We start from the raw sequence: 247,364 nt of genomic DNA, 5'->3' as shown, positions 1-247,364 counted from the left end.
ATGAAACAAATGTGTTTGTAGTATCCCTTGTGTTGTAAATCCAGCACAACAAAAGGAATACCACAAACACATTTGTTTTCGGGTCAACATGACCCTGATATAACACAAGGGTTAAGTTCTTTGATTGAGACTTAAAACATTTTTTTTAACCCTTAGTTCTTTTGGTGAATACAAAACGTATTCACCACCTCAAGATTATTTGAGTGAATATTGAGATCATCTTTATTTATTTATTTGAAAGCATTTTAATGACATTTCAAATGAAATGTTAACACACATACATTAGCATGGTTCAGGCTTTTCAATGTTCTTTTTTTTCAAGTTATTCAATCCTATTTTGTCAGCTCATTTGGCTTGATAACCCCTCACTATAGTCACAGTATATAATGTGGCCCCTGAGGAAATGTATTTGTCCAAACCTGACTTAAAGGAACAGTGGCTTTGTAATAGCCAGAACGTCTAAAGCGTTATAAGATTGAATGATCCAGTAACACAATATTTACACATAATTTAATAAATAAAAGCTGTTATATATAAACATATATATATATATATGTGACACATCATAATTTATTTATTCTCTTTCATTATTGTTTAAAAATAAATAGTTTAACTGTGTCTTTGTCTGATATAGAGTATTTTTCCTCTTGTTTTTTCTCATAATCTATCGTATGCACAGTTGTTTTTGTAACCCCTGCTGGGGTTTAATAGAATATTTGTGGAGATTAAAAGCGATTAACAGCAACATCTAGATAACCATCTGTGAGGCCTAACACCCGCTTCAGACTCAACAATTTGGGGGGGTCGCCTTTAAAAAAAAAAAGAAGAAAAAAAAAACCCGCAGTAGGGAGGGATAACCATGCATTCATTTTAGGTGTGCCGACGCCCTGAAACCTAGTCCTTGCGTGTGGTCAGTCAACATCAACAGTCAACATCCTTTCAATAACATGCGTAGAATCAACATCTGTCAAAACTTCCTCTTCCTGATTTGCCTTGGAAATGTCATGCAAATAGATGTGAATGCATGCATTGTTTATATTCAAACACATTTTTACACTTATTTTCACGGCGGAATACGGCTCTAAAAAAAAACAGCCACATTTCTGTCATAAAATTCGAAAATCCACCATCATGAGCAGTTACACCACAGGCCTGTGGTTTACAGGGCGTAGCCACCGCTCATTCATGGAAATGTGTTTCACGAGTTTAGTCGTGCACAGCTACTTGTATTTCAAGGTATACTGTGTTTAAATGTTTATTTATTCTCACTGGAACTCACATCGTTGACATGCGTTGATTAGATCAGTGAATCTATGAGTGGATTCTAACTTAATATGTGATTATGTAATATTTTAGATTTGGTTTAAGCATAGGGTCATTGGATCAGCTTGTTTTTATTTAGGAGGCTTTGACAAGTTAGTGGAGGCGATGACACAAGCGCTTATTAGCTCTAAAGCTGTTCTAAAGGAGTCGCGGCTAATCCGAACATCCACACCGTGCATGAGCTGGTGCTGTGTCCACAAACGGATCTGCTGGGTGACGCCAGGCCAGCCCACCAGTTCTTCAGCTATTCTGGGGATTGTAGTGTAAAAAATGGAGCTGGTGAGCTTAAGATTGTTGACAGGGAATGACCCAGTGCCTTTCACCTGAGCAGATGACGTCTTCACTGCCATGTGTTTCGTTTGGAGAACGATCTGAGGCTTTGACTGTATCCCAGCTTTAGCTTCTCCCCGTTCACAGCGGTGTTACGTGACCGTATTATTCTAGTGATAACTTTTTTTTTTCTTTGGCCACGATGGCTTTGCTCCCAGATCGCTGTGCCACGTGGAACTGAACAACAGTCTCTTTTCCCATGATTTCCCCATGTTTGTTGATGAGAACTTTCCTCTTCCCTTACTTAAAATAACTTTTTTTTTATTTTTAGCACTTAGTGGAAAGTGCTTTTTTATCTTATATTATTTTTGATTGAAATACATTTTACGTGAAACAAATAATGTGCAATAAATGACATATTCTTTTCCATGTTATTTCAACATCATGGTACACATTATTACTTATAATAAGGATGTATTTTTCCCCTCTGTCATTTGTCTTGTTGGCCCCTTGCATTAGCCATGGTTTATAATGTGGCCCCTTAGAGAATTGAATAGCATACAACTGCTATACTAGGACTGGGCAAAGTGCAGCCTGGGGGCCATGTTTGTGTTTAAATGCGGCTCTCATTAGGTTACAGTAAAACTATAAACTAGGTCATGTAGAAAAGTTAATAACAGTTTTTTTCTTCAAATTATTTAGTTTAAGGCCTTAATTTTTTTCTTTTTGTCAGAAATTTTTTAAAAAAGAAAAGGGTTAAATGTTTTTTAATATGTTTTTCGATACCTTCATTATTTATTTAAAAATATAATATGGAAGAAACGTCTTATAAATGACAATAACAATCTTTCTGTATAATGTCATGGCATGATTTTATTTCAGGCTACTTTTCTATGCCCACAACTATGTGGACAACAGTCCCAGTGTTTAATGTTGCTTTAAGAAATGTTATTTCCCACCCTTGTGCGTTACAGTATCTTTAGATGTTGTACAAGTGTGACTGAAAATAATATATATTTAACCACATCACCGTTTGAACCCTGGAGAATAAACAGTGTCTTGTTTGTTTTTAGTATTAAAATTCTAACAAGGACACAAGAGAGTTACAGATGATAAAGAACGGAATAGTATTAGTGAAAGTTTTTCATGCATAAACTTCACGGGACAAGCTTCAGAGATGGACACATGTTACATTTGGCTACATTTGCATTCAGCCAGAGAGGATGTGGTTTAGAAAAAGGAAAGCTTGGAAAAACCGATCCTTGAAACATGGCATCCATTCAAAAATGATAAATAAAAGACAAAAACATGGGGACATTAAACGTGGTACTGCGAATAAAGGTGAATAACAATTTGCTCAACAACATTTTCTTTAACTGTAAATGCATTCTCTTTATTTCCTTAATGACCAAAAATAATCATTTTCATGTTGAAAATGGTGATTGTGACTGTGGGGCATTGGATGTATGGCGGGTTAATAATGCCAGCAACACATTGTCTCCATTTTTAAATCAAGTTTTATAGGTAGTTGTTTACTACTACTATCACACTGTTATATTACAATGTTCTTTATTTCCTCATCTTAAATGACCATAGACTGTATAATATACCATGAAATACAACAGATGGACAAGTGACTTCATCAGACTCACCAGATGCCGGATTAACACTGAATAATCTGGGTGCAAATAATAAAGAACAAAAATTAAACAAAAAATAAATAAACACTTCGGTCTGACAAACCCTCACGACAATGTTAAATATATTTATAATAATCTCTTGCTTACCTTTAGATTCTCATACAGGAATGTAATCTACTTTCTAGTAAAGATCAATTTGACTTCACTTTATTTTACTTTGACTTTTTACACAGTTTAAGCTCCTTACATCCTTTTTTTTTTTTTTTAATAGATCAAGCGATAACCTGGTGTTCCTTCATTTGTGTTCACACAAACAGTGAACGACTGTTCTTCAGGTGCTGAGGTGACGTAACCTACTTCCTCCTTGACAACCTTTTCTTTGTTTTTATAAGCTCCACCACGAAATGCAATGGTTGCTACCTTTCTCTGTTTCAGTAATGTGGGTAAAATCATAAAAATAAATCCTATTTGTTTTGTAGTCTGTGCTTTTTTTTATGGTTGTTAATATATTTATCAGTGTTTTATTTATTTTCGTTTTTTTTTATTACATTATTACTATCATGTATTATGTTATTTTCTTTTGTATTGTTATTATTTATTGTTATTATTTTTGTATCATTATTTTTTAACACGTCATTTTTTGTGACTACTTGAATTTCCCCAACAGGACACGAATCAATCATTGAAAATGTGTGATTATATCTAGGATGTGAATCGTAATGGATTTCCGTATCGTAACAAACGATGGTTACAAAATAGTAGTTTATGAAAGAGTGTTCACACTTCCCTCGCACATCTTTTCTTTGCACAAGTCAGATAGGCACTCTCCATCTCATGCAGTCATTTTATTTGCCTTTCATGTTCTAAGGTAAGGTAAGGTAAGGTAGAACTTTATTGATCCCTCAGGAGGTCTCCTTCGGGAAATAGCTTTTTTCCAATAGCCACAGCAAGTACACCAAATTTTTCACAAAAATTCTAATTCTAGTGTTTAGTCCAATGATTTAAAAAAAAGAAGAAGATATTTGGTTATTGATTTATCACATAAAACAATCAGTACAGCTCAACAGTGTAAATGGTATGATACACAGAGAATATAAAAAATATGAAAGAAGAAAATGTCCATCAGAAGAAGGGAAATAACATTTTTGTGGCTGTAAAAATAAAACTGTATATATATATCCACACACACTCAAGCATATACAGTATATTCATAAAAAAAAAATTAAAAGATGTAAAGATACATACTTCTTGATTTTCTGGAACGCCTTTTGTGTTATCAGTTTTATCTTGCCCTTTAAAGTATATACTTTATTGAATATTGTTTTGATTGTTTAAGCGCTTTGTGACCCTGGTCTAGAATAGCGCTATATAAATAAAAATGACTTACTTACTTACTTGTATAATAACAAAATAAAAACACAAACAAAACAAAACCTGGTCCGCACACACAAACCCCACCCCACATCCTTTAGATAATGACATTGTCAATCTAAACAAGCATTTTAAGATAAACCAGAAACAAAATAAATCCAATGATTTATTTGAGCTACTCTTGGATCAACCATTGGGTAACAATCCATTCTTCGTGTGGCATAGATCGTCCGCCATACACCAGTGGGCGTGGGCGTGCTCAGCCACGCCCCCTCTACCGCCGCGGGACTGTAGCGGTTCCTGGGCTTCCACTGAGCGGCGGCGGCAGCAGCAGCGGGACCGGCGGAGGTGGATGTGTGTCCGGGCAGCATAGATGTTCATTCCCTCTGGAACTATCCGAGCGCTGGAGAGGTCAGAGCCGACCCCCGTGGAGGATCGCGTTTGTTCGCTGAACGACAGAGCCCCAGCATGGCGGTGGAAGAGGAAGGTCTCCGGGTTTTCCAGAGCGTCAAAATAAAAATAGGTAAGAAGAAGAAGAAGAAGAAGAGAGAAAAAAATCCGCCCCCCTCACAACCCCCCTTAGTCTGTGCGCCTCAATGGATGCCTCCCTGTATTAACAGGCCAGACACAGACTTGGGGGGCCGGAGGCTGGAGTTTGTCACATTTATTTCTCAAAAAAAACCCCAAAAAACAAAAGGTGGGAGATTATTTGAAAGATGGAGTGATGAGACTGACTCCCTCATCCATCCTCGCTCAAAGAAATGATCGATCCCAGCAGCCTCTCTGCATGTGTGGCTATTGATCTCTATATTTAGACTAACTGCTCTCCAGTGGTTCTGAGGAGGCATGTGGCGAGCACACCATCTGAATGGAGCTACTACAGGAAAGGAAAAAAAAAAAGCTCCAGTGAGAAGATTGTGTTTATGAATTATTGAGGCGTTTCATTCACTTGGTTTTTTTTCCATCTCTGGTTAAAAAGCTGTAGTGGTTGTTAGAGCTTGGGTGGCTTTTTTTGGATTTAGGTCACTTGCCTTTAGACCAAATGTTTCTTTGGAAAAAAATCAAATATTAACAGCATAGTCACCTATTAACTCATTCCCTCATCTATATTTATGTTATTTATCGAACAATTTCTAGATTAAATTGAAACATAATTTGTAATTTGCAATGTTTCCACTACACCGTATTGATATTTAATTACATTTTTTGGTCTTTCAATTTACTTTTTATTGTTTATACTTTATACAGTTAAGTGTGTATAAAATAAAATGTATTTACAAATAGCTTGTAGTAACATCCGGCGCTGGATGGTGGGCAGTCATCCCGTCCTCCGCAAATCCCGGCGATGACTGAGGACGAGAGGATACAGTCTAATCCATCAGATTTTGTTTTGGTTAAAAAAAAAAGCAGTTACGACTTATTCAAGAGCCGTTTTCTGCAATACTGCAATACTGCAACTATATAGATTCTCCTGCAGTATCGCTATATATCATATATTTGTATCATATTGGCGGATTCTTGCTAATATACAACCTTTTTTTTTTCTTTAACTGAGCATTCTAAATGAAACAAAATATGTTTTAATGTAATTGTAAATGTAAGTCTTAACTTTTTGTCCCTGTTTTACAAATAATGTGGACCATAGTACAGAAAGTTATTACCTTACATTATTACAATATAATGACATTTCTATTACATTAAAAACAAAAGCATCTCATGAGAAAAACTGATGAGCTTTGCGTGTAATCATGTGCATGTTCTGGCTATTACAAAGACACTGTTGCTTTAAATGGCATCACAAAGGGCGGACAGTACATCCATGTTTATTTAATCGTTCTACTCTTTAATTCATAATAGGTAGACAGACGGACGGAGAGCTGTTTTCACCCTCTGTAATGTAAAGTTTCATAAAAATAAATCAGTTTAATGGTGTACTAGCTTAGCTAGTTGATAACTTCCATCTAATTTACCAACAAAGCAAACTAATACATGACAATAAAGGATAATATTAAAAGGGATTTATCTATGTTTTCTTCTGAAGGTGTGTCTTAAATATGGATAGACCAGTACGATTAACAAAAAATGCACAATTTGCTTCATTGTTTAATTCAATTCAATTAAATATGGGTATTTTTTTAATCCCAATTTTAAGGTGTTAACAAGTTTAGAAATGGTGAAAAAGCTCCACTGTTACACCAGAATAGATTGTAGCGTATTTCAGTGTGTATTATGGTTGAGTGACAATCTGCCCACGATCTGGCGTGGAATCGCCAAATGTCAACTGGGATTGAGTCTAGCCCCCCGTGACCCTGTTTCGGATATAAGTATTACACGATTAATGCATGCTGTCCTAAAATATGTTGCCCAGCCATAATACCTCCACGTCTGTGTGTGTGTCAACCTCCCGAAAATACATCCAGAACATCCAGTGGCTCGTCCATTTCCTGTGTGTGCTCTCGATTGTTATCCCTCGGTCAAATCTTCTTTAGTTGTCTCTGACATCTGGCTCCGACTCATCCTGGCTCTGCTGTCGGGTTTGTTTTGACTCCAAACATGCGACAGACGGATTGGACAGGAAACGTCTAAATGACAACACCAGCTCTGTGGGGGCTTTCATGGCAATAACAGTGTGTGTAAGAAAAATTAGCGCTTAGTGGGAAAATTAGCAAGACTGTGTTGTTTTCATCCATTTTATTTTTAATCTATTCAACTGAAGGCCTGCGTGCCATATTTGACAGGCCATTCACTTATAAATACCATATATCTCGGACAATAAGGCGCACTTGACTATAAGTGCATATTTTGTACTACTGCATGACTTGACTTATAGCCACGATGCGCCTTTGTAGTATTACTCTAGGAGGCTCGTGACAAGTAATACTATGAAACCTCGTGTTGCAACGGAGCCTCACTGAGTAATACTACTGAGAATTGCAGAGTAATACTATGAAGCCTTGCGGAGAAAATACTACGGAGCATCGCAAAGTACTAATAAAGTCTGACCTGCTCTAGTAGAAGAACTCACATTTCTCCGATCCTTAAATCTCTTCACTGGCTTCCAGTTTCTTTCAGGATCAATTTTAAAATTCTGGTTCTTACTTTCAGATCTATTCATGGTCAGGCTCCTCCTTATATCAGTGATCTGATTCAGCCTTACACCCCAGCTCGGGCTCTGAGGTCTGTGGATCAGAATCTACTGATGGTTCCCGAACACGGTTCAGGACCAGTTGCTTCTAAGCATTGGAACGATCTTCATCTGTGTTATATGATCTACTGACTCCTTCAAGAAACATCTAAAGACATTTTTATTTGTGCAGGCTGGTCCTTGATTTTCTGGAAATCCTGTGTTGTTGTCAGTGTTATCTTGACCTTTTAGGTATATCTTTTATTGAGTATTGTTTTGATTGTTTAAGCGCTTTGTGACCCTGGTCTGGAAAAGCGCTTTATAAATATAAATTACTTACTTACTTACGTACTATAATGAAGCCTTGTGGTGTGGCGGCGCCTGGTGAAGTAATATTATACTGTCCTGCGCTATAATACCAGGGTGCCTTGCGGCGTACTACTACCTGTCCTCGCTGAGTAATACTACAAAGCCTCAGGTCGGGAGAGACTCAAGGAGTAATTCACAAAAGTTGTACTAAAATATTTTGACAGATCTTTGAGCGCCATGTAACTCATAAAATCGGTTCAAAGTCAGTATTTGAAATCAGAAGTCATACATAATGAACACCTGATTACACCGTCGACTTTTATGACAATTCAAGGATTTCAAGTGGCCTAATAGTTACCAAAAAAGCTGATAAAACTAGTGTTTGCCGATCTAAATCACTTTGTGTCGCTTTTTCGGCAAAGGCTGCGTTCACAGTAAGCCTAGAGGTTCCAGTTTATATAGTGAAACACTGCATCTCAAAGCAAAGTAAAGTGGTCACAGAAAACCCAAGCTTTTGAATGGACTGAAAAAACATTTACACAAAGGAAGTGCCCAAGGCATTCATTCCCATGTGCTCTTTTTATGTCACGATGTCTGCGCTGTCAACAACCATTATAGGAGACGATACACTTGCTATTTAAAGTGCTAAATGATATATAACATTGTCTATTTTTATTCCATTTGCCTGCAAACGTTAGAATAGTTGATGACCAGCCCTCTTAAAATCCCCTTTTCGTAGAGCTGTAACGATACACTCATTTTAAGATACGACCGTTTCATGAAGCTCATGATACAATATATTAGAATGCACGATTTTCGAAAAAGATTTTAGGGGACACTGAATAATTGTGGTTGTTCCACTTCCCTTTGGTTGAATTGTTGGAACTGAAATCCAAAATGTGCCCGAACGTCAGGTTTGAAAGCAGCTGGAGACGACTGTAGTATCCTCTCGTCCTCAGTCATCGCCGGGAGCTCTCGGTAGAGAGAAAGTAATGACTGCTGCCTTCTTGACGCTGTTTAATTGCATACGAAAATGAACGAAAACTGTGAATATTTGCATGTGAATTGTTAATAAAAAATCGATACGGTGCTGAAAATTGATATCGACACAATGTTTTTCTTTACCCAAATGTTTTGGTTTAGTTTCGGGTTTAAAACGCAGCCCCATTCTGACACCTATGGTTGATTTAAAGTCAAAAATAAACCAACTAATTCAGAAACAAACAAGTCATTTCAAAACCCCGACGGGTTGTTAATCTTTTTTTTAAATTTATCAATAATATCCTTCAAATCAGATAAGCCGTTCTTCATTTCACAGTTAAATTACAAAGCCGACACTGTTCTAGTTTGTGAATGACAAGCCTAGTTGTGATGACTTAACTTCCCTTTCCCTTCGTCTTATGTAAGTGTTGTGGTTTTTTTAAAATCCTTATTAACATGTTAACACTTGTCATTACCGACCCGGTGTCATTGTCGTCATTACCCAACGCGGCACACTGCAGCAGGTCAGGGAGTTGCTTGTGTTGTTACCTAGCAGCTGTCGCACTCTCGCCGTCTGATCCCTCCCGGCAATGTCTCCGGCAGTCCTTGCATCACGTTGTTTTCATCAAAACTCCTGTCCTTTGGCATGAACCTGCGGTCGGTGGATGACTCACGGTCGAGAATCCGCCACATATTTCCTGTTCCGAGAGGGATAAAGAGAGCGACATTCTGTTGCGGCGTTACTGTCAACATGATGATGATTTCTTCATGTTCCTGGATTGAAAAGCACGGGATTTTTTGTAAACTATACTAAGTCCTGCCACTGTCTGGGGAGCTCAGGAAACAGGAAACTACCCCCCTGTTCACTTCCTGATTTCGGCTGAAATGGACTACAGAAAGATTTGTGTTTTTTCCTGCATGGCAACAAGCTAATAGAGAGCAGATGTAAGGGGGGACACCGGAGTGGTCTTCTCGTACAGGAGCAGCCTGGTCTTCGTCTGTCAGAGCACGGACCGGCAGGGAATTCTGGGAGACACAGCTGGAGTTTGGTCTGATAGTCATGTCGGGGTGAAAACTGTCGCCCACACTGAGCCCTGTTTTCATTCCACAGGAGGTGGATCTTTCATTTATAACCAGGGGTGATGAGTTGTGGAACTGGTGGGATGTCTGCATTACTAACACAATACATTACATCCGGTTGATACAACAGCAAAAATACAATTGTACTTTCCCCCACCTAAATAGTTCATGATTCAACTGATTTATAAATGTTGCTTTTTAGCTGATATTGTACCTTGAAGCTTGAGATGTTTTTCTCTAAGCTGCAGCTGTTTCATTTGAAGTTGTAGTAGATGTTTAGCTAAAGGTAGTAGTTGTTTAGATTTAGCTATAGTTGTTTAGCATGAAGTAGTTTTTTTTTTTTTTTAGCTTGAAGCTATAGCTACTTAGCATGAATATGTAGCTGTTAACATGAAGTAGTAGCTCTTTAGCATGAAATAGCAGTTTTCGTAGCTTGAGGCTATCGTCTTTTAACATACCGTAGATGCTCTTTAGCATGAAATAGCAGTTTTCTTAGCTTGAGGCTACATTCCTTTAACATACGGTAGATGCTCTTAAGCATGAAATAGCAGTTTTCGTTGCTTGAAGCTATAGTCTTTTAACATACTGTAGATGCTCTTGAGCATGCAATAGCAGTTTTCTTCGCTTGAGGCTATCGTCTTTTAACATACCGTAGATGCTCTTTAGCATGACGTAGTAGTTTTTTTTTTAGCTTGAAGCTATAGCCATTTGGCATGAAGGTGTAGCTGTTTAACATGAAGTAGTAGCTCTTTAGCAGGAAATAGCAGTTTTCTTAGCTTGAGGCTATAGTCATTTTATCACACGTCGATGCTATTTAGCATGTCGTAGTACTTATTTTAGCCTGTTATTTAACACGAGGTGTAGCTGTTTAGCATGGAATAGCTTTTTAGCTTGAAGATAAGCCAATTAGCAAGAATTGTAACTGTTTATTTTGAAGTAGTAGTTTTTTTAGCCCAAATATATAGTAATTTAGCATGAATTGTAGCTGTTTAGATTGAAAAAGTATTTTTTTAGCTTCAATATATAGCCTTTAGCATGAAATGTAGCTGTTTAGAAAGTTATTTAGGCTCAGGCTTAGTCATTCAAGATGAAGTTGAAGATGTTTAGCATAAAGTAGTAGTTTCTAAGCTTGAGGCTACTGGTATTATACATGAAGTAGTAGCTGTTTGATATGAAATAGTAGTTATTCGTAGCTAAAATATGCATTAATTTAGCATGAAATGTAGCTGTTTAGCTTGAAGTAGTATTTATTTTTAGCTTGAATGTAGTTGAGTGTAGTCTGAAGTAGTAGTTGTTCAGCTTAAAGCTATAACTATTTAGCATGAATTGTACCTGTTTGAAGTAATAGTTATTTAGCTTGAAACCATATCCATTTTTTATCTAAGTTGTCTTTCTTGTAGTAGTAGTTTGAAAAGCATGTATATTCTGTTGTTAGCGCACTTCCTACCTATCTTAAAAGCTTGTAACGTTGTCATCATACATGGATGTCTTTAATGCCACTACTGGACTATAAATCTATTGAAAGCATTGGCTCGTATTATACTGTGCAGCGATCAGAACAAAAACAGAACAACCATCGATGGACCAGCAGTCGACATCTGAACAGTGTGACGCTCGAGTACAGAAAGTGTTGAGTTCACATAATGGGTGATGGATTTGTTCCTCAAACTGTACAGCTGGACGATTTCCAGCTGGTTTGGCACATCTTATAAAACCTCACTGCGCACTCGGTACAAACAGCAAAGCCATTGTCTTTGTTGTTATCAGATACGAGATGATGATGTTGCAATTAGGAAGTGTGGAGTATAATGTTCCTCCAGCAGACTGTTCAGGCCAGTTAGACATGCTGTCTTCTTGAAATCTTGAATGGGTGAAACATTTAACCAATGTTACATTTATTTTAATAGAAGTGCGTGAATCTACTCATTAGCCACAAATGTAGACTTTATTTTACTCAGTTGTTTACTGCTATGCCAAACCCAAGTGGTTTCGTATTGTTTTGATATCTTTCTATCTTCTCTTGAAATCGGCAACCTCAATACTTTATCCAAGTGTTTAGTTCCAGCTATTGCAATACTGTTTTTATCACAATTTTGTTCTTTAAAGGGCACCTAATGTTAAATAATAATTGTATTTCGTTGTTAAAAAAACAATGTAGGTACATTTTTATTTAAACTTTCTTTGCTAAATGATAGGACATCAAGCTATTATGTATTGCCATTGACTTGTTTTACATTGATTTAACCATTTGTATTTATTTTAGTTTATGTTCAAACATGGGCATCATACTGTAACATTCATCTCAATTCCACAGTATTAGGCAGAGACCAGCACAGGTGTTTGTTTGTTTTGTGGCTTTTGATTATCTTTGTAAACCCAAATAAAATATACTTCTGATGCTGATAAGAGCTGCAAATGGAGTAATGCAATTATTACACGACTTTTATATTAACCAATAATGTTTTTTAAATATGTCCCCAATAAATGTATTAATTAAAAAAAAGTAGGTTAATTTTCAGCCGCAAGCAAACCCAGGGGAGTTTGGGAAAATAAATTTGCGAGGTAATGGCAGACTTCCTCTTTTTTTTAATGTCTGTCCAAAACAAAAGGTACTTTTAAAAATTGAAAAGTGAAAAAATTGGTGTGTCAACCATAAAAAGATACCTACTATATGAAATGTGACTGTAAAACATTTTAGATACTTTACCTAACCAGAACATTACACGCTTTGCAGTTGTTTCCACATATAAATAGATTATTTATAATCTATTTGTTATATTATTATTTATATAGTAATGCAATTTATTATCAGTGAAGAGATCCGCCAACAAGAAATGTAATTTGGTACAGTTATGCAATGCAAATTAATCTTAAACATAAACAAAAAATGATCCACAAATGATGTCCTTTTTTTGGACAGAACACATTTAAACAATTCTGCACTAAAGACCGTTGAGGTTGTTATTATTAGTTGCAACATGATGAAACAATTCAACGGAACAAGAAACTGACAATACTGGTTTTATTTCTTTAAGCGTTTTTTCGGTTTGATGAGCTTTTTCCGTGACTAGACACTAAGACTAGATCCTTATTTCTAAGTGAATGGGGACCTGTTTTATGCTTTAAAAGGGTGCATTCTTAGATGTTAAAGCAGTACACCATCGCCTTGAATGCGTAACGCACTTGCCTGCAGTTGTTTATACTGCTCAGGATCTACAATTTGTCCTCGACGTGCAGCTCTCTGGGAAGAGGTTGCTGTAAACAAGTGTGTTGACTGACGCGGACTGTGTTTGGATCATGTATTGGGGTGGGACTCCGGTGTTCCGCCATCAGAATGTTGATGAGAAAGTGGGTCCAGCAATGCGGGGGCAGAAGGGGGGTAAACAAGTCCGGCCCGACCAGTATTGTGCTTCTTCTGAACGCCCTTCAGATGCTCCTTCTGTCTAAACACAGGCACCATCAGCCTGTTGACAGAAAAGTGGCTCGACTCGTCTGCAGTCAATGAACCAACATGATCTTATTAGGCAAGCGTTTATTTCCTCTGACCAAAGCAAGAGTGTCCACTTGCCACACACACTCACTCCCTTTCCGGCTCTTGCAAAAAGGCAGTGCATCAATCCGCTATAGGAACCAGATCTCATTGTTTCGTGCACCACATCTTTCCTAAACTGTGCACAAGCCCACGTGTGTTTGTAGTTTTGTTGTTTTTGTCCTGCTCATTTTTTCCATTGGGTCTAACCCATGTGTGAACATTAGCTTTTTTTTCTTTTCAGCGTGGGTTGGTTTGATCAGTAACACGACTGGGTAATTAAACAAGTGCTTCATGGTCAGTCTTTAACATGGTTTATTTTGTAATCATTGGTCTGGTTTAACAAAATTCAGGTGACCCCCCCCTTCAAAGTCAACGACTGTTTTAGTTACAGCCCTTGACTCTTACCTTTATATTAGGGATATGGTTCAGTTTCTTTACCCTTTAAGACCTTCCAAAAAAAACAACAACAACCGGTTGTGACTCAATGTATCTTGTATCATCTTGTTCTTTAGACTTAGATTGTATCATCTTGTTCTTTAGACTTAGATTGTATCATCTTGTTCTTTAGACTTAGATTGCATCATCTTGTTCTTTAGACTTAGATTGTATCATCTTGTTCTTTAGACTTAGATTGTATCATCTTGTTCTTTCTCTTTGTTCTTGTTCTTTATTTTTCTCTTTGTTCTTGTTCTTCTTTTTATTTTGATTTATTTATTTTTATGAAAAATTGCTGTATTTTCTGAGGCTATTGGAAAAAACAATTTTCAATAAAGTTTTACCTTACCTTACCTTACCTTAATGTCATTTAATATATATTTTATTTGTAATTTAAAAGAAGGACCTTGAGGTTGTCTCCCTCTCTACTTGCTTCACCTAATCTTCTTCACCCACAAATATAAATGAAGCTAAAATGTTATTTATATAGGGACAAAAAGAAGGACTTATCATACTTTTTAAACACACGTGTAAGCGTTCTCTTGTTAACAAGTGAAAACATTTCTTTTTTTTTTAAAACTCATATATTCACTTAAACTTTGTGGAATTGGCATGGTGGTATCTTGTCAAAATATCAAGAGTTTTACATTTTAAACCTTTTGACACTGGTCGTGGGAAACCCGACAAAAAAACAATCCATTTTTAGCCAACAGGGATTTTCTTTCTCCCATCATGCACAGCTCTAACATGAAGCGAGAGAGAAGGGAACAAACAAAAGCCAGTTGACTTTAGAGGTGGTTTTCCTGGTGCGATCTGCCATATCCAGATTGAGAGATTATATTTAGGCTTATCGCATGGGAATGCTTTGTAATCTCTCGGTCAGATCTGACTGAAGTGGCCGAGATCAGTGTACGAGGCCATGAGGACCGTTACCCGCGCAAGCTAGCAGATGAGCTTTTGAGCTACTCTTGGACTATCAGTTCTATTGTTTTTTTGTTGTTTTTTTCTTTTATAGTTCGAATCAGGATTTTTATTTAATACATGGAAACCTTTTTTTCTGATCCCAGAGATAATTATAGCGTCAATTTGGAAGCAGAAATCCCCCTTTTCCAAAAATGGGGGATTTCATTGATAAATGTATTATTTTCAATAAATTTAATTTATGAAGTTGTCAATATTGAAGCTATGATGGGAAAACATGGATTTTATGTTCTCAGTAACAAGTTAATTTTCCCCTTATCTTGGTAATCTTTAAACTACATCAGTTTATGTGACCCTCGCTAAAATTTCAGAAAAGTATATAAAGAGTGCATTTTGAGAACTTGGTCAAAAAAATTATTTTACAGACCCCTGTAAAAATACTTTCACCGAGCACTCATTTGTGTTTTTTTCTTTTTTCCCCCATTTCTTACTTCTTCTTTTAGGAAAAAGCAGTACATTAATACAACCACCCTCCCTAGTAAAAAAGCACTGTGGTGTCTTTTAACTTTGCAATATTAGTTCTGCTCTTAATTTTAAGCTCGATTACACAACCAATACTATATATAATCATTATATTTTTATTTGATGTGGGATGCATCTGGTCTTCGACAAAAATTTCATGAACAGTGCAGTATATTTTCGTATGTTTCATAGTTTATGAATTAGTGGTGTGTATTGGTAAGAATCTCACAATACAGAAAGTATCACAATACAGGGGCGACGATACGACATATTGCGATATATTGTTATACTGTAGGGACAAGGATATATTTGTAATATTACTTGACTATGGCGTTGCAGAATTACTTTGAAACCAAAATATGTAGTAGAGTAGAGTGTAGATGTCCTGAAGTTGAATTGCGACACAAAAAAAGAACAAAGTTAATAATAGCAATATGTAGTTTGTGCATTCTATTTATAGTTTTGGTTTAAATGGATAATGTTTTGACTTCTACAGTATTTTGGAATTGTATTTATGGTCAGTTTTAACAGTGATTATATGACTATATAGAATTTTGTCTTGGGCAATGTTCAGGAGAGGTATTAAAACTTCCCCCGTGTAGTTAAAGGGATGTGGGCGTCAACTTGGACGGAATGTTTTCTGCAAAAAAGATCACGTTGCGTTTCAGGAGAAAAGAGGATCTGGAATTGCCCAAAAAACAAAGGAAAACCAGCCTGCCTCTCGCCCAGATGGTTATTAATGTTTGACATTGTTGAGTCAATAAGTGAGCAGTTAACGGAGACGGCAATGATAAAGCTTCGCTCCTCATTCTTCCATGTATTGCCGGAGCTCTGACGGGAACCTTTCACCGACACTCGTGCACAAATGACTCGCACTGATGTTTCGGTGGTCGTTCTAGTTCTCGTTCGAGGAACATCAAAGAACACGAGTCCTTGGATCCAGTTGAAATTCCTTTCTCCTCATCTCATTTCCTGTTGCAGCTTTCTCCAAGGCGACTCTCTGGTTGACTTCTCTCTCTCTTTCTCTCTCTCTGTTCCTCTCGTTTTCTTTCACAGCTTTGCTTCTCGCTCGCTCTTAATTGAGTACTCCGCTTGTTTATCCCTCTTACTCACGCCTTCAGGGCATTTATAATATCTACAATCAAATGTGGTCACGTCAGAGGACATTAGAATTTGCCTATGCTGGGAAAAGCTGTGCTAAAGTTGAACGTAAAATCCTTCACTTTCTCAGGTTTGAGGTGGGGAGTCGAGTCGTTTTTTTGAAGTGCCAATCGGCTCTTGTTCATGCTTTAGTGTTCTTGTCATGCTCGGTTTCTTCTCAGATCTGCACGACGCCCACACGTTCTGCATGCATGCTGCACATGCCAAGAGAGCGTTTACTCTCCACAGACTTTTCTCAGAATCCCTCTTTATTTGAAATCTCTGGATGTCTATTCCTTCTCCCCTATAGAAGCACGTCTTAGTTAGTGAGCTAGCAAGTGTTTTTTTTTTAGGATTAATAAGACCCCTAGACAAAATAAATCATTTGAAAAAAAGAACATTTATTAGGGGCGTAAAATTCTCTATTTTTATCATTCATGGTTTATATTTCAATAAAGTGTGTATAAAATAAAATACATATTTTATTTTATTTAGTTCAGGCCATTAAATGGCCACTGTTATTTCCTTTAATGGAAAAAGGAAGTCCTGCAAGATCCCGATGATGACTGAGGATGAGAGGATACAGTTCACTCCAGTAGTTTTTAAAGCTGATGTTTGGACATATTTTGGTATCAAAACAGATGAAAGCAGTTACAACTTCGGCAAGAGTCATGTGGTCTGTAAATTCTGAGTTAAGTACTCGGACAATACTACAAATATAATGTTGTTCCCACAGAATTGCAAAATAACATATTGCAGCCTCTGTATCTTGATATCCGATGTATCACCAGATTCTTGCCAATACACTACGTATTGTCTATAATTTATCAATTTCTCAATCAATTTCTCTCTATATTTATCATCTGTGGTTGCTTTTCTAAATGGGTTCCTCCAAAAATGAGGTAATGTCAGAGCCTGCAAACGCTTTTTAATAAATACAAAAAAATAAAAAATTCAGTTTTATGATTTGATCATTGATCGTTAGTATTTGCAGCTGAAGCTTAAAAACTCTTCTTCGCCTACTGTTGTGTGAGCAGGTTCCATTGCTACTGCAACCTACCATCTTAAAGAAGTTATTGCTCATATATTCCCATTTTTTTTTTAAAAGGTATCAAAATTCTATAGGTAATTTCAAATTAAAATAAAAGTAAAGTGAAGAATCCTTTTCCTCCTCGTTGGATTCAAGACAAAAATATTTATTTATTTATTATTCTCATTGTAAACCTCATACAACAAATGCATATTATTTAAATAGGATTTATCATGGTTTCATTTGTTACAGCAAACAATATTCTCTTATCAATTGACATCGTGTTCTATTAATGTTACAGAAAATGACAATTTATCATTTTTTGCCGTCAGTCAATGTTGTGAATGAAGGGAGGATTGAAAATGAGTTTTGGATTTGACAAGTGTTGTGCAGCGCATGGAGGATCTGTGAGAGGGATCTGTTCACAGAAGGAAGTGAAGGGGATAAGGGCCAAGATAAGAGTGTCTTATGTCAACATAAGCTGGAAGCCCGAGCTGTATTTTGTACACACACGGTTTGTTTTGTGTTACAGTGTGTTTGTCCAAAGGTGTCTTGTTATTTGTGAATCAATTCTGTTCTTGGAAAGCACCTGTCTTTGAACAGACACACGTGGAGTGTAAGCCTGAGCACAGTGCTGCAAAATCATGATTTTTCATAATATGTTGATTCGTTACATTTCTCCTCACAATATATGACAATTATACTCTGAATACAATCATGTTCAAACCAAAAGCTTTTAATTAAGTTAAAATTAATTATTATTATCTTAAATTTTTTTTTCAAGATAATAATATAATATATATATATATTTATATATAATAAAAGGACGTCTCTGATAATTATTGTTAGTTTTATCCCATATATTACAATTTATCTGATAATAATAATTTCATATATACAGTATATACTTTCAGGAGGCCTTTAGAAGATTTTTATATTAGTACTGAATGGTTTAATACATAGAATAAATATCTATTCTTTCTCTCATTGTACATACAGTCAGTGGAATTTATATATATTTTTATCAACATGTCTCCGCATTATTTAGAAAATATTACATTTCTACCCATTTTGTGTGAATAATCAGTTGTTTTTCTTCGTGAGACTTTAACCGAAAGTTGACAAAACAATCTTCACCGTCCAGTAGTGGTGACCACTGGCAAGAACCTCATGATATGATATACGCATTATGATCACAACACTCGTCATAATATCTTTTTTAATATTAATATTAATTAAAAGACAAATTAAGTCGTTGCTATTTAAATAAAAAATACATTTCTCCACCATCTACCACAGTGTTGGTATATTAATCGTGTTTTGTTACCAACGCTCGGCTTAAATATACATTTTGTTTGTGGTTTTCCTTTCACAACTGTCTACTGTCCACACGTGCGAATGGTTTCGATTGTCGACCGTCTTAAAATAAGAACTTCTTTAAACCAGTGAGGATCATTTCCCCTTTTTTCATTGTGAGAGAATGTCTGATGAATCTCTTCATCATGCTACAGCAAGACTTTTTATTTGAGGCCGAGAAGTAATAACTCTGAATAACTACTTCTACCTGGACCAATAAAAAAAGCGTTTAAATCTCTCATGAAAGTTTTAATCTATTTTATCTTGGATACAAAATACCTGTAGTAGAATATATTGTGTGAATTAAAGAAGGTGAAGTGAGAATACGTACAGTATGGTAGCAGTCTCCAATGTATATTCACACCAAGTTAATATATTTGTCTGATCTTTAAATTTGTTATGTTTTCTATGTTCAATTATGCCATTTATACACTCCCTCCCCATGTTGTGTATCAAATAATACACTTCCTTAACATTCTTGTTCGACTAAAATTGTAACATTTAGCTCTACATTTTGGGTTTTCCTCATATTCTACACCAGCTCATACGCTCTTTGTATAAACTACATTTGTATAAACTTCTTGTTTTAGGTTTAATCTTTCGAAGGTTTTCAGGCTTTAAACAATTATAAGTTATACAGAAACAAAATCAGTTAATATGACACTGGGCGTGTGGAAATAAAAATGTGATGTTAAGCTATCCATGCTTCTTATTTTTATAACTATTGGTCAGTAAAAAACTTAAAATGTTACTTTTACATATATACGCTTTCTATTTTACTTTTTATCATTATAAACATCCATATATTGTATATACAATGAATGGCAACATCAGTCCTGTATTAATCAATCTACAAAACTAAAGAAACAAATGAACAGGCAACAGATTCAAAAGCAAAACCCTTAGTATTAAGATGTCTACAGATGTATTTCAGAACACATTCATTGGAGACACAGTATAGGAGTGGACAGTCATCTCCCTGTTCGATCATTTGTCCCAAAAAAATTCAGTTGAAGTCAAATCTATGTGGAATTTGTGTGCTCTTTTTTTACTACTTTTAAAAAAAAAATGTTAATTCTGTGTCACATGTCCCAAAGGTTAATTGATTAAAAGTCATTGTTCATGCACATATAAACCCTGCATGATAAACGACTTCCTCTCTCGCCTTTTTTTTTTTTTCACGCTTAACAGCCAACAATCTCTTGTCAAATCTTTCCCCTTCCCCCAACCGAGGTCAGATCAGATGCACTGCAGTCTATTAAATAAGTGTACTTCCGCTTGCTCTTGGTTATCGCCTCGAGAGCAGCTGGAAAAATAATTTATCTCCAACACATGAGTTATTGCAGGAGTCTTTCTCAAACATTATTGTCAAGGCTATTACATTGAGCCTTTTTATTATTATTAAATTTACAAAAACCCGAAAATCCGCTTTTTCTTTTATGCACATTGATGGAGTCGGATTCACCAACATTTAAAGATAATTGGAGGAAATAACGCGAAAGTTAAACACACACTCACACACACACACGTGTAACTAAAACCACCCAAGCCCTGAGGGTCCCGGAGCACTCTGAGGGAGAGAATTAGGACTAGAGTGCTGGCTTACATGGATCCGTGGCTTCATAAAGGGGAAAATATATAGCTCCACTGGGACTGGGACACCGGTGCTGTGGTGTGTGTGTGTGTGTGGGTGGTTGTGTGTGCGGTTGGGCCACATTCTTTCTGAAGGGAGTGCTATCTATCAATTAAAGGGAGAATGTGTGATGAACATATTAGGTGTCCTGTTATGTATCGGCTTCCTGTGGAATAAATCACGACGATCACTTTGAATGTATGCGAAGCTCACAGCTTTTTTTTTTCCCCGCCCCGCAGGAGAGGCCAAAAACATCCCACCGTACCCGGGGCCCAACAGAATGCGAGACTGCTTCTGCACCGTCAACTTGGACCAGGAGGAGGTTTTTAGGACCAAGATAGTGGAAAAGTCACTCTGGTATGTAGCCCAGCTGTCACAGGTTGTCAATGAGTCTCCTGACTTTTAAACACTTGTGTTATCTCTGGGTCAAGGTGTCAAATGTGTTTGTGGTATCCCTTGTGTTGCTTCTGGGTCAAGGTGAACAACCTCCCTGGCTTCCATAGATTCATACGCATGGGTGGAGGTTGTTCCTAGTCCAGTTAGGCGTCAACAAACAATGGTGATATTGACTTGTAATCCACTGATTTCTTGTCCCTTGACCCTTGTCTAATAATGGACTTTAGCAAATCAAATTAAAAGGTAGAAGAAGGATGACAAAAGCCAAAGAGGTTTAAGGCGCGAGCTGAAGTGAAACAAATCTACGTACAGGAACGAGGACAGCGAGGTCGGGATGAGGCTTACAAAGACTAGAATAATCCAGGCAGCGGTTAGAAGTAAGTCCAAAACATGAGTATCCAGGTCACCGTGACTAAGAAGTATTCACAACAACAGAGACGCATCAAAATATATTATTAAAGTACCTTAAGACTGTATTTTATTAAAAGAGTTTTGGTAGAAATCATCATCATATATTGCAATACAATAAATAAATCGTCGTTATTAGATAATATTTGAATCAAAGTATTCTTATAGAAACAGTTAGTATTTGTGTTACCTTGTACCATGATGACAGACAATGAATCCCATTTAAAAATATATGTTTTCTAAGATGAACAGATAAATGTAAAGATAAAACAGTAGTTTTAGTTCAAGTCATTCCACAAAGTATTAATGGTTTCTAGAGTCACTGGGCCCGGTATGAGTCGGTAATTGAGGCCTGTGGGCTCGCTTCACAAGATATTCATTACTGTCACGACTCCTTAAGGCTTGTGGTTGATGTACCTCTCGCCACAAACAGGGCTTTTGTTGTCAAACCTAAAGGAAAGCTCAGAGATCAACTGGAAAGGTTAGAGTTGAACAGTCATGAGCTGCATTCCATTTGTCTATTAAACATAATTCGACTTTGTGATCAGATTAATACATGAGTTTACTAACTACCCATGTAACTGGGAAATTCTCAAATGTGATTATCTTATAAGATATGTTAAACGATCAGTAATTTGATTTTTAAAGAAATCTGCGTTTTATGACCCTGAACCAATTGGGGAGATTGTCATGTGATCCTCAGTTACAGGTCTCTGAAGTTGCCTGGGAAACCCATTTTGTCCGGGCAATAGTTCCCGCTAGCCGGTCCACTGGCACGGATGAAACATCTTACTTTTGTAACCTCCCTATTCCTTCGCGTTTGGTTTCTACACTCGCGTTAATCGTCCCCAAGAGAGAAGATGACGTAAGACTTTCTGCACATTCATCTTTTATTCTAGCTCAACTCCATTTTGGCAAATGAACTAACAAATGGTGGCCCATGATTAAAAAAAATTCCCATGGAAGCCTGATTCATAAAGGTCCAGCTATATACGCGACCAGGCGTCACGACCATGTTGCCAGACTGTGATTCACGTTGACAAAATGGTTTCGCCAAAGTCTTTCTCAGTTGGTTCAATGGTCTTCTCATCTGGTCGACATCTGGTTTACCGATAAATCCAAGTGCAGAAGGAAGTTGGATAAAAAAATGTCACGATAACTTCAAATTTATAAATTAACAAATTAAACTAAATCAGGTTCATGCTAAGTATATCTTACAGATTAAGCAAAAGTATTTTATCCAGGTCAGTGATGTAACTAAATAAGATGTTTCAAGCTGTTCTTATTGTTTACCCACCATACTGTCTTGTTCAAGGAATGGCCGGCAGTAGAGTCGTACTACCTCGGAGTCAAGAGAGGAAGAAGCCAAACATTCCCTTGAAAAACAAATATTTATAACTACCAATATTTCTGCTCTATGGTCTGCCAGTTTTGAACCCTGCGGCTCGTACAACGATGCGGCTAATCTTGAGATTTTTTACGGGTTAATGCATCCAGGTGGCGCTCTAGCACACGGACGGGAAAGACGGATAGAATGGGACAAGAACGGCAACCATGGTTAAACAAGAGAAAGTAGAAACGATAGTTCAATTTTATTTTGAACAATATACGTTGGAGACGGCAGCGTACAGGACTCTTACTCAATTAATAAGCAACGGATTCCAGAGATAATAAAAAGTAGATGGACTGAAATTGACAATCACAGTTCTTGCAGGCTGTAATTTAGTTTTTTTGAATCTATCTGTTTTACTACAGTGTTTCCAAGAAAAAACTTAAATGCAGCTTTTTCTCCGGCCAGACTTCTACAGCTCAGCCACACAATATTTCTGCTGGATCGTTCAGGATCAAGCAGAAGTTAACTCAAAAAGTTCACAGCAGAACAAAAGACCCTTCCTGGCACTGATCACTTCCCTTCCAGATATGGGATGTTAAGAACCATCTCCGGTCGTTACAACGGTGCAGCAGGCATAGAATATTGAAGTTGTAAAGTCACCTTAACCCTCTTAGCGATTCTGAAGATGAAGATATTGAGATTAAAAATGGTTAATTTTCTTAAAATGTATACAAATAAAACAAGGGGAGGATTAAAATGACCCAATTACTGAAGAAAACCTTTATGGTGTCATTGGGTGTTGACTCTGATTCTTGCGTTTCCAGTCCATTCTACGGAGAAGACTTCTATTGTGAGATCCCACGCAGCTTCAGACACCTCTCCTTCTACATCTTTGACAGGGATGTCTTCAGGAGGGAGTCGAGTATTGGTGAGTTCAAATAATCATTTTCTTTCACTATTTATTGTTAGAAATGTTTTCGCGAGAGATCGATCGTTTCGTTTTGACATCACCGCTTTCGTACTGTAAATATGTAATGAATAAACTGCAACATGTTTTCTATTCTAAGAAACCAATGTTACAGTTGTCTAATCTCATTAAGACACTCAAATGTTAAGAGTTCCATTGTCAGTTGGGATGAAGCCACTGATCTCTTTAAGCCAATTAAGGTCACATCAATTTGTCTTACCCACTCCTGCTCGCTGTTTCCATGACGATATGGTGTCACTTATAATGTGCGTCGGCTGGGTTATCAATCAAACTAAAGCTCGGTGCTTGTCACTTGATTATCAATAATCGATGTCTACAAAATAGTAATGTTATTAAGTGTTGTCGTGCAACAAATCGATGACAGTGAACATGATAACGTAGCCTGCAGCTGTAGGTACGATCTGTCACCATCTGATAGGAAACTTAAAGGGTCTGTGAAATAACATTGTGTTATTATTCAAGTTGTACAATGCAAAAAGCAAAAATAAATAGGCAAATAATGAACAACTAACTAGGTAAAACATTTTAATACTAAATGCTATGTGCTGATGATAACAAGAAAAAACCTTCTAAATTTACATATTCTGAAATAAATAACTGTTTTAAAATGAACTTAAATCAATTACAAATTAACAAGACGTATCAGAACCACATAAAAATAAATATAAACTCATTCAAATACAAGAAACAGGAAGTTATTTCTATATTCAAATAATGTAAGTGTAAATGAAATTTTAGAATTTAGGACACAAATAAAATAATATAAATACAGTATATTTAATCCAGAAAAATGCAAGAGAACCAAGAATTATTTAAAATAGTTTTTCTGCCAGAGTGACACTATAATGCATTTTGTTTTTTATTTACAAAATCATCTCTGCTAGCGTTAGCATAGTTAGCTCCCTGATAACTATCTTTGACTTGTGGTCCGTCTGGTTAAACTGGCACTGTTGTTTAATGATTTGGCTTTTTTTAAATTTTCTGCGTCCATCGGCATGGTTTCAAATTTTAAAGAATTGCAACAACCTTTTGAGAAGTTATCGCACAGTGAAAACACTTTTGCTCACTCTGGGGGGGAAACTATTCTGATCCATTTTCATCATTTTTTTTTATTGTCCTATAATTGACAGAACAATAAATTCAAGCACCTTTTATTTATTTGAAATTAATGTAAAGGTATTAAGGAAACCTATGCTAACTTCATTCAGTCGCTCAATCTTTGCTCAATGTTGTCGTCTTTTATTAATTTCAACGTCTCATCTTCATTGGTAGTTTCCTGTGAGGTCATGAGCCCATGAATGACCTTTTGTCTTCCATCTGCTCTTCCGTGCAATCAAACCGATCTGTGTGTTGATTTACAGAACGTGAGCGGACATGTGCGAGCGATTGTTCATTTGTCTTATTGTCTGTGTCACCGTGTGCGCAGGCAAGGTTGCCGTGAAGAAGGAGGACCTGCAGAAATATCACGGCAAAGACACCTGGTTCCAGCTGCAGCCTGTCAGCGCTGACTCAGAAGTGCAGGTTAGTGCAGAGAAGGAAAAACACACTTGTTTGATTCATGGAGATTCGTCTTTGCTTATGACTCAACTTCCCTTGATATTTTGGGTGGAACGGAACACATGCCCGCAAGTTGCAGCTGTTGAGTTTCTCGTAATTCATGTTTTTAATCCGTTTATGTGATAAAAACTAGTGCTGATGAATCTGCGCCGATATGAGCATTTTTGATCATCATGATCGTCCGATCAAATGACAAATATACGCAGATTTATTTTTTAATATTTCTTCTCCAAAATAATTACAAAAAAACAATAGATAAACTGGAAAGAAACAGATGTTTGTCAACTTCCTCTGCACCGCTTCTCATACGCGAATGATGCATTCAATGTTGTCGGGATTGCTATGGTGCGTTCAAGACCGTAGGATTTTTTTCCCAACAAAACGCAAAACACTAATTCTGAACTTTAATGAACAAACAGAAAACACATGGGCCTCCTAACCATTGGAAACTTTGTGAAGAAATACATGCAGTTATTTAAGTGATTGAAGTGAAGTTTACACTGTGTGTTTGTTAGTTTACTGTAAATTAAAAGTTATTTTACACTTTGGGTTTTGCAATATTTGGTAGTTATGTTACATTACAGGTTGTTGTGCTTTTTATACAGTGTTGTTCAGTTTAATTGTATTTATTTAATAGGTTTGTTCGATAAAAAAGTCACTTTGTTTGTGCTCAAGTGTGTAGGGGAGAAAAAAATCGGCGTCAACCTGTTGATACTTAAAAAAATAAACTGCAATTGGCCACGAAAATGACGATCCCTGAACCCTAAGTTTAATGGCTTCCCTTGGTTGAGTTTTGGCTTTACAAAGGCCCTTTACTATATGACAAGGGAACTTGTTTGAATGGGATATGTGCGATGGATTTGTGTGGCTTGTGTTTTCTAACTAAAAATAGATGTTGCTGACGCTGCTGGATAAAACTGCATCTGATTATAGGGCTGCCTAAACTGCTCCACTTCTTCTTCTTCTTCTCCTGCTGCTGCTGCTATTATATTTTAGCCTGAAAATGTGAGCCATTGATGTGTAAGTGATGCGACTGTCTGGCGTGTGCTGAGGTGTGTTGTGTGTGTGTGTGTGTGTGTGTGTGTGTGTGTGTGTGTGTGTGTGGAGAGGCAGAACCAAAACAAACACAGCATGTGAGTACCAAAAACATCTGAGCCTGCAGCAGTGATATCACTTAGCTCTGCATGAGTCCTGCAGTGCTGTGGCAAATCGATGTCGCTCGCGTCTGAACCGACCAACAGTGGGTCGACACAAGGCTACATCTGGGGGTAAATGGGCCGTTTCGTATCGTTACCGTCTTCATTAATAAGCCCTCATTTAAAGATCACCCTTATAGAAGTGCTCATCTATGTAAAGTGGCTTCTGTGGTTCATTATCAGTGTTTATCCACCATTTTTATGTATCCATGATTGGGATCTTTGGACTACTTCAGCTCGAGTCAAGTGTTCTTATTCAGTTAATCCAACATGTGTCGTTAATTCGTTGTATTAATTTTTATTCACGGCAAAAAGAAAATTGCTGATTAAAAATGACAGAAATTCAGGTTTGTACCTTTTAACCTTTATTATTATAAATAAAACAAATACAGCATCACATTGTATGGAAATAAATACACAAGATTAGTATCAATTTCAAAATTAACAAAAGAAGTATATAAATAGAACAAGTGTAATCTACTTCTATTGAAAAATATAGTAAGTTTGTGTCCCCCCAAAAAAGTCACAGGCTAATCATTTTGGCAATTCTTGTTGAAATAATGAAAATAAACATTTTCAAATAACCTATTGAAATTTAATTTTGTATTTAATGTTTTGTTTTGGTTCTATTTTAAAGTTGATACTTGTGTGTCTTTTGATGTCGTTTGTCATCTGCTTCTAAAGTGTAAAACTAGCTTCAGAAGACAAGGTTTCATTTCCAATTGTTTCCTCAGGATACGTCAAACCATCATCTTTGGTTTCCAAACGTGTTCTTCTTGGGGCTTCGTCAGAGCATTTTTAGCTTTACTTGAGGTCTACAAGATCCTCTAGCTCTGTATAAGCAGCTTTTACGTTTTTGGTACCAAGTCCAAATCTGATGCCAGTTGGTAAAGTTTCCCAAACTGAAGGCACAGTCTCGGGTGACTGATGTGAGCATATTCCAAGATAAAAAATGACTTCTCCTTGAGAGTAAACATTATGGCTCAACTTGGAAACGCAACAAAAATAAAACATTTCATATAAAATCTTGATCTGTTTCTATACAATCTGAGAAATATATATATATATATATATAATGAGTTATTTTCAACAAAAATAGCTAAGATTATTGGCCTTTTTTCCCCAATAGAAGCATCCAAAATGTATTTTAAAGTAATAAATAACTATTTTATATCTATATATGTTGCACATTTCTTGCTACAAGATGCAATCACTGTCATTTTTGTTACATTTTCGCTCCTTTGCAAGTTATAAAAGCAAACGTTGAAGCATATAATAACTCATCCTGTCCTACCTTATATATACTGAAAACAAACTGTTGTTTGATGAAATTAAACTATTAGAGGTTGTGATATTTCAGCTAAAATGTGCACAACTGAAAAATGTATAAATATGATTTAAAAAATGTGCATTTTAAATTGTATTTTGTAAAAAGTGTGCATAAATAATTAGAAAGAAACGATAGATGGATTTTTTAATCCTTTATTAATCCTCAGCAGACAATAGTTTCATAAAAACAAAGTTCAAATAAAAATAACGAAGTGCAAGGGATGAAAAAGTGCAAATATAAAGAACATGGATCAAAGGAAATAACACAAAGAAAGGGATACAAAGATGAACATAGAGTAACATCATCCTTTCACTCCGCTGCTGCCCCCAAATTCAGATTCGAATTATATAAATGATTTAAATATATTTTCTTCTGTCTGTGCTCCTGATCAGCTGGGGCGATGTCGCAAGATGTCTTTATTGTAAATGTATTCTAAAAATTATTTTACTACATATATGTATTTCATTTGCCTGCTGCTTTTATGGGGTCACCGGAAGCCGGAACCTGTCATGGTTAGATAAGGAGAGAGGCGGGGGGACACCCTGGACAGGTGGCCAGTCCATTCCAGGGGTCAACACGCCCTCATAACCCGCAGACCGTCTCGTTGTTGTCGGTAAAACATTTCATCTCAGCATAAATAAATGGCTGAAAAACGGGTCTAACACGGTGGTATCGTGGTTAAATAGTCTAACAAAAACAAGAGATTGGGTTTCAGGATCTCTTGGGGCTGTTTCTCTGCGTGGAATTTCCATGTTCTCCATTTCCTGCAAGTGCTCCGGTTTCCTCCCACACACCAAAAACATGTATGTGGAGTTAAGAGTCTCGGCGGTCCAGCGGAGTCGTATGGTTTCTCGCTTAGGCCCTGTAATACTTCCTTGCCTTGGGTCTTGAGTGACAGCTGGGATCGCCTGCAGCTTCCAGCCACGGTGCTGGGAACAGCGAGAGGATGAATGAATGAACGTAATCCTCATGAATGGAGGATGAACAGCTGGAGCGGCCGTTGAAAGTGCGGGAGTCGAGGACGTGTGCTTGTAAGCTTTCTTTTTGGTTTGGGAAGGAGTGAAGTAAGTGATGTTTCTAATGAGAGTTTAAAGTAAGTTACAGTGGATTCATGGAGCAGATCTTGGGAAACACCCTGGACTGGAGTCACTGCCGAATGAGTGGCTTCTCTGTTATGATTCCTCTTTCCTGCTGTTGTGCTGCAGGATGTCGTTCAAACGCTTCCAGGAATCAACCTTTTTTCTGAAAGAAGTTTGTCACTATTGATAGAATCCACACACACACTGACATGCTTGTGCACTCACAACACACACAAACACCACACACTCACACACGCCCCACAGAAACACTCACTCACTCACTCGCCACACAACACATGCACACACACTTAACACACACACGTACACAGACACACGTGCACACGCACACACGTACAGACATGCACACACCACACAAAAACACACACTCACCACACAACACACATACCAAACATACACAGACACACACACACATATACAGACACTTGGACAAACAGACACACACACCACACAAAAACACACAGAAACACACCACACAGAAACACAGACTCAACAAACACACACACACACAGATGCACCAAACACACGTACACAGACACACACGCACATATGCAGACACTTGGACAAACAGACACACACACCAGAGACACACACATATACAGGTATGACACACACACACACACACACAGGCAAACATAGTCATATGCAAAAACAGACACTGACACACACACAGGGAGACATACAGACATGCCAACACACACACACGCATGCATGCACTTACACACACAACTAAGACCCACACACACATGCACTTACACAGACAAAACCAAAATTAGCACACACAGACACACACAACCAAAGGGATACTCAAACACATGCACACACAGAGAGACACGCACACAGACACACACATACAGACATGCCAACACGCACAGAGACGCACACACATACATTCACTTACACACACAACACAGAAACACACACTCACCACACAACACATGCACACTCACCAAACACACACACAACACATGCACACCAAACACACACGTACACAGACACACACGCACTTATACAGACACTTGGACAAACAGACACACACACCAGAGACACACACACATATACAGGTACGACACACACGCACACAGGCAAACATAGTCATGCAAAAACAGACACTGACACACACATGTACACACAGGGAGACACACACACATACAGACATGCCGACACACACACACACACACACACAACACAGAGACACACAAAACAAAGACGCACACACATATGCACTTACACAGACAACACACAAAGACACACACTCTCACACCCACAGACATACTCACACACATGCAAGCGCACACTCATGCACACACAGACACACACACACACACACACAGTGCAGCCCAGCAGTTACATGTGCGGACAGATGGGTGTGTGTAGCCCCGGAGCAGCGATCCAACACAGAGACACATTCATCCCAGTAACTAGGGAGAGGAAGGATGTGTGAGAGAATGAGAGAAAAGAGAGAAAGGGATCAAATGAAGAAGGGAAGATAGAGTGTCTCTCTTGTCTTCTCAATAGAGGTCACATTGTTTGGTCCGGCGGCACATGTGTCTGCGTGGGTTTTCCTTCGTCCCCCAAACACTGACGCCTGTGACTTACTGGTCCTATTAATTAATGGCTCAGCTGGACCCGGGTCCGTCTTTAGGTCCTTGTTGATCTAGTACCTTCGGAGGGAGGACTGTGACAAGAAGCCCACGTCGCAGACCCTGCTTTAGTGCAGAGATTAAAAAGCGATTATGGTGTTTAGCGTTTTTTTAATCAGGGATCTTTTTGGACTACTTTTTCATGTCGGACGCATTTTACTGGTCTCTCCAGTGGGTGAAAGGTGTTCAGTCACAGACCTCGCAATGATTAAACAGCAACTGGAGAGGATTGAGACTCACTGCACTGGGATGTTGTATGAAAAATAATCTGAGTCTGCTTGTGTTTTTACTTTTTCATCAAGATACTGTGTTCAATTTTTGTTCCAAATTGGTTCAATTTATTTAAAATCCTTTTCTTATTTCTATTTAAAACAAAAAAAAAAACCATGTCCAACATGTCATTCTCATTTCATTTCTCCATAGCAGTGATTATTTATTTTATAGGAGAAAATGCCAAAACATTAAATCACTTAAATGCTAAAAGGTTCACCAAAATGTTGTGGTAAATACTTACATTTTCATTTTTCATATAGCTTTAGTATAATTGCAGAGGACGGAACAGATCAAAAAATAATAAAATGAAACAAAACATGACATCAGCAAAAAAAATAAACATTCCAACATGAATTATACATATAGATAATAAAAATTAAACATATATAAATTAAACATATATACACACATATATATGTGACTAACTCATGACTAATTTAATTCATATTTATTTGTATTATTAATATTTTAATGAAGTAAACTCAACATTAACATTCAATGAAAAAGCATAAAAGTAAAAAAAAAAAGTTAAATATGTGTAGTTGAAAAAGTTATCAATAGTTATTTTGCATTTTAAATAATATTTATAAAAAAGTATGCAGAAATAAATAGAAACTTAAATGTCATTGTCAAGTTATTAATAAATAAATAATTAAAATAGTTCAAATATTGGAATCTTCAAGCACAAAATTCAACAAAGCATAGAAATAATATTTTAATGATACATATTTAATTTAAAGTAAAATTATTTTTTCGTTCTAAAAGAGGACGAGTTTCTGTGAATTTAAGAGGAGATATTTTCTTTTACATTTATTGGAAGAATATTAAAGTATATTAAAAGTTTAAAAAAAAAAAACGCAACAAAGTTTAAAAAAATTGGAAATATTTATATTTTAACAAAATGTATCTATAATATTTTTATCTACTTAACAACAGACGTGACTTTGATCAGCACTTAATGTCTTTCGTCTTGTTTTTGTTTTTATATTCATATTTGTACAGCCATCATCACTCCATCATCTGCTCAAGTGTCTGTTTGTGAATCTTTTTTTATTGCTCAATATATAAACGATTAATTATATTAATGTGTCGGCGTATAAACACTTCTATTTTATGATACATGAACCCGACAACCTGCTGTGTACACACGCATGAATGAACCACAACGCAGCAGTATTTAGCAGAGGCAGTTCAAGTGCGTGATTAAATATTGAATTAATAGGCGTGTGTTTCTGTATTTGCAGGGAAAAGTGCACTTGGAGCTTCGTCTGAGTGAAGTCATCACTGACAGTGGAGCCATCAATCATAAACTAGCCACAAGGTGAGTGTTGTTCCTGTTCAATAAGCTACTTAGTTTCTATTTTGACTGCATTTTTTATGGTTTAAAAATGAATTCACAGGCTTTTTATTTTATCTTAAATTAGAAGAGGAGAAGACAACAATAAAGGTGGAGGATGCTCAAGATAGATTAAAGTTAGAGTCATATTTGACGATAGAAAACAAACTATTGTTATTTTTTTTAGGGTTAAAATGGTGTTTATAATGGATAAAATGTGATTGTCAAGTCTCTCCGTCAGGTTGCCAGGCAGCTTCCTGTGTCACACGCTTTTCTTCAAATATAAAGTGGCAGCCATGAAAACACGCTCCTTCACTCTCCTCATTCCTTTCACGCTCCTTCTAAAGCCTGCGGGGTTTTGCTCGACTTCAAAACCAAAATCGTTTTTTTGGTTGTGTTTTCATTTTGCTCGCTGGCTTTCCAGCTTTTTTTTTTTCCCTCCCGACTCATGCCTCAGTTCAGTAGAGTCTGGTGTTGTTGAGGATCCAGCGTGGCTCTGGTCCCAGAATAACAAAAGAAGCTTAGGTTAGATTGATCTGGAAAGACACAGGAGACGCATAAGACTTCAGGTCCATTCAGAAGTGGCGGCTCGTCCTCAAGGAGCTCTGCTTGTATTGGTCGCCAGCGTAAATAAGGGCTGGATGACAAGTCAGTTCCAGATAATCCACTCGTCATCCTGGTGTCATTGAAAGGCGTGAAAATCATCTTGAGGCGCGATCAAATTTAAGTTAAATATTATTAGATATTAACCCCCGGATGAGGTTCAGATGCTATAATTATGTTCACTGGAAGAATATATATATACTGTATATATTTCAAATATGGCCACTGAGGTAATGCACCACTGAACAAGAGCGATATTTATCTACCTGAGGTGGTACACATGAGTACACATGCAGTTATAATATAAGTCATGAATCAGTTATTAGTCAGACGGCTGGTTTTAAACAACCACCGTGACATCAACCTGTGACTTGACATTGAAACTCTTGCTGTTGTTAAATAAGAGTAAATCCAATTGACCCAAAACACAATGACGACGATGTTTCCTTAAATAGAACATGGGCTTTTTTATTTTTGACATAATCTTGCCAGTTTTAAATCTATAATTACAATTGATAAACAATAAATACATGTATAAATACATACAATTTAATATATTTATACATGCATACACAACAAAACATATTTAATTAGAATTATGTATGAAAATGTATTTTAACTGCAAAAAAATCTTAAATAAGGCTGTATAATCCAATTTACCCAAAACAAACAATGTTCCCTTAAATACATTAATTATTTGCCAGTTTTAAATCTATAAATAAAATGTATATACATGCAATAAAAACAATTATATAAAAATTAAAAAAATAATTGAATTACAAATGAAAATGTATGGTTAATTTGGGTGTTTTTTTTTGTTTATTTATCTTTATGTATAAACATGTTTAACATTTGTGGCTATAGCTATTATTATTTCAGATGCTATCCAGTTTCCAGTGTTTGTTTAGCGTCTGTTATCAGGATTGGTGGGCAAAGGAGCCTCAAATGAGTAACGATCGGTTAAACAAATACTGTAAGTCTCCACTGATGTCCATGAGCGAACTCCCAACACATACACACACACACACACACACACACACACACACACACCCACACACACACACACACACACACACACACACACACACACAAAGATAGTAGGACAAGCAGTAGTTACATAAACAAGCTTATCGGACAGGAAGCGAGTGGGCTTAGCTCCTCTAAACCCGGCCCACTCCTCATTTCTTATTCAGAACTGGCATGTTGTGTGTGTTAGTGTGTGTGTTTGTGTGTGTTGTGCGCAGCAGTGATTTCGCTGTGTAACTCATTGTAGCGAGTGCGACTAGTTGCGCCTCACCGTGACACACAGGAAGTGATCGGGCCGGGAGGAAGTCTCGTCCTGTTTGAGCTCTAATCCCTTTACAGTATGATGTCATCCCGCGGCAGGACAGCTGCGGTACAGGTCGCATGTGAAGAGAAACACCACTTTTACTGATGTTACATCTCACTAAATATATATTTATTAATATTTAGAATAGAATAGAATAGAATAGAAAAGCTTTATTCATCCCCAGAGGGGAAACACACTTTTACAACAGCGCAGTTTAAAAAAATAAAGTGCAAGGAAAAAAATAAAAATAAAAGAGATAATACAAAATAAAATAAAAAAGATCTTAAAAATATACAATTATTTACAAAATTAGAAATTTAACAATATTAACAAAATACAATAGAATAAAATAAAATAAAAATAAAAACAAAAAAATAAAAAATAAAATAAAACACACAAGAGGAAAAACACACTACGGATTAGCATCAGGATATTTAAAGTAGAGAGTTAAATATCCTGACACCAGTTGGGATGAAGGACCTTTGAATTCCTAGCTCAAAGTGTCGAACAATATTTTACATTTTAACATTTAAAGATTATTTAGAAAAACTGGATACAGAATGGTTCTTTGTGTTGAAAAATGTATTTATTTTAAATAATAATATAATCATTATTTTGAAACATCGTGCACGATTGATCGAAGTTGTAAAACAATGTAAAAAAAAACGGGTTGACCAGATGAGAACTATGTTTGTGGTTAAAAGCGGGAAGTGAAAGTGAAACTCTCTGCGTTTCATTTGGTGGAAAGTTTAAAAAGCGGTTAATCTTTTGTTTCTTGGCTAAATCTCGGAGGGATCGAAACCAACACGTGTTGGTGACACTTGGTTGTCCTATCTCGACCCTAAGGTGGATTCAACGACATTGTTTGTTTGGCTGAGGAAGTCGGCAGCAGATAAATCCTCAAGACGATGATTTAGACACAAGAGATTGACATGTAAAATTTAACTTCAATTTTAATTTAAAAATAATTTATTGTATGATTCAATATTCTTTTTTTTTTTGCGCAGCACTTAGATGTTTACAGTATATTGCTAGTAGGAAATCAGGTTGAAATAATGGAATTAAATAAAAATATTATTAAACCATAAAATAACTTAAAAGAATAACATTATTACATTTTGATATTTAAAATTTTCAAATCACTTTTTTTTGTACCATAGTCTGTTTTATGGTTAATAATTAACATAGTGTTAATAAAATAAAATATTTTAATTACGATTAACATGTCAATGTTGACATTTTTTTGTTAATATTTGTGCTGCAATTGAACGACTGCTAGAAGGCAGCAGTCATTATGTCCTTCGCGGAAAAAGAAACTATGAAATCCTGCAAGCTCCCGGCAATGTCTGAGGACGAGAGGATACAGTCGACTCCAGCTACTTTTTAAGCATATGTTTCACCATATTTTACTTTCAAAACAAATGATGGCAGTTACGACTTTGTCAAAAATCATGTGCTCTCTTAATTCGGCAACACCAGAGTCAAGTACTCGGACAGTATTACAAATATATACTTGTATAAAATGTCAATATATAAGGCAATATATCGTATCTTTGCCACTGTATTGTGATGAGTATCGTCGCACAAGATTTTAACTGATACACACTCTTTCTTTTTCTTTTTCTGCATTTGTAAATAGTAATATACAATGCAGTCTTTAGTATTTTTTCTGTTGTTATTATTATTATTAAATTATGTGTTGAATAAAGTTAAATGATAATAGTGTTGAAATAAATAAACTAAAAGCTCTTTAAGATAAATGTATTTAGGAGATATTTAAATATAAAAAAACAAGTTGCCATGTGAACTACTGATAATATAGTGTGTTAAAATACTTCGACTTCAAAAGTATCAACGCGAATAGTAGCATATATTAAGTATAACAAACACTGTGGTTCATTTGTAGTTGTGTAACTGTATATTGTGTCTTCTGCTCCCGCAGAGTGTTGGAGTGCCAAGGTCTTCCTATTGTCAATGGCCAGTGCGACCCTTATGCTGCTGTCTCCCTCCAAGGACCCTCCAGGTGAGTGAGCTCACTCTGGAAGTGAAAAAAAAAATGAAAGAGCTGCTGGAATGTGTGATGACTCTTGAGGCTTCTCTGAATGATGCCTTGGATTCAGTTTCCCCCGTCAAAGGGAAACGTCAGCTCGTCCAGTGTTGAGGATCACCAACTCTCCAGTGATTGTGTTTCCCGCCTCAGGTCAGAAGCAAAGAAGACCAAGGTGAAGAGGAAAACCAACAACCCACAATACGACGAGACTTTCTACTTTGAGGTACTTGTTTTTTTCAAGCAGTGTCTTTGCACGAGTAACCCCTAAATGATTTGTTGATCAAAAGTAAATGGATTTATCTCACAGCTTTTGTTCTCCCTTCCTGGGATTTACATCTTCGGATAAATATGAAAAGCATGAACATATTGAGTTGCTGGAGACAGAAATGAAATAAAAAAAATTAAATAATAATATTTCTAAATATGTTTATGGAAAAGAAGGTGTGTTAACTAAGGATGAGGTGGGCTATATTTATATTCAAATAGAATATGATATTTATTTAAAGGGATAATAACGATAATAATGTACTATTCATGTGTTTATATTGTGTATTTATATGGATATATGTTTATTATTTATATATATATATATAGTAGCAACTCATGTTATATTGTGTAATATAAATAGTACGAGACGTATATAGAGATATATATTATGTATTGCAATGAGTAATTGCAATATTATACGGTTTATTTTTACATCTGTGTACAAATATTTTGGAATTCGCTACAAATTGAAGAGTATTTATTTAAAAAGGGGTAGGAATTTGAAAAGATTATTTACTTCTTCCTACTCTTTTTCAAACTCTTTTACAGTTATTATTTATTTTTATTTGTACTTTTATTTCCTTTTTATGTTCAAGTATTTACATATCTTTTACATTTTTGAAAATAAAATTAATTCAAATATATATAGACTTTGAGATTTCTTGCAAAAAAAAAATGAAAATCAACTTCTTTTTACTGAAAATGCGTAACTAACAGCCAACATATACCCGCCGGCATTTTTGCGAACTTCCACCTAAAATATTGATTTATTTATTTGTGGAAATCTCAGCTGTTCTAGCGTCACCCGCCACACTCGCCCTCCCCCCCCGTCGTTGACCCTAAATTCAATTGACAACATTCCAGCACCGAGCGGTTCATCAGAGCCTCATTTTCTCCACTCATTTGGGAACTGTGGCCCTCTAACCCTCTCACCAGCAGAACTGAGCTGACATTTTCATGTCGTGCCTCCCTCTGGCCTCCCTGCGGTCCGGGGACAAGAGCATGATTGATTCAGACAAACCGCCAAACAGTCTGACCCATTAACTTCTGCACAACAAGAGCGTTTTTTTTTTTTTTAACAGGGTTACTGGCTGCTACCCCCGCTTTTTGTCTCTCAAATTCAGCCTTAACGTTTCAATTCATTTGCTCTTTCAAGTTGAAATAAACTTCCTCTATATATTTATTAATTTTATAGGCCAATTTAATGTAATGGCTCTTATTTATTTATTTTATTAATCATTTTTATGTAATTATTTATGTAATCAACTCAAATTAAATTGAAGACCTTTTTTCTACTCTTTTCTTTCTTCTATTTTTTCCCTTTTATGGGTATTGGTTTTAATATCTTTCATAGAGCTTTTATTTAATTTATTTTTTATTAAATGTATATCAAACATATTATTTCACAATTTATTTCATTGATTAATATTACTTTTTTTGCATTTGATGTATTTTATTTTTAATTGTAAACTATATAAAATATGCAATGTTTTGTTTCATCTTAAGAATGAATTTGTATATAATCAAATCAATACTAAAGCTTAGTTTAGAATGTTCTTTCATTTTTTATTTTTTATTTTTATTTGTCTCATTCTTCTTTTGGCTTAAGGGCCCCGTGTAATAGTCGCAGTTTAAAACGTGGCCCCCGAGGAAAGTGAATTAAAAAGATGTAAAAGAAAAAGTATATTTACATTTTTTAGTCAATGATGTTGAAACAATGGTTTTAGGGATTTTACTTAAAACTTGCAGGTTTTTAATTGTCTGTTTTGTGTCAACAACAGGTCACGCGACCGCTAAGCTACACGAAGCGCCACTTCGACGTGGAGGAAGAAGACGTGGACAAGCTGGCGCTGAGGTGAGAAGAAGGAAGCTCATCCAGGTGTTAACATGTCTAAACTCTCTTTCGCTCATTTTCAGGGTCGACCTGTGGAACGCCAGCAATTTGAAGTTTGGGGATGAATTCCTCGGCGGCGTCCGGGTTCCTCTGAGGGTCCTGGGTCAGTCCGGAGTTCACGACGCATGGTGGGTCAAGAACCTCTTACTGTCTCGGTCTTCATGCGGCGTTGCTTTTGAAGCGACTGAAGACGAGAGGTTTATTCATCTATTATTAAGAGACTGCAGGCTAAAGACAAATGGTGGAGACTGAAAGGGAGAGGTTGGAGATGGAGTGGGATAATAATAATTTATTAAATTCTTGTACATTTTATATATGAAGCTTCGACACAAGCATTTATCAAGATTTAATTGTAAAGTTTCCAACTGAATAAAGTGGTAAAAAGAAGCTAACGCTAAAATGCTAAACTAAATAACTTGACAAACTTCATTCATTCATTTATTGTCTACTGCTTTATCCCTTACCGGGGTCGCGGAGAGACTATCCCAGTATCATAGGGCGAGAGGCAGGGGACACCTCCAAATACTTTGTTTATTTTTGCGATTCAATTAGACATCCAGGCCACTAGATGGCAGCAGTCATCACATCCCCAGCAGCTAAAGTAACAATAAAACCAAATGATATCTTAGCAATGACTGGGGGCGAGAGGATACAGTTGACTCGGACAGCTTTTGAAGTTGATGTTTGGACATATTTTGGTTTCAAAACAAATAAAAACTGTTATGATCTCTTAAAGAGTCATGTGGTCTGTAAATTCTGCAACACCAGAGTCAAGTACTCGACAGTACCACTACTACTACAAATATATCCTTGTTCTGAAAGTATCGCAATACATCTCATAATTTCCCCTGTATCGTGATACTTTTTAATACACACCCCTACAAATCAATACTCTCTTTGAGAATGTTGTTTAAAGTCACAAAAAGTTATTTTTTATCGGAACACATGCTAACATGAAGACATCGTCCTCCTCCAGGTACTTTCTGCAGCCGAGGGAGAACGGCGGCAAGTCGGTGAAGGTGGAAGACCTGGGCTCCCTTCGTCTGAACATCGTTTACACCGAGGACCACGTCTTTCCGTCCGAGCACTACACCCCTCTCAGAGACCTGCTGTTGTACTCGGCCAACGTCCAGGTGTGTGTGTCGCGCTCTCGTGTTCCTCGAACCTCCTCCTCCTCCTCCTGTGTCAGCACTGACCGTCCCTCCATAACAGCCTGTGTCGGCGTCCACGGCGAACGTCCTGGGGGAGGTGTGTCGGGAGAAGCAGGAAGCCGCCATTCCACTCGTCCGTCTGTTCCTGCACTACGGCAAGATTGTCCCTTTCATCAGCGCCATCGCGCACGCCGAGGTCAACCGGACGCAGTGAGTACAGTCATTGAAAAGATAGATATTAATTTAGAAAATATACTGTATTTGTGCAGCAAAGAAACACACAATGATGTAGCGTATACTATTGTAGGATCATGAGAGTTTAATTATCGTTGCGTTATCTCTGGGTCAAGGTGACCCGAAGGCCCATAAGCAAATGTGTTTGTGGTATCCCTTGTGTTATCTCTGGGTCAAGGTGACCCAAAGGCCCACAAACAAATGTGTTTGTGGTATCCCTTGTGTTATCTCTGGGTCAAGGTGACCCAAACTTCCATAAAAAATGGGATTGTGGTATCCCTTGTTATCTCTGGGTCAAGGTGAACCGAAGGCCCATTATCAAATGTGTTTGTGGTATTCCTTGTATTATCTCTGGGTCAAGGTTATGTATTTATAAAAGCCAGGGAGGTCGTTCACTTTTGATTTAGAAGCAACACAAGGGATACCACAAACTCGTTTGTTTTCGGGTCACATTGAGCCTTAGGTAACATAAGGGTAAAAAGCCATAGAATAAATGGATATTTGTTTGTGTAGTTCTTTGTTTTGTAGAACTCCTGTACTGTTGCATTTTACACAATTATTAATAACAAGACGTCGTCTTATCAAAAGTGAGATCAGAAGTTCCTCTGGTTTCTGTGACTTTTCGGTTCTTTCTGTCTGAGCAAGACGATCAGCGATGATGAGGTTTATGATGCAGGGTTTTGCTCCATCTTTTGGATGGAGAGTGTGTATAAAACAGCATTCATTTATACATTTTCAAACACTTGCTCTTGTTGTCGTGTGCACTGAACCGGTCCATCAAAGGACACTGTGTATTTATTATCTTTCAGTTGCACTCTTTCAAACTTCCCGTTAAACAGACTTGCAACACTTTTCCGTTTCTAAATGTCACATGATGTAATAGATTTGAGCGCAGGTGCACTTATGAAAGAGGAAACTGACTAATTCTATTTTGTATTTGATGTAGATGAATATTCTCCCCACTTTGTCTCTTCACAAAAAATATAAAGAGTGCAAACATATTATATAAAAACATACAGTACACATAAAAAACATACAATAAAAATAAAAGATAAATAAAAATAACACCATAAAATAAGATGAAATGATAATTAAAAAAGTAGAATAACACAATTATTAATACATAAATAAATAAATGATTCACATTCACGATTTTAAATCCTCTGATCAATAGTAAATGATTTAATCGAACACATAAATTACAGTTTAGTCACTTCTGTCAAGATTCTGTTTTTAGCCATCCGTCACATCATTGAACCCGAAATGTCCCTTTCCTGTTTTAGAACATCAAATCAAAGATTGATTTTGTTTTACCGTGGGGAACGCCAACGTTTATGAACATTATTACATTATCCTAATTGAGTTAAAAGTAATTTTAGCCTGCTTTTATAGTGAAAATGTGTAAACACACTTTAAATGAATTTGTGTGGAAGAAAAAAAGTTGTAATTTAATACACAGAGTTCAAGACTCAATCAAAGTTCTTTGGTAAGACGGTGTCGTTTGTCCCGACTCACTCTTTCCAGGTGATTCCTCAGAAGTCATGTTTTTGACTCATTCTGTTCTACAAGTCTGGTTTCTGTTCACACAACACAACCTTCCCTGCCTGTCTAGGGATCCTAACACCATTTTCCGGGGAAACTCGCTGACTTCCAAGTGCATTGATGAGACCATGAAACTGGCAGGAATGCACTATCTGCAAGTCACACTCAAACCAATCATAGATGAGGTTTGATACTCCCATTCTTTCTTTTGTGTTTCCTTCATCTCTTTTATTTACAAACATCTCATTTTCATTATTTATTTTTTCTTCGGATCAACTGCTCATCACTATTTCCTTGGACGTTCCACAGATTTGCACTGATCACAAACCCTGTGAAATCGATCCCGTCAAGCTCAAAGAATCCGAGAACCTCGAGACGAACCGGGTGAGTGTGCGAGACGGGGAGCCAGGTTCTAGGGATTCTAACCCATCTCCTCCTCCTCAGGAAAACCTCCGTCACTACGTGGACCGCATCTTCAACGTCATCACCACCTCTGGGGTCAGATGTCCCACCGTGATGTGCGACATCTTCTTCTCCCTGCGAGAGTCGGCCGCCACTCGTTTCCAAGGTAACCCAACGCACAGCAGGGAAAGAGAGAAGGTGGTAAGCAGAGGAAAAAAGAGGTTGACAATAGAGAACAGGATGAGGTCCAAGGACAAAGAATCCATTTGTTTGATTGTTGATCCGTTTGTCAATGGCGGGTACTCTACTGCCGCCCTTTGGCTTACAAGTGGTACTGCAAAAATATGTTATGGATCATTGTGATATCAAATTAACATATTTATGAATCGATTTCACAACAAAACAACACAATGAGACAGTGTTTGTGTTGTTTTTTCATCAATTATTTTGCTAATTTTAAACAATTTGGAACCTTTAAAACACACTACTTATCAATTAAAAGGGAAGGAAAAATGGATTATAATGTTGGTAGGTAGTTTATGAGAATTCTTCACAAAGACCTCTGTGTTTCTTATTCCAGTCGACCAGGACGTGCGTTACACAGCTGTGAGCAGTTTCATCTTCCTTCGCTTCTTCGCTCCGGCCATCCTGTCGCCCAACTTGTTCCATCTTCGACTCCATCACCCGGTCAGATTTCGATCTACACTTTCTTTTTGCATTTTTCCTTGAATGTGGTTTAATTAACTTTCCCTTTTCGCCAAATTCACCCGTGTCTTCAGGATCCTGCCACGTCCAGAACCCTCACTCTCATCTCAAAAACCATCCAGACTCTGGGAAGTCTTGCCAAATCTAAATCCGTGAGTAAAAAGCCTCTATTTTTGTTTTCCAATTTTTTTTTCTTTTAAAACGAATTCTGATGTTCTCAAGGCCAATTTTAAGGAGACCTACATGGCTGCGTTCTACGACTACTTCAACGAGCAGAAGTATGCAGATGCTGTGAAGAATGTAAGTTTTGGATCTTTGCTCATGTGATTTATTTAAGCTAATATCCTGCTTTTCCTTCTTTCCAGTTCCTTGACCTTATCTCCACCTCTGGGAAATGGGATCAAAAGAGTATCGAAACGCCAATCATGCTGAAAGAAGGGTAAATGTCAACAACTAATGAACCTTCTATGCAGAATTGTATTTATTAATTATTTTTATCTTTATTTGAATGATGAAGATGTATTTGGATCTTTTTTTTTAAGGGGCACAAACAACTTAAATTACTGAACATGATATCTACTCTGCTGCCATTATACACTCTTAAATGGTTATTGTTGTTGTTGTATATAATACATTAAATATTTTTAAGGGTATTAATCTCCCTTTTTTGAGTGTTTCAGCATCAAAGAGGAAAAAACAGTGACTTAAACTATTCATAATAAAATGTTGGCGAAGATATAATGAAGATATGTCTGTTTGCAGTAATTCTTCTTTACTTCTAAACCACTAAAGCTGAAGAAATGTGTGCTAGTGTTAAAAAAACAACCGTGAACAACTGTCCTGTTTCAAAGAAAACATTAATACGTCTACTTTTTAATATTAAGATAAGATGGACAAGAGTTTATTCGGAGTGTAACATGACATTAGTCATAAAATGAAGTGATGGGAGTCTAGACAGGATGTCACTCATCCTCATTCCCACCCTCTTTTGTTCCTGCTACCTGGCAAAGGAGTGTAAAACTGACAATAAAGAGGGTTGATGGGAAGGGTTCAAAAGGCACGAAGGGCAGGTAAGAGCTTCCCCTCTATCAAGGCTCCGCCCTTGTGACCCCCCACAGTGTGTGTCAGATGTGACCTCTCCATGTTGTGCAAGGTAGCGATGTAGATACGCCTCAGCGACGGTCCCGATCATCACTTCTGCTCAACTTGAATCATTTTTTGTGGCCACGTTCCTCCCTTCGCTACACCTCCTGTCTAGACAGTGACGCCGGTGACTCCAGGCAGATTCCCACGAGTGTAACCCACCTGTGTTTTTTGCTCCCTGTGATCGTGTGATGATATTTACAAACCACTTAATTATCTATTATCTATACTCATAACATTGTTGGAGAGCTTGAAGAAACATTTTTTAAAAGCTTCATACTATTTTAAGTTTGCTTGATTAAGTTTGCCTCTAAACAATATTTAATTTAACTTAAAACCACGTTCATCATCCACTTAAACATATTTCCTCAAAAGATAAAAAGGTGTTAAAATTCAGTGTGAAATCGTCATCTTAGTCGACACAACATGGTAATGCCAGACCGTAGTGTGACTCATTTTAAGAGTCGCACCTTTTTTTTCCAGTCATGCGTCGTCGCTAAATCTCAACAATATTTAATACAAGATACAGAATTTACAACACGCTGCTGTGTCGGTCTCACCAGTTTACTAATGGAATTGATTTCTTCTTCAGGTTCATGATCAAACGGGCACAGGGGAGAAACCGGTTTGGCATGAAGAATTTTAAGAAGAGATGGTTTCGTCTCACCAACCATGAGTTCACCTACCACAAGACCAAAGGTTTTTACAATTTACTACGATTTCATTTTTTTTTCCCTCAATGCTAAAAGGTCAACATGGAGTTTGAATCATGTATCAGTGCCAATAGAATGTGGAATGATTGAATTTAACATTTTTAATGAATTTGTTTTTATTTAAATTATGTTTGAGGCTATTAGTTTATAATAGATTGCGAATAATTGTATTGAATAATTCAATTCAAGAATTTCTGTATTTAAGGTTGAATTCGTTTTTTGTTTTTAATTATTTCAAAAATCAAAATGAATTAATTTTCTTTTTACACATGGTGATAGTTTTACATTGAATTAAAAAAAGCTAAGAATTAGATAATCTTAAATTTAGATTTTTTTTTTTTATTATATGAATTAGAACATCAAACTGTGTGTTCGATTTTTCTAATTCAATTATTAAAAATAAATCCTATGTTCAACCTTTCAATAAAGAAATAATTCAATTCAAATATATAAGCAAATGAAAGCTTAAATAAAGTTTCAACATTTGAATTGCTAAATTATAATTAAATTATAATTATTATGTACATAATCATACTTCTAAACCAATAGAAAACGTGACTCTTAATTTCTTCCATGATGTGTTCTCTACGCCAACAGGAGAGGGCGCCCTCTGCAGCATTCCTATAGAGAACATTCTGGCGGTGGAGCGGCTTGAGGAGGAGTCCTTCAAGATGAAAAATGTAAGAACGTCTCGTCCTTTCACTTTCGTCACACCTACTAACATCTTCCTTTTGTTTCCTTCCAGATGTTCCAGGTGATCCAGCCGGAGAGGGCGCTCTACATCCAGGCCAACAACTGCGTGGAGGCTCGAGACTGGATCGACATCTTGACCAAAGTCAGCCAGTGCAACCGCAAGCGCCTGAGCACCTACCACCCTTCAGCCTACCTCAACGGCCACTGGCTCTGCTGCAAGCAGTCTGCCGACGCGGCGCAGGGCTGCACTCCTTGCACTGGGTACGAGAGGAACCTGTTGGCGTCCACGCTGTTTTTTTGTTCTCAACATGTGTTCTCTCTGTGCGCCCAGTGGTCTCCCGGCCAACATCCAGCTCGATGTCGACGGCGACCGAGAGACTGAGAGGATCTACTCCCTGTTCAGCACCTACATGACCAAACTGATCAAGATGCAAGGTGAGATGATTACGGGCGTGAAAACCCACAATGTATTTGATTGAAGTTAACAACATTTATTTAACATCATTTATTTGAACTTGGAGGTGCCATCCCGCTTAACAACACCCTCAGTAACACTCCCCTGAACGGCTCTCATGCTTTGCCGCCCAGCCAACCTATCACAGCTGTCGATCACTTTTGAGACGGCAACGTAGAATTAAATACGGCGTGTTCAACGTGTAGAAAGGCATCGTGTATGTTCACTGTTTAGTTGGCACCATAAGTAAAGGGGGATGCTGTGATTAGCGCCTCCTACTGAGTTCTGTGGTTGTTTTTTTTTAGACTTTTTAGTCTGTTTTTTTTCAGTGATAGGAGTAGGACCCTTGTAGTGATGACAAAATGTTACCCCATGAGCCACTAAACCTTTCCATCTGAGTAGTTCCATCCTTTGTGAGGCTTAATTTGCTCTACTGCGCCATCAAGTGGACAATAAGTGCGAAGCTCTGACATAATGATTCTGATGATTAACAAAAAACATGCTTGAATGACTCATGTTGGGGGAACATTATTCATATTTATTCCCCTTTCAAAATATAACTTGGAAAAATATTATACTTTATTAGGAGAGATCAGCTCAAAATGCTGCCACACTGGAGAAAGTGCTACATCTTTTGATGACAATGACAACATCATTCAACTCAACTCAACTCTACTCAACTTTATTTATAAAGCGCTTTAAAAACAACAACAGTCGTTACAAAGTGCTGTACAGTGACAAGAAAGCATAGTTAAAACACAAAGGTAAAAAGAATATCAAATAAAACAAGTAAAAAGCACTTAAAACAGCTCAGAGTCTCATGCTGTGTTAAAAGCCAGGGAATAAAAGTGTGTTTTAAGACGAGATTTAAAAATGGAGAGTGAGGAGGACTTTCTGACACTCATAGGGAGGTTGTTCCAGAGTTGTTCAAGCCTGTGAGCATCCCATAATATCCCAGTAACGGAAACAGGAAGTGACGAAGTATAATGAATCATGTTCCCTCATCTTCTGGTGTTCACAGAGGCCTGTGGAAGTAAGTCCGTGTACGACGGTCCGGAGCAGGAGGAGTACTCCACCTTCGTCATCGACGACCCGCAGGAGACCTACAAGATCCTGAAGCAGATCGTGTCGGCCGTGCAGACGCTGGAACAGCAACACACCAAGTACAAGCGAGACAAGTTCAAGAAGACAAAGATCGGCAGCCAGTACGTTCCAATCTTCACGCCCGTTAGTTTGACTCTTTGGATGATTCCAAATGTGTTTTTGTTTTTCTGTTTCGCAGGGAGCATCCGATCGGAGACAAGAGTTTCCAGTGTTACATCCGCCAACAGTCAGAAAGCTCCACGTACTCCATCTAAACCAGCATATTTTTTACTGTAAAAAAGATCTTGGTGTCAAAAGTTCTGCAGCTGGATATTCACCTGATCCTCTCGGTTTTGAAAGACTCCGGGAGTTTCCTCGCTGGACCACATAAGCCCCAAGAATAAGGACTTATTTTCTAGTGTCTTAAAGGTGTCCAAGCAAAGCCGGACATAAAGAAGACCTCGGATCAGTAAAGCAGAGCGAGAGGTTGAAACGAATGAAGATCTAATCACGTCTTGCATCCACGTCTCCTTCTCTGCAAAGTGAAGACATTTTTTCCGCTGGACAGTTGTGACGGAGGAATACGCGCACTTTAATCTCCTTCGAAATCTTTCGGACAAGTCTCTCAGCACATTTTTAAGCTTGTTTTTATGTGTTTGATCTGTGTTTTGTTGTGACCTATATTTGAATAGTATTCTCACAGACCAAAATGTAGAAGGAAGTACTTTTCTTTTTTTTTCACTTCTGAAATTCCCCCAACATTGTCAGGACCAAGCAAACTTTACACTCCATTCTCACTCATAGCCATATTCTTTTTATATGATTGTGCTTTATTTAAGGCCTTTTTTCTTGTCATGGTTGGACAGTGTGTTTTCAGGGTGAAGAATAAACTTGAGATCCATTTAAACATCAATTTAAAAAAAATTGATTATACTTTTTTGTTACAGTCCTGACTGCATAGTAATTCATGTGTTATTATTGATATTTGACCACAACATACTCCCTTTTTAATGTTAAATGTCCCCACTTTATAGTGAAAAAACACTGATTTTCAACATTTAAAAACTGCAGGGATTTACGTGCGAGCAAAGATGGGTGAAAAATACAATTATTTAAAGCCAAAAATAAAATGGGTTAATTTTAAAAAGTGATAATTATGTCATTTTACCGTCTATTTTAAGTGTTGTTTTAGCTAGCTAATTGTAATATTTATTTGCTATTTCAACTTTTTTTTCAAAGTCCACATCACCACCACAGGTAATGCTAGCTTAGCATGTTGCTATCGCTTGGTTCCAGGACGCTAACAACAATTAGCCAGTGCAGTAGTTCAGGTGAGCCGTTATTTAGCAAAATAAAAGCACAGCAGCGGACGACTGTAAAATTAAATATTTTGCACTTCACTTTCTTTCACTCTTTCCCCAGTTTATTTTAAGCTCATTTGTTTCAAGATTGTTTTGACCATGTGGGTTATAAGATCAACATTTTTCAAACGCTTCTGCTTTTATTGTGGTTGAAATTAATTTTCACTATTGGAGGAGTTTATCCATCCACAGATTAATGTTGGGGTCACAGTACTAGACCAGATCTTTAGTTTTCAGAGAGTCGTGAGTTGTGTGAATGTTATTTTCGTTACTCAATTGAGGACCAACATTGTCGAGACATTCTCACCAGCACGTGTTAAAACCACGTTTTCGTTCATTCCATCTAAAATACTCCCTTGTGTTCACGTGACCCTAAAACAGTGCCACTTATCACTTTTCTACCATTATCCTGTGAACATGTAATTATCTAGACACCTTTTTTTATATCACCAGTCGTTCTTGGACTAGCTGGTCCGATCCCGAGTTTGTTTATTTGTTTTGTCATTATGTAAAGTCTTTTTTTTTAAAATCTTGCTGCATTTCTGAATGACTGCTAGGTGTTGTAATGTGTGCTCAATTTATAAACATGTGAGTGTGTGTGTGTGTCGTGTCCAGGATGGATGACTAACATGACAGGTTCTATTGCCAATCGAAACCAGTGTTGTTATTGCTATTTGAAAAACAAAAGAAAAAAAGAAAAGAAAAAAAACAAATTATACATGTAGCTTAACTTCCACTTTGTATAAAAACCACAACTTCTTTTTATCTATTTGCCAATACTTTCTCCCCCACTATGTATGTATCACAGCAATCACTCGATTTCTCAGGAAGATAGAATTCAGGCGAAACCACAGCATCAGTCCAAGTTTTCTTGAACTCTGGTTCGTGTTGTTTGTCAGGCAGTTACCGGAACCATCACCTCCCTCTGACTCGTAGAAAATAAAAAGACTGACTGGTCCCTCGAGCATGCGACGTTGTAAATTGTTATCAAGCCAACTTAAAATATTTTTAATTCACATTTGCTGACCTTTGTTATGATATACATACTGTATAAGGGAGAACAGTGTATTTTGTATAAAGTATTAATAAGCCTGTTGTATGTGTATATAAAACTGTTGAATGAATGATAAAAATGTGATGTTCCCCCTGAAACCTAAATGAAAACATAATAAGGCAAATTCAGCGTCTGTCCTTTTTTTCTTTGTTCTTTTTAAATAACCATATGTGTTACTTGTATTTGTGAAAATGAAAGAGCTTTTTGTTAAATAATATGCTTTATTTTAATTTTAAATGATAATAATGACAATTTTATGTTATTTTATTCATCTCATACTTGTGGATATTTAAATAATCATAAAAAATAAATGATAAAAAACTTTTTTATAACAGTGGCTGAACATTAGTCTATTAACTCTGACTCTACAAATAAGTTGTGTTTCAACACTGGATTTTAAGGGGGAAAAAAGTCATTAATTTTCTTTTTTGTTACATATTTTCTTTCAGTTATTATTTTGTCTTTTTATTTGTATGTTTTGTTTTCATCTTGAGCAATGATAACAAAAGATAACAAAAGAGAATGTTAACCTCTTTAGGAGGAGAAAATTATTCATATCGAGCGGCTTGAGAACTTGGCTCCTGCAGGGGTTTGAGTAACGTCATCTGCCATTGCATGGTCAAGCTTAAGACATTTAAGCGTGGAAAGTAACAGCTGGACGGAATGACTTTCATTTATTTTTTTAAATTAATAAAAAATAAAATTGTAATTTAGTATCAAGGACATCGTTTTAATGATAATAATAAGTTATAGTTTACAGCATCATATCATATGACAATTTACCTCTTTTTTTTTGTAGCGATGGTCTGATGAAGCTTCATGAAACAGTGTCATTATTATGAATTACTTTCATTTATTTTTTTTAATTTATAAAAAATAAAATTGTAATTTAGTATCAAGGACATAGTTTTAATGATGATAATAAGTTATAGTTTACAGCATCATATCATATGACAATTTACCTCTTTTTTGTAGCGATGGTCTGATGAAGCTTCATGAAACAGTGTCATTATTATGAATTACTTTCTTTTTTTTTTTTAATTTGTAAAAAATAAAATTGTTATTTAGTACCAAGGACATAGTCTTAATGATAATAATAATAAATTATAGTTTACAGCATCATATCATATGACAATTTACCTCTTCTTTTTTTGTAGCGATGGTCTGATGAAGCTTCATGAAGCAGTGTCTTTACTTTCAGAGCCCACTAGATGGCAGTCTCTTGGTTTTGAACTGAACCATTCTAATGAAACGTCATTATTAAAAACTGATGGCGCCACCTACTGACCTCTAAACAACATGACACTGTCTTTTATGAAGCAAAACCCATCACTACTTTTTGTCCCTTTACATCAGGGCCGGGTCTAGACAGGCATGTATGAGGGGGCAGCCACAAATCTTGAGGGGGCATTGTGCCAGGCCCCATCTTGCCCCTGCCTAGACCCGGCCCTGGTTTGAGGGGGCACAACATTTATTTAAGGGGGCCAGGCCCCCTCTTGCCCCGGCCCTGCTTTGAATTGACATAAAGTTCTTTATTTTGTCAGTAAAGTCAAACAAACCTGCAGCTCTCTGCTCCCTCCCTCTTCCATCCATAGGCCCCGCTCCCTCCTCCCCCGGGACCTGCTCCCCCTCTTTTCTCCCCCGATCTACCGAGAGCACTTTCGGGAAGTCTTTCCTCCACTCCGCTGTTTTTTTTTTCTTCCCCCCCAAGGAGCCTCTGAGTTGGATCTAGCGGGCAGCAGCATGTTGAGGAGCCCGGTGACTGCCCTCCTGGTCCTGCTGACTGTGTGCGAGGCGGATCGCTGTGAGTCCTGATCCGGTCCTCGAATCCAAAAACCCTGATGTTTGACCTGGTTTAACAAGTGTTTGCTTTTTTACCTTCAACAATAACTTGAGGCAGTTTCGCAATGACCCACTTTTTTTTCAGGGCCAAATTCAACTAAACTAAACTAAACTAACTTGATGACTTCAATCCCCTGCAGGGATTTGTACCATGTTGTTTTGACGTTTCAACGTCACGTGATGTTTAGTTTTAAGCTTCATGTTCACTGACTGTTCTTTTTTTTTGCTTGTGCATCAGTTCTGAGCCAGAGCTCGGCGTCCCAGTTCCTCAGGAGACACAGGCGAGCCAACTCTATGCTGGAGGAGACCAAGGAGGGGAACCTGGAGAGGGAGTGCATCGAGGAGCTGTGCAACAAAGAGGAGGCCAGAGAGATCTTTGAGAACCGACCGGAGACCGTGAGTTTAGAGAAGAAAAGGCACAACAATTTGGATAAAAAATGTTAAAAAACGAGATGAGAAAATACACTTTGTATTAGTATATTATTCCAGTAGATTAATTAAAAAATATTTAACATAAATACATGTGACATTAAACACACGGTGCACATTTAAAATACAAAGAATGATAGTAAAATAAAGAATTTATTTAGAATTTCTTGTTCAAACAAATCAATGTGGTTGAAAACATACACATATTTATTAACTTTTTTTTTTTTTAAGTAATAGCAAGTTATAGAACATTGTCAGGGGGCCAAATTGAAACCGCCAAGTCATCTTATCTGGTCCGGCAAGAGCTATAAACACCTATCCAGTACTAGTTAGTAATAGTACTCTTAAATACTAGGGGTGGGAGAAAATATTGACACTTAAATACATTATTTCGTGAGAGTTAATATCCAAAAGCACTGTATTGATGTTACAAATCTTTCAAATCATATTTTATTTTTCTAATAAGTCTTTTATAATAATTTATTTTATATTTCAATAAAGTTTGTGTAAAAATAATCATTTTTAATCCGGCGATGACTGAGGACATGAGGATACATTAGACTCCCAACAGTTTTTAAAGCTTATGTTAGGACATATTTTGGACCATATACATTTATAAAAATGTGGACTCTTGCATACTAGGAGTTTGCATATAGTGTCATTATAGCAGTACTACTATACCACCCTGTCTGCACTCTACTCTTCACCTCCCTCTATCTCTGTATAACTTCTCTAACTTCCTCATCTCCACTGTTTCTTCTGCTGCGCTTCCATTCGCTTCTCTAGTCACAATTATATAAACATATTTAAAATGTTAAATATTATAATTTTAAGAGTTATACATATAACTTCTTCTTGACTTCCAGGAATACTTCTACCCAAGATATGTCGGTGAGTTTTATCAACATTTGAGCCTCGTTGACGTTACAAAAATCAGCATTTCAAGTCTGAACCCCTTCTTTATTTTAGTGTGTCTGGGATCTCATCGCGTCAATAACCAGGACCCACAGTCGTCCATCCCGTCCGAGCTGCGGACGTGTGTTGAGGGTGAGTGGCTGTCTTATGTGATGAACATTTAAACAACATTTTAATTTTTTTGTTTTTTTGGGCAGAAATCAGTAACCAATGTACGCCGAACCTGTGTAAGAAGGAAGGTTCAGAGAGCTGCAAGGATGGTCAGGGCTCCTTCACATGCATGTGTAAACCAGGGTGGAAAGGTCAATACTGTGAACACGGTAAGACTTTGTGTTAGATTTAAGCTTCGTCCCACATCGACGACCACTTTATTAAACGTATCCTCTTCTGTCCAGACATCGACGAGTGCTCGGATCCAGAGTTTCCGGCCGGATGTAAACAAAAATGTGAAAATTTACCTGGTACTTTCCGCTGCAAGTGTGAGGCCGGCTACTACACCCTCCACACCATCAACTGCGTGGGTAAGATGTCGAGTTTTTTTTGTGTTACATTTCCCCTCGAGGAGCGTCTGAAGAGGGTCGTACACGTGAACCGGTTACATCGGGAGCTATAGGAGGACACGCAGCTGCGGCATTACAGCTGCGCAAACATGTGTCTACATTGAATGACATTTTGTTTTTCATTGAAGTCGTATGGATTTTGGACACTTTCCTCCTTTTAAAGCTGTGCTCCCTGCTGAGTTGCACCTCTGAACTTTAAGATTTTCCTTACATCGGTGGTCCCAAACCCCCCGATACCGTTCCCCGAGGGGGGTCCGAGGCATTTGTTACACGAAGAAAAGGATAATCATTGATATAATTAATCAATTGTTATGATGACTGTTATGATTATTACTGTCTAAAAGGTGTTTTATTTAGAAAAATACGATCTTTTTCCAAAAATAAAACGCCTCACAGTCGGTATTAATCGCTAAAACAAAAATTATATCAATTTTATAAAGTATAATTAGTGTGTGACCCATGAAATACAGAAAAATAAACATGGAAACTAGTGAAAAAGAGTGAAACACAAACTCTATGTAATTGATTTTGACGGTTTTTAAGTCACGGTTTTTGGGGTCCCCTGTCTTATATTACCAGCTGTCAATGAAAAAAAAAAATGGCCTCAACTTTCTTTTTCTCTTTCATTCGACTTCACAATTACTCATCCCTTCTGTTTTGACAACTTATTTGCCTTTCCAGGGTGCAAAGTCTTCACAAACACGGCCCGACTTTTATCGGTTAATTCTCTTCTGGCAGTGAAAAGCCTGAATTTAACATGTGCCACGAGTTACAATAATGTGATGAAAGAACAGAACTGGTTGTGTTCTTTATGAGTAGACCAACTCAAATATGTTTTGTTTATTAAATGTCAAAAGTATTTATTTATAATGTATTTTTTTCTGCTTTCTCACTTGCTTTGTCCTGAATCTATTGATCCAGACATTGACGAATGCCGCATGTACCCCGGAATCTGTGAACATCCGGCCAAATGTGTAAACACTCCCGGCATGTTTGAGTGCGAGTGTGCTGCGGGTTTCAAGTACAACTACACCTCCAAAACCTGTGACGGTGAGCTTCCGTCAGGGAATGTGTGAGATAATCCTAAATAACAGATCTTTTTTAAGAACCGCTGTCCCCTGTCACAGATGTGGACGAGTGCGAGAACGCCGTGTGCGACGGCACGTGCGTCAACACCGCCGGCGCCTACGAGTGTCACTGCGACGGTCGCCGGGGTCTTCGCCTGGCGGAGGACCATCAGTTCTGCGAGGCCATCCCCGTCTGCGTGGATCTGAAGGACTTCACGCACCCGGAAATGCTGTACCTGGGAGACCAGTTCACTGGCCAGCCGGTCTTTTACCTGCTCTTCCGTCAACCTGGGAACACGAAGTGAGTGATTATCTTGCCTTTAATTCATTCTTCGATTTATTTGATCTGATGAAAGCGTAAGATATCTAAAGTGTATGAGTCACGATCAGATTAGTTATTCAGATCAACAGCAGAGATAAGTTTCTAAACACAGGAAAAGCTGAAGTTTGGAGGATCTAAGGTTCAAGATGATGGTTTGATAGAGAAGTATGAATGTGAAATGTGGGAAGATAAGGTATAGTTATAAAGTAATGCTCCTTCTATTACTCATAGATATAATCCAGAACATATATATATATATATATATATATATAATTTTGTTATTGTTAGAAAGATGAAACTAGCTTATCTATTAATTAAAATAAGCCAGTAGAATTTAGTAAAATTGAAATATATGTACAGTATATATTGCGTCTGTAGAATTTGTGTTTTAAAGGTAAGTGTTCTTAGCCCTTTTTCCTTTTCCATTATATTTTCAGAATCTGGCAGTTATTCTGACTGTAATAACTTTTTTAAAAATAGGAAAAAGCTTCACTTCTTTATTTAAATCAAGAAATGTAATGCTTTTGTTTTTAGATGGTGTGGTAGGTCTTAGCAGTAGTGATGGTCTGGGGAAGCTTCATGAAAGTGTCATGTTGTTTAGAGGTCAGTAGGTGGCGCCATCAGTTAAAAAGTAATGTGATGTTTCATTAGAACCGTTAACTAACTGGTCTGGAAAAGCGCTATATAAATACAAATTACTTACTTATTTACTTACTTACTAAAATGAAAGAAAATAGTGCAGAGACCGCCATCTAGTGGACTCTGTCAATAATGACTCTGCTTCATGAGGTTTCATTAGTAATGATGGTCTGGGGAAGCTTCTTGAAGCAGTGTGATTATTTTCAGAGTCCACTAGATCTCTGCACTATTTTCCTTTGTAACTTTTCTCATAAAACATCACATCATTTTACACTGATGGCGCCACCTACTGACCTCTAAACAACTTGACACTCGTTGAAAATCTTTTAGAAACTGCTTGGTTTATTGATTTAATTATTCGAATTTTTCATAAATGATGGTTTGTAATATATTTTCTAAATGGGATAAACCTTTGTGAAGCTACAGTCGTTTCAAATGTGCATGTCAAATCCAGACCTAAGGTTAGAGGTCAACTGAAAACCTCACTGCTAGGAGTCTAAGAAAATATTGATCCACTTAAACATCGCAACATTTCTTTTAAATACTGTATTGATATATTCAACAGTACGGTGTTTATTTTGTTTTTTGCTTTCAAGTTCTATTTTAAATGATAAATAGTAATTGGTTTGTATTTGCATTAAGTGTTTATAAAATAAAAGAACTAAATAAAATAATATACTTAAAATAAACATCTGAAAAACCTTAAGCGTTTGTTAATCCTTGTTTTGCAATTAAAATTTAAGGCCACTAGATGGCAGCATCAGGTCCTCCGCAACTTAAGGAACAATGAAATCTCATGAGGTCTCGGCGATGACTGAGGGCGAGAGGATACAGTAGACTTGTTTGGAGATATTTTGGTTTCAAAATCAATTAAACCGTAAATGACTTCTTAGAGAGTCATGTGGTCTGTAAATTCTGCAACACCAGCGTCAAGTACTCGATCAATACTACAAATATATCATTCCTTAAGTATCGCAATATATTGTATTGTCGCCTCAGTATATTCACGAGTATCGTATTCCAGATTCTTGCTAATACAAAGCCCTACTCACTGTGAATACAGGTCCAGTTTTTCTAAATGTATTTTTCGGTTTTGTTTCCGTCAGGTTTGCGGCGGAGTTTGACTTCCGCACCTTCGACCCGGAGGGAGTGGTTCTGTACGCGGAGTCCTCGCGGGACTCGTGGTTCATGCTGGGCCTGAGGGGGGGCCGCATCGAGGTGCAGTTCAAAAACCAGCACACGTCCAAGGTGGTCAGCGGCGGCCGGGCCATCAACGACGGACAGTGGCACGTGGTGAGCAGACGTCGACGACCCATGTTCTCCCGTTGTAGTGCATTGTGGGTCGACGTGTCGACTGTTGTGTGCAGATCTCCGTGGACGAGCTGGAGAGCAGCATCAGCGTGAAGATCAGCAAGGAGGCGGTGATGAGCATCAACAACCCGGAGAGCCTCTTCACGTCAGTCAACGGCACGCTGGTGACCAAAGTGTTCATCGCTGGCCTCCCCAATAGGACCAATGATCTCATCAAACCTGTGGGTTACAAAAGTCTTACTCACCGATTTGTGCGTGTGATCATTATGGTCTGTGTGTGGTCATCAGATCAACCCACGGCTGGACGGCTGCATCCGGGGCTGGAATCTGATGAATCAAGGGGCGTCCGGGGTCAGAAGGGTCATCCAAGTGAGGAAGAGCATTCACTGTTTTGTCCACGTTGAACGAGGATCCTTCTTCTCGGGCGCTGGTCTGGCGAGCTTCAACATTGACTACCGTGAGTAAGTTAAGTTGTACATTTTATACCAATAAGGGTTGATAAGTTCCATGTTTCTTACATCTGTAATTGTGTGCATGCTTCTTCTCTTCCCACCTAAATGTTGTACCGTATTTCCTCTCCTCCGAATTGAACCATTCGAACTTTTATCAATTCGGCACCAAATGCGGGCTCTGTTCTAGCTTTCTTTTATCTCTTCAACTCTTTCTTTTATTCCACTTTGTCTATCCGTTTTCCTCTATTCACTTGAATGAGAAAAATCTTCAACTCGTGAAGACTCATGTTTTAACTCCTTCCACTTTGACTATCAGGTAATTTCATCCACTCACATCTGTCTACTTCCTACTACTAATAATACTACTTATACTTCTAATTATACTACTAATTATACTACTGCTTTTATTTATACTTTAACTTCTAACTCTTCTACTACTTCTTCTACTCCTACCACTTATTCTATTTATACTACTACTTCCACTAATAATTCTGCTAAGGATTCTTCTATGGCTTTTACTACTTATACTTATACTTGTAATACTCATTCTGCTACAAATTCGACTACTGCTTTTTTAAATTATAATTATACTACTAATTCTACTACAACTTATACTTCTACTTTTTCTACTATTTCTACTATTGATTCTAGTTCTGTCCTCAATCCTCGTCGGACTGAAACGATTATCTATGGTTTTAATACTAATTCTACTACTGCTTCTACTACTTATACTTATATTACTAATTCTCCTACTTATACTACTAATTCTACTACTGCTTCTACTACTTATACTTATATTACTAATTCTACTACTGCTTCTACTACTTATACTTATATTACTAATGCTCCTAATTATACTACTAATTATACTGCTAATTCTACTACTTCTTCTACTCCCACTACTACTTCTACTAATACTACTTCTAATTCTACTACTTCTGCTTCTGCTTCTCCCACCACTACTACTTATTCTACTTCTACTACAAATTCTATTACTTTTACTATAAATTTTTCTCCTTCCTTTTCTTCTTTGCAACATTTTCCAGTTCATTTCAACTGTTTCCACACATTTTATCTTTGAATACTAGTAAAATACACTGCATTTTCTTCTGGAAATGCAAGTTTTCTAGTATTTTTATATGTTTGCGCATCTTCCCCTTAAACCTGTGAATCCACTGACATGTCTCGTGCATGAAAAGGTGACTCACAGAGCTGGAATGTGGACGTGAGGATGAACATTCGTCCGTCCAGCAGCACCGGGGTTATCTTTGCCCTGGTTCACCACAACACTGTCCCTTTGTCGGTCGCCGTGGAGACCAAAGGAGAGCAAGACGCTGTATGTACATTCATTCCTATATTCTTCGGATGTCAAGGATTTGAGCTGTGGTCGAGAACACTGTCGCACACAGTAGTCAAAGTACACACTGATCTCATTGTTTAACCTTTTTTTACGACAGATTTTAAAGGTTTTCATGAACGGCGTTCCCGTGGCAACGTTGGACTCGTTGATGCTGTGCTACCCAGAAAGCCTCTCGGTGCAGCTGAATGTAACATCAAGTGAAATCCAAATTTCAGCCAATGCGTCTACAGTCACCTACATGGAGCCCGGTGTCCTGCAGGGGGCGCTACAGCGCCTTAATTCAATAATGCAGGAACCTGTCACCACATACATTGGAGGAATACCAGGTTGGTACAGATAATAAACATTTTAATAAAGGGATTTATAGTGTTAAAATTCACGTTTTATTTAAGTTATCTGCCTTGTTTATTTTTAAAATGTCATCATTATTCTCACAAAGTTTCATTAGATTCAAGCATCTACACCTTTTCAATTTATCAATTAAAAAAAGTCTTGTGGTTTTCTAGAGCGGAAAAAATGTTCAACGTCCAATTTTACGACAATAATAAAAAGGATTTAATCGTGTTTTAAAAACTGATGCTTGTGATTGTACACGCTAAGGTCAAGGTCACTGTAACTCTCTTTTTCTTGACCTTTTTTTCTTCCTTTTATCTCTCAGAACACATTCCATTCTCCGCTTCCCCGGTGACGGCGTTCTACCACGGCTGCATGGACATCGCCGTCAACGGTCGACCGCTGGATTTCGACGAGGCCCTGAGCAAACACGACAGCATCAAATCCCACTCTTGTCCTCCGGCGTCCGCCTCGGAGACGTACCCGAGTGTCGCTCACGAGCAGAGCCACCTTGACTACACTTCACATTAGGTACTAACTTAACGTCTTCCTGTCACACTGCTGAGCGAGGAAACTGAGTCTTAGTTTTGAAATGTATTTGACCTAGTTTTTTTTTTTCATTAAGTGTTATTTCTTTCTGAGGTCCTGGGACCAATTACTGTGATCTGTGACGAAAGCTGCCATGCAAGTGAACTTTTGGGAAACCGGTTGGATGATCTAGTCGTAGCAACAATTAGAAATGATAGGATTTCCAAGAAACACTGAAAACAGCTGAGCCCGAGTAATCATAACATGACCTAAGAAGCAGATGTTTTTAAGAAAAAGAAGAAAAAAAAACAAGCGGCTGTTTTGGACCAGTACTCGAGACCACCGGTCTTGTAGAACCATGTGAATGTGATGACTGTCTTTAATTCCAGTAGAGTAATATCTGGGGACACTGACTTGGAATGGAATAAAAATATTCCAGATGGTGTTTATATACACATGGATACTGACAAGCACTGTTTTTCCTGGATTTAGCATTGATTTTTTTTGTCTAATTCAGAACTTTGACTGCTGAATGCACCTTGTAAATAAGATGAGCCAATAATTACCTAATATAGCCGTTGTATAGTGACGTTGTGCTTTAATAAAAATGCATATTGACATGTTGTTGATCTGACTTTATTTATTGTCACTAAAGACCATGTCAAATTACAGCTTAGGTTTTAAAGGCTCACATAACAAGAATTATTCTGATGTATATAAAATCTAGGCAAGGTCGGCTTTAGTACAATGCCAGACAAATGACCTATAAAAAAAAAAAAACACTCATTGTTATTAATGTCATCCTTTTTTCAAGAACCAGCTGTTATATTTCATAGAGCAGATGAATTCAACTTTACTTCAAGTTAACGGACCAGATGCCATCCGTTTATTTCATGTTTTCCTGTCATAACGTATACTCGGTTATCAAACTGTCAGTCAATATTGGAAATTATAGATTTGGCATTTAATGTAAGATTTTAAAAATGTGTTACATGGTGGTAGATTACAACTCTGAATGGCTGCAGCTAACACTGTTATGAACTAGCTAATCTGTCACTATAGCATTCAGTGTAAATACTTCTCTATTACATTTCATTATATTAAACTATCTACTAGTTACTGTGTCGGGGGTACACCAGGCCAAAAAAACAGATTTAATATGATGCCAAACAAAAAGATATTAAGTGTATTTATGCAACAATGTTATGAATATACAACAGAAGTGATATTTGAACATACATAGGTTTATTTACTTATTACTTTTTATCCTTAAATTCTCAAAATAATTGGAAGGAGCTTAAAAAAAACATGCAGATATGACGTAAAAAATACCCTTTGATGAAGATTTATATTTTCAAGTGACGGAAGAATATTTGCCAAAAGATCAACTTTCGAGGAGGTATCGAGGAGGTCATATTTATAATTGTATTTTTTTAACACTCGTTTTACTCTGAGCTCATTAGGGCCAGGTATACAAAGGCCAAGGGCCACATGGTGGTACTAGTCTGAATGAATTACTAAATGAAGCACTTCTATGGTATATTGTCTTTATTCCTACTTTACAGATTCAAATCTTAAAAAGGTTTAAAGGTGGTAATTTTAATGATAGCAATGTCTATTCCAGCTCATCTGCTTGAGACAATAAATGGAAAGTGTTGAATTAAATCAGTTTTATTTGTCATATTTCTTCACGTGTACAGGAAATAAAAAAGGAATCACTGTTACACAGTGTAGAAAGAACGGACATTAGAACTCAAGAACAAAACAATTGGAAAAAAACAAACATGTTAACATTAACTATGTAAGTAAGTCAATTATATTTGTATAGCGCTTTTCCAGACCAGGGTCACAAAGCGCTTAAACTATCAAAACAATACTCAATAAAATATAAACTTTAAAGATCAAGATAACACTGACAATAACACACATGTTTCCAAAAATACTAAATATATGACTGCAATGATATTTAAAAAATGCATTTTAAGAATTCAAAACAAACTTACACTAATGTTATTGTGGGACTGGGGTAGATAAGGAGGGGGGGGGGGGGTCTGTTGGGATCAAAACCACAACTATTTTGTTTTCAGCGATAAATCCGTCAAGGCAGACAGAAAGTTTCACAAGTCTCTCCCAGCTGTCAGCCAATTAAAAAGAGCTTTTTTTGAAAAACAGAAAAGCGTGTGAGGGGGCGGGGATGGACCCCCCACAAGAGGCCCCACACTGTGGGCGGAGACATTAAAAAAAACCTTCAAATAGCCCCCAAAGTTACGCCCACTGTCCAGTCTGAAATTGCACGGGAATCTTCTACAAAAAAAGAAATTACATTTTAATTATTTTTTTAATTCACGAACATATCTGGAGGAGAGAGAGAGAGACGAGGAGACGATCTTTGCACCAGAACCAACTCCAGGGAGCGACTCTCACTGCAGCCCCAGTTGTGCGCACTCTTGCCCGGCTGGGAAAGGACGAACACTGCAGGAGGTGAAGAGAGAGAGAGAGAAGGAGAGAGAAGGAGGGAGAGAAAGAGAAGCGGGTTCTGGGTCATGAGGACCGTCATGGGGACGAGTTAACGGTGTGGAAAAAATGCTCGGAACATCGATTTGAAGAAGTACCTGGATATACCTGCAGTGTTAGCTTAACTTCAGGGGGTGAGAGAGCAAGGGGTGAGGGGTGGAGGGGGGTACACGACACGACAAGAGGAGGTCGGATAAAGTTTGTTCCGCAGCCGGTGGGGAAAGAATGCGTGAGACCCCGACGAAGAAGCTTCTGCTGCGGGCAGCGCTGCTGACCCTGCTGGCGGTGCACTGGACCCACGGCAGTAAGTAAACAATCACATGCTAAGCTAACCGGCTAACTGTCACCTTTGTGTATTTATATATATATATATATCGTGGCGAGCTGTCGTTACCAAATAAATAAATGAATAAATAAATAGGGTTATTTATTTATTTATTTATTTATTTTTTCTTTTGCAGTCTCGTTGTCGCCGCGAGAGGCGAACCAGTTCCTGAGGAGAACCAGGAGAGCCAACCAAGTGTTCGAGGAGACCAAGCAAGGACACTTGGAGAGGGAGTGCGTGGAGGAGAAGTGCAGCAAGGAGGAGGCCAGGGAGGTCTTCGAGAACGACCCCGAGACCGTGAGTTTCCTATCTGCACCCCCCCCTTTCAATGATCTTTTTGAGGGAAAGCATGCTTTTAGAATAATGGCTGTTTTATTTTAAATCAGATCAAGATGAAAGTAAATGTGAAACCACTATCCAATAGTAGGAATGCTTTTTAAAATGTTTTTTTAAATAGTTTAAGGTTGATCAGACATACACCACGGGACAGACCTAAGTATATCTGTTAAACCGTGAACAAGAAAACTTTCTTCTGGCGTAGGAACCTCTCGTGTTCACAGTGGTTGAGATGTTCAGTAAAAAAAACTTTGGAAACTTTAAAAGACTGAACGTGAACACAAACAAGGAGCTAAACTAGATAGAATATGTGTCAACACCGTTTTCCACAAACCTGTCCGACACTACTTTTAATATTGTTTTCATCTCACGATTGACTCACTTTCTTGCTCAATGGCTACTGCGCAATTATTAGTTTTACAAACGAAGTTTATCAAACTTTAAGTAACTATTCTACCAGTGAATTCAGGGGAAGGAATATTATAAATAGTGATTGTTGTTGGGGGACTTAATATGATAAGAAAACAAAATAGAAAGTAAGTATTTATGCCACAGTGTTATAAATATAGGCTGATATTTGATTATATATATATACGATCTGGTCTGGTCTTGTCAAGAACATCATTTTGGATAAATGAAGCTCAGCGATGGCTTATATTTCTACTCCATGTAACGCCGATGACGGTAAATGTGTGATGACTCAGAGTCTGGACTGTTGATGTTAACGCTCTAATAAGTGCTGATCGTTGTCAACACACATTATCTTGTCACTTTTGGGAACGTTTGAGGATTTTCGTTATGACAGCAAGTGACTCAATGTGAGTAAATCTGCACAAACCTGCCTTTTTCGTAAGGAGAAAAACAAAAGTGTGTATTCCATGAGCGTCCTGGTTCTCCTGTGTTCATCATACGCCGTCATCGCACGTGAATTCCAAGACAGGTTATTCTGAGATTTGACCTTATTCTTATTTTTTTTATGGGTTTAAATGGTGCAAGTAAAGGCGCTTTACAAATAACCTTTACTGACTTACTTACTTACTGTTATTCACTCAACACACAACTGCAGGTTGCATCACTAATCTGAACAAGTTTGCCCTTTGATTTCAGTTGCCAATGAACAAGATCCATCCCAGTGAAGATTAAGTCTGTAAAGTGAGCCTCTGGTTTAACCTTTAAACCATGTGAATGAGTTTAACCTTTGTTGCAAAAAATTAACTTGATTATTAATAAACTCTAAATCAGATCAGAAAGTACTGAATAAATAATTAAATAATATTAATCTGTAACAATGGATCTATTAAGTCTTCTAAGGTGTTAAAGAAGGACAATCATTAATATTAGATGTTATTTCAAAGGATGAACCTCCTATGATATTTTCTCTTGAGGTGTTCTTCTATAGACCCGGAGAGAGTTTGAATGAGGCAATCCATGACTCAGGGATTACTTGTTGAGATTAGCCTGGCAGGGAGAGACATAGACTGAAGGCCGGATTAAGATGACGCTGATCTGTATCCAGGGGGAAAGGTTGGAGTCAGGTGATTAAGAAAGAAAAAAAAAATCAAGCTGATGTTTTCTCTTCAATAGACAGAAGTGCTGCTCAACAAAAGCTGCATTAGTTATTCTTCATGTGCATATCTCTGACTGGGCAGTTTTTTACCACTGCAGCTCTGCAGAGAGAAGGATGGTGGAAACATGATAGCGTTTATAGCAACACACGTGTTGGAAATGCATGCGAAAAAAGATTAGTTTCACTCCTCAAATCATTCCTTCATTTATCCTGAACATATTAAAATGATCTCTGAAATCCACCCTAATTTGACTGTAGTGACCTCAGCACTAACTGTTTTATTATTTTTTTAAATCAAACTATTATTTAGGGATGTAGAAATTGGGCCAACTTCACAACCCTTTGGTCTCCATCCAGAGCACTGCAGCCTGGAGGTGGGAGCGATGCTGCAACTGTCAAGAACTATGCAGGGAATTTTTAAGAAGCCCCTGGCAAAGAGCTGCACCCACTTGATCAGACTCATTCTAGTGAATCACAATGGATTCATTAGCCTCTCGCTGACATCATGTAATAACACTTGACTTTTTATCTCTTCTCTCTGATTCAGGACTACTTTTATCCAAAGTACTTGGGTAAGTTTATTTACCTCTAAATGAAACATAAATTATTTCCTAATATGCGCCGATGTTAACATTCTGATTTATATTTTGTAGCTTGTTTGAAAAGGTTTGGTGAATCTGAAAAGCAGAAACAGGATCTGGTGACATGTGTTCACAGTAAGTGAATTTATTTTTCCTACTTTTCATCCTTCACCCTCGCGCTAGAGCGAGGAAAGTGGATATTGCTTTAAGGCTGCACTGCAGCATCCGGAGAACTCTGCTGCTGCATTGTTTCAGTTTTATAATTCAGTCTCCAACTCTCTGCACACACTGGTGAAGGCGTGACACACCCCTTTTTTACCGTCACTCTCCGTCTCTGGGTCATTGCACCAGCATCTTTGTGAGCACGCTCCATCAGCACTGGGGGGGGGGTGAGTGACGTGGACTTGACTGTGACGTGTGAGAGCATGGAGTGGAGGGTTTTTCTGCTGCATCAGGGTACGACAGACGCGAGGTCCAACCGGCATCTCTGCCATTGGCTGAGCAGGAGGAGGCCAGTGAGGAGGGGGGGGGGGGAGATGACTCAGCGACAGCGTTTCTCTTTCGGCTCATCATCTCATTGTTGGATCCTCCTCTCCCACCATCTCAGCCTCTTTACTGCTCTCCATCAGCAGATTTGCCTCCCTTCCCCTTTTCTATTTAATCTCATCACCTTTTCTTCCGTTCGTTTCCGTATATTAATCATGTCAAAACCATCTTGGACCATCAGCTTCTTTTACCCTTCAAATCCAGGGGTCCCAAACTCAAACATTCTGAAGTTTTTCTTTTGACAAATTTGATTTATATTTTATTGTTTAACTCTTTATTGGATTTCTGCGTGATTTCAACAAAAAATCGGTGCCATTTTTGTCCAATTTTCGTTTTATTTTATAATATAAATCCATAACATCTTAAATATATATTCAAAGCAAAAAAAAAAAGAAGATAAAATTCCATATCTCTACCTTCACTCAACTTGGACAATAATTGGAGGGCCACAAATGATCATGTCACCGGCCACAATTGGCCCACGGGCAGCAAGTGTCAGACCCCTTGCTTTTAACTTTCTGTTTTACCTCTGAACTTTTCAAACTTAATCTTAAACCACCCTGTTAGAAAAGTTTAACGGTTGGTCAGAGCAACAGTGACCATCTTTTGCTAGGGATGAAACAAGGTTCTAATTTTAAGGAGGTCAGTAGATGGCGCTCTTAGTTTTTAATGATGGGATTTCATTAAAATAGCTGTTCAAAACAAAGAGTAAGAGAGCAGAGATCTATTGGAGTCTGAAATAAGGAAACTCGTTCATGAAGCTTCGTCCTTTTGATACCCACATCGGTCATAAAGTTGAGAATCGCTATTGGGTTATATTGTTGCAAAACTTGTGATACTGACCACTGGACATCTTGGTGTTGCCCATATAAAAGATGGAGAACAAAGGAAGTCGGAGAGGAGAGTGCAGTCAGGGCGGCAGATGAGGGTGATAGAAGAGATGATCTTCAAATAAGTTGACAATAAATGTTAAGATACGTTGCCTCTGTCAGTAGACTCTTAAAATAAGATCCTAATAAGAATATTTCTGGTTTAAAATAAGGAAAAGGGGAGAATCTATAAACGACAATTGTGCTAACAGGTGCTGTGTTGTAGGTCTTAGATCTGGGGTATCAATCAGAGTCAACAAAACCCTTAAGCACTCCGGGTCGCTGGCCAAATACCAAACTCTGTCCAAGGGTATCAAATACCCATTTAATCCCCTTTCCTTCAACCTTAGTTTGACTGTTTATGTGAGTCTCTGTTGAATTTGTGGCATCGATAATCTGGTTCTTATCCCATCTTTAACTAAACTATTCATAGATCACTTTATCAACATGATTATTATTCTACTTTGATTCGAGCAAACCATCCGGTGGAGGGGAAGAAGAAGAAGAAATGGATAAAGTCTCCAAAAGGACAAAAATAAGTAAACACCCGAAGAGCAGCTCATATGAAGAAAAGCTGTCAGGCTTAGAAGTTTTGGAGAGATTTTATACTAGAAATGGTGGTATGTGGTGAAAAGAAGAAGAAAACTATTGAAGTTAATGGCTATTGTTCCACACTGGTTGGCAAATCAAGTATTCATTTAAACATTAAAATAGAAATACGCCAGATATGAAAGTCAATTTCAGGGCTGGAAGCTGTTCTAGAAAACACTATTTTTACTCGTTAGATCAGTTAATACTTGTCGTACCTCAGACATCTCCTGATCAAAGTTCTTAAAGAGCAGAATAATCTCAGTCTCTCAAGACGATACGTCTGCTCGCTCGTGATCGTATCGCCGATGTTGAAATGAAACTATGACAAAACAAAGAACGTTTTTTTTTTCTTCACCTTCCACTTTCGGTGAACTCCGGAGAACAAGTCCAGACAAGTCCAGCTTGAAGTCTGAGAAGAAGCGAGTTGAAAGAATGTTGTGATGTAAGAAAGAAGATTGTTTTTTTTTCCGTGGACGGCTCTATCAAGAGTATTGAAGTTTAGTATGTAGAACAACAACTCATGGATGTTATGTGTTGCTTTTACTGGTCAAACTCTCTCATGACCCAGAGGGCATGGATGACAGAAGTAGGGCATCTCTGCAGCTTAGCCAGCACGAGTCTATTTATATTGATATGAAGCGATGACCTTCCTCTGTCTAGTATCAGAATTCAAGCGCCACGTGCTCACAGTGGACGTCCTCGCAGCAGTAACATCCCTTCTCTCCTCGCCTCCCCACCCTCCTGTGCTTTCTCCCACTTTTAGACATTCCAGACCAGTGTTCTCCTTCGCCCTGTTTCCCCAAAGGCACGGTGCGCTGCGAAGACAAAAAGGGAGAGTTTCTGTGCCACTGTTTCACCGGCTGGACGGGAGCCCACTGTGATCGAGGTAAAGACCAACGCTGACGGGTTTTTTTTTTTTGCAGAGTCACTCAGGTTGTCATCTACAGCTTTTGCGTCACGATCAAAAATATCATTTTCAAACACGGCATTGTTGTTGCTGAAATTAGATGCCAGTACAACAAACGCACACATACACAAATATTATATAAAATAACACTATAATACTATTTATTAATCCTACAGTTTCATGAGAAACTATTATGTTTATTGCATTTTTTTAATGGTTTCTCTTCTAAAAACCTTATCAGTTCATGTCAAGATAAGAAGTCAGAAATGCTCCTGGCAGACGGTAATATGTCAACTCCCAAATAACTTGGAATGGAACATTCTTCAAAGAAAGTACAGGACGTTCATAAAGTCTCTTTTAAAATTATAAAAAAAATATGTTATAAATTATTACGAAACGTATAATAAATCTAGTTAAGATTATCTATAATATTTTTTTCAAAATTATAACAATACTTTATGGACACCCTTTATATCTTTAAACTCAATGAGCCAAGTGTATATTTTTAAATGTAGTCTTTAGTTGAATGATGTAACTGAAAACAAAAACAAAAATGAACTACAGACAATGCAACATAAGTCTGACGTCTACTGTATTTCTTGGATCGGTTGTTTTTCAATGGAATCTAAATTTAGCAAACTTAGTTGTTTTTTTTCTTTCTAGAAAATTCTTCCCTTCTTGGAAAGTTTAGGATTAACTGTCGACATTTATAATCTCCACTTGTTGGGAAAACCGCCTGTTAAATGCTGAAGCTGTGGTGTAAGACTTGCTGTTCAACGTCATGAAATTAACGTGAAATGAAGTTTGCATTGAACGTTCACTTCAACACTGATCTCTAAGATACAGTTATTATGTATTTTTATTTAGGATCATGCACATGAGTCCTGAGGTTTAAGTTGAGTTAAGTTAAAGACATATTCAATTAAAATTATAAGCAGTCATTCATGTAGAAAGTGACTGTGATCGAATGCTGCTCATCTGAAGCTGGAGTTTTTTAAAATTGTGTTTTGAAAATATAGATGTTCTTCAGCTGAAGCTAAAACCCTCAGAACTTCATTTATGGCCTCATTCTAAACGAGGAGTTTTATGAGCAGAAAGTGGAAAAAGTGACAAGATGTAGACACACGGACACGTGTCAGCCGCACATTTCCCATGACTCATCTGCCACTTTTCTTTTCACCTTCATTAACTTCCCTCGGCTCCTGCAGTCACACTACATATCGTCATATTTTCTTCTTTTTCCCCTCTGTATTTACTTCATGTCTTGTATTCATGTGGAGGAACTTTATTTTCATTTGCAGATGTGGATGAGTGCAGCAAGACCAATGGAGGGTGTGACCATGAGTGCAACAACACGATGGGCAGTTACCGTTGCTCCTGTCACCATGGATACATGCTGGTCGGAAGAAAGTCTTGTAAAGGTACGGAATGATACGGAAAAACATAGCGAGCACTGGAGGAATTAATGTTGGACCAATCGTACAATTGATTAAAGAAGATGGAAAATGTATCATCAATTAAATTAAATATAATGCGTTATATGTTCACACATTTTAACGTCACTGTATGATTCATTTTCCCAAACTTTTCCCTCCGATTTATCCTCTTGTCGCTCAAAAACATGCATTTAAAGCCGATATATAAAGCATTTTAATATCTCAATGTTATGTATTTCTGTGTATATTAACTAATACACAACCTCAGTTCATCATCATATGTTTTGACTCTGCTCGTTTCGCTGTTTGCTAGAATGTCTTCACAAAGATAAACACTCGCTGGTAAACGTTTGTTCTTGATGGGGATCTTGAGTGATGATCTCTCCTTTTTATTTGCGTTTCATGTAAACATTTTGCTGGACGATAACTTCCTGTCAGTAGCTGCGTGTTTCCTCCACGTGAATGTTTTCTTGTGCGTCAGCGTGAGAACCTGCAGACGTGTAGCATGTGTTGAGCATTTTTCAAATGTATGTTAAAAATCAAGAACATACGTGTATCTCTTTTCAGATGTGGACGAGTGTGAAGACCCAGATGTGTGTGGATCGGCGGTGTGTCAGAATAATGAAGGAAGCTACGACTGTCTGTGTGACGACGGCTACGTCTACGACAACCTGACCAGGAGCTGTTTGGGTGAATAACACACTTTGAACTGTTGACATTTAAGGACGGTTTAAATCCGGTTTAAGGTAACTTGAGTGTAGAAAGTTTATGTGATTTATGAAATAAAGTTTTGAAATTCAAATATTAATAATTAAAAAAATCTAAAAATAAAAGAAAGTTTTATTTTATAAAATGAACTTATTTTTTAAAATTAATTTATTAGCATTAATTCTTTTTTTAAATGATTGAATAAATAATAATTCAGGATGACATTTTCTAATTTCTATATTAATTAATTAATTTTTAATTTAGAAATGTTGGTATAAAAGTTCCAAATCAAAAATATAGAATTAAGAACAGTTATCTTTAGAATCGTAATATCCACTAACTCTCTGCGTTAACAAAAAATGTAATATTCAAATATTTGAATGCAATAACCAAAAAAAGAATGCTTAAAAAAAAAAAAAAACATTTTAATAAATAAAAAAAATCATAGTTTCAACATTTTGAAATGGCGCCAAAACCGTGAAAAGTGAAATTGTTTATTCATACAAAGGCATCTCTCATTATAAAGAATATGAGCGTCGGGGTCAACATACAGCAACAGTTCAGTTGAAGATTGATGTCAGTTTGTCCTCGAAACCCCTTTTCCGGGAATTCAGAATTTCTTAACTTCTGGTTTCTCAGGAAGGTTTGTTTATAAAAGCCGATCTCATCGCCATGTACGGCTGTACGCTCTGTAATCATCAAGCATGTGTAAGTGTTTGTTTCCTGCGTTGACAGAAGAGGTCGTTTTTTTTTTAAAATCTTGTGAGAAGAAAAAAAAAATCCCCCCTTTAAACTCTCGCTAACCTTCCTCGTAACTTTCACTTTCATCCTACAGCTTTCTTCAAATGATTTCTGTCGTTCCAGATGTAAACGAGTGCGAGGCAGGCGTGTGCGCCGGCGAGTGTCTGAACACTCCGGGGAGTTTCCGCTGTTTTTGCGACGGCCGTAAGGGTTTGAAGCTGAGCCAGGACCTGAGGAGCTGTAAGGTGAAATACTACCCTTTGAATCCGTTTCATCTTAGTTTGGGTCTCGCACGCGGATCGTGTTCTTTAACGTCCACATCTGGGAAAACAAAAGGGAAATTCTGGAACATGGTGTTGATACTATGAGTATGTTTTTTTTTTAATGAAAGTATATCTGCACCATCAGTATAGTAAATGGTTGAATGTCTTGAAATGTACTTCTTTTTTTAAAATTGCAATGTTGTTATTTATTAAAGCATTTATTGTTTGAATAATTAATTTGTTTCTATATTAAAATGTGTTTTTTCTTCAATAATTTATATATTGAAATTTAAACGCATAGAATTTGATTTATTAATTCCAATAATTGAAAAAAACCCGAATATTTTCTCGTTCGTAGCCTTTCAAATTCAACGTAAAAAGAATTGGACACTATCATAACAACACTTTTATACTGAATTTAAATTGCTTAGAATAAAAAGATAATGAATTTAGAAAATGTATTTTTGAATTATTAGATTATGATTATAAAACTCTCATGTAAAAACAAAAAAAGAACATTATATAAACTATTTAATTGAATTTTAAAAGGAATAATTAAATAAAAAAAGAATCAATAGTATATTCAAGAATTGTTATATATATATATATATATATATATATATATATATATATATATAAAGTCCATACTTGATACTATTAACCAGTAATGAAACAATTTCATAATCTCTGCACCAATATAAATATACTGAAGGTGTTTGTGTCTTCAAACTGTAATTTATATTTATTTTTGTCCTCCTACAGCCTATAACTTCGTGTATGTCACCGTCCTTGAGGAGAAACTCTCGCTCGCTCTACCTCGGCCGGATGTTCAGCGGCGTTCCAGTCGTGCGGCTGCGGTTTCGACGACGGATTCAAACTGGGTGAGGAAAGTGTTTCATACGACCATGAACGTGTTGATCCAAGGTTTATGAACAAGAGTAAAAACACTGAAGTATGTATGAATGTATATATTCTTTAAATTGCTCTAACAACTGTTTTAAAACATGCCTTCCTCAGCCTGTTTGCTTAGTTTAAATCCTTTTTTATGGTTATATAGAGACAAAAACACTTTACACTTTAAATGACACAATATAAAAGATCATCAGTGACTATGTGCTACAAAAATGATATATATAAAAAAAAAAAAAGTCTATCTTTTTAGTTTATTACGCAGATATTTCCGTCTTGATGAGTACATTTCACAACCGATCATTTAGAGTCATTCTATAGTACTATCAATGTAATACTGGTGCTTTTTTCCTCTAGAAACATGAGGTTGTTAAGGTTTTGCTTTCAATATTTTACTTTTTTTTCCAATCTATTTTTATTATTATTATTATTATTATTATTATTATTATAATCCTTGGTTTACATTTATTCTAATTCTAATTAATAATTATAATCGTGAAAATTACCATTCCTTGTTTTTTGTTTTAAGTCTTTTTAGATTTTTAACTTAATTATTTTTGTTGAAAAAGATGGAACTAAAACATTCTTATTGTTCTGTTTAACAATAATAACTGAAACACATCTTTCTGGAGAAAATGGTACAATAGAGAAAGTTTTTGTTAAATATCATTTACTTATTACACATTTATTATTTATTTAAAAAAAACATGTGTTGTGTTTTCCTGCAGGTTCTCGGCAGAGTTTGACTTCCGCACGTACGACCCCGAGGGCGTCATCTTCTTCGCTGGCGGCCATTTAAACAGCTCCTGGATCGTCCTCGCAATGCATCATGGGAGGCTGGAGCTGCAGCTCAAGTACGGCACCGTCAGCAGGGTGACCAACAGCGGGCCGCTGGTCAACGATGGACAGTGGCGAAAGGTCAGACTGTGAAGCCTCTTCCTGTCTGGAGCAGGAAGTGAAACGAGAGGGTTTGTTGTGAGCAGATCTCGGTGGAGGAGCAGGGGCGGAGCCTGGTGATCAAGATCGACCGAGAGGCCATCATGAAGATCGCCGTCAACGGGGATCTGTTCACGCTGAAGAAGGGGATGCACGAGCTCAACCTCACTGTGGGAGGAGTTCCTTTCAAGGAGGACGGCCTCGTGAACCAGGTGAGTGCAGGTGAGAGAGTCCAGGAGGAGGAGCCGGGGTTTGAAAGTATCCTGTGGCGAGCAGGTGAACCCTCGTCTGGACGGCTGCATGAAGGAATGGCGCTGGTTGACGGGAGAAGACGGATCCATCCAGGAAACCATCAAGTCCAACGAGAACCTGCAGTGTTTCAGCGCCGAAGACCCTGGAGCGTATTTCCCGAGCGCCGGCTTCGCTCTCTTCAACCTGAGCTACGGTACGTTCCAGCAGCGCCGCGAGGCGCGAGTGTCAGGCGTGTGAACGTGTTTCTGTGACGATCCAGAGCCTCAGAACCTGAGCGTCCAGCTGACCCTGCGGCCCACGTCTGCCATCGGAGTTCTGTTTGCGCTGGTTCACCAGGACACGGTCGCTCTGTCCATCGCTCTGGCCGACTACAACCCCGTGACGGACGAGTGGAGGGATGTGAGTGTTGCACCCCCCCCTCTATGGAAGTACATCAGTGCCAGCAGAATATTGAATTGTTGAGTTTCACTGTTTTTTTTAAAGCATAACATTATTATTTTTAATGTTGAGGTTGAATCATTATTATTCATTATTTTAAACAATTCAATCAATTTTTTTATTTTGAATTTCTACATTTTTTTTCTAATATTGTAGTTTGATTATTGAAAAAAAACATTATCTTTTCTTTTTAATTCAAGCCTTTTAAATGCGATATACAAATGTTGAATTTAATTTAAAAGGTTAAAAATGAAAAAATATTACATTTAGAAATGTATTATATTTTATTTTTAAATTACTCAAGTTAAAAAATATCAAACTTGTAAAGAAAAACGTGGAAAAAAGAAAAGATTCATAAATATTCCAATTATTTACTTATTTATTTATTTTTTAAATGAAAAAGCTACATTTAATTATTCAATACAACTTTTGAATATACATATAAATAAATTCAATAAACGCAAATTAAAACCTTTCAATATTTAAAGTATTCAAAAGTATTTCAATTCTTAAAAAACAAAGTTATAATAAACAATTAATGGATTCAACATTTGAAATGTTAAATTCAAGCAGTGAATATTCTGGTGTCACTTCAACACTAAACGCTGCCTCTTGTGTTCCAGTTCATTCTGGTTTCAGCCGCTGATGTCATCGTCGCCAGCGCTCCGGCTCCTTTCTGCGACGGCAGGAGTCATGAGGTCCAGGTCACGATATCCGGGAACCAGACTCGGCTGCTGGTGGACGGTGAGCCGGGTCACAGCCAGGACGCCGAGGTGGACCTCACGCTGGAGTCCAGCACCTACATAGGAGGCCTGCCAGGTGAGGACATGTGTCTGGAGATGAAGACAAACCTGTTTTCTCATACGATTGCTGACGGACTTTTATTTTGAAAATATTGAATGTTTTGAACTTAACATTTTAAGTGTTAACATAAAAATGTTGTTCTTCCTTTAACCTTTGAATTATTATTTTTTAATAATTGAATTAAATTATTTGTATATTGAAAGGTGAAATTATTGTTTTCCTAAATGATTTTATTTTTATTTAAACGATTGAATTTGTTTTCAATATTATCTATTGGCACAATTTTACCATCATTTTTATATTAAATTTTAAAAAAAATCTAAAAATATTTTTAAACAATTAGAATTAAAATGTCAATACAACTTTAAAAAATTGAATCATTTAATTTAATTTATTTACAAAATATTAGTTTTTTTGTAATTTGATTATTTAAAAAAAGAAATTAAAAAAGGATAAAAAAAACATTTATTTTTTAAGCATTATTAATTTTTTCGATAATTTAATAAAAAAAATACAGGTTTTTATAATTCAAGATAACATTTTCTAAATTAAATATTTCTTTATTATATAAATTCCTTTTTTTTAAATTTAGAAATGTTGGTATAAAAGTTCCACCAGATTATATTGAATTTTAAAGGCTAGAAATAAAGAAAATATGGAATTTATAACATTCTTTTTAACATTGGAACATCAACTCTCAGCATAAAAAAAAAAAAAATGTTATTCGAATTTTTGACTGCAATAACCAAAAAAAGAAAAAGCTTAAAAAACAAAACGACATTAAAAAAAACATTTACTCAACATTTAAACAACACTATTAAGTATTTGTAGTGAAATACTTCCTACTCTTATCACGTGTTTGAAGACGAATAAACACAGAGTTTCCTGCACAAACATGACGTCGAGTAAAAACACTGACGTTCTTTCCATCGACGCGCCGCTGTTTACAGCGAGAGCTCTGAAGCGTTTAACTCGCGACCTCATTTGCTCGTCCTGTTGTTGTCGTCCTCAGACGTCTCTCTGGTCTCCACCGTGGTGTCGGCGCCCTACGGCGGCTGCATGGAGGTCAGAGTTAACGGCCGGTCACTGGACTTGGACCGGGCCGTCCAGAAGCACAACGACATCCGCTCTCACTCCTGCCCCCTGCTGGACTCGCACCAATGACCTGCCAAAAGAGAAACAAAGGCAAAAGTTGAGGATTCCTATTTATTTCAGTGGCGGTTGTTATTTAATTGGGGAGTAAAAAACAAAAACAGGTTCAGAGACGGAGCCTCTTATCGTCTCTTACTGTGATTTCTCTGCTTTTTCTTAGCAGAACTCGGCCTCGACCGTCGCCCAGAACCGTAGTCCGTCAATAGAACCCCCCGCTCTGTGATGAGTGCTGTGCCATGTTGCCTCAGAACTGCCATGGAGCCCCGAGGCCAGATGAGTCCCCAGAAAACACTTGAAAAACACATAGATTCAAAGGTTAAATAAAGGGGGGGAGGGGCTTGAGGACGGGCTGGACATGTCCTGTAGAAACACGGTCGAGTCAGAAACCTTGCACATTGTCGCAGGTGGAGCTGGACGTATGTCCGGCACCTTCACCTCCACCTGCGACCTTATTGAACAACCATGTGCCTCCTGAGAACAACAACCCAACACTTCACTCCACCATTCTACAGTACAGCTAGCAAAGGAAATATTTGTGTCTTTATTTCTCAATCAAATTATGTTTTTTACTTCAATCCAAAAAGAAAGAAATGAAATGAAAGATTTTTAATTATTTTTTTTTTTCTTAGTATATGCATCTATCAGTTAATTCCAAAATATTGCTTCAATACAAATACAATTGAAAACTTTCAATACAAAAACACTGTTTAAAGTTTTTTAGGCGGAGTGTTTTTTTTTTCTTTGATTTAAAAAAAAAGAAAAAGTATATGTATTTATTTTTGATTGAATGCAAAACAATATATATATATTTTATGATTGAATGAAAAGAAAAATATATTTTTTGATTGAGTGCAAAAAATATATTTTTTGATTGATTGATTGATTGAATGCAAAAAATATAGTGGAGCTTTTTTCCCTTTTTTGTCTGAAGATCATATATCTTTGGATAGAAATGGATTCTTTTGACTCTTTAATACTTTTTCTTTCATTGAAGATTTTTAGATTGAAGCAACTTTTTTGTTGTTGAGTAATAACGACACAAATCTTCCTTTTATATTAAACTCAAACAGATGTTACTGTTCAAACACTGTAGTCGAGCAGAATGTTGCATTCACCTGACATCTTATATTGAAATATGATTCAAAAAATTGTAATTATTTTTATTATCTTCCATGTCTACAGTTTTAAAGTATATTTAAAGATTCAAATCATCTTAATTCCGCATCTTTTTAATGTAGAATGATCTATAAATACATTAAAAACTAAATCCACTTTTCATTAAATTGTACGAAAAACACATTTTTTGTCCAGATCGACTACAAAGCTTGGTTGTGTTGCGTGACATTTCTTCTTGCTCTGTGGTGAATGCAACAAACTGCTTCAGCTCCGGTGCTTCCTGAGTTTTAAGTTTCAAGATCACACCCAGTAAACTCCCACAAACACCAAAAACCATATATACTTTCGCTCGTATCTACTGCTGCCCCAAAACAACCAGCTCACGGCTGGTGATCATCACCGGGATGTGGGAGGAGCTTCTCTCTACCGCAACAATCGCACTGCAACAATCGTACAAGCTACTGAGTGACGTTGTAAAAATACTGAACATGTAAATATTGACTGTAAGGCTTTATAGAGTAAACAAACACTACCTTTTTCTCATTTATCTGTACATTTTAGTTGGAAATTCTCATCCTGACGATGGAGAATCAAACTTTTTTTTATTTTTTATTCCAACATTATAGGTGCTGAGTTTTTCAGATTTAGTTTCCAAAACAGAATGTATGAGGAGCGTGATTTAAAAAGAAAAAAAAAAAAAGGGCTCCAGTGTTTCATGTGTGATGTTTCTGATTTTTGTTATTTGTGTTTTTATTATAAACTGCAAGGATTGTTTTCAATGTATGCCTTCTTGAGTTTGATCTTCCATGAGTGAAAAAATGGTATTTAAAAGCTGAAATAAAAGCAGTTGTGCGACACAATGGAGCGTAAAGGTGTGAGATGTTCAACAGGCAACACTTTTATTTCAAGACGACACATGTTTGTACAGCAGTGATGGAGGATCCTAACACGACACTGAGAAGCCCTTCAGGTGGAACTATGAAGGGAGTTTCTGGATTAATCAACCTTTTTTGGTTCAACCTTTTTTAAAGTTTGGTTAAAAAAAAGACTTTTGCGGGGTTTAATAATAATAATATATATATTTTTTATTATTATTGAAGATACGTTTTTCAGGATTTGATCTTGATTTTGAAAAAAGTGTCAATAAAAAGTTTTTTAACACTTAAATTTTTACATTTTGTGTCGCCAATTAAAACAAAACTAAACAAAAATAACCTTTGATTGAAGCAACTTTTGGGAATTTAATAATTTATTCACGAATGTCAAACCCATTAAATGGCCCAAACACAAATAACATCACTTCTATAAAAGAAAACAAGTTTAATAAAAGTGATCAAACACTTTTTTTATATTCAAAATGCAATACATTTTGAATAGTGTATATATATATATATATATATATATATAATTGTAAGCAACTGTTTCTGATTGAAGCAACTTTTGGGGGATTGAATAATTAAGATTTTATCGATTAAATAAATATTTTCAAATTAAAATAAATAAATTAAAAAGCTTAATAGTGTCAATAGAAAAACTGTTTATCATTTCAATAAAACCTTTTGATTGAAGCAACTTATAGAGGGTTTAAATAATCAAGAAACAAATATCAAACCCATAATAACGCCTAAACATATGAAAAATAACTTTGATCGAACAAAAACAAGTTTAATAAAAGTGATCAAACACTTTTTAATGTTAAAATTTGTTTGTTTTTTGATTGAAGCCACTTTTTTTAGATCGAATAATCAAGAAACAAAAGTACCTTCACGTGAGACACAAACATAGAAACATCTCGACAAATGAGTGTCAATATAGTGAACACAATCTAAAGTGCGGTGACACAAGTGTTACGTCAAACACACAATCTAAAGTGCGGTGACACAAGTGTTACGTCAAACACACAATCTAAAGTGCGGTGAAGTTTACACACAATGACGATTACACTAAGCCCTTTTTTGTGGTTACATGTTCGTTCAGTTACACAACCGCACACACCGACGCACATGTCACTTCTCTAGGATTCCTGACCTATTTGAACACACTCGAGTGTCACGAGCACTAGAAATAAAATAAAAACACTAGAGCGCCCTCTAGCGGTCACTAGCGAGGAGGACAGTTCCGGGAGCGTCCCTCTGATCCCTCGTGTCTTCAACAGTCCTAGATCTACCAGCTAAAGGACTCGAACCGTCATGGTCTCTTGTTGATGTCGGGGGGGGGGGGGGTCTCAGCAGGCGTAGGGCGGGGGCTTCTCACAGGGGCCTCCGAAAGCGGGTCCGTACAGGGCCGGAGGAGCGTTGGGAGTCTGCATGAACCCCCCTGGATCCTGGGGTCCCCCGTGAGGAGGCTGCAGCTGCGAGGGGACCTGGGTGGGCGGCAGGTACTGGTGCTCCTCAGACGGACAGGTGGCGGAGTTTGGGCCCGTCTCGGACCCCGTCTGGGGGGTCGTGGGAGGCTGGAAGCTGCTGGTGTGCTGCAGGAGAGAGAGAGAGAGAGAAATGAGATGATAAGAACTAAAGCTTGAATAAATATGTCAGACTTTATCATGAAGAATCTCGATGTCTGAGGAACTCTTTAAAAATGTGTTTTGTTCTTTTCAAATTCACCTGTCAATCAATTGTGTGACTGTGTAACTGACAGAGTCGACCGGTTTAACGTCAGCTATTGATCTACGGTCACTTAATGCGCTGGGAAACTTTCCAGCAGTTCCATGAAGAAGAGATGTAGGAAAAGGTAGATTGAAAAGTTGATTTAAATAAAAGAAAAATCTTCAATCAACATGTTTTATTTAAACAGTTTTTGTTGATTTTTAACTCTCCTGACTCACTCACATGTTTCAAATGTTGAAGTCTTCCTCTCCAAGATACAGTAAGTCTCTCATCATGACCATGTTTTGAACTTATTACTTTATAAAGTTCTCCCCCGTCTGAAATCTCGGCGAAGGAGAGGTTACGAGAGCACAGCCTATTATGATGTAATAATGGCTTCACTCCTCCTCCAGCCAGCTGTAATCATGCCCGCTTTGTTTATACAACGAGTCCCTATGAGGCGGAGACTTCCGGGATTGATGACACGTGGTGACAAACCTTGATGTTTGACCAATCACAGCAGAGTGGGTGTGGTTATGGTAAACAATATTTAATCTCCCAGAAAAACGAAATGTTTTCAGTGGGCGGGGCTTAAGATAATTTTCTAATGTAAATGTTTCAATGAAAAGAGAGTTTTGTACAAACACATACTGACGATACAATAGAGTTGAGATTTATTTAAGAGACACTTAAATCAACACATTAGTTGACCTTTAAATTGTTTTGTGTTTGAGATTTAACTGATGCTCCCTATACTTTGAATTGACTACATTTATCTGCTAAAAGAAAACGTTGTATTGACTGGGTTTTTTTTCTACTGTTTTCTTCCCATAGTTCATAGTAATACGTCAATAATCACAGAATCAATATGAATAAAAATGAATGTCAAAATGTTACTTAGTGCTGCTTTAAATAGAAAACTGAAATATATAAATATAAAAGTGTAATTATAGTTAATAATGGGTCTAAATTGAAGTACTGGTGATGAACTTACCTGCATAGGTAAAGGGGGGTAACTGGGGTACGCCGGCAGATTCTGTCCTGGGGAGCAGAAGCCGGCGTAGGTGAGCATGTGCTGGGTGGGGTTGTAGAGCATGTGGGGGGGAGGCTGAGGACTGGGGACCACCGAGAGGTCCGGCTTCTGCTGCAGGAGAACAACCAACACAAGTGATTCGACTCGAGCTCCGATGAAAAGAGAATGTTTCCACGAAGAGAAGAGTTTGCGTCACCATGTCCTTGTAGGCCCCGAGGATGGCCGCCGTGATGATGCCCAGGAAGAGTCCCATGATGTTCAGAACCACTGAGGACCAGAGCAGCCGGTGGAGGTGGATCACATCCCAGCAGCTGCTGACCCCCGTGAACTCGAAGTATGGGGAGTGGTACTCTGTGCTGAGAGTACACAACACAAGGATCAACATTAGTTGGTTGTGTTATCTTTGTTATAAAAATAAAATAAGACATTTATTTTTCTTTTCACAATGTATTTTATTTTAAATATAAGTGGTGATAAAGAACCTCTATCATCCAAACTAGATAATCTGTACTTTAATATTTAGTCTCTTTACTTGGTGGCAACATGATATACAGTAGTATATAATAATATAATAATATATAATATGTAATACCTGTCGCAGTTGTGCAGGTAGCAGCAGTAACACGTGTTGCTTCTTAACTTGAGTTTGCAGGCTTTATCGAAGGATCGACACGTGACCTTGACACACACAAGAAATCAATTCACAAACTATAAACATTGAACAATATCATACATGACACACAATATTTTTAGTGAAGTACAAACGAATACAACAATAGGATTCATAAAGAACTCGTGAACTTTGTATATATTGGTGCATTTAGGGCGTTAACAAAAATTCACCACTAGATGTCGCAACGTTACCGATTTTATGAATCAGGTTTATGAATTTAATTCATTGATTTATTATAATCATAATCAGAAACTTTTCAGTGTTATGAACACAACATTGTTTTTTTTTGTTTTTAATATATGTTATTTTGATAGGCCTTTTTTTTTAATTTATTTTTAATATATTTTATTTTCAAAGGCGTTTTTAAGAGGGTGTTCTTTTCAGTATAGGTTTTATTTTGATTTCAGTATAGGTATTATTATTTTTTTTTTTATATCGGTGTTTTTATATGTGCATATTAATATTATTTTTTTAAATAGGCATTTTTAAACAAAGTTGTTTTTTTTAATAGGTGTTGTTTAAATATATTTCTTTTAATAGATGCCTTTAATGTGGTTTGTGATTGATTTAAAAATTTTTTTTTTTTAATACATACTTTTTAACAGTTATTTTTAAATAGGTGTTTTTGAAATGGGTGTGTTTTAAGAGGCGTTTGTTCATAGATGTTTTTAAATAAATGTATTCTAATAGGTGTTTTTTCAAATAGATGTTTTTTTAATGGGTGTTTTATTAACATTTGTTCTTAAAGGTGTTTTTTTTTAAAGCAGTTTTTTAATGGGTGTTTTTTAATCATGTGTTCTAATAGTCGTCAGGCGTGAAAGAACATCCTGGATCCTGATCCGTCACACGAGTCTCACCTCAGTGTAGTAACTGTCGTAAGCGTGTCCTGAACCACTGGCGTAGAAATCACACATGTCCTCCAGCAGCGGCCTGGTGTCCTGCACACCAACACAAGGAAACAAAAAAAGAAATAAAACTAGTCTCAATGCAAGAAGAAAGGATCTTACGCTTATTTAAGGAAGCGAGGATCAGCACTTTTTTTGGGCTAATGGACCAGAAAACCTCAGTGAACATTATCTACGAGGTCATAAAGTAAATCCCATTACTGAGGTCAGAATGTGCCGTAAATATGACTTTTACTGTGCAGTCAGTGAACAAATACATGGATCTGCAGGTTTTTAATGACTTTGTTCTTAATATTTGTTACTTTGTTTTGTAAAAAGTGGAAGATTATTGAATGTTTTCAGAAGTCACTGCCGTTAATCCAACACAATAATAGACAAAACAACCTTTTAAATCTGGTCACAAACCTGAGCCAAACTATAAATTTCTCACTTTGACCTGTTTTTAATGAAAGAACAATGGCATAAACAACATGCTTATAAGATGCAGCTAGCATGTTGAAGCTAAGCTAAACAAACAGCATCACATATCATAATCCGTTATAATAAACAGAAAAAAAGGAGAAAAAAGCCATGGAAATATTTTCGTCTCCATAATGTCATATACCATAAAAACCAAGACAAGATAAACATTTATTCAAACCAGAGTTGAGAGATTTCTCTTGGAAAAAAAGTTGTTTTAGTAGCTCGGATGCTAAAGTTGTCTCGTAGCTTCGGCACCAACAGCACCTGTTAGCTAGTTTTTGTTCAACTAAAAATATAATTTAATATATAAAATCCTTCTAAATTTGTGAAAACGTTTTTTAATGTGTGGTTTGTTTCTAGGTGGTGCAAAGTAATCTATTTTGATTTTATTTATTTTTAAATTAAATATACAAACCATTGGGAAACAGAGGCTATGCTAGCTTTGTTGTTGAATAAAGTGCCAGAACTTAAGTCATTTAGTTCTTTGGTTCCCATGTTGATTATTTACTTCCATGAGATTTTTTTTACCATGGTCATGATAAGTATAATGGAAATAATACCTTTTTTTTTTATGCTTTACCGATGTCAAATGTCACCACTGTGGTGCAAAGAATACTTGAAATTGCAAGATCATAGTAGTACTTTATTTATTATTTTTCATATGTAACAAGAGTTAAAATAATTAATATCTACAGCTTTAAAACTATGTGGAACATGTTTTTTTTTTGTTTTTTTTTTACAAATTAAATGTAATGAAAACAAATATATTTAATTAATTCATTAATTAAAAGACATTAACCATATTAAAATAAACCTTATTCAGAAAATATAAAAAACGAAATTATTCTTCTTCAAAAAGCAAGTTTGAACTCACGATGAACTCGGAGGTGATGATCCCGTCAGCGATGGCACAGAAGAAAGAAGCGATGACTCCGATGCTGATGAAGATGATGGCTGCGGTGAGCTGGTGATATCAACACACACTGGAAGGTCATTACGTTCACATTTTTAACCAAAACTATGTCTCTCTTACACACAAACTATTATCTGTACAAACTGTTGCACACTCACTCACGCACACACGCACACACGCACACACACACACACACACACACACACACACACACACACACACACACACACACACACACACACACACACACACACACACACACACACACACACACACACACACACACACACACACCCACACACACACACACACACACACACACACACACTTCCAGCTGATCCAGCTGTCTGACCACAGATGTCTGATCATAAACTTAATTTACTGCTTCTTTAATCGCACCATCTAGACAAAAAGAACATGAATGAAATTGATGCTTTGTTTAAAAAAAACTTTTATTTTTCAAGTCATCCAAATTTGGATTTGTGCTCTGGTACTGGTCCATGAGGCATTTGTCACAAGCCGCAGCACAGAAAGAAAAAAATAATTAAATAATTTCAGTTCTATTGATTATTACTCTCTAAAATGTTTTGTGTATGTTTTGTTTTGAAAAAAACTGAAGTAACATTAGTCTGTGACTCTTAACCCTTGTATTGTCTCTGGGTCAAGGTGACCTGAAGACCCCAAAACAAATGAGATAGCACAAGGGATACCTCAAACACATTTGTTCTTTCCAGTAATGGGGAAATTGTTAATGTTCTCTGTGAAAATATTTTTAAAATGGTGGTTTATTGTAACATTGAAACACAAAATATTTATTTCACAACAGATTTGATCTCTCAGATTTCCACCAGTTGTGTAAGAACATAGTGATACACCGATATATTGAGATGTTTTTTTTTATGTAACTTACATTACTGTATTGTTTTTGTTAAATAAAATAATTCAATTTTTATAAACAAATAAAATGCAAATATTCACAGCGTTAGTTCACTTTTGTTTTGCAATTAAACTTCCCGCCGCTAGATGGCAGCAGTCATTACGTCCTCCACAGCGATTACTGAGGATGAGAGGATACAGTCCAATCCAGCAGTCTTTAAAGCTGATGTTTGGTCATATTTTGGTTTCAAAACCAATCAAAGCAGTTACGACTTTATCAAGATTCGCGTGGTCTGTAAATACTGCAACACCAGAGTCAAGTACTCGACAATACTACAACATTTATCCTTATTTATATCTCAATATACCACATTATATTATATCGTTGTTCCTGTATCATCATACGTATTGTATCGCCAGATTCTTGCCAATAAACATCCCTCATTTCGAAAGATTTTGTAAAAATAACCAAGTGATAGAAAAATATAAATTCTTCTTATTATCATTTAGAATGATTTGTTAAAATCAATAATATTTGTTATTTTAAGGGGTTTTTATAACTAAAAAGTTAAGCTCTAGCAAGGATGAAAAAGACCGTTTTTTATCTTCCACCGGGCAGGACTCTCCGCTTCATTAGATGTTTAAATGGCTTCTTCTTTTATGAGCCGAAGAACCGGAGCCGAGGCCAGCAGCAGAGACAAAGAGAGCTTGACAACGGCATTACTTCACATTAGCTCCATCACCAGCTGCTGCCACGTAAAAAACATCCACACAGACGCAACCGCGACCTTCCGCTGAAGGTTAACGGTCTGCAGGAGATTGAAACGTTGGAGGGGACAAAATAAACGCTGGTTCTACAAAAGAAGTCCAAAGATTTAGAGAACCCAGTAAAGATAATGATCCAGTTCCTGAGGTGAGAGATTGTGTAGGTCCTGGGTTTGGGGGGCTGGTAATGAAAAGTGAATGTTCCACTGCTGATGCTACAAGGTGACCGGGTGAGAGACAGTGATATACACAGAAGACACACCAGGAGAACACGCCCGTGAAGACGTTCACGGCGGCGGCAGGACGGAAGGAGATAGACCCGTGACCTTTACTCACAGACAGTATTTCACGCTCCACGGACCAGGACATGAATGGATGAGTCATTGACGGGCTTTAAAGCCTGTTTGAAACCAATGTCAGTAGATACTTAGTGTAAGTATTATATCAGAAGAAGATTTATATCTGAGGTCAATCTTAACTTTCAGTGTTGTACATTTCTGAGGATTCATAGCAAAATTTTCCATCACTTCCTGTTTGTTTTTATTTTAATCATCTACTTCCTGTTTTGACCTTTTTTTTTAAACATCTTTTTTTTTAAGCTAGCAACTCTTTATAATGAGACAATCTTTCTGTTAAGTTCAGGAAGTAAGGAATCAAGATGTTCAAGATTATTCTTTTTTTTGTATAAAATCTTATATTTCTATTGATTTCTACAGATAATTACCCGAAACTGTTTGTTTTTAAAGCTATTTTTAAACACTAAAAAAAGTAGGAAATCACTGCAGTTCTGGCAATTGAATTTCCTTTAGGGGCCACATTTTATACAGTGAATGTTGTGGGGGACCTTTGAGAAAAAACGTTATTACTTTAATTGTATGTAAAATAACGTTTAATTTTAAAATCTGATATTAAGTGCCTTTTTTCTCCCAATATTCTTTTTATAGTCACTTAAATTTCTTTGAACAATCAATACATACTCACAAAATTGACAACAGTAGAGGAAAGAAGTTCTATAACTAAAAACTTTTTTTCATACTTATTGACAAATAATGAAAAATAAAATTAAGTACAAAATAAAATTGAAAATCTTTGACTTCATAAGAGCCACATACATACAGTTAAAGGCCTGGATGTGGCCCTTGTGGGTCTGGTCTAATCCAAACATTTCCACACACTGTGACTTTTATATCTTTCAGAATGTGAAATGTCATTCAAAAAAATAGCTCAACTGGACAGCAGGTGGCACTAGAAGTACAGAATTTTGACATAGTAGGCGAAGAAGAGTTGCTTGCTCCCAACGATGACATTAATGTATTAGTAGATTACTTTTTGATGACATACTAAAATGCCTGATTTCGTTCCCAACATTTTTTTGGTTATTGAGTTATGTTGCTAACTGGTTGGTGAAAGAATTAAAGAACACAAAGAAAAGAAAGAAAAACCTGCTGAATCGTCTCTTCTAGGATCTGAATCTAAGCAAAATCTGAAGTCAAGATCCTTCTTAAGCAGGTCACATGGACTCGAGACACAGGAGCCCGGCTCGGCGGCTGCCAGGGGGGGGTCTCGTATCTCTGGTTCTACTTTAATGAGCGACTCTTGTGTTACCGTCGAGCGTCAGAGTCAGGAGCGAACACGACACTCGTGATCTCGTCCGGCCCACACTTGTTGGAGAAACAATAGAGCGGCTGCAGCCCGGACGTCCTCATTAAAGTTTCAAGAACACACCGTGAGGCGAGTCTTCGTAGACAACTAAGATAAGATAGAACGATAGAGGTTTAAAAGAAGAAAAAATGAGTTGAAGCTACTTTAAGCTACTGACAGAAAATTAGAATCACACAGGAAGTCACATGTTCTATATAAGAAACTGATGCTTTGAATCATATCATAACCACAATAGATTCTGCCTCATTTAAAGTTGTGTTAAAATACATTTTACACCAAAAGAAGAGTCATTTGATCTTTGTTCTTCACCAACAGCAGGATATTGGGAAATTAAATTATTTTAGGAGCTACATTATATATTTTCAGAATCATATTTATTGCCTGTAGTGTAATAACAAATGAATTTTTTTAGTGGTAAAGGGGGAAAAGTGAGGAAGAAAATAAATGAAACAAGACATAAGTAAGTGGCAGCCAGTGAAGAGATTTAAGGATCGGAGAAATGTAAGTTCTTCTACAAGAGCAGCTCAGAATTCTTGCTACAGAATTCTGTATTAACTGCAGGCGAAACAGTTTCTTAAGGACAAAAAAAAGAAGGTAAGTAGATTGTAATTGTGTCATTACATTTAATTAAGCTTAATAAGGTTAAATTGTATTATTGTACATTTTATTTGTAACATTTTTGTATCGTAAAACTATAGACAAAACACATGATAACGATTCATAAATTTATAAAAACATATTTTTCCTTCAGTTTAATTTAAAGGACAAGATGTGCACAAAAAATGAAAAGGTGTTTAAAAAAAAAGGAAGAAGGACTTTTTAAAAAAAACATTTTTTAAGTGATAAAACAGTAATAAATAACAAATAAGGAATTAAATAATTGCAGATACAGAATAATAGATTCATTCATTTTATTTTTTACATTCTAAGACATTAAAACAATAACGGGTTTAGTTCGTTCATTTATATTTCATAGAAAGATGCAGAATTAATCAAAAATACAAATTGAACTATTCTGACTCAATAAAAAAATATTATTAATGAACTTTAAGTCTTTACTTGAAGCCTGATTTTTTATTTTTTTTTACTGCTTGGGAGGAGAAAGAAGCCTCAGCGACTCACTTGAGTTACTTGAGTCTGATAAGAAGCTTATTGGGTTCCGAGCAGTAAACGTGATACCGACCAAGATACTTAAATGACACGCTGCGCTTTCACCAAATCAAACTCGTGATGACAGACATGTGACATAACTTTTCCTGAGATAAAAAAAAACATGTGTCGACCACATTCATGGACAAAAACAACAACATTCTCGGCTCGTCGGATTGTTTTTCGAATATAATTGTGTTTTCTCTTCTCAGCGAAGCCTGTCGTCAAAGGACCAATACTAATGAAATTCTGGTGTCATCATCGTCCACCTGACGACAGATTCACGGACAACAGAACCATCTCTCTGACAAGTCAAGTAATCCCATTTTCTCAAGTCTGCAACACAATACTTTAATGTTTGGTCCTCTTTTCCAGGAAAACAATGTCCTACACTGAGGTTCATATTCGGGTTTTTATATTTGACACAGCTTTTTATTGTGTCAAGGAAAAGAGCATATTACTGTATATTTACATTTGATCTTTATTAACCATAACATTACGAAGAATACATTCTTTTCACAATTATGTTTGTGTTGATAAACTGTTTAGAAATGAACAATATAATTATTGTATTATTATTATATTAGTTTTTCATGGAAGAAATCAGTTTAAAAATGATGTGACGTTTCATTAGAACAGTTGTTTAAAACAAAGGAAAATAGTGCAGAGTCCGCCATCTAGTGGACTCTAAAAATAATGACACTGCTTCCTGAAGCTTCACCAGTGCTGTGTCTCAAATCGCATACTAGCGTACTAAAAGTTAGTATTTTTAGTACGTTAGTGTGTCTCAATTCTTAGTATGCGAAATTTAGTGCGCCATGCATACTAAATTGGCATACTAACACGCCCACAAAACTAGCATGGTTCGATGGACACTAACCATACTAAACAGCCGCCATTTTAGTGACGTTTTAAACGGAAGTTACGTCATATATAAATGCATATATATGCATATACTTAAATGTGTATTTTCAGCAGCAGTAGGAGGATAAACACGTCTTCGCTGCTGATACCAGCTTAAATATCTCGCGATTAATTAGATTCTCATATTTTTTCTTTATTTCTTTTTCCAAAGTTGCAATACGTGCTGCCAGCAGGTGTCGGCGATAGCGTTCAAACAGCTGCTTGAAACATCGTTAAATAGAAGTAGAAGAAGAAGCTGTCATGTGATTTCCGGTTAGTGTGTAGCTTCAGGGTTTGATTTGAGACATACTATCTGCGGAGAATTTGCGTACTAGTTAGTATGTATACTAAACTGATGCATACTAACTTCTAGCATACTAAGATTAGTATGCGATTTGAGACACAGCACAGTACTTTAGAGTAGTGATGGCTAGTGAAGCTTCATGAAACAGTGTCATGTTGTTTAGAGGTCAGTAGGTGGCGCCATCAGTTTAAAAATGATGTGACGTTTCATTAGAACAGTTGTTTAAAACAAGGGAAACTAGTGCAGAGACTGCCATCTAGTGGCCTCTGAAAATAATGACACTGCTTCATGAAGATTCATCAGACCATCAATACTAAAATAACCAAAAAACCAACCAAAAGTGTACGAATGATACCATTACTTTACAATATACCTCATTCATGTAGTGCACGAATGCTCCTCCCCAGATGCAACACTAATAGACTCAGGGACTCATTCATTCCTCGTGCTATTAGATTGTTTGATTCTGAGTTTGGGGGCAGGAGTGGAGTGAAAAGATGATTTTCCATGTTAATCTTTGTATCCTTTGTCTTTGTTATTTTTCTTTGATCTATGTTCTTTATCTCTAGATTCAGATTGTGCCATCTTGCACTTTATTTTTATTGCACTTTGTTCTTGTTCTTGTTTTTTATGAATCTATTGTCTGTGTTGCTGTGTGCTGGAAAAACTATTTCCAGAAGGAGATCTCCAGAGGGATCAATAAAGTTTATCTAATCTAATCTAATCAAATCAAATCTAATTCTTTGTACATAAACATTTTGTTAAACCAAACCACCTAAGTAGTAAAAAGAACCTTGTGGTCTGGTTCTCAGAAGGTTTTTGCCTCAAAAGAGCAACTTTAAAACAAGCTACGATAATATGATGTAAATAAATATGTAATTTAGTGTCATTTTTATGACCTTCAATGAAACATGTTTAAGTGTCATCTGTTTATGGTGCAGATAAGCTTCTATACGCCACCTTTACAAAAATCACGGAGTGGATAATTAACACCGTAAAAAAAAAAAGATCACGTGACTCAGACTCACCATGGGTCGGCGGTTCTCCACCAAGTGGATCCCGACGATGGCCAGAAACGCCCCGAAACTCAACTGTGAAGCAAAGACAAAGATGGTGTTATATACGTGTGATGAGTTTAGTGTTGGTTGAGGTTCACTCACGATGATTCCGGGGTAATATCCAGCGACGGGAACGTTGTCGGTGCGAGTGGCCGAGGTGAGACCCAGAGCCAGGATGACCAGGGACAGGAGGAGCAGGGAGACCGTCACGCACAGGGCGCTCCTCCTGCGACGCTGGTACTGGACTGGACACAGGAAAAAGAAACGTACTCCTGATAATAATGAAACTTTTGAAATCAATATTTAAACATGTGTTGGAATTTCATTATTATCATTAATAACATTGTCAAATATCACATTTCTTAATAACAAATAAAACACTGATGTAAAACTCAACAGTAAAAAAGATGCAGTGTGTAATACGCACCTTCAGGGTCCAGTACATCTGCGATGATCTGCTGAGCGGCCGTCTGAGACTCAGACTGTTGCATCTTTCGACCGGATGATAACGATTGATTATCAATTAAGAATTCCGACTCTTGCTCGCCGCCGTAGATTAATTGATCATCTTCCGAAAGATCATTTCTCGTCACACCATCTCTTCATGTGTCCGGCTCGCTCGGTCTCAAGTTTCTCCGAAGACCTGCTGCACAGAGACATGGAGGGAAGCGAGGAGGGGATGGAGGATGGAGGAGGAGGGGAGTGAGGGACCAATGGGGAGCCTGGACTCACCTTTGTGCTCAATGAATCTTGCATGAGCTCGGTCAGCTCGGGTTTTACAGAACGTTTGAATGACTCCTTATGTAAAATAATGATAAGAAAAGAGGTATAAATGAATGTGTGTATGGAGCAGGGGTGATAGAGACATGATCATAGAATTAAATTAATAAACAAGTAAATAAAATCAATTTCTCTGTGACTTTGCTGTGTGGAAGTGACCCACAGATATGAGTCAACAATATAGGTTTCAAGCCCTCTGACATCAGTTAGGATTTGTACGGCGGAATTCAGCCCCCCGACCTCGAGTTTGACTTGAACCCTTCTATCTTGGCCTCAATTTTTTTTTAAATATACTGATGGATACATCAAACCTTTTTTTTAAAAGCATGAACAATAGTGAATTATTATTACAACAGTGTTAAATGAAACATATTTTACATACATTTGTTTCAGACTTTGTAAATCGGTTTCAGAGTTTGTGCATTTGTTTCAGGGTTTGCACATTTGTTTTAAAGTTTGTAATTTTGCTACAAAATTTGTAAATTAGTTTCAGAGTTTGTAAATGTGTTCCAGAGTTTGTAAATTAGTTTCAAAGTTTGTAAATGTTTTCCAGAGTATGTAAATATGTTCCAGAGTGTGTAAATTAGTTTAAGTTTGTAAATGTGTTCCAGAGTTTTTAAATGTGTTCCAGAGTGTGTAAATTAGTTTAAGTTTGTAAATGTGTTCCAGAGTTTTTAAATGTGTTCCAGAGTGTGTAAATTAGTTTAAGTTTGTAAATGTGTTCAAGAGTTTTTAAATGTGTTCCAGAGTGTGTAAATTAGTTTAAGTTTGTAAATGTGTTCAAGAGTTTTTAAATGTGTTCCAGAGTGTGTAAATTAGTTTCAAAGTTTGTAAATGTGTTCCAGAGTGTGTAAGTTAGTTTCAAAGTTTGTAAATGTATTTCAGAGTTTGTAAATGTGTTCCAGAGTGTGTAAATTAGTTTGAAAGTTTGTAAATTAGTTTGAAAGTTTGTAAATATGTTCTGGAGTTTCTAAATTAGTTTCAAAGTTTGTAAATCTATTCCAGAGTTTGTAAATGTGTTCCAGAGTGTGTAAATGTGTTCCAGAGTGTGTAAGTTAGTTTCAAAGTTTGTAAATCTATTCCAGAGTTTGTAAATCTATTCCAGAGTTTGTAAATGTGTTCCAGAGTGTGTAAATGTGTTCCAGAGTGTGTAAGTTAGTTTCAAAGTTTGTACATCTATTCCAGAGTTTGTAAATCTATTCCAGAGTTTGTAAATGTGTTCCAGAGTGTGTAAGTTAGTTTCAAAGTTTGTAAATCTATTCCAGAGTTTGTAAATGTGTTCCAGAGTGTGTAAGTTAGTTTCAAAGTTTGTAAATGTGTTTCAGAGTTTTTAAATGTGTTCCGGAGTTTTTAAATGCGTTCCAGAGTGTGTAAATTAGTTTCAAAGTTTGTAAATCTATTCCAGAGTTTGTAAATGTGTTCCAGAGTGTGTAAATTGGTTGCAAAGTTTGTAAAAAAAAAAGTCAGGGTTTTAAATCAGTGCATTTGTTCAGAGCAGTGAAGAACTCTTTGTCCAGGACGGTGTAAAACTAACACAACTTAGAATGTAAAATGTAATATTTAATTTGAACCAGAAGATTATCTGTGTTAGTACAGGTTAAGAACAAAAATCATGGCTGCGAGTCCAAAACAAGAGAAAAGATGCAATTATTGGCAAACTTCACATTGATCAGTTCATGCAGGACACCACCATTAAGACGTGGTGCAGGTGAAAGACTTGGGTCTCAGTTCCAAGATGGACTCTTGTCGCAAGTCATTGGGGAGAGTCTTATTGGGGCCCCAAACATTCAGCTCACTGTAGACGCCAGTCTCAATCATCTCCTCCTGCCAGGGGATGGAGACGCTCCCTGTGGCGAACTCTTTGAAGAAACCATCGTCTTTGTCTTCCAGCTGAACCCCTTTAATGGTGGAGAATGCCCCGACATCGTCTACGCTCTTGGCGTACACTGTCCTGGAGTCTGGAACAAACGGCGGAGGAAGGATTCCTGAGGAGACACAAGGAGGCTTTGTTTGCAAAACCTTGAGAAGCTTGTGTTTGTTTTCTCTTTCTGAAATCTTCAGAAAGTTCCCTCATCGCTTTTACCATGACAGAAATTAATGCAACTGCCGTCTCCGGCCAAGTGCAGTTTAGAAGTTTGATGTTCAGTTTGTTGTTGTTGTTCAAATAATATTCAGAACAGGGATGTTCACACCTTTAGAATGCTATCTATTCATCAAATGATCTACCTACTGCAAAAACATGTATTTATTAAAATATGCTGCACCTTGTGTATGAAAATGTACAAAAGTTATATACAATATTACAATATGAAAAGGGACATTAAACGTGGCGTAGCTTTATAGTGTCATGTAACAGTTTGGACCCAGGAATAGTTTGTGTCTGCAACATTAGAAGACCTGTTATTAGCGAGGGTTTCAATGTCCTGGATTATAAGGGCGCACTTTAGATTTTTGACATGATTAAAGGATTTTAAATGCACCAAGAATATGATCAATTAATTCAGCGATTAAAGTAGTCAAGATGCAGGCAAGCATGTGACCTGAAGCTGTTGTCTTATTGGTTCCATCCTTTTTTTTAACTGGCATATATAGTTGGATACAACCTGATGAAGATAATCCGATTGTGGACGTCACCTCAAGTGAAACTTAACTTAATCATTGAACTTTAACACTAAAGATCTGGGGCTGTATTTTGGCAAGAATCTGACGATAGGATACATATCACGATACATGTGTGACGCTACGATATATTGTGATATATTGCAATATTGTAGGAACAATGATACATTTGATATGTTTTCTGGCTTTTACAACAAAGAAATTAGCAAATATTTTCTCTAATCAAATATAAAAGTACTTGTAGAAAAGTGCTTCTCTAAATATTTACAAGAAATGTAAACTTATATTAACAATACACAATGAAGTGCATTAATAGTCTCAAACAACCTGGAGCAACATGCAATATCCAGTGTCTGTCAGTGTTTAATTTATTAAAGCCAAATAAGTCTAAATCAGCTTTAAAGTTGTTGGAGCCTGTTGTATCCTTTCTTTTTCAGTCATTGCTGCCATTTCGCCGATTTTGTTGTTACTTTGGAACGTCGCCAACTAGCGGCTGGAGGTTTAATTGCACCACACAAATGAATAAATGCTGTGAATATTTGAGTGTTAAATGTTAAATAAAACGTAAATTGATTGATTTTTTATACAAACCATTGAAATATAAAACACACAAAAAAGTATCGATACAGTATTAGGAATAAAAATATTGTGATATATCATTATATCGATATTTTCTTACACCCCAATAAAGAACCCAATACTGCACACCTGCGTTCAGCTTCCTCCAGTCGATGTCCTTGAAAAAAGGATGAGCCCTGAGCTGGTCACACGACCCGTCCTTGAAGCCCAGCCTCTGACCCACGTCTCTGAGCAACAGACCTTCACAGATGGATCTGGCCTCGTGGCTGAAGCTCTGAGGGTAGATGACTGGATCGCTGAGAATCCGCTTCCTCAGCACTTTGTTCTCAACCTGGAGGACGAGATGAAGACACTTAAAGAAAAACCGGATGGATCAACGAAGCTTCATGAAGCTTCGTCTCCTTTATTTCAGAACCATGTTGACACATGCTGCTCTAAAATTATTTTAATATCTATTATTTCAGAACCTCACTTCATTCTTAAACCGTGGGCGCCACCTACTGAGCCCTGAAATTGTGACACTGTTTCATGAAGCTTCATCAGTCCAGCATAGATGTAAACTAACCTTCTCTCCTCTGGTTCTGAATGGACCTCGTGCTGCCATGAACTCATACAGAGTCACTCCCAGAGCAAAATAGTCCACAGAGAAGTCGTACTCTTCACCTCTGAGCAGCTCGGGTGCCATGAAACCTGCGAGACGACGGTCGTTCGGAGACATTAAAGAACAACTTAACGACATACTATACAACTATTCTAAAGGATGGAGGCCATTTTGAATACTTTACGTTTTATAACACCTTATAAAATGTTGAATTTAATTGCAACAGTGATAAAAGTCTATAAGAGTTACACCTGCAGCGGAGGAAGCTATTAGGCAGCTGAGTAAATAATTCAAAAGTTAGGAAAAATACGACTTTAGGACCAAAAAGCTAAAGACAGAGAAACACTGATGTCAGACCCTTGAACGAACCTGTGCAAATTCCATTAACGTCATGTTTGGGAATAACTTTCTCTCTCAATTTACATTCTGCGTCTGTTAACTGGTCTTGGTGGGTAAATACTCAGAGCTTAAGCACACATTATGAAATCGTATCGAGTGGACGACCTTGTAATTTTGTTTAAGTGCATCTAATTCAGACATTGAATTGCTCTTCTGTGCATCATTTTTTGTCCTCTGCTGCTCTTTATTTAAAGATGAAAACTAATTTATTTTTTTTGCCCCTGTGTGTGAGCCTTTGATTGTGTTGAGGTGATATTCATTCCTGAATTTAACATGTTACAGTATGTTTAATATAGTTTGTCATAAAGTGTATGCAAGCCAGTTTACTTGTTTTCTCATCAGATTTATTTTTTAGTTGTAGTATTTTGTAATAAATATTATGTTCTTTCATTTCTTTTCCCTTTAGTTTTGGGTTCTTTTGTGGGTGTGTGTTTGTGTTCAGATGTTTAACTCACTTAAACCATATTCCTATTATTGAACCCTTGTGTTAACTCAGGGTCAAGGTGACCAGATCCCTTAAAACAAATGTGTTTGTGGTATCCCTTGTGTTGCCTCTGGGTCAGGTGAACGACCTCCTTCACTGCATATGTATTTATGGAAGCCAGGGAGCTACCATGCTACCTTGGAGAAGGATAGATCCCTCAAACAAATTTGTTTTCTGGCTTTTGGGTCACCTTGACCCAGAGATAATACAAGGGTTAAAACAGATTTTGGGGGGTTTTCTTCATCACTGTTATCCTTTTGTCTCCTTTTCTATTGTTTGTTTATTTATTTACGATACAATCAGAGAACGTGTAAGGAAGCAAACCTGGCGTCCCAGCGTATCCTCTGGTCCTCAGCTGATTGTCAGCCAACTCCACCGCAAGGCCCAAGTCGGAGATGCGGACATTTCCTGTGAGAGAGAAACAGAAGTTAGAAGATGTCCTGATGAAGCTTCATGAAGCGGTGTGAGAATTCAAAGAGATCAGTAGGTGGCGCTCTCATCTTTAAAATGTATTTGAGGATTCATTAGAACATGTGTTCAAAAAAACAGTGGATAATAAAAAGCTGTCCACAGCACTTTCTCACCTTGGTTGTCCAGCAGAACGTTCTCCGGCTTCAGATCTCTGTAGATGATCCTCTTGTGGTGAAGGTGCTCCAGGCCCTGGATGATCTGAGCAGCGTAGTAGCAGGACCTCTGCTCCCCGAACCCAGGGTTGTTCTCGTCCACGTTATACATGTGATACCTGAGCACACGAGCATCCATTCATCAGGACTTGTTGTGACGTCTTCAGCTGTCTGAGCTGGAGCGTTTGTAGAATCAGATCTTCAACCTCACTTGAAGAGATTCGGTGAACAGGTGTGAATTTGAGTAGTTGGTCAATAAATATTATATATTAATAACAATTAATCCCCAGAGGCCAGTTGATCAAAAATATAATCTGGACTAAAATGATTTGAAACTTCAATGTTTTGCTCTCCTGGATTCGATAATCTGGTTTATTTTTATGCCGCTTTTTCAAAGAAACGTTGGATTAGATCACCCAGATCCAGATGCACCATTTTTAAAATGATCAAAATCTGGATTACCAGTGCTCCAACCGGGACAACATATCACAAAGTGGGCGATTAGAATTGTAAATCAAAAATGGTAGTTGGGTCACTACGACAAAACACAAAAGTAACATAAACATTCACCATTATTTATGATTTATTGTAAGACCGGTGATCCGAGCCACAACAAATAACAAGTATACATAAATAAACAACAACACGATAACATTTTAAAAAGCCTTGAAAAACAGTAAATGTACAAAATTTAACAAAATAAAGAAATCATTATTTTAGGAATTATTATTTAGGTTTGTAGCTGATTGTATTTTTTTGATTAATATTTATACTTTAGTATACATAAAGGCTTAATTTGTCCTCTATGTCTACTCAAGCTACTTTTTAGGAGTAGAACAAATCAAGTTTAAAATATAATTAAAAGTATTTACAAAATAATTATGCACATTTAATATTTGACGAATTTTAAAATCGTGCTGTATTTACTTCCTAGAATCTACCTTGAAATCCTAACCTGTGTTATGATCAGAAAATGGTGTTTTATTGGATCAAAGATTCCTTAAATCTATTGTATTGTACAACACAAACTGAAGGTTTGATCCACGTTAAAACTGGGATTAGAAATAGAATTCCATTTTAAACAACCTATATTCAAGATTTTAGGGCAAAAACAAAAACATTATTTTCCAATATCGTACAGCTAGTTATACAAAGTTCAAAATCCAGGCATGGGTAAACTTGTGGGTCGTGCAGAGCTTTTATAAATAATGATTATTTAAAAAAGTAATTCTCTTCAAGTCATGTGACATCATCAAGTCTGTCCAAGAGAAAAAAAAACATAAAAGATGAAAAAAATCATCTGGAGTCGCACCTCAAGTCTCCACCGTTCATGATGGTCATGATGAGGCAGAGCTCAGTTCTGGTCTGGAAAGCGTAGGCCAGCGAGACGATGAACCTGCTGTGGACTCGAGCCAGGACTCTCTTCTCCACCATCGCCCCCTGTGGGACAGGAGAAGACTGCAGCTTGACTATTGTCAGAACACCAGGTTCAAGTTACAGAAATATCTTTCACAGATTCACAGAGAAAGTTTCAACAAACTCCAGAGCAGCTCCAACTCCTCCATGAAGCTCTTAACGTTCTGAGGAGATGATACTAATCATATAATCCAGGAGTTTCAATCCGACCTACTTAAATTTTACATTATGTTTTTTGTATTTAGATATATGACAATATGACCCTTGAACTTTCACCATAAGTAAATATACTATCCATGTTTTAACTTACGTGTCCTTGTGAGTCATTTTCTTCTTCCCTTCATTTCCTTTTATTATAATCCCAACATGCTGAACTTCAGGATGTCAAGTGTCTACCAAAATATGGAAACACTACTCTCACTACTGAAGTCACATCAGATAATAATTTTCCATTGTTCCCTGATTTAGCTGTTTCTGTCAGCATGATGGGAAAATAAATGAAAAGAAAGCAGATTTTAACTATATATTTTACATTTTGGTGGTCGCCTGAAATCACGAAATTGTATTAAAGCAACACAAATAATTGCCAAAGTCGCCATTCAAATGCTAAAAAATCAAAACATGCGAGTAGATTATCTTGAGGTCTGGAACCTCTTTTCTAGATATTCTTTTATTCATATTTTGTAAGAGCCAAGTACATTAGTTCCTAGCATGGTGGATAGAATTTGGTCATTTAAAAAAACACCTTCCCTTTTGTGGTTCTTTCATTATAATTTGATTTTTGGGGTAAGCAGTCTATCCCAGCTAGATAGGGCGAGAGGCAGGAGGCACTCTGGACAGATCAGAAAACCAGACAGAGTCCAAAGGGAAACTAGAGAAAATTTACAAACTCAACACAAAATGATCTTTACGGCAAAGCTAAGTTAGTGATGTGCTGATGAAGCTTCACGAAACAGTGTCATGTTGTTTAGAGGTCAGTAGGTGGCGCCATCAGTTTAAATATGATGTGATGTTTTACCAGAACAGGTGTTCAAAACCAAGGAGAATAGTGCAGAGACCCCCATCTAGTGGACTCTGAAAATAATGACACTGTTTCATGAAGCTTCATCCGATCATCACTAGTTCAAGCGATCTTTCTTTATATTAATTTAGCGCCAGAAAACATCCATTATCTTTGCTCTAGAGGTTCTACCTCGTTGTACCTCGTATCCCTTCCTCTTCTTCAGCCTCTTCTTGTTGAGCTTCTTGCAGGCGTACAGTTTCCCCGTCGCCTTCATCTGACACGCCGACACCTCCCCGAAACCTCCTTTCCCCAAAACGCGGAAGTCAAAGAACCAGTCCTGGTCCGTGGGCTGCGTCTCCAGCCACTTCCACTGCAGGAACCTCTTGAGATACATGCTCTCCTGGAAGCCGGTGAAGGGTTTTAATCTGAGGAAGTCCATCAACACGTCCATGACTTCGTTGAACAAATCCCCGCTTGTGTCCTGGATTCGATCTTTGACCTTTGTGACGATTTCTTTGGGAAGGAAGGGACAGAAGTATTTGGCCTCCGGCTCCACGTAGCGAGACACGATCCGCCCGGCTCTCCGCACCCTGTCCTGGTCCTCTGCCGTGTTGTAGTCCTCCACGTCTCTCCACAGACCGCACGGACCTTCGTAGTCCTGGTTGGACTCCAGGAACTCCTGGAAGAGTCTCTTGCCGATGGGCTGCTCCACGCAGACGGACTGGAAGTCCACGTCTAAGGCTTCCCTCAGACTCTGGCACACGGTGATGTGCGGCAGCTTCAGCTGATCGCGATACTTCTTGTCCTGGATGGCAGTTCCGTCGAAACTGCCGCGGGCGGAGATGTAGGCCGAGTTGGCCACCACTGTGGTCGGACCACCGGCGTCCATGGTGACCACGGGCTCAGACACAACCAGACACAACCAGACAAACTACTACAAGAGCATTTCGTCCACCAGGACCGTGTATGAGCAGGAGAGAGGTTGACTCACACTCCTGTAGATCTTCATCATCATCATCATCATCAGTGGAGGGATTTATTCGCTCGCTTGATCCACAGGTACCACTAGAGTCGTGCAGACAACAAAATAACTCTCCGGGGACCTGACCCAGGATTTCAAGAACCAAAAGACTTCAGTTAAATGTAGATAATTATTGATATTTTGCAGTTTTTAACGTGAACTGCTGTTGACTGGTGACGTTGTTGTTCACATAGAGATGGAAAACAAATTGTCGAGGACTTGATTTAGGTTTTAATGATTATTTTTTCTCAATGAATCAAAGAAGGAAGAAGAAAATCACTTCACTGTGATACGAGAAAATAAACAATAGGATTCCGTCGTGAGAGGTCGATTATGAAAGTGCTGACATTAAACTGGTAATCAGCTTATACACACACACATGCACACACACACACGTGCATATACAGACACTCATGTACACATTCTATAAAGAGAAAGCGTAAAACTATTGTGACTCTATAAAAAGATACACATAGTCCCTCTTATAATAGTTATAACAGTGTAAATGATCATCTATAATTATAAATCTACTGTATATTATATTGTATGCATTACATTGTAGGGGAGGGTGATCAATAACTGATAACAAGTGAAAATAGAATCCAAATTAAAATAAAAGAGTGATTTATAAAAAAGTAGTAAAAACGTTTTTAATAACTTGCTAGTGTGTGATGTTACAGACATGCTTAAGTAAAATAACATTTTTCTTGGTGAAATAAAGGTTTAAATAAAATGTATATTCCTGATACGATTATCAGTTTCAAGAAATGCCTGTTTTGAGAGTTTGAAATATTATTATAATGTTTACAGCAATTACCTTAATACTGAGCTGCTAATTACAGTTTGTTCTGCACAATTTTTGAAATACAAATTGTAATAACTAATTGGTAAAACATGCAATCATTTGTTCCTCCTCCCAAGATTTCCAGAAAAATGGTATTAAGTAAGTAAATAAGTCAGCTTTAGTTATTTTGCCAACAGGTTCAATCCACTTTTATGTACTTCGGTTCATCAGTAAAGCAAACAATATAAAATGCAAGTCAACGACAAAATATTTTTCTCAATTTTTATTAAAAATATGTTTTAATAAATAAACCATGTGATTGGAATGAAGTCAAAAATATTTCTTTGTACATTCAGATCATGAAGACAAATATGTAAACGTGAACCTCCTCCTAACAAAAAAACGTGACGTCATCAAGTAAAAACAACAGTTTTAAACAGTTTGACATCAAACTGTTTGATTGACACTGGAGTCAAAGATTATGAGAGCAAACTGTGTTTCAAGGGAAATAAGGCGAGAATGTCGTGATCCACTCATGTTTTCAAACACGTAACCGATGGAGTCAAACTGATTATTAAGGAAGAATGAATGAAGGCAACAAAGGAGTGTATCAGCAGTAGTGCTTTAAACTTCAACAGCTACTTGAAAAGGACATAATTATAGGCATCAGTAAAAGGTTAAACAAACATGTCGAAGAATTAATTTGGCAAGAACCGTTTGTTGTTCTCCCTCAAGTCCATTGTTATCGACACAGAAGGTTCCGTTTATTTATTGTTCACCGTCACCTTTCTGGACAATCAGCAGGTTTTCTTGTGATTTCATATAAATTAGCAGCAATATATTAATCATCATGTGACTTTACTATTGCATTTAAAAATATATATTTCTTTTTTCACCCACAACAGTACAAAAAACAACTTTAAATGAATCAGTTCACCTTCATTACGTCAGCGTTTAAGGCCATTTGATTAAAATAACAATATAAATAATAATTATTGGTTGAGCTCAATCTATGATCTTAAATCTCCATGACAACAAGCAGTAAATATTTTATAATACAAACAATCTTCTGGGGAATATTAATAACACAAAAAAAACTATTAGAAAATAATTTATTAATTAATGAATAATAAATAATAGCTTTGGACGTGATCAGATTTTATTTAAATGTCGTCTCCAGTTATTTCTGGTAAAACCTTCACATTTGAAAGGAGAGAAATATTGGTGATAAATAACTACTTGTGTTCAAGTAAAGCCCGAGTTCACCAGTGCAAACCAACACTCAAAATGTGGTGATTGAACATTCTTAAGTGAGACTTAAATCTCTTGAAAATAAATATCCAGTATGTGCTAGAAAACACTATTGCATAAAGATTCAGCCTAAAGGTGTGGAGAAGAGACGTGGCTCACCTCGACTTCAAATATTTGTTTGAACAAAGGACAGGAATGCGTCACAAACAGAACCGGCCAGTTTTGGATGACAGCAGCACAAACGAAGACGCCAGAAGTTAAAAATAACTCCTGAATCTCAGGATCTCGGGAATGTCGTTCAAGTTTTCGATCCCTGAAACTTCTCGGCTCTGGCGTCCATTCTTCGCTCCGACTGGACGACCCATCTGTGGCTGAAGACCTTCCACAGCACCGGTGCCAGCAGCAGGCTGAGGGTGGTGACGCTGAGCACCAGCAGATACACCTGAGGAAAGCACCAAGACATGGAACTGGTCAGACTTATGAGCCTAATCTCCAGGAAATTAAGAGTAGGGCTCGAAAAAAACATGGGTTCACTTTTTACATGACATTTAGCATGTAGCTAGTTGAATCACTATTGATGATGATGTTTCCTAGTACGTTTTTTAAATTACTGAAGTAAGGCACTGTGTTTTAAATACATTTGTAAAGAAGATAGATTAAGTACATTCTCATCAAATCTGCACAAATATTTTGTTGAAATCCTTTTTTTTTCTTTCCTAAATTTTCATATTTATTAGAAGTTGACAAAAAACTGATTATTCATGTATTATTCATCTTGTTCATATTCTTTTTGAAATACTGATTAATAAAAAATAATATTGAGCCTTGTACAATAAATCCCAGGACTAAATTGCTATAGCAGTTTAAACCGGATTTCTTTAAGTTAAATTTTTGTTTTTTAATAATTGAATTCCATAATTTCAATTTAAAAAAAGGTTAACTGATTTAAAAAGAATATTATTGAGTTATATTCTAATTTAAAAAATAATTTTCTCCTACATTTTGTTTACATTTTTCTTTAAAGAAGGCTACGAATAAAAAACATGGATTTTTTGAATTACTGTAATAACAATATAAAACTCTATGTTTCTTTAATTTTTTTTTTTTTTTTACAGCTTTTAATGTACACATGATTAAATACATACAACATTTCAATAAAACAAATTCAATGTTTCAATATTTGAGATGTTAAATTTAACCATTCAATAATTTGATGGCACTGATATACTTCACAGTACTTTTAAAAAACTGTTATTTAATCTATTTAAATGTATTCAGCTTTTTAAAAACGTCAAACTTTATGCAATGAAGTTTGAAGCCACACAAGTGAATCAGGAATCTTTTAAAAACCAGATGGAACAAAGAAACACCAACAGAATCTAATAATATCCTCCTTGTGTCTTAACCAGTTATTCTTAGAAATGTAATGTCAATACGTTGTGAACAGAGAAAGAGGGAAATCTCCTTGGCAGAGGTATTAACAGCATAAGTGTCAGCGACATGATTGAAATAAATCCAGTCTTACCTCTCGGGAGATGATGCCAGCGCGGCGGGCACGGCTGCCCAGCACGAACGAGAACTCGCTGACCTGAGCCAGACCTGCAGAGATGATCCAGCGGGTGTGTCGAGAGCTCGGAGGCAAGATGACGGACAGCACCAGCACGGCCATCATGAACTAGGGTACGGCGAGAGGGAGGGGGGGGGTCAGAAGACGACACTGAAGGACATGGGCTCACGGGACTCGTACCTTCATGATCACCAGGGAGAAGGTGAGGACCAGCAGGATGGTGAGTTCGTACGCCACGAACGTGGGGAACACGTGGAGACCTGGGGGGGGGTTTGTCACACATGTTGACCCTGAAGATCGTTGGTCGGATTCAAGATCTCACCGATCGAGGCGAAGAAAATGATGGCGAGGAAGTCCCGGATCGGCTCGAAGGACCCCATGACCTCTGCGGTGACCATGTGACCTTGGGTGGAGAGCAAGGCTCCCGCCAGGAAGCAGCCCAGTTCCATAGAAACGTCCAGGAGATTTGTCACCTTCAGAAGGTGAAACCGTCAATAGTAAGGAGGGACGGCGACACGACAAAGTGGACATCCTACCGTGAGCATGAAGAAGACAAAAGCCGCCAACCCCAGCACCAGGATCTCCTTGTTACCCTTGCTCTCCGCGTGCAGTTTCCGGTAAAACGGCCCGATGACGTAGGACTTGAGCAGGAGACACAGCAGCAGCTCGGCGGCCAGCGACACCAGGACCTGGGCCAGCAGGGACAGAAGGTGCAGACTTCCATGGAGGAAGCTGAGGTGGACATCCGTCCAGTGAGAGTCACGAGGAGGAACAAGGGAGGACACACAGCCGGACTCACTGACCCGTCCACGTCTCCTCCAGGAGCCTGGACCAGGGTGGACATGGCCGCGATGAAGAAGCCCAGCTGGACGTCCTGCATCACCAACATTCCGAGGAGAACGCTGCTGTAGTCCAGGTCGCCTGAGAGCGACGAGCACGAGAGACTTTGTCAGGCTAGACATCGTAATACATTTGATCGACACTTTATACACGGCTTCAATATTCTTAGGTCATTATGATTGGCTGAATTTTTAAATCGATTTGACACATTTGTATTTTTACTCATTATATGACAAAGTATTAGAGCCGTTAGTTTAATTTGTTTTAAAGTTGTGATTATTCAAAACAATTACTCACTACATTTTTTATCTAATTTTACTCAACATTAAGCAAAAAAAAAGGGAACATTTAATTACAAATATTATCATCCAAATTACTTCTTGTTAATTCCTTATTTATTTAGTGAATTTCATTAATCCTTCGTTTTGTCTTTTTGGTCAAAGAAATGAAGAGAAATTTCAACTTTTCATTTTTTTTAAATGTATTTCATACAACATGTTTGTTTGCTGTTGATTAGCAACAGCTGCTGCGTCTGTTTCTGTATGTCTCAGCGCGAGAGTCATTTGTTTTGAAACCAAAATATGTCCAAATATGAGATTCAAAAGCTGCCTGAGTCGACTGTATCCTCTCGTCCTCAGTCATTCAGGGACCTTATCGGATTTCTTCGGTTTAACTGTAACGCAAAAACAAACAAAGGCTACATACTGTATATGCTAATTGTAATTAGACATTTTTTAATTTCTAATAGAACTGTAAATAAAAGAAATGTGATAAAAATGTAATATTATTTGAAAGCAAAAAAAGTTTAATTGCAACACAAAAATGAACACGCCGTGTTTTTTTGCATGTAAATTGTAAAAAAAAAATATAAAAAAATATAATTTTAATTTACACATACATAATTAAAGTATAAACCATAAAACAACTATGTATAGAATACATACATATCATTTTCAAGCAAAAAATATATGTATTTTTACTGAAATATGTATGTTTCACCGTGAGTCACATGACGGAACCAGACATGACGAAAATATGACGTAAATAATCCCGTTTTCATTATCATGGGAAACCAAAATTGAAAATCCAATCAAGATAGGATATCAAGTAAATCTCTTTATTATAGCTAACATTTATACTTCCGCTGTAAACTATACTCCATAGTCATAAAATATACCAAAACAAAATGAATTGTGTCACTTGTTATGATTATTTTGTCTTTCAACATCTTAAAGGAAAAACTAAAATACGTTTTAAACTGTTGTACTTTGAAATGCATCTTTATAAATATCATTTATTATTATTTTTTTACATGATCTATAACACTTATTAAAAAGGGTTATCACAACGATTTTAATTATATATTTGAAAACTGCATGTTTAAATTCTATTACATTATAAAAATGTTAAGTTTAAACATGAATTAAATCTTTTAAAATGGACGCCTGTACCTTCTTTATCTCGGCTGCTGCCTCCTGCTATGAATCGGGAGACAAGCGGCGTGCTGGACAGCGAGAGGCAGGTGGAGATGAAGATGGTCTGGGTCGGGCGAATATTCAGGACTTGACCCCAAACCAGGCCCGCTCCGACCATCAGAAGTGTCAAATAGCAGGAACCCTGAACTGAAGTTTTCCAGACCTTCACAAAAAGTCATGGAAAAGGTCAAGCTGATGAAGCTAAATTGAAGTGATTTCGTTTTTTAAACAAGACTAAGATTTGATTGGGTCTCATGAGTGTGTACCTTTCTGAGGCGCTCGGGGGAGAACTCCAGGCCCACCAAAAACAGAGTGAAGAACACGCCCAGCTCTCCAAGAGTCTCCACCTGCACCATAGACTGCAACAACAAACAGTTCCTTCACTTCTTTTCTCCACAGAAAACTTACTCCTGACGTGAGGATGAAACGCACCTTGATGCTGTTGAAACCCGACGGCCCCAGCAGGACTCCACAGATGACGTATCCGAACATGGGGGGGAGACCCACCAGGGTGCAGATCCAGCCGCAGGGCAGAGACAACATCACCACCGACACTAAATCCTGTTTATTTGACACATAAATTAAAATTTAAAAAATGCTTTCATGTGAAGGCAGCCATCTATTCAAAGACATTTTATTAGATCAACTGCTACAGAGATTTTTTAACCACACCCTCACAACGGAATCTTCAGCCTAAAAATAGACACAGTGACAACAAAAATAAATGGAATTTCAACACCAGGTGTAACCGAGTGATTGCATCAGTTACGTTGTTTTACTCACGCTCTGAGGTTTTGGGCGTTCCCAGCTGAACATGCAATTTTTTTATTTTAATGATATTGACAGCGTTGGTTCATTCTTGTGTTTCAGTTAAACTTCCACCAGTAGATGGCAACAGTCAGTAAGAAAAGCTAAGAGATCCCAGTGATGACTGAGGACGAGAGGATGCAGTCAACTCAATTTGGTCATATTTTAGTTTCAAAACAAATGAAAACAGTTACGACTTCATCATGAGTCATGTGATCTGTAAATTCTGCAACACCAGAGTCAAGTACTAAACAATATATTCTTGTTCCTACAGTATTGCAATATGTGGTATTGTTGCCGTGTTTTGGATACACATTATATCACCAGATTCTTGCATAACATCGCTCCTAATCAAAGTTGTGTTCAACTCCCCTTTTAATGTCCAATTGCCTCTCACAAAAAGTCCAGCTGACCTTGATGAGATGATGGTCTGCTCTTGGCATGGTTGAGTCCCTGGGTTTGGTCAGGACGTATTGGTTGTTCTGCGAGTCGATGAGCATGCTCAAGCCCAGGCCATCTTCTGGCTCGCTCCGCTTGGACTGGTTTTTCCTCTTGCCTCTGTGCTCTTCATCCTCCACCCTCAGCACGGCCTCCACGTTCACCCCTTGCATCTGCACGAGCGAAAAGAAACGGCCTCAGATGCTGGAAAACTAAAAAAAAAAAAAAGTTTTTCAAACCTGTTTGTTGTTGTCGAAGGCGTGCTCCTCGATCTCCACTTCCAAGCGATCCGCCGCCTTCCTCACGTCCTCCAGGATCTCGTCGAGCATCGATAGGGTTTTATTCCGGGACAGAGCCGACTTCAGAGCCTCCTGCTGGTGCTTCTCCGCTGCCACCAGCTCCACATATTCCTGCTCCTCCTGCCAGGAAACAACAACAAAGTCATGAGTTTCACCAGGTGCTGCACATTCAGAGACCCCTCACCTTTATTGCAGCCTCCCTGAGAGCCTCCAATCTCTGCCTGCTGGTCTCCTTGATGTTGACAATGTCCCTGTAGTCCCCCTGCAGCGCCCTCTGCAGGCTGTACACCGCTTGGAACACCAGACGCTCGGTCTCATTCAACTCCTTCTGGAAGACCTCCAGAGTGTGAACCTTTGGACAGAAATACACATTAATAGAAAATATAATACATTTATATCAGCAAATCAACGCACTTATATGATAAGAGGACTTTATAAAGGCTTTAAAACACACTGTTTTGTTATCCTTACCTCGAACAGTTTCTCTTCTTCTGACAGGTTGTCGTTCTTTTTGACAGCGACGGCAGCGGCCGCCAGTTTCTTAACCACCACATGTTTTTTATGCAAAAGTCCCACCAGACGCTTGCAGTTTCCGTTTAAAAGGCTCGGCCGTTGAGGGACCGGTTTGCCCAAAAGAACCTGGACGGTTCGATGAGCCTCCTCGTCCTTCCGCCGAGCAGCCGACGCCCCCGCCAGGGAAAGGCACAGCAACACGCCCACCAGCTGCATCCAAACCTCTGCTTCTATTGACGATATAGACTCAGGGTTGACGCGCTCTGCATGAGGAAGGAGAAGAACCAGTTAAAAACATACAGTGTAACACAATATTAGTCTATTGATTGATTTACCTTTCCAGCTTGAAAACAAAATAGTTATTTTATTTTATTTTTCTTCTTAAAGATGACTGTTTTTATATTGAAAATATAATTAATGTTTATTTATTTAAAACACAGTTAGACTCTAATTTTCTTACTTCTTTTCATTTTCCTTTTTGTGATAATTTGTCTTTTCTCAAAATAAGTAAAAATAAAATAATATATGCAACACATTTTAATGATTTTTTAAATATGTATATAATATGGATCAACATTAATAATTACAAATCTTCCCCTTAATATTGTCCTTAAAACTTTGTAATCATAATCATTATATTTTTTGTTTTTTTCCCATTCCTTCTTTCTTTTGATTGTCTCTAACAATATTATAGATTATGGACTGGAACCAGTCTGTGATCAATATTTAACATTTAATACCGATCGTTAAAAGCACTAGTGTTGCGTCCCAATATGATCACAAATACATTAGTTTAATATAGCAATTATTCTAAAAAATTCCTTAAATTACAAGTGGTTTAAGTTACTTTTACAGAAGCTGAAGAGAGCAATAATTCTCCTAATAGATGGATGTATAAAATGTTTGGAATTTTTTGCTGTATAGACTTTTTTTTTTTCAGAGCTCCATATTAGTTTAGATACTTTTAGAGTTGCATATTTATTTACATGCAGGCATTAAACAACTGCAATAGTTTGTCATTCATTTTTTCACATATTGCAAAACCAGATCTTACGTCTTTCATCAGGGTGTGGACTCTGCTAAAACCTTGTTTGCATTCCTATGAAATTCAGGAGTTGCTCCGTGGGAGGGCAACAGCAATCTAACCTGACTCAACGCGTCATGTTTTAAAACCCCCTCCCTAACTACCGCTAACCAGACACACAAGGTAAATTGAACACACCGATTAAATACAGCTGTGATGAGAAGAATCCACACCTTTATGTGCATGAGTGTCGAGGAGTGACGTTTGTTATCCAAACTTTAGTGCATCTTTCTGCCCGTGACTTGGTCGCTGCCACACCAGGAACCCAGGTGGATATCAATGGCAGCACTGTTCAGGTCCGGCTGCTATAAAACACACACACACAGTGAGCAGGGGGAAAGTAAAGGGACGTCAGCTTCCGTATTCACGTCTATGCGATGATTTTATGCACAGAATGGCTGAATGAGGCATCAGTTCTAAAGCTTTTAACTAAAATAAAACATGTTTAATTCATGACACACAGGTCTCAAAGAGCTGTAGTAAAGTCTGAATGTTTCAAACATTTGTCATCAACATTACATGGTTGTAAAAGCTTTTATTATAATTCTCAATACATGCCAATGGATAATTTGTGTTGTAGTCGCTATTGTTCTTGTTGGAAAATTATCTTAAGTGATATATAACCAACCGCTTTGTTATATACAGCATATTAAAGGGAAGTAATAATGGTCTTCACACCTCCTGCAGCTGGCTAATCCGGTTGGCTAATCACAGCAGAGTGGGTGTGGTTATAGTAAATTAGGTCAAGTTTTCGTCCCATTAATATCCAGAGAAAAATAAGATATTTCAGTGGGCGGGGCTTAAACAGATTTTATAATGTAAATATTTTTGTTTTGAGAGTTCTGTACAAACAGACACATACTGATGAGTACAATAGAGGTTCAAGATATACTTAAATCAACACATTTGTTGCCCTTAAAAAAAAAAATAATAATAAATGAGAGGAAAGGACAATTTTACTGTAAACAATCATCCATATTTATCCGAAGTAAATCACAAATAATCACATGATTTACTTTTAATTCAATTTCATACAATGAACAATACAATAAACCATGACGGCATTAAAATAAACAATTATATCGATCGATACACTTTTATTCTTCACATATTGGGGAATATTGAAATAATAAAACGCTATTCTAAGTTTATTTAACGACATTTAATTTACGCAATAAATTCATGTGCATTAGAAAGTTATACTTGTATTCCTGTTTTAACAAATACAATGAATTAATTTCAATTTATTCATTATATATGTGTTCATTTTGTGCAATATCAAGAAAAAGCTAATATGTTGTATAAGGTAAGGTAAGGTAAGGTAGAACTTTATTGATAAATGTTTTTTTTCCAATAGCCACAGCAATTTTTCCTAAAAAATACATCAAAATAAAATAAGAACATATAACAGATAACATATAAAGATAAACATATATATAGAACATATAAGAAATAGAAATAGAAAATAGAAAAGCTTTATTCATCCCCAGAGGGGAAACACACTTTCACAACAGCGCAGTTGGAAAAAGATAAAGTGCAAGGAAAGAAATAATAAAAGAGATAATACAAAATAAAATAAAAACGATCTTAAAAATATACAAATTATTTACAAAATTAGAAATTGACACTATTAACAAAATAAAATAGAATAAAAATAAAATAAAATAGAAATAAAAACGGAAAAAAATAAAATAAAAAACACACGAGAAGAAAAACACACTACGGATTAGCATCAGGATATTTAAAGTAGAGAGTTAAATATCCTGACACCAAGAAGAATATAGATATACAATAAAATATATTTGAAGGCCTTATTAGAACTTTTTGCAGAGACTTTAATAATAAGGGGTTCGAGTCCCGGGATGTCCAGTCTTGATAAAAAGCAGCTGTTTTGGGTTCATGAGGGTTTAGATTTTGCAACTGACACTGGACGAAAACACAATACAGTATACTGTTGAGTCTAACCCTTGATCTCAGCAGCTCTTAACTGAAACCAGTTATATATATATATATATATATATATATATAATGGCCCCAATTACTCTTTTAATGTCATTATTCTTCGTTGCTAAAAAAAAGAAGCTACTTTTAAACAAGCGAATAAAAGCAGCGACTCACCATATTTTCAAAGCTCCCTGCGGGGTCAAAGGTGACAGCCAGGTGACGTCAGCTCCCGGTGACCTGATGGATTAAAGCACGAGAGTCCAGAGCTGGATCTGACACTTATGCGTGAAATATTTCTCCGTGACTTTTTTCTCCTGACATGCCTCACAGCACCGACTGAAGAACAGGAACAATCCGGGTGTTGTAGTAGCGGCAGTAACCCGCCTCCAGGTCCTCCTCTCCTGCCACATAACCAGCAGCTTCTCAGCGACACACCTTCAGTAGTCCATGTTGTTCGCGCAGATCTTCCAGAAGACAAGTGCGCTGCTTCTACGGAAGGTGAGGACGAGCCGAGACTTCTATCTGAGATTTAAAAAAAACTAAAGTTCTGTGGAAAAAAAAGTCTGTGGATTCCTCAGAGCGGTTCGACCAGATCCAACCAGCTGGTCGAGCGGCTCGCCTACGTTAGCTGCGGCTGAAAAAAACAACAACCTTTCACTTTAGGAGGAGGAAAGAATGACTTATAAACATGCGTCGATACCTACAGAACTTTTATTGCCATTTTTTGAGTCACTTCCGAAACACCGTCGTTGGACATGGGAGTTGTAGTTTAAATGTTGACGCCTGCGACGGTACAACTCGCCCAAAAAACGTTCGGTTGAGATTAGAACTACATCCAGATTTAGTGTTATTTAAACAGAAAAACTTAGAAGTTAAAAATCTGTTTTGGTTTTTAAAACGCTATAACCAGTAAACAATCCTACTAAAGTAGATTTTAGCCCCATTTTTTTTTTTTTAATCTAAAAAAAGATGTTCATATAAATAGTAACAGCGTGTTGATTTTTATTTTTATTTATTTTTTCAAGGATAATATCAATGTTTAAATGAAGTCTTTAGATGTTATTGTTATTACTACATTTCCCATGACGCACCTGTGAGCGCCCCGTAGCTCAACGCGCATGCGCACATGCTTTGCTATTAAGTTCAGCGATGGTGTTAAAATGGTAGGTTTTTTTTTTTTACTTGTACATCCAGAAATAAACTGGTTTATTTCCTAACGCTCGGCGGTTACACAGACAGTTGTGTGCGCTCGAAGGGCGACCACGTTCCCGCACGTCGGAGTTTTTTCCCCTGACAACTGTCGCGTTATGATGATGATGATGATATGTCAGGACTATTAGACAGATGGAAGGTCAGTGTATATTTGGAACGTTTGTGACTCCTCACCTTGTTTGGTATCCGTGGTCTCCGGGTCACACGAGAGAGTCCTGTCAGGAAATGTGGGTCTGAGAGTATTAGCCCGAGAATGTGTGAGTGATCGAACAAAAAAAAAGGATCCATCCTGCAGCGAGTTTTGGATTCCAGTGTTTTGATGTTTATCTGAAGGAATATAACTTGACACTTAGTGGTAAGATCGGCATGAACTGCACTGTTAAACACGACAATAAACTCTCATGTATGTCCCTAAGAATTATTATTTAGTTTCAACTTTTTAAAAGCGTTATTTTGGAAAATGCAAACGGGATTTCATTCAATGTGTTGCTGGTCAGAAAGAAAACGCCCGTAAAATCACACTTGGAGGCAAAAGTGGAAAATAAGTTGATGTTTATATTATAAGGTATAACTAATTTTATCTTATTTAAGGTAATGATTATTTTTCCCTATGGAAGTACATCCGTGCCAAGAATGTTGGATAGTTATAAATAGTAGTTAATATTTAAGTGTTGAAACTTAAAAGAGAAATGTTATTGAAACTTTCCTGTTTTGGCTTTGGATTATTTCTAAATAATCGAATAAATGCAAATATATATGCTAGGATGGATTTATATATACATATTTAAATAAATCAATTAAATAATTTGTACATTGAAAGGTTGAATTAGTTATCTTTGTTTTTCTTTATGTACAATTGAATCATTTACTTTTATTTACACGGAGCGTTTGATGTTCTAATTCAACTAATTCAAAATAAGTATGATATATTTAATGACCTTGTAAATTCAATTTAAAAAGGTTGGTAAAATAATGCCTACATGAATAAAAATATTTCATATACACAAATACATTAATTAGATTAAATTACATATTTTTTATTTTTTAAACCTAAGCAAATTCAACTTTTCAATATACAGATATTAGATTTCAATAAAGACATAAGTTTCAACATTTCAAATGTTGAATTCAACCGTTCAATATTCTGATGTAACTGAAAAGCTACCATATTTTTCCCACCAATACTGGCATGTGATGCACAAAGTCAAGTTTTAAAATGCAGTCGTCATGCTTACAATTTCAACGTATGTTTATTTTATATTTTTCCTTTTTAGAACAAGTTGAAATCTTCTCAGAAGGACAAGATTCGACAGTTTATGTCCTTCACGCGAGCAGGTGAAAGGACGGCCATCTCCTGCTTGACACAGAATGACTGGAAATTAGAAAAAGCCACCGTCGACTACCTCCAGAATCCAGACCTGTACTATAAAGAATCCATGAAAACCTCAATAGACCGAAAGAAGCTGGAGCAGCTCTTCAACAAATACAGAGGCAAGTTAGAGACGACTGGAGTAAATCAAATAGTTTAATAAAATCACTTCTCTTTGTGACAACTATTTGGGAAAAATATTCTTCTACATAGTAATACACGTCTAATAAACCCTTGTTTTTGTCTCTGCAGACCCTCAGGATGAGAATAAAATAGGGATCGATGGGGTCCAGCAGTTCTGTGATGACCTGCATCTGGACCCGGCCAGCATCAGCATACTGGTGGTAGCATGGAAGTTCAGAGCAGCCACACAGTGTGAATTCAGTAAAAAAGAGTTTGTAGATGGAATGTCTGAACTAGGGTGAGCGAGATCTTATTAAGTTTAATTCATAATCCTTAAGGTTAGGTTTATCTTGCTTCAAAGAAGTTGCTGTGTAACAATGACTCGTCTCTCCTGCAGCTGCGATAGTCCAGACAAACTCAAGGCGGCCGTTCCCAGATTAGAGCAGGAGCTGAAGGACAAGGGGAAGTTCCGAGATTTCTACCAATTCACCTTCAACTTTGCCAAGAACCCCGGACAGAAAGGTTTAGGTGAGCCACGTGTTGCCATGCCAACACGATCCACCCACATTCTCGTTGTCATCGCCGTCTTTCTCCTCCAGAGTTGGAGATGGCAGTGGCGTACTGGAATCTAGTCCTCGGTGGGCGCTTCAAGTTTTTGGATCTCTGGAACAGGTTTCTGAAGGTAAGTTCCAGATGAATACACAACAAACCTGGTTACACATAGAAATCGATTTGAATGAAATAACTCTTATTTATTCATTTCCAATTATTTTAACAGGAGCATCATAAGAGGACAATCCCCAAAGACACATGGAATCTCCTTCTGGACTTTGGCAATATGATCGAAGACGACATGTCAAACTATGATGAAGAAGGTAAGATCTGACTTAATTTAGAAATTAAGACATAACTGGGAAATAGAGGCACACTCCGAGTAGGGAGTTTAGACCTGTAAAGAGCCAAATTAATCTCTAGATTTATTCTGGAAAACAAGCTTATTTAATATACTCAAGTGAACCTTATTATATAACTAAGGGCATTAAAGCATAATAAGCTTAAGGTGTTTTACTACCAATTTAAACCATTGCTTAATGTTGTCATTGCTGTTAGAATAAAAACAATACAATTTGTTTTGAATAGATACAAGTGATGGTCTGATGAATTTTCATGAATCATAGCTTAATCTTTTAGCCCATTAGATTTCACTTTCGACTCTATAACCATTTGGTTTAATAGATTTATTCTAATGAAACACCAATTTTAAACTGAGGGTACCACTAGTGGAAGAAAAATACTATATTAATATTCAACGTTTGGTCATATTTTGGTTTTCAGTTAATTCTATCTAGAGTTGAACAATCACAAGAACAAGAAGTCATTAGAATCCAGTATCCAGAGTATACATATATAAATATAGATATAGTACAGTGAGCTGAATATATCTTATCGTGAGATTAGTGTATTACTACAGCCCTAGCGCCACCTACTGAGCATTCAATCTTAGGACACTGCTTGAGGAATATTTGGCACTCGCTTCTAGCTGCATGTTTGGTCTAATAGCCCGCAGCGCCCCCTATCGTCTTGATAAAGTTAAATATGTACTCACTAAAAGACATGTTACATGATATATAACTGACCAGCTAATCTTCTACCGTCACTAGGTTTGCAAGCAGAGAGTCGTGACGCCACTTTTCTCCCTCTCCTCAGGTGCCTGGCCCGTTCTCATCGACGACTTTGTGGAGTTCGCCCGACCCATCGTCATGAGCGGCAGACGCAGCAGGACATGATGTTGGAGCTCCTGACGGACTTTTGTGTCTCTTTTTACAGAACGACATTTTTACCATTTTTAATGAGCCAAAAAAAGATACGATTTCTAAATAAGCTCGGCAGCGTGGATGTTGAGAAGGTTCTCTCAACTGCGTCAAAAGCCTTTAAGAGAGACCAATATTTGGAGGAGATTGGTCAGTTTTCAAGTTTACTATAAAACGATGGGCTAAGACTTTTATGAGCAGAGCTTAATGCAGCAGATGGGTTTGTCTGGTGAAGCTGCTGCCTTGACTCATCGAGTCCTCATCAGTGCCTACTAGATGATTCAAACTATATCGGCGCAGTAGGAGTCGCTGTCTTCCCTCTTCAACCGACTGACCTGAACTTGCATGATTTTTTTTGTCCAGCTACTGTGAGATTTAAACTTCCTCATTTTTTTCTACTGTATTCTAATATAATGTGAAGCTACACAAGGCTTTAGATATGAACGTATGCAGGTCACCCATGTATGTCAACTTCATATAGTGGTGGATGATTGTAGAGCGAATGAATACCCGTCAAAGGTGAAACACAAACAGGTGGGTTACCAGTGTCTCCCATATGGATGGGACATAGATTTTAGCTAAGAGTACCTCGTATCTCCTCTGTTAGATGTGAAGTATATATTGGGGTTTAAAAGTAACCGACAGGTTGGTCTAAATACACATTTGTCTGCTGCTGTTATTTGTAGGCAAGTCTGTCGTACTTTAAAACATTTACATTTTAAGTGTTTGTTTAACAGATTAATATGTTTACAGAGTAAATGTCCAATAGGTTCTTGTCCTACTTGTCGCGTTGGTTTGTGCTTTTAGGTTAGGTTAGGTAGAAATAGTTTTTTTTTCCAATTAGACACGGCAATACAGCAATTATTCATGAAATTATGATTAAAATAAGAATAAGAACAAGATTTTAATCTATTACCTTTTAAGAAAACACTGTTATTCTGCTCACTTACTGGGTAAAAAAAACAACTGTTCCTCACTTGTGGATAAAATCAAAGTGAGTGACAGGTTACATCAAATGTTGCAGAGGGAAATACTCTCGTATGATCTTACCGTCAAACCAACTTGCTACTGCAAATATGCACAAAATTGATTCAAATTTTCTATATAATGAATGTAAACGTACAATCATTCAAATCTAAAGATGATATTTTGAAACTTAAAAGAGTATTCTGGGTTGCGATTGATGAGATTTCTGTTCTGCGTTTGCACAAGTTCACTCACTAAAGTGTCAAGAAGAAAAGAAGGTATGAACTCACTGGTACAAGAATCTTTGGCCTCACTTTACCTTTTGGTTAATTGTTTGTGTTCACTACTGTACGGAATTGTTTCTTCTTTTTTTTTGTCATCCGGGTTTGATTGCCAATTCTATGACAAACTGCACTGAATTCACTTTGGCCTGGTGTTTATCCTTCAGGAAGCACCGTCTGTAGCTGCGTCTGATTCAGTTTACACACACACACTTGTTTTTTAACAGCAGTTATACACTTTTGATATTTTTATAAAGGAGATGCTAGTGTCGGTGTCGGCTCCAGCACACAACGTGAGCGGCTCCAGCTAAAACCACATGTATCATCATATAGAGCACAAATACATGTAGCGTTTTCCACTTTAAAAAAACGTCTTTTTATCTGAATACACAAAATTCTCACCAACTTAAATAGTCTGTAATCAAGCATTAAGATCCGTTTTTTTCAAAGTGCAATTCAAATGTATTTGCGTGCCATTGTAAGAAAATAAGTATCATTTTCTGTCCTGGCAGGAAGGTTTGTCCGACGTTGCCAATAAACGCATGAGAATCCACTGGTTATGTCATTTTTCAATGATTTTTTTATTTGCTCGACACTTCTCCAGTTAACATGTGGTAGCTAGAAGGTTAAAACCCGCAGCTTGGAAAACAGTTGTCTCTTATCAGGTTGCATTCCAGCGACATGCCACCATCATAAGCTCCTCTGCTTTGTGTCGGGTGACTCTAAATATGTTTGGGATGACGGCGGCCTTCAGACTTGGGAGGGGAAAAATTGTTGCAATAATCAAATGAATAACATTATTTAATATAACCAGGAATGTGCTAACGATATCTGCAGATTTGATCCTCATGCAAGTCCTGGCTTAGAGGCAATTTGAACACAACACAGTACATTCGGTTAATCACTTAAAACAAAGTACAAAATGTCTTAGAAACATGGACAGGTTGGCTCTGTGAGCAGTAGTTTACGGTCGTTCAATGATGGACAGTCAGTGTGTTGACATCCCGGGAGTGGTGAGCATAAGGGCTGGCATCATAGTCCTGTACAGGTAGAAATGCAACGGCAGAATAACAAAACCTGTTTCTTCTATAGAATGAGGCATATTAGATTAAGATGCCCAAGAATTAAGGGGATAAACCACTTCAGTAACCGAGCCATCTGGGGAACATTGTGTTGAAGAGGGTTACGAGAGCGGAGTCTATTATGATGTTATAATGGCTTCACTCCTCCTCCAGGCAGCTGTAATCAGGCCCTGCTTCGTTTATACAACGAGTCCCTTGGAGGTGGAGACTTCCGGGACTCATGCAGTTCATGACAAACATTGGTGTGGTTATGGTTAACAAAATTTAATCTCCAGAAAAACAAAGCGTATTCAGTGGGCGGGGCTTAAGGACATTTTCTAATGTGAATGTTAGAATGTGAAAAGAAAGTTTTGTACAAACGGACACATACTGATGAGTACAATAGAGTCCAACATCTATTTAAGAGACATTTAAATCAAAAGATTAGTTGCCCTTTAAAATAAAACAATAAAAGATGTACTCATTCTTTCAGTAACTGCTCTTATGGCCTCATAACTTAACATAACTTAATTTACTGTGATCAAAAAATAACTAAATTGCTTTTTATTGAGGCTCTCACTTCCTACTAGTAATGGTCTGATGAAGCTTCATGAAGCAGTGTCCTCCACTAGATGATGCTCTGCTCTATAATAGTTTCTAAATAGCTTTTTCTAATGACATCTGGCATCTCTTTTAAAAGAAGGGCGCCACTTGTTGAGCTTTTAAAGCTCCTTCATGAGCTTCAACAGCCCGTCACTCAAAGTCTTCTGTGGCTTTATTGACACAGAACTTCAAGTTTGGCAGCTGCTTCCAGTGAGAGGCAGAATCAGTAGTAAGTTCTAAAAATTAAACAAATATCTGACTAAAAATGATTTTTAAAATAATCCTGAACAATACAATTTAACCTGATAGAGTTTGTTCATCTGAGGTATTGTATTTTTAAATAAAACAAGTTCTTATGGAAATATAATGGGCAGGTGATGATACATGAGTATGTGTTTAAAATAGTGAGTGATCAACTAGAGATTTAAGCTTGAGGGGCTCCGTTAGACCCCCTTACAACACCCCCCCACACACCCCTCTCCTCCCATGGGGTTGGAGTCAAAAAGGTCCAGCACCAGCTGACAGGCCTGTACTCCAGCACAGAAGCGCATTATCATCTCACGCCAGTCGCCCGGCCCACACCCCAGTCCTGGGGCTCTGGAGTCGAGGGGGATTGCCTTTTTAGGGCACACCTGACCGACACAAAGCGGCGGGCGAGTGATAATGCGATTCTTTTGTGCGATGGTGACGCGGGAGAGATGCCTGACAGCTGATGGAGACTTTACGCAACAGGACAGTGGAGAAGGTGAAACCATCTTTGCTGCTAGTCCGCATATTGGCACCAGGGCTGAGGGTCTTCTAGGAGGGCCACTGATTTGAGAACGAGTTCAGAGAAATCTTTGGAAGCTGTAACTGCGATTTGGAAGGAAGATGGAGAAATTCAAGGCCGCCATGGTTCTGGGTGGAGTTGGTGATGCTTTGGGCTACAGAAAGGGCAGATGGGAGAGCTGTACGTCAGGCAAGAAGATCCAGGAGGAGCTAGCATCTCTCGGGGGTCTTGGTGCTGTCAAACTGGAGCCGGAGAACTGGCCCCTGAGTGACGCAACACTGATGCTCATGACGACAGCAGAGGCTCTGATCACAGGTAATTTAAATGATGTTGAAGATCTTCAGTGTTAAATCCATCATGTGGTCTTTATGTAATTAAAAATATTTTCTTGAATTACCTTTGAAGGTATTATATTCTTTACCCACAGTAAAGAATATTTATCGCTTTATTCATCACAACTCTGTGTCCTACTGAGCCTCTAAGGGACAAGGAAGAAAAAAATATATATTGAGACGTAAAAATGAATCTCGAGAAGTTCCAAACAAGATGAAAAAGGCATCCAGAATTTAAAAAAATATCTTGAAAATTAAAAGTGAATAATGATCTTAAGAGGTTAAAAAGATCTTCAGAAGATAAAAAAAATTCTTGAATACTTAAATAAAGATCTTGGGAAGTTTAAAAAGATCTTAAGATGTTAAGAAATATCTCAAGAACTTGAAAACCGATTATGAGAAGTTAAAAAAAAGATAGAGGATTGAATAAAGATGTTAAGAGGTTAAAAAGATCTTGAGAAGTTCATAAATATCTGTAACACTTAAATAAAGATCTTGGGCAGTTTAAAAAGATCTTGAGAAGTTAAAAAAGATCTTAAAAAGGTTAAAAAATGATCTTGAGAAGTTAAAAAAGATCTTGAGAAGTTAAAAAAGATCTTGAAAGGTTAAAAAATGATCTTGAGAAGTTAAAAAAGATCTTGAAAAGTTCAAAAAAGATCTTGAAAGTATAAAAAAGATCTTAAGAAGTAAAAAAATATATATAATAATAATAATACATTTTGAGAAGTTAAAAAAAAGATCTTAAAAGGTTAAAAAAGATCATGAGAAGTTTAAAAGATCGCAAAAGTTCTAGTTTTACCACCCTTTCAGATAGCTCTCTCAAAAAATGCTAAGATTCTAATATTATCGCAAGAGCTTACAGCAAGAAAAATGAGTGTTGGGCCGCAAGTACAAAGAAATGAGATTATTTATTGAGAGTAGATATAACTATTGCATAAGTGCACCCTTAACCAGATAGTAGCTTCAAGAGGACATGCTCATCGCAAAGCCTTTTCCAAACAAGCGTTCCGTTCGTGATATCTTCTCTTTGGCAATCGCTCTTGAACGCAAACAGACAAGTCAGACTTCGCACGATACTTGTGACTATCTGCGGTGACTCTCAGCAGATCGCAAAAAAAGAGGTTTTGCTAAAAATATCTCGAGAAGTTGACTTTATCGAGATCTGTTTGAAATTCTCAAGATCTACTTTTCCCTCTTCTGTGTCCAGTTAGTGACTCTGTCGTATCCTATACTTGACTTTAGGCTTTAGACTTTAGACTTTCTTTGGCACATCCAGAATAGAATGTCACAGTCACTGTGAGCTGCTAATCACGTACTGACACGAGTGCTCTGAATGACAAAGAGGACGCGTTGCTTTAATCCCTTCTCGCATCCAAAGGACAACTGCCGTTCAAAGGGATCCCCCCCGATTCCAAATGATATCTTAAACTGCCACCGGATGATCCGGAGTTACCGGGCCAGAAGAGTCGGAAATAGCACCTCTGGTCAAACTGATCCATTCACAAAACTATCGCTTCCTTTAAGTCGTGGGATCACTTCAGGCTCGACAGCAGACGGACAGGCTAAATAGAGGTGACATCATCAGAGATCAAGTGACACATTTAACCACATCAAAGCATCCCCGTCTGGGCACCGATGACAATAATAGGTGGGTTTTTAAAAACAGTAGCTACTCTGCTTACTAACAAGAGTTTCTATACGTCAATCATTCAAAGCTTCATCCTCATAAGATTATAGTTTTCAAATTAATGGTTGGATAAACAATACGACCTTATGATACGATAACGTTTTATTGGCATGGGTTGGGAAGAATGGGGTTTGAATGAGGTTAAAAACTGACTTGACGAGAAAACAAAAAAAACAACAAGTCGAGCTCATTCCTTGTGATGAGTTGATGACAGTGTTATTAACTTTTTAGCTTTATGATGTGATGTTTCATTACAATAGATGTTCAAAATAAGATGATAGAGCAGAGTTTGACATCTATAGTGGGCCTTAAAAATAAGGGCAATGCTTCATGAAGCTTAACTAGACCATCGATAGTAACAGCTTCACATCAGTAGTTACGTCTCCTCGAGAAGTCATTTCAAAACAACTTCTATGATCCAAGAATTGTTTTGGTTGACGGAATGAAACTGAAACCTCTGAGTTCAGTCCGCCTGAACACAACTTGTGTTAGCTTAGCAGCACTCACCCTTTTTTTAAGTAGTAGTAAAATGAAAAAGAAATGGCCATAATCTGTGACACAAAAAGTGAAAATTGTATCACTGGAAGAGAACCTTTTGTGATTGATCTGTATTGAGGAAAAATAAAACCTAGTTTTGATGCAGGTATTAGTGGCCGGGATTTATTTTAAGTTGTTATTTTTAAGATTGTTTCAACGGATACTGTTAGGTTTAACAGGTAATTGGGAACAAATCATTCAAGATGAATTATAGCCAGGAAATACTAACTTGTGAATTTCAGAGCCCACTAGATGTCCCTCTCTGTGCTATAATCCCTTGTATATATGTAATATATCATTATTAAACTGAGGGCACCACCTTCTGACCTCACCAACATTAAGAAAAAATCTTTATTCAGCTTCAAATCTACTTGTGGTGGTTAGATATTAAAGACTTGTATCCAAAGACACCCGTCCCTTCACAGTGGTATCACTAGTATAGGTCACACATATAGACTGTAACGGCCAGAAGATTCTCCACTGTGGCCAGAACTGTCTGCATTCTCTTCCTAAAAATCTAACAAGGCTTGAGGAAACATCTTTTCAAAGCAAGTGATGCAAAACATAATATGTACAACTTTGATAAGAGCGTCAACCGTTGTAGCGTGTTATAAAGTATAATATTGTGATGGTTGATGGTCCAAAATCCAGGAAGAATGGCTGTGAGCTCGGGTGGATGGATGCCTGTTGACCTCATGTTTGCCGAGGTTGACTCCACTCACTCCGCCGGCATGCTGGACCTTAATCTGCAAAGCTGTAGCCCGATGCTATATTTATCCTTCTGGCCGCTGCTCGTCTGGTCTCAACATGCCAATCATAAGTGACTCTGTGTGTGCAGACTACTGGTGTCTGGAGGACCTGTACCGAGAGCTGGTGCGCCTCTACGTGGAGGCCATGGCGTCCCTTCAAGGCAGAGCTCCTGATCCTGTGACGGTGGAGGGTTGTGTCCATCTGAAGCCCCACAACTATCTGCTGGCCTGGCACACACCCTTCAATGAAAAAGGTCTTTAGACATCGACATACAATAGAATCAAGGAGTGTGAGGAAAAGAATCAATACACTTAGATATGTTTTTTTCATGATACACTATTGATATCAAAAAGCATCGTTCTTTTATGATTAATATTTTAATGAAGTGTGTATAAAATAAAATAAATCCTATTATTTAAAATGTAAAATTACATGCATATATTCACAAATTTCTGTTGCAATTAAACTTCCGGCCGCTAGATGGCAGCAGTAAATATGTCTTACGCAGCCAGAGGAACAATTAAATCCTGCGAGATCCTGGCAATCACTGAGGACGAGAGGATACATTCCACTTTAACAACTTTAAAAGATGTTGATTGGACATATTATGTTTTTTTTTTTAAATGAAAGCAGTTACACCTCCTTCAAGAGTACTTGACAATACTACAAATATATCCTTGTTCCTACAGTATCTCAGTATATTATATTGCTGTCCCTGTATTGTGATACATATCGTATCGCCAGATTCTTGCCAATACACACCTCTAAACAGAAAAAAGCGTCACATTGTTTAAAATGTATTTCTGCGTTTGTGTTTTTGTTCAGGCTCTGGGTTCGGAGCCGCCGCTAAAGCCATGTGTATCGGGATGAGATACTGGCAACCTGAGAGGCTCGACAGCCTTGTGGAGGTCAGCATCGAGGTGGGCCGCATGACCCACAACCATCCCACAGGTAATCCATCTCTTGTCCAGATGACATTAAAGGTGAAAAAGGAGTCTTGATTATGAGATGATTTCTGTTGAAGGTTTTCTGGGTTCATTGACAACAGCGCTGTTTGCATCATACGCGATTCAAGGGAAACCTTTAGTGTCGTGGGGTCGTGAACTTATGAAAGTGATTCCGAGGGCTGAGGAGTACTGCAGGAAGACCATACGACACATGGCAGGTACAATTTATGAGTAAGATTTTCATCTAGAAGGACAGAAAACTATATTATATGTAATTTACTCTGCACTTTTAACCTCATAACGTAATAAATAGGTCCATTTTATGAAAGACGTTTTGTGAACCATCATATTAGCTCTTGAAATTATCAAGATGCATCTAAAAACATCATTGTTTTGAATAACATAACACATGTTTTAATGTTGTTGTAGAAATTAACCCTATACTTTTGAATTATTTCTATACTACATTACTACATTCTGATTATTGTTATACCATCATCTTTTAAAATTAATAAATGCAATTAAAAGGCTTTTTTTTAAATAGGCTTTCCTATTCCTTTTCACTATATAAAAAAGCAACAAAAAAAACAATCTTTATTTATGCTTTTACCACAGTTTCGCATACTGCCCCTATACTGTCAAACTGCAATTTTTATTACAGTAAAACTTTGACATAAAAAAAAGTATTTATCTTGCATAACAGGATAACTATATCAATAACATTTAATATATTTAAAAATAAATAAATCCAAAAGCAGTTTAAAGTATCAAGTAAAATATGCCAAATATCAGATTTTAATTAAATAATTTCAAGAAATTAATTTGGCGATACTGTGTTTGTAAATTGTAATATTCACATTTTGTATGTTTTTGCAGTTCTAGACAATCTTTACATTTATGTTTTTCATCAATGATGCTAATACTGTGTAGCCTGAGCTGCAGAGATGTTAAAAGTGTGTTTCATTGCCACACAAACCAAACCATGAACTAAAACTGATGCTCATTCATTGTCTCCAACTCTTCAGAGTATCAAGAAACATGGTTTTACTTTGAAGCAAAGTGGCAGTTTTACCTGGAGGAGCGAGAGATTGAGAAGGAAGGAGAAAACAAACCGGCGTCCTCGGGTCAATACGATGTTGAAGAAACCGACAAGGAAAGTTCTTCCACACTGTTTCAGCAACAACATCCCCAACAGAAGGTTTAAAAAAGTCTTTCATCAATACAGATGTATAAGCGTTGGAGCTCCGAGGGCCGTGCAGGCCGACGTGGACACGACTCTCCGATGATCGCTTATGACAGTCTGCTGTTCGCCGGGAACGACTGGGCCGAGCTCTGCAGGCGAGCCATGTTCCACGGAGGTGAGGGACGTTTACCAACCACTCATGAAACAACCTAAACTCTCCTGTTGTCCTGTGATTCCAGGTGAAGGCGAGGCCACGGGCCTCATCGCCGGCTGTCTGTACGGACTCTTCTACGGGTCAGGCCAGGTTCCCGCCAGCCTGTGCCAGGATTTAGACAAGCGTGAACGTCTGGAGCAGCTGGGAGAATCACTTTACAAGGCAGCGTCTGCAGAGAAGTGCTTTGACAAGTAATGCTGCTTTCAGAAATGGCCCCAACCCCCCTCTGGCTACTAGAGGAACTGCACTTCCCTTTAGCCCTATAGTACCCACTTGACTCCTCCTTGATCACGCCAACCTGCATCCTCATGGCTTCTTACCTCGCCTGCTGTTGACTTCTTCAGGTTTCTAGGACTTAAAACTCTGTGAAATAACTCACTTACCTTTTGGTATTGTGACGTTCAAGACTGCTGAAGGCTTCAACGAAGCAGGAGTGAAACCGTAATAAAGGAGATGGTGTCCGAATTAACCACATTTAACATTGTTTAGGTTTTTATCAACAAGTGTTTGATCTTGTTCAACATGTTATTTTTTAAAGCTAACAGATATTAACAGTATGCACTGCATCTATCTGAAGATACTTCCTTGACTAGGTATGAAAACAAATGTATGTTTTTAAGATGTATCTAGGTGCAAAGACTGGCTATCACGTTCAGATGCTTTAAGTTAAACTGTCATAGGAGTTTCAACTGGTTCTTCATCTAAAACATCTTGATGAAAGTGTGCATTCTCTTTATCTTTTAACTACTCTGCAGAAATGTGAACTTGCCTCCTCCGTCACAACACTGCAGTTTAGAGAGTATTGGAGTGACAGTGTGTCTGGCTAACAAAAAAAAAGAAGGATTTTTCAATTAAACTTAAAATTGTTTGGGATGAATAAAGACTGAATGTTTTATTCACAATGCTTTGATCATTATCTGGCGACATCTCGTATCAATGCACAAACCAGTTCAACCAGTTTCTGAAAGATACAAAAACAAATATCTCATTTGAAAATAATAATTCAGAAGTTTTTAGTAGTTTAATTATCTATACATGTGACCTCATTTGAACTTTTCATATACTTTTCATCTTTTATCATTCCCTCATTTTAATTGTCCACAGAACACCAGAAGAGCCAAAATTCGTGAGTAAATGTGAAAAAAGTAAAATGAATTTAAATAAAATAAGTAATACACGGTGTGGGATTCAATAAGTGGACATTTATTTGAAAAAAATATACAACCAATACGTTTAAATACCCGTGTCTACTTTAGTTCTGAATTGTGGTGTACATTTTTTCTATGAGAAAAATATGTTTTTGACTTCCTCTACTGTTGAAATAGCGCAACTGCAACTATTTCCTCACCACTTAAGATCTTTCGGGACCTGCTACAAAAGTGCTTAAATAAAACACGAGAAAGGCTCTTTTTGGGGTGACTTTTATCTTCCTGTAAGCCTCCAAATGAAGTTTCAGTGCGTCAGCCATTATAATACAAATTTAGACTCAGAATCGGAAACTATTTATGCCAGTGTAGTAAACACAAGCTATGATAAAACTTATGTAATAACAATAATTGTAAATAAAATTGGATAGTAGAAGTCATAATTGTTTAAAATAAAACCTAAAATGTGGTTTTATGTATTTATTTTGTAATGTTTATTATTGTAAGAAACATTCTTACAGAACAAATTTTCGCAAAAGAACAATGCATTAAAAAGAATTATACAAGTATAATGTGATTATTTAGGATATGTATGTTAATATATCATAATAAATTGCTCGTGCACCAAAACTCACGACACATGTAGCTTTTACCTTCTGAATAAATCACGTTTATGTGGATTAAGATGTTTATTTCCTCTATTCTCCATAGACTGTTTTCTAAGAAACCCAGTGTCACTTCAGATGCCAGGATGTTGAGGAAGATGATACGTGACAGGAAGTGTCCACCTGTGCTTCGAGGGATTCTGGAGACGCTCATGGAGTATCTGGAGAGATTGATCATCAAAAACAAAGACGATGAGAAGCCTCCGTTAGCAACGCGGGCTAAGATAGAAACTGGACGTAGAAACTGTGCGAGTCAAGGACGTGTGGAATCAACAAAAAGCAAGATTCAAGCATATGAAAAGGGTTTCTTCACTAAAAATCCTGAGAGGTCTAATAAACAACAGCCTCGTCGCATCAGTACATTCCAGCTACTTCAATCCAAATTCTTGAAGTCCACTCCCAGACCTGTGGTCAGTCATCAAAGACAAGTGGGAACGCTGCTCTCTAGCAACGCCGAGGCCCGATTCACGAATCCGACCCTGGACCGAGAGATGACCCAAGTGACCGGGAAGAAGGCGGGACTAAAGAAAGGGAGCAGCGTGAAGGACATCATCGCCAAGTTCACCCTGGCCGGGCAGAAAGAGAAGACGACGCAGGAACAAATCCCATCGCGACACGTTAAAAGTGGAACCTTCTTGTTGTCCCTGATGGAGAAGTTTGAATCTATTGCAACCGTTTGTAAACAAACCTTCAAGATAAAACCTTCCGGGGAAGTCTCGTCCGGTCAGACGCAACAGAGAACGAACAAAGAAAGCGCACGTGACCAGAAACTGAGCCAAAATAAGAAGGGGAATTGGATATTTGCCAGACAGCTCTTGAAAGGGAAAGAAATCCCGGCCGGGGAGGAACAAAGACCACAACAGCAGGTTGACATTCCAGCCAACCTTCAAGAGAAACAAGTTTCAATATTAGAGAATGTACCGAAGCCTTGTAAAGAACCTTTAGAATCACTCGCTTCGCCGCGTCACATCGACTGCAGCGGTCAGAAGAGTCATGGAGAAACACGGGGAAATCATGAAGAGAAGCATTTGAGTGGAAGGTTGCTACACCAGGGGAAGCTGGAGTGGATTTCTTCAAGATGTGTCTGGGAGTGGTCACACCCCGAGTCACACAACGTTATCTGTGAAACTGAAACTGCACCCTTTTGGCATGTAGCATCCGTTCAGTCGAATCTTTCTGTGTGGTCGATATGTGAAAAGAAACCACCCCGAAAAATATTTCATTTAGGAGACATTGCCGAAAGTACTGCAATAACAAGGATGGATGAGGCGAAAGAATGTGACTTTAGGCTTAAAACGGAAGATATTTCTGTTGGGAAATGCAGCTCAGTCGAGAAGGATCAAAGCGTGTTGACCTCTCCAGACGGAACACCGTCATATTCACTTCCACGAGTGTTGAAGTCCGGCACAGATCTCCATCATCACCAGAACCACCACCTCCACTCCCCCGGTGTAGCGGAACCACCGGAGACCAAAAGCTCTTCGGTTGCTACAATGTCGACACATTCTTACGATCCTGCTGCTCACGCCACAGAACTTCCAGCTCCGAACAATGAGTCTTGTCTTCCTTCAGATGTGCAAGATGAAACAAAGTCAGGACATGAAACCCTTCCTGAGGGCAATGACAGAGCGATGAACGATAATGAGGGTTCGTTACCAGGGCGACAGTCACATGTCCAAAACCAGAGACCAAAGTATAAAACGATAAACTATGGGGATCCGTCGGTCAAACAAGTTTATAAACCAAAGATAATCCGTTTTACTGACACTTTTACTTTCTAGGATGTTATTTAATCTTTATTTGGACTGAGCTGTGTCATATCATGTTTCTCACCTTTTAGCCTACTATTTTTTACCTTGATTTTTCACTATCTAAGTTATTTTATTTGTTTGTTATCTTGAAAATTGAGACACTGTCTTTGTATATATTTTCCTGTGGCTCTATGAGAATATATTAAAAGTATATTGTACAACTTACACCTTTACCAGGGCTTCTTAAACATCGTTGTTGTCTTATGTTACTGCTTCTAACTTAAATAAAATATTAAATTTAAATTTAAATTTTTAATTTAAAAAGTGTGTATTTATCTTTGATCATATTAATCTTTTCCCCCTATTTATATATTTATTTATTTTTAATTTATACAACTATATTTGGAACAAAAACAATAGAAAGGTAATACAAAAACGCAAACGAGTTCCCCTTTTCCCGCCCTCACACCCTTTGCATTGATAACTTACTCTTAATGTAAAAAAATAATAAAAAAAATAATGAGATAAAAAACAGAAAATAATAAGTGAAAGCCTTTGAAAAACCTTTTTTTAATAAATTAATTTAATAGTTGTTATTACTTTAGGATACTTTTTTTTAAAGCATTAACCATTTTTTAATGTAAAATTACAAAAACGCAAACAGTTATTTCCAGTCATATTAAACATTTATATTTAAGTCGTTGCCATCTAAATATATTTTTTGTATCATATAAAAGTAATTCAACTATCATTATATATCATCAATACGTTTGGAAATCATAGAAATATTTATTTGTCGAGCGCAGTGAAGGATAAAAAGTCACTTCCGCCTCTGCAGGGAATTTTCCGGAAGTTCCTTGAAAGCAGCATTAGGTGTGATTGACGTGTGTGTCCCGGGGCAACGTCACGGGTGTAAAAAAAAAAAAACAACACCCTCCATGGAGTTCCCTGGACCGAGTCGAACCTTGACGGGAATTTATTAAGGTGTGGATCACATTTTCTCTGTGTGCTCTGAAGTAGAAAGTGTGGGAGGAGGAGCAGGTGGATTCAAACAAAACAAACTCCCAGGATAATCTCTCGCATCAACAGATCGGCAACGCAAATTTAATTTACCTGGAATTAATCCTGGCGAAAAAAAAACATCTTTACGATCTGCACCATCGCGAATTAATTTAAGAATAGGATTTTTTTTTAAATGTTTCCATGTTCAAAACAAGCAACTTTCGCAGACTGAAGCGGGATCCGCGGTGAAAGTGTCCTGGTTCGGGTGGACTCGGGGCGGCCATGGACGACACGAACAAAGCCAGCAAACCCGCGGACGGTTCGGCGAAAGACCGAGTGGGCAGGTACATCTTTTTTTAATCTCGTTTATCTCGTCTTGGCTCGATGCAAAAAATAAAATAAACAACACTTGATAAAATCTATTTTGAAAGTTTCGCTCACTTCGTGTAACTTCGTGTAACTTCAATTCAAAAGACAAGTGATAATATCGCGATAACTTTCGCGAACACTCGTGTTTTAATCCAAAGTAATCTGTTTAAAAAGTGACACGTTGCGTTTTATTAATTGTTTTTATTCCATCCGTTACTTACTTGGAAACTGAAGTTTTTCGTTTATTCATCTTTATTATATTTTTTAAAATTCTGGTCACACATTTGTTATTTAATTTTTATTTCTTCTGTATTTATTTGATTCTGATCATCTTTATTCATATTTATAGGAATACAATCCAAACATCAACACTTCATGTGTTTCCCTTTAAGGTGGATTGTCTATTGTAACATGATTTTGTTCCTGAAATGACATGTGGTTGATAAATAAAACTCATTCATTTACAGCAGAAATAATTAAGAAAAGCAGAACCTTTTTATGCTACTATTTTTTTTTATCCACCTAAACGCTCACTAATAACTATTACTTACTTTCTTACACTAATGAAAATTGTAAGGCAATTAAAAAAATCGACACAAAAAGCAAGTTTCATTTAAAAAAGATTTGTTTTAATACAAATGGATATTTTATTATTTTTAAATGTATTTTCTTGTGCAGTTTTCTTTTGACTATTCTTTTAAAATGAAGTGTTACTCTTTAAATCTAAATTAAAACCAAGTTCAAAAGAAAAAGACATTATCAGCAGCTCTGACTTCACTTTACAATTTTACCCAGAGCCACGCTGTAATAATAACCCACTCTTGCTTCTGTTTTGTCATCCTCGTCTCCTCTGAAGACGAGCGTTGAGCGGATAAACACACCTTTAGTTTGGTAAACATACAGAAGCGCTCGCCTGAGACCTGTTCTGTGTTGAATATACAGTTAGTGAAAGTTTGTTTTGCCTGAAGATCGCGAGCGGCGCCACAGTTCCGCTGCACATCCTCCTTCCTGGCTCTGTTTTCTGGTGTAAATGAGTGCGAGCCTCAACAAGATTAACGTGTTACCTAATCAACTCAAGGATCGGACGCACGTCTCACGGACAGACTTTAATTGATTTGAAGAGACTGAGCCACACATGCAGTTCCCACTGTCAACAAAGACCTTTTAGAGGGCGGCTCGTGTGAAAACACAACTCTCTTGACTCACTCGCATGTTTTAAATGTTCAAGTCTTTCTCTCCAAGATGCAGTAAGTCCTTTATCATGACCATGTTTTGAACGTATTTCTTTATAAAGTTCTCCCCCGTCTGAAATCTCGGCAAACGAGAGGTTACGAGAGCGGAGTCCATTATGACAGAAAAATAGTTCCTCCTCCAGCCAGCTGTAATCACGCCCTGCTTTGTTTATACAATGAGTACCTTGGAGGTGGAGACTTACCGAAATTGATGACGCTCGGTGACCAACCTTGATGTTTGACCAGTTACAGCAGAGTGGGTGTGGTTATAGTCGACAACATTTTGGCTCCAGAAAAACTGAGTGGGCGGGGCTTAAGCACATTTCGTAATGTAAATATTTCAATTAAAATGGAGTTTCGTACAAACAGACACATACTGATGAGTACAATAGAGTCCAACATCTATTTAAGACACACTTACATCAACACATGAGTTAACCTTTAAGTTAAGATGCCACAAATGCCTCTAACACTTTTATTTTCTGGCCAAATTGTGTACTTAACTTAAGAAATGGCCTTAATAAGGTGTCATAAAACAAATGGCATGTTCTCTTTTTTTAGTTGCTGATTGTAGTTCAGTGGCTTATATTATAATTAAAGTGTGTGTCAATTACATAATTATCTTTTCTTATTTTGCATCAAATGTGTCTCTTCAGTGTGGATCCGTACGGGTTCCAGAGATCGGTGGATTTCGACTACGACTCCTACGAGGAACTGATGTCGGAGTATCTGGTCGTCCTCACCCGGCGCTCCATCAAATGGTCGAAAATGATGAAGGGCAAGAGCAAGGTCCAGAAAAATGTCAAACGTGAGTGTGATTTAAATAATAAACTGAGCACACACACTTGTGTGAAGACCGTCACTCTATTTTTCAATACGTTTCAAATGTGGTTCCAGTGAAGCGCTACATTCGTAAGGGCGTTCCCAATGAGCACCGCAGCCAGGTCTGGATGGCGACGAGCGGAGCTCAAGACCAGCTGGAGAAGAACCCGGGATATTACCACTCGCTGCTCGGCTCCGAGCACGATCCCAAACTAGTGGAGACCATTTGCACAGGTCGGCACAAACTCTCTCTCAAATCATACTGGAAACAAAATGTTCTCCACTCCAGGAGTGTTTTTCCCACGACTTCTGATTGTCTGGTGTGTTTATGTCGTGAGGCCAGAAAACAGGCAGCAGCTGTACAATGTGTGCAGAAGATAATGGAGCTGAAATCTGCCCGGTGACATTTAAAAGCTCTTAAGGATTGGCCAATAAACAAATAAAAGGCAAATTATTCCAGGATGTTCTCCAGGATTTTCATGTTCCTTTCGAGGCGGAGCAACCAGGAAACAAGCTTTTATATACATCAATGAACTCATCTTCTTTAACAAAAGAGACATTTGTATGACGGTAAATATCCCAAAATAATCAAGATGTTTTAAACATGGTAACAAAGTTCTCTCTAGTCATTGTTTATCAATATTGAGAAAACAAAATCAACTCCTTTTATAAAACTTGACACGACATAATAAAGTTAATTTAATTTTTTCTCAACTTTTCTCTTTCTTTCTCAAAACATTTAACTTTATCAAATATATTTTTCCTATTTTGATACGAACACAATTATGATTAATAACATTTCCCCCCCATTTTATGCAAAAAAAAAGGAAATTTAATTTCTCGTACTGTCAAGAATTCCCATAAATATTAATAATATGTTCTCTTTAGCGATTTACAAAGTACACAAAGATGCTTTACATAAACAAAAAAATAAAGATAACACATAGAGAACGAGATGCTAAGAAACACTAAACAAAACGAACAACCCAGAGGATTAAAAAAAGGAGGAGAGATGGTGGAAAATGATTTATCAGGTGTTTTCGATGACATTAAAGAGATGAGTTTTGAGGTGACTTTTGAAAGATGGTAGTGAATCAATTTTATTGATAGAGTTCCAGAGCAGCGACGGCAAAAAGCTATGTTGTGATAATTTGTTCTATATTTAATTTCCTTATCTTATATTTATCTTTTTGTTTATTTCTAACATTTTTCATTATTGAATACATTTTCTATAACTTGAGTTTATTTAGCTTGTGTAGCTCCTCCTTTTATACATCTGGTATAATACAAATTAAGAAAAATGGCATGAATGTTCAGAGAGTTTTTCAATAACTCCGTCTGTTGAATCTGCTACATGTTGTGTTTGTCCATGCGGGGGCGCTGCTGTGCGCCAGCCATTATGTAACGTGATTAGTTTGGGGTGATCTCATGCTGTGGAAATCAAGCAGCTGTCGACAAACAAACACAGATTATCTTCTGAGATTAAAACGTGCGGCACGAGGAGCCGACGCTCGACTGTAAACGCGCCGTCGTTCTTGTGTCTTCAGATCTCAACAGGACGTTCCCGGAGAACGTTCAGTTCCGCAAGACGACCGGCCCGTGTCTGCAGAAACCTCTCAACAACGTGCTGCTGGCATACGGCCACCACAATCCAACTGTGGGCTACTGTCAGGTGAACCTGCGCCTCCTCCCAGAGGATCCTGGGAAGTCGTAACTGCCATGTTTTGAAACCGAAAAATGTCCAAACATCAGCTTTAAAACCTGCTGGAGTCGACCGTATCCTCTCGTTCTCAGTCATCTCAAGGGATTTTGTCGTTTTCTATAGCTTTCAAGGACGTAATGTCTGCCATCTAGTGGCTGGAAGTTTTATTGCAACACAAAAAGGAACAAATGCTACAAATATTTGAATGTTTATTGTAAATAAACAAAATGGAACTGTATTTTTTAAACACACTTTATTGAAAATAAAACATAAAAGATCTATGGTTAAAAAATAAGAATTGATCGAATATCGAGTATCATCAATATCGAGTATCATAAAAAATAATATTGTGATGTATCAACATTTTTTTAACACCCTTTGTAATTTTGCAGAAACATAGAAATAAAATAAGATAAATTGTTATTTTATTATTGGTCCTTTTATTTTATGCCAACTGCATTTATTTTATTAAAAAATAAATTTCCTTTTCGAAAACACATTTTTTAATATGCTTTCAATGTATTTTTATGGACAAGAAATACTCTCAGAAATATCCAAATAAATGCTCATTACAATAGCAAGTTAGTAAGCTTGTTAGTTAACTTTTCAACAATATTAAAAATGACTAAATACAGGCATATATGAATTCTTGTATAAGAAAAAGTCAAATGAAGAAGGAAGTTAAAATTCCTTCAAAGAACACTTGGTTCCCATTAATGTTCCACAATGTCATCGGTTCTTTGCCAACATTACATTTCTTATCAGAACATCTGGCTCATGTGTCTTCAGGGGATGAACTTCATCGCCGGTTATCTGCTGCTCATCACAAAGAACGAGGAGAAATCCTTCTGGCTGATGGACGCGCTGGTCGGCAGAATATTACCAGGTGTGTGTCTCACGGCTTCAGGTGCTGCTCGTGGTTCTCTTCATCTTCATGTACCTTCTCACAAGATTACTACAGTCCGGCCATGCTGGGGCTGAAGGCGGACCAGGAGGTGCTGGGGGAGCTGGTGAAGGTGAAGGTGCCAGGAGTGTGGCGGATCATGATGGACAACAACGTGATGTGGACCCTGGTGGTGTCGCGCTGGTTCATCTGTCTCTTCATCGACGTGCTGCCGGTGGAGGCGAGTCTCGCCAACAGAAGGTTCGATGACTCCTCGGCTGATATGTTGATTTTTGTTTCTCCTTTCTCTCCAGACTGTGCTAAGAATCTGGGATTGCCTCTTCTACGAGGGTTCTAAGATCTTGTTCCGGGTCGCCCTGACCCTGATCCATCAGAACCAGACGTTGATCGAGAAAGCTCAGTCGCTGCCAGATGTTTGTCAGAGCTTCAAAGACATCACTCGAGGTCCGTCTGTGGAGGAATGTCACTCCTTCATGCAGGTAAACATGAACCCGTAATTACACTTCAGCTGGGTTGAAAAAAATAAAAAAGATATGTTTCTTTATTATTCAATTAAAAACGTTTTTTTCAATTAAGCAAAGTTGCTTCAATCAAACAATTATCTTCAATAAAAAAAAGAATTCAATACTAAAAGTTGATTTAATCAATAAAATATTAAAGAAATAATACATTTTTCAATTAAAGCAAAAATATTTTCAATTAAAAAAAAAGTTGCTTTAATCAAAACAATATTTTTCATAAAAAGTTGCTTCAATACAAAAAATAATTAAATAAAAAAATCATTCAATGAAAAACATAGTTTCAATCAAAAAAATGTTTATTAAAAAAAAAAATTAGAAGAATTTTCTTTTATTTAAACAACTTGTGTGAATGGCTGTCAAAGCGCTTTGTGACCCTGGTCTAGAAAGGCGCTATATAAATAGATTATTATTATTATTATTATTATATTGTGTTTAAATAATAAATAAACAAATTCAATCAAAACTTTAAAAATTAATTCAATACAAAAAAGTTGATTTGATCAATAAAATATTAAAGAAATAATACATTTTTCAATAAAAGCAAAAATATTTTCAATAAAAAAATAGTTGCTTCAATACAAAAAATGCTTCAATAAAAAAATACTTCAATGAAAAACCTATTTTTAATTAAAAAAAATGTACATTAAAAAAAAAAATTAGAATTTTCTTTTATTTAAAACTTTTTTTTATTGAAGCAAATTATATTGTGTTTAAATAATAAATAAACAAATGTACCTCCATACATCTACAGCTTAAAAATATTGACTAGAGTGTTCTGGTTGAATCTGGATCACAGCAGGGGTGTCAAAATCAATCATCCAAATGTTTGAGCACTCTTGTCCAAACAAATGTTATATTTTACCAAACTCTTACCGGGACAATCAAATTCCCATTAAACTCCTTTCACACCACAGTTGAACGGTTATTGTAGACATCTATGATCTTATCTTGGTTTAGTCACTACCGTCTTTATAGCTCAGGATATAAACGTGAAGATGAGTCTTCTTTTGATGGACAACATGTCCCTGTTAGAGTCGGAGGTTTGTTCCTTCAGAGAACGGAGAAGAAGTGAAAATGCGTTCTAGAGCCGCTGAAGGGAAAAAGGAACCACGAGAAGAAAAGGGATGTACAACCGAGAAGGAAGGAACAGCCGCAGACCTCTCAGGGTTTGATGGGAAATAGATTCTAAAGATGTCAAGCGAGAGAAGACCAAGTACAGAACCCATAACCAAATCAAACTTTTCATAGAGATCAAATATGTGACACAATTTGCCCGATTGTGATTTTAAAAAAAGTCTGAAATGTGACAAACTAAGTTCACTTATTAAAGCCAAATTGAAAAGATACGTTTTCTGTTTGCCTTTAAAATGTCAGTAATGCAGAAATGGATAAGAAAGTGTTCAGAAAGACGCAGCGTCTCCGACTGATTTCGATTCTCCCCGCGATACATTTGTTTCTTCATGAAGTTAATTCTCTTCTAGAAAATCTTCACCGAGCCCGGAAGCCTCTCCAGCGCGACCCTGGCTAAACTCCGCGACACGTGTCGCTCCAGAATCGTGGCGGAGGAGGAGGAGTCGTGACCGGCCGCTCCGACGTCGCGCAAACATTCCACCGGGAACCAGAAAACAAACGGCGAGTTTGCACATTTCTCCCAGCTGTCCTGTCTTAACACGACCACGGCGTCTACCAGACGATTCCACGTGACGCTAGAATGTAGCTTTGTTTTTCTTTTGCACTTTACTCGGAGTCCACTGAAGAGATTTGAAAACCGTTTTGCATCCGTCACTCACATTTCAAAATGACTTGTAACATTTCATTTTTAATGATCTGAAGATTAAAAAATATATATATTTTCTTCTTGAGCTGAACTTTTGTAGCAAATGCTTAAAAAAATAAAATGAATCCACAGCTGCTGTACTTGTGGGTTACTGCTTTATTACCTCACGACAAGACACATGATAGAAAACGAGACCATTGGAGTTTCCTATGAAAATAAATCACAACATTTCTTATCGACATTTCTTTGCGAGAGAAGCTTGAAAACGACTTCCCCTCCCGGTGCTCTCACGTATGTACATTAGGAAAAAAAAAGACTAGAAACTAGAAATGCTAATGGTTAACGTGCTAGAATCTAATGGAAGTGTGAGCGGCATCAGAATATTGAACTTTAAAAATGGTTTTGTTTCACAACATTTACTTATTTTTCTGAAGAATTGCATTCAATCGTTTGTATGTTTAAAGGCTTTAATTGTAAAACCATACACTGTAGAGTTTGATATTCTATGAATTAAACAATTCTTAATTCAATTTGTTTAAATCTTATGTTTAACAATCATGGGGGGGGTGAATTTTGGTAATTTTTTTTTATTAAAATAAACTAAATGATCAAAAAACAACATTTTAATAAGAAAACTCAAAGTTTTTAATACTTTAAATGTTAAATTCAACCATTAAATAGTCCGATAGCACTGATATACTTCCGTAGAATCTCACCAGCAACCTCTTGTCCTATTAATTCGTCACTCATTAAAGATCAAGTTAGTGCTTCGATTAAAAGGTGTTAATTTCATGGTCAAACCCAGCCACACACACACGCGAGTGTTGCAGTGCAGAATGAGACGTCGGGAAGCTTCATGGAAGGCTTGGAAAAAGCTCTAAAACACTGCAAGTTTAAACTTCTTTAAAATGATTGTAATCTTGAAATAAATAATCACTGAAGCCTTTGAGTTGCTCTGTGCTTTTTGTTTTGTTTTGTTTTCCGGTTAATAAATATCATCGTCATCCCTGGAAGAAAATAGATTCTCATCTGTGAAGCTCAAAAACAAACGCTCAGATGGTTTGGTAGCCGGCGTGGCTCCTCTTCCTGCCGATCAGATAAGCGATGAGCACGATCAGCACCAGGCCGGCGAGGGCGGCGCCCACGATGATGGGGATCAGCATCTGGTCCTGATCCATCTGACACTCCTCGGCTGCAGCGAGAGGACGACCGTCGATCAGACGGAAGCAAACGACGACGTGTGAGAGGATCGAGGTTTAAACTGTACCTGTGGCGAACTGGTTGGTCGTGACTCCGAAGGGCTGGACCTGCAGCCGGAACATGTTGAGGGAGAAGTTTGGCGCCACCAGCAGGGTTTGCTCTGCGTTGCACATGTAGGATCGACCCAGTTTGCTTCTCATGTAGTCCAAGCTGTTGTTGTTGGCGGAAGTGGGAGCTGCACAAACACACACACTCTTAATTCCAAGTAAAAACCCAACAATAACGTGAACTCTGAACATACCGGTCATATCGGGCCAGCTGGCGAGCAGGTTGATTCCACTCAGGTGATAGCGGTTCGACGTGGAGTTCTGTTTCAAGACACACAGACTGCCGGTCACTTCTGTGCTCACACACACACACACACACGGAGGAGTTCAAGTCTTTACCAGAGTGAAGGTGAAGTTGAGGGTCATCGTCTGCTCCTGGGTCAGCGCCAGAGTGGCACTGTTGGCCGTGCACGACCCGGAGGACAGCGTCAGGTTGGGAGTGAGGTTGAAGACTTCCTCGACGCTCTGGAGGGAGAGGAGCGGAGAAAGATGAGCGACTCCAGGACTGGAATCACAATTTTTACAGCTTCCACGTTTGCCATCGGACATAAAAGAAGGACAATGTTAACGACATTGATTAATGAAACATGTTGCAAATTGTGTTTGATAGACGCATGTTTATAAAACTGAAAGCAAAAACAACCAGGTTCACAACACACACACTCTATTATCATCTTTATATTATTATTACTCCTGTTGTGTTATCAGTTTTATCTTGATCTTTAAAGTATATACTTTATTGAATATTGTTTTGATTGTTTAAGCGCTTTGTGACCCTGGTCTGGAAAAGCGCTATATAAATACAAATTACTTACGTACTTACAATTAGGAGAACAAATCAAAGTTTATGACACTTTATTGACACGTCCAACACGAGGACACTGTATTCTAGTGAAAATTAAAGCGTCATTAGAAGATAGCTTCAGACTTTTAAAATAAACTGAACTGAACTAAACCAAGGATTATAAAGCGGAGAGCGCCATCTAGTGGGCACTACAATTTGGAAACTTAGTATCCTAGCTGGCTAATTGTAGTTAAAGCAGCTCTATGCGATTTTAATTTGAGCGACGCCAGTGGACTAAAGTTGTAGTTTTTAGCCCGACAAGAGACCACATTTCCCATGAACACTCACTAAATGTCACAAAAGCTGTCCCGGTTTGCAGCAGTTGGACGAATTCTCTGTTTCCAGACTTCCATTGAGTGAATGAAGGATGGATATCGATGAGGTAATGAATCAGATTGTGGATAATGAAATATGATCTGTGTTATGACGGCTTTGTAAATGACATAACTTTAACTTTGTTTTTGTACCGTCATTTCTTAATTTTAATTCACCCATAGATACTTAAATGTGTTGACTAGGAGGAGGTGAGACAAACATCCAGTAGCTAAAGTTCTAGTTGCACTACAAGTTAAAGAAGTGGAGTTAGGGAAAGAGTACGAAAAAAAACTAAAAACAGGTTTGTCACCGCGCATCATCAATCCCAGAAGTCTCCACCTCCAAGGGAATTGTTGTATAAACAAAGGGGGGGATGATTACAGCTGGCTGGAGGAGGTTTGAAGACCATTATCATAGTGGAATCTGCTCTTGTAGCCTCTCGTTTGCAGAGATTTCAGAACTTTATAAAGTAATAACTTCAAAACATCATCTTGGAGAGAAAGACTTCAACATTTGCAACATGTGAGTGAGTCAGTAAAGTTGGGTTTTAACATGAGTTTTCCTCTAAATGTCAAAACTCACAGTATTGTTGAACAACTTCCAGATACTGTTACGTATTTTTGAGATGCAAAGAATACTTCTATATATGCGTAGTTGCAAAAGTGTTAAATCACCTTGTTTTGAGAGACTGAGAAGTACGAGAAGTTGAGCTGTAGCGCCATCTGTGCCAGAAGGCAAACGGTGCCGTTGCTGTTGTTTATGAAGTAGCTTCCTCGCTCCGGTTTCCCGGCTGGAGTGGGAGCCGGAGTGGGCAGTGATGTGGTCCGAGGAGGAGGTGGGGGGGGGGCCGTGGTCAGAGCCTGATCAGCCGTACACACCGTTTCTGCAAAAAAGAAATCTCCTAAGAATTCGAACAGACAACACGGATGATCGACGTTAAAAGCGGGTCTCGCACCTGCAGGACTGAGTTCGTTTCCCGGCATGTAGGCCTCGAGTTTCATGTCAGTGAAGGTGACGCTGTCGTCGCCGAGTCTGACCGTCGTGGGGCTCACGCACCTGTAGGTGGTGTTGAGCGCTGCTGACATCCCTACTGAAGTCGACACCACCGTGACCACGTCTACAGGGTGAGAAGACATTTAGGCCAGGGGAAAACAAACCCTAATATTACAAAAAAGTAGCCTAAATAGTTCAACTTAATCTGCTGAATCATTACGTTATTGTGAAGGAAAAAAGAAAGCGATGTTTAAGTGTATCAAGGTTTTCTTACACACTTATTTATACAAGTTTATTTATTATTTAATAAATAATAAATACATTTTATAAATGAATTCATTATAAAATAATACATTTAATAAATTATTTTAATAAATGTATTCATTTATTTAAGTTTCTTACCAGTGATGTTTGCGTCTGGAAAAAGTGTGGAGTCGCTCAGGTTGTACTGCAGCGTCATGTTGACCACGCTGTACCGCCCCCCGTCGTTGGAGAAGCTCAGGCCGAGCGCGTGACCCGATCCGAACAGGGCCACCAGCCACGGCAGGCTGCCATCAGAACCGCACGAGCTGATGCCTGCGTCGACGGTGCTGGAGTTGGGCAGAGGGACGGACACCGTCTGCTGTGATGACGAGAACCATCGCAACCATTGTTAAATGCTCCTGAAAGACGAAGCTGCAGATTGTTCCGTGGGTTAAACTACCGTGCTGCTGGACGTGTTGTACGTGATGGAGAAAAGTGCTGCGAGCTCAGCTTTGATGCAGGTGCTGTTCCCCTCTCTCACCTCCAGAGTCACAGCTCGACTACAACCTGTGCAAAAGGATCCACATGAGACATGACGCACAACAAAATGTACTAAAGGCCTCCATAATCTCAAAAAACACAAAGCAAAGCAAAGTTTTGATGGTAAATACTGTTTTAAAAATGTTTTTGTGTGCGTCTCCATGAAGAAGTTCTCAATTTGTCTTCAACCATTTATAAATATGAGCTTTTATTTTGAAGTTGTAAATGAGATGACTCATATTTAGCCCACACTTGTTTAACTGCATCAAACGTGGCCCGCCGTGTTTTGACACCCCTGATTTAGACGAAGTAGATTATCTACTTTAATTACCATCAATAAAATACTGCACCTTGATAAGCATACCTCCTCCAAGGAGTCATTCCCCATCACTTTATTTACACACACCATACAATAAAATCAACTAAGAATTTAATCACGGACCATGGTATTGAGAACCCTAGCAAGTAGTATTCCCAAGGTGTTCTAGTAACCCTAAAACAATACTGAATTAAAAATAACTCATTAAGGGTTGCCCAGGTTTTTATAATTAACTGTGGCAATTCTCAGAGCTCAGTAGCGCTTGCTAGCGACTCTTTCAAGAAATATCTTAAGACATTTTTATTTGTGCAGGCTTTTCTTTGATTTTCTGGGACTCCTGTGTTGTTCTCTGTATTATATTGATCTTTTAAGTATATATTTTATTGGGTATTGTTTTGATTGTTTAAGCGCTTTGTGACCCTGGTCTGAAATGGCGCTCTATAAATATAATGGACTTACTTATTATGATGTATGAGGCATCGTTGAATTATTGGTTCTGGCCAAAGACTATAGACCAGAGACTGATGTCTAGTCTGCTTAAAAAACACAAGGACACTGTATAATGGAACCTCATTCACAGTTGCTAGCTAGAGAAGTGTCATGAATCAGCGTCCTTGTTTTATGGGCCCACTAGATGGCACTAAATGAGGGCGCCACCTGCAGAGCCCTGAAAACAAGGACGCCGATTCATGAAGCTTTGTCAGCCCATCCCTACTCATGATACAATCATTCTTATAACAATCTTATAAGTCACATGAAATGTCATTAGTTTAGTGACTACAATGTACGCCCTCTTTTTCTAATTATATAAATACAAGTTCCTGTGCGAATGGACAGCAGTTAGAAGCCACACAAGAAAATGAGGCAACCTTTAAAACAGACTTAAACCAAATTAATCTACAGAAGACTGACAACATTTTATAATCTGTTCTTTGTCCTACTATCAACATCGGGTTATTTTGCCAACAGACGGACAAACACACAAAATCATCCTTGCTGGAGGTCACTACATTTTTGCCTATGAAGCAAAAAAGAATCAAATACAAAGTGTTTAAAATAGCAGTATTATAGTCTACCAAATTGACTTAAAACAGGTGGTTATATGTGGGATATGACTAGATAACTAGAATAGATCCTAAAAAGACGTTTAGCTTTTAAAAAATGTTTCCAAAGCAATTGATATAAATCAACTGCAAAGCTGAGGATTAATGTCAAAAGGCGAGTCGATGAAAAGCTAAATAAATATTACTACATAACCCCTGTTATATGACTTGTCCCAGATTCACATGGAGCACGTCCTGCCACTAGAGGGCACACTTCCCTGTTAACGGTCTCATCTATACATGTATATTCATCATCATGGATTTGAAGATATTTCATTAAAAACAACATAAAAAAGCTTCAACATGGTGGTAAACATGCTGACGTGTACAGCAAACAGCCTTCTGGTTTCATAACTTATCATGCATCATTTGGTCTGCTGCAGCCAGGCATGCGCTGATAACGGTCACCGTGGAAACTGCACGCTCGTGCACGCTCGCTCTTGTGTTTCTGCGATACCAGCTGCAATTATCAGAGGCGACCTGGAGCTCAAGTATGTGTCAATTTTGCAGCTCATTTCCTTTTGACAGCCGTGCTGTTCAAATTTGAGAGAAGGAAGTCCATAGAGTCACCACAACATCCTCTACACTTGACATGTGTTATCTCAGCAACATTTGAGGTGGCAAAACATTTCTGTTTGTCGCTCAATACCGGGTGTATTCTGAGCTGAAACCTGACCTGGCTGTCACCCTGTGTTCTCCCTGTGAACACACAGCAGACGACTGCACAACACGGGCATCGGAGGAGAGTTTAGAATCAGCCCCACATAGATCACAACATAGAAATACTCAAACATTGACCTCTAGGGAAATCGTGATGAAAAAGAATGTGACAGGCGTTCGCTACGTGAGGGGAGACACAAAAGTGTGACAAGTTATTAGAGATATGAACTATGAGTGTGATATGTTGGGCCCCTTTCTCTGTCGGCTTTGTGCGAAGCGATGACAGGGTGGGTTTGGGATCAATTAAACAGAGACAGAAGGCCTCTGGTGTGCTTTTGTGCGACTCATAGAAATCGCACGAAGCTCTGAAAGTGACACAATGGAGCCGAGCTGCTGCTACGCAACATTGACACAACCTGGGAGTTCAATTACAACATCTCGTTTCTCTGATCTGACCCGACGTACACAACAAACACAGGAGAAACAATGCAAAATACAACACGAATATCAAGTAAAAAAGGTCATATTTTCTATTGAGAGCAACTTCTCAAGGATATAATAAATTGCAGAACTTAAAATATGCAATAGGCCTGCATGAGAAGAGTTCAATGTTTTATCTTAAATAATATACAACAAAATTAAAAAGGGGCCTTCTATGAATGTCTTAACATAATTCTAATATTATTTATTCAAACATTTTATCCCCATTTTGTCATTTTCCCTAAGGAGTTCAAGTAAATATAATGTTTTTACCACCACATTGACGCCAATTCTTTTCACTTTTAAACCCTTTCACTGTGTTAGACAAACACAATAATTGGTACAAACTGCAATAGTAATTTAAGATATTAAGAAGACTTTTATTGATCCTCTTACCTTCCCCACTTGCTACCTTAGAAAACAAGTATAACACCAGGTTCAGAAGGATCTTTACTGACATATATTCAACTGCTAAGTCTGTTGTGACACTTTTGAACATGTGAATAACTTTATTGGGATTTGTCAGTTAACACCATTGGTTCAGGTACTGACCAATGCATATGGAGACTGCCACATAATAGCAGTCGTTTCTTAAACAAATAAGGTGCAATGACGTATAGTTTAAATATATTCATGAAAAAACTTTAACAAGTTAGATCAGACGTTAGTAAAGTGAGCCATTCTACTTGAACTACGTGGCCATCATTCAATAGTTTAATTATTATTTTTTATCTTAAATAAAAAACTAATTTATTTTCATAATATCTCAACATCTTTCAAATTTTATTTAATTAATCATTGTATCTCTTTTTCTAATTTTGTAAGTTCAACCGCCATATTAAGGCCATTTTGTTTTATTAACCTCCGTTACTGGCTTTCACTTTGACTTTCGCATGATTATATATATTTATTGCTACAAATGTTCAGGTTGTGTAATAGTCATTTATTAGCATTGTGATAAGATAACATTTTATGGATCCTTTTAGCGAACTGGGGTCAAATAAAGTAACACAACGGCCTATTTAATTACATGTTTGGACCAAAGGTTCACAGACATCTGGAGCTGGTATGAGTTTGAAGATATAAAAAGAGCTAAAGTTGCTGATAAAGTAAGTCCTCTGAGATGTATACGTTTGTCTGTGGAGCCCGTCATCCACCATCTTTACCTCACCATCCAACGGTCTTAACCTCTGTTACTGACTTTCACTGCGTATGAATATATATATATATTTATTGCTACAAATGTGCAGGTTGTGTAATAGTTATTTATTAGCATTGTGAAAAGATAACATTACTTACTTAGTCATTCCCACTAAATAAACATAGTAAACCTAGTAAACTAGTGAAAATTAACCACTTTACGAAATACATTTCTCTGAAGGTTGGTGCCTGAATATAATGGTGAAATAAAACTGGTCCTTGGTGTAAAAAAGGATTGGGGACTCCTGACTTACATAACAAATATAAGTTCAGAAGTCATGGATGTTGAAATATTTTCAAGTTTATTATGACACAACGCCAAGTTTGTCATGACACTTTTAAACATGCGAACAACTTACTGTGGTTTATTGAGATATGTTAACAGAAACAAATGTTTCAGGTACTGACCACTGCCGTTAGCACATAGCAGTAGTTGAAGCACAAAATCGTTGGTGATGCGAATTAAGCAAGAAAATAGTTAAAAGAACATTATCAGAAAATGCCCTATTTTTCTACGGATCACCACTGAGGCTGAGAACTTAATATCAACCGGAAGTGTCTCAATAGAGATTAGAAGTTCCTTCGATCAACATTAAATCAGGCGAAAACGATGTAAAAATAACGACAAACTTACCTAACAAAGCGAACAACACCAGGCTCAGAACAGCGGCGGCTCTCGAGAGTTCCATCTTTTCTTGCCCGGGAGAAGCAGCAGCAGCAGCGGCGGGAGAGACTGGACTGATGTGCCCCAGAGAAGAGCACCACCGGCCGGCGCGGAGAGACTGCGCTGCTGCGGGGGCAGGTGGCTCCTGACACTCGAGCCGCTACGAGCAATAAAAGCGTCGCCACAGAGACCCTCCTTCTGTCGTGTGTCCGCGCCGTTAGTTTCCTCGTTCTTTTCGGGGGAAACCGTGTGTTTCTGGCAGGAAAGAATAGAGAAGGAACGAGAAAAAAAAGCGAGTAAGACTCGAGCAACTATGACTCGTCGTCATGTGAGATGCTAACATCACAGGCAGCTAGCAGTCACGTGACCCCTCCCCTTGTGGTCGACGTCGATGTAAAAAAACAACATTCGGTTAAAATACAATAATACATAAAAGGCTGAAGATTTAACAATTAAAATATAATAAAAACATTTTTTATTGTGATGTGTGGTCCCGCACGTAGCATTAAAAAATTAAATACGAGAGATCGTATAGTTTTATTTAACAAAACAATTTAAACGCATGGTTAAATATATTACAATAATATATTTTTTTTTTGGAAATAACAAAATAATAAAAGTTGCTAATGATCTATTCTTCAGATTCTCTGAAGGACTTTTCTAAATTTACGTTATTAAAGCTCGTACTACGTCATTTTTTATACGAATTAAACTCGTAATACATTTATTTTATACGCACTTGATCTCATACTTTATTGTATACGATTTCATAAGACTTTTATCCCTTTATAACATTTAAAATATATCTTTTAAGGGGCACAGTTATTGTTGAAAACTATTTCAGTAAGAGAAAATGAAACTTTAATTTGGACCAAAAATCTTAAATGAAATACGACCAATTCAATAGAAATAAAACACATTTTGAATTTCCAAATGAAATAATTCACTATAAAAGTAAAGAAGTCTAGACGTGTAATGGCATTAAAGCTCGCACAGTTGTCTTCGATAAATGTCATCCAAATTTATGGAGTGAAATTCAAAGATCAACTGCCTCCTCTTGATGTGTTCAGTGGATACATGAACAGAGGATGAACAGGTCGACCACCGTGACCAAAACATCTTATGACAAAGTACTTCCAGGAACAACCTTGTTTTCTTAGAACACATACTGTGAGGAGTGTTCAACATTCTTTCTTTTTTGAAACCACATGAATAATGGTTTATAATTCAATTAATACACTCGGAGCTTCCTTCCAATTTGGTATGAAATGATTTGGGAGAGCCGTCTGTACATCAGGTGCTTGCAAGTCATGCATCCGAACTCACTGAATGAGGGACAAAAACATGTGACGACGCACAACTCAGATAACAGTTGCGGTCAGTCAGCTGACGCCCTCGTCTGTTCGCGCGTGTGTGCAATAAGAAGCACACGAGCTGCTCTTAAATAGTCCATCCGATTTGTTTAGATGCACAGAAATGATTTATCGACATCATTTTACCACCAATCCTAAATTGAATCTCCCTCCGGCAAAATAGTTTTGGTTTGGATTAATCCTTTCATTTGAAAATATTGTGTATTTATAAAATTACAAGGGTTAAGAGAACAGTATCTACACAAAAACTGGACGAACAGTAGTTTAAAAATAGAATATATTTCTACATGATCCAATCATTAAATATCCATTTATTCATGTTGGCTTTTTTTTCACTCTTACATAGAATACAATGTTATAGTCTACAAAAAAAAAAAAAACATCAGCACGTGACAAACATTTGGTTATTTTGGTCAGAACAAATGAGATCGACCCAAATAAAAGCAAACAATCCACCTGCATGAAGCATAGCTTGTGTTTCCACCAGTCACTTGATCGCTTTCCCGTTTTTCTTCTGCCAAAGTCCGGAAAAAAAACAACAAAAAAAACAAAAAAAAACATTTTCACTTATCTTAAGTAACCATTCGTAGAGAACGCAACGAGAAAAGAGCACAAATAGATCTTGACACAAACTTTCTGGGGTAGAAAACCAGTGAAAACCATATGGGAGAAAAATCAATCTTCAGAACGAACGTAAATCAAAGAGAAAAAGTGCTCTCTCTCACTTTTGCAGCTCATACAAAACGAGCCACGAACAATCCTGAACGCGGCTCAGGATACCTCAGTGTGTCCTTGCCGAATCATGAGCGATTGTTTTTAGATGGCCACCAGGGGGCGTGGAGGGGGCAAGGTGGCTGAATGGCTCTAAAGCTGGGGGGGGGGGAGGGGGTCAGCCAAGTGCAGAGCTCTTGTTTTGGAAAGAGCATGAGCGACAGTAGGACTCGTTCAGGCAACATAGTGGTACTGGTTCGGAGTCTCTTTGTCACGCTCCATATAGTCTCTGTCGATGAGCGACTCGATCCGCTTCTTCAGATCCCCCGGCTGCAAATGCAAGACAAGTCAGTGGCTCATCTCACCATAGAAATTCACCAGAGAGCGTCTACAGACGTATCAAAGAAAACTCTAATAAATCACCTTGACTGGGAACTTCAACTGGTTGTAGAGTTCAGAGACGAGAAGGTTGTGACTGAGGGTCTTTCTCATCTTCATGATGCGAACGACTGCCGCGTCGATCTGATACTGCCGGTCCTGGAACACGCGCTCCGTGGTGCTGACCTGCTCCTCCACCTGAAGGGGGGAAGAATTCAACAGGAAGATGAGATTTTTTTTCGCTTCTTATGAAGTCGGCAGCAACTGGTTCGTACCGTCTCCTTCATCTGAATCTGGTTGATTTTGATGCGGAAGAGTTTGTGTTTGAAATCGTAGTTGAAGTTAAACCGGTCGCCCTCCTCCACGTCTTTACCCCGAGGGTTCTTGTTGAGGACTCGAGCCTTCCCGCAGGCGAGAGACTGCAGGGTCCGGTTCAGCTCGCCCTCCGCTGTGAAGGACCGCCAAACACATTAGATTCTAGACATCGGTGTTGGACTCACATTAAACCAGACCTATTCCAGTGGCCACGAGGATCTCGTCGAGACCAAACTCTTCCCCCTCGTTGAACATGAGCAGAACCAGGGTCTGGAACAGGGAGACCTGGAGTTCTTTTTTACCCTGCAGGAAGACAAACGTCGAACATGATTAGTTTTTTATATAAACATAAGTGAACACATCTACTCTAGACTATTTTTATATTTTAACATCCCACCTCTTTGAACTCTGCTTTCAGGACAGAGTGGCCCAATGTGGGCTGCCACTGCAGCTTCCTCCCACTGTGCTTCCCCAGGTAGAAGAGCTTGAACACCTCCTGGAGTTTCACCATCTTTCCAGACATGACGAGTAGATGTTAAAAAGATTAAACTCTAGAGAGTCAACAATGACTTAAATTCCGCACTATTAGGAAAGCATTTATATCCATATGAACGAGCATCTCTGAGAATGGTTTCCAGCATCTCCTCACGTTAAAACTTCGAACAATTAACTTAAGCTAAGAGTTGCAAATAAGCTGAAGTTAATTGGAAATATATAAAAATACTCACCTCTGGTGTAAGGTGCACCTCCATGGGAATATACGAGGGCCAGTAACCCATCGTCAGAATGTTGACGGTTAACTCAATGTTACTGGGATCACTCTGGTTCTGCATGTACTACCGGATAAAATAGGTGTTTGTTAAAAAGGAGATCGAAGGTAGATCCTTCTTAACGTGACTTGACAATGACGTGTGATTAGAGACTCTCTGTACCTGCTTGAACTGGATCATGATGTCTTTAGACAGCTCCATGTCTTTGAACATCCCCTCAAGTTTACTGGTGAACGCTGCTCCACATTCTATAGAGATCAATTATACAAGTTCAGGAAGGATCTTGTCAACAACTAGAACTAGGTGGTTCAAAAGAGCACACCAAATGATCATAGATTTTTACTCTCACCATGTTTAAGCTTGGACAGCATGGACTTCTCGGCGTCCACCGAAGCACTTTTCCCGACCAGCAATCGTTTAGCAAGGTCTTTTTTATAAAAGGCTTCAAAAACATCTTTACCTAGAGGGATAAAATTGAATAAAGAATTAAAGTCTGTGAAGCATCCTGGCATTTCTAAACAATTTTTCCAAGCACACTAACCATGAATAAAACGGAAGATAATCATGATCTTATCCAGAATTCTCTCTAGCTCTTCTTCTGTAGCCTCCTTGTTTCCAGCTCGCAGCTTAGAATCTACATATTTCGCTGTGAAGTCAAGAGGGTTAAATTAATGATCCTACAAGAGTCCAGAAACAAAAATGGAGCATAAGATTATCATAACAATACCGATAAGTTCTGCAGGTTTGTTCGGCCTTTTGTTGATGAAGGCCTCGAAAGCTTCCTTCATGGCGTTAATGAAGCTTTCGTTCCGTGTAAAGCAGCTCTGAGCAACGTTGTCCATCTTATCCTTGAAATCGAGGAGATCCTGAACCATGTCTTTGTCTTTTTCTGGTGTACATACAATCTCTCCACCAAATGTCTGACGGATCAAAACAACACAAGTAAACATCGTTAAAGTCTACACACTGACCATCATCACGGCTTTAAAGGACAGCGCTCACCTTGATGTAGTCTCTCCAGAACTGCAGGAGAATAGGATGACCCCCTTTGACCTTACTGAACAACTGGTAAAGAAGTGTCAGCTCGGTCACGCGATTCTCGTCCAGCAAAACCGTCAAGCCTGGAAACAACGTGTCATTATGAGCACGCATGTCACAAAACTTCCTTCTATGAGGTAAAAAGAAAACTACTTATACTAAGTATTTCAATGCACACCCTTCACCATTGTCAAAACGTTTTAATTTGCAAATTTACAATTAAACAAATGTGAGATCTAAACACAGACACAATAAAAAACATGCACAGGTGTTAAGCAAACATACCCTTTTGTAAAATGGCCGTCATATGTTCTCCTAAAAGCTGTTTCTCAACACAGCTAATAAGTGGCTTCCTAAAGAAAATAAAAAACAATGTAGGATAAAGCAAATCAAACATAAAATGTGTATGCACTGTTTGAGACCCAAAGTCTAAAAAATGTGCTCAGCATTTTAGATTAACTTTAGTAATCCCTCTGTAGATCTCCTTCTGGAAATTATATATTACCAGATTAGATTTTACCAGCATTTGCAATAAATAATAGAACCAAACTGAAAAGTGATGCTAGAATGTCGCAATTCATACTTCAGATGTCCTTAACCATTGAATAAGCACCTTTTCTTTCTTAAAAAAAAGATATTTAAAGAATTCTAAAAGGTTTACGATTATAGAATGATAAATGGACATGGAATAAAACTCCACTGTATGTTTCAAATCATTTATTCCAGTCATTTTAATAGCTTTAGTAGACTTTCAATGTATTTTATTTCAAACAATTGCTAATGCAAGATGACACTTGAGGTCACCCGAGTCTGGGTGCTGTGTTAATAATCATAATCTGAGATTATTGTGTTTACATTTTATCAATGTCATCGCACAGTGAATCATGTAACTTCGCCCATTTCTAAAAATTAGATTTCTCGTTTATACAGTGTGACTATTGGAATTGTAGTTAATTTTAAAAGATAGAATTTGAAAATAAACGTATACTTTTAAGTAACATTTGTCAACTGTGATTGCACCTCTCTAGTTCTTGTGGTATACTTCAGTTTTTAAATTAAGCTTAGTGACTCGTTGAATTTAACGTAAATAAGAAAACAAAACAAAACATTACTGAGTGCTCTGGTCGAGGTAGCTCAGAACACGGTCATTCTCCTCTTCCAATCTACGAGCCACATGGTGGAGATACTCTGGCACCTGGTTTCATTAGCAACACAATAATTAATAACAGCAAGGGTTTTCGCAAGTAAAAAAATTGTTCTACTCACATCTCTTTCCTGCATTAAGCGCTGTCCTTCAGAAGCATACAAGCGATTCGTCTCACTCAAAAATCTCTCTTCAAAGGACTCTTTGTAAACCTGTAATTTGCCAAGATTGAACATATTTAGTCCTCTGGTTTCGAGAAATTTAAAATTTGCAAAATACATGCCTGTAAATCTGAAAGCATTCCCAGTAGACTTCTTAGCAGACTTCGGTCTATTGCTTCACCATTCCGCTCTAGTTCGATCTGTTCCAAGATTCCGTCTACTGTCCGCTTCTGTACTGGAGCATCACTGACAATGTGGATACGAAACAGCTCCAATCCAGTGTCCCTGAATCACAAATAGGATTAGCCCTTCTGGATTTAATTTTAGAGAGTATAACTAAAGCAAAGAAATATAATATTGTCTTTACCAAATGGAAGGAAGGAGTGAATTTTGCAGCACATATGTACGATCCAGGAAAAGAAAGATACTTCGTATCATGATCTATCCAAAGAAATAAAGATAATAAAGTCAACTCCTAACTCCTGAGGGAAAACAAGCTCATACATTTACTGAAGAGGATAAAAAATACTGACAGTTTGTCTGCAATGATCCTTCCAGCATCGATTCATGCGCTTCAAGAAGGAGAGGTTGTCCAGGGACTCTGTGAAGCAATGTTAAGATATTGTCTTTTACAGCATTGTTGAATACCATTCCATTCCTTAAATGAACTTGTTAGAACGTGTGTTTTTCAAAAGGAAAAAAACCATTTACTGGTTTATGTTAAATCTAGACACACACAGAATCTGTTTCTTTAACTAATTTCATTTTCAGAGCTTACCTAAATAAAAGTCAATAAGACAAGAAACTCGGCTTGCAAAGGATCAAATCAAATACTGTATGCTGAAATGTATCCAATGACTGAAACAGGTTCAACTAAAGTAATGAAGTTTATAAAAGAAAAGGATATTCTCTGAACTGGTGCAACTGAGCTTGGACATGATCTTCACAGACTTGCCGCAGTTGCTTGTACAATGTGGGGGAGACTTTGTAAGAGCATAAGTTCTCCACTGCCTGAAAACAGAAAGAACAGGAAAAACTGTTTATGATGAAATGCTAATGTCAAAGCCAAACAACACACATCAGCAGCTCCATTTTGGATACAGTAGAGCACAATAATGAAAGGAAGAATGAAAATCTAAAATGAAAGTGTGTATAAGTGGGTCACACACATTTAATTCTGGAGTAGTTTCCTTTATGATTGACTCAATTAAAAATAGAAACCACACCTGATAGAGCTCTTCTAGATTGTACTCGATGGATGTGCTGTTCTGAATTGCTCCAACTGCATCTCTCAGTTTCAGCCAAGTGTCTTCTGTGTAGTTTTCTGCCAGCTTTGGCCGGTCTGTAACAGAATGAAAAAAAAAGCAGGTCTTTACAACAATCACAAAAAATATATATACATCCTTTTATTTTAAAAGAAATAAAAAATTATATATATATACACTTTTGCAAGGATGAAAAGAAGTATAAACATATATTTAATATATTGTTAAATAAATAGGAATCATTTTGATCCCCTAGAGCAGGGGTCGGGAACCTATGGCTCGCGAGCCAGGTGTGGCTCTTTTGATGACTGCATCTGGCTCGCAGAAAATAACATAAAACAAAACATAAAATATTATCACTTGGTTCAGGGGTGGGCAATACGTCGATCGCGAAGCTGTTGCGAGTAGATCGCGTGATTTAATAAAATATGATATAAGAAAATAGTAAAGAGAGCTCTGATTGGCTGCTGTGCATGTCAATAAAATGGTTATTGTGCCGATTGGTTGAAAATTTGATTGACATGCACAGCAGCCAATCAGAGCTCCCGCCTCTTCCACTGAACGCACGGAAAAGATCATATGAATCAAGAATAAAAAGAGCAAAACGTGCGACAGTCATTTTACGCAATTCAGAAAAACGATATAGAATTATAAGCTTTTTTTCTAAATAATCTATCGAACAAAATAATGCGCGTTTCATCGCTTCAGGTTCTTCTCTACGAGAGTCACAGAAACATGACGTCAGGTCCATCAAAGTTAAGCTGCAGGTTTCAATGAAAGCAACAAATGATGGTTTTCCTTTTGTGATCGCGTCCTTAAAACACACTTGCATTAATACACCATCACATGATGACTATTTGTAAATTACCTTTATCTCACGAATGTATTAAGAATACGCAGAAACACAAACACGTTAAACAGGTGAGACACACATTCTAATGACATCAGAGACGATCAGACAAAGCGATGATGATGTGAAGTTACTGATGAACAGTTTTATTCTCGTTAAACTTCATCTGAAATTTAATTAATCCACTTGTGTGATTCATATCAGACATGTTTAAAATTAACAAATATAAACTGTTAGTTTGAATTCATGTTTTCATTTGTTTTTGTTTTTTCATGATCGCAGAAATGGAGAAATTTTAGTCTTGTGCTTCATTTAAATATGATGGACATATTGAAATGGAGGCATGGAAAGGGATGAACCCGTCTGAATTCTTTGTTGATTTTGATGAACAAAGGAAAAGGGCTTGAATTCGTGTCAAGCACAGATTCTTACATCTGAATATTATTTATATGGCTCTCACTGAAATAAATTTCCAAATATTTTGCTTTCATGGCTCTCTGAGTCAAAAAGGTTCCCGACCCCTGCACTAGAGGAATTAGGATACCAGTCACAAGACAACCGGAAACAAAGTAAAAAAAACAACCAAAAAAGTACAAAGTGCAAAAAAAACCCAACAAATCTCATAAATAATAAATAAAGAAAAATAAAGAAAATGTATATATATATATAATAATATAAGGAGGATAGAACAACAACAAAAAAACAATGTTCCAACCCTGGGTTGCCATTAAAACATTGCCAAAGTATTGACATTTCTTTCTTATCAGACATGAAATTATAATAAAAATAAATTGATAAACAGAAACATTAATCTCCTAGTCAGCTTTAAATAGTTGTAATTACTTTTATTAATTTCACTTAACCATCAGGGTTTAAAGTGGAACTGGAACAATTTTGGATAATGAAATGTCATTGTCACCCAGTTAGGTGCCTGTGTTAAAAGCCTGTCATCATAATAACAAATATATAAGGTTAATTTAATTATTTTCTTGTAGTTTTTACACAGCCTGATGACTGTCTTATCAGTAATTGGAAAACGTTCACACAGTATTGTTGACCCAAACCTTCTAAATTATTTTACTTATGGCACCAGTGTCTGCCAGAAAACATAATGGCTGACGTCGTTCTGATTGTTTGTAGTTTATTTAGTTTTAGTCTAACCAACACAAGGAATAGTAACATTATTTTTTAACTAAATGATAAAACAACAGATCTAGGGTTAAGTCTTTAAGTACCAATTTCCAGCTGTCAACATTCATATGATATTTGTCAGCCTGAGGTAGAATAAACTTGTTACCTTTGAAATTTTTAATGACTAATTTCTTTGAGGCTCCTGCTTTTCCTGAGATCACGGAGGAATTCCTGGCCATCCCGTTCGAGAAGCCGGCTCTCTTGTCCGGTCTGGTGTCTTCAGCCATCATCGGACCTGGAGTTCGGGCTCAACGCTGCCGAGCTTCAAGTATCTTGGCGAAGTTATTGTTAGATCGCTTGACAGCAGGCTTTTGCTGCACTTGAATCGCTCTGGTCCGTCAAGTCCGGTATCTTTGGTTATCCAACGACAATGCTAATGTATGAAAAAAAAACCACACATTCACCGAGAAAAAAAAACAAACTTGTATAACACTGATTCACTTGTCCCAGTTTTAAAAGATCGGTAAACATTCGAAGCCGCTAACAGCGTTGCTAGCATCGCAGCACACTTGCTAATGTCGGGAAACAAAAAACTCGTCTCACCCGGGACTAGTTAGAAATATATTTTTTTCATTTTTCTCTAAATGTTGAAATGGCAAGAAAAAAACGTAGCCGCGACATCGTTGGTGTCATAGGCGAGTGTTATTTGTAGCTTTCTTCATTGCTAACAGCTAGCACAACAAAATGGCCTTTATCAAACAGTTCAGTTGGACAGGTGCATCTTGGGTGATATGCGTCGGTGTGGCGTTCATGAATAGCTCGATTTTTTTTCTAAATGGGTAACAATTCGGTATTTTTTATTTTTTTTTAAATCGTCACTATATATGTAATGTATTAAAATCAACCAAAGTGAACTTGTACTAAGTATTTGCATTTAAACACAAGTATTTCGGATCGCACATATTATTTATCCTCCATTTATTCCCCTTCACTTTCGAGTTAAACAACACCCCATCAGTTACGACTTTAATAGTACTATTTAAAATAATAAAAATAAAACTTTTCGTACCAAGGTAATAAAATGAGAAGTGGGAAATTCGTCACCAACTGCTCTTGAACGCAGCCTTGAATCACCTGCACCCAGGCTTCAGTGGATGGGCGGCGTTAGTGCAGGAGAGAGACCCCCCTCCGGTCCAAACATTTCCCACGGAAGGATGTTTAAATCGACTCTGTTGGTCTTCATGGACAATCGGATTTGAAAACCCCAAGGACTCGCTCGCCTTCTGCGGTCCAACTCTTCCGCCCCTCGTCTCCGCCTGCAGCGGTACGTAATGCCTGCTAACGGTCAACTAGCCACAGAGTTGTTGCGCAAATGACAGCTTGTTGACCAAATATCATTTATAGACACAACATCGGTGTTTAGTTACAAACCCCCCATAAAATTGCGCAACCTGCTCCTATTGCGAGTTTTCCGTGTCGCCTGTTCAATAAAAGGCGGTGTTAACAAGCTAACTAGCATCACTTGTTCAGACAGCTACGTGTTAGCTAAGTTGCTATAGATCACAGATGCAAGTTTTAACAAACGACTCACAAGTCGACGTTTGCTAAACTGTAACATTAAACTAGTTGATAGTGGATATGTTACCAGAGTTGTTTGTTTGGTCTTGTTTTTAGCCTTTTTCTGCAAGTGACAGGCTAGATGTTTAGCTTTAGCATTTCGTACCAACATCTGTGACAGTCATGGTGTTGAACACTGTATGAAAAAACAAAACATTTATTTACGACAAAGTAGGTCTCCTATTTTGGAATATACGTATCAATTCATTCATCCAATCCAAGGTTCATTAAATATCTTTAAATATTGTTATTCTTTTATCATTATTGTTCATTATATTTTTTGTTCTGTTATTTTTCTTGTTGGTATTATTTTTAATATGTGTACTTCATGTCCTAATATAATATTAATGTACAGTATGTACAATATATTTGTGTCAACTACTTTGACCATTTAAATGTCCCCAATGTGGAATGAATAAAGGTGTATCGAATCAAATCAAATTATGTCCTTGGCTTGTATTTGAAATTGTCTGTCACAGATTACATGATTCTTGACGGAGTCATTACTGTTTTTTTTTTTTTTAAACCAAAACATCAACTTTAAAAGCTGGAGTAGACTGTATCCTCTTGTCCTTAGTCATCGCTGGGGTCTTGCAGGATTTCATGTGTTTCGTCTAGCAGCCTGAAGTTAAATCACAACACAATAATTAACAAATGCCTTTGAATGTTTACCATATGCTTTATTGAAATATAAACCATAACAGAACTATGATGGAAATGGTGCTGTTGAACATTGATACAGTATCGTGAAGAAAATATATATTTACTAACACCCCTTATCAATTGTGTGATGTCATATGTGTCAGATACTACACTATGTTACTCCCACATATGATAACAATACGTCATATCGGATGGTGTCTGAATAGAAAGTGAAACTAAGCCGCACATGGGGGAAATTCCACATATTCACTCTTCTTTTCTTCTGTCCTCCAGTGTAGATGTCTTGGTGGAGATGAGTGTGAAGGCCTTCGAGCTTGTCCCCGCTGTGGAGAAAGACCTCCTCATGGGCGACAAGACTCGTATCAACATCGAGTGTATAGAATGCTGCGGAAAGCACCTGTACGTGGGAACCAACGACTGCTTCATCCACCACTTCCTGCTCGATGAGGTCAACTCATCGAAAGGGAAACTAAGCTACTGTGCCCAGAAGCTGCTTCACAAATACCTGGGTCTCAAGAAGCCAGTTGCAGAGCTGCGGGCTGCTTCTGCATTGGAGCGTCTAATAGTTCTTTGCGATGGCATGGTTTTTCTGATCGATATGGTGACCCTAGAGACCGTGCCCTCTGCAGCGGGGGGTGGCGCCAAAATAAGAGGAGTAGCAGCATTTGGTGTCAATGAGAACCCGGTGAATGGCGACCCCTTCTGCGTGGAACTGTGCGTGCTCTCTTCGAAGCGTCGGACAGTACAAATTTACATGGTGTACGAGGACAGGGTGCAGCTGGTCAAAGAAGTGACTACACCTGAGCAACCTTGTGCCGTCAGTCTGGACGGATACTTTTTATGCCTGGCACTGACCACTCAGTACATGATCCTGAACTACAACACGGGAACCTCCCAAGATCTCTTCCCTTACAACAGTGAGGAGAGAAGACCGATCGTGAAGAGGATAGGCCGGGAGGAGTTCCTCCTGGCTGCACCTGGTGGTCTCGGTAAGTTTTATTTAATCATAAACATAAAACCATCATGAGAAATGAGATGAGTGAAATGGACTGAAATAACAACAGGGGTTCCTGTTGATTCTTAAAATATTAAATTCAGTAATCTACAAATAAGGCTTTAATTCGCATTCAAGTGAATGGAATCCAATTTTCAAAAGCCTTAAAAATATGACCCCACAAGTAAGATTGTTGTTTAAAATCTTAAAATATTTGGTAAACATTAAAAAAAATGTAATTACCATAGCCATAAAAAAAAAGGTGACGCGGTTGAATTCTACTTTAACGCTACAGTTCATGTAGCAACTTTGGAAAAAAGACATTGGTTTAGGGCAAAATGGGGAAATATTAATCATACAATGATAAACCTTTTGTTCATGGCTAAAAGCTTTACCCGACCACAAGTACTTTGTGCAGGAAAATTGTTAAAATCAACACAATGGGATTTAAGAAAAATATTATTGTAAAATAAGCATTTGGGTACCTTAACCTATTGTTATTGATGTGATGTTTATTCTTTCCATATTGGTTGATTTTTCAAGTTGTTCCTGAATTTAATTTCAAAATGTATTTAAAAAAGTATTGAATTAAACTTTTCTTAAGCTCAAATCAACCTTTTTTATACAGCACTTTAAAACAGCCGCAGTTTACTCAAAGTACTGTACAAAAAAATAAAATATTGTGCAAAATAAAAACAGTCAAAAGCACTAAATAAAACAATATACGAGATATAAACAATACAATCAAATAAATAACAGGCACTAAAACAGCTACTGAGTCTCTTGCTGTGTTAAAAGAAAATAAATAAAACTGGGTTTTAAGACGAGTTTAAAAATAATGCTTTAATGGTTTTAAGCTGTAGAAACCCTTTAAAAACATAGTATGTCTGTATTTTAAGCTTTCAAAGTAAAACATATTCCCAGAAGTAACATTTGAACCCCTTTAACCCGGCATTGTTAATGATTCCTACACTTAGTAGGAATCATTGCTACAGTTCGTAGGAATCATTAACGATACCTCAGATCAAAAATATGCGACCTATAATGACACGTCTCTGTTCCAAGGAATGTTTGCCAATGCTGAAGGAGCGTCCCAGCGTGCCCCGGTTAACTGGTCGGAGAGTGTGATTGGAGCTGCTGTGTGCTTTCCTTATGTGGTGGCGTTGGATGAGAGCTTCATCACCATTCACAGCATGCTGGACCAACAGCTGAAACAGACCCTTTCATTCAGGGATGGACACATCCTGCAAGACTTTGAAGGTTTTTTTCTTCTCTTTGCACCACTCAGAATACGTCCAATGTACTATGAGCAGGTTTTTAATCAGGTTTTATATGCATTTTTCAAGGAAAGGTAGTTCTGGCCTCCACTAAATCTGTGTATATCCTGGTACCACTACCACTGGAGCGACAGATCCAGGACCTGCTCGCCAGTCACAGAGTTGAGGAGGCACTTGCCCTAACTGAAGGAGCACAACAGAATATTCCCAAAGACAAGTTCCAGGTAGCTGAATATGTTTTTTTTCAGAAGAACTGGATGATAATAATGTCAATGATTCATTTTTGTTGATAACAAATTTAGAAAAACTTAATTTAATGGGTTTAGTCCTTCTAGATCAGCAACCCTCTGATTCGACTCACTGAGTTTTTCGAAACTAATTATTTCTATAATTTGGATATTTAATATAATTGTTCACCAGGAAAATCCACCTTTTCCCCCACTTTTGGGTCCTGATCCAGCAGTTGAGAGTAAAATGGAGTAGTTGACAATTTTCAGTGCCGCAAATTAAACGTTATAACTGTATGGGTTAAATAGGTGTGATACAGAAACTATATTTGCTCTTACAGGCACTATATCTAATCTTCACATTATCGCCATTTTCATCATCTTATTAAAGTGATCTGCTCTCACTAAAGATGGATTGATTTTCCACCATCCATTGACTAGTTGGCGTTAACTACATGAATTGTTTCGCCACTTTCTCTCAAAATATAATCTGTTTAAAACAAAGCTGTTAAGAAAGACCTGGTTAAGATGGATAATATATCCTCTGACACACAAATTGCTTTGCATAACAACATAGTTATAAACAAACATGAGTCAGTTCTATAGGAAACTGCAGTAAAAATACAGTACAAAACATTTTTAATGCTTAGAATGATGTTCAAACTTCAAACTTCACTCCTTTTCTACTCACCCTCATGTCGACTCAGGGTTGGGATTATTTTCAGAGTAATCTGTTTCTTTTTAGAGTGAAAATACATTTTTGTCTATAGTTTATATAGTAATGGCATAAAGCTAAACAAAGTAAGTAATCCTTGTATGGCATCATATTTTAATTTTGAAGTCAAAACAGTTTTGCGGCTCCCAGTGTTTCCTTAACTGTATGAAACGGGTCCAAATTGCTCTTTGAGTGCAAAAGGTTGCCGACCCCTGTTCTAGACGAACAAAACTGTGTTTTTAAATGAGGAGAGGAAAGTGTTTTTATAGGTTTTATAGGAAATAAACTTAAATGTTTGCATGATATAGTTATTCTACTTTTGCCAGAAGGATTAAAGAGGGATTTACATCACTCAATTTAAATGGACAAATGCTCTTGAGGGAGAGTTTTCACTCCAAGATAGTGGTTTTCTGACTATATCAAATAAATTCTGTTGGATGGTTATATTTAAAGCAATGTTTACATAACATGATAACATGATCCCTGTTTCAAATAATCAAGAGTGTGTTTTTGGCTCTGTCTTTCCAGATTTTGCACAAAAGAATTCTTCAGCAAGCAGGTTTTATTCAGTTTGGGAAACTTCAATTTTTCGAAGCTAAAGAGCACTTCAGGTAAAGCTTTAAACTTCTGAGGCAAGGCCACATTCTTCTTCCATCTCAGATTTTAAGCTTTGGATGATATTATTTTTTCCTGCAGAAAGGGTCAACTGGATGTGCGAGAGCTCATTTCTCTCTACCCACTGCTACTTCCGTCCTCATCATCATTCACACGCTGCCATCCTCCTCTTCACGAGTTTGCAGATCTGAACCACCTGGCTCAAGGGGACCAGGAGAAGGTCCTGCGATGCAAGACCTTTCTTATTAGTTACTTAGGCGAGGTAAAGCGGAGACGAACCCACCACTGTGTTATGTTGGAGTGAGTAAGAGTGTTTTATTCATCTTTCAGATACGGAGCGCCGTAGTCAACGGTTGCAGGGAGGACGTGGACACGGCGCTGTTGAAGCTCTACGCCGAGCAGAATCATTGCAACCTTCTGGAGCTTCTGTCTTCAGACAACTCTTGTCTGTTAGTCGATTGTGTCCCGTGGCTGGAGAAATATCAGAGGTGTGTTGGAGCTTTTATCCTTTCCAAGTACTTGTTGTACTTGTTGAAACAATAGTCTCTCATTTTAATACCACATCAATTAAAATTATTGTGAAAACAAAATGTAAAAAAAGGCAGAACGCAATTGAATTATTATACTGATGAGGTAACTCTCTTTTCCTTTAAATTTCTTTCGCGTTACTTTTCTTATTCCTACAACAAGATTTGTATTGTCAGTTTCCTCCAGACTTTGAGACGGATGCAGTTCCCTCAGATATTTCAGGAAGGAACTCATAATTGTTTAAATATTGGTTAAAAATATTGATTCTTATACCAAAATATTACAATTTTTCTTCTTCACGATACCGTATTCAACAGCACTGTATCCATTTTGAATCATTATTTTTATTAAAAACTAACTGGTAAATATTTACTTGATTTCACTTGTATTCTTTCTCTTGTGAAATACAAATATGGATCCCGGATATTGTATATCGATATTCTTCCTCAATATATAGGGATATGACTTTTAGTCCATAATATGACTAAAAGCCCTAAACCCTCTGTTTGAATTTCGTATACTTATGTTAAGCATGCAACAACATTGTGTGTTTGCTATGACAGTTTTCCTACAGTTAATTTTTAAAAGGAACTCATTCTAGACTGTAGTTGTTTTTGCTTCATATATCTTACTTTGCTTATCCGATGTTGTGGTCACCGCAAGATTCAAGACACATTCCTAGTAAATACACAAAGTTTAGGTAATAAATCGACACTTCTTCTTGATACTTTTGGCAGACATCTGCTTTGTTTTAATTCATTTTTCTGGTGTCATGTATAAAGAAAAAATGCACAATTTTATCTTTTAAATCAACAAGAAAATGTAACTTCTACCGATTTGTCGTTTGAAAAAACAAAAGGATATAAATCGTAATATTGAAACTGATGACAGAGTCAGACAAGTCAAGCAATCTTTATCCACATTGCAAGGTTGAGAGAAAACTTTTGCTTGATTTCATTTCAGATATTTTGCTCTTGGCTTACTCTACCATTGTAATGGACAGGACTCGACAGCCCTCCAGGTGAGAAGAGATTTGATGAATGAAAACCATTTTTTGGTTCTCAACTCCTGTTCGGTTCCTCTGCAGATGTGGACTCGTGTTGTCGACGGGGATCTGCTGGACTCTACTAGATCAGATCTCTATGAGTACATAGTGGACTTTCTCTGTTCCTGCTCAAACGTGGATCTAGTGTGGAAGTACGCTGACTGGGCCCTGCTTAAGAATCCTGCTGTACGTCTCTGTTTAACTGATCACTAAATGCATTCAGAATGTTTCTATGATTATATTTACCTGCCCAATGATGCACAATATAAGCTTTCAATTCCTTGTACTCTCTTTATTTCTTGGTAACAGTGAATTGCTCAATTATCAGAAATATGTAATGAATTCCTGAATCTATTTACATTCATGAGATGTATTTCTTTAAATGATTTAATCATTTTAAACATGTTTTGACTCAATCCAGCATCTATCGTCTAATTTTGTTATGCATTGTTATTGTAAATAATCTGCTTTGGAGGGAGGTGCAAATGATGACGTTGCTATTAAAAAGCCTTTACTGTTAAAAACAGTTAATAAAAAAAGAAAAAGTTGTTAAAAATGTAATATCATTGGTTTACATTGTGTAACCTAATTTTTTTTGGTGTTGACAGAATGCGGTCCGCATCTTTACCACGAGGCCTGATAAAAGCGATCAAGATGTCAAACCTGGTGATGTCATCGAGTACCTGAAGAAGCACAATGAAGCGCTTCTTCTCTATTTGGAACACCTGGTGCTGAATAGACGGATACAGGTAAAACGACATTTCATCTTATTAGAACTAACGTGAAAACCCAACTTTCCTGACTCACTCGCATGTTTCAAAGATGCAGTTAGTTCCTCATCATGACCATGTTTTGAAATTATTACTTTATAAAGTTCTCCCTGTCTGAAATCTCGGCGAGGGAGAGGTTACGAGAGTCCATTATGAAGTAATAATGGCTTCACTCCTTCTCCAGCCAGCTGTAATCACGCCCGCTTTGTTTATACAACAAGTCCTTTCGGGGTAGAGACTTCAGGCATTGATGAAATCTGAAGACAAACCTCGATGTTTGACACAGCAGAGAGGGGGTGGTTATTGTAAACAAGATTTAATCTCCAGAAAAACAACTTGTTTTCAGTGGGCGGGCCTTAAGCAAGTAAATATTTCAATGTTTTGTACAAACGGACACATACTGATGAGTACAATAGAGTCCAACATCTATTTGAGACACATTATACTATTAAATCTACACATTAGTTGTTACCCATGTTGTAATGAAAAAAAACTCACAAATCTGAACTGTTTTCAAGCAAATGTGTTGTTTCAAAAATTATTTTTTTAACTCGAATCTAAATGAACTTTAACTGCATGGATTTTGACGCATCGATTAATAGTGTCTCATTAATAACAAGTTTACTTCCAACAGAAAAGATTCTGACTGATTTTTTTTTTTTCTCTGTTTTGTTTCCGATGTGATCTGATCCAATTGAAGGAGGAGAAGTTCCACACGCAACTTGCCATGTTGTATCTAGAGAGGGTCGTGTCTTTGCTCTCAGAATCTTCGTCCAGCGAGAAGCTCAACAGAGCCAGGGGGAAACTACAGGCCCTGCTGAGGGAGTCGAACCTCTACTGTGCATACAGTCTTCTAGGTAAGGAGGCTGGGACTGTAGTTGTAGAAGAGACTTGTTCATACACATCCTTATCCATGTTTTGTTCTCATAAGGTCAAGTGGAGAAGAGCGACGTGCTGCTGTTGGAGCGTGCGACCCTGCACGGCAAACTGGAGGAGAACGAAAAAGCTCTCCACATATTGGTGCACAAACTCAAAGACTTCAAGTCCGCCGAGGCCTTTTGCCTGTGGGCCTCCGCCAGTCGGGATTCAGAATACGGCCAGCAGCTCTTCCACCTCCTCCTGAAGGTGTATCTGGACTCCAGCGGCTCCTCCGCGGGGAACGGAGAGTTTGAAATGGCCGCCGTGGACCTCCTCAACCGGCACGGAGAGGCGTTCGACGCGGTCCAAGTGCTGGAGCTGCTCCCGGACGGCTGGTCCCTGCAGCTGCTGCGACCTTTCCTGGGCCGGGCCGTCAGAGCCAGCATGCATGCCTTCCGCACGACGGAGATCGCGGTCGGGCTGGCCCGCTCAGAAAACGCTCAGTTGCTGCACGACCGGGTGAGAAACACACCGACCGCGAATGGTTTTTTAGGATTATTAAAGCATTTTAAATTCATTAGAAAAACATCCCAAGTATTATTTTATTGATGATTCTGTTTACCTAATTAGGTAACACTTTAGAATGAGGAGCAAATTAACTATTAGCTACTTATTCAAATGAGCTACTTATTAACCATAAAAAGTACTTAGTCACACCTTGTTCATTGGGACTATTCTACCCTTAATAACATGATATTAAGGAGTTCATGCAGAACAAAACCTTAATTAATATATAAAGGATGCTGTTAATATTCTACAGTTGTACCTTTTCGCCTTTAAAAGAGACTGTATTATTAAAATGTAATTACTTCTCTCACGGTACTAACACCTAATAAGGGGTAAATACTTAATTACTTCTTAATTTACTGTTAATAACCAGTAATTAAGGTGTTCAGAATAGACTCATTAATATCATGCTATTAAGGGTAGAATATAGTCACAATAAACGAGGTGTGAGTTGGTACTTTATAATGTGTAATACATGACTCATTTTCTGTTAATACACATGTGAATATGTAGCTCGTTAATACTTATTATCTGTTCCCATTATAAAGTGTTACCAAAAATGTAAATAAAGATATTTTTTCACATTTGAAGGAGCATTTAAACAGCAACTATTGGTTGAAAGAATGTGTGTAACACAGAAAACTCTGGGTATTGTTTTAAAACACGTTTTTTCCTTTTCAGTTGAAAGCACGAAAGAAACCGATCTTCGTGTCGGAGAAGAAAGGATGTCATCTGTGTCACAACACCTTCAGCGAACCCGACGTGGTTATTCTGCCCGGCGGGGTTCCAGTTCACGCCCACTGCGTCGCCCGGAGAATCAGAGACTCCCCCACAAAGAGACAATTAGCTAATAACAGTAATCACACATGAGGCCGGACGCCATCCGCGGCGCGTCGGAGAGAAACTAGATGAGCTGTCGAGCCGAGAAGAGGCGCAGACACGACCGCAGACGTCTGCCCTGGGTGTCAGGACCAACACTAATTGGATGATTTCGAGGGTGAGAAGGGTATTTATTAATGTGCTGCAATTTAACAATGAACTGAAGCTGCCTTTTTAATCAATGGAACCGTCGAGCAAACTCACCCACTGTTCTTATCTGTGTGGTAGAACTACGTTTGTCCTGGTCTTTACTTGCAATTTTTAAATACAAAAGAGAAAGAAAATGAGATCGAAGAGATGGTTGGAATTTGAATTTTCCTCTGATGCATGAAAAAATGTTCCTGGTCAAACAAGTTACTGATCTACAGATCACTCTGACTCATACTGATGGTTATAATGATAAATAAAAGTGCAATGAAATGGGAGTTACTGATATTTTATCCACAACGATGATATTTGATGTTGCATTTATGACTTGATTATGTTTGCTTTGTCAAAGGGCGAGTGAATAAAATAATAGTTTAAAACGGTCAAACAAACATCAAATTTGTTCTGCTGGTTAATGTTAACGTAGATATTTTTAATTTGACTGTCAAAATAAATGTTTTCTCCACCAGTTTGACATCTTGAAATTGTCTGTTGCGAAACTCGACCTCAAGATGGCAGCATCGTCCAAGTTAACTGACGCTAAATCCTGATTTGATTTGATTTCCTCGCATTTAAATAATGTTCAGATTAAAGATTTCCCTCATCATTTCTCCACATGTATAAACATTCTTTAAACTTCCCGAATAAGGTTGTCGATAAAATTAAAAATGAAGTAATTTCAATTGAAATGTATTGTTTTTAATGTTTTAATCCATATTTATCAGCAACTGTAAGAGTCCATAGATGACTTTACCATTTCAATTCATTTCAAGTGACTGTAAATTTAAATGAACAACTATTTTACATCATGGCATGATTATAACGATACACCGCTCTGTCTTTCTGCTTTGATAATAAATATACATGATGTGCCACTTAATAACCAGTTTGAATCAGTTATTTTAACTATTTCAAATGATAATAACAATAATGTAAAAACTACATAATTATCCTTATTTGATATGTATGTACCCGAGTTTCTCAACTTGCACGATTGAAGTCAGATCTTGTCTTGAATATTAATAATAATTTGGCAGTTTTTACCAAATACACTATGAATCGATAAAGCTAGTGTGGTTTCAGGTAAAACACTCCCATACAAGAGTAGACATATGTCTGTGTTGAACTCTGAATATGGAAGTACAATATATCAGATTACTGAATTTAAAATTTATAGAATTTAAAAAGCCATATATTAAAACAATATTGAATTTAGATTTTTGTTGTGCAATAAGAATATAAATCTTTTTGTAAAAAAAAAACCCCACAACAAAAAACGTTTATTATACATTTTAAAAACATAAATTATTGATTTCAATTAGTCCATAAAATCAAATTCATCATTTTATAAAGGAAATCCATAATTAAAATAATGAATTCGAACAGTGTTTTTTTCATAACTACATCCTATTTCAAAAGTTTAGTTATTATACATACTAGGTCTTTTTTTCCTGCAATCCCCAGGGAAAAAAAAGTTCCGATAATGTAATTGTTCCTATATTATTTGGTAGATCTGTATCCCGAAGCAACACACAAGAAATAAAATAAATATATTTAATCTAGCTAAGATTTTCTGATGTTAAGACTCAACATGGTCCTACCATGTAAGCTTAAAAATGTCTCCCTCTGCCGGCGCTTCTGTGTAGCTACAGGCGGCTCAGCCCACTGACTTAAGCACAAACGCCATCTTTAGCTGAAACTAGTGAAGCACTCTTGGCTAACTAGGTCAGGCGCGTCGCTGTCAAAACAAAACAACAACAACAACACCCTACAAACCTCGATCCACACGCTTCTCGTCGACATTTTCCATCCTCACAACTTATCTCGGCGCTTTATTTATGGTCCAATGTATTTGATCGGTCGATCCGCACGAACGCAGTTATGTTGTGTTGGACCTGGTCTAGGTTGAGGGACCACCTTCTGTGAGGACTTGAAGACTGAGCAGGTAAGACCAGGTAAGAAACACCATCATCCACTGTGTGTTAAACAATGAAACAAACTCAACTTTGCGAAATGTGGCGAGTCAGCAAAGCTAGGTTGGAGTTAGCTTTGCGACTAGTGGAGTTGCGTACTTAAGCTAACATATGTTGGGTTTATTTATTTTTAAAAAAGGAGAGAGAATTAAGTAAATAAGCTGTACCTTTGTCTGAGTTCAATATTATCTTATTTGCACTTTTCGATCCTGACTTAAATCCCTGCTGTTTTTGTTTTGATAGAAGGGGCGTGTCCTCCTGAGACAGTTGCTCTTACTTTAGTCAAAGATTAAGCTTTTTTGTGACTAAATTCTACCATTCTAGACCATATTCTACCAATTCTAGACCATATTAAACTGCATTTATATATGATCAGTTAAGACATTTTGTTAGATGATACAGAAATTATGATAAAAATGTATTCAACTTTGCAACAAATAATACATTTGCCATATTTTTTTTAGTATTATACCAGAGAATATAACACATGTTTAATTGATGATTTTCATTGTTTTGTCCCTTAAACCAAACTCTTATCTGCACAGAGTCAATATTAAACTGCATTTATATATGATCAGTTAAGACATTTTGTTAGATGATACAGAACTTGTGATACAAATGTATTCAACTTTGCAACAAATAATACATTTGCCATAAATATGTAGTAGTATACCATAGAATATAACACATGTTTAATTGATGATTTTAATTGTCTTGTCCCTTAAACCAAACTGTTATCTTATTATTCCACATGATTTTCATGCATCATCGTATCCATCTAATTCGAAAATGGAAAGGTGTTTCAATTTGTGACACTGGTCTGGAAAAGCGTTGTTTAAATATAAGTTACTTACTGTTGAAGAAGGTGTTTACAACTTGAATCTTTAAGGCAATTTTTTTTAGATTTAAAGCAGAGTTTACCTAAAGAATAGTTAAGTTTTACAAGTTGTGTGACAGATAACGGACGTTAAAATCAGACGTCAATATTATCTTAATAATCAGAGCTAGTGTCAGGTTAAGAATCTACGATTAAGGCTTTTACTTAAACAAAGAATAGAAATCAGATCTGGTTAAAGTCACTTTTTTTTTTTTTACTCGTACAAGTGAGAAAAGTAGAGAGTTTACATGTCTGTCTGAATCCTTTCTCAAGCCCAGAGCTGTTAGTTCGCTGTTATATTTTGGTTGCACTTTCACAAGCTGTGAGTTATTTTACACCAAAGGTTTCCACCACAACTACATATCTTCCAACACAACCTTGAATGAGTTCAGACATGACGACATCTTTACACACTCATTCCTCTCCCACTCAACCAGTGATTTAAAAAAAACAGCGAGATGATATTAATGTGGTTAAGAAACATTGATAAACATACTTTAGTGAAGGACTTTCCTATCAGCTAGCCCAAAGTGTTTGTCACCACACGAACAGAGTCAAGGGCACAAGCTACATCTCAAGCCGTGTTCCAATTATGTTTAACCATTTGGTCTTTTATTATCTGCTCTTTGTACTTCAGTATGAAACGAGGTCTCGAGGGGAGCGAGCGGGAGGACGGAGGTGACGCGAGCGATGGTTCTCGGGGGACTCTTAAACGGTCACGCAAACAGAGGAGGGAGAAAGACTGGGTGGATGAGAGTGTCCGCTGGGAGTGTCTGCCACAGGAGATCCTGCTCCACATCTTTCAGTATCTGCCACTGCTGGATCGAGCCTTTGCCTCTCAGGTAACCGAGTTATAATGAGACGTCGCTTCCTTCTCTCCGTGGATCTTGCCTCACAGGAAGATGCATGAGCAAATATCCTGCTTAAAGTCGTACTCGGAATTTTAACGTTTTTTTCTAGTGTTAAAATGATGCAATATCTCACTATATTTTTTGTAATATTACATGTTTATGTATTACATGTGCTTTCTTTGGTGGTTACTTGGAAAGATAATTGAATCCCAGGTTAGATATCTTGACTAAAACTATGGTATCGAAGCACTTAAATTTGCATTATTTCTCTATTATTTATAGAAAAGGAAGTATTAAAACAATATAAGCTGAATTTCATCTTCAAGGTGGTTTCGTTTGTTCATATTTTTCATGTGTTCACAGGTGTGTCGGAGATGGAATGAAACCTTCCACATGCCAGAACTGTGGCGCTGCTTTGAGTTTGAGTTGAACCAACCTGCTAGCTCCTACCTGAAGGCCACGCACCCCGACCTCATCAAGCAAATCATTAAACGTCACGCCGACCACCTTCAGTATGTGAGCTTCAAGGTAAGATGAGACGTCCAGAGAGAGAGAGAGAGAAGTTATTCAATTGAATTCATACATGAATTGAATGTAAAATGCTGGCTTTGGCGAGAAGAACGGGTTGTTCTTGACCTGTGTTTAACAGCAAACATGTTCCTTTTACTTGATAAACATAACATTTTATTTTTCATGTTTGCATTGAAGGTGGACAGCAGCAGAGAGTCGGCAGAAGCAGCATGTGACATCCTCTCTCAGCTGGTCAATTGCTCTCTGAAAACATTGGGTCTCATCTCAACAGCCCGTCCTAGCTTCATGGAACTACCCAAGGTACGATTAAAGTATCACGGCTCTTGATTCCTCGTCGATGTTTATGGGAAACCCATGTTTTGTACTCATCAGTATGAGTCTGTTTGTACAAAACTATCTTTTTATTGAAATATTTATTAGAGATTAATGGGACGGATCTCATTTACCATAACCACACCCACTTGACTGTGATTAGCTAACCGCATTAGCCACACGTCAATCAAGAAAGTCAAGGGACTCGTTGTATAAACAAAGCGGGGTGTGATTACAGCTGGTTGGAGGAGGACTGAAGACCATTATTACGTCATAACGGACTGTCGTAACCTCTCGTTTGCCAAGATTTCAGACTGGGGAAAACACTTTGTTTTTCAAAAGATTAAATCTCGTTTACTGTAACTACTCTGCTGTGATTTGTCAAAAGTCATGCTTTGTCACTGCACGTCATTAATCTGATGTTGCAGAATTTCCATACCGCATAACTCTTGATGAAGTCGTAACTGATTTTTATTTTGAACCAAATATGTCCAAACATCAGCTTCTAAAGTTGCCAGGGTAGACCGTATCCTCTCGTCCTCAGTCTTACCCGGATGTCACAGGATTTCCAGAAGTTAAATTGCGACCAAAAAATGAACAAACGCTGCAAATACTTCAATGTTTATTGTAATAATAAATAATCGAAATTATTGTATTTTTATACACACTTTATTGAAATTTAAACCCGGCCTAAAAGATCTATAATACAAATATTAAATGAATACACAAATAAATAGAGTAAAACAGTGCTGTTAAATTTAAGTGCATGAATATTTTCTTACACTAGAATGAGAGCTCGCTCATAGACCGGTGTTGCCTGCTTTTCATGGTCATCTTTTGGGGCGGCGTGGAAATCCAATTGAAGCGATATTGTAATATTTGTAAATGTTGAGCTGCAACAAAAGATCCCAAGAAGCAATTTTCTGATATCTGCGATTTTTAAAAACGTGAAATTCCAATTCGATGGACCAAAATTAATTCACTCTATCTCCGTGATTAACGTAGGATTTGGTGAAGCAATTAAATGTAACGGGTGCACGAGAATAATCTCATGTCAGATGAAGGACACTTCCCTCTGAAAGCGAGCGTAGAATAAAAATCCCTGATAAACATGTTTCCTCCCCCTGAAAGTTAATTGCTTCTCACTCTTTGACTCTCTGACCAACAGTCTCACTTCATCTCGGCGCTCACGGTGGTCTTTGTCAACTCCAAATCGCTTTCCTCCCTGAAGATTGACGACACTCCCGTCGATGACCCTTCCCTCAAAGTCCTGGTGGCCAACAACAGTGACACCCTCAAACTGCTGAAGATGAGCAGCTGTCCTCACGTCTCTCCTGCAGGTACCGATCCCAGGAGCCCCGCGGCAACACAAAGAGCAGGTTCAACATTCCGGATGTCTTCCTAGAAATTAAAATCATTCCTTGTTTTCTAAAACAGGATAGAGTTGAACATTAAAAACAAGGTCCTTCTAATGTTTCTAATCCTATTAAAAATATTTTCATTAATTGCTTGTTACCATTAGGAGAAGCGTTACCACAGGAAGAAGGTCACAAGTTTCTGGTGATGGGTTGATGAAGCTTCATGAAACAATGTCATGATGTTTAGCGGTCAGTAGGTGGCGCCATCAGATTAAAAAAGGATGTGATGTTTCATTAGAACAGTTGTTTAAATCAAAGGAAAATAGGGCAGGGACCGCTATTTAGTGGACTCTGCCAAGCCAAAATAAAGGAGAAAAAACTAGTCTAGAAATAAAATCAAGCTTTTTTAATTTTTAATAATTCTTTAGTAATAATTTAATCATTATTTTATATCCTTATATATTATCAAATTTTTTCAAAATGTTTTTTTTTATAATATTCACTTCATTAGTAGAAGCGTTACCACTGTAAGAAGGTCACAAGTTTCTAGTGATGGTCTGGATGAAGCTTCATGAAACAGTGTCATGTTGTTTAGAGGTCAGTAGGTGGCGCCATCAGTTTAAAAAATGATGTGATGTTTCATTAGAACGGTTGTTTAAATCAAAGGAAAATAGTGCAGAGACCACTATTTAGTGGACTCTGCCAAGCCAAAATAAAGGAGAGAAAACTAGTCTAGAAATAAAATCAAGCTTTTTTAATTTTTAATAATTCTTTAATAATAATTTAATAATAATTTGATATCCTTATATCTTATCTCATTTTTTCCAAATCTTTTTTTTTAAATAATATTCACCTCATTAGGAGAAGTGTTACCACAGTAAGAAGGTCAAAAGTTTCTAGTGATGGTCTGATGAAGTTTCTTGAAACAGTGTCATGTTGTTTAAAGGTCAGTAGGTGGCGCCAACAGTTTAAAAAATGATGTAATGTTTCATTAGAAAGGTTGTTTAAACAAAGGAAAATAGTGCAGGGACCGCTATTTAGTGGACTCTGCCAAGCCAAAATAAAGGAGAAAAAACTAGTCTAGAAATAAAATCAAGCTTTTTAAATTTTTAATAATTCTTTAGTAATAATTTAATCATTATTTTATATCCTTATATATTATCTAATTTTTTCAAAATGTTTTTTTTTATAATATTCACTTCATTAGTAGAAGCGTTACCACTGTAAGAAGGTCACAAGTTTCTAGTGATGGTCTGGATGAAGCTTCATGAAACAGTGTCATGTTGTTTAGAGGTCAGTAGGTGGCGCCATCAGTTTAAAAAATGATGTGATGTTTCATTAGAACGGTTGTTTAAATCAAAGGAAAATAGTGCAGAGACCACTATTTAGTGGACTCTGCCAAGCCAAAATAAAGGAGAGAAAACTACAGAGTCAAGAAATTAATAATTCTTTATTAATAATTTAATAATTATTTTATATTCTTATTTCTTATCTCATTTTTTCCAAATGTTTTTTTTAAATATCCACTTCTTTTTAAGGGGACAAAAGCGACCAAAACCGAGGACAAAAGTTCTAAAGCAAAAAAAACTCTACAGTCATAATTAGAGTTTTTTTTAGTAATTAATAATAATATTCTCTTTCTTATAATGGATTGTTGAACCCTCCTGTAGAACTGGGAGCGTCTCAGCCACCTGTGAAAAGAATAACTTTAAGTGTTTAGTTAATTATTCACTGACTGTACCTCCTCTTGAACTTTCTACTTGAGCAGCACCTACTTCAGTATCTGATGATGTTTTGAAAAAGAATGTTGATTAAAGAGAAACAAATTTCAAATGATTTTAAATCGTCCTTTGAAACCAACTTTATTGAGTGAAACGTAAAACAAACATTCTATTAGTTCCTTGAATTCAATTATTTGTAATGTGTATCTGTTCATCACTTCTCTGTTATGAAATCCTACAAATTGCCGCCACAAAATCTCTCCAAGGAATCTTCGCCTGAATTACATAGAATTATGTCGAAAACGTCGTGGTACGTCTCCCCTGACGGATCACATGTCTCGTCTTGCGTGAGAATGGGGGAAACTCCTCAAGTGCTTAATGTTTTCTCTTGAGAAAAACTGAAATTGAATCCTGTTATATTATTATTGAGTTATTTGTATGTTGTTAAGCAATTCTAAAAGGCTTAATCTTTATTTATAAAGGGCGCTTGAGTCAGTTTGTTTACTCTGTCACAGGGGCTACAGAGCTCCTCTCGGGATTCAAAATGACCATCATGAACTGGCCTTGTTAATCTACAAAGTCTAATGGCCTTTGTGCTAACTACTCCCTTATTATGACTCTTATATTTTCTCTGTAGCTCAAATATTAATGCTATTATATTAATATTGTAATAATATTATCACAGCTTTTTAAAAGCGACAAGTCCTCCAAGTGTTTTTTAAGCCCTTAGCAGCTTCTGTGTCGTTTCAATTGTAATCGGCTGAAAAAAGACACTGGTACCCTTTTAACGCTTGTGTTACGACCTCCACCACTGCATATGTATTTATGGAAGCCAGGAAGGTTGTTCAACTTGACCCAGAGACAACACAAGGGATACAAAAAACACATTTGTTTTCAGGTCACCTTGACCCAGAGATACAACAAGGGAATTCCACAACCACATTTGTTTTTCGGGCTTTCGGGTCACCTTGACCCAAAAAAACCACAAGGGATACCACTAACACGTTTGTTTTTCGGGTCACCTTGACCCAGAGATAACGCAAGGGATGCCACAACTACATTTGTTTTCGGACCTTTGGGTCACCTTGACCCAGAGACAACACAAGGGATACCACAACTACATTTGTTTTCGGGTCACCTTGACCCAGAGATAACGCAAGGGATGCCACAACTGCATTTGTTTTTGGGCTTTCGGGTCACTTTGACCAAGAGATACCACAAGGGGTGAGAACACAAGCATAATAAAAGTAAATTTCATAGCCTCTCTTTTATTTATTTAAAGTATTTGCCTGGTACTTCAGTTGGTGAAAGTATATTTGTATGTATTTGTTATATTTCCCATTACACTTCCAAGTATTTCCAAAGGGATTGAGTTCAAAAGCCTCTGATAATGTTACATGTGTCAATTCAAGTAGGTCTTGTTACCGTGGTCTGCAGTTTAATGAGCTTCACTTCTGTGCGCCGGCTTTGATGCTCCCTCTCACCTGTCCCCGCAGGTATCCTCTGCGTGGCCGATCAATGCCACGGCCTGAGAGAGCTGGCGCTCAACTATCACTTGCTGAGCGACGAGCTGCTCATCGCGCTCTCCTCCGAGAAGCACGTCCACCTGGAGCACCTCCGCATCGACGTGGTCAGCGAGAACCCGGGCCAGCACTTCCACCGCATCAAGAAGAGCAGCTGGGACGCCATGGTGCGTCACTCCCCCAACTTCAACCTGGTCATGTACTTCTTCCTCTACGAGGACGAGTTCGACCCGTTCTTCCGCGACGAGGTCCCCGTCACGCACCTGTACTTCGGCCGCTCGGTGAGCAAGGACGTGCTGGGCCGGGTGGGCCTCACCTGCCCCCGTCTGGTGGAGCTGGTGGTCTGCGCCAACGGGCTGCGGCCGCTGGACGAGGAGCTGATCCGCATGGCCCAGCGCTGCACCCGGCTGTCGGCCATCGGCCTGGGCGAGTGCGAGGTGTCGTGCAGCGCCTTCGTGGAGTTCGTCAAGATGTGCGGCGACAGACTCACGCAGCTGTCCATCATGGAGGAGGTGCTGGTCCCGGATCACCGCTATGGGCTGGACGACATCCACTGGGAGGTGTCCAAGCACTTGGGCCGCGTCTGGTTCCCCGACATGATGCCTACATGGTAGACCTCAGGGAGCGACGCCGGTTGAATATTTCTTTTTTTTTCTCCTGTCCTTCCCTTGTAATGGATTCTATACAGTGTCTGTCCCTCAACGGACTACAAGATAGACATTGTTGGACTGTTTAAAGTCGACATTTCCCATTCTTGTATATTATTTTATATATTAATATGTATATTTATGAATTATTCAGATGAATCGGCCCAACATTACGCCTCAATTTAACCAGAGTAACCGCCTATATAATCTGTGTTGTGTCGAAAATGGGTGAAAACCTCGACACAACGGACAGTGATGTTGCTTCTTGTACATATTTTTGATGTCATGTGTTATGTCTGAGATTTTTTTTTGGATTCCTATGTAGCAATAAACGTATAATGTAGCCCATAAAAAGATTTTTATGCATTTAAGCTTGTTTATTGTTGTGTTTTGATTAGACCTGTTGTTCAATTAACTCAAGGGCCACATTTTATTCGGTGACTGTTATCAATATATAAGTGAGTGAAAAGCCTAAATATATAAATGCAAAACTCAAATAAAAAAAACAGAAAAACGAACGAAGCTAACTATAAGTTAATTATTTTATTCAATTTTAAGTAACTTATTTTTTGCTTTATTTGCTTAAATCTTTTTTTTAAAGGCCAATAGAATCTCATGGAAATGGCAGAAAATAACTGACAAACAACCCTACTGTCATAGCTATAGTTGAACTATAAATAAACTATAATAAAATGGTTTCTGGATTAGTTTTTTTAGTTCATGAGGGCCACAGAAAACAGTCAGAGGTCCCCATATATCGCACTTTCCCGAGGTTACACTGATGCGTTTAAAAACCTTGAAACGTATAACGGCAGCTACCGAGAATGAGTCATGATGCCGGATCATTTGTAGCGGTGGAAAAAAAAAAACGACACACCGAGCATAAACCTGAGGTTTTTTTTGCAATATTCAAGATTGCAAAGATGAGCCCGGAAACCAGAACTTTTTGTACCTTGTTGATTAGAAGGGAACAAATCCACCTGATGTTTGTGAAGCATTCATCTGCAAGATCAAGTTGTTCCAGCGAGAGAGGGATGAGTCGTACAGAGTCGCTCTCGTCGCTGGAAGGAACAGAAAGTCAGTCTTTTCATTTTAATTTTAAGAAGTACGCAGACGTCCACCGACAGACGGGAATCACACGAATGTCAGTTTCTACTATCTATCATTTAAGACATTTTCAAACCGGTGAAAGATTTTTGCTCCCATGGTCTCTTCATCGCTGTCTTTAACTGGGACCAATTTCCACAGATATCAAGTCCCTGACACTTGTAACATAGACCTTTACTTTCTTTCTTTTTTTCTTCTCTTTCCTCGAGTCGCTTTAATTCAACCCTTGTTAAAGTCCCTCTTCCTTGTCCAGTGTGGCCCCAATTTCAGAATACATTTCATGGCTGTACGCGGGGAAAAGAGAATGGAAATATCACCGAAAATTGGGGGCTCAGCCTTCTGAACGTGAGTGTGAAGCAATCACACTGTTCACCGGTTCACTGCTTATTTTGTTACTCTCCAAAATGTATCTTTATAACGGCTAAAAGGTAAATCGGGTGAAACAAGGAGGAGGCAATTTGACCTTAGTTTAGCCGTACTAATGCTAATTTATCGTTCACCTGTGTGAGCATTACACCCACGTTTCATAGATATGATGCAACTAAGCTTGAATAACCAGATTAAGAATGTATTTCAATATCAAAGTTAGGCTATTTTTCCTCTCCCTCTATACTCAGAGAGGTCTTGCTGCATTTACCATTTTTATATTTGAATGTGCTAATGTAGTGCTACAGGTCATCAACGCTTGCAAACAAACATTCAAGCTTTGTTTTGTCCGTATAAACATTGAATTTTAAACAAGCACAAGACACTTGAACTCGTTGGGAAGTATCCCATCTCTAATAAGAACGTCACCCTTTTTAAAAAGAGAACCATGGTCTTGAACGTAAGTAAGTAAGTAATAGTTATTTGTAAAGCGCCTTTTTAGACCAGGATCACAAAGTGCTTTAACAATCAAAAACAATACACAGTTAAAATATATACTTTAAAAGGCCAAGACACATAAGAAAAAACACAGGAGTCCCAGAAAATCAAGGAAAAAGTCTGCACGAATAAAAAGTTCATAAGATGTTTCTTGAAGGAGTCAGTAGATCCATCAAACACAGAGGGAGATGAAGATCGTTCCAAAGCTTAGGAGCAACAGCCTGGAAGGATTTCTCTCCTCTGGTCCGGAAGCGTGTTCAGGAACCATCAGTAGATTCTGATCCACAGACCTCAGAGCCCGAGCTGGGGTGTAAGGCTGGATCAGATCACTGATGTAAGGAGGAGTCTGACCATGAATAGATCTGAAAGTAAGAACCAGAATTTAAAAATTGATGCTGAAAGAAACTGGCAGCCAGTGAAGAATTTTAAAGGTCAGGGAAATGTGAGTTCTTCTACTAGAGCGAGTCAGAATTCCCGCCGCAGAGTTTTGTATTAATTGAAGGCGAGACAGATCCTTCTTGTTTAGACACGAAAATAAACTGTTACAATAGTCAAAACGAAAAGACATGGAGACAAGACGCATGGATTACAGGCTCCAGATCATGTTGTGACAACATTTTCCTAAATTTAGAGATTTATTAGTCAGTTTTCTGCAGTGTTGAACTAGAGACATGTCTTTGTCAAATACAACACCAAGGTTTCTCAGGCTCAGTTTGACAGACTGACCTAAGTCACCCAAGTACTGACTCAACCCTGGAACCTTATCATCAGGCGCAATAATAATCCTAATTAAAAGTAAAAAACAAAACAAAAACTGAATGTTTGATCCAGATTAAAACTAGGGTCCAAAACTATCCAATTTCAACTATTTTCAAGATTTGAACAAATCCGATGACAAAAATCTGATCTGACCACCGATGAACAACTCAATATATTTATCAGATCATCTTCTTCTTATAGCAGTGAAATAATACATTTTAAAAAAGTCCAATTCTGGACACAAACGTTCTAAAGTGTGAACCGAAGCTCGCCCAGCTGTTGACATCACACTTCCGGGGACACTCCCGGACGGTGGGCGGGTCTTCGTCTCTGCTCGCCTGGGCTCGGCTCTCCTGGGACGGTCGACGTGCACGTACTTTCCCTTGAGCTCTCCGTTATTCAAGCAAAACGAGAAAAGCAAACACTGAGCGTTTGTTGTCATTCGAGGGATGCTCGGTGTGGCAGGAATGACGGGCAGGTCAGTGTTTCCTCATGTGTGGGGAAAAAAACTTGTGTGAGGAAAAGCTAACCCTGGAGCTAAAGCTAACGTCGTTCAGAAAAAACACGTCATAAAAGTTACTCTATGCTGAGAATTTGAACGAAACGACTCATAAATGAACCTTATTTTCTTTTCTCTAAGGATTTTTCACGTTAAAATAAGTTTAAATGTATTTTGCTTTGATTTTTAAGTTTTGCTACATTTAGCTAGCTAACCAACAGTAGCAACACTATTATTATATTTAGAAAAGTATTCCACCTGGGGTTAGTAAAGTACTTTATTCATATGTTTTAACATTGTTGTACGATTTAGTATTTACTACAGTATTGTATTGTGGTAGATGACTGTACAATACCAGCTTTGTTGCCACCCACAGGTTTCAACATGTCTTGAATTAAATAAAACACATTCTTGCAACATTCTGCATCCTTAATGGATATAATTTATACTGGATATAGAATATTACATATATTATTACGTGATTGAAATGATGTGTAAAGATGGATCATTTTGCATATTAAAACTGTTTTTAAAAGGAAATATAAAAATATAGGGCTGGGCGTTTAATGCTTCAAATTATTTTATTATTATTTTTCTTTTTTATATTATTTTTCATTAAACTTGTTTTGTTGTTAGTCAGCCAGTTTTTTACATTATATTATTTTAATTAACTTGTTTTTTTGTCACTGTGGACTGTTATATTTCGTCTACACTTGTTGAGTGCAGTTGTCTTATACTGTTTTTATTATGTTTATATTTGTTTGACTTTTTTTGAGTGGACGGTTATATTATCTACTTTTGTCATTGCTATATTAAAATAATAAAACTTAATAATAGACTGTAGTGTTTATTACTCATGCTTCAAAAGCCCGCAATGTTAAATAACGAGAATACTAGATATCAAACTACAGGATATTTATATTTTGGCATATTTCCCTGCTCTATTGAATTATGAATGTCGGAACTTTCTACTTCCTACTTCGTCTTGCAGTTTTATTACCAAATAGGGTGATGTTGTGAGCAACCTCTGATTCACATGTTTCTATCCTCAACGGCGACAGCTGATGTACACACACTTAAGTTTGTTATTTCACCGATGATAAATGCAACCCAACCCAGCAGCTGTTTTTTTTGCCATTAAAAGTGTCATAGGTATGGTCTTGTGTTTCCAGCATTGCTAATGCTCTAGCCAGTGCAGCCTGCGAGCGCTGCAAGAGCGGCTTCGCGCCCACTGAGAAGATTGTCAACAGCAATGGAGAGCTGTACCACGAGCAGTGTTTCGTGTGCGCCCAATGTTTCCAGCAGTTTCCAGAAGGGCTTTTCTATGAGGTATTGGTGTTGCAAGTAGCAATGCTAAGAAAGAAATGTTTTTTTTCTGCTTTGACGGTGTGACCTTCATGAAATATTTCCCATCCACAGTTCGAAGGTCGTAAATATTGCGAGCACGACTTCCAGATGCTGTTTGCACCGTGCTGCCGCCAGTGTGGTGAGTATCCTTGATATTATATTAAACATACCAGAAAACCAAAGTGGGTTTATGTTGTATGCAGTTATGTAACTACAAACTGAAGAGAAAAGATCCAAAATACATACATACATATTTTACAGTACGAGGTTAAACTGTTCCAGTCCTGCAGCAGCTCAAACACATTAGAGACAGTCAATTTAGATTTCTGTCTCTAGGTTAGACATTACAGGAAATCCACTTGCATGTATCAAACCTGTGGCAGCGAAGAAAAACATTTTTGGGAATCAATTTCTCCTTTTTAAACATGGTAAATGTATTATTTATTAGTACTTTGTTCATTAGGGTTACAAGGGAAAGTTGGAATTTTCCTTTATTAAGATAGTTACCTCTAAATTCTACACAGATGTATTAAGATGACTATAACACTGAAACATTAAATTTAAAATGTTTATTTACTTTACTTGAAAAAACAGTTTTTACACTCTCTTTCACTTCTACGTATCACTGCTATTACTTTGTAATTAATATTCCTTAAATGATGAACTGTCGACACAAAATTCCAAATGTATAATCAACGGCTACAAAAACTAGTAGTGAGAAGTGGTGGAATATTGTGTAAATATGTTTTTTTTACTTGGTGATACTTATGTTGTTCAAAACATCCTTTTTTTAAAATAATATGTCAGGATTATTAGGATTTGTAAATTGAAAATCAAATAAACATGGAATAATGCTTAGTCATTTACGATGTATTTCAAGCTTGATAATGCTGAAGATTTGATTTGTGTAAAAAGGAAACATTGAACTAATATGTTTGGTAATTAAAACCTCCAAGGATGAGAGGTACTTCCCTAAACTTGCACACACTTGTGAGCTTCCCACTTGTCTTTCGGCCACCTCAGGAGCATTTTAGTCAAATGTAAGCACAATTTAAATACTGCACGAGTGCATCGGGGATAACATGCTCTGATTTAATTAAGTGGCACAATTAACATTGAAGTATCTCTCTGAGACCACTATAGAACCCATTTAGAAAACATAATGGAGTCCTCATTAGGAACTGTACAGCTCTGCGGTGCACAGAAAAAGATGATACTCTACAAAAAAGCTTAGAAGTGATACTTGTGTGTCTTTGTTGTGAGAGGCAGAAGTGGTGCGTGAAATTGGTTTGATTAAATACAAAGATGTTGTTTCAGAAAAGTATTGCTCAACAGTTTAGTTAGGCCACCACTTAAGCTCCCGCATGCTTATTTAGTCTTTACGAGTCGTGATCATCCTTCTTTATTATCTGACATGAAATGAAAGGGTGGTTAAGCTTGAGCTTGAGCACTCGCCTGCCTCAGAGTCCAACAAATACATCATGTATTATTTCTTTCCATTATTTGGTCCGTCAGTTGCATATGTTTTTTGCCGGGCTTCCACTTTCAGTCTTCATTACAACAGCTGTCGTTTGATCCTTCTTAAAAGTAGAAACACACTTTTAGTTATTGTTAGTTTAACGTTTTGATCATGAAACAATTCTTTCGAAATGATTCTATATTTAAGATAAAATAGAGCTTTTTCATTCAAAGACCAGTTTGATATGTTTGTAGCAGAAAGTGGCTTTGAATAATAGGGAAAAAAATGTATTTTTTTCTCTTGAACAATCTAGTTTGTGTGCAGTTTGAATACATGCATAACCAATGTCGTATGAAATTTTGAATATAAACCTTTGGCATCGCTTCTGGAATGATGTTTATGGATTTATTTAACCTGAGTTCAATTACACAGCTGAGCACCACATTTACTTATGCCTTGTGTTCACTGGCCAAAGCTTATTTCCCCCTATTTTTCCAGGTGAGTTTATCATTGGCCGGGTCATTAAAGCCATGAATAACAGTTGGCATCCCGAGTGCTTCTGCTGTGACATCTGCCAGGCTGTGCTCGCGGATGTGGGATTCGTAAAGAACGCTGGACGGTATGCCATACGCTTCCTATTTTACATGTATTGAGAGTCTTAAAGGCACATTAACCTCTATCTAAAAGCACTTTAAATTGCTTTTTTTCCCCTATAAAATGCATTAGACTTCGGTTGAATTTAACGCTTCATTATCTCTTGTATGAATTCCATACGCTCTTTTTTTCAGGCACCTGTGTCGACCATGTCATAACCGCGAAAAGGCTCGTGGCCTGGGCAAGTACATATGCCAGAAGTGTCACGCCATCATTGAAGAGCAGCCGCTGATTTTTAAGAACGACCCGTATCACCCGGACCACTTTAACTGCAACAACTGCGGGTCAGTGTCACTGTTTTTTCTCCTTCATACTTTTACTCTAGACTTTTTTTTTTTTTTTTTTTAAAGATGGGTTTTTTCTGTCCACAGGAAAGAACTGACTGCCGATGCCAGGGAGCTGAAGGGGGAACTTTATTGTTTGCCCTGCCATGATAAGATGGGCGTCCCCATCTGCGGCGCCTGCCGGAGGCCAATCGAGGGCCGCGTCGTCAATGCTATGGGCAAGCAGTGGCACGTTGAGGTTCGTGATCAATCCATTCGGACGGTTGCTTCATTTAATGGGCGATTGGATGTTTAATAAAGTAGTTTGTGTTATTTTGTTCGGTACAGCTGCGAGATAAATACATGTTCTGTGGTTGTTGTTGTTGGTGGGAAATCAATGAATGATTCTAATAAAGGTAATTATTGATGATTTTCAACGGTTTTGTAATTGCAGCACTTCGTATGTGCCAAATGTGAGAAGCCGTTTCTTGGCCATCGCCATTATGAGAGGAAGGGGTTGGCCTACTGTGAGACTCATTATAACCAGGTACGTTGGACTCATCAATTTAAAATGATTAGTTTGAGGACACATTTTTCATAACACCCAACTTTAATACTTTTCTTTTTTTTAGCTTTTTGGCGATGTGTGTTATCACTGCAACCGTGTGATTGAGGGTGACGGTGAGTATTTACATGAATTCTCAAACCTTTAATGACACCATTGACACTCAACTAAATCTAGTCGGAGAGTTTAGGTTCGGTACACCAGGTGATAGCGGCCGACAGAAGGCCCACATTTAATGAATTAAAGCGGGTTTCAGTCTTTCCAGGAAATACAAATGGCTTTCAAGGGAAGGACGGTTGAAAGAGTCCTCGTAGGTATTGTTGTCTTTGATACACATGCAGTCTGCACAGCTGGGTTGCATCTCTCTGACTCGGGTCTATAGTAGCCTTAGCAACAGAGGTGGTGAGTGAAGGCAGTATTTTAATAAAATAAGATGAAGGTCCAAAGATTGGGTGATTCAATTGTATCGTAAAGGGTTATGAAGTCTTCTGACTGATGGCTCGAAGGCTAATCAGAAAACCCATAAACCTTGGAGGGTTTATTCAATAGTACCTTTGTTTTGTTTCGCTCGCCATCTGAAATATTGTGATCCCCCCCACAGTGGTGTCGGCTCTGAACAAGGCTTGGTGCGTCAGTTGTTTCTCCTGCTCCACCTGCAACACGAAGCTCACTCTCAAGTAAGTTTATTTATTTTGTAATAAAATACACTTAATGTTGTCAATCTCTTCCTAACAATTCTATTAATCCTAACACTCCTTGCATTTCTTCTTTCCCTCTCTCATGTCCTTTAAAAAAATGATTTTACTTCTTCTTACTAACACATCACTGTATTAGAGATAAGTTTGTGGAAATTGACCTGAAGCCAGTTTGCAAACACTGCTATGATCGCATGCCAGAGGAGCTGAAGCGCCGTCTTGCAAGACGTGAGCGTGATGTCAAAGACCGCAAGAAAAAAGCCGCTGTTTTTCAGTAGTCCTGGCTCACGGTTAACCTCCGTGTCGGCTGGTTCGTGCTCCTTCCTGCCTTTTCTCTTTGTCTTTTATAGATCTTTACCACATCACAGTAATCTGACTGAAATTAAGTTGAGCTCTCGTTGTATTTCGCAGGAACAAGTTTGTGGAGTTTGACATGAAGCCCGTTTGTAAAAAATGTTACGAAAAGTTTCCCCTGGAGCTGAAGAAAAGGCTGAAGAAGCTGGCGGAGGCTTTAGGACGCAAATGAACTGCAGCGAGCCAGAAAAGCTGAACGTTCTTCTGCCAAGTGTGGCCTATTGGCGCCCACTATTTTGTTTGTGCATGCTTTGCTGCCATTTCCCCCCTTTAAAACCCAAATTAAGAAATGTAAGTACATTCCTTTAAAGTAAGAAAAACTCCACTAATAACGCATTTTTTTTATGCATTGAAATGTCCATTCTCTACCTTGAATAACAAAATAATACTAATGCTAATGAGACATTTTTTTTAGTGCCTTAACTTTGTTTGTAATCATTGTGTCTTAAAATCTAAATGTCTGCTGCAACAATGGAATGAATGCTCTCGAAATAAATATTCGTGTTCACCACGTTTTTGTTGTCTATTGAACCGAGTAGTCGTTCACACTTTATCGAGGCGTCTTTATAACTTCGAACGATAGAGGGCGCTGGTGTTACGCATCACACATTTCTGTGGTCTTCGAGTTGTTCCTTGTTTGCCAGTCGATGGCTGCAGTAAATCAAACACTTTTAAAAAAACATTGTTTTTAACAAAGCGTCCTTCGAGGCATTGTTACAAAATAATACTGATTGATTCAATCCTGTGAATTGATAAATCCTGCCAGGAAATGCATCAAATCTCTGCATTTAAATCGTCGTGCAAAGTCAGAAAGTAACATTTCACACTAAGTTAGTTATCATCAATTACTTCAACCATTTCACACAGAGGTAGATTTTATTGCAAGTGAAGAGCGTCTCTGGAAACATTTGACTTAATGCATTCATACATTAATTCCAACAGCTTCGGGCATCAAAGTGTAAAGAATCACAAAGAATGCAAATTAATTCTGATATTTACTCCAGTTGTCTTGTTCATACACTAATGAAAAAAAATTGTTGCAATATACTTGAAACAATGAGACATCTGTTTTAATACATTATCTCAGTGTTCAAGCTGCACAGTTCTGGTAGAAAAAAATGTGGAGAAAACATCTCCACATCTCCAAGACTTTCAAACAAGTCAGAGTTGGCCTGTGTTGTGCTGGTGTGGACATTTTTTATTAAATATAAAAAAAAAATCGATATACATGCACGTCTGAGAAAAATCCCAAACATAGCTTGGCCTGAAATCTGAAGTTTGACTGCTTAAGGTATGAAACATGTTCTCTTGTTTTACCAGGTCTTTGCAAAACAACTTTCCCTTCCAGACTCCACAGAAGCACGTTTGCATCTCTGCACTTGTTGTTCATTGTGTTTTGGTGGCCTGTACATATGGATTTTTGTTATGTGTCGAGCACTATCGTAAGATTTCAACTTCATTAAAAAAATGTTTTATTCAGTCCAAACTGTAAAGCAGAGCAGCAGAAATAAAACTCCATATGTCCTTTGAGTTTAATGTGTCAAGGGGCGACATTTTAGTGTTGCATCATCTGGCCTCTGTCGTAAAGATTTTATTGAAGCCTGACTATAAGTGAAAAATATATATATATGGATTCCATTTCACATTTCTTTCAAGTAAGGGCAACAGTGGGTTTCAAACAAACATGTCTCGCTTTTTCGAGCTCAAAGGGTGGCACTATCTCATGTCATATTCCGTCTAAATAGTTATTTTGCTGAATTTAAAGCTTCAGAAATGCTCTCCACTTTCCTCTTGACACTAGTGATGTACTGTGATTTTAAGAGTCCAGTAGATGTCACTCTCGTCACCGTAAGATATTCTGACGAAAGCTCTTATCATTTTTCAACTGAGGGCACCACCTACTGACCTCTAAAAGTAGGACACTGCTTCATGAAGCTTCAGCAACACATCACTAGCTACTAAAGGCGCACCTTCCCCTGGATGTGTTCAGAGACAATGGGACAGAAGAATGCTTAAAAAATGACTGGAATTTAATAAAATATATATATATATATATATATATATATATATATATATATATATATATATATATATATATATATAATGTCTTAATGAAAAGTTATATCAGGGTGATATACTGTGAACGTAGCTCCGCCCATTTAAACTGTTCTTTGTAGTTCTTTTATTGAGCACTGATAATAGTATCCCTTATAGTCCCATACTCCCCTACAACAAATGTTCTTATAGCATTAAAATACTGTATTATTTTTTAATTAACATCAGTTCCTGTTTAAAAAAAACAACAATTATCGATCCATCTTTGACAGTATTGATCATGTTTGCCACTTGGTTAGTGATGGTTAGATGAAGCTTCATGAAGCAGTATCAGTGTTTTCAGAGCCCACTAGATGGCACTCTTTGCTCTATAATACTGATTTTAGAACAACTTTTCTAATGAAACATCACATCATATTTTTTAAACTAAGGGCACCAACAAGTGATCTTATAAAGAAGAACACTGCACTAAGTACACTATACAGGTACATGTAAACATTTAATAGGTATTGAAATGTTTTAACACTAGAGAACATACACTATGTTGAGCTATGAATTGAACTGGGATTCGACATATACCGAGGGGACATATGGATGAGATGTTTGGGAAGGTTCCTGAGTGGTCCTCTCTTCCGCTGTGGCAGAAGATGTGGTGGTAGACCCAGGAAGTGCAGTCGAAATGTCGTCCACTCTCCAAAGTTCATATCCAGGAGGTCCTTGAGGTCTCCGATGTCTCCGAACAGCAGTGCTGCACCCTTCAGGTCGTTGGCTTTCACAGTGTCAATATACTTGGTGGCAAAATCCATCCTTTCCAACTGAGGAGAAGAAAAGAAAAGTGTTAGGACTCGTGCTGTTTTGTGCAAGTTTCCCAACCACATATTCCGCTTCAGAAAAAAGTGGGTTTCTTCATCTGTCATTCCATTACCGCCTACTCTTTTTTGTTTACTCTAGAAGAGATTTGTCTCCTTCAATATGTCTTCATGTGCAAACGGAGTAGTAATACTGCGAGTTCTTTTGATGGTTCACAATGTTTTGATGGTACTATTGAATAAGAAACACAGGGTGATCGTGTTTTAGAATTGTATGGAGGATAAAATGAAAATAAAAACTCCTGAAAATGACTGCTAAGTCAGCATTATTAGGAGGTGTTAAACATTTGAATCAAATATGAATATAAAAAAAAAAAGAAAAAGTGTAAATATCTATCTGAGCTAATTCTGTCTGATAACAATGTCAAAATTAATTTAAAATGTATATTTATTATTGTTCTTATGTTAATTGTGACCAATTGTGAGTTTATTTCTACGGTACTTTCTCCGAACCCCCTGTGATGTAAACTGGTGATTTCCAGAGGTCCAATTCTACCAACGTTCAGTCAGAGCACAAGGATTAATACTTTAACTCCAGTCAGAACTTGAGAAAATTAAGTGCTGACAGGGTTTTCTCTTTAGCAGACAGTGCAAGAGGATGGCACACTTAAAAAGACAGTCTTAGTCTGACAGTTTCAGCAAAAGGAAAAAAAAGGATCCTGACCACTTGAAAATTCAGAGATGAGGCTAAGGGTGTCGGACTTGCGGTATTATTTTGCCTTGGATGGTACCTTTGGGAATATTCACCCAAGTAGAATACCCAGTGAGTCAGACAGTCGCCCCCCCCTCCCCAGAAGAAGTGATTGTCCAACCATTTAATTTCTCTTTGTAATTTGACATGTACCTCCCTCATCTCTTCTTGGAAGATTCTGAGGTGTTCTTATAAGCTGTGGATCATTTTCCAGGTGTGTGGGGTGTTCAGTCTACATGTCCAGGCCATCTTGATTGAGAGCAGCAGGATTTCTATCCAGATTCTCTCTCTCTGGTGCAGGGAGGTGCGGTCAGGGGAGGCAGGTGAGGCAGTGCCTCTCAATGCGCAACCAATCACAAACTGGGTTGATACATGCAACTGACCCGCGCCGATATAAGGCTATTTTGGCCTTAAATAAATTATGCTTTGTTTTTTTCATGCCTCTTTTGACCCTTTATAGCTTTATATTTATCTTTTCATGATAATAGACGTTGGTCCTTTCTGCGTAAATCTAGCCAATCACACAAGTCACCACATAATATTAACAGCGCTGACATCATAATGCTGTTAAACGAACTATTGCTCGAGATTCGCTAGAGCCAAATTTTAATCTGGAGTAGTCTTCCAGTAGTCCTCCAGTAGTCCTCCAGTAGTAGGAATAAATGTTTGGCTTTCAAATTAAGAGTATTTGATCAGCTGCGTCTTCCTTGTAATCCTTTACTATCACGGTCATAGTCTATACTGTTTAAAATCCACGTTTGCTAATCCTTTTTTTAATTATTTATTAGTTCATTCATCTTTTTCTATATCCATTGATTGTTTAAAACTAATTTGGATTTTCAGCCAATTGAAAGGTCTCAGATCATTAAATATGGCAACTTTAAATATATTGATAATTAAAACAAAATATTTAGGCTATCTAAGCTATGACTCTTATGTCAATGTCAAAGATGACAGGTTTATGAAGCTATAAATCAATAATTATCCACATCGAATACTGCCATAGATCTATGTAGACTAACATACCACAAAATTTCACAACAGTTCAAAATAGTCTTTTGGATGAATTACTAATTAAATCTTTTTTTTATTTTTTAAACCATCTTTGTCATATGATATTGTCAAAGATGACAGGTATATGCTATAACTGGCTTGGAGGACATCAGTTTAATAAAATCATAGTCTTGGAAAATGTTTACCAAAGATCATGCGTGTGTGTGTGTGTGTGAGGATGCTGATAAGATATGCAATAACCAATTGAATAATTTACTCTTTGGGGTTTATATACTTGTTAAAACTGACACTAAAGGAGTCAATGCCTCACCAACCATGAACCTCACCGCATGTTACTTCTCTGGAGTTTCTCACAATTATAACCTTTGGGGATATGAGTTCAGGACTCTTGCTCAAATGTTCCTAGCAGAGCCTCACGGTGGGTTTGGCCTCCCCATACATAAAGCCTGGGTACCTCTAGGGCCACAGAAGTTTGATTCAATGTAACAGAAACCAGTTAATGAATCTGGAGGTTCACTTGTGAACAGAACAACAAATTACCACTAAACATATTTTAGTGCAGCTTTCAGGATTGTTTAAAAATCTAGATATAAGAACGTCTTGTAAGTAACACCCCATAAGTTTACCCTTAATAACTAAATGTGGGGACAGTTTTAGAGAAAACTCGGATGAATAAAAAAACGTGGAAAGGCGAGGAAAGTGGAGAAGTTGGACAATAACTTTGGAGATACTTGGTAAAAGGAATCCGAAGGAAAATATGGACCTCACGTATGTTACTGACCTCTTTGCAAACGTCCTCTGTGCTCATATTGACGACGCTCGTGATCGGGAGAGGAGCCAAGTTCCTCATCCATCCCGAGTCTTTTAGCCTAGAAGCCCCTCTGATCTGAGCCAACTCCCTCTTTATTGAGTGGTTCAGATTGACCGTCGCCACTTCAAATGTTTCCAAGTCTTTTACCGTGAACTGGAAATCCACTCTGAGAAACTTTTCGAACATCTCCGGGTCTTTATCCATCTCCAGCAGCTCTTCAATCTCGCCGCTGATCACGTACAGCTCGGCTTTCGACTCGGCGAAGACTCTCCACAAGGTCTTTGAATCGTCTCGGAGGACGGACGTGTCTCCGTCTATTTCCGCTCTCTGGCGAGCGTCTTCCACGCACTGAAGGATCCAGCTGAGTCGACACGGCCAGTAATTGGCCAACACGACCCACGCGGCGATGAGTTCCGGTTTAGGCAGCTCCGTTCTCAGGGCTTTCATAATAATGGCCGTTACTTGTATGGAGTTGATCACTCTCCTCATGGACATCGTGTCATCGTACATGTATTGGCTCAGCCTTTGTTCATCATTGTTCAAGATGGTCTTGAGTAGCTCATTCAGTTCCTCCTCTGTTACGTTCAATTTCACTGGAGTGCCATCGAGGAGTGTTTTGGCCTCATTCGTTTCCAAGACGATATCCACAACAGAAACATCTTTTTTTATCCTCCCCGTTCTCGGTCTGCAGCCCCCCGTGTCCTCCGGGATCCGACGATTGTTTGTCAGGCTGCAGAACACGCCGCGCTTTGAATGATCCGAGAGCGGCGGGATGGTGAAGGCCAGGGTGACAATCCGGTTCAGCAGCTCGTACGCCCTGTCCTCTCGGCTCAGGCAGCCATCTGCAAAGTTCACCTTCTCCACCAGAACATCTGGATTGACGGCGAGAATAGAAATGAACGGGCTGTCGTCGTCCGACAGCAGGATGTTGACGGCCTCGAGGACGGCGACGATTTTATGAGGCGAGCATCGCTCCAGGTTGGTTATCCTCAGCACGATCCGGATTTTCCTCCTCTCGAATATTTCCATGAACTTAATGAAGCGCGTGAGGAGCCACATTTCCTTCCTGACTTCGTTCATGAAGCCCAGCTTCTTGCTGACCCGGTCGTTGTCCATTCCCTTTTTGATGTTGAGGTCCTGGGTGAAGATCAGATTCTTGCCCATTTGGAAGGCGAAGCGTAGCGCGCTGGCAGCGGGGACCCCCAACGCGGCGATGAACAGACCTTCCAGAAAACTCATATGGCCTTTTTTACCGTCGACTTTGTCGCCATCTTTCACCTGGTGTTTGGGAAGTTCAACCGTCAACAGGACGACGAGGATGATGAGTGGAACGAAAAGGCAGATGAGTGCGAGGCACCACAGGGGGCAGCAGCAAATTCTTTTCGACCTCCAACTGTGTGGACCATTCGTTACAATCTACGGAAAAAAAACGACTTGTTAGTCAGTATTGATGGTCTGATGAAGCTTCGTGAAACAGTGTCATTATTGTCAGAGTCCACTAGATGGCGGTCTCTGCTCTATTTTCATTTGTTTTGAACAACTGTTCTAATGAAACATTACATTATTTTTAAACTGATGGCGCCACCTACTGACCTCTTAACAACATGACACTGTTTCATGAAGCTTCAGCAGCCCAGCTTGAATTCAAATAAAAGTGTTTAATGATGAAGACTGATGAAGCTTCGTGAAAAAGTTTCCTAGAGGTGAGATGAGATCGCCCTTAATTTCAAAAATGATACGAGGTTTAAATAGTTCAAAACAAATTATATTACACCAGCACCCTCTAGTGGGCTCTGAAAATAATGAAACTTTTCATGAAGCTTCATCAGTCTATTACTATCCTAACTGATTAAGTTTTGCACTGCAGTTCGTGTCTACAGTATATAAAATACCATCATCAGTAGATATAGGGAGAAGACATTTCAACATGTTTGAAGAAGAACATGGTTAATTTAGAATTTACAAGCGTCTTATAAAAGGTACATTTATTAAAATTTTACTCACAAATGAAACCAAACTTAATTTCATAACCTTAAATAATGAATAATTGACCAAATATGAAAAGCCATTCTTTAAGACAGAGTTTATATGAAAGTGCTTCAATTTTAAACCCCTATTAAAACTTTATTTTCTTATCGTAACCCAAGTTTCACTTTTTATGAAGCAGATGAATTCACAAAATTACCCCCTGTAACCAACAAGATGAACTCCACTTGAGGCAAAATACACACAGCTATTTTCAATAATGTATCACATAAAAGTTAATTTGACTTGGTAAGTTCCACCTCTTAATGACCACAGCTAGATCTATCATCGCTTAAATAAGCATTTAGATAAAAACATCCTTCAATTGACATTAAAGTAGAAAATTAAACTACAAAATAACATTAAGCAGCTATCATACTTTTCAAGGGTGGTAAAATTGAACTTGTCTAACTGTATTTAGAGCAAATTAATCCTATTAAAGTGTGTGCTCGAGTTTACTGTCTGTGATGTCACTCAAAGATACAATAGCCATGGTTTAACCTATTGAGTTTAACCATAATGTTTGCATAGAAACCTATATATTCAATTAATTATTTATGAAGTATTTACCACATTTGTTTTCCTGCTGAAATCTAAACTTTTTTATTTGCTCATGGGCCATATTAAGGCTTGTATTTTCCAACAGGCTAGTATACTTTTTTCATATACACTCAGTTTCATATAGTTACATCAACAATTCATGAGTAAAAGTAGTTTCTAATGGTACTTTTTAAAAGATGTAGTCTTAACAAACTACATCTTTCCGAGGGCATGAATGTAGTTTTTTCAAGCTACCATTAGGCTGAACTTCATGCAAGATTATTTAGTGATACAATGATGAAGCTTCATGACACAGTGTCATGTTTTTTAGAGGTCGATAGGTGGCGCCATCAGTTTCTAAATAATATGAGGTTTCATTCAATGTTCAAAACAAAGGATTATAAAACAAAGAGTGCCATCTTGTTGGGATAGAAAATAAAGACACTGCTTCATGAAGCTTCATGACACAGTGTTGGGTTTTTTAGTGGTGAATAGGTGGCGCCATCAGTTTTTAAATAATCATTCGATGTTCAAAACAAAAGATTATAAAACAAAGAGTGCCATCTAGTGGGGATAGAAAATAAAGACACTGCTTCATGAAGCTTCATGACACATTGTCATGTTTTTTAGAGGTGAATAGGTGGCGCCATCAGTTTTTAAATAATCATTCGATGTTCAAAACAAAGGATTATAAAACAAAGAGTGCCATCTAGTGGGGAAAGAAAATAAAGACACTGCTTCATGAAGCTTCATGACACATTGTCATGTTTTTTAGAGGTAAATAGGTGGCGCCATCAGTTTTTAAATAATCATTCGATGTTCAAAACAAAGGATTATAAAACAAAGAGTGCCATCTAGTGGGGATAGAAAATAAAAACACTGCTTCATGAACCTTCATCAGTGCATCACTATCTTATAGTGATGGTATAACACATTATATTTGAGGACCTTTATCTGATTCACGTACCTTCTTCTTAACCTCGTCCTCTTCTACATATTGACCCACACGATACAAAACAACTTGTAATTTGCCAAAGTGGAGCTGCATGGCCTGAAACAAGCGAATAGCCAGAGCAGCCCAGAGAAGGTCACTGCCAGCAAAGTGCCAGGCACTGAAATCCACATAAATGAAGCGAACATTCCCATAGTTCTGGTTCTCATTAGTCCAAACTGGCCTGTAGAACAGCATTCTGCAGATGAGGGATAGAAATCCAGTAAACGAGGCTTTAGGGGAGCGAGGCCGCGACCCTCCTCTGTATTCCTGTTCAATCCTCTTGGCTTCATTATTCATGGAGACTGAAAAAGAAAAAGAGGCTGGAACATTAACCTGACAGTTAACGATAGTCGACATGAATCAAGAAGTGAGGGATTTCATGGGAGTTAATAAATGGAAGTGGATCACTATTAGTCACAGAATGAGTCGCGTTTACATGATTATGTCTGATTCTGAAGTCAACATCTTCACTTATTGATGTGACGTGGCCATGATGGAGGGTCTGGTGGAGTAGTCAAGAGAGTGGGCAGAGGACCGGGAGGGATTTTGGGCTTGAGTGAACCAAGTTTTTAAAATACTTCTCGCTTGTTTGGAGAGTTATAGTTTGAACTTTATTTGTGTCTGCACACTCAAACACACACAAACTCACACCTGCTGTTTCATAATGACTGCTGCTTCGGATTTAAATTTGCTTACTTCATAATTATATATATATATATATATATATATATATATATATATATATATATATATATATATATATATATATATATATATATAAATCTTTTCCATAATTATTGTTTGTATTTTTTCCATTTTTCCATTTGTTCATTTATTTCATAGTGTATTCAATATTTTTCTTAATATATACATGTTGCCACTAATTAAATTACTTAAGTTTCACTTTTTGGAAAGCTTTTATTTTTACAGTCTAGGTCCTCATAGATTTCAAACTTTAAGTATTTATTTGCCACAATGCTCAGGGTGCTCTTCTACATAAAGAACTCTTGTACTTCTATTAAGTACTTCTAACCATTGTACTCTAAATCTTTAAAAAGAATGCATTTGTTTTTTCATTTGTTTGGATCAGAATGTGCAGACACACGTCTAAATGTCACCCACAGAACACGATGTTTTATGAACCGGAATTCAAGGTTTTGCTTGATTTAACTAAATTGAAAATGACAAAAAAAGAAATGTACCTTCCATTTGCTGCAGAATCATGTGAATTCTGTTCTCACATGACGAGTACAGTCCCACCGTGGCCGGAGACGACACTTTAGTGAGTGTCTTTGACAGGGCGAAAGCAAATATATCATCTGAATGAAAAGAAAAAAAGAACGAGAGGATTGCCTTGGATCAATATTTTACCAAAGATGAATGCAATGTTTTGTACATTTTTTGCTTGTGTCATTGTGAATTTGAATCTTTTTCTCCTCAAAGATGAATCTTGGCTTGCATAAAACAAAAGCCCACAGAATATCATGCAAATGGCCGCAAACCACAAGTGAAAACATTTATATTGTCTTAACGTGCACCAGTGATAATGAAGTGAATAATCCAGATGTTTCAAATAGGAATATCTGTTAATTCTCCTACAGAATTAATAGCATGTTATAATGATGAATATAAATCCAACTGTCACTTGTAGATCATCAGCGCTGCGACATGGTTCAGGATGATTGATCGTTTTCAAATAACGTGTCTTTTTGTCTTTATCGCTTTTAGCGAGTGCTATGTGTTTTCTGTGAATCCATTTCTTGGAGACCACAGGGAAGAACACACAAGAAGTGACCTCTTCAAATCCAATCTAACAATCCATGAAAGTGTTGGGTGATGAATGGACGCTGCACTAATGTGTCGTGTAAATGAAAGCTGTCTCTGGAGTGGAATCGATGTTATGCTACAATGTACTATTTTTCATTGGATTGATTAGATCTATTAAATATTTCAAAGTTGGGTTTGAATGTATTTTTTCTCCTTTTTTAAGCCGCGTTAGCAATTGATTTGGAGTTCAGTTGTGTGTGTGTGTGTTTGTGTGTAAAAGAAATTAAAGATAACGTTTAATCAGTCATCCTCCAAATAAAATGAAAAGCTTGGAGGAAAAACTGATTAAAAATTAAAAAAAAAAAACTCTGAGAAAACAGATCGATCAGAACTAAAAAATATAGCAAACTAGAAGATGAAAAATGTGCTCCTGCAGTATTCATTCGTAGCCTTTTCTTAGGGACATGCATTTGCCTTGACTAGGGTTCATAAATCATTTATTTTTCTGGAATCTGATCTTTAACCTTCAGGACGTGGAGGATAAAAGCTGAAAAAGGTCAAAGTCCGGCGTACACAGGTTTGCTCTTGTTAGCCCAGCCTCGCTGTTGTTTGATCAGTTTGCGACCAAACACAAGGAACAAAAGACACGAGGTCATGCCGTCAACATTCCAGGATTAAGTTTTTTTTTTTGTAACATCATTTTCACATCCTGCTCGAAAACACCCAGCACTCACCTTTATTTGCGGCGCACATGGTGTCTGTGTGTACACGCATGCCGTCCTCACAGTTTCTCTTTCGCCTGCGAAGCACAAACAGTGTTGGTTTCACCACAGGATATAGAGGTGTGTGTGTGTGTGTGTGTGCCTTATTATGTGGTTCAGGTGTGTACTCCTTCTCCTTCCCTCCCTCCTTCCCTCCCTCCTGGAGTCACACTGAGGGATTAGAAATGCAGTGGAAGGACGTGAGAGGTGTGTAATCATATTCATCATTTTGGACAACCTTACTTATTCCCATGGCATCATTTTGGAGACACAGCATTTATTCACACAGCAGCCGTTTTCATTCTGCGGGCTGATGTGGTGAATATCTAATGCAGTGGAGGGAGGAAAGTGTTTAAAGTTGGAGCTTATTAGAACAGTGTTCAGACGGAGGAGGGGGGGGGGGAAGGACCTGATACAAATCACTCTGACAGCACCTCGATGCAGCAAAACGTCCATCTAATCAAGTAACTTAAACAAAAGAACGGTCTGGTGTGTTCCTTATTTTAATGTCAAATAGCTGCCGCCGCTCTGAGCAAACTCCGGAAAGCCTGAAGTTAATTACTCGTATTTGAACTGATAATTGTGAATCTGTTGCTCATACCTGATGAAAAAAAAGGTCAGAGGAGATGAAATGTGCGACTGAAAAGATGCCGCTTGTTAAAGTGACTCAGCAGGAGAAAGCCACGTGTTCTGTATTAAATCTGCCAAGGAGATTTTGTGATGGAAAAATAGGCGTTTTAAAAAATGGATTATAGAGCGAAGACCGCCATCTAGTGGACTCTTAAAATAAAGACAAGGCTTCATGAAGCTTCGTACTGATGTGAGATTTACCTCTTTACTATGAATTATATTTAAAACAATTCAAAAAAGAAGACAATGATTTATAAAGATTACGGATGGTCTGGTGAAGCTTCATGAAACACTGTCATTCTGTCCACTAGGTGGCGTCTCTGCATTATTTCCCTTTGTTTTGAACTGTTCTAATGAAACGTCTCATCATTTTTAAACTGATGGCGCCACCTACTGACCTCTAAACAACATGAAGCTTCATCAGCACATCACTTACAAAGATCGAAGCGTAGAAAAAAAATAATAACAATATGTTTTCAAATGTGTGACAGAGATCTGCACTCTCTGAGTGCTTTTCTTGTTTTATTTTGTTTCTCCTTTCCTTTCTGCATCGATGATGGCAGCTTTTGAAAGTTCAATAAAAATTAAAATAGAAGAAACACATGAAAAAAAAAAAATCAAGATGCCAAAAAAAGCGCAAAGAAGGTGCAGACCCTTGTCAAACAGCTCTTTTTCTCACATATTGTCCTTTTCATTCTGTGTTATTTTCCTGCATTTGTTTTCATCCATCATCTTTCTCTACGGCTAATCGCCTTAGCAGGATCACATGACTCACATAAACAAAGGTGCATTCTCACTCACGCCTACAGATAATTTAGAGAATCGATCAACCTCTTGTTGAACTGTGGGAAGAAACTGGAGTCGGTGCCTAAAGCTCAAACTCCTCACAGAAAGCATGTCGAATCTGGCCAGAAAACCTATATATATACCATTGTTTAAAACAGGCACATTGAACATAGCTAACTGACAACAATCATACAGACTCTAATAAGTAAAAAACTACGTTAAAGGAGGACGAACACAGAGATAGTTGAGAAACTTCGCGACTTGGACTGCTAAAGGATTTTGAGCTTGTGTGATTGAGTGTGACATCGCCGATCCATCTAATTTGATGGATTTATTTTGGCATTTGAAATATAATTGATGCGATTTAATTGGCAAATAACATGAGCTCAGTGGGACTGCTGGAGGCTGGAGCATTTTGGACTTGCTAGCACAACCCAGTAGAAGGAGAAAATGAAAGTTATGAAGGGAAAAATATGATAGTGGGGGAAATAAAAAGAACTGAAATAAATACAATATTCTTTTACCGGTATTTTATTGAGGTAATAAAGGTAATACAAATATATGTTATATTAAATCAAGACTAAACGTGGAAAATAATGGATACTCACAGTCTGAAGGTGTTCAGGGACCTTGTATGTCATAGTTCAACAACTCTATATCTTAAAGGTCAACTGATGAGACCCAACTCTCCTGACTATGACCATGTTTTGAACTTATTACTTTATGAAGTTCTCCCCCGTCTGAAATCTCAGCGAACAAGAGGTTACGAGAGCGAAATCCATTATGACGTAATAATGGCTTCACTCCTCCTCCATCTAGCTGTAATCACCCCCACTTTGTTTATAAAACGAGTCCCTTGGAGGTGGATATTTCCAGGATTGACACACGGGGGCAAACCGGATGCTTGACCAATCACAGCAGAGTGGGCGTGGTTATGGTACATATTATCTCCAAAAAAAACAAAGTAAATATTTATATTAAAAGAGAGTTTTGTACAAACACATACTGATGAGTACAATAGACGTCCAACATCTATTTAAGAGACACATTAGTTTCCCTTTAATAATAGTTGTCACACACATTAACAATCATAGAAAATAAATCACTCGTTTGCAACACAAAGCATGTAACTCGTAAAACTGCCTTTTCAAGCTTGATTAAATATAGATCAATATAAAACAGTGACGGGAATTGAAAACGTCGATTATATGGACATGGAAAAAAAAACATCACGCTGTTCTTTTGTCATCGCCGCCAACGATCGATGGAGAAATTATTTCATCGCTTCCGCACAGAATCAGCCGCTCTATGGATTTCCGAGAAAGACGCACGACATGATGTACTTCAGTCAGGTGCTTCAGACCACCGATATATATATTTCTCTCCGACGCTCACAGAACACACAAAGAGTCAGCTCCATGAAAAGCAATGCTGCACGGTGTTCCATCACAGCATGTGTGTTCCTTTGAAGGTGGAGCTTCATCCGAACACCACACTTCCAGGTGCATCCATTTAGATACCCATTTGTCTCCCCACTGTTTTGTTTGTTTTGAAATCCGGGCTAAATATATTTCATCTCATCTTGGTTTTTTGGTGGGCACACGGGACTGTGCACCAGCGCAGGTGCGAGCTCCAAGTTTGGATGAAAGAAGATTTTTATGATGCATATTGTGAGAATGCACCTGCCACATAATTGATAGATGATTTTTCAGGCTGTTCTGAAGAGAACCGAACGCGCCCGCAGAAATAAAGCTGTTCTGGCTTAAAGTGTTTTTGTCCGTCCGGAAATTATTCTTCTATTTTTTTTTGTTCTGTGCTCGTATATCTATTCTTGTACAGTAGTTTGAATGTTTGAGAGCTTTTAGGCAGAGTCCCTAATGGGTAGATAGTAATGGAGGTGTTGTTGGACTGTTCTCACATGAACTTAACATATGCCTAAAGATATGTCACATACACGTGTATTAAAATGGATTTGAACTAGTTTTATATGTTTAGATAAAATGAGTTAATGATGTAACTCAAATTATTATATGTAAGTGTAGTCATGCAATTGTTTTCTTCTTATATCAGGGTTGGGCAATTTCATTTTCTCCAGGGGCCACAATGAATAATTTGACTGTTGGTAGGGGCCAAAAAAGAAGAGTGAAGAGAAAATATGATGATGGGAAAAAAATGCTAAATATACCAATAAAATATGTAAAAACCTTCCATTAGAAAAATAAATTATTTGAGCAGCAAGACATATTCACAAGAAAAAAGTACTAATAGATAACTGGTAAAAATTTAAGATTTGGATTGAATGCAATAATACGTAACAAATACAATAGTTTGCTTTCATACACGTTCTACTCTGATGTCATGAGGGCCAGTGTAACAGTATAAAGCAGGGGTGGGCAAACTTGATCCTCAAGGGCCGCAGTGGGTGCAGGTTTTCGTTCCAACCAATCAAGAAGACACCTTTTGACCAATCAGGAGTCTTCAGAGTCAGTTAACTATCAGTCTACTGTTGCTTGTTTAAGCTGAAACCTCATGAGTTAATCTGTGCATGCTCGATCGGTTGGAACAAAAACCTGCACCGACTGCGGCTCTTTGAGGACCGGTTTGCCCACCCCTGGTATAAAGGCTGTGTGCTTTGCCAATGTTTGGCATAGATAATTAATGGTGATGATGGTTTAAAAAAAAAAAAAAGTGGAGAAGCTCTCAGCAGAAATTCTCTCTGAAACTAACCCTTGGAATCATCTGTCATTAACACCGGGCTTTAACGTATCGTTTTGTGGTTAATCTGTGGTGTCCAGTGGAACCTTTTTTTTCATTTTAGGTTGTGTTTTAATTTCTGCCATATGATGCCATTTACTTCACTTTTTGTACCTGTTGTGAAAAATCATTTATAACTATGTAATCTTAGTGGAAAATTATGTTGATTGATTTTATCCAAAATATTGTGTGTGATAGTAATGAGGTAAGGTTACAGTGCAGTGTGTTTAAGTGTTTAAACAGGAGTCACCGAAACTAGTGATGTTCAGATGAAGCTTCATGAAACAGTGTCATTATTTTCAGAGTCAACTAGATGGCGGTCTCTGACTTTTTTCCCTTTGTTTTGAACAACTGTTCTAATGAAACATCACATCATTTTTAAACTGATGGCCCCACCTACTGACCTCTAAACAACATGACACTGTTTCATGAAGCTTCACCAGCACATTACTCTTGATGACCAATATCATTTCCTAACACCCTCAACATATATTTGAAACTAGGAGGAAGAAGTGGTGACATCTTTTTTGTGTTTAAAAATATTTGTTGTTCATGGAAAATTAATCGAGAGGAAAATTTACGGAACGGTTTAAGAAAAAACATAATAACAAATACATACATATAAAAAATCACAGAAAATATTGGTTGGCGTTTCAAAAATACATAAAGTTTTATACAATATTTTTTTTATATATATAATTTACAATATATAATATTTGATATATATATACAGTATATATATATATATATATATATATATATATATATATATATATATATATATATATATATATATATATATACTGTGTATATATATATATATATATATATCTTGAAAACATTCATTTATCCAATTCAAATATAGAAATGGAGATTGAAAAAGTGGGTTGATAAGAAGTATAAATAACTTTTTCCATTATCATCACTCAAAACAACAACCATTTTCCAAACCGGGAAAATGTAGAGTCACCAACTAGCTTCTGTATTACAGGAAGACGCATTTCCTGGTGACTGGTTCTATTCTGAGGCTCATCCCTTGGGTCCCTTGAATGGTTTCTTTCAAACAATATTATAATGAGATCAAATACAAGTTAATTTTATCCAGATATCCTGCGTGTACACTGTGATTAGAGGTTCATGTTGGGCTTCATGTTGGTGTAAATATTTACCCAGAAACACACAGCTGACCAACCTGTTCAGGATACATAAACACATGAACTGACTCCACCGACATTTCTCAGCTCCAGGAATTCCCTTACATTGCACTTTCCCCCTGTCGCTCCAGGCCTTAAAAAAAAACAATGAGCTCGTCTTGTTGTCTCAACACGTCTTTAAGTTTTATAGCCACAAACACACAGAAAATAAAGTTGTTCACTATCAGTTTTGAACTCTGGTTTCCTCCCTCTTGCTCGACCATCAAAGTTCATTTGAACAATATTAGTTTTACTTTTAGGCATTTAGGTCAATATTGAATTTGATTTTGTAAATGAGAAATGAAAGAATAACAAAACCTACCTGAAGCACCAATCTTTGTTGAAGTAGTGTCCACAGCTAAACCTAAAGAGAGAGCAGTTAAGGTGTGGTACAACCTACTCCACCTGTGCTCTTTACAACACTGATCACATGCACTAAATGACTGCTTTCTCTACACGTGCGGCTCTGGCTTTCCCAGGAAGTGAGGTCACATTCCAAACAGAGCCTCTTCAAGTTCCCTCTTCTCACTACATCAGAGATAAAGGAGGCACTTCCTCAAATCATTACAAGGTAGAGAAATCCTCATTTGTGCAATAGCTCCTGGCTCAACTGTCTAACTTTTCTGTTTTTTTTGACTGCGTGGAAAATGGGACAAATGAGATATTTCATGCTGAGGCCGGAGGTCTGCGCGAGTTCCCGGGGTCGAGAGTGGCTCGAGTGTTCTGCTCGGCATGAACTGACACGCATCGCAACCAAAGCCTTTTTAACCTCCAGCTGAATTTGTCGTGACGGAACTGGTTAGTCAGGGTTCCAAAAATAAGATTTCCCCGGGCGTATTTACCTTCTTGAATTCATCTGCTCAGCATGCGATTTATAACAAAATTAACCACCTCTGGAGAGACGCTAATCAGATTTAATGTCGACGTAAAGTTCACTGTTCATTTTAGTGAGGATGAGCGTCAGTGGATCACGTGACAACTGGTGATGAAGAGTGTTATTATCGTCCACCAGATGGCACTATCTGCTCTATAATCCTTAGTTTTGAACAATAGTTCTAATGAAACATCAGATTTTAAAATGATGGCGCCACCTACTGACCTTTAAAAAAATAAAACACTGCTTCATGAAGCTTCAAAAGGCAATCATTACTGAAGATTGCAGTGATCAGCTGATGAAGCTTCATGAAACAGCGTCATGTTGTTTAGAGGTCAGTAGGTGGCGCCATGAGTTTATGAATGACGTGATAGTTGTTCAAAACAAAGAGAAAATAATGCAGCGATTGCCATCTAGTGGACTCTACAAATAATGACACTGTTTCATGAAGCGTCATCAGACCATCAATAATGATGAAGCTTCATGAAACAGTGTCATGTTGTTTAGAGGTCAGTAGGTGGCGCCATGAGTTTACAAATGACGTGATAGTTGTTCAAAACAAAGAGAAAATAATGCAGCGATTGCCATCTAGTGGACTCTACAAATAATGACACTGTTTCATGAAGCTTCATCAGACCATCAATACCTTCGAGTGTTCGTCTATGGTTTTGTTTCATTAAAAATAGTTGTTTTGTGTGTATTTGAGGTAAAAATGCATCACTACCTTCCTAGTTGAATTTTCTTTCAAGTATGTGATTGAAACAAAAATTGCAAATTAAAATCTTGTTCATCACACACATGAGCGAATTTAGAAATTTGGAAAAGCGTCCAAATATGATTAAAAAACACACAATATTTAATAGTTCTTAGACACAAGGAGGCGTCTGCTTCATGTCTAAGAAATAGCGACGTGCTGATGCTTCATGAAACAGTGTCATATTGTTTAGAGGTCAGTAGGTGGCGCCATCAGTTTAAAATTGATATGATGTTTCATTAAAACAGTTGTTCAAAACAAAGGAAAATAGTGCAGAGGCCGCCATCTAGTGGACTCTTGAAAGTAATGACACTGTTTCATGAAGCTTAATCAGACCATCACTAACTTTAAATGGTGACAGTTAATTAACCTGGACAAGTCAAACTATCCCTTAATTTACTTTGATGGTATTTTTTATTTAAAAGTTTTTGTATTCCATGTAAAATTATACATCGTTAAAATGATGATGTCCCTTCTTGCATCGTTTCTTTTTTCAAGTTGCAAATATGTAATAAACAAATGTAATTGAAATATTGTTTATCAAACACATAATCACATTTAGAAAGGAGGTTAAAAAAAACACACAAAAAAAACACACAATATATAATAGTTCTTAGACACAAGCTGGGCTGTAACGCCATCTGGGAAGTATACGTTCTGGCGTCTGCTTCGTGTCGTGAGGTCGATAAAATGTGCATTTGCTGGTAACTAAAGGAAGAAGGATCAGCTGTTAATTTACTCAGTGTTGACAAGAGAGTGCAGACAAATGCAGAAACAGAGAAATCTTGACACACACACACACACAAAAAAACGACACCGGAAAAAACACCTATTATTATTATTTATGACATTTTTTTCAAGCAAGTGTGATTCTCTCATTTTAATAATAGTGACACAAATACCCTTTATTTATATCCAGAAGGAATAAGATCATTAAGAGAACGTCATTGTTGAGATAATGTACGACTTCACAAAAGCCTTTTAGTGCAGATTTAAAACTTTCTGGCGCTGTGGCTGAAATAAAGTGTAATTAGTGAACGTCTGATTAAAATTTAAAGTGCCTGGCTTGAGGGTGAATAATTTAGCCTGTACTACGAGCACCTGATTGTTCAACTACTTTAATTAACTTGATTGTCATAGTGAAAGTGAAGGTGTGTGTGTGTGCGTCGGTGAAATTGGTAACGTTGTCACGCGTGTGCACGAAAGAAAAACACGTTGTTGCTCCGCCATGTTTTTGCAAAGAGGGAAACCAAATGAAAGAGATTGCATTTCACCTCCATGAACCTGCGCCGAATAAACCTTTACCTTTAAGGTAAATTAATTCTTTTTTAAATGCAAGATGATTATCAGACTCAGATGAATTATGGTTCCGGACAAGAGCAATTTTTGCTGAAGGCGAGAGGAAATTAGAGCTGGCTTTCTAATATGTTGGACCTGGAATGACAATCGTTTCCCATCAGGAAGAAGGAGAAGAATTTAAAATGTCAAACGTGTCTGAGATGTGTACGATTAATCCGGCGTCGGGCGTGATGCGCTTCCACATGAGATGAGCCAATAGAGGGAGCTGCTGCATTCTGCATGAGGCCCCCGGACCCTGACGTTTTGATGGGCTGCGTCGCTCCACATGACGGAGATCTGTTTGGACCCGGGAGCCCGAGTCGGGGTACCTGCTGGAAATGAGGTTCAGTCCAGACCTTGGGATGCATTTCAATCTTCATGGTTCAAACAGGAGAAACATTCCATTTAGCGACTTTACCAAGCCATTGAATTCACAAGGAGTATCAAAAAATCCCTTTTTTCTTCTTCATCCCTTCTTTCCTGAGGGCAGTCAGCTCGAGCGGTAACCCTGTAGTGCCCGGTCTAATTGGCCCCAAGACCTCATGTTGATGTGCAATATTGATCAGTCTCCCCTCGAAGTCGTGGGTCGACAAAAAAAAAAGAAAAAAAAAGGCAGAATCTCCAAGACACAAAAACCCCCCTGACATATCTGTGCGTCTAAAGCGTTCTGTCAGATGTGAGCAGCAAGCCAAGACGATGATAGGGTGCTCACCCCCGTGGTGCCCGGGGTCCAGAACGCCTGCCACACGTGAGTCACACACACACTGATTGTCTTTTAGCGTTGCCAGGGGAACACTGACAGCGAAAAAAAAATGGAGGTTTTCTGAATGACCTGACCCCCCGAAGAAGATCTATAGTCGGAGTCCCTTTTAACAATCTCACCAGAGAGGGTGAGATGAAAAATCTCTGCTTCTTACAAAACCCACTATCGCTTGATACTTTCTGCCGCCAATATTAGGAGGGAGCTGAGAAGAACCTGGAGATTGCCACTGAATAGCCCTTCAGGTGCACGCTTGGCTGTGATGGGATGCATTCCACTCTTGTATCAGTCAGCGTAAATGTTTTTTTTTTTCCTCGCCTCCACCTTTTAAATTAAAATTCACATCCTCGGTCACATCATCTCAATTCCGGTCCGACTCCTATTTGGTTTAAAAAAATAGCCGAGAAACTCTGGAGAGTTATAGAAGGTATAGGTTTGTTGAAGCTTTTCTGACAACGTTTTCTTCGTCAAGGAAATGCATTTACCCAATGTTCTTTAGTGTTTCAAGTTTCCAGTAACATTGAGAATTCATGTGACATTTTTTTTGTTGTTCGTTGCTTCCTGCAACACACTGCAAGTATTCAGCGCCGCTTCAGAGTCAAAGCTGTGACAAAACCCCGGATCATGGTCCATATTTTCTTCCCCCCCCCCGACACGTCTACTCCTTTGTATTCCCCGGCTACCCTTTCACGAAATCTGCTTTATCCCACTGCGTGATCACAGTCCGGGAGCACACTGTGCGCTCTCGGAGCCGGTGGCGTCAGACGGAGCCCATGCCTCTTGAAACCTTTTCATCAACGCCGTAACATACATGCGCTCGTGCACACGCTGGCTCCAGCCTCCCACCGCTTTGATCCAGACTCTTGTTTTACAGTCAATATCCGTCGCCTCAGACGTTGCAGGAGGGGTGGCGGTGTTGTTGTCTGGTTGTTGAGGAATAAGACGAAGGCGTTTTCAAACAGAAGATGCCTTTTTTTTTTTTAAACTTTGATTTTCTTTGAGGGTGTTGCTACGATACCTCCACTGATGCCACAAGTTAGACCTTGTTTTCTCTCTCCCTTCGCCTATATATATCTACTCCTTATCTACTACTCCTTATCTCTTCCACACAACCACCCAGAACACACACATTACCATCCGCCTCCTTCGAGCTCAACTCCTTCCCGAGTTAACCAACAGAAATGCCAACTTTATATATTACATTGCATTTCTCCTACACACTTTTGAGTTCATTCCTGAATCAGGAAACCGATTCTTATTCCGGTGAACCATTAATATGACAAAAAAAAAAGCTGCAGTAACTGTTCAATTTGACATGAATTATCTGTGAACATTTGTTTGTTTGAACAGGGAATGTGTAGAAGAAAAATGCGTCCACATCACAAGCCCAGAGTCAACACAGTGGATAGTTCTTAGCTGGGTAAATCTCCGGGAAGATTCTCCGGGAAGATTCTCCGGAAAACAAGGGATTCAAGTGTTATTGCATTGACTGTGTAACCACCATAATGAAGGTTTAACTGATAAAAAAGTTTTTGGTCTGAAAGTTTTCAGACAAACTATAAAGACAGCTTTTGTTCTTCTAAATACTCTTGAGTCTTGAAACTAAAATAAAACAAAACATTTAAAAGTAAATGGGGACAGCATAAAAAAGCTCTAAGGAATAAATGAGTGTCTGTATATCACAACAGGAACAACAATTAGGCAGTTTCATAGTTTCTCACTGACCTCATGAGGGCAGGATAGTAGTGATGGTTTGATGAAGCTTCATGAAACTGTGTCATTTTGTTTAGAGGTCAGTAGGTGGCGCCATCAGTTTAAAAATGATGTGATGATTCATTAGAACAAAGGAAAATAGTGCAGAGACCGCCATCTAGTGGACTCTGAAAATAATGACAGTGCTTCATGAAGCTTCATCAGACCATCACTACTGTGTAGAAGGAGATAAGGGGCAGTATGTGGCTCTTAGGCTTTATTTGTGAAATGTATTCTATGGATAAAAGTCATTTGGTTTCCATGGATGTACTGTGGACCTTTGGATTGGACTGAATTTATTATTTAATGACACTTCAGACCAATAGACCAAAAAGTGCGGCCCGGTCATACTGTAGCAGCCTGTGCAAAATCCGTGGGCGTAATCTTTAGCAATAATCTTCTCATTTTCCTAGAGTTTTTAGAAGATTGATGTTCTGATAAATTGCTCTTAATCTTGTATTTTAATATATATCAGCTTGACTGTAAATCAGTTCACATTATGGCAGTCAAACTATTCAAATCTTTTAATCAGATAGATGGATTAATTTAGATGAATCATGACAAATATATGAATTATGTTGCATGTTGCATATGCAAACAAAGAGTGGAATATAAATGCTAGGACTATTTATTTACAAATTCAACTAAGACACGTGCTCAGATCAAGGGAAGACGGAAGTGAAAACAGTCTTTTTTTGCGAGAGTAATCTACGATTTTTCAGTTTGTTAAAATCCACTTTGCAATTGTATCTTCTGATTGGTTCGAGTTAGCCTTTCTTAGACATAAGTATTGTTGGTCGCAAGTTTGGCGGCGCAGACGTGTTAGCTAGCTAGTCTTGCCTTTTTTTCTTTTGGAGGATTTCAATTCCCCATCGAGAGAGACGACGATGTCTACATATCAAGTTTTGGATGGTGCAGGTTTTGGAGTAGCGCTTTATTCCAAATTAAAATAACTAGCAATATAAAACTATATTTTAACCTCATAATCCACAAATACAGATACAAGTATTCAATCAAATTCCATTTCAATTAAAATACTTATAAAGGTTGAAAGAGTGACAAAATAGCACGTGTCAAGAGATTAATCAGTTTAATAAGATCTGCCACCACTACAGATAAAAAAAAGATCTTTAGATACGTAATTATATGTGATACATAGTTAATGTGGAATTCTCCTACTGTTTGTTTATAATTTTCTTCTAAATAAATAAAATTTAAATTTAAATTATAATTTCGTGGGAACTGTGGTCCATTACTACAAATGCATGGATGCGTTTTCTATGCACCACTGAAGTGCATTGTGGGAGATATACAGGTTTGAAGTTAACATCCACATTAACTCCACATCCCCCTCTGCCCTCAAGGGGGGAATCTACTCTACCATTCTCCACTATTCTCAGACAAATTAGAGCATCAGTGAACTTGCATTTAAAGGAATCTTGAGGTCTTGTGGTCCGGTGCTGCACAACAGGGGATGTGAGAGGAGGAGGGCATGAAGGTGAAGATATTTTGGCACAGAAGCTTTGTAAGAAAACGACTCCAGCGAGGGAGTGGAGGCAACTGGTGAAATCGTGAGCCGGGGAGCAATTTTATGTTACTTAAAAAGTCATTTATCTATGTCCACAGCCTATTAGTTATGTATTCAAGTGTGACCCCCCCGTCCCTCCCTTCCTCGTACATTTATGTTCCTTCCAAACGATGTGCTCGTGCGCACAAATGCATCATTGTTTGTGTACAGTTTCAGCGAGAAGGCTGTGTATCCCACAGGGATGGAAGCTGGTGGAAGAAGAAACAGCACTAAATTGCGGAGATAAAATCAATAAGTATGCGGATTGTGGGGGTACAGCATTCATAATCGACATTGTGTTGTATTGCATTAGCCTGCTGCTGCGTCAAATGGATTATTCTTCGGTGGCATCAACAGCTGATAAGTAATTACTCTTTACGCTCTTGTCAGGGATAATTGTTAATGCCTGCGCTCTGTTGAACTAATACTTTGACAATGTTCAAGAACTTCTGGACTCATCCAAATACATTTATCTCACGCTAACTCAAACTGATGAGTGTTAAGCTCACTGGGGGAACTCTGTCCATCTTAATAAAATGGATTAGTGAATTAAAATAGTCTTCTCTCAACTGTAAGTGAGTAAGCAAGTAATAGTGATTTGTAAACCGTCTTTCTAGACCAGGGTCACAAAGCGCTTGGACAATACGAGCAATACACGGAAGTGTACCGTTATGACTACAGTTTTAAACAAATTTTGCATGTGTATTTAAGACAATATAATCAGGGAAATTGACACTAAAACTAAAATCTGGCATTAAAATCAGTCTGTAAAAACAGAGCCGGTGTGATTGGCCTTTTAAACTGAATTCATTAGCAGTTTTGTTCGTAATGTTATTAAATCCAAGTGAGACTTCCTTGACACTGGTCCGCAAAGTTATACTTCCGGAATATTATACAGATGTATAGTCCATAGCCCACGGCATCTTTCAGATGTAAAGATTTAAATTACATTTGTGTCTTGGATTGAAGAAGAATTGACCAAATCTTTTTTTCATCCTGATCAGCTTTATCGTTGTTTTGGTATCTTCTGTGATTGAGCCAAATACGTGATGTACTATTGTTTTTCTCTCATGTCAACTCGACTTGACTTAAAATATTTTTTGTTTTTGCTTATGCAAACACATGACCTCTGTTCCATGACTGTCAAACTAATAACATAAAAAGTTGATTTTTTAAAAAACTTTTTTTAAAATAAATGAATCAACTAGTATGCTAGTTCTAAAGGGTAAATAATTAAATTATGTTATGATACAAATCAAACAATAATTGCATGTGCTGCAGATCAATATGTACAAACTAACGATGCTCTGGTGAAGCTTCATGAAACAGTGTCATTGTTTTCAGAGCCCACTAGATGGCGATCTCTTTGCTGTATTCCTTTGTTTTGAACAACTCTTCTAATGAAACATCAAATCATTTTAAACTGATGGCGCCACTTACTGACCTCTAAACAACATGACACTGTTTCATGAAGCTTCATCAGCCCATTACAGGATTTTATAACTGTCTTCCTATTTCTCAGAGGTTTGCGTCTTAGATTTAAAGATAATCCTGGCAGGAAATAGTCGTCTAAAAGTTGAGTCGTTGCTTGAACCAAGGAGATGTTTTTTTTATATTGATCTTTAACTTTATAATTGGTATGTTATGGCTATAAAAGAGGGATTGTTGTCTTTGGCAACTCTGAATTGTTCTTATCAGACCAGCGTCAGATCATTTGTGCGAGCGTTTCACAGCCGACTTCGGCTTTTACTGCTCTTGGACTTTTGACCCATGAGGGAAGTTAACCTTTAGAATTGTGTAGCCTTATATTTCCTCGCTTTTATTGTCCATCCTGACCGTCCACCAATAAAAAAGCCTCGCTTTAACACCTCGAAAGTTTCTTCTGGAACTATAAACAATTTGGTTTGGGGAGCTCAGCTCGTATCGCGATCCTCAGGTTTTTCCGAACCGTAACATGTGCCTTTATATAACATCAGAGACGAGCTTCGTCCAATTTGGATTGACAGCTGAAACACGGGTTTCTCGGCCCTCCTGCTGCTTGATTAATGTCGCTCCAACACAACCAACACCGTCGCGATCCGTCTGATGCGCACTTGCTTTCACTTGAGTCACTTGCATGTAGGACCCCACTAATGGGCCAGTACGCGGTTGAAATTCTCTTTGATGGTGGTTATAACCCCCGCCCCCCCACCCCCTGCTGATCACCACATTACTCTGTACACTTCAAACAGGTTGTTCTGGTGCTAAAATGGAAAGATGATGTGAAGAATATATTCCACGCAGATGCCACTTGGCTTTTTATTTAAACATGAAGAGAACGCCTCTCGACATTATTCCTCTCTTCTCGATGCCATTTTATTTTTTTTTTCTACAATCTGTTGACTTTTGAGTCAAATTCAAGAACCTAAGGTTTACCTTTTTTCACTCATCCCATCCGCTGACAAATTGTATATGCAGGCGCACACCCGGCTGTTTTACCTTGAGAGCGTGCCGACTCAAAAAGCTCCTCGAATGTATTCTTCATCCGCGGCGATTTCCGCTTTGTTTTGCAGAAGGCATCCATGTGTGAACTGAATTTTAAGAATATGTGATTTGGTTGACAGTTTTCTGTGCAGGAGTCGTATGTTTGATAACACGATGTTATCTCAAGTTTGATCTATCCTATTTTCTTCCTCTCCATCCCCTCCGATCCAATAAATCCTTCACTACCGGTGAAGCCGCGCTAAACTCTCTTCACAAACAATGCCGTCAATCATTTTTTGTCGCAGAGCAATATAAGGAAATGTTGCTGGAGACGAAATAAAAAGGCATGTTAAGGTTAGATAGAACTAGTGATGGGATGATGAGGCTTCATGAAACAGTGTCATGTTGTTTAGAGGTCAGTAGGTGGCGCCACCAGTTGAAAATGGATGAGATGTTTCCTTCAAACAGTTTAAAACAAAGGAATATAGTCCAGAGACCGCTATCTAGTGGGCTCTGAAAATAAAGAAGCTGCTTTTTGAAGCTTATTCAGAAAATCAATACAAAAAAAAACGATTAAATCACAAGAGAATATTGTAGATTTTGAATCCCTCTTCGCTGACTCAAACGCACCTTAAATAAAACACTTTTCTCAAATACTTCTGGCAACATTTAAAGGTTGCAACAATTATAGACTGTGTGTAGGTGGAATATATTTATCTTTTCTTTTTTTTTAAATGAAAAATACAAATTACTCAAGAGAATCCTGTCTTTTGAAAAGACACTCCATAAACTCTCCATAAAAAAGTGTTTTTGTAGCAGGGACACGAATTCACATTAAAAAAAAAGAAAAAAAAGCGATGTAGGTGTGTTGGATAATTCTTGCACATTGATATGTTAATACACATTGTTGAGATGCATTTCAATGAGAATGTTCCACACAAAAAGCTCATAAGTCATTGTCATAATCAATATAAAAACGTTCTTTTGTATCCACTGTTTTTTCTTTTGTTGGAAAAACAGTCAATAGTAATTGTTGAAATTATTCTCTCTTTTAGTTTAATGTCATTTTATGGAGTATATACCTCTTCGTAGCTTAACTAAAATAAATACATTTCGATCTTTAGCCTGGTGTGGACGATCCACTTCTTCACAATGGACTTTCTTGCTTGGGTGTATTAAGACATACAGCGACATTTATTTTAGATGTAATAATGTTGTCTCATGTGTGTATTAAATTAATCTTCATTTACACCAAAATCAAACCTAAAACATTAGCACTGCATCATCATTTTCGATGAGCATCACGTTTGATTGAAATTGTTTTTAAGTTGCCCTCTTTCACTCAAATCTGTGCAAAATTGTGGTTGTTGTTGAATCCTTATAATTTAATGTAATTGTTTTCTGTATAAAACTTGATTTTTTAATTCTAGTAGGAGGGCACAGTCCTCTGCCAAGCAGCTCATTCAAAAACCAATGTCGTTTATTTGATCCATGTTTGTTTTCTGCCACATTCAAGTCCTGAATTAAAGAAAGAAATCCTTTAAAAAGTTGTTTGGATTCAGATGGTATCCAAATCCTCCTTCATAGTTGAACCATTTATTTTGTTCCTTGCCAAATCAACATTTTGTTTAAAATAAACAGTTTTGTTAGACAAGATACAGACAGATGGATTCTAATGAATACCGACTTGTATTTATATATGCATTCATTTGAAAATAGATTTCGTCGCTTATTTAAAATGGGATTTTTACCACTTTATTTGATTGAATTAATATAATTTCACTTCACATCCCGTAACCCTGATGAAGTAGGATGCGACACATTTAAAATAAATGACAATATCCATCTCATCCATCAATCCTTGTGTGTACTCTTCAAAAAACCTTGAGGTGTCCTTAGGTGCGAAGACGATATATAAATACATCTACCTTGCCTGAGGCTCGTTCAGTCCTTAAACATCACGGGTGCGTTCCCCAGAAAGTCATCGGCATGAATTTGAAAAAGAAAAATCCACGAACAACGACACACCTGGCATTTCCAACGAAAACAGTGTTAAAGAGAGAAGTCACGAGATGTTGAAACCTTTCACCGAGAGGCGATGATGGGGCGACGATACGAGGGGACACACTATCAGCTTAGATTTATCTCCCACAAGCATCTAAGAAACATTGTGGTGAACTGGCCTCTTGCCCCATGTAGCTGGGATAGGTTGCATCCCCGTGTGACCCCATTAGGAATTAAGGGATTAAGTGGAAGGAAGTTAAAAAGATTAATCAATGAAAATCGTTTCCATTTATTAAGTTGATAAAGCTTCATGAAGCATTGTTGTTTTTGGCCTTTCGGGTCACCTTGACCCAGATTGTTGTCAAATATCAGTGCAGTGAAGTAGATCATTGATGGGAAATAAAATTTACTCAGGGGCCACAATATGTACTGTGACTCGTATACAGCCCCCCAGGCAAACAATGAAAAAAGGGAGCTCCCTTAAGCACCCCTAAGTAAGCTTTGGTCTTAATATGATTGTATATTATTTAAATTTAAAAGTGTTTTTTATTAAAAAGATTATTTGCATATTTCTTGTATTTTTAAATTGGAATTTAAATACATCAAAAGCAAAAAAAAAGCGTTATTTGGCATTTAAATAAATTGTGCAAGAAGTATTTATTTATTAATTTAATAAGAATTATATTTTAAACTGTGGTATAAAAGCATTAAAAAAACAAACAAAACAAAAAATATACCCCAAAAATAAAAGGTGATACAAATATGTAAACAAAGAACTTATTGTAAGTTATCTTAATAGTTCAATTGTAATATAGCCATTAATCAAAACATTTCTACATGGTCAGTTTTACAGTTCTATTGTCAAAATCTGAATAATCCATCTTCAGAAATCTTGTCAGATGTTTTCCAGCAAACACTTCGCTCATTTCCCCAGACCTCAGAGGTGCATGTCTCACTTCAAAGATTTCAATCTTTGATTCATCCTTTAGCGCGCATAAACAGATTAACCAATTCCTCCTGCCACAAAGACATTTTTTTTTCTACCACAAATGTCTGTCCGTCTCTTGCACGTCTGTCCAAAAATGAAAATGTAATTTCTATGACAAATGCCAAGTCAGTAATTGTCTGCAGCTGCTAATCGGTCCGGGAGCGCGGGATGGACACGGTGCTTCCTGCTCCGTTCCTCATTTAATCGATTCGGCGAGAGAAGGTTAACTTCTGTTCTCACAAGCCGCCACTTCCACCTCACAGTAGTCGGCTGGATACAGATCAGACTTGCAATCAATTAGCTGTCTGTGTCATTACAGGATTAGCTCTACCTACAGCCGAGTCCAACACATCTGGTGGCTCGCCCAATAATAGCTGGGTAATAGAGCAAGTGACTGTGTGTCCCCTGAGGTATATTAGTGTCTCGCATCCCATTACTAGACCAGCGTAACAAACGGCATGTAGAAGAATATATTACAATGATTTTCCAGATTCCTCGGAAGAAAACGAGGCAGCGATTTGACTGACTGGAAACGGTCTCTCGGCGTATTCGACGTCGTGAAGCAAATATCAACCGATGGACTTGAATGTCGTCACTGGAATCGGCGGCTGGTTTTGAAATGATCCTTCAAATTGAAGGAGATTAAATCTACATGTTCTCTACGTTTATGACTCTTAGCAAATTAACAGCCGTTGAATATCTGCCTTTGTATGAAGAAGAAGAAGAATTGTTTTCGAAGATTGCTGTTGAACTTTGATTGAACTTCGTCTTGGCGAACGAGAGGTTACGAGAGCGGAGTCCACTATGATGTAATAATGGCCTTCACACATCCTCCAGCCAGCTGGAATCACACTAAGCTTTTTTTATACAATGTGTCCCGTGGAGGTGGAGACTTCTGGGATTGCTGACATGTGGTGAAAAACCTTGATGTTTGACCAATCATAGCAGAGTGGGCGTGGTTACGGCAAACAACATGAAATCTCCAGGAAAGCGTTTTCAGTGGGCGGGGCTTTAGCACATTTTCAAATGTAAATATTTAAATGAAAAGAGAGTTTCGTCACTGGAATCTGCGGGTGGTTTTGAAATGATCCTTCAAATTGAAGGAAATTAAATCTACATGTTCTCTACGTTCATGACTCTTAGCAAATTAACAGCCATTGAATATCAGCCTTTGTATGAAGAAGAGGAAGAATTGTTTTCGAAGATTGCTGTTGAACTTTGATTCTATTTTGTTGTACTATTATTTTTCCCTGGCGTCAACTCTGCTTTACTTAAAATTGCTTTTTGTTTTTGTTTTAAACGCATGACCTCTGCTCCACGACACTCAAACTAATTACATAAAAAAGTTATTTTTTTCCTTTTTTAAATCAAATGAAAAAACTAGTATGCTATCTTAGTTCTGAAGGGTAAATAATAAAAACTTAGTTATTATACAAAAAGAAAAACAATTGCTGTAGAGCAATATGTACAAAATAGTGATCTGATGAAGCTTCATGAAGCAGTGTCATTATTGTCAGAGCCCACTAGATGGCGGTCTCAGTACTAATTTCCTTAACTGTTCTAATGAAACATCACATAATTTTTCAACTAAGGGCGCCACCTACTGACCTCTAAACAACATGACACTGTTTCATGAAGCTTCATCTGAGCTTCATGAAAACAGTGTCAACACCGTCACTAGTTTGTACTAGTGACGGACTTTTGAAGCTTCATGAAGCAGTGTTTTAATTTCAGAGCTCAGTAGGTGGCGCCCTTAGTTTAATATTGATTTGGGGTTCTTTAGAAAAGCTGTTTAAAACAAATTATAAAACGAAGAGTGTCATCTTGACACACTGCTTCATGAAGCTTCATCAGCACCTCACTAACACAAACTATAAAAGCAGAGGACAGACTTCCTTTTACTATAACATTTCATACCTTTTTTTAGCTTCTGAAAATTTTAATTGGCGATCAAGTGTCTGAAGTAAAGAAATAATTTGTTCCTCAAACCTTTCTTTTTCTTGAAAAATCCTTAAAAGGAATTTATGGATCCAGACGGTAATCAGAACCAAAATGTTCTTCGCTTTCTTGTCCCAAATGTATTTACTTACAGTACTTCAATGTATTTAATATACTCCATACTACTACTTGTCAAAAAACAGATGTGCTAAAAACATCTTCATGTGGCCTTAACATTTTTGATAACATTTAGGTTCTTGGCTCGCAGGAGATTCAATGTATATCAATTTTTTTTGTCTTACTATTTTCTCTTTTTATTTTTTAACATGGAGTTTGTATGAATTCCCTGTGTTGGATGGGTTTACTCCAGGCACTCCGGTTTCCTCCCACAGTCCAAAAAAATACAGAGGTTGATTGGGAACTTGGGGAAATGGTCCACAGGTATGAGTGTAAGTAGGTAAGTAAGTAGTTTTTATTTATATAGCGCTTTTCCAGACCAGGGTCACAAAGCGCTTAAACAATCAAAACAATACTCAATAAAATATATACTTTAAAGGTCAATATAAAACTGAAAACACAGCAGGAGTTCCAGAAAATCAAGGAAAAGCCTGAACAATGTGTGTGAATGGTTGTATATCTATTTCCAGGGTGTCCCCTGCCTCTCGCCCGAAGAAACTGGGATAAGCTCGGGCGCCCCTTGATTCTCAGAAAAGGGAATATGGTGGATGATATTTTTTTACATGTAAGAAAATCAGTAAATTGCCGGATTTAAGAGGCAAGCAAACGAAATTGCTGTGTGAACCCTCTTGTCTACTTTGTATGAAGTTTTTACTTCCCTACGGCAATTTCTTCTTCTGCCACTTCATACTTCAAACTCCTCGCTCACGACATTCTGAAGCTTATCTCGGCTATAACCTGCAAAAAGGAAAACCCTAAATAAGTATTCCAGTCCACAACGGGGGGGACATAAAGACGTGCTTTAAGTGTCTGACATTTTAAAGTCACAAATTAAAGTATGTAAACTTTTGGAGTGTGAGAGGAATTCCCTGCAGGCACATAAGAAAAATGTACCACACAGAAAGGATGCCATATTCTTTCCCCACCAGGCTGCTCCTTCTGAGACCATTTCTTCAATATTTTTTAAAGAGTAAACTTTGTTATTTGCTGACGCAACAAACACTTTGTTCCTTAAGGAAAACAATCGAAGAAATGGCGACTCGAGTTGACATAATTCTTGGAGCCATTTTTTTTAATGTTGAGTAACTTCCAGATTATACATTACACTTGCAGTTCAGAAAGTCTGGCTTCATTTTTGAGCCTCCCCCATAGTTCCTCATTATCCAGCCTGCTCGTGTCGGAGCTTGATTGATGGCACATAAAACATGCCGGGGCCTTCCTGACTTATTGTGAGAGAACATCCAATAAATTGTTATACATGGCTTATGACAATAATCTAACCGGTTCAGCAAATTAAATTTGATGAATTCCATCTAAAGACGAGGGACAAATTGAAAATAATTCATTAGAAGGTGTCACGGCGCTGACATCCGTGCACTCTTCACACGACATTACAACGTCTGTCATGGCACTTTTTAATTACAGGACATTTTGGTATTAATCACGTTTTATGAGGTTTTTAATCTGGCACTAGCAGAAAATGAGGATATTGAGATCAGGGGGAAAATGGACCGGTCACAGAAATACAAGGAATCAAATTTAAAAAAAAGAAGTATGAATAGTTAGTACGGTCATTATTCATACAGACGTGGTCATGGTTGACATGATTCAATCTTTCAGGGAATTTATTAACAGTTTGTCAGCGTCATCTTTCCTACAGGTTTCCTTATGTTAGTAGCATCACTAGTTGACTAATCGATCAGTGCTCTCTTTGACTTTTCTTCCTCTCCAAGTTGTTTTAAAGTTATAAAGTTATAAATATGTTTATAAAGTTCACCCCCGTCTTGGCGAACGAGAGGTTACGAGAGCGGAGTCCACTATGATGTAATAATGGCCTTCACACATCCTCCAGCCAGCTGGAATCACACTAAGCTTTGTTTATACAATGAGTCCCGTGGAGGTGGAGACTTCTGGGATTGCTGACATGTGGGGAAAAACCTTGATGTTTGACCAATCATAGCAGAGTGGGCGTGGTTACGGCAAACAACATGAAATCTCCAGGAAAGCGTTTTCAGTGGGCGGGGCTTTAGCACATTTTCAAATGTAAATATTTAAATGAAAAGAGAGTTTCGTATAAACAGACACATACTGATGATACAATAGACGTCCAACATCAATTTAAGTTTCCATGTTGTTTCCATGGTTAACAATGAAATGATTAGTTTCAAACATAGATCTGAACTACTGTGACATGCACAGAAAAGAAAGAGTCTTCCACCAGAACCATAGCAACATCTCAGAGACGAAAACGTTTATTTTAAAATGTGAATATATTCACGTCATGTCTCCAGTGACGTGTTCATGAAGCTTTATGAAACAATGTCTTAATTTCGAGAGCCCACTAGATGGCGGTCTTCGCTCTAAAATTATTTTTTAACAGCTATTCTTATGGCCTTTTTTTTTTAAACATTTTTAAACTGATGGCGCCACCTAGTGAACTATAGAAAACAAGACACTTAAACAAGCCCAATGACAAAATATCAGCATAGAAGATTGAGTGTTTATATGGACTGATTGATGATTAGAATAATCCTCTGACATTCATCCAAATAAAAGTTAAACTTTTCAATGAGCTGGAACAGATAATTTCATCCAGAAAAATGTGAAACGTTTTAACCGAGATGAGGTATTTACTCGATCCAAATGGTGCATGAAAACACAGCGACTGTTAATCCCGTGACACCTGCCTCAGAGTTCCAACTTGAGCGAACATTCTATTCTTTTATTAATACTTGACAACATACATTCCATATTTACACACGATATACTGACGCCCTCAGGACAAGTTGCAGTAAAGTTTGCAACAAATGCTGAATTTCAGAACTAACCACAATACTCATGAAATAAACAAGAAACAAACAAGAATGAACGTCAATATTGCAAACACAACTTATTTTCTATGTACATTCTCTATGACTAGCGCTGAAGCTTTACCTCACTGATGCTTTTCTGAAAGTACCGAGGTGTACATTTTTAGTGCAGTTGTGAAACGAGTCCCACTATTTAAACAATATCCACTGCAAAATAAAGACTTTTTCCGGAAGAACAAGAATCCATACTTCATATTATTAAGCAGCCATACTTTGAAATATTGTTTAATGCACATTGATTTTAAATTGCCAGCATTTTGGGTTTGACAATATCACTAATGGTGAAAGTTTTCTTTAGATTAACATTCAAAGTGTTGCAGCATCAGAGCAGACGTCAGCTCTCCCTTCAAGTCCTCCGATTTATGAGCCTGCGAGAGTCCTTCACGAACATGTGCATCATCTGGATCTAAGGGTTTACATTTGACATCGGTGACACCCTTCGGGATTAACGCTGACAACAGTTTATATCAAAATTATTTAAAAACACGTTTTCTTTTCTCGTTTCCATTTCTTTCCAAATTGAGTGTCCGCGAGAAGAATGAGGCTGTTACGGCGAGCACTCCATCTTGAACTTCCACAAGTTCCTGAGCGGAGTAAAGTCCTTAAAACTTTAGACATGTTTGACAACACTTTACATTTAACTCATGCCTATGATGGTTTTTTAAAAAAACACCCGAGGCATTCTTCACGACATATTTAAGATGTAGACAGATGGAGCTTCTCCTGATCGATACAGAGACGGTACGTCAGGCATCCACCGTGACGAATACTTTAGGTTTCAACTGGTGTGTTTGCAGCTCGACATATAGTTACGGTTTGGATCCGTATTCATGGTTTAGTTGAGCAGCTTCTATTGTTTGAGTGCAAGAAAGAATCTGTCTTTTTGTGCTCCTGTTTGAAAGTGAAATTATTTTTGTTGAATCCAGCTTTTATTTCCTTCAAACGCTTATTACATTTGAATTGATGAAGGTCGTCTTCTTTTTTTATTCTTGACTTTGGGTGCGAATTCGTAATTGTGCGCACGTGTTGATATTTTAAAAAGGATAACATATTTATTTTTTAAATGAAGGCGCCTCCTACTAACCTTTGAATATCAACTGCTTCGTGAAACGTCATCAGAACATCCCTCCTCCTGAGTACTATCTAAATATTGTCGTAAGACTGTATTTTCTGTCAGATTTTCTTGGCCAGGTTGACAAAATAATAAATGCGGTTTGTAAAATAATGAATACAAAAGTCATTGGAAGGACTCTGTGGACCTGTATGCGGTTAATTCCTTGAAGACTGCAGGGACGAGGTCAAGTGTCATTTTGAGCTCAGGTCTTAACATGTGATTTATTTGAAACGCTGCTTTATTTCGTTTTTTATCTCATTTAAGCCCATTAAGATTCCGGTGTTGAAGTGAATGTGCGTTCTGCGCTGACATGAAATAAGCCCCAGATGAAGGGAGCCCGAGAGAGTTGTGTACAATTACCACCTACCAGTACTCGCTGTGTTTGATCCAAACCATGTGTCTTTGAAGCGGCTGCGCCTTTGTACGAGGCCGGTTCTTCTGTGTGGTATATGTGTGTGTGTTTTCTGTACGCGGCGTCACATACAAGGGAAGATATCAGAGGATATAATGCAAGACGCAGCGAACAGTGCTTTGAGGATTTAAATAAGGTAGCTGGACTCAGAAATCAATCACTAAATCTGACGGAAAACATAAAAGGGAAAAATGGCCTTTTCAGCCGCGATGAAACGACCTTGGAATGGTGAATTCTAAATTTCCATTTCGCTTGTTAAGCCAAGACTTTTTTTTCTTCTTCTTAATATTGTTTCTTTTATGATGAAACTAAAAGATTTGATGCAGAAGATGAAAATGTGACTTTGTGAATGTTGAACTGCCATATGTGGATGAAACGGTTCCTTCAGTGTTTTCCAAACCTGTTTGCGGAGAAGAAAAAAGTGAGCTCGCCAACGAATTGAAGAAACATCTGCTTAACTCGTCTAAGCCTGACAGTTAAAAGCAAGTATTTGAAATGCAAAGTCCATATTAGCATCCCTTCACTTCTCAGCAGAACATTTCAACTAACTTTATCCCAACTATTCGTGCATGTTTGTATGAACAGTTTGTAAATATAAACATTAACGACTGCTGTCATTTATTGTACATTTACAAAGAAAATCTGAGATACAAGAAATATCATTTAAGTTTGACAGATGGGTGACGAATTTCATCGTCTGTTTAGTTCATGAGCCCATTTAATCTGTGTTTGCCTCGATAATATTATGCAGGCCATCGCTTTCTCTTTAGCAAAATGTACATTTACAGAAATCACTCCTCAAAATACGACTCTATGACTCATTGCTTTAGCATCCACCCCTCCATCCATCTTCTTCACTTGATAGAGAGAAGTTTAATCTCTTTTTCTTTTCAACATATCTGTCAATCAAAAAGTCTCCTGGGCCAAATTTGACTCACCTGTAAAAAAAAGATTGAATGCATGCACGGTATTGATTGGCTGATGGAGCTTCATGATGTCATGTTGTCAAGAGGTCAGTAGGTGGCGGTGTTGTAGATAAAGGAAGCCCGTCCTCTGATTTTATAGTTTGTACTAGTAATGATGATGAAGCTTCATGAAGCAGTGTTGCAAGATGACACTCTTCGTTCTACATAATTTTGTTTTAAACAGCTTTTCTAAAGAGCCTCAAATCAATATTAAACTGATGGCGCCACCTACTGAGGTCTGAAATTACAAAATTGCTTCATGAAGCTTCAAAAGTCTGTCACTAGTTTGTACTTTTGATGTGCTGATGCTTCATGAAACAGTGTCATGTTGTTCAGAGGTCAGTAGGTGGTGCCATCAGTTTAAAAATGATGTGATGTTTCATAAGAACAGTTTTTTTTTTAAAACAGAGGAAAATTGTGCAAAGACCGCCATCTAGTGGCCTCGGAAATAATAATAATGACACTGTTTCATGAAGCTTCATCAGACCATCAGTAAAACATGAAACAAAGAAATAGATATTTAACAATTTGCTCTAAAGAGAAAAGCATCAACTCTTTGTTAGGTTTTTCTTTAGTTGTGACGATATGTAGTAGTCTGATGAAGCTTCATGAAGCACTTTATTTTCGCAGCCCACTAGATGGCAGTCTCTACTCTATAACCCTAACAGCTATTTTAAGGATACTTGAAATAGCACACTGCTTCATGAAGTTTCATCAGCACATCACTGACTAAATATAGCCAAAAACGAAACACTGTGTTTTCTATTATTATTTTTCTTATTCTTGTATTCTAGCTGATACTGCTGCTGGCACAAGGAAAACTCTCAAGTCAAGTCAAGTATTTCATCATCTTTAGGTTTTACGCACCACAGGAAGCTTTTAGTCTTTTTAGCTTCTCTGCTTTTCTCGTGAATGACGTCCACAAAAGCAGCATAAAATCTTATGGCCTTTTGCGAACAAAAAAAAAAAAAAAAAACCTGGCAAGATTTAAGGTGTGGAGTCTCCACTACATTCCTGTCTGTGACCAGCTGTTTGAGGATAAATCAATCGAACAATGGCTGAATTCCAAGCAGCCGAACAGAGAGCACACGAGGATTGTTTTTCGAGGCCTCGGAATGTTAAACTGGTGAGAGAAATGAACACGCATCAGACTTTTCGAGAACGACAGACGTGATAAAAAAAAAAAGTAAAGTTGTGATTTATTTAGATTTGAACCTCCCATGGGGTTGGATTTTAGAAATGTGTATTCATGCTCGAGTGCTTGTGTATATTTTGGGGCTGCATGCAGGAGCTTTTGACTACATAGAAAGCAATTTGATTACAACCCCCCTGGTGAAAAGCGTGCTGCTGTGCATTTAGCAGCCAGATGACAGAGTGAGAAGGAAAAATAACAAGGGAGCAGAAGAGGAAACAAGAGGAGCGGGGGAGCTGTCAGTCGTACTTTCCGTTCTTGGGGTTTAATATCTCTTTCGCATTCACACATCTAACCCTCCTCCGCTGTCAGTGAATGCCAGCTTGATGTCATTTTAACTTGAGATTTTTAACTCCCGAAGTAGCGAAGTGAAGGTCGAATCGCTAACAGTGAGCTCAGTTTTTATGGGACTGAACATAAAACCGGGACCTTAAAATACTCTGAATTTGCAGTCGTTTGGAGGATTGATCGCCTTTATCAGTGTCTGCTCCGTATCCAGCAAACCCCACTTTGTTCATCATGTATAATTCAGTGCAAGATAAGCTTTGAGGAAATTTACTGCTGCTTGACATTGTAGTATAAATAGCGCCGCAGGTGAGATATGACAAAAGATACTGCACTTCTCACCAAGTGCTGAATAATAGAGGGCAGTGGAAGACATCCAAAATCAAGGACGAGGGCCCCGTCCTTAAGTATTACCATTAATTCAGAATAACGCTCAAAGGGTTTTAATCAAACATGTATTATTAATCCACCGCATTTGTCTTGAAACTTAAGACATCTGAGGCAGATCTTACCTGTTGTCTAAAAGCCAGCTACGGGGATTTTATTTGGATCTTATGGGGCTCAACTCAAAGTTTCAAGACACATTTGTCACACAAATGGAGACAAAAAATATCATAAACATCTAAAACATTCTGTCGAAGATGACTCTATCAATTAACCTCTCGACGCAAACTCAATCAGGAGGAAGCAAATTGTCATTTTGACATGCCGGTGGCAATTTAATTGGGCTTCAACCAAAATAATAATAAAATAATATCCAGTTTTACACTCGACAAACATGACATGTGAAAAATATTTTCCACCTCCGCATTACACTCTATTAATATTATCCGTTTTATTGTGACCCAGATGTCGCAGTAGCAGATGAATTCATCATCACAGCCCCGTAATGGACAAGAAACAGTCCATTAACTCAAATTAACTAAAAAAAAAAGGCTTTCCTGTCATAGGATGTTCTCAATTTTACATCTGAGATTTAAGGTAAGTTTTTAAATTCCAAAATATAGATAACTTCTCTTTAAAATATCCAGAGTTTTACAGTGATAATAATTTCAGTCCGATTGCAGCTGTTATTGACCAGCTAAGATAGCAAGTTTACTATTAATATTTCTATTTATCTAAGAAAAAACAGTTATTTTCCTAATTAACATTTAACAGGAACCCCCATACATTGTGAGTTACATGGGTGGTGAGAATGAGCGTAACTACGAAGAAGAAAACTCAATCAGGTGAATTTAAATTGCTATTTGACATGCTGGTGCCATTTCAACCTCACGTTAACAATAATAATAAATGATCCATTTTTAATACTTACTGTATGTACTGTGTACAACAAACATGACCTGTGAAAAATATTTCCCATCTCCACATTACACACTAATCATATTTTCATTTTAATATGAATAACAGACAAAAGAAAGAGTCAATTTGAGCTAAAAACAAATGAGTTTCTCTTGTCTCTCATCCATTTATAAATTACATTTTATGTATGTTTTAATTCTAAAATGTAGATATTGTAAATACACAAGAACAAAAAAGTAATTGGGTGCATTTAGTATGACGGCAGCTAACACAAGCTAAGCTAGCAAGTTTCAGATTATTATTTATTTTACAAAAAACTAAAATATCCTATGGAAAAAAATTATATTTAACAGTACCCCTGTTTGAAATGTATTGCACGTTGGTGAGAATAAGCGCAATGGACCCTTAATACCCATGAAGTACGAAAATCCTGTAACATTTTGCAGAAACACACCTGCCTGAGATCTTGGCTCCCCCATGGGTTTGAGAGACGACTTCTGCTGTCAGTGTAAAAACAATATCTTTGTAACAGCTGCAAAATATTGGTTTTAAGAGATAGTATGTTAAACTATACGATCCAAACAACAGCTTTTTTTTATTTCTTAGAACATATTGTATATATTCTAAATAGTGTCGCATTTATTAACATTTTGTTATTTATATTTTGAAAGCCATTGAAACATTGATCCTGTTGAATACACATTCTTGCAGTCAAGAGTCAGAGTCAAATTCAGAATCTTAAAAATTAAAATAAATTAAAATACAGTTAAACTATTCACCCAGAGCAGATAAATAATTGAAAAGGTTTGTTACTATGAGTTTGTGTTCAAGACTCGTATTTCAGAGGAGAAACTGGAGGTTCTGGTTCGGAACCCAAATGAATTTCCGGAGAACAAATGAAAAAAAGCCACGAAAGTCGTGACTTGCAGATGAAGCTTCATGAAACAGAGTCATGTTGTTTAGAGGTCAGTAGGTGGCACCATCGGTTTAAAAATGAGTTGATGTTTCATTATAACTGTTGTTCAGAACAAAGTAAAATAGTGCAGAGACCGCCATCTAGTGGACTCTGAAAATAATGACACTGTTTCATGAAGTTTCATCAAACCATCACCAAACAAAAGGTTTCATAGAACCATCTAAGTGATCTTTCATTATATCAGTGATTTGTTTCTAGTTTGTAATAAAAAGAAACTGTGTTGAAGCAAGTAGGAAATCACAAACTGTCGTTACCTCTAGTTTTTGGGATCCTGTTTGATGGCAGCATCAATTGACCGACAATTGGAGCAAAAATCCTGAGTCTGGAAGAGCTGAGCCAGAAGCCACTGCTGTTAATTGACTGTTATTAACATGTAAGGAATTGTGTTGAGACAGAAAACACACAAAGATACAGAGTACACAGTGAGACATCTCATTAAAAACATTGCTTCTCGAAACCATGAGAAGCCAGTCGAGGTGTCTCCGGCATCTGAGGCAGTTCGCCTCCTTTTTCCGAGGGGGTGAGCCACCTGGGAGGAAGCCCAGGGGCAGTTTCCAGGGATTTTCTGGATCGATCCTAGGCTGGGAGCACCTCGGTATAAACGACAACAAAACAGACTCTAGCCCAAGCTCTGGAAGCGACCAAAGGCGTTTTCAAGTGATATACTTATGAGACGCCGTCGGGTCGGCCGAGTGTAACACGGCCAATATCGGAGGGGCTGTGCTGTGTCTCGGGTGAATAATCCAGCTGTGGACGCTGCACAGCTGTAACTGGTCGTCCACACTTCTGATGAATCTTGGGGAAACTCCTGGAAAATAAGAAAAAGAAAAAGAAAGTGACCATCTTTCTTTTGACTGAAATCCCTGCACATCTCTGAGGAGACCGGTGCAAGAATCAGAACAGGTCTGCCAACTCAGTGGGAGGACAAAGATCTTTTCTTTCTCTCCCGAAGATGACCTGCTGTGATTCAGAGATGGACCGAAAACTGAAAAAGGTTGGAGAGTTGTAATTCACAGGTCTGTGTGGAGGAGCAGAAAGTGATGGACAAGAGGTGAAGGGAGGTGAGAGCTCTCTGTGCCTCAGAAATATAACACTGAAAATCACTGTTGTTGTTTCTTCTTCTTCTTCCATTTTTTCTCCCCTCTTTGCAAGTGTCTCGCTGTGCATCACCGCAGAGAGAGAGTTCTCTTGAAAAACACAATTAGAATTATATGATGAGTCATCCCGGGAGAGCATGTGGTGGATGTGAAACGAGCCGGAAGTCGCCACGACTTCATCCTCCGTGTGTTTTTTCGAAGAGGGAAAAAAAAAGTTGTCTCGTGTTAACCCATGTGTGCGTGTATCGTCCGACATGTCGGGCGGAGGTGTCGCCTGTTTTGTCGGCTCATGTCTTCTGGCTCATGTCTTGCGTCGGTGAAGGCCACACTTTGCCAGTTGCCACAAAAGCAATATTCCTTCAAATTGAGCAGTGTGTGTTGAAGGGGGGAGAGTACTTGCGAGATGAATAAAAGCGATTGAGGCATTGATAGTCATCTGGTGTACGTTTTGACTGCCGTGTGTGTGGGAGAGAACTGAGGGGGGGGGGGGGGGGGTTGGTTTACTGTTTGATGTTTTGAAGCATAATCCTTTTACCGCTCAATGTAATCTTATTGATTATGGTGATTCATATTATACAAGCCGGCATCTTTTCTAGTCGCTGTTTTAGACGGAAGGGGAAGCTTCTGACGTTGCAACTTTGATTTCAAGTCTTTTTTTCAACTAATGTGTTGATTTAAGTGTGTCTTAAATAGATGTTGTACCTCTATTTTATCATCAGTATGTGTCTGTTTGTACAAAACTATCTTTTAATTTAAATACTTACGTAAGAAAATGTGCTTAAGCCCCGTCCACTGAGAACACTTAGTTTTTCTGGAGATTAAATCTTGTTTTACAGCCACTGTGCTGGGATCGGAAAAACACCAAGGTTTGTCAGCGCGCGTCATTAATCCAGAATGTCTCCACCTGCAAGGGACTCGTTGTATAAACAAAGCGGGGCATGATTACAGCTGGCTGGAGGAGGAGCGAAGCCATTATTGCGTCATAATGGACTCTGCTCTCGTATCCTCTCGTTCGCCGAGATTTCAGACGGTGGAGAACTTTATAAAGTAATAAGTTCAAAACATGGTCATCATGAGGGACCTACTGCAATATTTGAAACATGTGAGTGAGTCAATGGAAGGAATACACATTCCTAAAGATAATTTTGCAGTATTAGTTTAAAATGTATCTTGTTCCTACTATAACTAGTGACTAGTATAATCTAGTTTAAAAAGAAAATCATTATTAAAGGATAAAAAAACTGTTTATTGAATTGTTGTGTAACTCCATACGTATAAGTTTAATTTCATTGTAAATATATAAATCTTCACCTGAAGCAGCTCTATGTGATTTTAAGTCAAGCACCAGTGGACTAAAGTGGTAGTGTTTCGCCTGACGGGAGACCACATTTCCCATGAGCACTTGCTAAACATCAGATAAGTTGCCATGTCCCGGTTTGCAGAGTTGGACGAATTTTCTGTATCCAGACTTCCATTGACTGAATGAAGGATGGATATCGATGAGGTAATGAATCAGATTGTAAATAATGAAATATGTTCTACGTAATAAATAACATAACTTTAACTTTGTTTTTGTACCGTAATCCCCCCCCCCCACCCCCCACAACAACCAGCGCGATATGTTCACACCATCACAGATAACTTTTACAGAGAAAATAAAAATCACACAAAACACCTCAAGTCACAGTATATCCAACTAGTTTTTAGTTGATGTGTCATCACAAGTTATTTTAGTACAAAAGTATGAAGGTACCAAAAACTACCCAGCGCTGCTTCAAAGTGTAGATTTTAGCTTGTTGTCTCTACTACTGATGGATTCAACCCTCAAATATCCTAACCCTGGACTCACGCGTCAGAATCTTCTTATGGAAAATAGAACTAATGCAAATCCACCAGAGGTTTCTCGCACACGTTCTGTGAGATTGGTTTCTATTTGATCTGTGTCAACGACGCGGTGCAGATGTTGATAGGATCGGTCGGGCAGGAAACGAAGGATAAAAGTAAAGCACGTCCTGTGAATTTAAAAAAATAAAACAGCATTTGTAGACGTTAAACATCTTTTTTTTTTCATAACCAGCCCTTGAGCACCAACACTTGCCTCTGTGATGACGGCCTTCACTTCTTTACAACATTGAGTTAGTTTAATCTACAAAAATGCTAAATCAGCTATTTTAATTGACAGCTGGCAATGTTAGAGCTCTAACTTAATAGCTGGACCTTATAAAAAAAAAATCAGTCCACTGGTTCATTGTCTAAGTTTGTGCGTCCAATCAGCTAAACCTTCACAAATATAGCTTCTGTGAGTGTGTTGTCAATAAAGTTGTAAGCATACTTAAATCAATGCAACAAAATACTAAAAAAAGGCACAAGAATAATGTATTTTAGCGACTATTGACTTAGTCATAGTTTTAGAGCTCTATTTTAAGAGTCTAAAACCTGTTAAAACAAAGCATATTAGAGCATATACCGCCATCTAGTGGACTCTAAATATAACAACACTGCTTCATAAAGCTTCATTGGCCCTTTCTTTCTAGGAGAAGGTTTTTATCACGACTCCACCTCCAGATGTTCAAAGAAGAGAATTGACTCCTGGTTGATGTCCCATGGTTATAGTGGTTTGTAGAATCACCATGTGGTACTAAATGGCATATAACAGAGTGTGATGTGCATCTCCCCTCAGGGGGCGCCAGAGGACTCCAGGGGAGGCATGTTGAAATAGAAAAACAAAACCTGAAATAAAAGGAGACATATGGTGAGCTCACTACTTATGTGCAGGGGGCAAAACTGATGGATTTTTAGTTCCTCAGGTAAAAATAAGCGAGGACACATCTGAAAACGAAGAGTACGAACCATTATTTAAACTTCTTTAGAGGAGTTACATAAACTGGCCTTGGTATGATTGATATGATTTAGTTGGATTAATGTGTTATTTTTTTCTCCTGAGATATTTAAATGTATTGAAACATCTATCTGAAAAAACAACAACAACATAAAGGTGTTTAAAAGTGAAAAAAAAGATGTTAAAACAGACGTGTGAAAATGTGTTTTAAAATGTGTTATAAACACATAAAGCTGTTGCAAATGTGAACACATACACAGATAAATATATTTATATTTAGAGATAATAACTGTTCTTTAATCTTTATATTATTCTTACACTTTTCTTTCTCAAAAAACAGATTCTTCCTATTGCCTGCATCAACGTAAGAATAGTAACAACAACAATAAAACCCTTAATTATTGTTGTTATTAATATTATTAGAAATATTATGAACTTGCTAAATAAAGACCAAAATTACAATAACCAATACAAACAACGTAAATGAAAATATTCCCTAAAACAATGTTATTATTGTTAAAAGGCTCTTCATTTACCTGCCATTCATGAGATGGTGTAACAAATATTCCTGTGGTGCATCTTCCAGCCTGACAGCTGCCACTGCCAAGGTCTACTAGCCAACTAATTCTAATGCAACACAATATGAGAGACTGATCAACACAGCATCTGTGTAAAATCCAAATTAATTAGAGGGAAGAATGCGCGGGATAACTAAATCCTCAGAAACATAAATATTAAAGCTATTATTAGAATATCAATGATGTTTGGCTGTAAAAATAGGAAAAAAGCTTATGGCGGAGGATTATCCTTGTGTTTTCTGTACCAAGCAGATGTGATGGAAATGAACAGTATTTGATAACATCAACCCACAATACTTTCTTGATATTCATGAATATCTTTTGGGAAAATCTGGCAGATGAATTGGGATTTTTTTTTATGTGTGCCAATATTATAAATAAAAGTGCAAAAAAAAAAGAAGCATTTAAAAGAAAGTCAGTAACAACATCTCACCAGGGTCACATGGTGCTAGTGCTTCGCTCGGCTGCCAGACATTTGTGTCTAAAATAAACCTTAAAGCAAGTTTTGTTGTTAAGAAGAAAACCACCAGTGTTTTAAAATCAAAGCAAGAGACACTTGTTTTCATCTCTACATGGAAAATACATAGAGTTCTGCTAATCTTAGCATTTGATTAACTGAAAAATGATGAACAAAATGAGGTAAATTATTGGGTAAAAATACAAATAGTGATGGTCTGATGAAGCTTCATGAAGCAGTTTCCTTATTTCTAGAGCCCACTAGATGGCACTCTCTGTTCTATAATGATTTGTTTTAAACAGTTATTCTAATGAAAACTGGTTGGTAGATTTAAAAGTAGATCACAATAACAATGAATACCACAATACATAATGACTAAGCATATCTGCAGCCTTATATATTTTTCAATCAAATATTCAGTAAATGTTAATAATAAGATAAAATACACTAACGTTACATATTCACCAACTTCCGTCCTCGCTTATTATTTGTGTTGATTGGTAAAGTTACAATATCACTAATACCTGTTGTTCAATCGAACTCATTTGAATTTGACCATTGATTATATTAGAAATAGTTTAATATGTATCTAATTAAATGACATTTTTAATAAATAAATAAAATGAGATGCTTAATGAGGTCTGAAGAAAATTTTATTATAGTTGAACATTTATTTACTTGTGGATGTTTAATTACAAGATATCTATAAATCACAGATTTCACAGAAGTGTGTGTAGTGATGGGCTGATGAGGCTTCATGAGAGGAAAATAATGCAGAGACCGACATCTAGTGGAATCCAAAAATAATGACACTGCTTCATGAAGCTTCATCAGACCATCACTAAGTGTGTTTAACCCACCTCCGCCCCACTGGCAACTTCACTCTGAAATGACTATAACTTCTGACAAATGTCATCGTAAGATACAACAAAGCTGTTTTTTTATATGATAGGATAAGAGAAATCAAATCATAGATAATTCTTAATATTCCAAGTTGACTATTCAAGTCATACTGCTTTTATAAGACACAACATTTGATCATATTAATCTGGTTTTAAAAATCTATGTCCCTGAACGTTGTATACAAATAATTTGTCCCTGATGTGAATCTAAAAATCATTTTTTGGAAGAAAATTTAGCTATTGAAAAAATACAGGTTTTAATCAGGGATTTTTCTCCTTATTCAACCACTCTCTAAACCGTTACACAACTCCACAAATGTCCCCAATGGGGGGTGTTTTGCCATATAGCGTGAGTAGTTATATGTGTGTGTCTGGCATTGTTTTTAGACTCACACAAGTAGATTTTGTTGTGTTTCTACCTAATAACAAAAAAGTTAAAGACACGTGTCATAACCTCAACAACTTGATAATAAAGCTGCTGATACAATTGAATGATTTTTTTTAAATAAATTCTCTCGGCACATCAGGACCAGTAACACAATTTTAGCCCTAGAAAAAAACCTCAAAAAAGTGAGAACCAACAAGTCTTTTAAAGAATATAGCCAGAGCACAAAAGAGTCTTGAACAGGAGTGAAGCAAAGAAAAAAGAATACAGATGGTGCAATCAAGGTTTCTTGAGATCCTCGAGAGGTTCGGTGCTTCACTCGAGAACAGAGGGTTGGGAGTGCTGTGTGATAGTGGTTGAAGATTCCCATTGAAGGAGTCCAGGATTGCACCATTTGGGTTTTTGACAAGTTAAAACTCCAGCAAAACAAAGAAAAACGTGTCACATATGGTTTCTGACAACACACAGGATGAATCAACTTCCTTCAAATATAAAACAGAAAAGCTCTTTGTGAAGATAAATGCATGAACTCCTTCACACTTCTGTGTGCATATGCATGCAGAGAAATACGTGTTTTAAAGTCCTCCTACACAAATGAAGATACAAAAGGCACTATGAAGAAAAAACAAATAGACTACTCTAGTTTTCTACAAACTCTCATATCTAGACAGTTCCTGACAATAAGCCTTCAACAAATAAAGGGTGGTCATATTATTTTTCAATATCTGTATGATGCAGACTAATATCTTCTATTTTTTTTGGGAAAAAGTTAAGGAAATGCCGAAGAGACATTTTATATCTTACATATGTACTTACAATTTTACCCCAAAGTGACCTCGTCTAGCTCGTATGCAAGATTAGCAGCACATTTCTTTGTTTAAATTGAGGTTAATTCTCCTCAGGCCAACCTTTGTGCCCTTTTTACGTTTTTCTGTGAGGTTTTATTATAATAGTTGATTGGACAACAAAGGGTTATAAAGCAAAGAGTGCCATCTAGTGGACTTTAAAAGTAAGAGCACAGCTTCACGAAACTTCATCAGCTATCGTTATTGTCACAACATTAGTCATAGAAGTGTCACGTCCATCTTCCTGGAGCTTTTATTTTGTATCATGGTTTCCTGCTCCTGCCTGCTCTCGGTCTCTTGACGGTCAGCGAGGACGGGGCTCTGCGAGAACCACAGCTGCCGACGATGAGCATCTACTGCCAGGTATAAAGGCGGGAATCCTCTCAGAGTCAGCGTCAGCATGTTGCCATTGTTACCCTGGAAACGCTTGCTCCTGCCTGACTTTTTGGACTCTGCCTAGAACTCTCGTCTCATGACCACTTTTTGGTCAGTGCTTTTTTTTCTATTTGGTGAGTTGGAATTTAATTTTTGCTTCTCGCAACTTACAGCCACGCATGAACTGTCGCATTTATTTACGGGCTATTGTTGGACTTAATATTGTAATTGTTGGACTGAGAAAAATGACTAGTTACACTGCCACCCCCTGCTGGACCTTTGTTGTATTTGCACTGTGTCTTTGTGTTAAATTGTATTTTTTTCCACCTTAGCCGTTGTAATTGTATTGTCTTTTGCATCTGGGTCACCTTGTTAAGTGTTCCTTGATAAGAAGGTTGAACATATACGTTCCATTTACTATGGAAGACATTCATACATATAAGGTTGATTGTTGTTATTTCACCCAAAATTCAAATTTCGTTTTCTACTCGCCCTCATGTCTACTAAGGATTTGGATTATTTTTGAGAGGAATCCGTTCCTTTATGGAGTTATAGACACAAATGCATGTCCATGCTAATGTAGCAACCGCCGTCTTTATCTTCGTCACAATAATATAACGACCATTATGGTTGGAGCCGTCGAAACAATATTCCTGTTTTCCATCATATCACCTCCTCTGACAGTATATGGACAATATGTCATCTGGTCTTCTTTTATCATATAGTTTAATTTTGGATAAAATATCCTTTTTTAGTAGTAAATTTTCTGTTCTTGAAAACTGAAACAACAGCCAATACATTAATGCTATTGTATTACATATGAAGACGTTAGCAAAAGCAGAAACCAGCAAAAGCTAAATTAATATTCTGAATTTCATTTATTTTTTTCTCTAAACCATGAAAATCATTTTTTTATAAATGCAATTCCTCAATTTAGTGAGCTAAGTGACCAGTTACATCCTTAAATCCAAAGCTACTAATATTTTCACGTTTCTCTGTTTTTGTTTTTTTGGCCTTGGTTTCCTCATTTTTGGTTTTGGCCAACAAATTCCCATTTTGGTTAATCCCAGCACATAATCCACATGTCTGAGTGAAATGTAGACCCTGAATCTTGATTTAATTCTCATGCAGTGAGCAATATCTGACTTTTACTTTTTCTTTCTTCTCCAAATGGTAGACTTAAGGCCTTGCTGGATATCATTGCGGCATCAGTCTTTCAGCAGAAACTGCGAGGCATGGAGGACGATTGAGGTCACTCAGGCAAGGGATGGACCTTTTCTCAAACAGCTTAACTGAGCTTGACATACAGCGAAGTCATCAAGGGCAAAAAAAACTGCCAGAAGAGAAGAGCCAGAGAAGAGTCAAACATTTTCTGACTCCGCGGCACAGGCGGCTACAAGACCAACATTCTCAAGTCAAAAAGGCCAAAGGATGTGGACATGTCTTCTTCGTGTTTTCTGCCCAATTACATAAAAATGGGATGGTCAGGAGAGTGAAAGTGCAAAAGTAAAGGAAGTATTTTTTCATTTTCAGGCACATGGCCAACTGAAGTAACTGTTAATCATGTTGATCATGATTTTCTGTTTTTCATTCCCTACTGATCACACAGTCAACTCAATGTTGGCTCGTCCATTTTGTAATTTTAGTGCATCTTTGCATCAAAACAAACCTTTGCGATCAATCTTTTCCATCAGGGATCAGCCTGTCCAATGATTATCTGAGTCTGTTTATTTTAAAAAACATACTTTTAAAGGCCGACTTATTTCATGGTCTGAAGCTTCATGAAGCATTGTCATTATTTTGTGAGTCCACTAGATGACAGTCTCTGTACTAGTTTTCTTTGTTTTGAGCAACTGTTCTAAAGAAACAGGACATCATTTTAAAACTAATGGCGCCACCTACTGACCTCTAAACAACACGACACTGTTTCATGAAGCTTCACCAGCCCATCGTTGCATGTCGCCTTATAACTATTAACTGGATTCAACAATTGGTTTTTACTTTCTTTTAACAGTGTTTCATGGTAATGTTCTATTTTAACTAAATACAATTTATTGTAACTATTCTACTGTTTTAAATATTGTGTACAATTTTCTAATTAATCCTGTTTTTTAATCTTAAATTCTTTGTGTCACTGAATGGCTAAAAGTTGCTATAAATCCCAATTCTCACTCCTAGAAACGGTTCAAGCTAAATTTAAGCTCTGTAGTCAAATATTGAGCAGCCTTTTGAAAGTTGCAAGTTACAAGTTGTACAACAGCTTATTCGTACATTTTTTTTCCTTTTTTTTATCCGTCTCGATCGACAGAAAAAAGATGCCAGCATCCTTTTAAGTCCATGCAAGCATATTAGAGGGACATCATTTTTTAAAAACTAAATTACTGGGCCTTTGCATTTTTCATTTGAAAACAACTTAGAAGGTTTTATATCTTAAAAAAAAATCGCTGCTTACTTCAGCTATTTATTTATATAAAAGCCCATAAAATGTGAAGTTATGTTTGTGCTGTAACTGTAAGAGTTTATTTAGGTCCCTTTTACTTTTCGTATCTTAATATTATCAAATAAAGTGGTATTTTTTTTAGGTATAGAGGATTTATAATGATTTAATTTGTTACTTTCAAGACTTATTTGTATCACCAAGAGGGAGGAAGGAGACAGAACTTTTCTTGATTGGAGTAGATCCACTTTTGAACTTTTAACTTCTGTGTGTTTTATTCCGTTTTTTTTTAAGATGACAAAAAGTTCAAACCAATCTTCTGCAAGGAAGCGATTGTCGGGGCTGGTGCCTAAAGCCTGAAACCAGGACGAGTCTTCTCTGTTCAACCTCAGACTGGCAGCAAAACTGTTGACCTTGGAAAGGAGCTCAAGTTCCCCCGGAATATTGCAGTACCATCATATGATCCTTGTCTCCGAGCAGGCGAAAACAACTTGATTTGCAGGAACTTCCAGTGCCTTTGGGAGAAGGCGTAGCGGAGGCAAACAACAGGAAAATGTGCAGGAACTTGTGGACGAGTGCAGGAGGAGGATGAAGTACTTGCTGCGAGCCAAAAAATCCACAGTTTGCAGGTCGGACACTTTTGAGAGACTTCAGCTGACTTTATGTCACATGAGAGACCAGCAGGAGAATTGACAAATTTGCCTGCTGTACTAATCCGTGGGCAGTTGTTGCTGGGGGTCAATCGAAAATCACCCTTTAACCCCAAGTCATATCACTCGAGAACTCATCCCAGGTCATTTCAGGGAATGTATCTGAATCACACAGAACTAAATTTAACTCACACTTCTCTCAAACTTCTAGCAGTTTCATATTGCATCAGCGTAAATCATAAGGTTCGTGTCAATTAGTTGATTAAAAAAAACAAGAAACGAGTGAGAAATCAAAGATGTCGGTGGCTTCGGGGTTGGTTGTCCTCTTACTGCGTATACTCGCATGTCACATTCGATACATTTCACATTGACCCTCGGAGAAGTTCATTAAAAAGACATTTCAGGCAACAGAAGCCGCGGAGAAACATTTGAATTTTCAGTGCGAAGCATCAAAATAACTTTAAAATAGTTTGTTCTGATGACTCTTTTGCAATAGCGATTTCTTTCTCATCCAGCCAGCTGTAATCACGCCCCACTTTGTTTATACAATGAGTCCCTTGGAGGTGAAGACTACTGGGATTAATGACAAACGGTGACAAACCTTTATTTGTCCAATCACAGCAGAGTTTTTTCAGTGGGCGGGGCTTAAGGACATGTTCTAATGTAAATATTTCAATGAAAAGAGTTTTGTACAAACAAACGCATACTGATGATACAATAGAGTCCAAGATCTATTTAAGACTCACATTTGTTGACCTTTACAATTAAAATGTAACTTGTTTAAGGGCACCATAAGTTTTTATTTAATTTGATCATTCAGAAAAATCCGGGTTACAACTGTAGCCTCAATCATACACACCTGTTGTCAAATCCTTAAACATATTTTTTAACAATGTAAATATTTAGTTTGAATCAAATATCTGTACAATCAGTTTCTCACTAACCAAAATTATTCATAAAAACTACAAAAGGTTATACTTGCCTTTTTTTTGTACAGCTCACATCAAAAACATACTACATTCATTTACCACAAAGGAGAGTGTATGGTCACTGTGTGCAAATATTGTAATGATCACTTTACAGTCAAATCCATATCTTGTATAAGTAGTTACAGATTAGAACTACTGCTATTTTCAGGTAATTTTTTCAGTATATCACCTAGTTTCTTTTAAAATCTCACATTTAAATCAAAGCAAATCAATTTCATTCATAGTTTTCTTTCTTTCTCTTTGAACTGTTTAACCATTTCTTTTTGCTCACCACACCTGCTATGTAATGGTTGGACAACAAAAATAAATACTAAGTATTATAATACTATTTAACATGCCAGTCAAATGGACATTTATATTATTTATATCAACCTGATCTAAACCTGTGTTGCTGCCATGTAAGCCAGTCACAAATTGCTACTATATTGTATTTAAAACATCCCTGATTTCTAAAGTAATTACTATCCAAACTTGGATTAACTTGGCTTGAGGTTTTTAATTAACATAGAGGGAGGTAAAAATTATAATTGAAAATCAAATTAAAGGAAGGAAAAACACCACAAATCTTTTAAAAACAATGTGATTTTCATCAATACGTTGATTTATTTCCTGTTTCTCTAGCTATTTACTTTTCATGTTCTTTATAACACATGGACTTTACTTACAAAACTGTTAACAGTACTAATGATACATGATAAATCATTCGCACACTCATAAAACATCCATTTTCCTCTCTCCATTAATGACTTTTACTGTGAATTACAAACCTGCTTAGCAACTGGATGATTAATGGCTGAATCAATCCTAGTTGGTTTTTTGGACGGAAGGAGGAAACCAGAGTGCACGAGGAAAACATGCAGAGAGAGGGTGTGTGTTGCCTTAGGCTAGATCAGAACCAGCAACCTTTTTGATGTGAGGCAAACATTTATTTTAATAATATTTGTGATATTAATTCCTTAAAAAAAAAAAAATCGATGTCACTCAGAACAAGATGAAAAAGTAAATCCTGCTTCAGTTTGACAGGTGAGAAGTTTCATCATTAAATCAGCCAAAAGTAGAAGAGCATGAAAGAGCATCGTGATTAACCCTTCACTGCCGCTCTACCTACAACTGGAGCGAGAACACCTTCTGTCCGATTCCTCACCAGATGGATCGGCGACTGGGAAGTGAAAGACACATTTACAAACACTGAAACAAATGAACAAACTCTAAATCAAATTGACAAACATTACAAGAAATTTAAAAACAAACTTACAAACTCTGAAAAATGTTTACAAATAATAAAAAAAAGGGAACTGTGAAAGAAATCGAAAACTCTGATACAATTTTACAAACGGTGAAACACATTTGTAAAATTAAAAATATTTGACACACTCTTGAAAGAAATGTACAAACTCTGAAAGTAATTTACAAACATTGAAACGAATGAGCAAACGTAGACAATAATTGTCATTAAAATAAAAAAAGACAAACTCTTAATTCTTTTTTTTACAAACTCTGAAACCAATTGAATTAAACTCAAATTTACAAACATTGAAATCAATGTACAAACATTTAGATAGATAGATAAAGTTTACTGATCCTACTGGAGATCTATTTCGGGAAATTGTTTAAGTTTAAACAAATGAACAAAGATTAAAACAATTTATAAACTCTGACACTCATTTTAAATATAATAAAGAAAATTTACAAATATGAAAGCAAATTCACAAATGGCGAAACATATTTATAAAGATTGAAACAAATTTACAAACTCTAAAACCAATTTACAAACATTAAAGTAAATTCACAAATGGTGAAACACATTTATAAACATAGAAACAAATTTACAAAGTCTAAAACCAATTTACAAACATTAAAGCAAATTCACAAATGGTGAAACACATTTATAAACATAGAAACAAATTTACAAAGTCTAAAACCAATTTACAAACATTAAAGCAAATTCACAAATGGCAAAACACATTCAGAAACATTGAAACACATTCACAAACTCTAAAACCAATTTACAAACATTTAAACAAATTTACAAACTTTGAAACAATTGTAAAATACAGTTAAGCAAATTTCCAAACATTTGAGTAAATTTACAAAATGGTATAATGTTCAAAAAATGTACAAAATTCCAAATACATTTACAAACATTACAAAAAACGCTTGAAATACAATTAGCAACTGGTAAACAAAACTACAACCATTTGAAACAGATGTACTACCCTGAAATTCAAATGATAATTTCCTGCAACAAATCTTAAGAACTCTTGAAACAAACCTAATAACTTGTAACAAAACTAAATGTGTAAGAGAAACAAGTACATCTAGTCCTGAACAAGCGAACACATCGAGTCGGTGTCGTCTGACACTGTGCGGCTTAATGTAGTCGTCTGTGGAACATCTAATGAGCGGGGGGGGGGTGTTAATGGGTACATTTTGACATAATTTGATAACAAGCTGTACGATATAATGAGGTCCAAGACCAAAGCTCTGCCATTTTTTTTTTGTAATGAAAAGTGTGATGTTGGGGGGGAAAAAAACAAAATGTTCTTCCGAGCCCGGGCTCCGTTGCAGGACAGCTGATGATCTGAGGTCTGTGGTGACTCAGGTGAGCCAAACATGTTTTATTATTAGAGGAACCTGGGGAAACAATACCATTTTGCTGTGTCAGAGGTGGCATAGCTCATTTTTATCTCTGTTGGGTGTATTAACCTCAGGGATGGGCATGTCAGCCTACCTCACTGAGAATTACCATCAGGGGAGAAGTTTTTGTGAGCCATAAAAATCCTGTGATCATACTTCATCCGATAATTACCGGGACAATAAAGCAATTGATCAAATCTATTGAATAATCACTTCAATTTGGGGTGCGAGAATTCATTTTTTTATGGTGGACGAAATGAAAGCCGGTTTGTCCCATCGACATGAATCAAAATGGACGTTGTTTTTTTGGGGGGCTTTGATTAAACTTGAAAGTAGCATCTATTGATGCCGCGGTCTTTCATGGGCAATCCACTGATGATCTGGCTGGAGGAAGCCGCTCTCGCCTTTATGTTGGCTCTGTGTAGTTAGCAGCTCGGTGCTGGCAGTCCGGACCCTCCAGCCGCTCGTAAACTGGCAGACTTTGAGTCGTCACTGCCGGCGCTCATAAACTTGTTTACACTCGGTTAGTGGTGCATACTTAGCTAATGAGGTAACTCAGACGGGCTCTCGTATCACTGTCAAAAAAAAAAGGAGAGTTCAGAGTGGGAGATGGGCAAGAACACTCCCCCCAGGGAGAGACACAAAAAGAACAGAGCCGGAGGAGAAGAAGACACAAACGTATCTGCAGGAGTTGTTAAGATCCGATCGCTTCATTGTCCACGGGATACAAGTACAGATCATTATTGAGTGGAAACGCTGTCGAACAAATGTGATAGTTATACTTTAGGGAGTTCTAAAAAAAGGTTGTTATTGAAACTAAATATACAATAAACTACATTTCTTAGGTACTGTCAAACAGCATTCATTTAAGTAATTATGGCAGTAGACAATAGTGAAAAGTTTAATGTGACATTTTTTTTTAGCTGAACAAGTTGGCGTAATTTGAATATATGTTCAAAATAAATCCTTTTAGATCAGTGATTGCTAGTGGGCTCTGAAAACAAGTGATGTACTGTGTCTCAAATCACATACTACTCTTATTATACTAAAAGTTAGTATGCATCAGTTTAGTGTACGTACTAATTAGTACGCAAATTCTCCACAGATAGTATGTCTCAAATCAAACACTGCCGCTATGCACTAACCTGAAATCACATGACAGCTTCTTCTTCTACTTCTATTTAACGATGATTCAACCAGCTGTTTGAATGCTATCGCCACCTGCTGGCAGCACGTTTTGCAAGTTTGGAAAAAGAAATAAAGAAAAAATATGAGAATCTAAATATTCGCGAGATATTTAAGCTGGTATCAGCACCGAAGACGTGTCATCCTCCTACTGCTGCTGAAAATGCATCTGTAAGTATATGAATATGTATGCATTTATATATGACGTAACTTCCGTTTTAAACGTCACTAAGATGGCGGCTGTTTAGGGTGGTTAGTGTCCATCGAACCATGCTCAGTTTTGTGGGCGTTTTAGTACGCCGATTTAGTGTGCATGGCGCACTAAATTTCGCATACTAAGAATTGAGACGCACTAACGCACTAAAAATGCTAACCTTGAGTACGCTAGTATGCGATTTGAGACACAGCAATGGTCTGATGAAGCTTCATGAAGCAGTGTCATGATTTTCAGAGTCCACTAGATGGCGGTCTCTCCACTAATTTTCCTTTGTTTTCAACAACTGTTCTAATGAAACATCATCATTTTTAAACTGCTGGCGCCACCTACTGACCTCTGAACAACATGACACTGTTTCATGAAGCTTCATCAGCACATCACTACTTTAAAGTATTAACAGACTCATGAACGCATTTTCTTTTTAGCTGGCGTATTTAGAACAGTTGTTCAAGACAAATAATTATAGAACAGAGACCGCCATCTAGTGGACTCTGAAAATAAGGACACTGCTTCATGAAGCTTCATCAACACATCAACACTACAGTTAAAATATATTTTTTTCTTTGGACACTTTTTGCTATATTGTTTTAAATCTCTGATCAGCAGCAGAATCTAACAGTCCCAATCTGTTCTTTCTTTCTCTTCTTCTTGTTTAACTGGATATTTATTTTAGTCTAATATACGTATAAATGTCCTTAGACGTTTAAAAATGAAAGTTTTTTTTAGACATCTTAGCTTAGACTAGCCGTCTAATAGACTTCTAAGATACTCATTTTGACCACTGGATATAAATACATCTCTGGATGTTGGCATTAACTAAAATCTTTTACTGTAATCTGAATCAACATCTCCATATCTAATCATCACAAACATGAATGTAACATGAATGTGACATTTTAACACATTGATAAACCCCTTATAAAAACATATACAGTGTATATCAATCTCTTATAAACATGTCCTGTCATTTATGTTCTCTTTCTTCTCACTTCCTGGTTTTATTGTGAAGTCCTGATCCTAACTTCCTGTTGTCCTCCTGACCTGATTGCCCAGATTCCTGTCACCTGTGACTTCGTCTCACCTGCTGCCTGTTCCCCTTGATCGTTGTTTGTTGGTCAGTCTCTGTCGTGACGTCAAACTTCTATGGTAAGTGTTTAGTATATGTTAGTGATGGGTCGATGAGGCGTCATGAAACGTTTCAACACATAGCAACACTGTATTGATACTGTGTTGATACTGTGTCACTGAATACTGACATCTGCTGGACATTAAAAATCCCTACAGGCAACCTATGAACCGACTCAACTGACACTGATTTTAAGACCTAGTATATGCAATAATATAATCCAAGTCATTGTATTTCATATAGTATTATTTCATATCTTCATTTAAATAAGATAGCTTTTTATCTTTTTTAGATACAGTCAATTAATAATGTGAATATGTATCATAACATGGACATCTAAGAGAACGTGTTGGGAATAAGGATGCTTGTGGACTGTTTTTTTTTTTTTTTTTTACCCATTTTTATTCAAAAAAAATAGTTTTTCCAAAGTGCTGTATTTCAGTCTGTTTCGCTTCTTCGTGATTATATCTCCAGCTTTCAAAAAGACCCGCTCACAGGGCACAGAGGAGGCTGGAGTGCATAGGAACTGCAGTGAAAGCTGGAATAGGTTGGGGAAGGTGGTTCTTTGATGGTCCCAGTATTCTAAGGGGTCCTGGGTCCTAGGGACATTTCCCTCTGCCAGGTACCTTTGGACCTCTTGTATTGCATCTGCAGTAGAATTGTTTGTCTGCTTTCCCACTTCCATGTCCAGATGTTTCCAAAGGTCATCTTAAAAACAACAAACATGCATTTTATTACATGATTTCAAACAACAACATCAAACAAATAATGCTTAATAAATGCCTGAAGTGGGTGCAGACAGCTGTTCTGCAGATGGTCCTGGCAGGGGCTCATTTGTGCGTCCGATCACTGACGCACATTCAGAACGCAGCCGAATGATGGCCTCGTTCAATTTTGTTGAACTACGGAACCCGAGTGATTTAAATCTGGGGTCAAGAAGTGTTGCTATGGTCAACACACTTAATGACTCCAGATTGGAAGCAGTGTCTGTGACTCGACGCTTCAGGTGTTCATGGAGGTGTTTGGCTGCCTGTGTGTGCAACGTAGAGCATTTTCATCATCGGGATGACCTTTGACCCTGACACTCGCCTCTCCTCAGACAACTCCACTGTGGCTTGATGGAAAGGAGCAAGCACAATAAGTGTTTCTCCTATGATGTTAAACTCATCAGCTGTAAGTGGAGTCAAATCTGTTTTAAGAGAGGCCAGAGATACACACTGACTCCTTCTCATCATTTAGCCTTGACAGCATTTCATATGTGCTGTTCCAGCGTGTTGCCACCTCATTGATGAGTTTCAGGGTTGGTCGTCCCATCTGCTGCTGCACTTGAGCAAGCTTCTCCTTAGCTGTAGTGCTTGATCTAAAGTATGTAACAATGTGCCTAGCTCTGTGTCTGATGGATGCAAGTGTGGGGATCTGGTCACATGATTTTCTAACTACTAAATTAAGACTATGTGCAATGCAAATTGAGTGTCGAATTTGGAGCTGTCTAGTGGATGCAATCATGTTTGGTGCTGCGTCTGTCACAAAACACTTTACTTTATTAGTTATGGCCCAGTCCGCCATCATGCCCCTTTTGACCTCGGCCAAATTGTCTGCAGTGTGACTTTGTGGAAAGTATTGCACTCCCAACACAGATGTACACAACTGCAAATTAGCATTTATGTAGTGACAGGTAAGAGCCAAGTAAGCTTCCATGTTTACAGATGTCCACATGTCAGCCGTTATACTCACTGACACAGCTTGCTGTACTTCCAATTTCACTCGTTCCCGTTCCTCCTCATATTTTTTAGCCAGCATTATTTTGATGGTCTGAAAATAACACCAAATTAAACCAAAAGCAAATCAACATATTTAATTTATATATTAAATAAATTGGATATATACACTACAACTTTAGATAATTTCAACACAAACCTTTCTGGTTGGCAAAACATATGATGGCTCAAGGACCTGCACCAGATCCCTGAACCCTTCACTCTCCACAATGCTGAGGGGCTGGCAGTCCTTGACAATGAAGTTCAGCAGAGCCTCATCCAGCATCTGCTTCCTGGTAGCTTGATGGTTAAAAATGAGATAAAGAAGAAAGGAATTAATTATGAAAAAAAGAAACTGAGTAAATTGTAGAATGGCTGTATACCCGAGTTTATCCTGGGTGTCTCTTGAACTTCATTCTCATGCCTGGCCCTATAATGCCTCAGCATTGAGGAGGTGGACTTGTTAAAATACGACAATTCTGTCGTACATATGCGACATTTAACCTGCAGAAAATAATAGGAATAGTAAACTAAGAATCATTTTAAAATTATTTTTAATTCCAACAGATCAAGTGGAAACTTTGAGAAAACAGGATGAAACGACAAGGAAATGAACACAAATACCTTATTTTCCGATATATGATCGAAATATTCCCACACGGGCGAAATCTTTCTTTTTGCTGGAGGCTGCTCCATAATCTCTTACGACAGCAATTTTGAAATAAGTCTTCGTCAAAGTGAGGCGACTCTGTTGGCAGCATCATCTCGTTGACCGATGCACTTCCTTATAAACACAGATTGGCGCGCAGACGTCAGTTCGACACAGTTCGTGTATCGGTCACGTGACCGAACCCTCTCATGATCGGTCACGTGACTTTCTAAAAGCGGTACGCGCACCGACACGGGGTTATGCTCTATGAGCTCGACGCATGCGCCGACGCATCGGTGTTGCCGGACCCATCACCAGTATATGTTCAGTTGGCCAATGGTTTTTACTGCCTTGTATCATCAGAGCCTTTTGGCAAAAGGCTTTTGCCTGATTGTTTTATTGCTGAATTAGTTTGTTCATCACTCCTGTTTCTTGCATTTGGCATTCCTGCCCCTACACATGTTCACATGTGCTGTGTCTTAAATCACCTACTTCTCTAAGTACACTGCTTTACAGTACACTGTAAGATGGTGCATTTACTTGCAAAGTGGGCAAATTTCAACAGGGATGTACTGTCTCAAATCAAACACTGCCGCTACACACTTACTGGAAATGACTCTTCAGCTTCTTCTACTACTTTTTTAGTGCTGCTTGCAATCAGCCTTTAGAACCCTATCGCCAAAACTTGACCCCACTTTTCGCCAATAGAAACAAGTTATTAAGTTGTGTTTCATTGTTTTATTGTTGTTGTGTTGTTTTGTGGTAAAATTAGTGTTTAGACATTTATGCCGGTATCTGCTCCTAAGACCTGTCGTCAGTGACGTAGCTTCCGTTTAGCGTCATCTGATGGCGGTTGTTGAGGTTGGAAAGTCTCCATCAGTCCTGAATTTTATGGCCAATTCAGTGCTCATTGCGAAATACTTTTTCTCACACTGATAATTGGGATGCACTTGTGCACTGAAAATACTAAGTAAGTGCAAAAGCGCACAATTTGGGCACCAACTATGCTAGCAGCCATTAAGGCGCCCATCAATTTTCTGGCGTTTGTGTGCAGTGTTCGCACACTGCTCTGTGGGAACACACTTGTGTGAGTGCGCAAGTGCACACTTTGGGACCACCATAGTACATTGTGGTATGAACATCAGCTGTTCAAGATACTAATAATTATTGAAGAACTGTTGCACATATTTGAAACTAACATACATTCATCGACTAAATGTCCAACATGTTTTAAAGTTATGACATTTGAACAAAACTTACAGATTTTAATTTAGGATGGAATATAAAAAAATGCATCACCATTGTGTTGCTTTGTTAGTCAACTGTGACATACAAGTTCAGAACATTGAATGAAATTATATCGCTACCTTTGTACATTTTTTAAAATTGAAATATCGTGTTCAGCCATACTAGTGCAGAGACTAGCGAGAACATCGGGCGACCGAAGCGAAAAGATGCACGACATTATTATGCTAAGTACTACAAGTCAAACCTGAAGTACACATCAATGAGCTGACAGAATAATATAAATGCAGAAAGGATTTTCCCAAGGATATTTGAGAGTCAAACTTTATTTGTAATCTTCCGCTATATTTTTGCCATAGTCAGCCATTTTAAGTTATCTTAAGACTTTACGTGTTATCATTCAATGGTTTGGTGGGAAAAGGTGAACCCCACCTTGAAGGATTCCTTTGAAGCCTCCTTAAATTGAGACGTAACAACTGAAGCCACCAACACTATCAACATTGAAAATTGCATGAACATTTGTTTCTGAACCTCATTTATTTTCCCGACAGACAGAAACGAAGCGTAGCCATCTTGGCGAATGTAAAACACACAAACCAAATTGTTTTCTCGACATATATCAAAGGGAATCCAAACAACATTGAATGCCAAAAATGAATCTTTGTCTCCTCGGTAAACACTGACCGTCGTGGTCCTAACATTTATTTCAGCGGTGAGGAGAATGCGAGGCCAGTAGCGTTTATCAACAACATTCACGCTGACTTCCTTCATTTTAATGCAGACAGTGAGGCTGATATATGACGGCGAGGGAGGAGGGGGGGATCTGTAAGTGTGTTTGTGTACGTTTCCGTATGTGTTACAGGGAGCCGGTGGAAGATGAACATACTTTATGGCAACAGTAAAAATCCTCCCATGGTCCGTCTGCTTAGGAGGAGCCAAGGGCAGGGTGTTTATGGCTCCAAAACATTATAAACTACCTCTGTCCATTTACCTCAAGCTGCTATGTTTGGTCAGCCTTGTCCCTCGGCTGCGGCGCAGGAAGTGACACGTCTCTTCATGAATACTAACGATCCCTCTGTTTCACTATCATTAAATGTATCTTGACTATTTCGAGCCTCGCCTTATCCGAGTCTGAGGTGGGATTTCATGCTGTGAATATAAACCGGTGCAGCGATCACACATATTTAAAGACACAAGCACACATGCACACACACTGTTTAACCTTACGACAAAACCAACCTAGTTAACAGACTATTCCACCATCCTATTTGAAATTTAATGCCTTGGGAGTTCAACTCTAAAGTCCTGTTTGCTTCTTTTTTCTTTTTTTTTTTTGCGGTTTGTTTTTGCAATGTTTTATTGATCCGCTGGCGGCCATGTAGTCGAGCCCTTGACCCTCGTGGACCAATTAGGAGCTCAGAGACTCGCTCTTAGACATCCTTTGGTGAATACTAGGTGGACTTGTAAGCAGTTTTGGTTGCAAGTCGCTTTCCTCATTTAACATTCTGCCCCTGACTAACAGCTGAAGTCTCTAGGTGCGCCTCTTGGTTTTCTCTGTGCTGCCCGGTGTGTTGTCCTCTCTGCTGTTATCTTTATAGAGGTGTGATTATATAGTGCGTCTCTAGTGAGCGTCATAACAAAAGCCTTTCAACATTATCATGCAGGTTAAGTGGTGGTTTACCTGGACTTTCTTCGCCGTTATTAAACCATAATATTGAAAATATCCTGCTTAATGTATTTGACTTGCATACCAAGGGACCTTCAACTTAGAGAAAAAAAAAAAATATATATATACAGTGTATATATATATATATATATATATATATATTTCTGTCATAAGAATGTCTTTAAACAACGATGAATAATCCTGCACTTTTTGTGTCTATTTTTTTTTTAAAATTGGTCTCAACAATAACTGCAGCCTAGTGTGAACAATTACACACACACACTGTGGTTGCACCACTGTTTGAGAGTGCTTAAAAAAGACACAAAAAAAATACCTTTCAGAATTGATAAAACGTATGAGATGAATGGATTTTCACCCCAGTCACCGATACCAACCGGGGCACACATGCTGCTTTGAGCATTAAAAAGGCCAAAAAAAAAACCTTTGTGCTCTCTTGACTGAACGCTTTGTACCTTTTTTGCCTGCCTCAAATTTCACACCAAATGTGTTGCTTCAGTTTGACACAATCTGGTCTCATCTATAAATATTAAAATATTCACGCATTCAGATAGATACACACAATACTAGAGTCGTTAAAACAAAAAAGGACTTTATAAATGGATGTTACAAGATACATTTCATTTTGAAAATACTATATAAATGCACTTATGATGTTTCATGCTTTCATTTGTAGATTGTTTTATTTTTTTATTAACTGAAGAAACATTAAGGCAGCAACGCACATCGAGCACTACTGAATCTCGAGCCACCAGCAGAAGGAAAGAGTCTCATTGTAAGTGGATTGAAAAAGCGCTTCATTGTTAGACGTCTTGTAATTGTGACCTCGGGTCCATTATGAGATAACATTAAAAAGTTTCTTCTTTTTAGGAATTTTCTTCCTCCAGCTATTACTGTGAAAGAATGAGACCAATTCTTCTTATGCGTGGAGCACATCATGTTATCCTGAGCGACTGTGATTTAACACAAATTTATATTTTCGCACTCAGACCCCGAACGCAACCATGAAGAGATGTTAAATTTATTGTAAGTAATTTGCTTCTCCTCCCAGAGATCTGCGTCTGCTGGACGGACAAGCTGTTAAAGATCCTCAAAGGTCATTTATTACCATCTTTGTCTTGTCTACCTGTGCTACTCCCACCACTTTTTTCTTCCCTAAAGCAAACACATAGTGAGTTGTTATGGCACGGCTTATTGAATCTCTCACCACAAAGGAGTGATCTGTTGACAGAGTGAGGTTTAAGTGAAGAGGGGGAGATGAACTGAATCACTGCGTGAGAGCGTGGGCGGGCAGTTTGTCCGGATCAATACCCGAGTTTGAACAAGCACGCGTCTTTGTTCCCTGATTATGAGTGTTTACTTTTCACTTGCGAGAACCTGAGAGTGGCAGCTCAGGTGAGAGTCCAGAAAAACAAGCAGAGTGTTAATTACTTGCGCCAATAATCATTTTCCTGAATGGGAACCTATAGATTATTTATTCTTGTGCGGGGGGACAAAGAAGCAGGAAAACAAATTCGTACTTGGCAGAAGCAAAAGTAAAACCAGGACAGGGTGCTTGGTAATCACCTTGGAGACATGATGCGTGAAGCCTTTAGCTCACATTTAATGTTACATATGGCAGAGCACATTCAATTCCACCGCTTATCACAAGCCAGTCACTTTGGGGGATTCCGCTGGAGTGAGTCTGGCTTCGCACACTACGCCGCTTATGCAGTTTTAAGTTGACGCGACTTACAGCTAAAGTTTGATGTTTGAAAAGAAATCTTCTCATTCATTTTCTATAAATATTTTATCCATCCTCCGTAAAAAATACATTCTGACAATTTCCTTCGCTTGAGAGACCTGAGAGTATTTGCATAAAAAAACTATTTCAGCCTATTTGAAAGAGTGTAATTTTGATGAATGTAATGAGGCAAAAAAAAACTTTTTAATAAAAAATCCAAAAAATAAACCTTGAACAGGGATTTTTTATTTTTTAAATGTGCTTTTTAGAAGACCAGGTAATGAGTAGTGATGTGCTGATGAAGCTTCATGAAACGGTGTCATGTTGTTTAGATGTCAGTAGGTGGCGCCATCAGTTTAAAAATATTGTGATGTTTCATTAGAACAGTTGTTCAAAGGCAGAGGAAAATGATGCAGAGACCGCCATCTAGTGAACTCTGAAATTAATGACACTGTTTCATGAAGCTCCATCACACCATCACAAGTAATGAAGCTTCATGTAACAGTGTCATTATTTTCCAAAGGCACTTTATGACCCATATTCCTTTTGGTAATATGATAAAACCTAATTTGGTTTTAAACTACTGGCGCCACCTACTGGGTTAAAAGAAATGGGACAAAGCTTCATCAAGCAGTGCCCTTACTTTTCAAGGCCACTAGATGGCACTCTTTGCTCTATAATTATTTTGCTATTCTAATG

At 37.6% G+C, this 247,364-nt stretch overlaps 16 protein-coding genes across 29 annotated transcripts; 9 read left to right on the top strand and 7 right to left on the bottom strand.

The window, feature by feature from the left end:
- Nucleotides 1–4,914: 4,914 nt before the first annotated feature.
- On the top strand, nucleotides 4,915–49,027 carry rasa3 (RAS p21 protein activator 3). Of its 2 annotated transcripts, XM_087793972.1 has the most exons (25): nucleotides 4,915–5,127; nucleotides 20,907–21,024; nucleotides 23,629–23,732; nucleotides 25,219–25,313; nucleotides 32,133–32,209; nucleotides 36,100–36,180; nucleotides 36,358–36,430; nucleotides 38,256–38,329; nucleotides 38,392–38,496; nucleotides 39,345–39,501; nucleotides 39,581–39,729; nucleotides 41,366–41,480; nucleotides 41,605–41,679; nucleotides 41,740–41,863; nucleotides 42,278–42,384; nucleotides 42,477–42,554; nucleotides 42,625–42,702; nucleotides 42,768–42,841; nucleotides 43,413–43,472; nucleotides 44,138–44,244; nucleotides 44,856–44,938; nucleotides 45,004–45,212; nucleotides 45,283–45,386; nucleotides 46,427–46,610; nucleotides 46,688–49,027. In XM_087793972.1, the coding sequence occupies exons 1-25, from the start codon at nucleotides 5,073–5,075 to the stop codon at nucleotides 46,761–46,763; spliced, it is 2,562 nt and encodes an 853-aa protein (XP_087650098.1). In that variant the 5' UTR covers nucleotides 4,915–5,072; the 3' UTR covers nucleotides 46,764–49,027. The 2 variants fall into 2 exon arrangements, with proteins under 2 accessions (XP_087650098.1, XP_087650099.1); XM_087793973.1 differs by lacking the exon at nucleotides 43,413–43,472.
- Nucleotides 49,028–50,548: 1,521 nt separating this feature from the next.
- Nucleotides 50,549–59,281, top strand: pros1 (protein S). Of its 2 annotated transcripts, XM_087793962.1 has the most exons (15): nucleotides 50,549–50,707; nucleotides 50,984–51,141; nucleotides 52,041–52,065; nucleotides 52,144–52,221; nucleotides 52,287–52,409; nucleotides 52,485–52,610; nucleotides 53,571–53,699; nucleotides 53,777–54,017; nucleotides 55,784–55,970; nucleotides 56,045–56,209; nucleotides 56,277–56,445; nucleotides 57,640–57,776; nucleotides 57,898–58,126; nucleotides 58,459–58,664; nucleotides 58,776–59,281. In XM_087793962.1, exons 1-14 carry the CDS (start codon nucleotides 50,647–50,649, stop codon nucleotides 58,662–58,664), a joined length of 2,034 nt encoding a protein of 677 aa, XP_087650088.1. In that variant the 5' UTR covers nucleotides 50,549–50,646; the 3' UTR covers nucleotides 58,776–59,281. The 2 variants fall into 2 exon arrangements, with proteins under 2 accessions (XP_087650088.1, XP_087650089.1); XM_087793963.1 differs by lacking the exons at nucleotides 57,898–58,126; nucleotides 58,459–58,664; nucleotides 58,776–59,281 and having other exon boundaries at nucleotides 56,277–56,449; nucleotides 57,640–57,773.
- A 2,044-nt stretch (nucleotides 59,282–61,325) lies between these two features.
- On the top strand, nucleotides 61,326–76,220 carry gas6 (growth arrest-specific 6). The gene is made up of 15 exons (XM_087793961.1): nucleotides 61,326–61,479; nucleotides 61,637–61,797; nucleotides 63,951–63,975; nucleotides 64,057–64,119; nucleotides 66,754–66,876; nucleotides 68,199–68,318; nucleotides 68,901–69,023; nucleotides 69,906–70,027; nucleotides 70,808–70,926; nucleotides 71,683–71,872; nucleotides 71,938–72,102; nucleotides 72,167–72,335; nucleotides 72,402–72,541; nucleotides 73,204–73,399; nucleotides 74,397–76,220. The coding sequence occupies exons 1-15, from the start codon at nucleotides 61,401–61,403 to the stop codon at nucleotides 74,546–74,548; spliced, it is 1,947 nt and encodes a 648-aa protein (XP_087650087.1). The 5' UTR covers nucleotides 61,326–61,400; the 3' UTR covers nucleotides 74,549–76,220.
- Nucleotides 76,221–77,876: 1,656 nt separating this feature from the next.
- On the bottom strand, nucleotides 77,877–89,431 carry tmem255b (transmembrane protein 255B). Its single transcript, XM_087793190.1, has 9 exons — nucleotides 89,368–89,431; nucleotides 89,043–89,185; nucleotides 88,911–88,973; nucleotides 82,185–82,274; nucleotides 80,801–80,881; nucleotides 79,863–79,948; nucleotides 79,467–79,626; nucleotides 79,232–79,381; nucleotides 77,877–78,122 (listed from the first exon to the last, which is right to left on the bottom strand). Exons 1-9 carry the CDS (start codon nucleotides 89,429–89,431, stop codon nucleotides 77,877–77,879), a joined length of 1,083 nt encoding a protein of 360 aa, XP_087649316.1.
- A 1,981-nt stretch (nucleotides 89,432–91,412) lies between these two features.
- grk1a (G protein-coupled receptor kinase 1 a) lies at nucleotides 91,413–98,333 on the bottom strand. Of its 2 annotated transcripts, none has more exons than XM_087793094.1 (7): nucleotides 97,644–98,333; nucleotides 96,338–96,465; nucleotides 94,950–95,144; nucleotides 94,727–94,851; nucleotides 93,484–93,608; nucleotides 93,048–93,249; nucleotides 91,413–91,705 (listed from the first exon to the last, which is right to left on the bottom strand). In XM_087793094.1, exons 1-7 carry the CDS (start codon nucleotides 98,331–98,333, stop codon nucleotides 91,413–91,415), a joined length of 1,758 nt encoding a protein of 585 aa, XP_087649220.1. The 2 variants fall into 2 exon arrangements, with proteins under 2 accessions (XP_087649220.1, XP_087649221.1); XM_087793095.1 differs by having other exon boundaries at nucleotides 94,727–94,810; nucleotides 94,987–95,144.
- A 1,183-nt stretch (nucleotides 98,334–99,516) lies between these two features.
- On the bottom strand, nucleotides 99,517–109,780 carry slc9d1 (solute carrier family 9 member D1). 3 transcript variants are annotated; one of them, XM_087793954.1, is made up of 15 exons: nucleotides 109,642–109,780; nucleotides 107,662–107,828; nucleotides 106,398–106,702; nucleotides 106,111–106,278; nucleotides 105,867–106,046; nucleotides 105,603–105,800; nucleotides 104,815–104,943; nucleotides 104,649–104,741; nucleotides 104,359–104,545; nucleotides 102,871–102,988; nucleotides 102,604–102,799; nucleotides 102,390–102,540; nucleotides 102,248–102,327; nucleotides 102,026–102,175; nucleotides 99,517–100,942 (listed from the first exon to the last, which is right to left on the bottom strand). In XM_087793954.1, exons 3-15 carry the CDS (start codon nucleotides 106,653–106,655, stop codon nucleotides 100,799–100,801), a joined length of 2,052 nt encoding a protein of 683 aa, XP_087650080.1. In that variant the 5' UTR covers nucleotides 106,656–106,702; nucleotides 107,662–107,828; nucleotides 109,642–109,780; the 3' UTR covers nucleotides 99,517–100,798. The 3 variants fall into 3 exon arrangements, with proteins under 3 accessions (XP_087650080.1, XP_087650079.1, XP_087650081.1); XM_087793953.1 differs by having other exon boundaries at nucleotides 107,697–107,828; XM_087793955.1 differs by having other exon boundaries at nucleotides 107,697–107,825; nucleotides 109,642–109,744.
- Nucleotides 109,781–109,827: 47 nt separating this feature from the next.
- dcun1d2b (DCN1, defective in cullin neddylation 1, domain containing 2b) lies at nucleotides 109,828–115,782 on the top strand. Of its 3 annotated transcripts, none has more exons than XM_087793957.1 (7): nucleotides 109,828–109,965; nucleotides 111,954–112,170; nucleotides 112,301–112,469; nucleotides 112,569–112,699; nucleotides 112,771–112,853; nucleotides 112,950–113,046; nucleotides 113,879–115,782. In XM_087793957.1, the coding sequence occupies exons 1-7, from the start codon at nucleotides 109,915–109,917 to the stop codon at nucleotides 113,956–113,958; spliced, it is 828 nt and encodes a 275-aa protein (XP_087650083.1). In that variant the 5' UTR covers nucleotides 109,828–109,914; the 3' UTR covers nucleotides 113,959–115,782. The 3 variants fall into 3 exon arrangements, with proteins under 3 accessions (XP_087650083.1, XP_087650084.1, XP_087650085.1); XM_087793958.1 differs by lacking the exon at nucleotides 109,828–109,965 and adding an exon at nucleotides 110,611–110,630; XM_087793959.1 differs by lacking the exon at nucleotides 109,828–109,965 and adding an exon at nucleotides 110,637–110,818.
- A 1,694-nt stretch (nucleotides 115,783–117,476) lies between these two features.
- adprhl1 (ADP-ribosylhydrolase like 1) lies at nucleotides 117,477–124,130 on the top strand. Its single transcript, XM_087793956.1, has 7 exons — nucleotides 117,477–117,977; nucleotides 121,057–121,221; nucleotides 121,794–121,919; nucleotides 121,993–122,133; nucleotides 122,941–123,068; nucleotides 123,141–123,273; nucleotides 123,338–124,130. The coding sequence occupies exons 1-7, from the start codon at nucleotides 117,764–117,766 to the stop codon at nucleotides 123,505–123,507; spliced, it is 1,077 nt and encodes a 358-aa protein (XP_087650082.1). The 5' UTR covers nucleotides 117,477–117,763; the 3' UTR covers nucleotides 123,508–124,130.
- A 3,626-nt stretch (nucleotides 124,131–127,756) lies between these two features.
- On the top strand, nucleotides 127,757–135,333 carry grtp1a (growth hormone regulated TBC protein 1a). 2 transcript variants are annotated; one of them, XM_087793951.1, is made up of 9 exons: nucleotides 127,757–127,857; nucleotides 128,103–128,219; nucleotides 130,133–130,284; nucleotides 130,374–130,532; nucleotides 131,846–131,970; nucleotides 132,790–132,886; nucleotides 132,952–133,124; nucleotides 133,198–133,383; nucleotides 134,907–135,333. In XM_087793951.1, the coding sequence occupies exons 2-9, from the start codon at nucleotides 128,158–128,160 to the stop codon at nucleotides 135,003–135,005; spliced, it is 1,053 nt and encodes a 350-aa protein (XP_087650077.1). In that variant the 5' UTR covers nucleotides 127,757–127,857; nucleotides 128,103–128,157; the 3' UTR covers nucleotides 135,006–135,333. The 2 variants fall into 2 exon arrangements, with proteins under 2 accessions (XP_087650077.1, XP_087650078.1); XM_087793952.1 differs by lacking the exon at nucleotides 127,757–127,857 and having other exon boundaries at nucleotides 128,113–128,215.
- A 7-nt stretch (nucleotides 135,334–135,340) lies between these two features.
- lamp1a (lysosome associated membrane protein 1a) lies at nucleotides 135,341–144,206 on the bottom strand. Of its 2 annotated transcripts, none has more exons than XM_087793949.1 (9): nucleotides 143,841–144,206; nucleotides 139,365–139,471; nucleotides 139,064–139,283; nucleotides 138,624–138,785; nucleotides 138,343–138,551; nucleotides 136,849–136,974; nucleotides 136,704–136,770; nucleotides 136,470–136,637; nucleotides 135,341–136,394 (listed from the first exon to the last, which is right to left on the bottom strand). In XM_087793949.1, the coding sequence occupies exons 1-9, from the start codon at nucleotides 143,893–143,895 to the stop codon at nucleotides 136,255–136,257; spliced, it is 1,254 nt and encodes a 417-aa protein (XP_087650075.1). In that variant the 5' UTR covers nucleotides 143,896–144,206; the 3' UTR covers nucleotides 135,341–136,254. The 2 variants fall into 2 exon arrangements, with proteins under 2 accessions (XP_087650075.1, XP_087650076.1); XM_087793950.1 differs by having other exon boundaries at nucleotides 139,064–139,280.
- Nucleotides 144,207–145,503: 1,297 nt separating this feature from the next.
- On the bottom strand, nucleotides 145,504–153,795 carry cul4a (cullin 4A). 2 transcript variants are annotated; one of them, XM_087793948.1, is made up of 21 exons: nucleotides 153,610–153,795; nucleotides 153,173–153,439; nucleotides 150,987–151,102; nucleotides 150,668–150,771; nucleotides 150,294–150,363; nucleotides 150,128–150,201; nucleotides 149,883–150,045; nucleotides 149,722–149,811; nucleotides 149,568–149,650; nucleotides 148,741–148,808; nucleotides 148,420–148,538; nucleotides 148,145–148,337; nucleotides 147,959–148,063; nucleotides 147,767–147,877; nucleotides 147,580–147,665; nucleotides 147,376–147,483; nucleotides 147,045–147,158; nucleotides 146,845–146,950; nucleotides 146,608–146,780; nucleotides 146,378–146,530; nucleotides 145,504–146,284 (listed from the first exon to the last, which is right to left on the bottom strand). In XM_087793948.1, the coding sequence occupies exons 2-21, from the start codon at nucleotides 153,294–153,296 to the stop codon at nucleotides 146,189–146,191; spliced, it is 2,256 nt and encodes a 751-aa protein (XP_087650074.1). In that variant the 5' UTR covers nucleotides 153,297–153,439; nucleotides 153,610–153,795; the 3' UTR covers nucleotides 145,504–146,188. The 2 variants fall into 2 exon arrangements, with proteins under 2 accessions (XP_087650074.1, XP_087650073.1); XM_087793947.1 differs by having other exon boundaries at nucleotides 153,173–153,795.
- Nucleotides 153,796–154,121: 326 nt separating this feature from the next.
- tgfbrap1 (transforming growth factor, beta receptor associated protein 1) lies at nucleotides 154,122–164,048 on the top strand. Of its 2 annotated transcripts, none has more exons than XM_087793944.1 (13): nucleotides 154,122–154,330; nucleotides 155,560–156,275; nucleotides 157,346–157,540; nucleotides 157,627–157,781; nucleotides 159,028–159,110; nucleotides 159,196–159,376; nucleotides 159,445–159,602; nucleotides 160,606–160,663; nucleotides 160,730–160,873; nucleotides 161,296–161,436; nucleotides 162,158–162,314; nucleotides 162,389–162,834; nucleotides 163,564–164,048. In XM_087793944.1, the coding sequence occupies exons 2-13, from the start codon at nucleotides 155,579–155,581 to the stop codon at nucleotides 163,750–163,752; spliced, it is 2,604 nt and encodes an 867-aa protein (XP_087650070.1). In that variant the 5' UTR covers nucleotides 154,122–154,330; nucleotides 155,560–155,578; the 3' UTR covers nucleotides 163,753–164,048. The 2 variants fall into 2 exon arrangements, with proteins under 2 accessions (XP_087650070.1, XP_087650071.1); XM_087793945.1 differs by having other exon boundaries at nucleotides 154,134–154,330; nucleotides 155,565–156,275.
- Nucleotides 164,049–165,602: 1,554 nt separating this feature from the next.
- On the top strand, nucleotides 165,603–174,072 carry LOC148076572 (F-box/LRR-repeat protein 3-like). Of its 2 annotated transcripts, none has more exons than XM_087793943.1 (6): nucleotides 165,603–165,853; nucleotides 167,396–167,600; nucleotides 167,973–168,137; nucleotides 168,318–168,440; nucleotides 169,621–169,792; nucleotides 173,028–174,072. In XM_087793943.1, the coding sequence occupies exons 2-6, from the start codon at nucleotides 167,397–167,399 to the stop codon at nucleotides 173,666–173,668; spliced, it is 1,305 nt and encodes a 434-aa protein (XP_087650069.1). In that variant the 5' UTR covers nucleotides 165,603–165,853; nucleotide 167,396; the 3' UTR covers nucleotides 173,669–174,072. The 2 variants fall into 2 exon arrangements, with proteins under 2 accessions (XP_087650069.1, XP_087650068.1); XM_087793942.1 differs by having other exon boundaries at nucleotides 165,603–165,863.
- Nucleotides 174,073–176,751: 2,679 nt separating this feature from the next.
- Nucleotides 176,752–182,778, top strand: LOC148076571 (LIM and senescent cell antigen-like-containing domain protein 1). 2 transcript variants are annotated; one of them, XM_087793941.1, is made up of 10 exons: nucleotides 176,752–176,909; nucleotides 178,103–178,259; nucleotides 178,350–178,416; nucleotides 180,235–180,355; nucleotides 180,525–180,674; nucleotides 180,762–180,912; nucleotides 181,108–181,200; nucleotides 181,286–181,334; nucleotides 181,820–181,895; nucleotides 182,053–182,214. In XM_087793941.1, the coding sequence occupies exons 1-10, from the start codon at nucleotides 176,881–176,883 to the stop codon at nucleotides 182,189–182,191; spliced, it is 1,032 nt and encodes a 343-aa protein (XP_087650067.1). In that variant the 5' UTR covers nucleotides 176,752–176,880; the 3' UTR covers nucleotides 182,192–182,214. The 2 variants fall into 2 exon arrangements, with proteins under 2 accessions (XP_087650067.1, XP_087650066.1); XM_087793940.1 differs by lacking the exon at nucleotides 182,053–182,214 and adding an exon at nucleotides 182,325–182,778 and having other exon boundaries at nucleotides 176,753–176,909.
- Nucleotides 182,779–184,434: 1,656 nt separating this feature from the next.
- On the bottom strand, nucleotides 184,435–208,765 carry nkpd1 (NTPase, KAP family P-loop domain containing 1). The gene is made up of 6 exons (XM_087793188.1): nucleotides 208,681–208,765; nucleotides 193,768–193,832; nucleotides 192,469–192,619; nucleotides 191,240–191,568; nucleotides 187,678–189,123; nucleotides 184,435–185,137 (listed from the first exon to the last, which is right to left on the bottom strand). Exons 1-6 carry the CDS (start codon nucleotides 208,763–208,765, stop codon nucleotides 184,862–184,864), a joined length of 2,352 nt encoding a protein of 783 aa, XP_087649314.1. The 3' UTR covers nucleotides 184,435–184,861.
- A 32,036-nt stretch (nucleotides 208,766–240,801) lies between these two features.
- Nucleotides 240,802–242,060, bottom strand: LOC148076569 (E3 SUMO-protein ligase ZBED1-like). The gene is made up of 4 exons (XM_087793187.1): nucleotides 241,989–242,060; nucleotides 241,748–241,868; nucleotides 241,525–241,664; nucleotides 240,802–241,419 (listed from the first exon to the last, which is right to left on the bottom strand). Exons 1-4 carry the CDS (start codon nucleotides 242,058–242,060, stop codon nucleotides 240,802–240,804), a joined length of 951 nt encoding a protein of 316 aa, XP_087649313.1.
- Between the last annotated feature and the right edge of the window lie 5,304 nt (nucleotides 242,061–247,364).

The sequence above is a fragment of the Callionymus lyra genome, chromosome 6 (genome assembly GCF_982586985.1).
Source record: "Callionymus lyra chromosome 6, fCalLyr1.hap1.1, whole genome shotgun sequence".
Lineage (NCBI taxonomy): Eukaryota > Metazoa > Chordata > Actinopteri > Syngnathiformes > Callionymidae > Callionymus > Callionymus lyra.
This window is presented reverse-complemented; position numbering and strand designations above follow the sequence as displayed.

Excerpts from the sequence above, each read along its gene's own strand:
- rasa3 (XM_087793972.1), top strand. The coding sequence starts at position 5,073 with ATGGCGGTGGAAGAGGAAGGTCTCCGGGTTTTCCAGAGCGTCAAAATA. Across the intron at positions 36,431-38,255 it reads ACGAGACTTTCTACTTTGAG|GTCACGCGACCGCTAAGCTA; the intron begins GTACTTGTTTTT and ends TGTCAACAACAG. Across the intron at positions 39,730-41,365 it reads GCCGAGGTCAACCGGACGCA|GGATCCTAACACCATTTTCC; the intron begins GTGAGTACAGTC and ends CTGCCTGTCTAG.
- pros1 (XM_087793962.1), top strand. The coding sequence starts at position 50,647 with ATGTTGAGGAGCCCGGTGACTGCCCTCCTGGTCCTGCTGACTGTGTGC. Across the intron at positions 52,066-52,143 it reads CTTCTACCCAAGATATGTCG|TGTGTCTGGGATCTCATCGC; the intron begins GTGAGTTTTATC and ends TCTTTATTTTAG. Across the intron at positions 58,127-58,458 it reads ATACATTGGAGGAATACCAG|AACACATTCCATTCTCCGCT; the intron begins GTTGGTACAGAT and ends TTTATCTCTCAG.
- gas6 (XM_087793961.1), top strand. The coding sequence starts at position 61,401 with ATGCGTGAGACCCCGACGAAGAAGCTTCTGCTGCGGGCAGCGCTGCTG. Across the intron at positions 63,976-64,056 it reads CTTTTATCCAAAGTACTTGG|CTTGTTTGAAAAGGTTTGGT; the intron begins GTAAGTTTATTT and ends TATATTTTGTAG. Across the intron at positions 69,024-69,905 it reads CCTGACCAGGAGCTGTTTGG|ATGTAAACGAGTGCGAGGCA; the intron begins GTGAATAACACA and ends CTGTCGTTCCAG.
- tmem255b (XM_087793190.1), bottom strand. The coding sequence starts at position 89,431 with ATGCAACAGTCTGAGTCTCAGACGGCCGCTCAGCAGATCATCGCAGAT. Across the intron at positions 79,382-79,466 it reads TCGGGGCCTACAAGGACATG|CAGAAGCCGGACCTCTCGGT; the intron begins GTGACGCAAACT and ends GTTCTCCTGCAG. Across the intron at positions 78,123-79,231 it reads ACCCCCCTTTACCTATGCAG|CACACCAGCAGCTTCCAGCC; the intron begins GTAAGTTCATCA and ends TCTCTCCTGCAG.
- grk1a (XM_087793094.1), bottom strand. The coding sequence starts at position 98,333 with ATGGACGCCGGTGGTCCGACCACAGTGGTGGCCAACTCGGCCTACATC. Across the intron at positions 95,145-96,337 it reads ATGAACGGTGGAGACTTGAG|GTATCACATGTATAACGTGG; the intron begins GTGCGACTCCAG and ends TCGTGTGCTCAG. Across the intron at positions 93,250-93,483 it reads TCAGAACCAGAGGAGAGAAG|GTTGAGAACAAAGTGCTGAG; the intron begins GTTAGTTTACAT and ends CTCGTCCTCCAG.
- slc9d1 (XM_087793954.1), bottom strand. The coding sequence starts at position 106,655 with ATGCAGCTGGTGGGCGTGTTGCTGTGCCTTTCCCTGGCGGGGGCGTCG. Across the intron at positions 104,944-105,602 it reads CAGACCATCATCTCATCAAG|GATTTAGTGTCGGTGGTGAT; the intron begins GTCAGCTGGACT and ends TCAAATAAACAG. Across the intron at positions 104,546-104,648 it reads CCCCCGAGCGCCTCAGAAAG|GTCTGGAAAACTTCAGTTCA; the intron begins GTACACACTCAT and ends CTTTTTGTGAAG.
- dcun1d2b (XM_087793957.1), top strand. The coding sequence starts at position 109,915 with ATGTTGTTCGCGCAGATCTTCCAGAAGACAAGTGCGCTGCTTCTACGG. Across the intron at positions 112,171-112,300 it reads GCTCTTCAACAAATACAGAG|ACCCTCAGGATGAGAATAAA; the intron begins GCAAGTTAGAGA and ends TTGTCTCTGCAG. Across the intron at positions 113,047-113,878 it reads GTCAAACTATGATGAAGAAG|GTGCCTGGCCCGTTCTCATC; the intron begins GTAAGATCTGAC and ends CCCTCTCCTCAG.
- adprhl1 (XM_087793956.1), top strand. The coding sequence starts at position 117,764 with ATGGAGAAATTCAAGGCCGCCATGGTTCTGGGTGGAGTTGGTGATGCT. Across the intron at positions 121,222-121,793 it reads CACACCCTTCAATGAAAAAG|GCTCTGGGTTCGGAGCCGCC; the intron begins GTCTTTAGACAT and ends GTTTTTGTTCAG. Across the intron at positions 121,920-121,992 it reads GACCCACAACCATCCCACAG|GTTTTCTGGGTTCATTGACA; the intron begins GTAATCCATCTC and ends TTTCTGTTGAAG.
- grtp1a (XM_087793951.1), top strand. The coding sequence starts at position 128,158 with ATGGACGACACGAACAAAGCCAGCAAACCCGCGGACGGTTCGGCGAAA. Across the intron at positions 130,285-130,373 it reads GGTCCAGAAAAATGTCAAAC|TGAAGCGCTACATTCGTAAG; the intron begins GTGAGTGTGATT and ends ATGTGGTTCCAG. Across the intron at positions 133,125-133,197 it reads TCGACGTGCTGCCGGTGGAG|ACTGTGCTAAGAATCTGGGA; the intron begins GCGAGTCTCGCC and ends CTTTCTCTCCAG.
- lamp1a (XM_087793949.1), bottom strand. The coding sequence starts at position 143,895 with ATGGAACTCTCGAGAGCCGCCGCTGTTCTGAGCCTGGTGTTGTTCGCT. Across the intron at positions 139,284-139,364 it reads ACAACACGTCCAGCAGCACG|CAGACGGTGTCCGTCCCTCT; the intron begins GTAGTTTAACCC and ends TCGTCATCACAG. Across the intron at positions 136,771-136,848 it reads TCAACTTCACCTTCACTCTG|AACTCCACGTCGAACCGCTA; the intron begins GTAAAGACTTGA and ends GTCTTGAAACAG.
- cul4a (XM_087793947.1), bottom strand. The coding sequence starts at position 153,296 with ATGATGGCTGAAGACACCAGACCGGACAAGAGAGCCGGCTTCTCGAAC. Across the intron at positions 148,338-148,419 it reads TCTGGAGAGACTACATCAAG|ACATTTGGTGGAGAGATTGT; the intron begins GTGAGCGCTGTC and ends TTGATCCGTCAG. Across the intron at positions 148,064-148,144 it reads CAAACCTGCAGAACTTATCG|CGAAATATGTAGATTCTAAG; the intron begins GTATTGTTATGA and ends TTGACTTCACAG.
- tgfbrap1 (XM_087793944.1), top strand. The coding sequence starts at position 155,579 with ATGAGTGTGAAGGCCTTCGAGCTTGTCCCCGCTGTGGAGAAAGACCTC. Across the intron at positions 156,276-157,345 it reads GGCTGCACCTGGTGGTCTCG|GAATGTTTGCCAATGCTGAA; the intron begins GTAAGTTTTATT and ends CTCTGTTCCAAG. Across the intron at positions 159,603-160,605 it reads TGGCTGGAGAAATATCAGAG|ATATTTTGCTCTTGGCTTAC; the intron begins GTGTGTTGGAGC and ends ATTTCATTTCAG.
- LOC148076572 (XM_087793943.1), top strand. The coding sequence starts at position 167,397 with ATGAAACGAGGTCTCGAGGGGAGCGAGCGGGAGGACGGAGGTGACGCG. Across the intron at positions 167,601-167,972 it reads ATCGAGCCTTTGCCTCTCAG|GTGTGTCGGAGATGGAATGA; the intron begins GTAACCGAGTTA and ends ATGTGTTCACAG. Across the intron at positions 168,441-169,620 it reads GCTTCATGGAACTACCCAAG|TCTCACTTCATCTCGGCGCT; the intron begins GTACGATTAAAG and ends TCTGACCAACAG.
- LOC148076571 (XM_087793941.1), top strand. The coding sequence starts at position 176,881 with ATGCTCGGTGTGGCAGGAATGACGGGCAG. Across the intron at positions 176,910-178,102 it reads GTGGCAGGAATGACGGGCAG|CATTGCTAATGCTCTAGCCA; the intron begins GTCAGTGTTTCC and ends TTGTGTTTCCAG. Across the intron at positions 181,335-181,819 it reads CCGTGTGATTGAGGGTGACG|TGGTGTCGGCTCTGAACAAG; the intron begins GTGAGTATTTAC and ends TCCCCCCCACAG.
- nkpd1 (XM_087793188.1), bottom strand. The coding sequence starts at position 208,765 with ATGGATGCCTTCTGCAAAACAAAGCGGAAATCGCCGCGGATGAAGAAT. Across the intron at positions 192,620-193,767 it reads CATGTGCGCCGCAAATAAAG|GCAATCCTCTCGTTCTTTTT; the intron begins GTGAGTGCTGGG and ends TATTGATCCAAG. Across the intron at positions 185,138-187,677 it reads CAGAGGACGTTTGCAAAGAG|TTGGAAAGGATGGATTTTGC; the intron begins GTCAGTAACATA and ends TCTTCTCCTCAG.
- LOC148076569 (XM_087793187.1), bottom strand. The coding sequence starts at position 242,060 with ATGGAGCAGCCTCCAGCAAAAAGAAAGATTTCGCCCGTGTGGGAATAT. Across the intron at positions 241,665-241,747 it reads GACACCCAGGATAAACTCGG|CTACCAGGAAGCAGATGCTG; the intron begins GTATACAGCCAT and ends TTAACCATCAAG. Across the intron at positions 241,420-241,524 it reads ATGTTTTGCCAACCAGAAAG|ACCATCAAAATAATGCTGGC; the intron begins GTTTGTGTTGAA and ends TGTTATTTTCAG.